The sequence below is a fragment of the Esox lucius genome, chromosome 13 (genome assembly GCF_011004845.1).
Source record: "Esox lucius isolate fEsoLuc1 chromosome 13, fEsoLuc1.pri, whole genome shotgun sequence".
Classification (NCBI taxonomy): Eukaryota; Metazoa; Chordata; class Actinopteri; order Esociformes; family Esocidae; genus Esox; species Esox lucius.
The window spans coordinates 22,260,868-22,549,225 of NC_047581.1; the positions used below are offsets into that span (position 1 = coordinate 22,260,868).

General features: G+C 42.5%; 13 protein-coding genes and 1 non-coding gene across 40 annotated transcripts; 4 read left to right on the plus strand and 10 right to left on the minus strand.

Annotated features, from left to right (window-relative positions):
* Positions 1 to 555: 555 nt before the first annotated feature.
* Positions 556 to 10,778, plus strand: dhx37 (DEAH (Asp-Glu-Ala-His) box polypeptide 37). The gene is made up of 26 exons (XM_010876530.5): positions 556 to 734; positions 1,141 to 1,275; positions 1,425 to 1,594; positions 1,694 to 1,806; positions 1,951 to 2,305; positions 3,057 to 3,205; positions 3,348 to 3,440; positions 3,532 to 3,628; positions 3,726 to 3,839; positions 3,999 to 4,314; positions 4,392 to 4,468; positions 4,571 to 4,700; positions 4,802 to 4,878; positions 5,035 to 5,267; positions 5,381 to 5,492; positions 5,572 to 5,678; positions 6,889 to 7,077; positions 7,343 to 7,467; positions 7,562 to 7,678; positions 7,783 to 7,955; positions 8,460 to 8,574; positions 8,649 to 8,786; positions 8,998 to 9,092; positions 9,760 to 9,833; positions 10,157 to 10,254; positions 10,362 to 10,778. Exons 2-26 carry the CDS (start codon positions 1,167 to 1,169, stop codon positions 10,436 to 10,438), a joined length of 3,453 nt encoding a protein of 1,150 aa, XP_010874832.2. The 5' UTR covers positions 556 to 734; positions 1,141 to 1,166; the 3' UTR covers positions 10,439 to 10,778.
* Positions 10,779 to 10,833: 55 nt separating this feature from the next.
* On the minus strand, positions 10,834 to 16,698 carry LOC105014316 (phospholipid phosphatase 5). 3 transcript variants are annotated; one of them, XM_020052478.2, is made up of 8 exons: positions 16,614 to 16,698; positions 16,103 to 16,226; positions 15,550 to 15,658; positions 15,269 to 15,359; positions 14,317 to 14,380; positions 14,065 to 14,189; positions 13,402 to 13,572; positions 10,834 to 13,280 (listed from the first exon to the last, which is right to left on the minus strand). In XM_020052478.2, exons 2-8 carry the CDS (start codon positions 16,168 to 16,170, stop codon positions 13,111 to 13,113), a joined length of 798 nt encoding a protein of 265 aa, XP_019908037.1. In that variant the 5' UTR covers positions 16,171 to 16,226; positions 16,614 to 16,698; the 3' UTR covers positions 10,834 to 13,110. The 3 variants fall into 3 exon arrangements, with proteins under 3 accessions (XP_019908037.1, XP_019908038.1, XP_012992220.1); XM_020052479.2 differs by having other exon boundaries at positions 15,269 to 15,305; positions 16,571 to 16,687; XM_013136766.3 differs by having other exon boundaries at positions 16,571 to 16,687.
* Positions 16,699 to 16,903: 205 nt separating this feature from the next.
* On the minus strand, positions 16,904 to 39,110 carry nsd3 (nuclear receptor binding SET domain protein 3). Of its 4 annotated transcripts, none has more exons than XM_020052476.3 (24): positions 38,765 to 39,110; positions 35,559 to 36,583; positions 35,096 to 35,255; positions 34,845 to 34,999; positions 33,207 to 33,815; positions 32,959 to 33,094; positions 31,926 to 32,026; positions 31,758 to 31,803; positions 31,179 to 31,309; positions 30,965 to 31,090; positions 30,717 to 30,843; positions 30,347 to 30,550; positions 29,822 to 30,001; positions 28,741 to 28,887; positions 26,253 to 26,409; positions 24,185 to 24,387; positions 23,546 to 23,658; positions 23,305 to 23,451; positions 22,717 to 22,839; positions 22,380 to 22,496; positions 21,874 to 22,015; positions 21,683 to 21,789; positions 21,088 to 21,292; positions 16,904 to 20,935 (listed from the first exon to the last, which is right to left on the minus strand). In XM_020052476.3, exons 2-24 carry the CDS (start codon positions 36,537 to 36,539, stop codon positions 20,661 to 20,663), a joined length of 4,692 nt encoding a protein of 1,563 aa, XP_019908035.2. In that variant the 5' UTR covers positions 36,540 to 36,583; positions 38,765 to 39,110; the 3' UTR covers positions 16,904 to 20,660. The 4 variants fall into 4 exon arrangements, with proteins under 4 accessions (XP_019908035.2, XP_034152146.1, XP_010874853.3 ...); XM_034296255.1 differs by having other exon boundaries at positions 28,741 to 28,764; positions 32,959 to 33,097; XM_010876551.4 differs by having other exon boundaries at positions 32,959 to 33,097.
* Positions 35,746 to 52,519, plus strand: LOC105014314 (LETM1 domain-containing protein LETM2, mitochondrial). 3 transcript variants are annotated; one of them, XM_010876525.3, is made up of 10 exons: positions 35,746 to 35,849; positions 41,161 to 41,229; positions 41,840 to 42,347; positions 44,306 to 44,449; positions 47,841 to 47,984; positions 48,233 to 48,556; positions 48,677 to 48,796; positions 49,787 to 49,864; positions 49,967 to 50,035; positions 50,800 to 52,518. In XM_010876525.3, the coding sequence occupies exons 2-10, from the start codon at positions 41,183 to 41,185 to the stop codon at positions 50,851 to 50,853; spliced, it is 1,488 nt and encodes a 495-aa protein (XP_010874827.2). In that variant the 5' UTR covers positions 35,746 to 35,849; positions 41,161 to 41,182; the 3' UTR covers positions 50,854 to 52,518. The 3 variants fall into 3 exon arrangements, with proteins under 3 accessions (XP_010874827.2, XP_010874826.2, XP_010874824.2); XM_010876524.5 differs by lacking the exon at positions 35,746 to 35,849 and adding an exon at positions 40,124 to 40,412 and having other exon boundaries at positions 50,800 to 52,519; XM_010876522.4 differs by lacking the exon at positions 35,746 to 35,849 and adding an exon at positions 40,845 to 40,864 and having other exon boundaries at positions 50,800 to 52,519.
* An 11,422-nt stretch (positions 52,520 to 63,941) lies between these two features.
* LOC105014318 (prisilkin-39) lies at positions 63,942 to 68,790 on the plus strand. Of its 2 annotated transcripts, none has more exons than XM_020052197.3 (2): positions 63,942 to 63,992; positions 66,609 to 68,790. In XM_020052197.3, exons 1-2 carry the CDS (start codon positions 63,973 to 63,975, stop codon positions 68,083 to 68,085), a joined length of 1,497 nt encoding a protein of 498 aa, XP_019907756.2. In that variant the 5' UTR covers positions 63,942 to 63,972; the 3' UTR covers positions 68,086 to 68,790. The 2 variants fall into 2 exon arrangements, with proteins under 2 accessions (XP_019907756.2, XP_010874833.2); XM_010876531.4 differs by lacking the exon at positions 63,942 to 63,992 and adding an exon at positions 64,752 to 64,860.
* A 3,295-nt stretch (positions 68,791 to 72,085) lies between these two features.
* rassf2a (Ras association domain family member 2a) lies at positions 72,086 to 89,416 on the minus strand. Of its 2 annotated transcripts, XM_020052947.3 has the most exons (12): positions 89,200 to 89,416; positions 84,065 to 84,205; positions 82,299 to 82,370; positions 82,140 to 82,215; positions 81,849 to 82,000; positions 79,849 to 79,943; positions 79,514 to 79,656; positions 79,262 to 79,415; positions 79,046 to 79,167; positions 78,595 to 78,692; positions 76,573 to 78,480; positions 72,086 to 73,330 (listed from the first exon to the last, which is right to left on the minus strand). In XM_020052947.3, the coding sequence occupies exons 3-11, from the start codon at positions 82,349 to 82,351 to the stop codon at positions 78,411 to 78,413; spliced, it is 963 nt and encodes a 320-aa protein (XP_019908506.1). In that variant the 5' UTR covers positions 82,352 to 82,370; positions 84,065 to 84,205; positions 89,200 to 89,416; the 3' UTR covers positions 72,086 to 73,330; positions 76,573 to 78,410. The 2 variants fall into 2 exon arrangements, with proteins under 2 accessions (XP_019908506.1, XP_019908507.1); XM_020052948.3 differs by lacking the exon at positions 84,065 to 84,205.
* LOC105014319 (acanthoscurrin-2) lies at positions 72,728 to 73,321 on the minus strand. The gene has a single exon (XM_034296515.1). The coding sequence runs from the start codon at positions 73,319 to 73,321 to the stop codon at positions 72,728 to 72,730; it is 594 nt and encodes a 197-aa protein (XP_034152406.1).
* A 614-nt stretch (positions 89,417 to 90,030) lies between the features above and the next one.
* On the minus strand, positions 90,031 to 127,490 carry slc23a2 (solute carrier family 23 member 2). 2 transcript variants are annotated; one of them, XM_010876536.4, is made up of 16 exons: positions 127,173 to 127,490; positions 111,922 to 111,970; positions 110,058 to 110,260; positions 108,219 to 108,317; positions 106,869 to 106,985; positions 104,699 to 104,856; positions 100,197 to 100,285; positions 99,669 to 99,739; positions 98,998 to 99,179; positions 98,237 to 98,357; positions 97,118 to 97,274; positions 96,431 to 96,578; positions 96,124 to 96,229; positions 95,708 to 95,975; positions 95,477 to 95,572; positions 90,031 to 95,368 (listed from the first exon to the last, which is right to left on the minus strand). In XM_010876536.4, exons 2-16 carry the CDS (start codon positions 111,968 to 111,970, stop codon positions 95,103 to 95,105), a joined length of 2,130 nt encoding a protein of 709 aa, XP_010874838.1. In that variant the 5' UTR covers positions 127,173 to 127,490; the 3' UTR covers positions 90,031 to 95,102. The 2 variants fall into 2 exon arrangements, with proteins under 2 accessions (XP_010874838.1, XP_010874839.1); XM_010876537.4 differs by lacking the exon at positions 111,922 to 111,970 and having other exon boundaries at positions 127,173 to 127,489.
* A 10,075-nt stretch (positions 127,491 to 137,565) lies between these two features.
* On the minus strand, positions 137,566 to 173,135 carry kcnip3a (Kv channel interacting protein 3a, calsenilin). 9 transcript variants are annotated; one of them, XM_010876541.4, is made up of 10 exons: positions 167,588 to 167,771; positions 167,293 to 167,385; positions 161,875 to 162,049; positions 145,143 to 145,145; positions 143,061 to 143,185; positions 142,727 to 142,796; positions 142,342 to 142,520; positions 141,968 to 142,072; positions 141,803 to 141,865; positions 137,566 to 139,963 (listed from the first exon to the last, which is right to left on the minus strand). In XM_010876541.4, the coding sequence occupies exons 1-10, from the start codon at positions 167,591 to 167,593 to the stop codon at positions 139,916 to 139,918; spliced, it is 867 nt and encodes a 288-aa protein (XP_010874843.2). In that variant the 5' UTR covers positions 167,594 to 167,771; the 3' UTR covers positions 137,566 to 139,915. The 9 variants fall into 9 exon arrangements, with proteins under 9 accessions (XP_010874843.2, XP_034152378.1, XP_034152376.1 ...); XM_034296487.1 differs by lacking the exons at positions 167,293 to 167,385; positions 167,588 to 167,771 and adding an exon at positions 173,117 to 173,135; XM_034296485.1 differs by lacking the exon at positions 145,143 to 145,145 and having other exon boundaries at positions 167,588 to 167,772.
* Positions 173,136 to 186,632: 13,497 nt separating this feature from the next.
* On the minus strand, positions 186,633 to 189,198 carry pcna (proliferating cell nuclear antigen). The gene is given in 6 exon segments (NM_001303769.1): positions 186,633 to 187,030; positions 187,131 to 187,254; positions 187,418 to 187,612; positions 187,750 to 187,817; positions 187,963 to 188,060; positions 188,815 to 189,198. Coding segments are annotated over 6 exon segments (783 nt in total). The 5' UTR covers positions 189,036 to 189,198; the 3' UTR covers positions 186,633 to 186,953.
* Positions 188,133 to 188,201, minus strand: LOC114840736. Its single transcript, XR_003782827.1, has one exon. It is a non-coding gene; the product is annotated as a small nucleolar RNA SNORD2 (small nucleolar RNA).
* An 832-nt stretch (positions 189,199 to 190,030) lies between the features above and the next one.
* Positions 190,031 to 198,182, minus strand: zgc:152830 (uncharacterized protein LOC767682 homolog). Its single transcript, XM_034296619.1, has 16 exons — positions 198,016 to 198,182; positions 196,841 to 196,882; positions 196,466 to 196,556; positions 196,191 to 196,339; positions 195,964 to 196,072; positions 195,750 to 195,877; positions 195,516 to 195,615; positions 195,215 to 195,290; positions 194,276 to 194,361; positions 193,885 to 193,989; positions 193,720 to 193,795; positions 193,285 to 193,403; positions 193,075 to 193,158; positions 191,433 to 191,490; positions 190,972 to 191,153; positions 190,031 to 190,529 (listed from the first exon to the last, which is right to left on the minus strand). Exons 1-16 carry the CDS (start codon positions 198,024 to 198,026, stop codon positions 190,395 to 190,397), a joined length of 1,551 nt encoding a protein of 516 aa, XP_034152510.1. The 5' UTR covers positions 198,027 to 198,182; the 3' UTR covers positions 190,031 to 190,394.
* Positions 198,183 to 205,116: 6,934 nt separating this feature from the next.
* On the plus strand, positions 205,117 to 211,151 carry fahd2a (fumarylacetoacetate hydrolase domain containing 2A). 6 transcript variants are annotated; one of them, XM_010902813.5, is made up of 9 exons: positions 205,118 to 205,353; positions 205,474 to 205,558; positions 206,640 to 206,933; positions 207,358 to 207,580; positions 207,745 to 207,804; positions 207,915 to 208,077; positions 208,153 to 208,261; positions 210,410 to 210,497; positions 210,778 to 211,151. In XM_010902813.5, the coding sequence occupies exons 3-9, from the start codon at positions 206,668 to 206,670 to the stop codon at positions 210,838 to 210,840; spliced, it is 972 nt and encodes a 323-aa protein (XP_010901115.2). In that variant the 5' UTR covers positions 205,118 to 205,353; positions 205,474 to 205,558; positions 206,640 to 206,667; the 3' UTR covers positions 210,841 to 211,151. The 6 variants fall into 6 exon arrangements, with proteins under 6 accessions (XP_010901120.2, XP_010901115.2, XP_034152496.1 ...); XM_034296605.1 differs by having other exon boundaries at positions 206,738 to 206,933; XM_010902818.5 differs by lacking the exon at positions 205,474 to 205,558 and having other exon boundaries at positions 205,117 to 205,353; positions 206,738 to 206,933.
* Positions 211,152 to 212,195: 1,044 nt separating this feature from the next.
* On the minus strand, positions 212,196 to 238,126 carry gpat2 (glycerol-3-phosphate acyltransferase 2, mitochondrial). Of its 4 annotated transcripts, none has more exons than XM_013136761.4 (23): positions 237,900 to 238,126; positions 235,723 to 235,834; positions 232,894 to 233,004; positions 232,309 to 232,382; positions 231,802 to 231,912; positions 230,927 to 231,040; positions 230,119 to 230,218; positions 225,729 to 225,862; positions 225,503 to 225,602; positions 221,041 to 221,220; positions 218,620 to 218,721; positions 218,327 to 218,409; positions 217,620 to 217,738; positions 217,369 to 217,439; positions 216,170 to 216,333; positions 215,730 to 215,833; positions 215,482 to 215,651; positions 213,739 to 213,816; positions 213,537 to 213,659; positions 213,332 to 213,452; positions 212,990 to 213,058; positions 212,740 to 212,795; positions 212,196 to 212,548 (listed from the first exon to the last, which is right to left on the minus strand). In XM_013136761.4, exons 2-23 carry the CDS (start codon positions 235,792 to 235,794, stop codon positions 212,432 to 212,434), a joined length of 2,373 nt encoding a protein of 790 aa, XP_012992215.2. In that variant the 5' UTR covers positions 235,795 to 235,834; positions 237,900 to 238,126; the 3' UTR covers positions 212,196 to 212,431. The 4 variants fall into 4 exon arrangements, with proteins under 4 accessions (XP_012992215.2, XP_012992216.2, XP_019908496.2 ...); XM_013136762.4 differs by lacking the exon at positions 237,900 to 238,126 and adding an exon at positions 237,433 to 237,494; XM_020052937.3 differs by lacking the exon at positions 230,927 to 231,040.
* Between the last annotated feature and the right edge of the window lie 50,232 nt (positions 238,127 to 288,358).

The window sequence follows — 288,358 nt, forward strand, 5'->3', positions numbered from 1 at the left end:
ATAGGAAATTGTGGGCACTAACAGTATCTCAACCTCACAGATTAATAAAAATTTCCCTGGGCATATAGAAATGTTTGAAAAAGGTTGAGAAAACAACTTTGTTCACTTTCCTTGCCACTTCTTCAAACCACTGAAACATTCCTGACATTTTTCCCCACCCCAATCATCTAATGGATTATTTTGCCATCTGTCTGTCAGATTGTACTACAATTTCGTTCATTTCTGTGGAAGGCAATTAAAAAATTCACATAAATACAATTATGTGTTTTCTCCCTCTAACTTCAAACATGCAATGTTAAATTCTGGGTTGATTCTTGAATGTTCTGAAACTCAGGTGATGCTCCCGTCAGATGAAGACAGAGAGCAGCCTGAGTAGCTGTATTTTCTGAGGCAATCCATCTGTCGAAACGAAAAGGCTTAGGGCAGCATAGCCTTGTTGACAGCCGTTTGACAGTTGTATAGGCTGCCAGATCATCTCGTTCATTACTGTGATCTAAAAGTCTGGACAGTTTAAATATCCTGACTGTGGATAAGAAACGAACGTCCGTTTGACATAAGCGTGGAGTGCGGAACTATAATACTATGTTTGTGTGTGGGGGTCGGAACTCGCGGTGTGACGGACCCATGCCTCATTTTGTTTAAACGTGAGATCATTCTGATATATTACCTTTAGAAAAAGCCAAAAAGTTTACAGCACATTACTGGACACTTCCATAATTGTATCTGTTGAAACGGTAAGGTTATTATGATTTGTAAAGCAAGCTAACGGCCTTTCGCTGTCATACTCGTTTTGCCAGCTGTCATCGGTAGTTTTCGGCTTGCTAAATAACTAGGCTCCTTCTGAGGCTCCTGCATTGTTTTTAGAAACCACTGGTTTCCCACCGTGGGTACTAGGGCCGCTGGAGGTACTTGATCTATCCAAAAAGGGCACATGAGAAGGTCCATTAGACCATGGACTTGTACAATGAACATGAGGAAGTACTTTATGGGTACTTCGAGAAGAACAGTAAATCAGTTGGTGGTACAGTAACTAAAAAAGTTTGGGAACCAGAATTCTAAACCAGGATTTTTACCAACATTTAAATCGAATCTTAACACTCACTTTTATAAATGCAATGCTTTTTTTGTATGATACAATAGAAGTCTTATCTGTTGAGTTGTGAGAGATGGGGCGACTGAGAAAGAGGCACAACTGGAAGGGACGACAGCAGGACAAGACACAGCCACCCCCGCAGGTCAAGGAGGAGGGGAAGACCGTTGTAGTGGAACTCAAAGGTACAACAGTGAAGTGCATTTGGCTTTATTGGCTGGAGAGAGAGGGCAGGGGAGGGACCGAGAGAAAGGAAGATGTAGAGATGGATGTTTAGGTTGGTGCTCTAACTAGTGTGTTGTGTGAAACATTTCTAATGTTTCCTGTCCCATAGATGGTGCCAACCTAAAGGGGTTGGATGAGAGCAACGCCCTGGTCCTACCAGCCACCAAAACCAAGAAGAAGAAAAGCATTGAGAAGGCCGTTCCTAATAAACGTCCCTTGACTAAGAAACAGAGGAAAAATCTGCTGAAAGTCCTGGAGGTCAAAGAGAAGAAAGCCAAGGTAACATATTCCCATCAGCCTCCTCTAAGCCTGCCCAATGTTTCAGCATAATTCTGAGCTCTGCCAATTTGAAATACATTCATCTCCTTTTACATCCAGAGAGTAGACATCCTGTCCAAACTGGCTGAAGTGCAGCTTCCTGACTCTGAACTGAAGCTGCTTTACACCACCTCCAAACTGGGCACAGGAGACAAGCAGTACCAGAACAAACAGTAAGGCTATCGCCCCATGGTTGCAACATGTGGTTTAGCCACCCTCTCCAGGAGCTCAGGTTGGCAGGAAAACTGTGAGCCGATTAGTTGTAGTGATTGTCTGCTGACTGTGGGGTTGTTCCTGATCCTCTGGGACATTTTCAGGACTCCTGATGAGGTTGATGATGAAGCCTCAGGACCCAGGATCAGCAGCCTGAGTGGAGCCAACAGGAAGAGGAAACGAAGAAAACATCAGGAGGAGGAGGAGGCGGCGGCGGAGGAGGAGGAGGAGAGTAGTGGATTAGACTCATCGTCTGATGAAGAGTTGGATGATGGAGGGGTTGAGGCCACTGATGTCTTCGAATCCAAAGAGCCGGCCTCCTCCTGTCAGGTGGTAGAAGTGAAGGAAGTAAAAAAGGAAGAGAAAAAGGAGGCGAGGAAGGAGTCAGGTCCGGCCCCCAGTAAACAGCCATCTCAGCCAGCAGTCTTCATCCATGTGGACCGACTGCCAGAGATGCAGGTGGGTTCTTTGTCTTGTCTGTCTGTGTTTCCGTCTCTTGGGTTTCCCGCGCACATTCCGTCTCTCGGGTTTCCCGCACACATTCCGTCTCTCGGGTTTCCCGCGCACATTCCGTCTGTCGGGTTTCCCGCGCACCTTCTGTCTCTCGGGTTTTCCCGCGCACATTCCGTCTCTCGGGTTTCCCGCGCACATTCCGTCTCTCGGGTTTCCCGCGCACCTTCTGTCTCTCGGGTTTCCCCGCGCACATTCCGTCTCTCGGGTTTCCCGCGCACACATTCCGTCTCTCGGGTTTCCCGCGCACCTTCCGTCTCTCGGGTTTCCCGCGCACCTTCCGTCTCTCGGGTTTCCCGCGCACCTTCCGTCTCTCGGGTTTCCCGCGCACATTCCGTCTCTCGGGTTTCCCCGCGCACATTCCGTCTCTCGGGTTTCCCGCGCCACATTCCGTCTCTCGGGTTTCCCGCGCACACATTCCGTCTCTCGGGTTTCCCGCGCACACATTCCGTCTCTCGGGTTTCCCGCGCACACATTCCGTCTCTCGGGTTTCCCGCGCACACATTCCGTCTCTCGGGTTTCCCGCGCACCTTCCGTCTCTCGGGTTTCCCGCGCACCTTCCGTCTCTCGGGTTTCCCGCGCACATTCCGTCTCTCGGGTTTCCCGCGCACATTCCGTCTCTCGGGTTTCCCGCGCACCTTCCGTCTCTCGGGTTTCCTGTGCTGTGTGCTTATGTTTTTGTTTCTCCTGTGATGTATAGGAGGCCCGTTTGAGACTGCCAGTGTTGGCTGAGGAGCAGGTGATCATGGAAGCGGTGAAAGAGAACAGCTTTGTGGTTCTGTGTGGGGAGACTGGAAGCGGTAAAACCACCCAGGTACCACAGTTCCTGTATGAGGCTGGATATGCCAGGTAACACACACACACCTACACACACACACACACGTACACTCCCCCTTATCCCTTTTCACCTTATCATCACTTGTCTGTCTGTACATTCAAGGTTCCTTTCACTAGGTTACCTCTCTTTCTCGCTTCCCTCCCCTCTCTCCAGTGGTAGTGGCATCATTGGTGTGACAGAGCCTAGGAGAGTGGCAGCTGTTAGTATGTCCCACAGAGTGGCCAAAGAGATGAACTTGTCCACCAGGTACACACACCGTGTGTAGAAGAGTGTATTTTGTCTCTGTGTGCTTATGTCTGCTAAGGCTCTGTGTGAGTTTGTTTTTGTCTGTTGCTAGTCTAGTGTCATACCAGATTCGCTATGAGGGGAACGTGACCGCTGACACCAAGATTAAGTTCATGACGGATGGAGTCCTACTGAAGGAGATTCAGAAGGTGAGCGTTCTCACTTGTTTGTCTTAGTCATTCCTGCTCTGTAAGCTGTAGCCCAAGTCACCATTTGTGTCTCCGCTCCACCATGTCTCCTCTGTAGGACTTCCTGCTCCAGAGGTACAGTGTGATCATCATAGACGAGGCCCATGAGAGGAGTGTGTACACAGACATCCTCATAGGCCTGCTGTCACGCATCGTACCGCTCCGAAACAAAGTGAGACCGAACGACTGCATGGTCTTATTAAACACACAGCTAATGAACCCCTTGCCAAATGACCACCAAATGATTTGAAGGTTTCTGGAGCAGTACTGTCATTTCCCGAGAGCTCTCCAGCCAACTGGCCGTTTTCCTGTCCTCCCTGTTGTCACGTAGAAAGGCCTCCCCATGAAGCTGATAGTGATGTCAGCCACTCTGCGGGTGGAGGACTTCACAGAAAACCGGAAGCTGTTTCCCGTTCCTCCGCCTGTCATCAAGGTGGAGGCCCGTCAGTTCCCTGTCAGTGTCCACTTCAACAAGCGCACTCCTCTAGAAGACTACAGCGGGGAGGTGTTCCACAAGACCTGTAAGATCCACCGCATGTTGCCCCCGGGGGGGATACTGGTGTTCCTGACGGGCCAGGCCGAGGTCCACTCCGTCTGTAGGAGGCTGAGGAGGGCCTTCCCTTTCAGGAGGGGCCGCACGGCTACTGGTAAGAGGCGGACACGTAGATAGACAGGCGGGCCTGGTCTTTCCACAGGGTAACCGTGAGTGTGTGTGTCGTGGCAGGTGAGGTAGCGGAGGCGCCAACAGACACTGCCGAAGAGATGAGGAGGTTTAAGAAAGTCAAACTGAAGAAGACCGTGGTACGTACTAAGCCCTCTGTCACTATGTCGGACGGCCCTAGATAGTGTGTGTGTTTAGACGCTGTGTGTGTGTGTTTTAAACGCTGTGTGTGTGCTGTGTAGTCTCTGCCCCGGATTGACCTGGATAACTACTCAGCTTTGCCTGTGGATGAGGGGGATGAGGACCGTCAGGCTGGGATCGACGAGGAGGAGGGGTCTGACTTGGAACTAGGAGACCCCCCTGCAGACGACGGTGAGAAAACAGGGTTCAGATAGGGTGTGTTTGGTGCTGCACAGCTCTCTGCTGAGTTTCTTTTATTCATTTATGCCGTGTGTGTGTGTGTGTGTGTGTAGAGGAGAAGGCAGACCCATCCCTCCCTCTCTATGTCCTCCCCCTCTACTCTCTCCTGTCTCCAGAGCAACAGGCCAAGGTAAGACCGTCCGCTCAGCCCCACAACAATACTTGGCCACTTATCATGGTTCATCTGTTCATCTGTCTCTCTGCCTTCCTGTCTCTCTGCCTTCCTGTCTCTCTGCCTTCCTGTCTCTCTGTCTCTCTGCCTGTCTGTCTCTCTGTCTGCGTCTAGGTGTTCCGGCCCCCTCCCCCTGGTACCCGCCTGTGTGTTGTAGCCACCAATGTAGCAGAAACCTCGCTCACCATCCCAGGGATAAAGTATGTGGTCGACTGTGGGCGGGTCAAAAAGCGCTTCTATGACCGCGTTACAGGAGTTTCCTCTTTCAAGGTCACCTGGACCTCACAGGCTTCAGCCAATCAGAGGGCTGGGAGGGCGGGCCGTACCGAACCCGGACATTGCTATAGGTCAGCTCCGGGAATGGATATTTATGGATATTTATTAGAAATTAGAATACACAATTACTTGTGTATATGTAGTTCTAACTGAAAGTGTGTGTGTGTGTGTGTGTGTTTTCCAGGTTGTACTCGTCAGCTGTGTTTGGAGATTTCAGTCTGTTCTCGGAAGCAGAGATCACCCGCAGGCCAGTTGAGGACTTGGTACTGCAGATGAAGGACCTCAATATAGATAAGGTAAGAGAGATTACCCACTACTGATTGATGCTGTTCACCTGGGAATGCAGTCTGACATTAGAGGATTGTGTGTTTTCAGGTGGTGAACTTCCCGTTCCCCACCCCTCCCTCTACTGAGGCGCTGGTGGCAGCAGAACAGTTACTAGTTTCCCTGGGAGCACTGGAGGAGCCACCACGCAGTGGACAGTAAGGGATCATAGTGTTAATCCTGGCCCCTCCTAAACGCGTGTGTCTGTAGTCCTGGCCCCTCCTAAACGCGTGTGTCTGTAGTCCTGGCCCCTCCTAAACGTGTGTGTCTGTAGTCCTGGCCCCTCCTCCTAAACGTGTGTGTCTGTAGTCCTGGCCCCTCCTAAACGCGTGGGTCTGTAGTCCTGGCCCCTCCTAAACGCGTGGGTCTGTAGTCCTGACCCCTCCTAAACGCGTGGGTCTGTAGTCCTGGCCCCTCCTCCTAAACGTGTGTGTCTGTAATCCTGGCCCCTCCTCCTAAACGCGTGTGTCTGTAGTCCTGGCCCCTCCTCCTAAATGTGTGTCGCGTGTGTCTGTAGTCCTGGCCCCTCCTCCTAAATGTGTGTATCTGTAGACCTGGTCCCTCATAAACGCGTGTGTCTGTAGTCCTGGCCCCTCCTCCTAAACGTGTGTATCTGTAGTCCTGGTCCCTCCTAAACGCGTGTGTCTGTAGTCCTGGCCCCTCCTCCTAAACGCGTGTGTCTGTAGTCCTGGCCCCTCCTCCTAAACGCGTGTGTCTGTAGTCCTGGCCCCTCCTCCTAAACGCGTGTGTCTGTAGTCCTGGCCCCTCCTCCTAAATGCGTGTGTCTGTAGTCCTGGCCCCTCCTCCTAAATGCGTGTGTCTGTAGTCCTGGCCCCTCCTCCTAAACGCGTGTATCTGTAGTCCTGGCCCCTCCTCCTAAACGCGTGTATCTGTAGTCCTGGCCCCTCCTCCTAAACGCGTGTATCTGTAGTCCTGGCCCTTCCTAAACGCGTGTGTCTGTAGTCCTGGCCCTTCCTAAACGCGTGTGTCTGTAGTCCTGGCCCCTCCTCCTAAACGCGTGTGTCTGTAGTCCTGGCCCCTCCTCCTAAACGCGTGTGTCTGTAGTCCTGGCCCCTCCTCCTAAATGCGTGTGTCTGTAGTCCTGGCCCCTCCTCCTAAACGCGTGTGTCTGTAGTCCTGGCCCCTCCTCCTAAACGCGTGTATCTGTAGTCCTGGCCCCTTTTAAACATGTGTGTCTGTAGTCCTGGCCCTTCCTAAACGGGTGTCTGTAGTCCTGGCCCCTTTTAAACGTGTGTCTGTAGTCCTGGCCCCTTTTAAACATGTGTGTCTGTAGTCCTGGCCCCTCCTCTTATGTAACTGTAGTCCAATACATCCCTCTTTATTTCTCTCTGTCTGCCTCTGCTGTAGGGTAAAGGAGATGGAACGAGCACGCCTGAGTTGTCCCATCAGCCCTCTGGGTAGGGCGATGGCGTCGTTTCCTGTGGCGCCCCGCTACGCTAAGATGCTAGCGCTAGGGAAGCAGCAGGACTGTCTGCCCTACGTAATCGCTGTAGTGGCAGCCATGACGGTCCGGGAGATTTTTGAAGATCTGGACAGGTGGGGACCGTAGCAGACAGATTTGGCTTTATGGATCATTCCAAAGGTCAATAAAAAAAGAAATCTACTTATCTGCAAAGCTTAAGCAGTCAACACATTGAAATGGGGACAGCGGCATTGGTGGGGAAATATTGCTGTGGGTCTTGGAACACAGTAGGACACCGAACCTTTACATCTTTTTGCATTAGAATAGAAATGGACGTGTTGCCCAAAGAAACTTGGTTTAATGACTTCACTTGATCCATTTGCTTTGGTATCTCTCCAGACCTGCTGCTACTGAGGATGAAAGCTCCACGCTGGCCCAGCGTCGAGCTCGGCTAACACAGATGAGGAGGCTGTGGGCTGGGCAGGGCGCTTCTCTACTGCTGGGCGACCTCATGGTGCTGCTGGGTAAGGCTGGAGTGTCTAGTGTTTTTGTTGTTGTGTACTACACATCTCTGTGTGTGTGTGTGTGCCTTTGTGAAAACATTTTGGTTTATATCAGGGGCTGTGGGTGCCTGTGAGTTTGCTGGCTGCACTCCGAAGTTCTGTGAAGAGAATGGACTGAGGTACAAAGCCATGCTGGAGATCAGGCGACTCAGAGGACAGCTTACCAATGCAGGTATGGACACACTCTCGGTCTCAGTCCCACACTCGCTTTCTCACTCGCTGTGTCCCATTCACTGTTTCACTTGCTGACTCAAATTCACTGTTTTTCTTTGACAGTGAACTCAGTGTGTCCAGAGGTGGGTGTGTTTGTGGATAGCAAGATGGCTCCGCCCACTGAGAGCCAGGTGGTGTGTTTGCGTCAGATAGTGCTGGCGGGACTAGGAGACCACCTGGCCAGACGGGTACAGCAAGAGGAACTCCTAGATCCAAAATGGAGGAACGGATACAAGGTGAGTTATATATTACGTTAGATTGTACTCCAACACCAAATACTACTGGAAATGTTTTATGATTGTCTCTTTTTTTTTTCTCTTGTTTCTCCCCTTCTAATTTTGTAAAAGTGTATTTGCCTATCGTAACAGTTCCTGGCAGGATTAGTAGTCAAAGATGGAGATGCGTATTGAGGCTTTCTACTTTGTATCACATTACTTGAACACCCAATGTATTCCCCTGTCAACAACCATGATTGAGCTTGCAGGTGCCTGGCATACCACAAGGAGGTGCTAGAGTTCAATGAAGCAAAGCCACCTTGTCCACTACCAAGCCTGGACAGTGCTGAGACTGTTTGCACTGCCCGGATGCTGCGACCAGGATTTGAACTCCTGCTCTTAATTTGTGACACAAGCACTACATGTTACCACTGCGCTACTCAGCTACCCCTGTGTTCCAGATCTGCCCCTGCCTGGTGACGGGGTTGTTAGGTAGTTAACTGTTCAGTTGTCTGGCTGTTTCAGACCCCACTCCTGGATGAGCCTGTCTACATCCACCCCTCGTCAGCCCTGTTTAAAACCCTGCCTCCATTTGTGGTTTATCAAGAGGTCTTGGAGACCACCAAGATGTACATGAAAGGTGGGTGAACCTCCCACACACTGCAGTTGACCGTCATCAGTAACACGTGTTAACTATGGAGACCTGTCTCGTAGGCGTGTCAGCGGTAGAACCAGAGTGGGTTCCCCAAATTCTCACCCGGTACTGTCATTTTGGATCCCCGTTGGAGGTTCCGTCACCTTGGTTCTGTCCCTCGACGGGCAGGATCAAATGTCACTGCACCAGCACCTTCTGTGAGTCTGCTCTGCGTCACGTTTTTATCTTTTCACTCTAATGAATCCTACCTCAATTTCCCCCTGTCCTTTTTCCTTGACACCACCTCAAAACACAATGGACAAGAAAATCATATATAACTGTATAACTGAAAAGGATTTGAGGAGTGAATGTGAAGAGTCACATTAATGGTCATTACATTTGAACCTGACACTCTCTGGGTTTCTCTAGTCCGATGTGGATGGCAGCTTCCTGCTGTTGAGATGGATTACCCAGAGGGCCTGGAGTGCTACAAACAGTTTGCCAGGTTTCTGCTGGAAGGACAGGTACTGAACATGTCCCAAATGTAGTGTACTGCAGTATCAGTCATATCCCCTACGTAGTGTGCTATAGTATGTCATATCCCCTACGTAGTGTACTCCAGTATTAGTCATATCCCCTACGTAGTGTACTCCAGTATTAATCATATCCCCTACATAGTGTACTCCATTATCAGTCATATCCCCTACGTAGTGTACTCTAGTATCAGTCATATCCCCTACGTAGTATGCTATAGTATCAGTTATATCCCCTACGTAGTGTACTCCAGTATCAGTCATATCCCCTACATAGTGAACTCCAGTATCAGTCATATCCCCTACATAGTGTACTCCAGTATTAGTCATATCCCCTACATAGTGTACTCCAGTATCAGTCATATCCCCTACATAGTGTACTCCAGTATTAGTCATATCCCCTACATAGTGTACTCCAGTATTAGTCATATCCCCTACGTAGTGTGCTGCAGTATTAGTCATATCCCCTACGTAGTGTGCTGCAGTATCAGTCATATCCCCTACGTAGTGTGCTGCAGTATCAGTCATATCCCCTACGTAGTGTGCTGCAGTATCAGTCATATCCCCTACGTAGTGTGCTATAGTATCAGTCATATCCCCTATGTAGTGTACTGCATTATCAGTTGTCTGCAGTGAAGTGGAACCTGTTGTTTTTCAGGTGTGTCCTAAACTGAAGCAGCACAGTGGTTATCTTCTCTCCAACCCTACGATCATGACGAAGACCTGGGCAAAGTAAGCAACGTGTCCCTTAAACCACAGTACATAGGAAGACCTTTGTTGAAGATGCACACTGTGATTTTTGGCCACTGGTTATAAAAGTGCCACTGTCAAGCCAGAAAGGGTTTCTGTATGTCATGTATGTGCCAATACGTGCCCCATATCATTAAAACTACTCACTTTCAAACTTGGAATTTCATGGCTTACAGAGATATGATAGTGATTCTAGAAATAGGTTATCCAGATCTAAACTACGTACTACTCCGACCCAAAATGGAAGGTAAACAAAAATATATTGTTCATCTCAGAAGAATGCATTGCTTAATGCTGTGTAACAGGCTCCAGCCCAGGACAGAAGCTCTGCTGGGGACCCTGGTATCAGAGAGGGTGGACTGCCGAGACTTGCTGCTGTCAGCCTGGAAGAAAAACAACAAATGTATGTCACATCTATAAGAACGACTTTTTGCATTCGGAGTTCTACCCTGTTCCGTGTGTGTTGTGTACAATTATTTGACTTCTTAGTCTCCCTCCTTTTCCCCGCAGTCCTCTTATCTGCATACTGCCAATGGATCCCTGAAGCCAAACACCAGGATGTGGCCAAGAGCTGGCCTCCCATCTGAAGCCAGCTCTGCTCCTTGGCAAGCACCCACATGTGAACCAGCCATACCACCACAGGGCCCTCAACAAGGCCAAAACAGGAAGCTGAACTCTGCCAGCCACTAGAAACTGGCTCTTTAGGTGTTTTTTTGTTGTCAAGAAGCGCAAGGGCCAGTCCTTCCCTCTGGCCAGGTGTTCTTTTCTGGTTGTGTTGTGGAAGAGTTTTGAAACCGTTGTCTATGCTGGTGTTATTCAGGATGTGGCGATTGTACTCGGGTTTGTACATCTTATATCCTTTTTTCTCTACATCTTTTTTACTTGTCTTTGTAAGGCTCACAATAAAGTGTTTTAATGTGACATTTATTTGTTCTGCAGTAACTGTATATTATTATTAAAAGTTCAATAATAGGTAGTAGACTATAGATTTGAGCAGTTTTTCTTAAGAAACAATAAGTGGCACTAATAAGTTCATCCCTACAGTAAGGCTACAGTGTTAACAGGAGCAGCTTGTATTTGTCTCCTCTAGACAATAAGGCAGGTTAGAATTGCCGGAAGGACATTAAAGCAATAGCCTGATAAAACTCCCTACAACCTGAAAGCAATGTACCCCAATCCTTAATGGACCCCTATATAACTCTTAATTTGATTGATTTAAGTATTATGGTGAATGTTATATCTAGTCTATCACAAACAGTGGAACTATTACCAGATTGCTTCCGACTGTTAAGTCTTTTGGAAGTGCTGAGAAAAGTGGTTTAGTGGGAGATTGATTCAGAATTGTACCTGTGTTGTGTAAATTGAACAGCCAATCGGGTCAAAAAAATCACCCATCTGAAATCTAGATGAAAAGACCCAACTCTTTTTTTTTTTTTTATTTAAAAAGCAATCATTGGTTCAGAAGACCAAATTATGACAATTGACTACCACAGTGCTTCTTCCTCGCCAAACATCCTGCTGCACACGTTAACCTCATTTTGATTGGGGCTGGTGGTAATGTCAGTGACAGGGTGAGGTCACTTTTTGAGAAGTGTGTTTATATCACCTAGCAACAAAGTGCATGAAATCCAAGTAAACTTATGCATATCTGAATAAATTATCTTCATTAACAACTTTTACCTTATATAAATGAGCTACAAATAAAAAGCATGTACAGTTTAAGGTGTTATAATTTAATGACTTTTACATCAAATACTCTACACTATAACTTTTCTCTAACGCTCCCACTTCAGTCTAAAAACCAATTCTATCCTGAAACACACCTGGTATATCCTTACCATGTAAACTACAAACATCTAAACAATACACCTAATGAGGTGATAATGTTGGAGAAAAAAAATTCACATCGTCCCAAAAAAATTCTATGATCACATTTAAGTTAAATAATAATTGCAAGCATACCCAGTAATCGGAAAACAAGAAAAACGAATGTGAGTACAATTTTCCCGAAAAATTGGTACAATGTGAAGGTTCAAGCTGCACTTTGGCGATGTTTTCTACAGTACTTAAGTAGAAATAGGAAGCTCACAGTATACTGTAAAGTATAGTATGTGCTGTACATGCAAAGCCTGAAGAGCTTATTGATTTAAACAGAAAAGTTACAAAATATATATTAAATAAAGGCACAAATCAGTTCTGCTGGAAAGGTTTTTCCTAAACTTCTAAGCGAACGCCATCTGATTGCCTTTACTGGAATTAGTGGAACTGCAGCCAGAAAAAAAATATTTAAATGGTGTCTTCCATACCAAAAAATATATACGGGTATCAAAGTATATCATTTTAACTAAGAACTGGGATTCATTCAAATCCACCATTGCAATGCTTATGCAGTGTCTTTAATAACAACAATGGCCAGTTTTTGGAAAGTGATCATGTACCTGTGAGGTTTTTATGGGGCCATAATATTTTGGAGCTCGAACTGCTCTGTTTAATACAAATGCCTCAACCATGGTTCTACGTAAAAAGAACAGTTTCTCTTTTTCAAAACGGGTAAGTTCCAATTTGAATTGGAAGTAATTTATCTGTAGAGACGGCACTAAACAAGAATAAATACACAGGAATACTAACAATGTAAGGATGAACACTAAAGTTGTAAAGTGTGTAGATGTGGTCTAGTAGTGGACTGCTAAAGGGAGATGTGATCTAGTGGTAGACTAATCTGAATCAGAAAAAACATTTCAGAAAATATCTACCGCTGTGATTAATCCAGTGTGTTGACTGAGAGTACAACTGTTTACCTACTTCCAGGAAATAAAAACTATTTCAGCAGCACTGACAGTTTAGCACCTGTTATCTGGTAGATTCAAGAGATACAGCCCTTATTCTCACGGAAGGTTATCATTAGGGCCTGGTCTCATTTCTACCACTAGTCACTCATCCACTTGTACTAGTAGTATCATTGGGGTAGCATGTTACTGAAGATCAGTTGACCAACTATAACAAACCTGGATCGAATGGGGCAGTATGTTGTTGAAGTTGATCAGCTATAGGAGTAATATGGAGGTCTGGCAGCTACAGGAGTTGCTCTTTAAATCCAGTCCTGGGGGCTGAAACATTTTTATTTTGTCAATTCTACATGCCTGGTATCCCAGGTCTGAATTAGTCCCTGATTGACAAAGAATACAACAGACGTGTTTGGACCCTCCAGCACCGGGCCTGAATAGCCCTGCTATAGAGATGGTATGAAGTTAAAGTTGCGCTAGAGAGGTAGTATATAGTTCGAGTGGGCCAGCTTGCGTTCCCGTGCTACACGGACAGTCTCTCTGTGACTTAGTGGCCGTTGACAATCAGAGTCCTGGAGAGAGGGGTAGTGCTGTCTGTAGCAGAGCCAGGAAAACAGCAGCCCCAGACCAGAACCCACCAAAACATCTAAAACACAGGAAACACAGGCAAATATGACACTCGACAGCACAAAGAATTCTAAGCATGTATTCAATTGTTTCAGTGCTTTTCAAAGTGACCATGATTAATGATTAGCATGCCCTCTCACCTTGCCAGTGGTGTTTGTAGTCACAGGTCCTTGACAGGGCAATCATGGAGGCTAGGAGGAGGGGGCTGAGAAAGACACACAATCTCCAGGCCCTGCCCTGACCCCCAAGACTGAAGCACCGCAGTTTACCGCCAACATACAGCGCAGTAAAGCCCAATCCAGTGAAAGCGACTGGAACAAAATCAGGGGGAAGTGGGAGATAGTGAAGGCACATGAATCTAAGTAGGATTAATGCCATTAGAATGGGCCAATGCCTGAATAATGCCTGAATGAAGAAAATTCATTTTATCTACCATAGAATCAAGATGAAGTGCACAAATACAGAATGCACGCTAACTACCCTATTCTAAAAAATAAAAAACCTAATCACTAAATCTAAGCCTAACCCCAATTTAACTTAACGCCTAGGCTGGAAATAGTATTTTTCCTAATGGAAAAAGTCCAGAATTTCCCTTGTACCACACTTGTGGGGATTTTCCACCACAACCAAGTTAATATACATGAACACACATCCAGTCAAACTGATCTACTGAAGTACCAACTAGGGAAAAGCAAGCATTTAACCACCCACTTAATGTGCTTTTAATCTGAATGAGCTCATTATTGATTCACTGCCGATCAGATCTGCTCTCACAAGAGGACTAGCCAATCAGTGGGCCTTACAGGATGAGTGTCCGCTGGGAAAGCTCTTTCTGCCCTCAGTGACCACATCTGGGTCACCGCTGCAGTGCATTTCCAGGTTCATCTGTCCGTCTGGGAAACAACGGTAGAAGAAGTCTGGCCGCGGCCTGAAACACACACACACACACACACACACACACACACACACACACACACGTTACATTACAGACCGCCAGTAGAACTCTGCGCTTGTAACAGTGAAACACTACGTCTACAGACTGGTAGGCCACTCACCGCCCAACTACCAGCTTAATGGTGTTGGTGAAGACGCCGTTCAACACAAGAGCCAAAGTCACCGCTGAGAAACAGAGGCAAATAAATAGATCAGCACAATTAAACTATTTTAATTTAATTTGTCTTTGATAAAAATAAAATATTGCGATGTAGCTCGTTTTGCGCACTCTTTCTCTGTTATAAGTCTTGGTAGTCAGAAGAAAACACTGTCTGTAGGAATATTTCTTTTTTTGGCCTGCCTACATCAAACAGGCTGGATAAAAACTATCCGGAAGAATTTAATTCAAGCAGGACCTCTACGTTGAATCCTAAGACATGAACAAAATGCACTGGTCACTAATATTTTCCCTCTACTTTTAAAAGAGTCAATGGAATAAAGCCTGTGTCGCTGTGTGCTTGTTTTCCTACCAAGGTGTAGTTGGAAGTTTATCATAGCATAATCACTTAAAGTAAATGTGAACTAGAATGCATCGTATGTCTACTTGGCAGAATTATATCATGTTCATCAATCCAGTGGCTTTTTATTCAGCAAACTGCAAATAAAAGAAAGGACATTTGCACACAAAACTATGTTGTCTTCCTATTAGAAGTGAGTGCTACTGAGAGTGAAAAACAAATGAAAGTGGAATTAACAGTGGAAAATACAAAACTGGATTAAAAGGAAAATAAATAAACAGGATCTAGAAAAATTAATTAATCGATTTCATATGGCCTTCAGTTTTTTAAGCATGTTATACAATGACTAAAAACACTACAAACCCACTCACTTCAGACTTACATTAAAACGACTAAGTGTCTGATGAGAATATATCGTTATCTTTTACAATGATTGGGGAATAGATTGTTGGTGATATCGCATAGCCCCAGATCAGTCGTTCTTTCTCATACACACATACACAGTTTAGAGTCTCAGGAGGCTAACAGCAGGTGTAGTTCTCAAATTAGGCCTTACCGAGCAAGGCTTCCCTCAGGTCTCCTCTCTCTGCTCGCTTCAGAAAGGTGAACAGGAGGATCACCAGGAATGGAGTAAAACACGCCACACTCTGATACCAGGCACAATTCATAAATAAGACAAAGCTAGCACATTCCATTGAAGCACAACATTAAGTGATACAGGTTACAGTTCCGCACAGCATTATCCAGTCCCGTAACATGACGTTTCTACCACTAGAAAAATAATCCTATTCAATGTTTAATGATTCCAGTGGCTCCCCGACACACACTAGTACTCACAAACATAAGAGAGGTGGGCACATGGTCCTTCTCCACTTGGTGAAATCTATACAGCCACATCTCCTCTGCTTGGATCTCACGAATAAAGGGTGGAAGCTGCTCTGTCACACTGAGGGAAATCCAACACAGACAAACACACCTGATCAATGGATCCCCAAAAACACTGCTGTGGGATGGGCACCACTCCCACACTAACGTTTTAATAACAGAATTGACAAGGTGTGAATTCTGCATTGGCTGGTGCATCACAAGCTTTCGGGTCAGTTACTGCACATCAGCTAATGTTTTCTCAGTGCCCTGATATTGTTTAAGTCATAGTCAATCTGCAAAAAAGATTTAATTGCAGCTGAAGCGCAGTAAGAACTTCAGACTCTGAATAACTGAATAACTGAAGGGGACCCAAAGATAAAAGTTTGGGAACTACTGCTGTAGATCATCTTTAAATGCCTCTGATAAGTCCATATGGAGCACATTAATGGTCAGAGTATTACAACGTTTCAATGGTAATAAAAATTTTAGTACATGATTTTGAAAGCATACAGAACCTACTCACAGGAAGACCACCAGAAGCAGCAGTCGGACAGACACCTCTGACGGTAACCCATGCAGTAAACCCTTCATCTTGTTTCTCTGGTTTATCCAGACAGATCACTTGGTCAATCCACTGGAATCCTCTCCTAAAATGGAAGTGCAAAAAGGGGTTTATAATTATTTATTTGAAAAAACAACAGAATTAATCCGCATGACGCCTTTATTTAATTGTTCCATATGGATCAAAGAATGATTAACACAGTACACTTTCAGCGAGGTGCACTAAATTACAAACTACCTAAATCCTAAAAGGCATTTAAGAAAAACTTGTAATTTGTTAGTGCACTGCCCTCACATAGCTAGTAGACTACATCTTTAAACTCATTAATTAACAATAGCGTAACTACATCTTATCCGTCCTTAGCTACATATCTCATAATGCGCTTGGGAGCGTTTCCGCATCTCAATGTGTTAAGCACGGAGGACCTACCTTAAACTCCTTGTTTATGTTTTGATTCGCATATTCTCATTACCGTGTTTTGGGCCTCCTCCCCATCATCATCACCATCGTAGCTCACCCATCCGATAAACCGGAATAACAGCGGAGCCAGCAAAGCGATGATGCCTGGAGGAGAATAAAGCTTTTTCTCAGTCTTGTCGAAAAAAGCGCAATGCCACGTCACGCCAATGGGGCGACCTCTAGTGAGTAAATGGTACAATAACATATTTGATTAAGGCATGGTGTCCGAAGCACTGTTCACGTGTTTTAATCGTCCAAATGGAAGCATCGCATTTTATAACGAGGGGGACAAATTAGTTCCACTGAGACACAGTACAGCTTTATTTAAGTCAAACTTCAGGCATGTCTGAACTCCACCCTCAACCTCATTTAGAATGAAAAAGACAGAATCGATAGTTTCAAATAAAAAGACAGTCATGTACAAAAGTGTCATCCTCACAGTCACACACATATTTAGAAGCGGAATTTTACAGGCAATAGCACGCCACAGTAACATGAACTTATGCAAGTTGAATGCAATCTATGTACAAGTATTTTAACATGATGCAATAAGACTGCTGAACAGTAAAACAATATGGTAACTGTGTTCATCCCCTTTTTCATTAAAGCAACATCGAGATAGATAGAACCCAGCGGAAACCCCAGCTCAGATTCCCTACTTGACTGGTGAAACTAGTTTCTCAGAATTATTGGTTTTCCTAATGTATGGGAGAGTGTCAATCACACGCAATGACATAAATAAATAATATTGCACAAAATGTCTGGGTTAGAAGACAATACTAATAACACAGTCTTCGTAATCCTACTGTTTAACATAATGTGGTCTTCAGTGAAAACCGACGTGCTGTTGTTACTAAAGTATGGCAACTACAAAATGGTTTAAAATTAGAATGTCGGTGCCAAACAGAATGACGACCTGTTACACAACTCCGATTTTATTGTCATTGTATAGGCAGATCGTTGTGTTTCAACCCTACTGGCAAAATGTTCAAAAAAATAGGGGCAAAATTAGAATAAAGGCTTTCGGGTTGGCCTGGATAATAAAGGCTTTTGATTTGGCCTGGAAAATAAAGGCTTTCGGGTTGGCCTGGAAAATAAAGGCTTTTGGGTTGGCCTGGAAAATAAAGGCCTCTGTGTTGCCAGGATAATCTCTGTGCGATAGCAATAACGGATATAAACAGAACACAATGAAATAAGTGTGGTTGTTTCTACCATAACTAAGTAGCTTTAAAAATGTATACAAAAGATGTCCCCAACTACCAGACCCGCCTTCCGTTCCGAATGGAAGTTCCAGCATCGACAATCTTGATGCATTGTTTACAGTTCTGCAAAAATTGCTTGTGTGTTGGGGTAAGCATACAGTGGTCCACTTTATAATGGTCACTCATTTGAAGTTAGAGAAGGCTTAGAAACTAGCAAAACCTTTAAAAACATGACATTCAGAGGTTCTGAGATTGGCTCAAAATGAATAGGCCTAATATCTATGACCAGTATATACCATGTCATATTAGTTATGAGCAAAATACTCAAGTTTGAATATTGGTCTGTAGTACAAAACATTAAATAAATAAAAAAAATATTAATAAAAAGAAAGAAAATTCAAGTTTTAAATGGTTGTTAAGAATTTGACAAAGTAACTTAAGTACTGAAATTCTCAGTACTTAACAAGAATAAGTACTGAAATTATCTAAATCAAACACCCATCTACAGAAAATTGAATAATTTGGCAAATTTCAGAACAACAGAGTCAATATTCCATTAAATTAAACCTGCTATATGCATTAGGTCGTCTCAATTCCAAACACCTATAATATATTGATGCCATCTAATTCTATTTTTGTTAAGACAGACTGAATGCAGACACAGCTTGACACTTGATAACTGAGGTATGGAAATGTTTGACAAACTTGCATTTTTGGATGAGCAACCGTTTTAAGGGCATGGATACATAATAATATAATGACTCAGTAACGTACCAGAAAGGAAAAAGCACAGGCTCAGCCAAGGTAAGCAGATTAATGGTCTAGTTTCAATATGACAATGTGAGTTCAGGCTGAATAAAGCATTCGGTTACTTCACATCACAATGTTCACTTGGTTTTAACTGCTTTAACATTAGTACAGTGAGTCACAACACAACCAGCCTGGCTGATGAGTAGCAGCTGTTATCAAACATAGTGGAATGTAAAGCTCCCTACTGTTTTATATTCAATGTTACTTAACACTTTGGGAGAAAGCAATTTTCCAATAGGTGTTTTTGATAGATAAATCAACTAGTATAAAAAGGTGTAATATAATTACAAAAATCTGTTAGGAGAATGAGTTTAAAAACACTGTACAGATACATGTATGTTATCTTTATATGATACTGAAGTAATGTATAACTTTGTTGATAAAAAAAAAAATCAATGAGTGAAGATGCACAGTCATACCAAATGTGACAATAAATACCCACTACTGAAAATACTGGATGTACTTCACACCTTGAATGACGATGAGGACGGTAGTCTTTCTACTAAGGTAAAGAACAGAAAGTATCATCGGCAGTAACTCTTGTCAGAACGTTTTCAATCTCACAAAGATATTTGGATAATGTTGTTGGACCTAGAGCAGAAGTTACAATTCCTACATTACTACAGAAAATCGGTATCCGTTTCAAGCATGTACAATGTCATATGGTCTATTATATACAGTACATGTACCCATGGTATGACCTACCTAAAGTATGTAGCAATAACCTTTGAAAGTGCTTTGAGAACCATTTTAACATGACAATTCTATGCACAGTAGAAAGCCATATCTTCACGTTAATCCAAATATATGGCTGTGGTACGGTCCACAACTTACATTACTGCACACAAGGCCGATGACAAGCCAACTGTGTATTTATCAGGTCAATGTATTACAAACAGACCCTCTTGCCTGGCTGCAGTACAACCAGCTTAGCACTCTGTTTACTGATCAACTGAAGTGTACCACCAACTCCTAGAAGTAAATAATCACCAGGGCCGATGCCGCTTGTCCTCTCGGTTTTAATGAATGGATTTCCGTTGTATGTTTAAAAAGGGTGAACGGGCTGTCAACACAGACCCTCCCTTTCTCCTAAGGTTTACAACATGAGCCAATTATGTACACAATGGAGACAGGGCCCAGGGGAACTGACCAATGGAACAGAAATGTAATGTGATGTCATAACATTACACTATATGCCATAATACTTCACCTGATTAGAAGGACTATATTCACAAGATCTGCGCAATGCTAAACACCTAAACAGAAACAATACAGCACTCATCAAGATGAAGAGAATCTGTCTGTAAACATTAACAAACATAGATATATATATATATATATGTATATTCGTCTATAGGCATAAGTATATCAAAAACAGGTATAAGGAAAGTCGGAATGTAGTGTGATCCTGAAAATTGCACAAATCTGTTTTCCTCTTGTTGTGAATGGAGAGCTGAACAGGGGTATGGTGGATGATGAATGGAGTGATGTGGACCGGCTCTGCTGGCTTACCAACACACAGCAAAGCCTTCTGGGATGTGAAGTGGCACCTGGCCCCTGGCAATGGGCCCCTAGCAACCCCAGCTCACAGGAAGTAAACAAAGAGAAAAGCAGCATGATGGAGTAAGGTTTCCGCCTCCTCTCCAACCACCTCAGTGAATTCTTCAAAGTGCCAGTCACCAAGAACACTAACGCTGAGATTCCACGTGTGTGGCAATGACAGAATCCCACGGAAGTGGTGAAACAAACACTAGGCATTTTGGGGTTGATGCCAGTGGCCAGAGAGAAAGGCAGGCCTACGGGCACAGATCTCCACCTCCCCTTGGCCCCTCCTCCACTTGTGCCATCAGCAGACACAGAGGAGCTCTGAACTGCTCACACCAAGTCTGCGCCTGTCAGTCTCTGTCTGTCTGTCCAGTCCAACTGGCGGCTGCAGTTCTGGTTACTCTCACCTGAGGGCACATCTCTAATCGCACCCTCTTCCCCATAGCCATAGGGCTCTATTTCTATGGCACTAGATAGGGAACAGGGCGCTGTTGGAGACCGCTTTACTCTCTGTCCAGCTGGCCATGCTCCTCCTCGGGGTCCTCTGGCTCTTCCTTGACGCTGACTGTGCCCGGGGTTTGAGTGCGTGGGGGGTGGGCGCTGGGACCCAAAGGGCTGAGGGGGTCGTGGTTGGAGCAGCAGAGCCGACCCTCCAGGGTCGAGGGGGTGAGAGACCCCGCCTCGTGACCCCGGCAGAATGAGCGAGGGCAGAAGTCACATTGGGCAGAGGCGGGGACACCACACACACTGCAGTCATGCCATGGGCACTCCCAACGGCCTAAAACACACACAGACACACACGGTTACTGATAAAAATCTAATTGTTTCTAACCTCTAACCTTAATGCCAAAAACCTAATCTTAACCCTGATGAACTTTTCCAGTTAGACCACAGTTGCTCTAGTAAGCCCTGTCCTGGGCACTGGCGTACCGTATGGAGGTTTGGTGAGGTTGAGACACAGCAGGTGGTATGATTTAGGACAGTCTTTCTTGTCACACATGACCAGCTCCCCGGCCTCTCCACACCAGAAGCAGAAGTACTCGTGTGTGTGTTTCCCCTCTGGTCGCAGCTTACGCTTTTTAGGCTTCAGCTTGGCGTTCCTCGCCTTCTCCTCCTTTTCCATCACCACAGCGCTCTGGGGGGGAGACAGAACAGAGTCACAATCCCTGCACTCAGGAAGGGGCTGGTTTCATGTTAAAACACCAGGGTTCAGGACTGTTTGGTTCATGTCTAGTTGCAGGAAAGCCATGGACAGATGGGTTCTGCTCATGCAGGTTCAGCGGTCTGGTTCTCCAGGCATATAACCAGGTCATGTACGCATCCCGACGTGCCCGGTTCAATCCCCGTCTCAACCCTTCACACTAACTACTCCCCAACCATGTCTGTCCCACCTTTCAAATCTGCCTAAATCAGGCAAAATTATCAACTAATTATTACTGTGTATACACAGAAGGGTTCAACACTGCTGAAAAAGTCAGCGATCAATCTTTTGCTTATAATAAGACAATGTGGGCATGTCTCATACCGTAGGCCGCACCCCCAGGAAGCCAGAGCAGTTCTCAGCTCCACAGTGACACGACGACCTCCGGTTCCCCACCAAGTCCAGGTTATAGTTAAACGTCAACTCGGTGCCTGCGGTAGAGAGCAGACGGGTCAGACGGGTCAGACAGCCCAATCAACCAATGAGACGGAATGGGTGGGCGCCGCTCTCCTCACCAGCGTCTATGTCACACAGGGTGAACAGCCCTATGCGAACATCTCCGTTGACCGTCCATTTCTGCGTCTCACAGTTGGGGCTGCAGCTGTGATTAATGAAGCGTGAGGAATTCCCTTTTGGCCCAGCGTCTATCACCCGGTCCTAGCGAACACACACAAATAATATATTACAAATGTTCCTGGCTGCACGGAGAAGCGGAATGAGCCAACTGGAAGCTGGATGGATCAGGTGGCCATAAGGGCCGGACTGATGGCGTGAGGGCCGGAATGGAAATTTAGACAGTACATCCGGGTTAACACCCTACTCTTATGATCAGTACTATGGGATCTGTCGTGACCACAGCCGTTCCTGTCCCATCCAAAAGAGAGCACCCGACAGGGCAATGTCCTGTTCACGGCCCTGGTGTTTGACCTTTAGACCATTGCACATAGACATGGCTGGTCATGACGTGGAGGTGTCAAAGCCACCAGTCCAGAGTTCTGGGACATAACCTAAACGTCAGTACCTTAGTGAGGGTGAGCATGTAGAAGTTGGTCACCCGGTTCTCGTGAGCTCGCTTGATTCGCTGCTGGCACTCCTCTGAGTCGATCACCTCGCCCACATACTCCGTCACAAAATCTCCCTGTCAAGAACAGAGGACACCAGACATGCAGTAAGGCACATGTAAGACTGAAATATAATCTCTGATTTAGACAACACAGACTGTTCCCTCATAGGACTTAGCGGAGCCTTTACAACCTTGCTAATGACAATCCATGACAGAGAAAGCCTAAAGACTCCAGGCTAAGGTTGGAAATAGACCTGGAGCCACGGCACATCCACCCCCACTGGCCCACACTCACCTTCCTGAGCGCCTGGTTGGTCTTGAGGCCCCAGCCACAACCTTCTGTCTTGATAACCTCTGTCTCAGAGTACAGACGCTTCGAGAAGCATTGGTTCTCACATCGATCGCCGGCAGGACACACCTATAGGACAGGTGGGGGAGTCAACCTCAGCTTACCGCATGTTCATGCCCACAGCCCCCCACAGACTAGTGACAGATTATCTGCGCCGATTTTTGCCTTTTACAAACTTTGCAGTCACCGGCCCTTGGATATCGGCCAAGCTGATTATCCCATTAATGTAGTTAATCAAAATTCCCCGATGGTGCCAAAAAAAAAGGACTAATTTAAAGTCAGTTTTGTGTCTGTGTTGTATGTGGAATTCTCATGCTGTACAATTTCTCCAAATTTAAAGATGGGGAATATAGGCATATAAAATTGGTTATTGGTCACTAACTCAAAAATATCTGTATAGGCCTTTAAAAAAAATATTGATCTAACACTACCACCCACTACCACCCCCAAACACCCCCAAACACCCATACAGCCATCCACTCCCACCCACCCATACACCCACCCAGCCACACACCGACCCACCCACCAACCGACCTGTGGGTGACACTCGTACTGCAGCATGCGATTGAGACACTGGGAGTCCAGGCTACAGGGGTGTTCGTCTGTGGGCTTGCAGTTGCATCTTGGGATTTCAGACAGGTCAGCTACGTGCACCTGCACCTTCCCCACCGGCTTGTTGGACTGAGGGACGGACCAAGAGTCAGCGAGGACACAGCAAGACTAGACACAGAGAGGACATCTGAAGGCATGGTCTTGGATTGACCCGGTGCCATACCTTGATGAACTTGTAAGGCGGCGGTTTGCGTGAGTTACGTTCCTGCTCCAGGGCCTCTCTGCTCTCCCTCTGCGCCTTGAGCTCGTGGAACCTCCTGGCAGCCTCCTCCAGAGCTGAGGAGGAATCACAAACAGGTGTGGAATCACTCTGTCAGTCTCTTACACATCAGGCCAAGGGGCTATAATATCACCAAACACCCAATAAACCACGATTTGGAAACTAGATTCAGCCACGGGTACATCTGGAGGGTTGGGTGCCTGGAAAGCTGATATAAAACGCAATATGTACGCTGCAACTAATGCACACACAGAAATGTATGCTACAACTAACTCACACACAAAAAAAAACGTGATAACATTGACACAGTCACATGTCTAATTTAATGTGGGGAAACTTGGGAACAAGACTTCATAAACACGCAGCTACATTTCTGGTTATGTGAAGGACTTCTATAGAAAAATTACAATAATCCCCTATTTCCACTTCAGAAAGAAAAACACAGCTTATACTGTCAGGGACCAAAATAAGAATATTGCCTGCGAACCATCAATTGTGAACCTCTACAATGAACCATTTCAAAGTTTCCCTGAATGATTGTCAATCCAGTGTAGCTCAGAACTGCACTTCAGCTGGCCTTACCTTTCTTGAAGGTCTTGTTGATGTTAACCTGGCCTGTGACAGGGGTCTTGTCATTCTCCATGTAGGGGAACACACGACCCTGGTTGATCCAGTAGTAGTCATGGGAACCAAAGAAGAAGACAGGGAAGTCTCCAATGTCGTGGCGGAGTGTCTGGATGTTGGGAGGCACCAGACGAGGGTTACATATCTCAGCTGGCCACCACCTTTATTGAGGAGAGAAAAAACACTATCAGTCAAGAAGATTCAACTATACATTAATTTTCCTGCAGTGTCTGTTGAACCAAGCCAAACTTTAATTAAAGCCTATGGCAGGAGCATAAGACCACTGGTTTTAGTTGGCGGATCTCTCAGTCCATTCACAAAGATCTCTTAAAATCTGTTCACAAAGCCGCCAAGACAAACTTTTGGAAAGGGGAGAGGTTTTAAGCTAAGAGAAAGGGTGGGGTTGACCCTGTTGCTATGGATGATGTCGTGTTCCACTAACAAGCTTACTTACTACGCCCACAGTGATTGGCTAATAGGGGAGGGGTCTCTGACAGTGAATTCATCATAGCAATACTGTGGAATGATGTGTCATGTTGCCGTACTGAAATAAAGATATTACAATTATAATGTAGGCCAAGTGTTACTGATTAAACATGAAACGAAGAATGATATACTGACTAGTCAAGATATGTTCAGCTAATTGGCGGCCTCTTACATGTCTGGCAGCTCGTAAAGAAATGCACATTAATCTTTTGATGGTGCAATAATTCATGCAGTTATATGTCCCAGCACCAACTAGATCGGGTGGTTGAGCTATGGCCATGAAGTCAGCTTTGTTTCTTTGTAGTTGGCGAACATCAAGTGGAAACCGAATGATTTGTTACACAATATGGGGTCTGGGGAAGGCATTTATTGTTTGATGTAATATTCTACAGTGGTTTAGTGTCTATTCTACTGAGATAAATGTAGTTCGCCTGCGCTGCAAACTGCATTTTCCCTGTGGCCAAGTAGCGTGGAGTTATCACAACCTCGATCTCTGATGTTATTGGGTTGTTTCTGTTTGTTGGTGAAGTGACTGCATCCCTGACAAAGTCTGCCATGATCATAACACCCAGGCGATCATAACCCCCAGGCGATCATAACCCCCAGGAGATCATAACACCCAGGAGATCATAACCCCCAGGCGATCATAACCCCCAGGCGATCATAACCCCCAGGCGATCATAACCCCCAGGAGATCATAACCCCCAGGAGATCATAACCCCCAGGAGATCATAACCCCCAGGAGATCATAACCCCCAGGAGATCATAACCCCCAGGAGATCATAACCCCCAGGAGATCATAACCCCCAGGAGATCATAACACCCAGGAGATCATAACACCCAGGAGATCATAACACCCAGGAGATCCATTTTTTAAAGGTCAGTATCATTAAATGTTTCTAAAAGGTCGACCTGATTACAAGGCGGATTGCCGGCAGCAGGCCTTCTAGAATTGATTGTGATTTGGTCGTAGTGACTTAGGAGTCCATCTTGACCACCCCGAATTTTCCACAAATTTAGGAGCTGGTTTTAGCGTTAAAACGCCTTGAGAAATACCCGAAAATGTAGGAGTTCTAAAGTTAGGACTGACATGCCCATTTTTTTAAGAGTTACTCCATAATCAGTAAGTTAGGAGCTACTTTCAGCCTTGAGATGTTTCTTTTTCCTAATTAATCACCAAAACAGATGATTGTGGAAGTAGCCTCACATGATTGAGGCTCCTGATCTTCTAGGTTAGATTAGATTGATATTTATCTTACAGATACGATAGATGGTTGCTTGATGTTCCTTCATACATTTAAACATAACTTAACTATTAGTACAAATATTTCATGAACCGGTATAAAAAAAGTTTTTAACAGACTATAGCTCCAATTTCATCTTACATGTAGAATTTCACATATCATTAAAGTGTGTTGTGCTTCCAAATGCTTTCATCCACAAAATTATGGACAGCATATTGTGACCATTCTTTTCTGTTTCCTATACCCTTTGTCATAACCCCCACAACATATTGTCTGTATATAGCCATGCTTCTTACCTGTAGTTTCCTAGTTTGACCCAGACTATCTGTTTGTAGTGGGGTTTCCTTCCTGCCCTGCACTCCCTGCACGACCACGCCCCCTCTGGGATTTCCATCTCCAAACACTCGGGGTGGAACGACGCCGGGCACGACTCACAGCACAGCAACTTTCCTCCTGCGTGTGCGCGCATGTGCGTGCGTGTGCGTGGAGAGAGAGAGACAAAACATAAAACAAGCATGAAAGGGTTAAACAAACTACCAGAGTGAGAGACCACCCGGGGCACTAGACTCTAAACCACACCTTTAAGCATGCCAGCCATTCACACCTTTCACCTGACATTATCTGCAAAGCACTGCCCAGTGTAGGCAATACCACCTACAGAACCAGAGAGCTAGGCCGCTCTTATCCCATCGGCAGCTCTCCTTTTTAAAGGCTTTGTTTAAGGATGAAAATTCTGTTTTGACTGGACAATTATGAGCCAGCCTGACACCACCTTTCTCTTAAGGTTCAAAATGATGGAATAATTTGTAACAAAAGAAAACGCTAAAGAACAGTGCTGCTGCTGCTGAGGACACCATGAGCGGAACCTTGATTTAGCAGCTGTTCTCCGCTACTTTTACCTCAGCAGCCCAACACTGATCGTGCAATGGAATGTCTGACAGGCAGGTTTAGAGTACAAGGCCCCTTGTACAATCACCGCACATGCAATAGCACAGAGAAAGTAATAATCAGCAAATAAACAACCACACACACAAACACCAAAAAAAGAAAAAAAAAAGAAAAGAGTTCCAAAGCGGCACAAAGCTGCCATGCACTCCTGCTTGTAAAGAGGGCTTTTCCATTTCTCTGCACCACTGTACCACAGATGGTCTTGATGGACAGGTTCAGTAGAAGGTGGTTTTTAAATGACTAATTAACATACCATTTTATTCAAACCAGATGAAAGATTGTCAGACCTTTAATCAAAGATTTCAATTTTTTATTGACTGGTATTCATTGATTGATCTTGTGAGAAATATTATAATTTATAAGCCTGATTTAGTCATTATTTATTTGCATGATTAAGCAAAACAAGACAAGAGATTCCTATCAAGGTAAAGGCCATCCGCAGCACAGTCAGGGTTGCATAGAAATGACAAATATTTTCATTCAAAAACAGATCTTAGCAGTAAGCAAAATAACATTATTAGTTATAGACTTTCAGATAGATGCACTCAAAGTTCTGAAGCAGAGAAGTTGTTTGTCCAGAAGCAACAAGCCCCCCCACTTAACAAACAGACAGGGCATAACGTAACCCTGTGTGACACTAGAAGCTACAAGCCCCCACTCAAACTGACAGACAGGGCATAACATAACCCTGTGTGACACTAGAAGCAACAAGCTTCAAGGCCTAAACCTAGAAATAGAAACTAGTGAAAATAACCAGACTCCTTTTATCACACTTTCTAAATTCTGATCACAAAATCATTTGATGTTAGTGTTTTGTAGGCTGCGTCTATAAAAAAGTTGTGTTGTGTATTTGGAGATGAGTGTCACAATTGATAGCTTCACAAAGATTAGCTTTGCACATTATCAGCTGGTAACTTTTTTCTGTGACATAGATTTAGGCTATGTAGTATTTAGATCAGAATGTTTCACTCAACAACAAAAACACAGCAATACGAGCAAATGTCCCAAAAAACATTAAGTTGTGGGAAAACACTGTTCTAACAAGCTCCACACAAACCAGCAGTTTCAAATTACAGAGAATTAAAAAAATATTTAACAAAATAAATAAATAAAGATTAGAGATAAAACCTCTAGAAAATCATTAACATGACAAGAATTGTGCCATAGGTTCCTGAAAGAAAGCTGATTTGAAAACCAAGAGAACTAAAGGGGTAGTGTTTCTAAAAAAACAATTCCCTTTTTTCTATGGTCAGACTTTGGCAAGGCTACCTGGAAGTAGGTAGGACATGCCTCGTTATTATAGGTAAAGGTGTAGATTACAAATGATTCCATATAGTTCAGTCAATGTTTGGTGCCACCAGACACTAGCCTTTCTCTCAGCTAATGTGACCATTTTATTGAGTAACCTATGACAGAATCAAGCATTAAGGCCCTACAAAACTTTTTAAATAATAATAATAATTCTAATCTGGTTAGTCTCCCCCGGGGCCCTTTGCATGTGGGGTCCCAGATAGGTTATTTTAAGCCCTGCTGTAACATTTATTGTAGCAGAATTTGTTCCAAAGCCAGAGGCATAACCAAGCAATAAGGAGGAACATCAAATCAAATGTGAGGAGGCTATACACTTTCAAACAGATGCTAACAGACCACACACACACACGCGCACACACAGAAACAAACACGCGCGCACACACAGAAACAAACACACGCGCGCACACACAGAAACAAACACACGCGCGCACACACAAACAAACACACGCACAGAAACAAACACACGCACACGCACACACACACTCACGTGAGAAAATTGAGAGAAGAGTAAAACAGTTCTGTTACCTTTCCCAATATTCTTTTTGGTAGCTGACGAAGAAGAGGGAATCATAGGTAATTTCAACTCAGCACGATTTGACTCAGTCAGAAGGTAGTGGGACTTATAGGCATATGAACTTAATATGGTGTCAGTAAGGTCCTGCACTAACAGTCCTACACAAGACACACAGGAAGAGATGGGGTGATCAGACTAGTGGCCATGATTTCACAGGAGAGAAATAACACGTACTGTTAAAACACAGAAACCAGAGAGAAACAGAGGAGTGAGAAGTCAACGGAAGAGTTGTCCCATCAGAATACATACAGTGCACCTCTCTTAGAAGGGTTATAACGATCGACTGATACACTAACCACATGAACCACAACATGTCTACACAGTAACCTCTGTAACCAGCCAGTTCTGTCTGTAAATATATACAGGCCATATGGCCTGGTGGTCAAAGGACATACTCTCTCCTCTTCTCATCCATCAGCCCACTGTCTAATTCAAGTCAACCTCCCCCAAAATCATCCCAAGGATATCTAATCATCCAGAGCATGTATATCTTGTAAGAGAAGTGCACTGTAACAGCAGATTGATCAGTATATTAGGTCAAAATGGTAAGTAGTAAAAGGACACAACAGTAATGTACAAATATTACAAATACATTAACAAACAGAAGAATAGAATGTGACTATCACAAAGGCTGAATGGACTTCCACCATCACACAACCACACAATGTTAGATATGGCCTTGTTCTCGTCACTGTGTTCACACGGCACTTAGCCCAGGGACGACAACCTCCTAACCCTGGACTAAGGGTTGGAGACCCCAGGTCTAACCCTTCGCCCTGAGAGAAACAGAAGGAGTTGGTTCAGCTGCATTCATATTGTATCCAGAAGTCCCAGGGGCGGGACGAAGCGGCATCCCTGCCCCCGGTTCTGCATCAAAGCCAAACTCTGTTAATCCGGTGGGCTGAAGCTCAGAGGCCCCTTGCGGAGACCACAGGACAGGGAAAAGTAGCGCACTACAGAAGGCATAGGGTGCCATGTGGAACACGGACGGGGTGACTGAATCGAAGGTCAAGGGCGGGAGACGGGTCTTACCTCGGGCACAAAGGAAGCACCAGGTGACGTTGATGGGAGAGGAGAGGAGGCCGTTCCTCTTGGCCGTGCCATGGCTGCTGCAGATGATGATGTGGTGGGTGAGGACCACGCTGCCCGCTGCCACGCAGCTGTCCCCCGTGTGGTACGCCACCGGGCAGCGCAAACAACGCATCATACGGCCTGGGTACAGGGTGAGGGACAGCGAATAGAGCAAGAGACAGAGAGAAGAGACGGTCACCTACAGGACAGCACAATAATAAAAGGAAACCGTGTCTTGGCGGGGCACCATAAGCTACCAGAACATCAGCACCTTGGCATTCTTCACTGCCTGGAAATCTATTGGAGGCGATGGTGGAAAGCAGAATGGGGACACGGCAAATGGTTTGACTTTCATGCTCATTAAACCATTCAGGTGGCCCGTGGATATGGGGGATGCAAGGGCTGGGGCGGACCAAAACCAAGCAACACCAAATATCGGACAATCTATGAATAACTCCACATTGGCTCCTTTTCCATTCCCGGTACCTTTGGTGGCCTGGTGCAAGTCTCTCTCCAGGCAACAGGTAGAGCAGGTATGTTGGGGGCAGCGGAACCCCCCGCCCGTTCCACCCCCAACCGTGCCAGGGAGCTTACGCACGCAGTCGTCATGGTAATACCGCCCGCAGCCAACCACCAAACAACGCACCACCTCCCCTTCTCCCACCTTGCAGCTGAAACACGAGTGAGAGCCTGGGGAGGTCAGAAACAAAGGGGTGAGAGAGTGGAGAGTGTCAGCCTACACATTCCTCCCGCAGGCAAGTCTCTCAAGGTCAGACAGAATGAAACCGCGATGACAAATTGAGCGCTCAGAGAGATGTGTCTGGTGGGGCCTTAAAAGTGACATGGTCTGTCTCACCGTTCCTACATTCCAGACAGGTGAACTTGCCCTCAGGTAGGGAGGTGAGGCCCAGGCACTCCAGGTGGAACAGCCGACAGCAGTCCCCCTCACACGACACCAGGCTCTCTCCATACACCTCACAGATCTGCACACAGGAGGGGTGGAATATAACAAATGTTTATTCTGCCGTCTTGTGAAAACGTTTGCAGGGAGAGAGAGAATCAGAAAGAAGAGAAGGAAGTGAGAAAGACGAGTGAGGGGCGTACCTGGCAGACCGTATCTCTCTTGGCTGTGCTGCTTCCCTGCCTGGACAGACTGGAGTCCACTGACTGGCTGTCAGACACATCGGCATCCGCTGCTGCTGGGCTGTCCAAACTCTTCCCAAACAGACTCTGCATAGGATACAGCATCACTGGGTTGTGTGTCTCTGAGGTGTGTGTGTGCGCGCGCGCGCGTGTCTCTGTCTGTATTTGTTTGTACCTGGGGGTCATTGAGACCTCTAGAGTCAGAGTCCGATGTGTCTCTGTACTGAGAAGATGCCATCTCTACATCCGTGGAGGCCCTGCTGCGTTTCTTCAGAGGCTTACAGGCATCAGAGATCTCACTGGCACCTAAACACACAAACACACGTTAGCAACCCTCTGCTGTCTGTCCTCTGAAGATAAGCATGGACAGTCCTGGTCAGTCCTAGGATTGGAAACAGTGTTAAAGATCCAGAAGGGTGCATCATTTCGGCTGGTCAAACACCCCAGGACAGTGACGAGGACATAGCGTGAACTGCATAGCGTGCCGTCTTTTGGATGAGAAGTTAAACGGGTGTCCTGTCTACTTTTCTAATCTTACCATCATGGTCACTTAATCATCTGCAGCTTTCAAACGGCTCATTCAAAGTGTATTGTACATTAGTAAAATGTACGTAACCACAAATGTACTTCAGTTGCTTGAGAGAGGAGCATCAGCAATAGGACAAGAACACACCCACACAAGACTGTTTTCACAAGCAAACTATTTAAACAAAGCCAGCATATAGACAGGATGTAAAGAGAGCTGGAGGGTTACCTTTCTGTGAGCCTGTTCTCAGAGTGGTTTCAGGAGCCATTTCAGCCTGCAGGGAGAGAGAAAGGGTTACTCTGATGTATAGTGATCCTCCTTTAGAAAACAAAGAGACAGAACATCAGGTTTGGACCACTGGGAACTGAACAGAACGTTGGAATAGCAGGATGGCACCTGTTCCTTTTTGGTCTTCTTCTTGGGGACCGGCTCACAGCCCTTCTCGGACTCTGATCTGCTCCTCACTGACCTGCGCTGCTGCTTGCGCTCCAGAGACCCTAGACAAAAGGGAGACAAGTTCATGTAGGAAACATTCACATATCCCAACCACTACCACCAGAAGGCCGAACGTGTTGGGGGACAAGATGGTAACATCGTCTGTCCCTGAGGATATGCAGCAATTGTCACTTTTTTTTTTTTTTTTTTTTTAAATAAACTTGTGATCAATCATCTAATGGAGGTTAAGACGGTTGTAATAATAGTAATAACGAGAGAGTGAGAACCATCAACTGCAAGATCGTCTCATCAAATGGGAAGTTTAAATAGCTATTGTATTATTCCCCACAGGATATAGAATTTAAGTCAATGGAAATGTAATTAAACTCAATGACATTCAAAGCTTTTAGAGCTGGAATGAGAAAATGGGAAATACTGACATGACTTGTCAAACTCACACTGAACCAGTTTTGCACAAGTCTGTCATTTTTGGTGATTCCAAATGTCCCTGAATACATATTGTATTGTCTATGGCACAGACAGACTTGAACACTTAATTTCTGCCATTTCAAAGTGAACAACAGCTAATCTATCTTCCCACAACGGTTTACAGTTCTTCAAAAACAATTCAACTAATGTCGTTATGATGGCTAAAATGTATTTCAATTGCCGTCGAAACACATAATACATCCTCATCCGGTCAAAATACATAATACATCCTCATCCGGTCAAAACACATAATACATCCTCATCCAGTCATAACACATAATACATCCTCATTCTGTCATAAACACATAATACATCCTCATTCTGTCATAAACACATAATACATCCTCATTCTGTCATAAACACATAATACATCCTCATTCTGTCATAAACACATAATACATCCTCATTCTGTCATAAACACATAATACATCCTCATTCTGTCATAACACATAATACATCCTGTCATCCAAGCTGAACATCTGGAGGACAATTTCCCTCCATGTACCTGGTGGGGTGCTGTGCTGTGACCGTGGTGAGGGGTGCAGTGCTGCTTCCGGGTCACTTCTTCTCTCCTCTCTCTCCTCCCCTTCGTCGCCCTCCTCCTCTTCCCCGGGCCCTGGTTCTGCTTTAACACCACAGCCCTGCTGGAGAAGAAAAACTCCACTTAGCGGGAATCATGTTTCGGTTTAGTGCCCCAACAACAATCTTCATCGCCGTTTTCAACAACTTGTGTCTAAACAAAGAGAGCCCCACCTCAGGTGAGCAGTATCCCAGGTCGGCCTGTCGGCCCTCCCCCTCATTCCTCTCCCTCTGGGGTGAGGGCAAAACCTTCCTCTGCAGCAGGGGCCACATTTGGTCACACTTGGTGATCTCAACATTAAGTTTCTTCATGGTAATGGAGAGAGGCAACAGCTTCCTGGCAGCGGCTGTCTTCCAGGCCCGTACCGGAGCAGGGGGCTCCTGGGTTCCGCCTGCCTCGGACAGGGCCTCACAGGCTGGGGGACTGGCTTGGCTAGGATCCCCGCATTGGTCCTTCTCTCCCTCTGAGGTCTGGGGCTCAGCCGGGTTGTCAGCATTTGGAACACTACACTGCCTACGAGGTTGTCTTCGGGCAGGCTCCACCCGCTCTGGCGATGTCACCGCTACATCTTTCTTATTGGTTGAGCTGGAAGAGCGTTGGTTGCGGCCAGCGGCCCTGGCAGGGGTCTTCTTGGAGGGTGGAGGGGCATTGGGGTCAGGGTCCACGTAGATGAAGGTGTAGTTGTCGATGCGCTCCTGCTGCGTCATCAGGAAGGCATCCTCTGCGTGGCCAACGCCCACCTCCCACTGAGCACGCTCTCTCTGGGGGAAGGGCTTCATCAGCTGACACAGACACAGATAACACATACATTACACTTCAACAATCTTTGGAAGATGCTTTTATCCAGTCAGTGAATTTACCTAAGTTCAATAGGAAAACAAAACCAGCCTATCTGATAAATGACTCATTGTCACCATGACGTATAGTAGCAGCAATATACAGTTGTTGATCCATTGAGAGGGGTGAGTGTCAGAGGCCCAGTACCCAGGTACAGCATCCTGTGCTCAGCGCTGTTCTGCAGTATGGTGAGGAAAGTACTGTAGCTAGACAACATTAGCCACAACTACTAATAAGGAGTCACTAAGAATTGGAAGGTGGGGGGGCACGATGTTTGATTACCACTGACGTCACAGTGTTTAGCGTTATTAGCATAATAGTTGCTTACACCCCCATGTATAGAAATGAGTTGCAGACATTTCTATTCCTTAAGTGAACCAATGTGAAGCTAATAAACCTACTGGACCTGGAGGACAGCTTTCCTAGCGAACAAGCTATTGGACATGGAGATGGTCAACATCACCAACCTTTTAAGGAGGGAATAGAGAGGGTGATTCAATAAAGAACAGTTGGGTTAATCTGCACTATAGGGGTTTGGAGATGTGATGACAAACCTGAAGCAGGTAAATGGAGGAAAGAAGTTTGCCATCTTTTGTTTGCCATCACTTAGATAGCAGTATTGTCATTACAGAACATTTTTTAAAATCGGTTTGTGGGGATTCTTGCTTCACAAATTGTAAAGGTTAGCAAAGTTCATAAAAACAATGCCAGCAATGTATTTGGTCACAGAGACAGGAGACCACCTTTTAGAAGCATAGGGCCAATACTGGAGTCCCAGTCGAAACGCAGGTCATTAAAAAGACAGTCCAGGATTTGAATACTTCAACGCTGCCCATTACATTCACCTACAAACTAAACTACTACATAAATCTCATGTTAGAAAAACTGTCACAGTGCAAGCTTTGAAACATGGTTCAGATGATTCATTTGCCTTGTGTCCATATTTTAAGCTGGCCAGGCATAGCCATTTCTACCTTGTGCCTCTCGGCAGCGTTGGTGGTCTTGCGTAGCGTCTCGGCCTGCAGCTCATCAAACTGGTGTTCTCCCTGGTACGTGACCACCCTCTTCTCGTGGATCCAGGCCCGCTCCGCCACGCTACCAAAGAACTGAACATGGTACTCTCTGTGACCTGGAGAAACACAGGCAAACAGCAGTTAGAGGCATTGTAACGCATCTCTAAAAGTTTAGGAATACCTGGAAGAGAAGTCGGTTGAAAATTATTTACCTCGGGTGTTGATGCGTGTGTGGACATTCATCTGGGGGTCACAGGAGACCATACAAGGCCACCAGGGGTATGTCCCAACCTTAGCCCACACCAGGTCCCCCACCTCATGGTCCTTACAGCAGCCTGTACCGGTTATCACTGTAGGGAACTGTTTCTGGACCTACAATATATAAGTGACAGAACACAGACACACACACACTTAATGGCAGGATTCATGGCCCAATTCCAACACAATTTCTTACAGATCTAAAAAGAAAAAGATAAGCAAAGGCAACAATACCCAAATACATGACTTTCAGATGTCTGAAACCTGAAAGAGATATGCTCCTAGTACTTAGTACTGACACTGCTGCACTGGATGACCTCAACGGACAGATTAGCACCAAGCTGAAAATATCAACTCATCCCCTAGGATTATGAGGAGTTGAGATGCTCAGCTGAGTAACAGCAAACCAACACTGGCCTTAGTTGTCTTGGGCTCTGCTTTGATGGGGGTCTTCTGGAGCTTCTCCGTCTGTCCCTCAGACAGCTCCTGTGATGGGGTGTGAGACTGGACCTGGGCGTGTGCCTCCGAGACCCTGGCCTGCTCTACATGGTCAACCAGCGGCTGCTCCTCGTCTTGTGGCACGGCAGTCTTTTTCCTCTTCTCCTTCTTCCTCTCGTGTCTGCTGTGGGTATGCGAGGCCTCGCTGGCCTGGGACTCCTGCAGCAGGTCTCCGCACAGCGCTGACTCAAACTGCTCCCTCCCGTCCTGGTACGTCTTTATGATCTTCAGCTTGATCTCCGGAGAGCTGGTCTTCTTCAAAATCCCGCTGGAACCAGCAGTGGTAGTAGAGGGGGTGTGAGGGGGGTGCGAGGTGCTGTCCAGCAGGGATGGCGGAGGGCTGGTGGAGGGCAGGAGCAATGGAGGTGGAGGGGGAAGCACATGGGACATGAGGTGGGGCGGCGGGGGGAGATGGTGCTGGGAAGGCAGGGGCATGTGTGGGTGGTAGTGATGAGGATGGTGGTGGTGATGTAGATGGGGGTGTAGGTGGTGTGAAGGTGGAGACAGAGGGGAGGGGGGTCTCTCCTGAAGAACAGGGGCCCTCAGGACCGTTCCCTCCCCAGGCATGAGACAGTGCTCTCCATAGCTCCGGATGGCCCCGTAGCCGTTGGCTGAGCCATTAGAGAACTGGGGGTACATGGAGAACTTGGCCTGGGGCTCATACAGCCCCAGTCCAGGGGGGTATCCGTTGGAGACCGGGGGCATGTCCTCGGAGGCCGAGGGTGGGTAGGAGAACTCTGCCTCCAAAGCAGCGTCGTAGGAGGGGCCTCCATCCTCGCCCGCATCACTGCCGGTGTCGTAGGCGCCCTCCTGCCGGATGTTGGCTGAGTCAATGAGTTGAGGGGGTTGCTGAATTGTATTTCCCATGATCCCTTGCATGAAAGAGAAGGAGAAATCCATTGTTGTGCTCCTGCATCCTTAACTGTCCGTTTCTCTGACTGGACCTGGAGGAGGACAAAGATACACAGGACAGGGCTTGATATGGGTTTATATGACATTTAGGGAACATTTTAGAAAATAGTGAGTGAATGTTATTATGATTCATTCATGATTATGAAAACAACAATCAGACTGTGGATCTTTTTATTTAAGAATACATAATGAGTCATATCAGTCAGAAAACAACACTGCCTTTTTATCTTATACTAACGGTAACCAAAACCAGTGACTGTTCTGATGAAAGTTTATCTCAATGTTGTACACGCTTGAATATCTAGTCTTTCCCATAATATTACCTAAGACTTCCCCGCACTTCACAGATCATTTTCTAAAATCTTTTTTTTTGTCTTTATTTTTTTAGGCTTGGCATCTCATTAAATTCATGTAATAAAGTAGTAATAACAGTTTTTATTCTTAACTGGCAGAATGTTATTATTCAGATATAAATATACATTAAGACAATCCTACTGAGAGATTATAACACCTCGAAACACAAGACCTAAACCAGCGACTGCTAGAATCTTAAAGATTCTGGTGTCTTACAGAACCTACCCCTCAGAGGACACAGTTCTAGGAAACACTGACTGACTGAGAGATAAGCAGCCATAGGCTGTCACTGGGTGAGCTAAGCTGCCAATGACAGCTCATGCCCGAACTAGGCTGCAATTGACATCTTATGGTGCATAGTATCTCTGTGTAATGTATGTCTAAAATGAGATATTGACAGCAGTGTAGAGCCATCAGCATGTCAAAGAATGTTCAACACTCAAAAAGCAATAACATCCAGAAAACAAACTCTATGCAACTAATAAGGAATGCAGAGTAGTAGGCAATGTTGTTGTTAATTGCTTTTGCAGTTAGCAGCCTAGGTAAGTGTTTTGCCAGTAACCAAAGGTTACTTGCTCCAATTCCATAGCAGACAAGGTGAAATACATTGTTATGCCATTGAGCAAGCACAAAATAGCTATTTCTCCACTAACTCACTCTGGATAAGAGTGTTTGCTAAATGGATGACATGTCAAATGTAACTTATCTGACCTTCTCAGGAATGTATCATAGGCTATATGGGGATTGTCTGTGGACCACATAGCATAGGGCACAACATTTATCATGATTGTGACACAAAATCCCTTTGTTGTGGCCCCTACCAAAAGATGGTAAAATCATACATTGAACTAAATGAATTAGATTGTTCAATATCTAAACCTCCACGATTCAATGCAATGTAAACTGCTTTGGGTTGGAAAGGCTGACAAGGTAGCATACACGCCAAGATGACGATGCTCCCATGCCCTGGATTAGCCCTTTTCATGACTCCAATACCATTACAGTCATGAAATAGACTAGCCCTTGGTGGCAGTAGAGTAGTGTTAATGCATGAATACATTAAATTGAACATTTAGTGTCATAACGTTGTTACATGCACAACATAACCTTGAATCCAAAAATCTTCTCCTTTCAAAACAGGCGACCAATGTGATAGGTTTCAAATAAACCTTGATTTAGATTAAACAGCATTTATTGACATGACCATCTAACACACATGATAACGAAAAGGCCTACGTATCAGTTACATCTGCAGGATGAGAATATGAAGTAATTCAGATCACGCTGCCCAGTTTTATACAGACGAGTTGATACAATAACACCCAGCCATTGTACTAAAGGAAACTACGCGCATTACTGAAATACTGTTACATTGTTTCACTGAGAGACTGAACTACATATTTTTAATTAGCGGCCGTTTTGTATAAGGCTCAGCTGCGATGTTTGGCTAGCTACACGGCTAACTAGCGTAGCTCAGGATTACTGATAAATCAAATATCATGTTAGTTCTCAATATAAAAACTGTTTTAAAAAAATATATATATTATGGTCTTTGATTTTGACACGTCCGCAGTGTTAACACGTTTAATGTTTTTTTACAACGATGCGGACGACCAGAAACACGATGGCAAACGAAGCTATACATTGTTGCCAATATGGCTGCCAAGCCCCTTTAAATCAACTTGTCTGCTGTGATTACACTCATTCGTTTGAAGAAAATTAGAATATAACCTAAATTTACACTGCGAATCATTTTTTGCCGTAATGTTGCGATGACACCAAGCTGTTAATCAAGGCGAAAGAGAGAACGGAGAACGAAAGATGCCGAGTCGCGAGATGTAGTAATAAAATGTCAATACCTTCAGCGTGTCCCATTCTAAACACATACACCAGATATCCGCGCTTCCCTGAGCAATTTACAAAGAGAGAGAAAATAAAAAATCTTGGGAAAATATTAGTGGAGGCCTCTCCGTTCCTAACGCAATTCATTAGTAGGGGCAATTTACGGTCACTGCTCGGTCCCCATGGCTTGTCTATATGCTGTAGAACCTAAAGGGGCCTAATCTTTTTTGCGGAATCTAGGTGGGAATTATGTATAAATTTCGCCCCCTTATGTATTTTATTTTCAGTTGGCTTCCTCTTCCTCTAGCTCTAGCTGTAACAAAAGCACCCTGCTTTAGGCCTTGTCTGTCTCGCTCAGCGCCAAATCACAAGCTGCCGATTGGTGAGGGTCATAAAACCAGGCCCTCGTTGGGATATGTAGTTCCGTACATCGGAGAACATTTTACAATATAAATACATGTAGTCTAACCATATAATGAAAACAAAAATGAAAGTAAATGCTGTGAAATATAGTAAAAATATAGTATATTAAACAAGCTTTGTTAAGGTCTTTCAAAACAAAATAGAAAAACGTTTGTCTAAATCATAAAATGTAAAATCATTAGGCCTAGAATAAATGGTGATGTCTATGATTGGTACTTGTTATGGCATTAAAGTTTATTTGGGCATAAAAGTGAGTTTTTCCGTAGAGTATTCCGTAGAATGACACAACCGAAGATTTAACAAGAAAAAAATGGAAACGTAAGAGAATATTGCATAATTGACTAAGCTATTAGCTTACCAAGAAATTGACAAAATACAGGCAGCCTAATTAGGACTTTTTAGACCAAAACATGTTTTTTTTAAATCTGATATGATTGGTAAAAAGACTCGTTGGTTAGTGGGAAAATATCTTAATTGGACTGCCTGTTTAATCATTTGTGGCCTTAACCTGACAGCAATTTGTACTTGAGGAAAGTCGCCCTGGTAGATTTCACATACCGAAGCCCAGACTAAGTTTTCTTGACCATGTATAAAATAGGCTACAAATTGTTTACTCTAATGTGTGTTTTAATTGATTGAGCGCTTAGTACAGAAACTCTGGAAATGGCACGTTTTATGGGAATAAAAAAGTTGAACATCACTGTGATATGACACAATGATGGTTTATGATGCATTATATTTTACTGTGCCATTTCATTTGTATGAGAAGTTGCTTGTCAATTAAATACCAATTTAGCTAACTTAATGGGCGTAGAAGATCTGACAAAATGCATGTGGTTCGTTCCCTTCTGTTGACTGGTTCCCACTGGAGAAAACAAAGTAATCGATTGGTTACCAGTTCTGTCAATCAGGCCCAGACTCACCAGATCTTGTACGTCAACAACAATCAAGCCTGTGTGTGAATAGCAATAACCTTTTTTGTGAGTGCAGCAGCTGAGCAGTAATAGATATGCAGCTAACTTGTGGTTTGCTGTAAATTAGATAGGCGGAGTTCAAAACGACGTTTAACTAAGCAATGATAGTATAAACCCGTCGTAAATGGGTTTATTATCACGTCATCAGTCGGCAATTTTCTTCAGTCAGCCTACAACTGCGAATGGATTATACAGATTTGCTTTTTTAGCTCAGCCTTGCGACGCCCTGTCCGCAGCCATAGACAATCAGGACATTTTGACTTTCGAGGTATCTTGAAAACATCCGATCTCCCCTTTCAGCTGTTTGCATGGTTGATAAGTTGCTAGACTAGCCTATCAAGTCATAAGATATCTAAGAAATTCCGCTATTGAACTGTCAAGAGCTGTGAACGCTTGTTATTTTGCTAGCTATGCTAACTAAAAAAAAATATATAGCTAGAATGCTAACAACGCTAGCAAAGATTGTCTGTAGTGAATTTTGTTATTCGCAATTCCCTCTATCGTGTTCAATAGCTTTAGTACTAGCACAGGATGTTGACACCGGTAACACGTCAAGATTGATTAGCTAGCTACGCAGGTGGACCCTTATTTCAAACATATTTCAAGGGGAGTAAGTTGATAAGATAAACAGACAGAACTCTGTACTGTACCTTTAAGTACTGAAGTAAAGTTACTGACCTGTATGCAGCCAGCCAATAGGCTAATGTTACATAAAGTTAGGTAAGGTAGCTATATATTTTTATTTTTTGGTGACTCCAAATATTTATATCCTAGTACTGTAGATTGGTCATGACTTGTTCTGTTTACGTTCCATGTGAATAATGGGTCTACAAATGAAGTCCCTTTGTACTTCTGGGTCATTCTTGATCTGTCAACACATATGTATGCAAATCATAGTAAAGCTATTGCAAAGTAGTGTGGTTGGTAATTAAATAGATGGAGTCTAGCCACCCATCATTAGCAGAAAGTAAACACGTGGTGATGTAGTTTTAACTGATTGTTCTTTATCCTTACAGGAGACCTCGATCGGCCAGTGCAATGGCAGTGTTCAGTCCACAAGTGCTTCTGGCAGTAACAAGATCAAGGTGGGCGACAAGGCCACATTCTCTATCAGAAACCAATAACCAACCTAAATCATTTAGGCAGGCACTAAAAACAAGGCCGGCAGTAGCCCCAGTGATTCCTGGTAGCCAAATCAGTCTGTTAGCTTTCCAAGAAGAATTGAAAGTCTGTGTAAGCTAATCAGGTATGAATAGTTTCACCAAGCCTTCCATCACGTATTGAATGACTGTACTTACAAGACAGAATTGATCTGTAACACACCTGTGTTTCTGACCTGCTTGTCTAGCTAATTTGCCTTACATCTGGAGAGCATGCTGCTGCAGGCAAAAAATAGAATGGAACGTATGCGCCAATTATTGACCTATATTTTTAATAATACAACTGGATGTAATGTTTTCTAAGGCACTTGTCAGTGAAGCCACTGAGCTCTATTTCTTCACAACCATACTTATTTCTATGTGTTGCCATTTTTTGCGGTAGACAGCATAGCTAAACAGTAGACGGTAACGGAAGACATCATGGCACATAACTACAGAGCTGTTGCTAGCCATCAATTACTTCAATAAAATGTCTAATTATTGGGCTAACATCACTAGGCAGTCACTGAAATACATTTGTCTATTCTGTCTTAAGGGGGTCTTACCTACTGTCTAAGAGGCACAGCTGCTGCTCCCTCCCCTCTGCCTACGTCCACTACCAACTGGACCCTCCAAGCCGCCTGTCACCCCTACACTCCCTCAAGCACTCCAGAATGGGCTACCCTCACTCTGTCCGGCTCCACGGCTCCAGAACCCACAGCAATTCCCTGCTGTCCAGGTCTCTGCACAGCTCCTGTGTCTGGCTTCAGGACACCAAGACTCCCAATACTCCAGCCCAGGTTGACCCCCCAGCAACTCCCAAGAATGCCCTCTCAGATCCTGCCCCCCTGCCTCCAGTCCCTGCTCCCTCTTCTACAACCACTGTAGCAGCCGCTGACCCCCCGGGTCAGTTGGTAAAGAAGTCTATTGGCCAGAGGATAGTGGAGGAGCTGAAACACTACTACAATGGCTTCAGACTTCTTGGGATCGATATCAAGATTGCAGGGAGGATGGTGTGGCGACTGCTACATGGACAACTTCTCTCACGCAGAGAGAGGAGACGGGTAAGGCTGGAGGAATACAATGAACCAAAACAATCATTTTGGACGTTAGCCACCCATGTCCGATACAGTCCCACCCGGGCTGTAAGCTGACCATTTGAAGAAGCCTGTGTGGGGCAGTCAAAGAGCTGGAGGTGCACGTGGAGAGAGATTAGGTCTGATAAAGCTAGTATCCTTCTTTGTATATTTCATTTCTAAGTGCCACTGTAAAGGTTTTACAACCCCGTTTCCAAAAAAGTTGAGACGCTGTGTAAAATGCAAATAAAAACAGAATGCAATGCATTTATCCCTATATTTAATTGAAAGTCACACAAAGACAAGTTAAATGTTTAAATTGAGGAATGTTATGGTTTTTGAAAATAATACATGCCTATTTTGAATTTGAGGCCCATGGCATGTTTAAAAAGAATTGTTGGAACAGGAGCATTTTTACCGCTGTGTTGCATCACCTCTTCTTTTAACAATTCTCTGTAAGCTTTTGGGAACTGAGGAGACTGATTGCTGTAGTTTTGAAAGTGAATTGTATTCCCATTCTTGCTTGATATAAGATTTCAGCTGCTCAACAGGTCAGGGTCTCCTTTGTTGTACTTTTCGTTTCATAATGTGCCAAATGTTTTGAATTGGTACTAGGTCTGATCTGCAGGCAGGCCAGTTTAAACCTGTATATACTGTTCAGCATTAAAAGTGCCTTCACAAATGTGCAGGGGACCCATGCCATGTGCAGTAATGCTGTTTTTTTAACTGTGTGCTGCTAAGCCGGGTGGCCTCTCCTCTTTAGTCTGGAGGATGCAGTGTCCATGATTCCCAAAACGAATTTCACATTTTGATTTGACAGAACACTGGACTGTTTTACACTTCACCTCAGTCCATCTTAAATGAGCTCAGGCCCAGAGAAGGCAGCGGCAGTTTTTGATCTTGTTTATGGTTTTTTCTTCGCATGGTTGAGTTTTAACTTGCTTTTGTAGACGCAGAGACGTACTGTGTTCACAGACAATGGTTTTCGGAAGCCCATGCAGTGATTAGTACTACAGAATAAATTCTGTTTTAATGCTGTGCCGCCTGAGGGCCCGAAGATCATGGCCATCCAATATTGGGTTTCAGCTCTGTCCCTCGTATACAGAGAGAACTCTGGATTCTCTGAATCTTTTAATGATATTATGTGCCATAGATGATGAGATCCCTATACTCTTTGCAATTTTACACTGAGAAACGTTATTCTTAAATTGTTGCACTTTTTACCCGCAGTCTTTCAAAGAGTGGTTTTTGAAATGTTTTGCTGGCATCAAATTCAAAGTGGGCATATATTTTTCAAGAAACAAAGTTTCTCAGTTTTAACATTTGATATGCTGTCTTTGTACTATTTTCTATTGAATATAGAGTATAAATTATTTGCACATCATTGCATTCTGTTTTTCTTTACATTTTACACAGTGTCCTAACTTTTTGGGAAACAAGGTTGTGTAATGGGGCCCTTTAGTCCAGTCCCACTGGCCTTCTGACCGACTAGTGTTTAGACTCTGTGAGGATCAGCCTAATGCACCTACATGTAACTGCTGATGGAAGGTGCTGAGTTGTGGATGTGGTTATGGTTTGTATTGACTCTAAATGGTCTCCGGCGTTTTGCCTTCAGGTACCCTTATCATGGTTGTGAGTGTCCATGCTGGAAGTGTAGGCTGAGCTATTTCTGTGTTGAACCTGATCCTTACAGAGTCTGGCTGGATCATAGTTATATGGTAGACGGCGGGGTGAGGAAACCTTGGTTCTGTACCACGTGACACCCTATTTAGTGCACCCTATCGACCTCTGTTTGGGAATAGTGCAATGCATAAGTACTATGGTGGCAGTTGGGATGCAGTTGTTAATGTCATACATGGTGACAAGGCTACATCCTGGGAAATCCAGGTCAGGGGTCCTGTTTCAGACATTGACTGTATGTCTGACAATCCGCTGTCTCTCTCCAGCTGATGAGGACGTGCGCTGACCTGTTCCGCCTGGTGCCCTTCGTGGTGTTCATCATCGTCCCCTTCATGGAGTTCCTGCTTCCTGTCTTCCTGAAGCTCTTCCCTGAGATGCTTCCCTCCACCTTTGAGACTGAGACCAAAAAGGCACGTTCTCTACACTTACAGTGTTCCCATCCCTGACTTGTTGACTTGGCTCTGTGGGTTACATGTGTTGCCTTCTGTGCTTAATCTGCTCTCATCTAGTCATGAAATGCTAGTGTAAAACCTTTCTAATGTCCTCTTTGTCCAAATCAATCAATTCATAGATTGGACAAAAAATTTATACAAAAAAACTCTAGCCCATTCCTATTTTACATTTTAGGAAGAACTAAAGATTTTTGGGACCAGACTCTGGTGGCCTCATTTATCAATATTGCATAGAAATCTGTACCTATGAGCAGAATGTACAGTAACGTGGTTGTATGCATAGAAAAGGTGGGATTTCTTCAGGCAATCGTATGCACACCGGTAGGATTGTTTAAAGTGCCCATAATTAACCATATGAGGTCAAAATGATCCCTATAATGCCAAATAGCAATATACCACAACACAACCAGCAAGTGAACAAGACCCCTAGATACTTAAACTCCTCCACTTGAGGCAGGCACTCTCCACCAACCTGAAGTGGGCAAGCCACCCTTTTCCGACTGAGGACCATGGCCTCGGATTTGGAGGTACTGATTTTCATCCCCACCGCTTCACACTCGGCTGCAAACCGTCCCAGTGCATGCTGAAGGTCCTGGTTAGAAGGGGCCAACACGACAACATCATCTGCAAAGAGAAGAGACAAAATTGTGTGGTCCCCAAACCTGACATCCTCCGGCCTCTGGCTGCGCCTAGAAATTCTGTCCATAAAAATTACGAACAGAACCGGTGACAAAGGGCAGCCCTGCCGGAGTCCAACATGCACTGGGAACAAGTCTGACTTACTGCCGGCAATGCAGACCAAGCTCCTGCTTCGGTTGTACAGGGACCTGACAGCCCTTAGCAAAGGACCCAGGACCCCATATTCCCGAAGCACCCTCCACAAGATGCCGCGAGGGACACAGTCAGATGCCTTCTCCAAATCCACAAAACACATGTGGATTGGTTGGGCAAACTCCCATGAACCCTCCAACACCCCGTAGAGGGTATAGAGCTGGTCCAGTGTTCCACGGCCCGGACGAAAACCACACTGTTCCTCCTGAATCCGAGGTTCTACTATCGGCCGTATTCTCCTCTCCAGAACCCTGGCATAGACTTTCCCGGGGAGGCTGAGAAGTGTGATCCCCCTATAGTTGGAACACACCCTCCGGTCCCCCTTCTTAAAAAGAGGGACCACCACCCCGGTCTGCCATCCCAGAGGCACTGTCCCCGACCGCCACACGATGTTGCACAGGCGTGTCAACCAAGACAGCCCCACAACATCCAGAGACTTGAGGTACTCAGGGCGGATCTCATCCACCCCCGGTGCCTTGCCACCGAGGAGTTTCTTGACCACCTCTGTGACTTCAGCCCGGGTGATGGACAAGTCCACCTCTGAGCCCTCATGCTCTGCTTCCTCAATGGAAGACTTGACAGCAGGATTGAGGAGATCCTCGAAGTACTCCTTCCACCGCCCGACGACATCCCCAGTTGAGGTCAACAGCTGCCCACCTCTACTGTAAACAGCGTTGGTAGGGCACTGTTTCCCTCTCCTGAGGCGCCGGATGGTTTGCCAGAATCTCTTCGAGGCTCTTGTTCACGAGTGAGGGAAGGATGGAACGGGAGATTGACAGACGGATCGGTGCAGCTTCTGCAGTAATGCGGTCAATGTATCGGTCTGTCGTGGTGAAGAAAGAGCTGAGCCGCAAGGCGAAGCTCTCGATTTACCAGTCAATCTACGTTCCTACTCTCACCTATGGTCATGAGCTTTGGGTCCTGACCGAAAGGACAAGATCCCGGATACAGGCGGCTGAAATGAGCTTTCTCCGCAGGGTGGCAGGGCGATCCCTTAGAGAGAGGTTGAGAAGCTCGGTCACCCGGGAGGAGCTCAGAGTAGAGCTGCTGCTCCTCCACATCGAGAGGGGTCAGCTGAGGTGGCTTGGGCATCTGTTTCGGATGCCTCCGGAACGCCTTCCTGGGAAGGTGTTCCGGTCCCGTCCCACCGGGAGGAGACCCCGGGGAAGACCTAGGACACGCTGGAGGGACTATGTCTCCCAGCTGGCCTGGGAACGCCTCGGTGTCCCCCCGGAAGAGCTAGAGGAAGTGTCTGGGGAGAGGGAAGTCTGGGCATCCCTGCTTAGACTGCTGCCCCTGCGACCTGGCCCCGGATAAGCGGAAGAAGATGGATGGATGGATGGACAACCAGCAAGTCAAAGAAAATTATTTTTATAGATTGAAATAGATATATAGGTGCTATAGTGTCACATGTGGAGTGCATAACATTTATGTCTTGCCCTTTTTTTGCTCGCTACACCAGTAAAAATAAAACTTTGCGGAAGAGGGGACATTTCGGACAAGCCTTTTAACGTTGGCAAAATATGCGTTTTTTTTCCATTGAGTGTATTTAACAATCAGAAATTGCCATCCTCAATAACTCCCAGGTAGCTTAAGTAAAAATGTCATTATTATAGTTCTGCATCACATTAACATCTTTTAAGTATCACGTAACACCTGCAAATGAACAGTGGAGGGTTCTTCTGTTCACGTATATTTGTCTTGGGATTGAGATCTACATCGATCTAGTTGCCGTCTATTCCTCTGATCATTTTCAGGAACCCCTAAATGTCAAATGAACTAAAACGCCTCTTGACTCCAGCCTGTTGAGCGAATAAGTGTTGATTTATTGTCTGTCTCATTCTGGGTGAGATGCCAGACTAATTTGCCCATTGGCAAAAACCTGATCTTGGTTGGCACTTGAAAGGACACCATAATGTTTGTTTGCCTCTAAAATGTGTTTTCTCTACACCAATACCCGCTGTGTCTCATTTCATTTTCCCATTATCTCAGTCTGTTATAATTTTTCATCACTATGTCATGAACACTGCATTAGTTCACAATGGAAAAACTATAACACTGAAACATTGAATTACATTTCTCACAATTTAATTCACACTTTACCAGAATTCACACAAAACAAATTCCACATGAACCTTTCTATATATGACAAGCAGTTCCCTTCTTTTATTGCTTTGCACTGTGTATGCATGGTCATGGCTTTGCATACATTTATGTTGATAAATCCCACACTTTGCATAGAAATTATAGCACACATGGTTTATGCATTGATTTGTGCTTATGCATACTTGAGAGATGTCAGTAAAAAATGTCCCTCTGTCTTCAAGCAGTGGTAATGATCTCCATTAACCAACAGGAGAACATTGAATTTAGATTTTTTTTAGACATTACCTAGAAATTTTACCTATCCTCCTTTTTGAACCTCCTTTTTAGAATCAAAACTATTTAAAAATCCAGTTGCAATCCAAAACCAGTCTTGGCATAAGGACCAAAATAAACATTCTTTTTTTTTTTATAGGAGGAGAAGCAGAAGAAGGGTTTAGCGGCTAAGCTGGAGCTGGCTAAGTTTCTTCAGGAGACCATAGCAGAAATGGCCAGGAGGAACAAGACCAAGGCTCTTGCTGAGGATGAGACCCAGCGCTTTTCCACCTACGTACAAAAGGTCATTTCACCAACGGGCTGTTTTCCTGGATCTGAACATGATTTGTGATCTAATGTCTTCCTTTCATTGTTTGTGTAGCTCTGCTCAAAGCTCATACAGACCTGATAAAGCTTAAGATGTCCTAAGCATGTCTTCATGACAAGAGTCTCTAAACTGCTCCATCTAACTTGTCTGTTTGTTCTCCTTGTGTCCTGTCTTCTCTAGGTGTTTTAACTAACTAACTAACCTGTCTGTCATGTCTCCTCCAGGTGCGTCACACAGGAGAGCAGCCCACCACTAAGGACATTGTCAAGTTCTCCAAGCTGTTCGAAGACGAATTAACACTGGAGCATCTAGAGCGCCCCCAGCTGGTGGCCCTGTGTAAACTGCTGGAGCTTCAGCCCATTGGAACCAATAACCTGCTGCGCTTCCAGCTCATGATGCAGCTGAGAAACATCAAAGCAGATGACGAGGTGATAGCCACTGAGGGTGTACCTGCTATGAGTGTGTCCGAGCTGCAGGCGGCGTGTCGCAGCAGAGGGATGAGGTCACTGGGTCTGACCACTGACCAGCTACGCCAGCAGATGCAACAGGTCCGACACTCAACCTATCAGTCCGTCCATTGTCTGTCTCATAACGGATGTGTCCCAAATGTCACATGATAAAAGGTCGGCATCTTCCGCTACCCCTGACCTATAACCTCTGTGTTCCAGTGGTTGGACCTACACTTGAAGGAGAACGTTCCTCCCTCTCTGCTGCTGCTGTCCAGAGCTATGTACCTGACGGACCTCAAACCTGTCATACCCGTCATACCCCCTGTACCTAAACTAGAGGTAACACCCCATACCCCCTGTACCTAAACTAGAGGTAACACCCCATACCCCCTGTACCTAAACTAGAGGTAACACCCCATACCCCCTGTACCTAAACTAGAGGTAACACCCCATACCCCCTGTACCTAAACTAGAGGTAACACCCCATACCCCCTGTACCTAAACTAGAGGTAACACCCCATACCCCCTGTACCTAAACTAGAGGTAACACCTCATACCCCCTGTACCTAAACTAGAGGTAACACCTCATACCCCCTGTACCTAAACTAGAGGTAACACCCCATACCCCCTGTACCTAAACTAGAGGTAACACCCCATACCCCCTGTACCTAAACTAGAGGTAACACCCCATACCCCCTGTACCTAAACTAGAGGTAACACCCCATACCCCCTGTACCTAAACTAGAGGTAACACCCCATACCCCCTGTACCTAAACTAGAGGTAACACCCCATACCCCCTGTACCTAAACTAGAGGTAACACCCCATACCCCCTGTACGTAAACTAGAGGTAACACCCCATACCCCCTGTACCTAAACTAGAGGTAACACCTCATACCCCCTGTACCTAAACTAGAGGTAACAACTCATACCCCCTGTACCTAAACTAGAGGTAACAACTCATACCCCCTGTACCTAAACTAGAGGTAACACCTCATTCCCCCTGTAGACCAAATGAGACAACTCCAACCAGATCAGTTTGGGGTAAGACAACCCTAACCCTTAACCTTGACTCCAGTGATTTCCTGAGAATCACAGATTTCCCTTGACCTTCAGACCGTGGTGACCTCGTTAACTCATGGTTGTATTGATGTAGGTCAGCCATCTGAAGAAACTCTGATACCGCAACAGTCTCCAGACACTGGAAGTCTGTCCTGAATAATAACTGTTAATAAATAATAATTGGCATTGGTGTTTAGGTAGTTCATGAGATGTCTAAATATGTAGTGTGTGTACCTAATGTAACATGGAGTTGTGTGGTGTGTTGCAGAAAGCCACTCCTCCAACTGAGATCCCTCAAGGAACCGACATACTAGTGGACCCAGCTGTGGTGATTACAGACAGGCCGGTTAGTACACACAGGCTGTTATGGTCAGAGACGGGCCAGTCCGATATATTCTTCAGGACAACCCGTGGCGCTGGTACATAGTCTGTGTGTTTGTTCCCCTAGGCGGAAGAGGTTAAAGACCAGGCTGGCGTCGTCTCAGACAAGCCTCCCACTGCTGCCCAGGTTATCCAGGTCAGTCACTTTTGACTCTCAGCCATGTTACCCACAGGGAGCAACAGCCATAGTGACTTGATGGCAATGCTAGAACAGACACAGTAGCCAAATGGATGCTGGGAGCCAAGTCCTTTTCATAATAAATTAACAATGATCATTTACAATGGTTTATGATCCCTTATGGAAAGACTACATGCATAAATGGTACCCTGGACCTGTCATGGAACAAGAAACATTAGTTATTGTACCTTGGACACATCCCAAATTTGCAGCTGTTAGCATCCTAGAGGGTAGGTTTGTGTTATGGTTCTGATCTTATATTCTAACATGTGGATTGAGAACGTAATTAGAAATCTGACCAATTATGTCTCTGTCCCATGACAAAATGTTTAGGATTGAGGACATTTGCTTAAAAACTGCAAAACTATCAGCTGCCCATTGGAGAGCACTTTAAATGATCCTTCCCAGGACCCAATACCTGGTTGTTCACCCATTCACTGCCAAAGTCATAGTAAAACTCCTCGTCTGGTGTTTTGTTTTCTCACTCATATTTGAATCTAATTATGAGAGGATCATAGATTACATTAGATGACCTCTGTACTAAAGTGTGAAGCAAATGAACACAATGCACCATGACGTATGTGATTCACGCAAATTAACTATTTTAAAAACAATTCCATTATTGTTAATTTCCATGTTTAAAATTGACCATCATTCAATGAGGCTGTGTGACTTTTTGTTTAATCTTTTATATGTGGATTAACCAAGGTTCTCTCCACCAGGCTAAAGCAGCAGAGGCATCCCAGAAGAGCAAGATGAGTGCCAACGGGGTGTGAGGTGTAGGGGCCACTGAGCAGGACTGAAAGGGATGGGGCTTCAGGGTGTGAAAGGTTCAGCTTATCGACAAAAGGAATCAGTCCACCCCTTTGGTCCTTCTACCAACTTAAGAGTGGCCGAAGTCAGTCATCCTCCTTGTCCATCCAACAGAGCTGGACATTGTCATTCAGAAAGAGGTCCTAAGCTCATCATAAGACCATCAAATGTGATGATATGTTCATCAGACCTCTCTCCTCCAGACACAGCTGGAATGAGGCTGTTGGCAGGTGTTTTTAAAAGAGGATTCGTTACCTGTCTGGTACCTGTGTGGTTCTTGGCAGTTCATGCACTCCATCCATTTTGAGTTTTGCACTCAAAGGCTAACATATGGCAGGGTTGGCAATCTGCTTCCCACAGGCTTATATTTTTTGGACCTCCACATTTTTTTTAATTTACAGGAGAATTCTAAAATCGCTAGTAATTCAGCACCATTTTTGTTTTAATTTAGGAGATGTGTTCCTAAATATTACCAGAAATAGAATAAGGGACATTGTATCAGTGCAGTCAGGTTTGTATTAATTTATTTTTTGGGTTCAGTTGTGTACTCATTTGCAGTGTACAAATTTGCAGTGTACAAAAGATTTTGGGGAATGTTGCCCCCCCCCCCCCCCATTATCTGCTATGACAAAAAATGCTGTGTGAGTTAATCTGGTTGCCTATCCCTGATGTCAGTTACTGTAACATAAACACAGAAACATCCCTTGACTGGGATCACCTTTCACCGTTACTCTATGATGTAACAAATGAGTATGACCTTGAAGAGTATAGACAGTCTCTCAAGGCATTTAGCCCAGTAATGTGGTTGGTGGGTCTGGTGAAACTTTAGTCTGATTCACCTTAGGTGGTATTTAGAGCTGTTGTGGTCTCACTATCATCAGGCACAGAAGCTGATTCAACTTTACTAGACACACCACAAAGACGCCAAGCACTGGATCCCACAGTGTTACAGGTTACCTGCTGGGTGTTGACTAATGGAGGCAACTGAACAACTATTCACTGTCAAGAGTTAGAGACAAATGGCTTCCAGATCTGGGTCAGACTAAAGTAGTCCACCACCGGTTCACCTGTATATTTGTAAATACCTTGTACATTGTTGTCAGTGTCTGGCAGATAACAGACATCTGACTGTACAGTTCATGGCCAATCCCTCAAGCTCTCCACTAGTTGTATGAGTTTTTGCCCACCTTTTTATGAAGTATATTTTTGTGTGAAGACCTAGCTAAGACTTATCAACTCTACATTATCTTGCTGTTATGCCCTAAAGTTACTTTTCTCATCACTCTCGTTACCAGAAAGTAATTGTTTACCTCTAAATGTTCTTTGCTGATAGGGATATAAACAGTTGTGTATAGAAAAAGGCAGATTGTCCAACTACTTGTCATGGTCGTTAGTGTCATTGCATTTAGTTACACCAGAAAATGTAATGTGGTGTTCATGCAAATTTGTTGGAGTGTGATTTCGGACAGTGTTCAAAATAATTTTTAAATGTGATTTGTAAAGAGCTTGAGAGATGGGCCCTATTTGATCATGAAATTACTAGTACTTACCCTGCTTACATATGATGTTAACTTGTTTCCAATAAGGTTCTTGGAAGATTTACCACATAAATGTCTACTGTACATGCTTTTCTGGGTCTGTCTGCTTGTGTCTGTGTGTGTGTCTGTCTTTGTGTGCTGGTTGCCTTAGCATTCAGGAAAACAATATTTGTGATAAGATCCCCTCCAACCAAATTACATGACTTCTTGTACATTAGTCACTGGGCAAACCTTAATGCATCTTTCTTTCCTCAAAGCCACTGATCTTTAGGTACACGAATGACAAAAGGCACAATGTCCAGCCTTCTGCTTTTACCACTTCAGTCCACAAGGGATGGGGATGGAGGCCTATGGGAACATTTCTCCATCCTAAAAAGTTGGGAATGCCAATAAAAACAGAATGCAATGATTCCCTAGTTTTTAACCACCTATTTCTTGTTTATTTTACCTTTTATTTGTAAGTATTCAAGTGATTTTACTCTGTATGCTCACCCTGTGAAGTGCTTTGAGTACCTAGGAAAGTGCTATACAATATATAAGTTCAAATTATTATTATATCAAATGTTTAAACTTAAATTTGTTTTTGCAAAAATACATGGCCATTTTGAATTTGATGCCTGCAACACGTTTCAAGAAAGTTGGAACTGCTGCATGTTTACCACTGTGTTGCATCACCTCTCCTTTTAACAATATTCTGTAAGCATTTGGGAACTTAGGAGACCAACTGCTGTAGTTTTGAAAGTGAAATTAACTCAGCCATGCTGTTGCAATATGTGCAGTATTTGGTAAGTGCTTTGGCATTGTCTTGCTGAAATAAGCAAGGCCTTCCCTGAAAAAGACATCTGGACGGCAGCATATGTTGCTCCAAAACCTGTATATATTGTTCAGCATTAATGGTACCTTCACAGATGTGCAAGTCTCCCATGCCATGTGCACTAATGCACCCCCAAACCATCACGGATGTTGGCTTTTGAACTGCACTGAAAACAAGCCGGATGGTCCCTCTCCTCTTTAGTCTGGAGGACATGATACCCATCTTGTTTATAACTGGTTTCTTTGCATGGGTTTTAAATTGTATTTTTGGAGGCAGCGACATACTGTGTTCACAGACAATGGTTTTTGGAAGTGTTCCTGAGTGTTCCTCTGTTTTTAATGCATTGCTGCTTGAGGGGCCGAAGATCACGGCCATCCAATATTGGTTGTCGACCTTGTCCTTTGTAAACAGAGATTTCTCCAGATTTTCTGAACCTTTTACTTATATTATGTACCGTAGATTATGAGATCCGAAAACTCATTGCAATTGTACATTGAGAAATTTTATTTTTAGATTGCTGGACTATTTAGCCACACAGTCTTTCACAGAGTGGTGAACCCCTCCCATCTTTATTTCTGTAAGACCCTTCCTCACTGGCATGATCTTTTAATACCCTTTCATGTTACTGACCTGTTGCCAATTACCTAATTAGTTGTGTGATACACAACATTTCCAGTCTTTTGTTGCCTCTGTCCCAGCTTTTTAAAATGTGTTTCTGGCATCAAATTCAAAGTGAGCATATATTTTTCAAGAAACAATAACGTAATAGTTTCAATATTTGATATGTTTTCTTTGTACTATATTCTATTGAATATAGGGTTTAAATGATTTGCACGTCACTGCATTCTGTTTAAATTTACATTTTACGCAGCGCCCAATGTTTTCTGGAAACAGGGTTGTACTTGGTTTAAAGATTGTTTAGGAAATTTGATGAGGAAAGGAAATTGAGAGTATTAAGACATTTAGATGAGGTGGCTAATAACCTAGTTGTTGGTTTTAAATCTATAACTGAAAGGTTACTGGTTCAAATGACTGAGAAGTAAAAGATCTTGTCATTGTGGTCTTGAGTAAAGCACCTAACCCTAATTGCTCATGCAAGTGGCTCTGGATAGGTGTCTGCTAAATTACAAATATAATATAATAAATATAGATAGCCTCTCCAGGAGCCATCACCTTATCGTGGTGGAGAGGTTTGTGTGTTCCTATGAACCTGAGGGCTGTGTTGTCCGGGCCTTAGTGCTCCTGGTAGGGTTTCCCATGGCAAAGTGGTCTCAGGGGAGGAGCTAGACTAAGAATGGTTCAAAACAACCCTATGTATAAACGAGGAAGAGGAGGAGTTACCCTGCCCGGGGCCCCCGTCTAGAGCCAGGCCCAGAGGGAGGGCTCATTGGCGAGTGCCTGGTGGCTGGGTTTGCCACGGAGCCTGGTCGGGCATAGCCCAAAAAAGCAACGTGGCACCCCCCTCTCAATCCTATGGGCCCACCACTCATGGGAGGAACCACTGGGGTCGGGTGCGCTGCCATATGGGTGGCAGTGAAGGCCAGGGGCCTCGACGGTCCCAGACCCAGGCGGCAGGGGCTGGCTCTGGGGACGTGGAATGTCACACCTCTGTGGGGGAAGGAGCCGGAACTTGTGAGGGAGGTGGAGCGCTATCAGTTAGATCTGGTGGGGCTTACATCCACTCACAGTCTTGGTTCTGGAACCGTACTCCTAGATAGGGGATGGACTTCATTGTTCTCTGGAGTTGCCCAGGGTGTGAGGCGCCGGGCATGGGTTGGGATACTCACAAGCCCCTGGCTGAGTGCCGCTATGTTGGAGTTTACCCCAGTGGATGAGAGGGTCGCATCCCTACGCCTACGGGTTGTGAGGGGGGAATCTCTGACTGTTGTTTGTGCATATGCCCCAGACAGCAGTTCAGAGTATTTGGCCTTCTTGGAGACCCTGAATGGAGTCCAGTATGGGGCTCCAGTAGGGGACTCCATAATTCTGCTGGGGGACTTCAACGCACACGTGGGCAAAAATGGAGACACTTGGAGAGGCGTGATAGGGAGGAACGGCCTCCCTGATCTGAACATCGAGTGGTTGTTTGTTGTTAGAGTTCTGTGCTAGTCATGGGTTATCTATAACGAACACCATGTTCGAACATAAGGATGCTCATTAGTGTACGTGGTACCAGAGCACCCTAGGCACCCTAGATTGATTTTGTGATCGTGTCATCGGATCTGAGAACGCATGTTTTGGACACTTGGGTAAAGAGAGGGGCGGAGCTGTCAACCGATCACCATCTGGTGGTGAGTTGGGTCAGGGGGTGGGGGAAGACTGGACAGACCGGGAAAACCTAAACGGGTAGTGCGGGTGAACTGGGAACGTATGGAGGAGGCCCCCGTCCGAAAATTCTTCAACTCACACCTCTGGCGGAGCTTTTCTGGCATCCCTGTGGAGGTTGGGGGCACTGAACCTTAGGGGTCGATGTTCTAAGCCTCCATTGCCGAAGCTGCGGCGGGTAGCTGTGGTCTAAAGGTCTTAGGTGCATCAAGGGGCGGTAACCCTCGAACACCCTGGTGGACACTGGTGGTCAGGGAACCCGTCCGACTGAAGAAGGAGGCCTTCCGGGATATGTTATACTGGAGGACTCCGGAGACGGTTGCAGTGTACCGACAGACCCAAAGGGCTGCGACCTCTGCTGTGAAAGAGGCAAAACAGCGGGTGTGGGAGGAGTTTGGGGAAGCCATGGAGAAGGACTTTCGGTCGGCACCAAGGTGTTTCTGGAAAATCCATGGCAGAAGTCACTGAGGTAGTCAAACAACTCCACAGTGGCAAAGCTCCGGGGATTGACGAGATCTGTCCAGAAATGTTGAAAGCTTTGGGTGTGGAGGGGATGTCTTGGATGACACGCCTCTTCAACATTGCATGGGAGTCGGGGAAAGTGCCTAAGGAGTGGCGGACCGGGGTGGTGGTTCCCCTGTTCAAAAAGGGGGACCAGAGGGTATGTGCCAATTACAGGGGTATCACACTTCTCAGCCTCCCTGGGAAAGTCTAATCAAAGGTACTGGAAAGGAGGGTTCGGCAGATAGTCGAACCTCAGATTGAAGAGGACCAAAGTGGATTCCATCCTGGTCGCGGAACAACGACCAGCTCTTTACTCTTGCAAGGATCCTGGAGGGGGCTTGGGAATATGCCCATCCATTCTACATGTGTTTTGTGGATCTGGAGAAGGCGTAGGTCCGGGTCCCCCGGGAGATACTGTGGGAGGTGCTGCGGGAGTATGGGGTGAGGAGGTCCCTTCTGAGGGCTATCCAATCCCTGTACGTCCAAAGTGAGAGCTGTGTTCGGGTTCTCTATAGTAAGTTGGACTCGTTCCAGGTGGGGGTTGGCCTCCGCCAGGGCTGCGCTTTGTCACCAATCCTGTTTGTAACTTTTATGGACAGGATATCGAAGCGTAGTCGGGGTGGGGAGGGGTTGCAGTTCGGTGGGCTGGAGATCTCATCGCTGCTTTTTAGGGATGATGTAGTCCTGATGACATCAACGGTCTGTGACCTTCAGCACTCACTGGACCGGTTCGCAACCGAGTGTGAATCGGTTGGGATGAGGATTAGCACCTCTAAATCTGAGGCCATGGTTCTCAGCAGGAAACCGATGGAGTGCCTCCTCCAAGTAGGGAATGAGGCATTACCCCAAGTAAAGGAGTTCAAGTATCTCTGGGTCTTGTTCGCAAGTGAGAGGACAATGGAGCGGGAGATTGGTCGGAGAATCGGAGCGGCGGGGGCAGTATTGCATTCACTTTACGAAAAGAGAGCTGAGCCGGAAGGCAAAGCTCTCGATATACCGGTCAATTTTCCTTCCTACCCTCACCTATGGTCATGAAGGCTGGGTCATGACTGAAAGAACAAGATTGTGAGTACAAGCGGCTGAAATGGGTTTTCTCAGAAGGGTGGCTGGCTTCTCCCTTAGGGATAGGATGAGAAGCTCAGCTTTGCATTGAAAGGAGCCAGTTGAGGTGGTTCGGGCATTTGGTAAGGATGCCCCCAGGACGTCTCCCTAGGGAGGTGTTCCAGGCACGTCCAGCTGGGAGGAGACCTCGGGGTAGTCCCAGGACTAGGTGGAGAGATTATATTTCGACACTGGCCTGGGAACGTCTTGGGATCCCCCAGTCAGAGCTGGCAAATGTGGCTCGGGAAAGGGAAGTTTGGGGTCCCCTGGTGGAGCTGCTGCCCCTGCGACCCCGATACCGGATAAGTGGATGAAGATGAGATGAATATAGATTCATATAAATTCCAAACCCTATGTATAGACCAAGGCTGGACAAGCCTCTTAATATAGAGATACGGTCCTGTTGGTTTTCTCTCCAACTCTAATTTAACAAGCCTGATTGTTAGGCCAGATGAAAAGCAACATCTGTGTAGTCACTACTGGGGTTAGCGAGAGACTACAGAATGGTAGATCACGAACTGGTTTGGGCTCTGCCCTATAGATACTATTTGGTAAAAGCAATAGTGGAAATTCCACCTAGATTGAGTAGAACCATATTATTAATAACAAAATTTTCCTTTGAGGTCCAATGGTCAATGTGTTGTATTTGATTTTGTTTAGGTCAATGTGGATTTGGTAACATTACATATCCTCATCAAAGGTCCTCATTTCTGTCACAAAGAACTGCAGAAAAACAAATGGAACATTAGCTCCTCCAGTAAGGGGTGGACTGGGACATAAATGCAGCCCTGGCACTTTGTCCAGACCAGTCCAAATTACGGCAACAACTGCAATACCCCCCACTCATGCACACACTAGACTAAGGGCTGATTAATGCTTCAATGTCAAACACATCTGTGTTGGATCCGTGGACATCGTAGAGAGCCACAAAGGCCCGCTCAGACAGGCCGGGAAGGTAGCGCACCAGCTCAAAAACATAAAAGCGCGTAGCCACGCATATGTGAACGCAGAGCTGCACAAACGATGATTGGTTGGATGGCGGAGGGAGGGTTTTAAGGAATACGGAATTCCGGCTAAATTTGACTTCCTGTATCAACGAAGACGAGATGCAAGAGGGAAGAACGTACCTCCGTTTTATATAATGCTTTCTTGGCTGTCCAGGCACATAGAACACAGTGAAATCGACTCCAACTTTGGCAAAGACACAGTGCCTGGGGTGTTTCTAGGACTTAAAGACACTAAATATATATCCAAATATATTCACAGTGTTGACAGTTACGTGTATACTATTATTATGACATTATAGAACACATTGAGGTTGTTTGCGGTTTACATTCTGAATTGTTGATACTGTGATGGTAATTCCATCGATCAAAACTCTTAAAGGAGTAAGAAACAGAGACACAATTCTCTTTTTATTAATTATTTGCAAATAAGAGAGACGCGTCAAACGCTTACAAACATAATCGTCCGAGGAGTCTCTAACTCCATACATGAACAGTTCGTATTTATCACAATTAAAAGGGGTGTGGTAAGTTGTTGCCTATCTGTCTTGTGTCACATAGGCTTTTACCCAAAAGGCGAGCTGTCCCCCCACCTTATCCTTCTCAACTCCTGAGGAGTCACAATGTCTTGACAATCAACAGAGACACTAAAGGGATTATACAGATTTACGAGTAACCCTCTAATCCTCTGGTGCCGGTCAAGGATGCCCCCTAGGACAACACCAGATCCCTCTCGGTATCTTTAATTAGTAACCCATTTATACATGTATAGGATGACCAAGTATACATCAGTGCAAGAATTTCCACATACCGGTCAATTTTCCCCCCAATGGAACCTGTGTTGAACGTGGATAACATGCTCTTCTTTTCCTCACAAAAGGCCGGTTTAATAATTTATCTATCATATTTCATCTTTCACAGCTAATTGGTGTAATATTATATAATAATAAATGGGTTAATCAATATTATTTCCCTATTTATTTAATTTATTGATCATTCATTTCTGTATTTATTTATATTAATTTCCATCCATCATCTTCCGCTTATCGGGGCCGGGTCGCGGGGCAGCAGTCTAAGCAGGGATGCCCAGACTTCCCTCTCCCCAGACACTTCCTCCAGCTCTTCCGGGGGGACACAGAGGCGTTCCCAGGCCAGCCGGGAGACATAGTCCCTCCAGCGTGTCCTAGGTCTTCCCCGGGGTCTCCTCCCGGTGGGACGGGACCGGAACACCTTCCCAGGAAGGCGTTCCGGAGGCATCCGAAACAGATGCCCAAGCCACCTCAGCTGACCCCTCTCGATGTGGAGGAGCAGCGGCTCAACTCTGAGGTCCTCCCAGGTGACCGAGCTTCTCACCCTATCTCTAAGGGATTGCCCAGGCACCCTGCGGAGAAAGCTCATTTCGGCCGCCTGTATCCGGGATCTTGACCCAAAGCTCATGACCATAGGTGAGAGTAGGAACGTAGATTAACCGGTAAATCTTCACCACGACAGACCGATACATCGACCGCATTACTGCAGAAGCTGCAACGATCCGTCTGTCAATCTCCCGTTCCATCCTTCCCTCACTCGTGAACAAGACCCCTAGATACTTAAACTCCTCCACTTGAGGCAGGCACTCTCCACCAACCTGAAGTGGGCAAGCCACCCTTTTCCGACTGAGGACCATGGCCTCGGATTTGGAGGTACTGATTCTCATCCCCACCGCTTCACACTCGGCTGCAAACCGTCCCAGTGCATGCTGAAGGTCCTGGTTTGAAGGGGCCAACACGACAACATCATCCGCAAAGAGCAGAGACGAAATCGTGTGGTCCCCAAACCTGACACCCTCCGGCCCCTGGCTGCGCCTAGAAATTCTGTCCATAAAATTCTGTCCATAAAAATTACGAACAGAACCGGCGACAAAGGGCAGCCCTGCCAGTCCAACATGCACTGGGAACGAGTCTGACTTACTGCCGGCAATGCGGACCAAGCTCCTGCTTCGTTCGTACAGGGACCTGACAGCCCTTAGCAAAGGACCCAGGACCCCATATTCCCGAAGCACTCTCCACAGGATGCCGCGAGGGACACAGTCGAATGTCTTCTCCAAATCCACAAAACACATGTGGATTGGTTGGGCAAACTCCCATGAAGCCTCCAACACCCCGTAGAGGGTATAGAGCTGGTCCAGTGTTCCACGGCCTGGACGAAAACCACACTGTTCCTCCTGAATCCGAGGTTCTACTATCGGCCGTATTCTCCTCTCCAGAACCCTGGCTTAGACTTTCCCGGGGAGACTGAGAAGTGTGATCCCCCTATTGTTGGAACACACCCTCCGGTCCCCCTTCTTAAAAAGATGGACCACCACCCCGGTCTGCCATCCCAGAGGCACTATCCCCGACCGCCACGCGATGTTGCACAGGCGTGTCAACCAAGACAGCTCCACAACATCCAGAGACTTGAGGTACTCAGGGCGGATCTCATCCACCCCCGGTGCCTTGCCACCGAGGAGTTTCTTGACCACCTCTGTGACTTCAGCCCGGGTGATGGACGAGTCCACCTCTGAGCCCTCATCCTCTGCTTCCTCAATGGAAAACGTGACGGCGGGATTGAGGAGATCCTCGAAGTACTCTTTCCACCGCCCAACGACATCCCCAGTTGAGGTCAACAGCTGCCCACCTCTACTGTAAACAGCGTTGGTAGGGCACTGTTTCCCTCTCCTGAGGCGCCGGATGGTTTGCCAGAATCTCTTCGAGGCCAGCCGATAGTCCTTCTCCATGGCCTCACCGAACTCCTCCCAGGCCCGAGTTTTTGCCTCCACAACCACCCGGACTGCAGTCCGCTTGGCCTGTCTGTACCCGTCAGCTGCCTCAGGAGTCCCACATGCCAACCAGGCCTGATAGGACTCCTCCTTCAGCTTGACGGCATCCCTTACTTCCGGTGTCCACCACCGGGTTCGGGGATTGCCGCCTCGACAGGCACCGGAGACCTTACGGCCACAGCTCCAAGCGGCCGCTTCGACAATGGCGGTGGAGAACATGGTCCACTCGGACTCAATATCTCCAGCCTCCCTCGGGATCCAGTTGAAGCTCTGCCGGAGGTGGGAGTTAAAGATCTCTCTGACAGGAGACTCTGCCAGACGTTCCCAGCAGACCCTTACAGTACGCTTGGGCCTGCCGAGTCTGTCCAGCTTCCTCCCCCGCCATCGGATCCAACTCACCACCAGGTGGTGATCAGTTGACAGCTCCGCCCCTCTCTCCACCCGAGTGTCCAAGTCATACGGCCGCAGGTCAGATGAGACGACAACAAAGTGAGACGACAACCCATTCTCAAATCCAACAAAGCCACGTGCACTGATGTACACCCTTATGCTTGAACATGGTGTTCCTCCAAATCCGAGGCCATGGTCCTCAGTAGGAAAAGGGTGGCTTGCCCACTTCAGGTTGGTGGAGAGTGCCTGCCTCAAGTGGAGGAGTTTAAGTATCTAGGGGTCTTGTTCACGAGTGAGGGAAGGATGGAACGGGAGATTGACAGACGGATCGGTGCAGCTTCTGCAGTAATGCAGTCGATGTATCGGTCTGTCGTGGTGAAGAAAGAGCTGAGCCGCAAGGCGAAGCTCTCGATTTACCAGTCAATCTACGTTCCTACTCTCACCTATGGTCATGAGCTTTGGGTCATGACCGAAAGGACAAGATCCTGGATACAGGCGGCCGAAATGAGCTTTCTCCGCAGGGTGCCTGGGCGATCCCTTAGAGATAGGGTGAGAAGCTCGGTCACCCGGGAGGAGCTCAGAGTATAGCCGCTGCTCCTCCACATCGAGAGGGGTCAGCTGAGGTGGCTTGGGCATCTTTTTCGGATGCCTCCGGAACGCCTTCCTGGGAAGGTGTTCCGGTCCCGTCCCACCGGGAGGAGACCCCGGGGAAGACCTAGGACACGCTGGAGGGACTATGTCTCCCAGCTGGCCTGGGAACGCCTCGGTGTCCCCCCGGAAGAGCTAGAGGAAGTGTCTGGGGAGAGGGAAGTCTGGGCATCCCTGCTTAGACTGCTGCCCCCGCGACCCGGCCCCGGATAAGCCGAAGAAGATGGATGGATGGATGGACGTGTTGATGTTAATACTATCACAATCGACAGGAAGATAGCCTGCGTAACACTCATATTACATTCTAGTTTTTCACTTTTTAATACATTTGAAAGTAATGAGATCGAGAAAGAGTACCGTGTTCAACATTGATTGTACCATATCCAGAACAATGACTGCTCAAAAACAGCATTGACTATTTTACAAGTGTCCCCCCCACCCGGGAACAAAACTTAAGGTGCGGTATAGATGCATGTGAAGCTGTAGCTGACGTCTGACAGTGATAACAGCGTAGAAACACGCAATATAGCATATAAAGACAGAAATGGTGTGGCCGCGTTGAAGTTCAGAAGTAGCCAAAAAACCCATCACCAATTAATTTTCACCCGTGTCATTGTTTGAAAAGTAGCCCAATTTCGCATGAAAACTGTGAATATACAACAACCAACCAATGGCTTCTGCTGGGATACGGCAACAGCAATTGGACAAACTACACGCAGAACTGCAATAAACCGTAAAACTAAAACCGGTAGTAATAATAACGGCAATTTGTTAAGTTTAGTTATGATTATGTTTACATTTGCTAATGATTATTTTGGACGGCAGTGCATGGTTGCCTGTCGTAGCATGGCGCACTTTTATTTTATTTGTAATTTATAGATCAATTCATTGGGTGGGACATTTTGAGCAATTTAGAATATTGGGGGGATGTGTCCTTGGGTTAAATCACTGAGCCGTGAGACAGGCATGAAGTTAGGGCAAACACTGAATATGTACATCTATATTTGTTGGAACATCCAAATCACACCATTGAAATCATGGAACACTCTTAGGTCTCCCCTTTAGAATAAGACCATCCCCAAGGTTTTGTGGATGGTTGATATTTGAGAGTGGATACTATCTTGACTAGTGCAAATATATGCCAATTTGCCTATAGAAAAACCCAGAGGAGGAAAAAGAAGAGGTCCATTTCTCCAAGTGAATAGACAACAAAAATGGTGGGTCTCTCACAGGGGTTCTGAAGGAGATAACAAGCAAGTGCATAGGTCCAAACCAAGACGAGTTTTGGGAAAATACGATTGCTTAAATTACGAGTTTGGTCCTAGATACTTTTCATGTCATCTATGCACAAACGATGCATGTGCTTAAACTAATAATAGTGATTGGCAACATGGGGATGCGCCAAGGATCTAAAACAGCACTCACCGTCTTCACAGTCTGATTCTATCTGCTGCTCTGGGCTTGATTGCTACATCTGATTGTTAGTTCTGCCCCCTCATTAGCATAAGGACAAATGAAAAATAAATAAATACATAAATAACATAATACATAAATAAATAAATACTGAAATATAAGATTACGGAAATGAATATAAAAATAAATAAATACAGAAATGAATGATCAAGGAATTTAATACATAGGGAAATAATATTGATTAATACATTTATTATTTTATATGTATCTATAAATATTTTAATTGATACAGTTATTTTTTTATTTCATATTTTGGCAGGTTTGGTCCTCCATAGTACCCAGATCACAATACAATTGGGTTTGTCCATTTTGCTCTACACTTTCTCACCATTATGCCCACCATATAAACAGGTCGGGACTTCATTGGTGAGCTGTTGTCAATCAAGTTTGTTATGTCGTTCGGTGTTAGTTTTGCTGTGTCAACCTATCATGCGTTTAGCGTTGCTATCTGGAAGTCGTCCTCGGATTTTCGTCAGCAACGCCTGAATATGGAGGGTGCACGGAGCAAGTGCGTAGCCGATATGGATTAGATCGGATGCACAGTCAGTATACACAATGCATTTCTGTCCAGTGGCAGCAGACAACCTAGATGTCTACGGCGAAATATATATTTTTTGCAGCTCTAAATGAGAGCAACAAGGAGCGATATTAAGGCGTTTTAACCAAATGTTTCCACAGGTGGCACAGCAGGGATATGAATAGATGGGCATTGGCATGACAAGGAGTTGGAAGGCATATGTGCTAGTGCTGAAGCAATATATGCACGTTTTTCCGAAACTCACATTTTGACTCTCCATTCTGTCTGACAAAAGGACACCGTGATTTTCAAAGAAATATAGCCAAGCAAAGCCACTTTAAGATTGGAAAATGAACCCGTTATTACCCAAAACAAACGTCGAGTAGAATCTCTAACAATTATGTAATTAGTATAATGATAATGATTTGGAATAGAGACCGTGCCAACATAATTAGCAAAGGATATACCAGACAGTTGTTATGTATAATGAGCTGATAAAAAGGAAAACTAGACTACCAAATCTTAATATATTTGTCATTTGTTCCTTTGGATGATCTAATTATCCATTTGTTCCACGTTTCACATCCTGAAATGTACGTCAGTTACTGACTCCAAGTTCTATTTGTGAAAGTGTACGTATTTTATGGCAAACTCGAAGGGAGTCATCTCACTGGCTATTTTTTTCTGCTCGAAAATAAAGGAGCCAATGAGATGTCTCGCTTTGGGACTTGAGTTACCGTCCTGGTAAATAAAACCGTAATGGGCGTATCTTCATGGGCTATCTGGGTTGTTATAAGATCTTTGTTGAGGGCGACGGCTCAGTCAATAACAGTTACTAACATCGCATTCAGTTAGTAAGGTAAGGTCTGGATTGTGCTTTTATTTTACGTCTGCTATGGTATTTTAGATTGTAGCTAGGTTATTTGTTTAAGAAAATGTTTAGAAATGCAACATTTAAATAGTAATGTTTGATTTTTAAGTGATTTAATAGTAGCCTACGGAGCATGTGGCAGTGTTGTCCGAAAGAGATGACTGCAAGGCCTTTTTATAGGCAATTTACTGGTATTCAACTGACATATTAAATATTATATTCCCATTTAATCTCGGCATTCGGCTGCATTTGGGGGTGGATAACACTACTTCTAGCTATTTTTAGAGAAAAACAAAGTTAGGGCGCGCGCGCCTTACATAGCAGTCAACCAAAGCTCTGTTATTGTAATCTGTGAACGCACGGATACATGTTATGTAAAGATTTAAATATGTTTAGTAGACTATATAGGTTATGTGACCACCTTGTCTTAATGCCATACTATAGCGCCATTTTGGAAAGACTATATTATACTGTTATTTTGACCTCCGTATTAGACGACAGCCCGGTTACTATGGTTTATTATGGTGAATGGTTAGAATAATTTCCTGAGCCCATCTTTAATCAACTGTAGCATACTCAACGAATTTGGCAAAATATGGGCTAATGAGGTAGCCCTTCTAGATGAATTTCATGCTATAAACATTGATGTTTTCTCATGGGACAATGTATAGGAAAATATTGGCCAATGGGGCATATTCCACACCCCCTCGTACCTTTTTGCTTTCATGTAATGAAGGAATCTGATTAGTGGTATACAGTAGACAATATCTAAAAGCCAACAATGTGTCTGGGGTAACAGGCCTATGCGGTGGGTTTGGGCCAATATTGTTTTGGTGCTTTGTTTCTATGACGTTCTTCATGGAGTAACCAATCTGTCTTGTGACCCGATCCCCTCTACCCTTCAGTCAGTCCTGCAGTTACCATTAAGAGAGGAAATTGAGTGACTCACTTTTAAATTATTTACAACCCCAAAGGATGTGTTGTGTACTCTGAGTTTTTTTTTCACCCAATTGGCTTGATGTATACTGTATCTGGTAGCAGATACTCCGGGGCAGGGTACACACACCCCTCCAGGAGGAAAAATTACGATGTGTTACATAACGCATGTAAAGCTGATCCTGGCGTAGAACCTCACAGCCAATGTCTGACTGTGGTAGCCACATAGAAAACTACAATATAAAATGAAAAAACAAAACATATTTATTTAAGAGGCCAAGCATAGGTCCCCAACCCTCCACAGGCCCTGGTGCAGCTGCACCCCCGATAGCTATGTCAGTGTCTGGTAGTTTGGCTAATCACCTCAGAGAGCAAACATGGAAACCCATTCTCAAATCCATTAGCTTGTTCATGTAGTTGTATGTACAGGTATATTGTCTAATTTAATGATTTATCTTAAACGTTTGAGTAGGGCCAGTTCTTTTAACCCATGGCTGCCCAACGCCTCTACCGTCCTGTAGGATTAATCCTCAACGCTAGTTGTGACTAAACTGATTTAGCTTTTCATCCAGGCAGTTATTATAATTGGTTGTGTCTAGAAATTGCTTACACGAGGGTAGCTCTCCAGGAACACGGTTGGCTAGTCCTGTTTCAAACCATCACAAATACAACTGGTGGGACTGGACAAATGGAAGAACCTTAAATTGTCAGTTGTAGAGTGTACATTATTGACTATGGTTATATCATCTCTGAGGAAAGTGATTAGCTTATGGCAATTGTGCCCCCCCTTCCCTCTGCAGTGCAGTAATGAAGAAGCCCAGCTATCCTTTGGCTGTGCTTTGCCTTTCCGTCCTGCTGCTTCATGCCCACCTCTCCCTGGCCAAAAGAGGGGGAGGAGGCTTTGGTGGGAAATCCAGCTTTGGGAAGAAAACCCCCTCCACCTCCAACCGTGGAACCAACACCCAACATAGACCCAACCAAGGAACCAACAATCAGCCAGGGAACTATCCTCGCCAGCCCCAGAACCCCCAGCAACCAGGGGGGTACCCCCAGCAGCCGGGAGGTTACCCACAGCAACCAGGGGGGTACCCTCAACAGCCAGGCAGGGGAGGGTACCCTAACCAAGGTGGGTACCCTAACCAAGGTGGGTACCCTAACCAAGGTGGGTACCCTGCTGGAGGATATGGTGGCGGGTACGGTGGCGGTTATGGTGGCGGGTATGGTGGCGGTTATGGTGGCGGGTACGGTGGCGGTTACATGAACCAAAACCCAAACAACCGGATCCTCAGCCCAGGTTACGGGGGCAGCTATGGGTATGGGGGATATGGCGGTGCGGGTGGCTCCCCGTTCTCCCGCTCTGTGCAGGGCATGGGGCTGGGCCCGTCGCAGCAGTCTCGGGGATTTGGACGAAATGCAGCCATGGCGGCCGGGGCTGGGGTTGTGGCTGGGATGGCACTGGGGTATGGCCTTGGCCGGTTCCCCCGGCCTCACTTTAACTTCCACAACCCCCAGGAGGAGTACTACTATAACAACTACATGTACAGGAATTACGGCAGGAAATCCACAGATCAGAATGACTACAGCAGGGACTACCGCTTCAGCCCGCCTCCTCAGTCCTTTGATGACTACATGGGGTCCTGTATGAAGAGGGCTGACCTGCTGAGAAGTGGAAAGAATGCCGGATCAGAGAAAAGAGCCGGTGAGAGTTTATTCCCACTGGGAGCTCCTGACACACCCAACACTCAGGGAACCCAGCCCAGTGGAGGTGGCATTGCAGTTGAAGAGAAAAGGGAAGAGCAAGCCCCCGTCCGTGGAGGTCCCACCAGTATGACTGACACTGGCTCCACTCCTGCACCGGGCAGCGGGCCCAGAAACAGCTCAGCCACTGAGGCCGTTCCCACCGCGGGTAACGTCACAGCCATGTCAGATAAGCCTTTAACCCCTCGATCCAATCCTCCAACTCCCCGTCCTGACAACCACCTCCCCCCGAATGTACCGGAGCCTGAGGATGACGAGGATGAAGATACAGTCAGCATTTCTGAGATTGGCTACCCAGCGTTGATAGAGCAGATGAAGGCTCGAAAGTGTGTGGAGCTTTACATGGTTTACTCACTACGCTTCTTGGAGAAAAGGAAACTGGAGGACGAGAATAACCAGCGACGGGGGAGACCTACAGGGGGAGGGGACAGTCTGTCTGGTGGATATCAGGCGCTGATGACCGTACTCACCTCTACTGCCCTACTCTTTCTGAACAGCAACCTGCTGCTACTGCAGTGAGACAGAGAGAAATGGATGGGAGGAGAAAGGACACTGTGTTCTCTGCCACGCCCTGTGAGTTAGTCTGGATGGGCTACTAGAAGGGAAGGATGGATGGAGAGAAGGCTTTGAACCAAGCCTAATGAATCTCTCCGTCATAATGGAAATTGATCTGATTCATAATTTATTTTCTCCTGTATTTATTTATCATGAATTGTTCTATTATTTGAATATCTATTAATGCTCCTGTGTTATTAGAATGCAGTCCATTTCCACATTAAAAGGATTGGATTGGCTCCTGGTGTTTCTAGGCATGGTACATTATTTTTTTGTTAAGGTTCAGCAGGGACTGGCCCGATCTGGAACTGACCAACACCAGCTTTTAACACCCAGTTCCCGGCACTAATAGGGATTCCTGGAAGAGCATTTAGATGACTAGTGGGAAACGGCCCATTCAGTCCATTTACATCACATTAATTGGCTTTGTGGGCCCAGATGGGATCATATTTCCAGGCAGGCTGGATCTGTTAGAGTGTGTGTGTGTTTGATGATATACTGTGTGTTTTGATGCTTATGTACATATTTAAATAGACTGATGTAAATATTGATTGGATTAAGATGAATCTTGTTGACATTGGTGAAAGCAAATATTAACAACCATATCAACCCCTGCTGTGTAACATCAGCTGGGGGAGAGAGAGAGAGAGAGAGAGGGGGGAGAGAGAGAGGGGAGAGGGGGAGAGAGAGGGGAGAGGGGGAGAGAGAGAGGGGAGAGGGGGAGAGAGAAAGGAGAGAGGGGGGGGGGGAGAGAGAGGGAGAGAGGGGAGAGGGAGAGAGGGGAGAGGGAGAGAGAGAGAGGGGAGAGGGAGAGAGAGAGGGGAGAGGGAGAGAGGGGGGGGGAGAGAGGGGAGAGAGAGAGAGAGAGAGAGGGGAGAGAGAGAGAGAGGGGAGAGGGAGGGAGAGAGAGAGGGGAGAGGGAGAGAGGGGAGAGGGAGAGAGAGGGGGGGGAGAGAGAGAGGGGGGAGAGAGAGAGTGCACGTGTGTGTGTGCGCGTGTGTGCGTGCTAATTTATACTGATTATTAATGTAGCTTATTTGTAACTTAATACCTGTACACTACCATATAAGACTACTAATAAAACCATTCAAACACAACACATTTCATACAGTGGGACTATAAACCTGGGAGTCTGCATATTTGTATGCATTTTACACATCATTTGAAAAACATTGTTAGGTTGACTTCATAAGACAACAATGTTACAGTTCTCTAAAAAAAAGGGAGACAGTAGAAGTAGTAGTAGAATAGCATCTTTAGAATTACACCATTTCCTTTTGATTCATTCAATGTAACACAGATTCACTTACCCAGTTCAGATATCCTGTGGAATGGATGGCTCTCAGGTTATCTAAACAAACCTGTGTCATCGTTATCTGTCATTGTTTTTAGACATTGTGGTTGTTTTGGTTTTTATTTTAAATTCAATAGTAGATGCATTTCCAGATGTTGTTTCCTTTGTATTGCTGTTATGTGTCAAGCTGCATGTGCTCAAATACACTTGCTTAAACCACATTGGTAGCGGCTTGAGAAGGAGATTTTTGCAAGCTTATACTATTAAATAATATATGGGTGGATTATTCTTGGATAGATTTGGGGAAATGTATCTTATTGTAAAAACAACCATTTTCTGCTCTGACTTTGGTTCCCTCCTTACCTATGCTGGCGTCTGTTCTGTCTGGGGAGATGAGAGGTGGATGTGGATGTGGATTGTATTGTAAGTGCTCTTATAGTGTAGACCCAACTAGCTTTGACCCATGCCACTGTTGTGGTGGCATTTCAAGCTGAATGGTATGAATACAGACAAATCGGCTCTACTTTAAAGACTGGGACTCTGTACTCTGAGGGAATATGTACTATACTGTTGTTCACCATCAAATTGTTTAGATAGTGAATGTATGGACATGCACACTGTTTGTTAATCAAAATAATTACTAAACAACACGTCAATACTCTGATGAAATATAAATAAATGTCTTGCTTCAATTCTTCTGAAATTTGTCTTCATTAAAATCCTTTCTAACCTCAGATTTAGTGGGTTTTTTCCTGTTTGGTTTGTGTGTGTGTGTGTGTGTGTGTGTGTGTGTGTGTGTATTATCCAGAGTCCAGAACCTATAGTTTGTGCACTGATATAAAGAGCGGTGAGACAATGACACAACATAATAATAGTATTAGAACACTTTATGTTATGTAGCAGCCATCAGCGGAGTTAGTGCAAAGATTATATTCCACTTGATCTGGAACTAATAGCAGAAAGCTATTAAAATACCAGGGCTGTTCTCTTAGTTCCTCCAGTAATGAGAAACTGTATGGTAGAGGTTTAATTGGATTCTATTAATAATTTGGGGATTTTTCATGTTAACAAAGGCAACACTTCCATTACGCTGTATCATTCCAAACCAAAGAGAGCTTCAAATGGGTTTATAGGACAGTTTAAAAGTAGGTAAAAGCACTCAAGTTACATTCACTAAATACATCTTTGGATCATGTTACTTTTAAACCATATACAGTTAAGGCCAAATGTATTCATACCCATGCCAAATATTGAGCCACAGTGAATTATTATTTGACCAATAGGATTCTTCTGGCTGGAAATGACAAAAACAAATGACAAAACATGGTAAGACATTGTGCTGGAGATACAAATGAACAACATAACTATTTTTTATTAAAAAAATATATGAAAATGCCATGTCCAACATTGTACATACCCCATTATACATACCCCCCATTATACATACCCCATTCTTGCAATCTTTTTTGAAAATGCAAGTGTCTATGCCATTTAATATGGTCTTATTTCCACCATGAGACAGCATTCTAATCACCTATAAATTGAGAACAGCTGAACAGCAGTAGTTCTCTTGTCAGTTACTTGTCATGGCTAAAAACAGAAATAGTTATGTTATTCATTTGTATTTTCAGCACAATGTCTTACCGTGTTTTGTCACTTGTTTACGTTATTTCCAGCCAGAAGAAACCTTACTGGTCAAATAAAAATTCACTATGGCTCAAAATTTGGCATGGGTATGAATACTTTAGGGCTTAACTGTATAACCTATATAGCAGCTTACATCCTGGATCAGCGGTTGGAAGACATTCTGTTGGAATACAACATGGCCTCCAATGATAAACATCTCTATTTCTGTACTAACAAACCTCACAGAATCAGGAATATCAGTTATTTTATTTGTAGAATATTTTGTCATCTTCTAATGTTCTGTTGGTTTTATTTTTTTGAATGTATGTGTTTGATTGATTTGATTTTGGACATCCCAGAAAAACAGAATGCCTTGTTGCTAGGCTTTCATCCCTTCTAATGGGCCATGAGTGAAACCCTGGGGTATATCACTATAACAACCACACACTGCGTACTGCTTGGTAGGTAGCCTTGAGCTTGGTCCTGAAATGTGTGACTTAAAAATGAAAGGAAGGTAACAAGGAGGGAAAACTAGAAAAGAAGGGATCCCCTTATTTGCATAGATTAGGTAAGTCTAGCACAAGCCAACTTTTCTCCTTCTGAAAGAGAAGTTACATCTATAGTTGTAATTTATTTATTTTCCAATTAATCAGAGGGGGCTGATGTCAGCCATATGAGACATCCTCCAGCCATATTGTTTACCACTGTGTGATCCACTGTGTGATCCAGGTTCCTCATTTTATTTGAATTGAGTGGATTGCCTAGACAAAAAACTATTTCACTCTCCAATCGACTTTCTAGAACTATCTTGAATGGCATTTTGATTGCTGCATGTCCAGGAATGTCTCAAAAGCCTCATCAAACAAATAATATCTTAAACTTCTCATTATCATTTGAATGAACTCATGTTATTTCAGCCTTTCCCACAGTTTGATTATGGTCACTATCATGAATGGGTCCTAAGTAACTTTTTACAACCATGTTTTTAATCGGGATAATCCAAAAGACAGAATAGACCTCAAAATTAAATGAAACGTAAACAAATACTGGAACTAGTTATTTTATTATACACTAAGATTCATGCACTGCACTTTACAAACACACATATTGTTCAATAAAGTAAGAAAAATAATGGACACAAAATATAATTTATACACATTTACAGAATTTACAAATAAACACTAAAGCTGTCAGTAACTGTTGTACCAAGGGTGGAATTCAGTAAATTGAGTTATAATGACTATTTCCAGTGTTGCCTACAGATCCATGGCAATACAATACTGTTGATAATCATTGTAAAGTTAAAGTAAATAACCATTTACTACGGCTTTACAGAGGTAGTGAGTGCGCAGCTGGAATGTAAACTATCAGATCAGATATTTTATGTTGTGTTTGTCATGAAAAGTGCAAACAGTTTGTTGACAAAAGAAATCCACTTGAACATATTTTTAGGAAGTAAATATGCTCCACTACACCTGTTAGTCACAGATGGAACGGATGGAAATGCAAACAGGGATCTGGATGCCGATGCAGCCTTGGTTTGGGACTCAATTCCAAAGGCCTTGGTCTGGATCAGGGTCAGTCTAGATGGGTTTGGGTCACAAGAGTAGTGCTGCACACTACTGATCTGGGTCTAGAGGGATCCATCAGGACCACCTCCTTCCCCCTTCTTTCTTCACTCCGGCTCTACATCACTCCCAGCATGTTCCCCATCACCAATGACATCAGAGACCCGATGATGACAATGATGCTGTTGTAGATGGGTCCGCTGGACGCTCCGTAGTAATACTCCATATCCCCAGAGCCTTCTGGTCCTTCATAGCCAACAGGCCTGGGGCCATAACCTCCAGCTCTGGGGTACCCCCCATATCCTCCCCCATATCCTCCCCCATATCCTCCCCCATACCCTCCCCCATACCCTCCGTAGCCACCTCCATACATCCCATACCCTCCTCCATAGCCAGGGCGACTCAGGGCACTGCCCAGCACTGCTCCCCCCAGGGCCCCAGCAGCAGCAGCTCCGGCCATCTTCCCGACACTGGAGCCTCCGCTTTGGGCAGGCATCGGTCGGTATGCCTGTCCACTTGAGGAAGGCACCGGTCGGTATCCCGTGCCTCCCCCTTGACGAGGGTAACCCCCAACTCCTCCACGGCTACTACCTCCCCACCCCCCACCACGGCCGAAGCTCCCACCACGACGAGCCGCGGACGCTGGGCACAGCGTTGATAGAAGCAACAGGCAGGTTCCCAGGTTGAGGAAAAGTGAACTACAGCCAACCATAATCATTCCCTGTGAAGACAAGAGCATTGAGTTTTCTATCCCACATTTCCACTCTGGGCAAAACAAACTAACTACTATAACTAAAAGTGTCATAAATAAAATCCATGGAAGATTTAGCAAAGGGAGGACATTTGGTCCTCACAAACAAAAAAAGGCTATTTTAGGAGTAGAAGTTAGAAGGTTAGGGTTAAAATTAGGGTTATATATTGAGAGTAGGTATAGGATTAGGGTTTTGAGGGTCAGGGACATGTTTTTATTAATGATAATCAATTGTTGTTCCTTACAAGTAAAGTGACACCAACACGTGTGTCTGTGTGTATAGATGGACGCCCATTACAGTCAAGTGACACAAACATGTGTGTCTGTGTGTATAGATGGACGCCCATTACAGTAAAGTGACACCAACATGTGTGTATAGATGGACACCCATTACAGTAAAGTGACACTGTGTGTCTGTGTGTATAGACGGACTCCCACTACAGCTGATCCAGTTTCAAATTGGTTTCTACCACAAGGGAAAACTAATCCCATATCAATGCTAAATCTGTCTCCAGCCATTAGATGACACAGTGACGTAATGCCCGTATCCATCAGCAAATCTGGCCAGTCTGTCCGGTGATTAGTATGGTAGAACACAACATACATACACCAACACACTTAATGCCCTCGTAATCTGCAGGCTTTGTGAATGTTCTCAGCAAGGGTTATTTTTGCCCTAGAGGCAAATTAAGAGCAGGACAAAGTGAGCGCCAGTTGCTAATCCAGCTTTGTCAGAAAAGTGTTACACAAGAGCAGTGAGGAGTCACCACACTGGTAACAATTTGGTATCAACTTTCATTTGAGTCTAATCCCAGGACGATCTATGAAAAACAACAAGGATTCAAGGGGAGACCTTTTATAGTAAAAAATGTGGGATTCAAATCTGTCAGTGAGAGTTAGCAATAATCCTTGTAAACACAGATACATTTCCCCCAAGTTCAGGAGTTCATCACTCCTGAGTTCATCATAACATAACACAATCTTTAAGATACTTTACTGGGAGTTTTTTCCACAAGAGTAATATTTCAATGTTTTTAAATTCTTGTTTAGTCTTTCAGTATCAATGTGGATTTTTAACAAAAACAAGTCACAAATGTTGGGGGTAGTTATGATACATTGTTAATTCAGGGAATTCTGCTAATATTGTAAAAAATACATATATATGTTATACATATCCTCAAAAGTGGTCAAATGTGAATCATGTCGGAGTGATTTTGACCTGATAGGCACATCACATCCTGTGGGAGATGTAGTTTTCAACTGTAATAACAAAAGTCTGTTTGGGTATTTTGTTTTTAAATATCAGATAACATTATCTGTGTCCATGGTAATGATGGTGATGTTGTATTGAAATGACCCCAGTTGAGAATGTATGTGAAATATGGTTCGTTTACTTAAGTACCCTATCATAAGAACAATAACAATCACACAATTTAAAAACATAATTTCTCTTTTCTTACATTCAACCTCTTTAGCACAGTAATCTAGTATGTCTTAAATAAGATCTTAAAATCTGGCTATCCTCATTCCTCTCGTTACATCACACACAGCATTGCAGTGTAATCTGTATCCTCAGATTCAAGGCTATACTTATCCTTTAGCCTTTAGAATAATCCCACACAGTAACTTTCCAGTTGCAAAGATTACCTACTGTGTTATGTTGGGATTAATTTAGAATATAGAGTTATGTTCTAGTTAGTTCAAAAAGTACTAAAACTTCATTTCGGTTAATTCTGAACACTTCAAGAACTTAAAGGGGCAATATGTATGAATTTTGTTGTACTGCGAGTATAAACACAACCAAAAATTACCAGAAGAAATCTGCAGTTGTTTTATACAAATGTTTGAAATAATACAGCAATGGGAAAACTTAAGAGACCACTGCACCTATTTCTTTCCTTTCCAAAAAAGTTGAAAAGGAAAGTTTTGAGCGAGGAACAGAAGCTTTCAATTTGCAGTGGTCTCTTAATTTTAACCCTTCTGTTCCTCACTCAAAACCTTCCTTTTCGACTTTTTCGGAAAGGAAAGAAAAAGGTGTAGTGGTTTCTTAATTTTTTTCCAGAGCTGTATTTTTTTCTGCAAAACTGATCCAAGTGCCTAAGACACTCCATATTTAAACGGTGTCGCTGTTCTGTCTGTCTATCAGATTTTGTTGACATTCTATTTAGAAACTTTTATCCTCCCCACTCTGGACACTAATGCTATTCTGGTTTTGTTCATTAAGGTTGAGGAGGAGACAGGTTGTGTTATTCTTTAGAGGCAGGATTCTACACAGTGGCCCTTTAACTCCTGGCACATCTAGAACTCTTCAAATTCTCATTCCAACAAAAGCAGATGTCAAATAAAAAATATTACTTTTCATTCACTTGCTTTGGATGAGTTTTGACTGATGTCAGTTGCCTCTTAATGACTCTGTTTTTACTGTGTACCAGTGTTAGGAATGTTACTTTGAAAAACAACAAATTACTGGCACGCTGACTTAAGTTCAATAAAACTAAATCTACCTGTAAAACAAATATAATTGACTTCACTGATGTTCTTTAATACAAAAGAGTTTATTGCATCCAAAGCAATTATAGGTTCCAAAAACAAGTTCCAAAAACAGATTACTTTGGTGTCACTTTGACTAAACAAGCTGGTTTGAGACCAAAAAAAGAAGGGCTTGTTATTGTCTGCTTCACTCTTGTTTTATTTTCCTTACCAAAAAAAGTTGTGTAGCTCCATTAGTTAACAACACCACTACATGGAAACATAATTTGATTAAAGTTATTAACTACTAAAAAACAGCCGTCATGTGAATCATTTTCAAATACTACTAATTTCAACTATTGCAATAGTTTACATACATAGGTAGTTCTCTACTCACAATTATTGTTGTTTATTAACTTTGCATGGATGCCAGGTAGCTTTTGGTAAGCATTTACAGAAGTCTAGATCAGGGCTGAATTCAATCTAAACCACATTGCAATATTTACGCAGTGAATGATTGCATTAAACCATGAACTTCGCTATGGCCGGTTAAAATTAATCCCATTCAAATCTTCAGACAAAAATTTGATCACTCTGCAAATAAACAAAATGTTAAATAACAATAATGACACTGCAGTAAGCTACATCAATAACACAGAAAAGTACATATAACAATGTTTTTTTTTAAATGTATATTCCAATACAAGCCCCAAGAGAAAAGCAGTAGTGAGTTAAACTCCTACCTGTAGAAGTTGACCAAGATGTGCAGAAATTCCAAGACGGGTTTGTGGATTTTTTTGTCTTCCTCTGTTGTCACTTTGTCTGCTCTTTTTATGTGAGTCCTGTGACGTTGATGGTCTCAGACAGGTAGAAGGGATTTTTCTCTGACTTCCTCATTGGCTGAATGGGAAAAACAGTGACATCCATCCTTACTAACACTGTAAATAAGCCCCGCCCCACCAACATAGTACAGACAGTAACACCTGCACCTTTTACAGTAGCTGTACACCTAGCCAGAGATGACCTGTGAGTGTTAGAGGATGATTCAGCCGGCAGTTACTGTAAGCTTCTTAGCACACCAAAACTAAAGACAGAAATACTCCTGAGTTATATCACACCACTTTGATTTAAAGTATTATACAACCAAGAAATCTGGTTACACACTGATGTATTACACTACAAAGATGAACTGGCTACCTACAGAACCAAAAAGATTTACAGACCACATTTCCTTCAAGATATTAGTACAGACCACATATTCTTCAAGGTATTTATTAAATAATAGTCACTGTTATAAAAAAATGTATCCAAATAGTGGCATGTCTGAAGAGTTTTCCCACACCAACAAAAAGCACTCAGTCATAATATAACAATGAAACATTACAACTATAATAGTATCAAGTCAATGTGTCAGTACTGAAAGAGATGTAGAAACTGAAAAGCACACCTGCAGGAACCATGCACACACGCGCAGACAATATACAGCAATGTTTTAAAAGTGGAGAGAAGATATATGTTATAAAATTGTGGTACCAAGATCTCAAAATAAGGTATTCAGGCGCACGCACACACGTGGACGCACAAACTCATGCACACACAAAACATTCCTCATTTGAGCCACTCTAGTTGATCCTTCATCTACATAATTCACAATCTAAAGGAGCTCTGGTCATCTCTTGTGCTTTAGCCTCCAGGTCATCTCACATCACGTGATTAAAAGCCTGGAATATCCCTGGATTATAACAACACACAGGAAATAGAAATCCTCACGTTTTTCACATTCCACTTGAACAGGTTAAGGGACGTTTTTTTTAATCAACCGTGGCAACAATCATGAAATGACATTACAATATACGTCTCTGTAGTCACACTGCCATGTTTCAGCATCACATCCACTGTCCCAGGACAGGAGTCATTCAACCCCCTCACTGACTGGCTGGTTGGCATCTATAGTGGAATATCACCGTGTATCTAAGGCAGGTTCTGGTCAGGAGAGAGGTGGAGTACAAGGTGACACTGAATGGTCAAAAATAAAATCAGAAAATGTTTACAGAGACAGAGAGTTCCTTCTTACTCCATAGAACTAAAAACGATGAGTAGGCCAACATAGAGGGACAGATGCGCTTAAAAAGTATTGTGCATTCTTAGTGGGGTTTTTAAGACATGTATATGATGTGGCAGGCTCAGTGCTCCACATGGATCCATATGAAAAGTGCCAGACTTAGTTTCATTAATAAGACCTTAATTCTAAACCATTATTATTGCTGACATGGTACAGTTAATATGAGGACAGAGCGACAGAGTTGCGGGTATGTCAGAGGGACTGGGATTGCAAGGACATAATTACTGTTCGTGGCATGAGCAGAAAGAGCTGGCACAATGTTTTAAAATGAGCCCAACCTCAACTGAGGAAAGTACCACCCAACCCAGCTCAAACAACGACAATGTCCCTGAAAGCCTCTCCTTCGGGTGGTTCTCGGTCACTCCCGTTTAGTGCTTGGACCAGAGTCTGGACGGAGGATGGAAGATAAGGATGTCGGAGAGGTTTTGGGAAGATCTAGGGGTCACTCCCTACATTAAGTCACATACAGGTAGTTTCTTCAGGAAGACAACGCAGCTGCTTCTCAATGATACACCGCAGATATGTGTACCTACAGAGACCAGACAGGGTGAACGAGACAAGAAAATATAATATAAATACACAGTTCGGCATACAATAAATTTCAGCTTTTCAAAAGTAATGTATTTGCACCCTGTACATATACCTGGTCCTAAGTTTCTGGACCTCACGGTCTTCTTCTTCCTTCAGCTTAGTGATGAAGCTCTGCAGCACTGGCATCTCAAACTTAATATACTGTGCCACCTGGTGTGGAGGAGGGAGAAATGCATTTACAAATATTGACCGGACCTCAACCAGCCATTGGCCATTGTTAAGGACAGCTTGGATTGGCTTGGCTTGCAGACCCCTAAGCAGTTTAACTTGTTTAGCTTTAACTAATGGTTTTGGTTTGAGTCCTGACCGTAAAAATTGCTACTTTAATGTAAGTCTAGTGTCTCAACAGCCCACTCCAGATTCCATTGAACTTTCAATAGAAATGCAGACCGGCAGAGTATTCCATTCTAAGGGTGTGATTTAGTTAACGGATACTGAGAAGTGGAGAATCATTTGGCAGTTACAGGGTGGTCTGTGGGTGTGGAATAATTTGGCAGTCTTACATCATAGGTGACTTCTTCTCCCAGGTCCTGCTCCATCAGGAAGATTCTGCTGACCTGTTCACACGGACCCTGAAGAACACGCATCACCAGGGGGTAATCACTGCGCTTCAGCTGCACACGCTCTAAAAAACAACAACAAATCGACACGGACACTGCTCACTTCAGCGTCACAGTCTTTTACGGAAAGAAACTCAGCAAGCACACATACTCCCTTACCCCCACTTGTGTGTACAAGATACAGTGCAAAGTCATCTGGGCTGTTCTCAATCTTGAACTTGTTAAGTAGCACTCGCAGCACCTGGGGCGTGGTCATACAACTGTTGATCCGCACGTTAGTCACAGAACCATAAGCTGGAGTGAAGACAGCAGTCTGCAGGGGTGATGGAGCAGGGAGAAAGGGAGAACATTGCTTTTTGTGTAGTTGTAGTATTATGGTGGATGTGTTTGTGTGTGTGCGCATGCACATACCTTGTGATTGTAGAAGTGTCCATTGATGGAAAAGCGGTGCCGTCTTATCCTTCTCTGGTCACTAGGCGACCGCCGCTGGCCCCGCCTTAGAACGCCGGCATCGCTTTTTGTCCTCAGCAGCTGGGCGGAGCTCTCATATTCCTCTGTCCAATCAGAGGACAGATACGGAAAAGTAAGAGACAGATAATGAAATTCCTAACGATTCCACAACTTCACTCGAGTCGTTTAGGATATATTGTGTTGAACAAGCATGCCCATCTGAGGTAGGACAAATAATTGGATTATCAAAAGTTATACACTGACTGTTTTTGATATTATTCTAAAATAAGACCCACCTTCTTCCTCGTCCTCCTTCACAATGCTGTCTTCTGATTGGCTCTCCTGCTCTGTCACTTCTATGGTAGGCAGGGTTTGTTGGGTACTATCTTTGCTATGGACCCAAGGCAAAAATGAATATTCCCACCATTAAATTAAATGCCTAGTGAAACCCACAAAATTGGCCACAGAAATCATAGATTTAAAAGACAAAATGTCTTCCCTTTCAGTTTTTTTTTGTTGAGCATATTTTTGTCACTGTATGTTTTTTGATCTTTAACCATAACCTACAATTTATAAACTGACAATAAGTAAACAAATATTTATTGTATCATATAACATATAAAGTTATACAACACCCAATCCCCACTGTGAAAAGGTTAAAATCAATAAACCCTAAAAGTCAGTACTGGTTGTAAAAAATGACCACCACCAAACGCTCTCCTCAAAGTTTCTCATATCACAGTGGAAGAATGTTGTCCCAGTCTTCACTGCAGAACTGTTTTACCTCAGGGACATTTGTAAGTTTTTATGCATGAACTGCTTGTATCAAGTCCTGCCACAATATCTGAAATAGGTTAAGTTCTGTTCATTGACTAGGCCATTCCAAAACATTTAATAAATGACAGAAATTCTGAGGAAAACTTGCTTGTGTGTATTGTATTCTTGGTGTGCTATATGACCACGGTGCTCTACAGATTCAGCTCACGGGCAGATCATCTGATACCTGACAGACCATCTGTCTTTTAGAATTCTCTGACACGGAGCAGAAGTTATGGATTCTTCAGCGGCGGCAAGTCTCCCATTTCCTAATACAGCAAAACATCATATCACCAAAACCATACTTGACCTTCAGTATTGGGTCAGTTCTGTGGAATTCACTGTATGGTTTTCACAAGATATAACCAGCAATCCACCCATGAGCTGAATCTGAAGCACATCTGGATCATGCTGCAAGACAATAATCCAAAACACACAAGGACGTTCACCTCAGAATATCTCAAAAGCAACACATTTAAAATACTGGAATAGCCTACTACTCAAAGTCCGGACTAGAGATGTTGTAGCAGGACCTGAAATTATCAGTTCATGCTAAAAATACCCAGAACCCAGAATTTTGCTGAATTAAAGCAGTTTTTATGGCAAAGGCCAATATTCTTCCACAGCAATGTGAGAGACTGATTAACAACTACATGAAGGTTTTGGCAGTAGTCATAGAAACTGCAACAGTGCTCCATGGTGTTGTATATATTTTTTGTGTCATGGAATATCTCAGTGAAAAAACAATTTCAACAACATAAAAACTGTAAGTGCCTTGGTTGCTAAAGTGGTGCGCACCTTCATAATAGGTGTTTTAACTGAGTCCAGATTTAAAAATCACATTACTAATCATGTACAAAGGTAAATTGCTGTCACCAGACATCAAATGAAGTGATTCGGATTACACCTAAATAAAATCAGCTATTCTTGTAGGAATCCTTGAAGGTTTCTTACTTCAGAGATAGCCACGGTCCACAAGGAGCTAACAAAAGACATACAGGACTTTATTGTAGAAAGTATTATGGCACCACCAGGATACTGCAGATCAGAACGTCCCTCCAGAATTTAAAGACTTTCACTCATCAAATGTAATACACAGTAGGTCATATTTGACAAATATGGAAACACTGGGCAGTTACTTTCACAGGCTGACTAATGACACATTATCTGCTCTTCAAAGTAATACAACATCAATCATGTGGACAGTGGAACAGTGAAATATGGTCTCTATGTAATCAGACTGGAGACAAGACAGGGCCAAAGTGGATTAGGAAGGCTTGGCAGTGGATGGGCATCATATTTTATGATTATAAGGTTACACAAATACTTTATTATTAGTAAAGAACTGATTTGTTTAATCTTTACAGGACCACAACATGGCTCCACTAATAACAAAATCTGCAATTCACTGAAATGCGTTGCCTTCTATATTGCCTGTAAGTGTTGTTGGTATGGTTACCAGAGCTCACTCAGTTCCTACCTCTGATTATCCAGAGCACAGCCGGAGTGCCAGGATGTAGAGGAGGGAGGAGGTCTGATTCGCTCGTGATCATCTTGCATCTGCAATCTGATAGGTCGACGCAGGCCCCAGGAGATATTCAGCAAACCTTCCACTATCAGCTCACCTTCTTCCTGTAGAAACAGTTACCATGATCAATACGCATAGAGACACACACACACGCACAGTTATTACCCCTTTAAAATTTTAAAATTAGGATGCAAATATCAGACATTGTTTGACTGTAATTGGCAACAATGAAAACACACATACTTCTCTGTGTCTCAACTGGAGGTTCTGCCCTTCATAATAAAGGTTATAGGTTTTGAGGTGGGAGAGGACTGTTGCCCTGAAAACAAAAGGACAGCCATCAAAAACCACCGTTCCATACATTTTTATAATGATCTGTGTGTGTGTGTGTTTGTGTCTTACTTGCTGATGAACTTGTTGTCTCCGATCTGAACCCCGTCCTGCATGTTATCCATTCAGTCAGCATGAGAAGAACTAGAGCGAGAGAGACACAGAGAGAGGGGGGTGTAAATGACGGTCAAACCTTTATCTAGAGGATGGCAGGTACCAGTCTAGGTATTAGAAGAATGCCAGAGAGATGTCAGAGTTTGTCTAGATACTAGGAAACAGCCAGAGAGATGTCAGAGTTTGTCTAGATACTAGGAAACAGCCAGAGAGAGGCCAGTGTTTGTCTAGATACTAGGAAACAGCCAGAGAGAGGCCAGTGTTTGTCTAGATACTAAGAAACAGCCAGAGAGAGGCCAGTGTTTGTCTAGATACTAGGAAACAGCCAGAGAGAGGCCAGTGTTTGTCAAGATACTAGGAAACAGCCAGAAAGAGGCCAGTGTTTGTCTAGATACTAGGAAACAGCCAGAGAGAGGCCAGTGTTTGTCTAGATACTAGGAAACAGCCAGAGAGAGACCAGTGTCAGTCTAGAGACAAGTAGACAGCCAGAGGGAGTATGTGTAAGGGGAGGAGAAATGGGGAAGAGGGTAGACAACACAGTGGATAGACATTAGACAAGGATGCAATGTAGAGAGAGAGTGAGAGAGAGGGGAGGGGAAGACAGAGAGAGAGGACTCCTACGGGTCTCATGACACCACATGATCGACCTAAAGCAGCAATTCACCCCACATGGCCACAGAAAGGCAGAGGCAGGAAGTGGGTGGGGTGGACAGGGTAGACTATGATTAGAGGAAGAATAAGATGCAGAAAGGATTGGAGAAGATAGAAAGAGAAATACCAGACAGACTGAGGGATAACAATGATTGCAGAACTGTTTGAGATAACACTATCTCAGTTAGTTGGCCAGACAGTTTCCTTGCAGAGATAATGTTATGCTCCCTGTTATGACAGAGCAGTTCAGTTTTAAATGGCTGTGGGTAATTTCTACTTCCTGGTGCGGTTCAACAAATTGTGAGGCGAGTCTCTGTCTAAGACTGAGTCAACAGGAATTGGATCAGTAAGGGTAAGATGCAGCAAGACAACTGAGCAACACAAGCTCTCTCTCTTCCTCTTTCCATTTATTTCTTCCAACTTCCCATCTGACTAAAGGACACAAACACACGCGCAGTTGTTGGACTTTTAATTTAACATGGTACACTGCCAGCAACCTTTGATCCAAAGGTTCCTTTCTGCCCAGCTGAAAGGCTGTGTGTGTGTGTGTGTGTGTGTGTGAGTAGCACTGATGCTTCCGGAAGGCCAAGAACAGGTGCAAGGCACATGGGGAACTTCCGAAACACATTATTTCAGTGTACACACAGTGAACACCCTCTGAAACACACACAAAGTCTTGTCCCACAGAATGGCTATGTTCCTTGTATATAAACAGAATTTTATATTTTTTAAGATGAATGTGCACAGTTAAAAAAAATATATTACTTTACACGTACAACAACTTGTACTTCTTCCAGTGTTTTACATTTCAAAAGACTCTTTAGTAGATAATGTATCGTGATTATTGATATCAATAAGGTACATTGTCCCAGCTGTAGTTCCCGTTTATTGGAAGACTTAGAAGTTGCGGTTCACAAAGGACACTGTAAACCCACTCTGCTGCTGTTGTATAAATCTCCTTGGCCTTTTCTTGATCCCTTCCAATAAACATTACTGAAATACCTGCCAATAACAGCCACATCCAACATCAACATTTGGCTGTGTGTGTGTTTGTGGGCATGCAGAAGGCTTACCGTGACAACTGTGTGATCCTGGCAAAACAGGAAAGAGAGATCCACTATCTCTAACGGTATAAAGTAGCTCAAACACACAATATTTGAGTCCTCAACATCCAGTTGAACTGAAGACGAGTGTATGAAGATATTGTTTCCTGTCTGTGGAAGAATGAAAGAATGTTCAGCACTAAGCATGGCTCTTCTGACTTCCGTGGATTGCTATCCAGGGGAGTTACCCAGGGCCTCCGTCTAAAGCTTCTGTTTGTTTGTAGGGGAGAGGGGACGGAGAGGGCACCAGAGAGCGTGGCCGTTAAAGGGTTGGTTTAAAGGATGTTCTCTTCCGTTAATCACTTCCTCCTTCAGAGCTTCTGTCACAGCGGAAACTGACATGGCCACCGTGATATGAGATAGACTTCCTCAATTCATACTAAAGACATGAAATATGATATCACACACACAGCTTTTCTCTGAAAGGCTCACACATATCTTGGGGACAGAAACCCAACTAGAGTGAAGCACAATGATATCATTGGGGAGGTTACTCTTGCATGCAAAATCGCAACTTTTATTTCATGGAATGAACAAAATATAAAACTACAAACTTCAGTTTTGCAAGGGTATCCAACATTTAAGTTTGAATACCCTTGGAGAACTGGTAATATGTACCATTTGTAAAGAAAACATGAGTGAGCAGGCAAAACACTTTTTTATGGGATTCACATTCAACTGTAGGTCATAACAGAATGGAACAATCCTAAAACAAAAAATGACAACAAAGAAAGAAATGAACTGACCCCTGTTCAAAAGTCTGCATACCCTTAGTTCTTAATACTGTGTATTGCCCACTTTAGCATCAATGACAGTCTTTTGTAATAGTTGTCTATGAGGCCCTGACTTCTTGCAGGTGGTATAGCTGCCCATTCATCTTGGCAAAATGCCTCCAGGTCATGCAAAGTCTTTGGTCATCTTGCATGAACCTCACGTTTGAGATCTCAGAGTGGCTCGATGATATTAAGGTCAGGAGACTGTTATGGCCACTCCAGAACCTTCACCTTTTCCTGCTGTAACCACTGGAAGGTCAACTCGGCCTTTTGCTTAGGGTCATTGTCGTGCTGGAAAGTCCAAGAGCGTCCCATGCGCAGCTTTTATGCAGAAAAATGCAAACTGTCTGCCAGTATTTTCTGATAACATGCTGCATTAATCTTGCCATCAATTTTCACAAGATTCCTTGTGCTTTTAGAGCTCACACACCCCCAAAACATCAGCAAACCACCACCATGCTTCACTGTGGAGATGGTATTCTGTTCACTATAGGCCTTGTTGACCCCTCTCCAAACAAAGCGCTTATGGTTGTAACCATAAAGCTCATTTTGGTCTTAACACTCCAAATGACAGTGTGCCAGAAGCTGTGAGGCATGTCAAGGTGTTGTTAGGCATATTGCAACTGAGCTTTTTTGTGGCATTAGACCAGTAAAGGCTTCTTTCTGGCAACTCGAACATGAATCTCATTTTCGTCATATTGTGCTCCTTGAAACAACCATACCCAGAGCAGCCTGTATTTCTCCTGAGGTTACCTGTGGGTTTTTCTTTGTATCCCGAACAATTCTTCTGGCAGTTTTGGCTGAAATCTTTCTTGGCCTACCTGACCTTGGCTTGGTATCAAGAGATCCCCAAATGTTCCACTTTTTAATAAGTGATTGTACTGACTGGCATTTGCAAAGCTTTTGATATCCTTTTCCATATTTGTGAAGTTCCATTACCTTGTTACACAGGTCTTTTGACAGTTATTTTCTGCTCCCCATGGCTCAGTATCTAGCCTGCTCAGTGCATCCACTTGAGAGCTAACAAACCCTTTGACTATTTATACACAGACACTAATTGCAATTTAAAAAGCCACAGGTGTGGGAAATTCAACTTTAATTGCCATTTTCACCTGTGTGTCACCTTGTGAGTCTGTTACAAGGCCACACATTCAAGGGAATGTACACTTTTGATCAGGGCCTATTGGGTGATTTCTGTTATCATTATGATTTAAAAACGAGCCAAACAACTATGTGATAATAAATGGCTTCATATGATCCCTATCCTTAAACAAGAATTTTTTTTTTGCATGATCAGTCACATTTTCAAAATCAATGCCAAAATATCACAATTTCTTCCAGGGTATGCAAACTTATGCACACAATTGTACATATACAGCTCTGGAAAAAACAGAATTAGCAATTTCTCTGGTTTTACTGTTCATATATATGTGTTTGAGTACATTTTTCATTTTGGTTTTATTCTATATTAACTACTGACAACATTACTCCTAAATTCCAAAAAAAGTATTGTCATTTAGAGTATTTACTTGTAGAAAACAACAACTGGACAAAATAACTAAATAAATATGCTTTGTTTTCAGACCTCAAATAATGCAAAGAAAATAAATTCATATTTTGTGGAATAACCCAGATTTTTGCGTCTTGGCATGCTTTCCACCAGTCTGTTACGTTGCTGTGGGTTGACCTTATGCCACTCCTGGCACAAAATTCAAGTAGCTCGGCTTTGTTTGATGGCTTGTGACCATCCATCTTCCTCTTGATCAAATTCCAGAGGTTTTCAGTGGGATTCAGGTCTGGAGATTGGGCTGGCCATGACAGGGTCTTGATCTGGTGCTCCTCCATCCACACATTGATAGACCTGGTTGTGTGGCATGGAGCATTGTCCTGCTGGAAAAATCAATTCTCGGAGTTGGGGAACATTGTCAGAGCAGAAGGAAGCAGGTGTTCTTCCAGGAGAACCTTTTACTTGGCTTGATTCATGCGTCCTTCACAAAGACAAATCTGCCCGATTCCAGCCTTGCTGAAGTATCCCCAGGTCATCACTGATCCTCCACCAAATTTCACAGTGCGAGACACTGTGGCTTGTAGGCCTCTCCAGGTCTCCGTCTAACCATTAGACGACTAGGTGTTGGGCAAAGCTGAAAATTTGACATGTCAGGGAAGATGACCTAACTCCTTTCCTCTACGGTCCAATCTTTACAATCTTTTACAAATATCACCCTGGTTCTTCTTTGCTTCTCATTGATGAAGGGCTTTTTTTCTAGCTTTGGACGACTTCGGCCCTGCCCCTAGGAGCCTCATTCGAACCGTCCTCGCCATGCACTTCACCCCAGCTGCTGTTTGCCATTCTTTTTGTAGGTCACTTGATGTCATCATACGGTTGTTGAGTGACATTCAAATTAGTTGACGGCCATCTCGGTCAGTGGACAGTTGTTTTCGCCCTCTGTCCGTTTGTAGCTTTGTTGTTCCCAATGTCTTGTTCTTATGAAGCACTGTCTTTGAAATTTTGAGGATGGAAGCAACCTGACACTCACTGTATGCCTCTGCCAGTAAAGACAGAATTGAACCTTTCTTTTCCACACTCTAAGATTTTTTTTTCAACTCTTTTGTCATGCTGAATAGTAATTTGTGAAGTACTACTTGCACTGTTTTTGCCATGCAGCTGGTCCTATTGCAAGAGGTTAGTGATGACCCCAGCAGCGGTTTTTATACTTTTCCTTCCTAAATCAGATTTGGTTCAGGTTATCACCTAATCAGTACCTCATTAAGTAAAATGAGGTGTGCCTGTGTTGGAATTTAACAGACACTGGAATGGAATGGTTGCCATACATGTAGAGATGTTGATTTAAGAAATGTGTTTCTCTTTTAGGAGATGTATGGGTGTCTATAGTACCCATTGAAGGGAGTGTCTAACCAAAATAGTGGACATCGAAGTACGAGCATGTAAGAGAAATTAGGTTAATTAAAAGATGAATAAAGATGTGGCTGAACTCTACTTCTGATCTGTCTCTATTCATTTGTATTAATGACTTTCATTTGAACAGGGCCAATATGCAAAAAACACAATCCCCTCGGAAGTGAAGCGTTGCACTAGATTTAACTAACAGCTCATTTACATCTGTATTCTACAACTGTCGAAAACATACACTGACGATTGTTCTGTATGGAATACAAAACAAACTGATCCATGGCCAGACAGGCTTCTCATGTGTTCTGTTTTGAATTCCAGCAGAAGTTATGGATTTTGGGAGAATGTAATCAGTTTGGTTCTGGACAGGAGTCCAAAAATAGCCTCCAGCTTTCCCCTCCCTCTGCATTCCCAAGAATATTCTTCTACTGCCTCATTAACAACAACCACCGCAACCAACCCCGTCTCTCCTCCCTCCCTATGCCTCCATCACTCCTCTAGTTGTCTTAGGAGACTTAGTCTAAACCTAGCTAATTTCCTCCCTGTTTTCACACAAATCTACCAGTAAGCTTTACAGGGATGTAAACCATGCTGGATAATAAACTAATGGTATATTGTTTTACTTCTTATTAAATATCTATTCACACTGGGGTGGTTGTTTCCCTATTTGTCTAGCCCCCTTCCAACCACCTCTATTTAAACTCCTGACACTCTTTTACGACTGAGTTTAGATTTATACCCTTGTGCCTTGTTGGGCTGAATGCTGGACCAAACCATCATGTCCATACTATTTCCTTAACATTGCTGGCTTACTATTGTTCCGATCGGCATAGCAACCTTAAAAACAGAACCAAATCGATTACACAGGGCCAAAGCTTGTGTGTAAGAAGATACCCCTAAAATCTGACTCTCGACAAATTTCATATGACCTTAGGAAGCATAATGTCCCATTAATCACTTAAGATACAGGCAATACATTATAAATTCCCTCACTATAGAGTGGAAAATATTATCTCATGTTTGGAGGTCCACTATCTGAGTCTCTTTGACGTAGCCTACCAGTCCAGTTTGTGTGTGTGAGAAAAGCAAGTTACATATCTGATCGTTATGTAACTTGTCCAGACAGAGAGATTTTAGAGCGTTCTATAGAATAGACATGGTTCTGGACATGGCTAGGTTTCACTTTTGTGCAATAGCGTATTTCTCCACAGCAGTGTCAAACGAATTTAAAACCTCTTACTATTCAGGTATTTCCGATTACTTGAAAACAGTCCGTGTCGTTTGTTGTAATTAGTCACGCACGTATCTTGTCACATGCATTGGCTGTATTTCTAAGCAAATACATAAGAAAGTACATGATTTGTAAGTTAATCGATCGTTAGAGGCATGGCACACTGATGCTGCGAGAAGAGCATACTTACAGAAGATGCTAGTCTGATGATATCCCGAAGCCTCTTTAGAGTGTAGTTATTGTTTATGAACAATCAACTGGGCTTGGTTTTTCTCTGCCACGTTGGGGGCTCGGACAACCGTGCGTCGCGCCGTCTGCTCGTTCCCTGCTTGGTTCACCCTATCCAAGCATTGGAAACTAACACGCGTTGGGGCTGGCGTGCAGGTTGGGTGCGGGAAAAGAGGAGAACCCCATCTGTTGTAGTCCGCCTCTCGCGCTGTAACCAGTAACCAATCAGTGCGCGACCTGCCGCCCCTTTGTTCCCGCGGACTACTACCACTCTGAATTGGTGAATAGGAGGGGGAATCCCACAAACAATACAACCCCCAACACACATGCATAATAGATATCTACAACCTGCCCTCTGCGCATAATACGAGGGATACACATGCCCTCATAGGCCTACTTACTAGAAAGTAAGAGTCGCAATCATCATTTTCAACTGAATATGTCAAGTTCAACATTATAGCTTTTTAAACCTTAATACATAACACTGCAAGTCTGATTTAATGTCCCCTGGTTGCATGGCTGTGGAATCACTTTATTTAAACAGTCAATATGATGTGTAACGAAGGCATTATCGTGTAGCTCTGCTCTCTCTTTCTCTGTCCCACTGTAATCTCTTCTGAAACATCTGCTCCCCTTGCGTCGCTCATATGTTTTCCCTTCAATTAATGGACTGCCGGGATATCAGACAACAATGATTCTCTACGATGAACCCCCATTTTCAGTAATAGAGAGGTAGAGAGAAACAATGTAATGAGGAAAATTCGAGCAAAAGTTAACACTGCATGCGCTCTGATAGATGTTGTGCTGTATTTTTATTTAAAGGCTGCAATTGTAAGATACAGTTCTAAACAAAATGCAATAAACTAACAATAAAGACAACAGACAGCGTAAATTCTGTAACATCTTATTAAACTATTTTAGGAACAAAGAGTATAACATTCTGCTGCTACTATTAGTATACACAATGTCTGGTCCAGAAGGTTTCAGCACACAAAATTCAATATACATTTATATATTTTTAACATTTGTTTAAAGTCAGCGTGTCAGCTTTTTCTCAATTTTACTGATACTGTATTAACGTGATAACAGGAAGCAATGTTAGAAAAATACAATATGAAAAATGTGTTGCTAACAAAAGTATTCCACCAAACTACAGATTTGAAATAGAAACAAACATTTATTTTCTTTATTTTAATTAAATAAAAATGTAACAAAAATGGTGCGCATTGCAGCATGTCAATTTAAGATTAAATGCATGATTTATTTTCTTACAGTAAATTCTCTGTAAAAAACCAACAAAAAAAAATGTATAAAAAACAAAGAAAAACATTGAAAAAGATAAAACACTTGAGATAGAGAAATGTATATTCTTCAAGGTAGCTTCCCCTTCAAAATAACTGAAAGGGATAATTCTTTGTGTCATACACCTTGTGGTCATACATTAGACCTGACCTGGATCCTAGGGCATGGTTTCTGACCTTGAGGGAGATCAATCGTAACAATATTTTCTCTCACTCACCCCCCATCCCTCAAAAATATTACAAACTATAGATGTATCAAAGTCAAACCAAGCGATTGTTCAACACTTAAAAATAAGTATTTTGACACAGATTCAGGATAAGTTTACCCACTCCAAATCCTAATATAAACCATTAGTCAGGCGGAATGACCATAAATCAGTGTCAGGGGCCCTCTATTCTGAATTAGCCTTGCCCCAGATCCACAGACTCTGAATGAACCAGTGTCTATTCCTGCATCCAGCAACATGCATAAAGATTCCAACAGAGAAAACAAGTACACTTAAACAAAAAAGACACCGACACCGTATCTGCAGTGAGGGCCAAGGAGGAGGAACATGAGAAAGGAGTGAGAAATGGGGGAGGCAGGAAACAGACAAAACATCTCTGCTAGTTGCCGGGTGCTGTCACAGAAATAGCATCATAGAATATTCATGTGTGTTATAAAGGAATTTCAAAGGAATTTCACAGCTAGAAGAGCCAGAACACACACTCTCAGCTACCATTGCACATCTCCAAGCCCAAATCAAAAGACAGCTAATCTGTGACATACATTTTTCTTAGTCTAGGGAGCAGAGCATTGGAGGGCAGCATAGCCTGCAAAGCCATGGACTGTTCTGGCTTCTAATTGTATGACACCCGTTTACCCAGAGTCAGGCATTCTGTCTTATTAAACCCTGGTACAAAACCATGAAAAACCCACCTGTTTAGAGCAGAATGTTAAACATAACATTAATGGAATGACCTATTGTATGAAGAGCACCTTATGGGATTTTATGACCTTTGTAAAAAGTTTTTCTTCTCCCTCTCCAAGCTGTAAGAGCACCCCTCTGGAGCCTTCCACTAAACAGCTCCATTTAGAAGTTGTCTATAGGCACAGAAATACCGTGTTCTAACTATATACATGAGGGAGAATGTGAACAGAACCCAAAGGTAACTTCCACATACTGCTTGTGGGGCTGACTTCATCTTTATGCAGCATGGGAGATTCAGAAAAACATTCTTATAGGGCCAGAACAAGTAAACTCAGAATGGATCAATATTTTGGACACTGTGCATAAGGCAGACAAATAAGCGTCATAAATCTCACTAAACATGAACTTTCTTACTAATCATAAATAAATAAATAAAACCGATCAACAAGATAAAACCAAGGAAATCTAAAACGTCACTTAACATTTCTTTAAATCTCAGAACAAGTGACTTCCACCACTCTTTGTTTTGGTGCAGTGAAGAGAAGGTAATAAGAAAGAATGAACAATGGACAGGTGTTTCTTTAGCTTTCAGGGTCTGTGGAGATCACCACCAGTCTGCTTGTCTACGTAACATATTATGAAGACTTGTGTCTTAGTCGAGTAACTACACTGGCCATGAAGAGTCACAATTCAACTCTACCTCAACCATCAACCGGTGGTTTTCTATACAAGACAGCTCCCACAAGAACACAGCTTTTCTGTGGTGTTTCACAGGGGTGCCTCCATGTCAACTCTATACAAGTCATTCTCTTGTCATAGTGTACTATATATGGTGTCGGGTCCCATTCTGATGCACTCTCCATTGGATAATGCTGGATATGAACTTGACCCCAGATGTGAAACACCCTACCACATAGTCAGGGAGAAAAACTTGGATGTGAAGAAGGAAGCAGGCAGGGGAGCAATAGGGAGAGGGCCGAACGCCAACAAAGTTAACAATGACACCAGTAACAACACTCAAAATGACAATGGTCAGAATCAATGAGTCCAGGACAAGAATGTACAGTCAGCGAGCGATTGAAGGAAATACCCCAACAATCTCCCTCTCCTGTACAAACCTCTCAAAAGACCCCATCCAGGCCACCCCCAAACCTTCAACGTGAGGACGACTGGGTTACGGTGCCGTGTGGGGAAATGCAGCATGTTCACCTGAACACAGCAGTAATGTGTGGAGCAACAGGACAGAGCAGAGGGAGGCCACTAGAGATCAGAGAAAGGATTGGCACTACGAGGACAAAAATGCATTTTCACACTTGCCATCAGGCATTTGGGTACTAAAGGTTTCTAAGTGCCTTTCTGGTCATTTGCCTAGTTACATCTGTGGGGGAGTGTCTACCCAACCAGCTAAACAAGTGCATTCTGCTAGTTGATAAAGCATTTTAACCCCCAAAAAGTGGGCTTCCAAACTGCCTATGAACTTGGCTATACAGTTTGTTCCACTTCAGATTGTACTGTACACATCCAACTGAACATGACTATAAGGTTTGTTCCAATTGCGATTGTACTGTATAAATCCAGTTGCTCATCATTTATGATTCTAGGTCCTTACAAGCAGTACAACTTACAGCAATGACTACAACCTATTCAATAATGGCTTATGAGCAGAAGCCAACCATAAAACATTGATTCCAGGTGTAACAAACAGCAGCTATGTTCTGGGGAGAGCTGGTTTTGGTGGAGCTAGTTAACGATGCTAAAGATAATACTGACACAGTAAGGCCTGGAAGTTAATCCTCGTTCCCAGTCCCAAATCAAGCCCTTAAACCCAGCCCTAGTTCTTACACTGACCTAGACTCCCCAGAGATCATGTGGGTAGAAGCTAACAGTCCTTTTAGAGGGCTAGACATGGGCCTGTGTTGTGGGTAGAAGCCAGATAGAGGAGCAGCTTTCAGCCAGCGTTATCTTTTGCGAATAATAGTGCAAAACAAATATCACAATCACTTTGCATGGCTACGGTCTGCCACCTGAAAAGCCACTTGAATCTATAGGATCTTCATGACTATGCATTTCTGCATGCAATAAACGTGTGTGTGTGTGTGTGTGTGGGTACGTAGTGTGCAGGACTGTGATTAGTTTAAAGTGAATTTGCATCAAGCCTATCCAAGGGTTTCATTCATCAAACGTGTCAATGTACAAGACTGGATATAACAAAACTACAAAGGTTGGTAGTTATCAATATTGGAAATTAGGGGAAAGTTGGGCCATTTCTGTGCAGAAGTCAGACCATGCGTATGGACAAAAGGTAGTGGCTGATCATTATTCAACTGTATTGCGAGAAACTATAACTATTTGGGGGCAAATGTAAATGTTTGATGCAATGGACCTATACTTCCAGTCAACTATAAAACATTAAAACATAGACCTAATGACAGAACAGATAACCAAAACCATAGTAGCACATAGCCTCATTTATATAAATATATAGATAATATACTTTTTAAATAAAGGCCTAAATCTAGCTGATAAAATACAACATAAATGACGATGGTTGAGTGGTGATTAGTGTTGGCAGACTTTATGACATTGGAGATTTAACGCTTTTATCAAAAACTACAGATATTAGTAACCAAAGGATGACCTGCTTTTACACGAGACAGTGCCATTTATATCTTAAAAACTCACAGAAAATATTTAAACATTCTGCCCACACCTCTACAGATGGGATCACATTTGCCACTGTGATTTATTTGATAAACTCTATGTTCATATACCAACTTCTAAAATATATACAGCAAATTAAGGAGTTTGTGTTACCATAAACAGTGACTAGACACCATTTAACAGGCAGGGTTGTAGGTAAATGCTAGATCAGATGCACACAAATACACCATGTCCCCAATTATCAACCGGAAATGCAGATATGATACAATTAATAGAATCTCCAGACGTATATAAGAGACACCGCATCTTTCATCCAGTTGCCTATAAACAGGAGACTACCTTTCCCATAACCACCTCGCCAAACATGGCAGAATGTATTGGACTCCTAATGGGTCTGTGAGCTGACTAACATTCAGCTTTGAAACATGACATACTGTCCGTCCATCCATCTGTCTGTCTTTGTTCATTTGTCCTTAAACAGGGAATGTCTCAGTCAAGTGACACACACAAACCCACAATCGAAATGGGTGGGAGGGCGTAGCCAGGCACGCACGCACGCACACCATTGGGAGTGGAACAGAATCCGAATATTTTGGTTCAACAGCTGAGAAGAAACCTTTTCTTTTCATTCCTCTTTGAATGAATGTAGACAGACTGACTGATGTACACATGTTGACTGGGAAAAGAAATGTGTTGTAATGAGGATCCAGTAGAAATACTGCGTTAATTAGGGGAACCAGTAAGGGGCCAGTCTAAGACACTCACAAAGGCAGAGGCTAGACATTGTTACACCCCTATATGTAGACAACTGTTCTGAACATGCTTATGACATGTTATAACAGCATGACTAGGGCATGAACAGGGAGTTATATATAAGCACATACAACTGAGGGTTGAGCACGGCACACTGCCCTGATGCGAGCCCAAAACCTCCTCCCTTCCCTGGTTCCAAACACTCTCCCCCTGCCCTCCACCCTGGTTCTACCAGCCTGTTATACCCCACTCTCCCCTGTGACTCCCTCCATCTCTGCTGTCTTCCCCATCTCCCCCTGCCTCCCCCTATGTCTGCAGGACTTGCGGATCGTGGCCCACTGGTAGCCGTTAAATGTGGGGCTAATGGGGAAGTATTGGAAGATGGTGTGGCGGCGCAGGAAGTCCATGCCGAATGGGAGGTCATAGGTTCTCATCCCCTCCAGCTCTGCAGCACTGGTTCCTGACCCGCGCTTCAACTTCCTGATCCCACGCTCCTCTGGGGTACCTGAAAACCGGACAGGAGAGCGAGGAAGAGGGTACTTAGTAATAGTATTAGAGTTAACGACTACCTGTGATTATGTTATAGATTACAGGAATACTTTCGTCTACTCACCAGGGATAGTGTTGTCCAGTACAAATGCCACTGAGCCACCTACAAACATTGCTGTGGTCAGGAGCACGTTCAACACCTGGTCTATAGACAATACACCTGACAGACAGAAACAACAGAAAGAAGCAGACAGACAGAGGGTTAAGAGAGCCACCCAGACCTTCTAGTGTGAACACTGAACAAGTAGGCAAAGGAGCCCAATCTGTGGTGCAATCAACCTTGTCTTGTGCTCACCAGTAACCAGAGGGTTCTGCTTGAGGTAGCTGGGCAACACCAGGCCAAAGAAGATGGAAAAGCCCAGAACAAAGAGGTTCCTGGAGGAGTTGAGGTCCACAAACTGCAGGTTGGACAGTCCCACAGCTGTGATCATCCCAAACAGGGTACAGAAAAGGGCCCCCAGGACAGGGTCAGGCAGGGAGGCGAACAATGCGCTAAATTTACCCACCAGCCCTAGGAGCAGCATCATAGCGGCACCATATTGGATCACACGCCGGCTGCCTACCTACAGGACCAATCAGAGAGAAGCAGGGAGGGAGAGAACATCAGTAACACAAAAACGACCCCACAGAGTCAATGAAATCCAAGCTCCTACTAAAACAGAAAAAGTGAAGATTTGAGAAGAACTCGTAGTGCGACTCTGAAACGGTTACCTTGGTGATGCCCAACACGCCTATATTAGGACTGGAGGAAGTAGAGCCATTTCCTGTCCCCATCAGCCCATCCAAAACACAGGACAACCCTTCCATGAATATACCTCTACAGAGAGGACAAAACAGAGACAGAGAACGAGGATTGAGGGTTTCTCATGTCAGGCAGTTACCAACACACACCCAGATGACTGGGGGTCATTGCAACCACTACGTGTGACTTAAGCAGACGTGGGCAACAGCGATGGCAGACATTTCTATAGAAGTAGCACAATGACGACATGTAATAGAAAAGTGTCTGGGAGGATACCTGTTGATTGCATGAACAGGGGGAGGGGGGGCACAGGAGAGACGGGCACAGGCGTAGTAGTCCCCTATGGACTCAATGATGCTGGCCACCACTGCACTGAACATACCGATCACACCGGCCGCCGTTACTGTAGGAACTCCCCACTGAACTACGGGTGAAAACACAAACTCAACATCAAAACACAGACGTGGGGCTCCTGACTGGTGCAGTGGGCTAAGTCAACGCCTCGCTGTTTAGAGGCCGGGGGTTGACATCCAGGTTGCGCCATAACAACCGTGCCCGCGGGCCCTGCAGAGGGTGGTGCCAATAGGCTTTGACTTGGGACGGGTGGGGAGGACCTGGGACGGGTCAGCCCACTCTTGTCACGCATTAGCCACTTCTTCTGGTGGGTTGGGCGCTTTTAAAGTCAATCTCCTGTCAGCAGGATAATCCAAGCGCGTACGTACTGGTGAAACATCGATCTTTGACTCTCCTGAACCAGCTGGACGTTGAGGCGATGAGTCAAGACCATAAACACAAAACTGACATTTAGAAATGGGGAGGGGAGATAAACGGTTTAAACTGAGAAGAAAACAAGAACAATAAAAATAAACAATTATGCAGAAACAAACAATTCCAGAATATAGTCGATTTTCAATAGTTCTAAAACTATTGTAGGAGTACGTGGAACATCACAGCGTAACTCACAGGGGTAGGGGATCTTAAACCAGGGTGCGGCTGCCAGTATCCCCTGGCGGGCGTCGGTGCGCGCGTAGTAACCGTATTTGTCTTTCTCCGGCGGGAAAACATTGGTAACAGTGAAGATGAAACAAAGGAGCCATGACACCAGGATGGCCATAATGATCTAAAGGAGAAAACAACACAGCGTTAAACATGACCTCAAAACACTCCCAGAAGCACACAATGTCCTGCTGAGTTAAAGAAAAGGATCCCATAAACCTGGTTGGTACTAATCTAATTGCGCTGGAAACAGTTTATAATAGCAGTAAGCTGTCTTGGCGGTTTGTGGTATAGTGAACAATTGGAAATGGTATCTTGGCCATACACTATACTCCCTTATACTCCCATATTGCTTAAATATATGACATCTAGTGTTAGACAGTAATGACAATAATGAAATAATACAAATTAGTGTCAAAACCAATACCACGTTGTTACGCAACAAAATACACATTGAGGAGGATGAATACTTGTGATACTTTGAAAGATATCATGACCAGCAGGGGGCAACAATACAACACTGACACATTGGAGAAGGACATACAGTACAGAAGACAGACAGAGGAGGGAGAGAGACTTAAAGAAGAGACACAGACAGAGATTGAAAGATAGAAAGGGGAGAGACTACTTACTTGTTGTTCACTGTTTGTTTTGCCTTTAACTTTAATACATATTTATGTATTAAAGGGAGACAAGGGAAGGGGAAGAGAGACCGAGACAGAGGGGAGAGAGAGAGACACACAGGGAAGAGAGCGACGAGAGCAACAGAGAGGGACGAGAGCGACGGAGAGCAACAAAGAGAGAGGGGAGACCGACCGAAGCAAATTCATTCGGATCATATTAAGAGGAGTGGGGAAGGAGGAGACTGCCCATGTGAACTGGGTTCCAACACAAGGACCAGACAGGTAACGGGAGGAGGGAAGATGGTGATGGGGGAGTGTGAGAGGCCATTTGTGACCTCACATGGCATTGTGACACATCCCAATCAATCACCCCGGTCCCTAAACGTGAAGGGGAGATGGGTCTAACCATGTGTCTGAGAGGCTCAGCTGATCTGCCAGTGTATCTGGGTGTGAAGGTACTCACAGGAAACATCTTGAAGAGCTGTAATCTATAAGATGTCCAGCCTTTCTTAGCCTTGTAAACCGGCAGAGGGAACTGTACATTCCTGGCATACTGAGAGAACAACAGCACCAGGAAGATTGTTCTAGAGAGAGACAGATGCAGAGAGATTAAATAGCATAATGCACTAAGGAGACACAATAAAATCAGTGAATGGATAACAAGGACAATACAGGTGACAGATCTGATGCTGTGCTGGTTGAGATTCATCGTCCAGCTGTAAAACACAGTTCCAGAAAGAGACAATAAAAAAGGTAATTACAGGATGTAGCACCAAAAACAGTCACCAACAGACAGGCCTTCTGAGACCAGAGGCACACTTGGGTTTCTACAAATGGGTTTCTAGCCCATTTGGCGGCAGCGGCTGTGTCTGCCAGAAAGGATTTCTGACCGGCTATTTAATGGGCAGTTAAAAATAATTGATTTGTCAGGGATGTCTCTGGGGGGGGGGGCAGTGTAACAGAATACAATAAGATAAATAAGATGGCAATCACTTTGTTTCCAGAGAAATGTGCCATGCATCAAAACAAGACACAGGGACAACAAGACAGGGAAGGAAAACCTGGCTGTGTACAGGAACTCTACAGGTAGTCAGCCAGTTGGTAATATGGGTTTGATTCCCAAAGGGGACCAGTGAGGAAGTGTGAAAATGCATGGGTGAGAGCGCCTGCAAAACGACTGGAACGTAAATGTCAGGAGAGTCTAGTTACACGTCGACCACTCACAGCATAGCGATGCCCCAGTGTTTCCCTGCTCTCTCCCCCGCAGCCTGGAAGCCAGACAGGCCGATGAGCGCCACGGTGGGGGTGATGGTCAGGGGCCCGATGTACTTGAGCAGGAGCCCTGGGAGCCCCAGGAAACCGATACTGACCTCTATTAGAGAGGACACGATGATGGCCCCCTGGATCTGGAGGGAACAGACAGACGGCTTTACAGATCTCCATAGAAATGCATGTATGCAGTCATCATCAGAATCTGGACCAGTTCATGTGAACACCTGAAGTCCTACTTAGAGAAATGACTCATCCTTGTTCATTCACAAGCACCCCCTCCCTCCCTGTCTGTCTAGCCTACAGATCCTTGATCCTATTCATTATGAAGGAGCTGCCGCCTCCAAACTGGATCAAACAGGGTTACCAAACCCAATTACACCAGCCTTATAAAAGGTTAATGTGAGTTAAAAGCCACACTGTGCACGTGCACACACACACTGCTTTATGCTGAGTCAAGGCAACAAGCCCGAACAAACAGCCCGTTGGAACCATTTCCCCTCTCTGATTTGACGTAGGCCCTGAGGGTGCCCCCTGTGACTGGCTAACCTGACCCAGGTTCTGACACAGGACTGGACGTCTCTCTGTACACTCCCCAGAGGAATGGATTTGATACGTCGTCTCACCTCTCGTATCCGGGGATGCCAGATGTGCTCAGTGTTGAGCAGCATGGTCTCATTGAACATGGGCGCAACCACTGATGAAGGCACAGACAAAATAACAGACAAGGATGGAGAGGAAAGAACAGAGTGAGTAGGATTATGAAATATTAATGTTCTGTTGTCATCCGTCTCCGGGAAAGTCCTGAATGAATACAACCACTTAGATCCATTGATAATGAGGTTAACAGAGTGTTTGCTATGACTTTTTATTTATTCACTTTTATTCGTTCCACATTATTAGTATTGAAACTTGATATGGAAATAAAGGGGAATGTCTATGATAGAGTTTGTGTTTAACTAAATAAAATGCACCAAAAAGGTTTTTCTCCTGGGGTCGCTATCTGCACCAGACCAAACCAAACAACCAAATCTGATGCCAACTGAGGCCTTTAACACCCCTGCTGAGGTCAGCGACCCTGGCAGAGTGAAATGAAGGCCGTACCGTGAACAAGGGTCTGGTGGCGTGTGTCCCCTCAGGTGTGTGTTGTTTACCTGTTGCGTTACACTTCCACTTATCCAGTGACAGGATTGCTCGGGCAGGCGCCAGGAAGGCAAACGCACTGGCCTGGAACAGAGGGAGCCTGCAACCACGACAACACACACACGTGATATGTACTACTGCCCTAGAACTACAAGGAAATTATAGAATGTCTGAATATAACTCAACTATCACTTCAAACAGATTATTTAAACCTATTTAAACCCATTTTAAACAAATGTTTAAGAGTTTGTGTCAGTTTGTGTAACATCAGTCATCATAGTGCGGTCACGTAATGATTATGCGGATGTTATATAGCTCTTAAAGCGGTCGATTCAAATGAAATTAACCACAGTTCTTATGTCTGTCCACAAGGTGTCGCCGCAGAGCAACACTGAGCAGCAGGTTCTCCTAACTTGACCCTGACTGGGTAACAGTAACAGCATGGACACTGACTGACAGCTGCCCTGTTGGAACTGAGCAAGTGCTGCTGGCTCAGATTTGGCATTCATTCAAATGCTGGTCAGTCAGTGTTCAGTAAGATATCATAATTAAATTAAAAGACTAACCAGTTAAATTGGATCAATGTGAGATGAATAATCAAAATGTACAAAGCTAGTGTAATAAGCCATGTCAAAAATAAACATGAGTAGAAAGAATACCATTATGACGAAAAAAAATGAATGTATAGTTAAAGGCGGCTTTATGTGAACGTTCAGTTTGAATCAAATGAAACAGTGTAGGGTGTCATCTTTTGGATGAGAACTGCTGTAATGGGTGTGAAAAGTGTTAACCCTGGGGCCTGGCTTTGCTCCCAAACTGGCCCGACTACCATCAGGGTCTCCTAATTATCCCCCTTCATTCCTAATTGGCATCGATCACTCACCTCTCCATCTCATAGTTGATTGTCACTGTGAGTGGATGAGGCAAGTTTCCCTCTTATTATGTACAGAGCTGAGTACCTCAGTTGGTAGGAAGGAGCAAATCATATTTATAATTATTTTTATTATTAAACTGTAGATAAAATAAAAAAAAACATGTTTTTGGGGGAGGGTTTAAATAAAAAAAAAAAACGGTTATTATGATGGATAAACAAATAGATTTTAAGAGGCCAAAAGAGATTGTGACAAATCCACACAAAAGCCAGTTCACCCAGCAGCACTCATCTACCTCAGATGGTTTACATGCTGGCTTCAGGTGGGATCAGCTGTCCATCCCAAAAAAAATATGTTTGTGTCCCCCAAAGATTTATTAAATGAAACAAAGACACACACACACACACACACACACACACACACACACACACACACACATTAGTTTTTCTATTGTTGTGGGGACCACTAAACTAAACCCCAAGTCAGCTTCTTGTGAAGGTGTGGCCAGGCCAGTTCACATAATATACTTGTTTTTCGCTTACTCATAATGAGGACATTGGGTTCTCGATGGGACAACACTGACTCCTCATTAGGACAACATTGACTCCTCACTAGGACAACGTTGGGACAACATTGACTCCTCACTAGGACAACGTTGGGACAACATTGACTCCTCACTGGGACAACATTGGGACCACATTGACTCCTCACTGGGACAACATTGGGACCACATTGACTCCTCATTGGGACAACATTGGGACAACATTGACTCCTCATTGGGACAACATTGACTCCTCATTGGGACAACATTGACTCCTCATTGGGACAACATTGACTCCTCATTGGGACAACATTGGGTCCTCACTATGATAGCAACACAGTAAAACACCCACACAGTGTGTATGCTCACCGATATGACCTCACTTGCACCATGAATCATCAAGCACAGCCTCTCCACTCTTCCTTCATTTCTCTACTCTTCACCCCACCATCTTAGTCTGGCTCATCCCATCCTTTATCTTTCCATCTCTCTGCCTGCCTAGGCCCTGTCCTTTCCTCATGCCTTTGTCTCCTCTCATCGATTTCTCCCTCATTTCCAACCCTCCAGTCTTCCTCCCCCCTCATGGAGGTGACACAGACAGCTGTGATTTGTGACACAGAGATGACAGTCATTAGTGAAAACATGGACGTCATATTGACGTTAGATGAGTTGGCTACAGACTGTGTGTGTGTGTGTGTGTTAGAGCCAGCTAAACACATCCGCATACCACTGGCCTGTGTCTAAACGTCTGTGTGTGTGTGTGTGTGTGTGTGTGTGTGTGTGTGTGTGTGTGTGTGTAATGCTTCTAAAGACTGTAGGCTGATTGTTATCAAAATTGTATCAAAGCTGTTACTAAAACAGTAGATTGCGGCTACCTAAATCAATATAATTTAGGGTTAGGGGTTAGGTTTAGAGCAAAGCACAATATGGGAAAAGTGTAAAGTTGGGGGGAAATCTGATTGTGACTGGGAATAATGTTCCCCACAAGGATAGGAAAAAGTAAAGTGTGTGAGGGCACAGTGATTTCCTGTAAATTCTGCTGTATCTGGGCCATGACACTAAACAGGCAGACCGCACAAACACAAAAGGCAGATTACATGACATGATGAAGCACTTAGCAACACATTCACGTGCAGTAGAGAAAACAACCAAGTAAACAATGAAAAAACGTTGCAGTGGAATTTCTAAAATATGTCATTTCTAGAGATAACCAAAATAAAATATTGTACCGTTTAATTTTTTCATTTCATTTCATTTTGTTATTATTCAATTAGTATTTTCCTCCTTTTGGCAATGTCAATAAATTGTGTCTGTGGTAATAAAGTAATTTAAATGTAGTTATAATGGGGAGAGAGAGAGAAAAGAGATCGACTCGCCGCTAATTTTAACCAGAAATGGCTAGGTGGACATACTTCTATGAGAGCAAAATCAGTGCAAATAAAACAAAACAAGGTGTCCTCTCCCCTTATGTGTTATACTGAGGTTGGGGCGTATTCTTGGCTGGGCAGTATTGGTTGGGGAGTATTCTTGGTTGGAGAGTATTCTTGGTTGGAGAGTATTCTTGGTTGGAGAGTATTCTTGGTTGGAGAGTATTCTTGGTTGGAGAGTATTCTTGGTTGGAGAGTATTCTTGGTTGGAGAGTATTCTTGGTTGGAGAGTATTCTTGGTTGGAGAGTATTCTTGGTTGGAGAGTATTCTTGGTTGGAGAGTATTCTTGGTTGGAGAGTATTCTTGGTTGGAGAGTATTCTTGGTTGGAGAGTATTCTTGGTTGGAGAGTATTCTTGGTTGGAGAGTATTCTTGGTTGGCCAGTATTGATTGTGGAGTATTCTTGGTTGGGCAGTATTGATTGTGGAGTATTCTTTGTTGGGCAGTATTGATTGTGGAGTATTCTTTGTTGGGCAGTATTGATTGTGGAGTATTCTTTGTTGGGCAGTATTGATTGTGGAGCATTCTTTTTTGGGCAGTATTCTTGGTTGGGCAGTATTGATTGTGGAGTATTCTTGGTTGGGGAGTATTCTTAGTGGGGCAGTATTGGAGTCCCTGTTCAGTATTCTTGCACAGGGACTCCTGTATAAGAGTTATGAAATCCTTTTAATGAACCCGTCACCAATATAACATTTCTGCAGGACCACAAATGGCCAGAATAAATCGACTTGGTCTAAGGACTTCTCTGCATCAAGGGATATAATGGAAAAAGAAAGTGCCCGGCCCTGTCTTTGAACCTGCTCTCAAAAGCCACCAGCAACCAAATACAACATTGGTTATCTACCCTACATGACATCATTAACACAGCAGCCATTTATTAATCTTATCACCACAATAAGAAGCCATGGCTTAAATATTTGTTGGATGACTCTTTCGGTGTTTGGTTTCCTAGAAACATGGGGTGGCTTTACTAACTGTTTGGGTAAACTTCCCTCCAACTAAACATTTGTTGACACCAAACACACTCAAAACACAAACTCCGGCTGAGGCCAAAATGACCCCTATTCCCTGCCAGTTAACACACTACCACTTGCCAATGGGCCCTGGCCTAAAGTAGTGCTCTATATATATATATATATGTTGGCCACACCCACCCACTCCTGTTTCTAACTGGTTCCTTTCCAGTTCACAGCAGAACTATTGTGCCAGTGTTCCTTCACTATGAGATCCCTTTGGTGAGGCTCTGAAAAAGGCTTAAACAATCACCACAGGTAATGCAACTCCATTGACCCAGTTAGTTTCCTCTTGTTTTGGCAATGTCAATAAATTGTTTCCGTGGCAATAAAGTAATTTAAATGTAGTTGTAATGGGGAGAGAGAAGGGGCAGCAGTCCTTCATATACAACAATGGGACATTCTCTACAGGAATGTTGGCAAATGTGCTAACAGAAAGTGCTGATTCACAAACACAAGCACCAGGAAGTGACAAGAGGTAAAAAGAGGAAGCACAGAACACTGACAGTCTCCTCAACATAGAGTTCAAACATAAAGCCCCTGAAGGGGACAGAGAGAAAATGTATATAATAGCCTGTAGTCACAACACTAGCCAACGGTTTCCCCAGGTGTGTGCGTACTAGCCCAGAAACATCCAGATGTGTGCGTGCTGTGGTGTACCTGCAGCCCAGCGTGGTTTGGAGCAGGGTGGTGATGCCCACGCAGAAGAAGATGGTTCCTATGAGCTGACTGGTCGCCCACTGGTCAAAGCCCACACACATGGCTTCAGCCAGGAGGAAAGGCACCGCAATGGTACCACTGAAACATGTCAGGTAGTGCTGGGGAAGGAAAGGAGAGGAGGGGGTAACAGCGTGAAATGGTGTCTTTCTGTGTGAGACTGTGAAACATCAACATCCATACGCTTGTGCTTCCAAGAGCATGAGTGTGGAGGGGAGGAGCTTCCAGTAGTTACATCAGGAGTGGAGGGGCTTACAGTAGTTATCAACAGGAGTGGAGGGGTTTACATTAGCTACATCAGGAGTGGAGGGGCTTACAGTAGTTACATCAGGAGTGGAGGGGCTTACAGTAGTTATCAACAGGAGTGGAGGGGTTTACATTAGCTACATCAGGAGTGGAGGGGCTTACAGTAGTTACATCAGGAGTAGAGGGGCTTACAGTAGTTACATCAGGAGTGGAGGGGCTTACAGTAGTTATCAACAGGAGTGGAGGGGTTTACATTAGCTACATCAGGAGTGGAGGGGCTTACAGTAGTTACATCAGGAGTGGAGGGGCTTACAGTAGTTATCAACAGGAGTGGAGGGGCTTACATTAGCTACATCAGGAGTGGAGGGGCTTACAGTAGTTACATCAGGAGTGGAGGGGCTTACAGTAGCTACATCAGGAGTGGAGGGGAGGGGCTTACAGTAGTTACATCAGGAGTGGAGGGGAGGGGCTTACAGTAGTTATATCAGGAGTGGAGGGGAGGGGCTTACAGTAGTTATATCAGGAGTGGAGGGGCTGTTACATCATGAGTGGAGGGGAGGGGTTGTTACATCATTAGTTATGAAATAGGAAATAGGAGAATTAAATAAGATATGTCTTGATATAGGCCAGGTAGTATTTGTATTGTGTGAGGTAGCTTCCTCGCTCTGTCTGTATAAACTACACTGACATGTGAAAGCAATAGAGAAGAACCTTATAAGGACTCCATATGGTTTAATCTCACTGGTCATCTACACCAGTGCAGATGAAGCTACATTATTCAGTTGCTGCCTAAGTAATACAAGATGTCAGTAATAGAGCATGTCTAAGGACATGACACGGGTAACTAAAGGCGTATTCACACTGGACCTTAGCCTAGGGTTAAGAGCCTCCTAAACCCTGGGCTAAGCGTACTTTCACATTTGCATATTTTGAAGAGTGCTAGCACCACCCTTAGCCTAGGGCAGAGGTTTCCAAACTAGGGGTCGCGACCCCATGTGGGGCCACCTGATATGAAAATGGGGTCGGGGGAGAATGTTTTAAAATGTACTCTCATAGCCTCAAATAAAAAAAAGATATATATAATTTTTCTTCACAAGGTTGGGGGTCGTGAGAATTTGTAGATATTGAAATGGGGTCGATCGGCCAAAAAAGTTTGGGAACCCCTGGCCTAGGGCTAGCTGGCCATGCTCTGGAGCAGGGTTAATGCTGACTATTCAGGCCTACTCCAGAAACACGGTGACAAAATAACCAGTGTGAAACAAAACCATAGAACGTTTATTGTCCAATCACAAAACCTGCCCTTTCACTTAATTTACATATGCTTGTGATGCATGCAGTTACCAACAGTCGGTTTTGGTCTTTTCACTCTGCAAACTTTTACAGTTTCATTATACCTGCTAAAACTTAGCGTAGTAGTTATTGCAGCTTGCTTTGGATGTAAAGCAAGATTAACATTTTTCTCTTTTTTTGCGTAGTTTTAACACAGTTGTCCAAGCACACACCGACAGGGCGGGCATCTTGATCAGCCGATGTCATGAAGTCGTTAATGGAATCGTGGTGGCGCAACATTGATCACATGTCCGTGATGTAGGCTACTGTAACATTACATCTGTAGCTTATCACAGAATGTAAAAGGGTATTTTGTCGTATTTGCCCGTTAGCCCAGGGCTTAGGAATACCAGTGTGAATCCTTAATCTAGAGTTAAACCTTAGCCCAGGGTTAACAAACTCTAGTGGGAACACAGGCTAAGTTAACCCGGGATCAGTCTTAGCCTGGGGCTCAGATCGCCCAGGACTTCGAACAATGCAGTATGAAAAGGCCTTAATTGTATGTTACCGCCTGTCAACCAGACAATGAGTTCCTCACCTGTAACCCCAGGAATACACAGAGATACCAGGGAGGCTTGTCTTCAATGGTGTAGATCATATCCATCCTCCGGGCGTCCGTGCTGTCGGCACTGTTCAACGTCTCGGACATAGAACTCTGCACGCACACACACACACACACACACACACACACACACACGGTGAGGCTGATCCATGTTTTGACTACAGATGCAGACCACACCCTTTACCCAGCACAGGGTGTATGGTCTGTGGAGCAACGGCTTATTAACCCTAGATGTTCCACTTTATGTGACTGTTGTCCTTTGGGAGCTAGAAACCTAAAGCCAGCCCCTCAACAGAGCCATGCTTAAAGCATTAGTCACCGGGGTGACTCACAGTTGGTACCATCAATTATAGGCTGCGACCCAAATCCAACCCAATAACCCAGTAGTGCCTTAAGAGGGGAGCAGTCGTAGACTAGGGAGTACTTCAGTCATACAGAGGATGTTACAGTAACATGTTCAGACAGTGAATGGAAGTGGGGCGATATAAACAGGGAAATACTGAACAATTTAATACGAGACGGCTGATCACATGGTTTAAAAGGGAGTGCTCTGTGTTTGAAAGGGAGAGAGACAAGCGTCAAACACCGATGGCAAATTCCTCCGGGCTATGTCATGCCCTCTCCATCTCACACCAGGAAAAAGTGCAGAGTCACAGTGACGGAGAGGGGGATCAAAAGTCCCTGGGGGGGGGGGGACCGAGGATGTAGGGGGAGTAAAGACTGTGTGTATGTTTGTTAAGGCAAGGCCACCAACAAAGTCCAGTCTAGCACTATGGTAACCTGCAAACCACGAGCCATTCTGTACTTCACACACACAGTAAAATATAATGTCCCCTGCATATTATGTGGCGAACAGTTGCCTCTTATACACAGAATTGTACATGGCTAGACATGACAGGATTGTTGGCTAGCAAACGACGGTGAGACAAGACAGACTCATAAACATTCACGTGAAAGAGGGAGAGGTTTTCATGTCAACCTGTTCTCCGGTGTAGTTCTGGAGGTGGGCTGCTGATTGGCTAAACGCTGCAGGCCTTTTATGACGGACGTTCTGAAATGCATGCCACTGAAGTAGGGCCTCAGCTCTCAGGGCCAGTGTTAGGGAAGCTAAGCCACGTACACAATGCTGGCTGTGAATGGCCTTCATAATGGCATGAGACAAAGGCAGGGAGGCCAGCGAGTCTTAGTGTCATGGCCCGCCCAGCTGTGAGAACAAGGGCGTCTTTACAGTGTGGATGAACATAATGACCTTGGTAACTTTTAAAACCTTTCCGAATATAACTGGGACACGTGGATTCAAATGAAGCCTTTGAAAATGGGTTTCACCTTCTCCTCCCTGTGGTTCTCTTTAGAGTAGATGGCCATCAGCTCAGTGTCTTCTGCGTCTTGATCTCCAGCTGTCTGTCCGACACCATTCACCACCACCTAAGACACAGGTCACATGTCAATACAGCTACTAGGTAGGATTCTACCATCATTACTGCAGTGTGTTTGTCATCTTGGACAGTAACAGCATTACTGCAGTGTGTTTGAACTAGGCTGGTAATGTTAACTTATGATATCCATGCACTGTAGGCTAGGAGGCAGCGACTGGAAACTTGTTTTGATCTAAGTGTGGTGCTGTGCAGTCACATTCAGTCTTTAACAAAGTAGAACAACTATCAGAGAGTTCTCTTGAAGGAAAGCAAAGCAAGGACATGGCTACTGCTTGGGTAAGGTTAACAAAACGATCAGACGGAACACACAAGGACAGCCTGAGGGCTGCTTTGGGGGCATTTGCCTACAATATTTCTCATGGTCCAGAAGAATAGTAGTTCTTTCATTAGTCCATAGTTTGATTCATTTATAACACAGGCTCAGTGGATCCAGGGTCATGACATCAGGCTCAGTGGATCATGGGTCATGACATTAGTGAGTCAGTGTATTGGTTCCTGTCTGTTTCTGATGAGTTAACTTCCTTGGTTGGCAAATCGTAGATGAAGGTCATTGTTCAGACAGACAAACGCACCATCACAAGTGCACACAGAAACGAAGAGACGCGCGCACGCGCAGAGGCGAAGAGACGAGCGCACGCGCAGAGGCGAAGAGACGAGCGCACGCGCAGAGGCGAAGAGACGAGCGCACGCGCAGAGGCGAGCGCACGCGCAGAGGCGAAGAGATGAGCGCACGCGCAGAGGCGAAGAGACGAGCGCACGCGCAGAGGCGAAGAGGCGAGCGCACGCGCAGAGACGAAGAGACGCGCGCACGCGCAGAGGCGAAGAGACGAGCGCACGCGCAGAGGCGAAGAGACGAGCGCACGCGCAGAGGCGAAGAGACGAGCGCACGCGCAGAGGCGAAGAGACGAGCGCACGCGCAGAGGCGAAGAGACGAGCGCACGCGCAGAGGCGAAGAGACGAGCGCACGCGCAGAGACACCACAGAGACGAGCGCACGCGCAGAGAAACCCAGACACATTTGCCTTGCTTTGCAACTCGTCTACCAGGCATTGGAAATAAAGTACTCTTGTCAATGGCATTCAACTCTGTATAGCTGTGTGTATAAATCCTTAAGGACAGACATTAGGATAGAATGTGATGTATCTTAAACAAGCGTGTAAAGATGTCTGGCACAAACGTCAGATGAGACCTGAACTGAAGATAAGGTTCTAGACAATGGATTCTAAAAGAAAGATAATAGATTACAAGGTCATTTTCTGTCCATGTTACTTGTGTTATTGGACTTTAGTTATGTCTCTAGTCATCACCAAACTAGCAAACTTAGTGTAGACGTAAAGAAAGGCTATGAAGGGGAGATTTAGAATTAATATGAAAGCAGGCAAGCAAGGAAGGAAGGAAGGAAGGAGTATCAACAGCCAGGACCATGTAAATAGAATGATTAAAAGAAACAGAATATCATTTGTATTCTTTTTTATGATATCTTAATTAAGACGAGCTTACTCAACAGCTATGCAGCATGTTTGGGAGACTCAGATTAAAATGAATACTTAAAAGCATCTCAAATCTGACTCAACCAGGAAGTATTACCGGAGTCATACGTGATAAGGGAGAGGGAACACCCCAGCCAACAACTACAAATAACCTTGCAGGCACAAGGACAGCTGTCTTCACAAGGACCACGGAAAAAAGCAAGGCAACCCTGTCAGGGACACACACAAACCACCAAGTACCGGAATGGGGTAGAAGTCTGCGCTGTGCTTGTTCTCCTCCTCATACTTCCCGCCTTCTCCCTCCATCAACTTGGAGGTGGTATTCTTCCCCACTCCCATTCCTCTCTCCTCCTTGGTTTTGGCCGTCTCGCCACCCCCTCTCTCTGGTAGAAACGCGGCAGATTGTTCTTTCAGCTCCCTCACATGGTCCAGGACTGTGTCATCTAGAGAGATGGAGAAAGGTGGGAAAGACAAATTAGACAAAGTTGCGGTTTATATCCCACTAAATATTATCAATGTATTTACGCTGTTTAGCACCACTGCCTATGAGTCCCGTAGACTCTGCTTACTATAGCCTATAAGTAAGCAATGAAAAACTTTTTTTAAAAGACACACAAACACACACACCTGAGAAGTGTGGGAGAGTAGGGACATAATGAATTCTGAACCAAGTAGTCACTAGCAGCAAATGCATGGGGCCAAATCACTATTCTACAATAATTGCCTACGTTTTTAATAACAGTACTTATTACAAGGTACTTTTTGGGTTCTGAAGCAATTTAAGTTGCCATTTTGCTTGATGGCCTTAGTACCAACTCATTAAGCCCCTTACAGCTTATGAAAAATCATGAAAATGTCTTCCTCAAATCATAGTACATGACAGTACATGATAGTACATGATGTCAGGGATCAAAACAAAGCAGGGGAGACAAGGGAGTAGAGAACCGGATAAAGCCAGGAGGAAAAGGATAGAGGATAGAGGAGGGGGAGGGAATGTTGGAGATAGGAGAGGAAGAGAGGAGGGAGGGAATTGGTGAGAGGAGAGGTGGACAGGAGCAGGACAGAGGAGAATGTAAGTTCAATTTACTGGTTTCAGGCTCTCTGAGTTCTGGTCTTAATCCCTCCATACTCCAGTCTAAGCAAAAGTGCGTTGGCTGTGTATATTTCTGCATGTCTATCTGTACAGCATCACTCACCCACTGTCTCACCCCTTTCATCTTTGTAACTTCGCACAACGCTAATCATTTAAAGTCAGTTAAATCATTTAAAGTCAGTCTAATCCTTTTTCCTCATCCCCTTTGTTTTGATTTATTATCCTCCCAATTGTTTTTAAAGAGCCACTCCAATCACATAATGACCCATCCCTAAAGAGCCGCTCCAATCACATAATGACCCATCTGAAAAGTTCCACCTTGCAAACCAATCATTGGTTTAGAAGAAAAAAACAAGTGAAAACGGATTGTAGCCTATTCAAAACAGCAATGCATTCCATCATCCCAAACAACTTCCTACCTGGACCCCATTTTGAATGTGATTGGGGGTGATCCGTCTGAAACAAGTCCCTGTTAAACCAGGTGAGATCACTTGTTGAGAACAGTGTGCTTGTGACCAGAGTGCACCAGCCACAAACACCCTGTTTAATAACAAACAACTGTTTAATCAATAATTCCCTACAATGTCAGTCAAAGACCAAGACATGTTCTCCCCGATGCCCATCTCGCCAAGCCACTTATCACACTCAGCTCAGATTAATCCGACAGCACACAGGAAGCCACAGTCCAGGAGTAGCTTCTCTTGTCCTAACCCAGCCTCTTGTCCTAACCCAGTCTCCGGTCCTAACCCAGTCTCCGGTCCTAACCCAGTCTCCTGTCCTAACCCAGTCTCCGGTCTTAACCCAGTCTCCGGTCTTAACCCAGTCTCCACCCTTACTCTACCTCACCTTCCACACCCCTGTTCCCTTATCCTATATTCTTACCCCACCCCTTCTCAGATTCTCCTCCATCTTCATGTGAAGAACCTAGTCGACATCTCCCCCATGTCTGTTGGCCCCATCTCCACCCACCCATCCCCCCAGTCAGTGGTTAAATGTTGGGAAATGAAGTACCTAGTTGACACATCCCATCGCTCCTGCCAAGCTGGGCAGCAGGGTGCATCTGTGTGGGAGGGGTGAAAGAGGGAGAGGAGGGAGGGAAGAGAGACAGATGGGGGGCAGGTGAAGGGTAGGGGTGGGGGGGGCAAGATAGCAGTTAATATAACAGCCAACATTCATTAACCCTTCATCGGTCAGGTAATTCATGAGATGAATTGACTGGTGACGTTTCTGTCTTGCCACCGGCCACAGTGGTATGAAGTGGACTAGAACAACCCAGTTTTTCCCGGCTCAATGTGTTCTGATGAGGCGGCTTTAACACCAGGAGACAGTAGCGTGTGAGCCGCCCAGCCACAGAGAGACGGTCAGAGCGACAGAGACAGGGTGTGAGAGAGACGCGGTAAGGGAGAGAGACCAAATGAGAGTGAGACAGGGCGAGAAAGAGAGAAAGCAACAGAGAGGAAAAAAGTGTGAGAGGGAATTAGCAGGACAGAGAAACATTAATCCCTTTTTTTCCCCCCTGGTTCATACTTGTAAGTATTTGCACAACGTTACAACACTGTACATAGCTAATATTACAACATTCCCAGGTGAAACCACTGTGTGGAATGTAAACTTAAATAAAAGTGCAAATGTAGATAAATTAAGTTCCAGATTTTTCCCTTGATTTTTCAATGCATAAAAAAAACTCCATGCCAATAAAGACTTTAAATCGAATTGAGACCAAGAGAAAGGAATAGAGAGATAGATACAGACACAGATAGAAATAGAAAAGACAGAGACTGATATATGTGAAGAGATGAAGAGATAAAGATATAAAGCGAATCAAAAAGATACATATGTAGAGACAGAGATGACAGTGAATCGGAGAGAAACGGTGGGACAGAGAGATGGGTAAATATAGAAAAAGAGAGCTTGTGTTGGTGCAGCTAGCCAGAGGCATGGAAACCATGGATGTCAATGACATGAAGGGCTCATCACATGGGCCAGACAGAAAGACAGACAGACTGAGCGAGCGAGAGATAGTGAGACTAGGAGATATAAAGACACAGCTACATCTGCCTGCTCTGTTGATGTTCACTAACTTCAACACTCGCATCTGTATAGCGTGAGATAGATAGTTCAGTGCAGTCATTGTATAGGAGTGACAAACGAGCATCTTGTAAAAAGCCTACTTAATGAAATGCCAGTAATAGGCCAAAATAATACCAGCACACACACAGTCAGTTATGACTTCCTGCCATTGACGTTGTAGAGAAACAGATTTGAAATGAAAAACCTCACATGAAGCATTCAAAACATTACAACAGCACCTAGAATAACCTCTTTCTTTCCAGCCCACCCAGACATAGTCCCATGACTCAAAGGAAAAACTAAAATACAACTTCTTTATAAACAAAGCACACACACCCTGAGGTTAAATGTGTGGAGGCAGTTGGGAGAGAGGTAAAAGAAACAGAGAATATGATGGACAGAAATAGAAAGAGAGAAAGAGAGACTGTTTTGAGAGAAACAGAACAAAGAGGAACAGAGACTACTGTTTTGAGGGAAACAGAAGAAGCAGGGACTGTTATGAGCGAATTTCACAATAATCTGCTGAGAAGTTTAATTGATCTAAAAACTGTCTCTGTGTGACTCAAACTGCCATGACCTGGTAACAATCGGATGTCATAATCAACACAATGAAATATATTTTATTAGAGATACTCTGGGATTTTGTAGTAGACAAAGTACACAAAATTGTGTATTTTCAAGTCTTATAAATCTGAAAAAGTACACCAAAGCTGGGTTGTAAATATTACAACATCATACATAGTAATCTGTTAAAAGTAAAAATACTTACTGATAATCGTAATGAATAGATTCCATCAATTCCCTCATGTACAGATAGCGAACTACTTTCAGATGTTCACAGATGTTCACTCAAGTATATGTATTCAGAGTAATCTCCCTGCTTTTGAGAATAATTGGCAAGTACGGGGCTTTATGCTGGCATTTTATTATATATATATAATATAAATAAATAAATAAATAAATAAATGTGTGGAAATACATTTTTATTCAAATTGTGTTTTTATTGTCTCTAGTGCTAACAACTAACCACAAAAACTATGGACAATAAGAGAGCTGAAAACATCAACATTTGAGCATTAGCGCTCCTTTAAATCAAGAAAAGGAACCAAGCAAGCCTGGTTCTGCCGGACCACAATTAAAAGGGATAAATGTTGTTGCCCAAGTTCGATTTGACCCATTGTTTACATTGTGACAGACTTATTTTAACAGAGGGTGTGGGTATACGTGATACGTGTGTAGAGATGTGTGTGGGTGTCTGTTTACTTGCATTGTCAAACCCACGGTTCCCTACTTTAGTTAACATCCAAACCAACAACAGGATCGCTACACTACATTCAACACGTTAATGAGATTACTGTAGATGGCTAGCTAAGAGTCAGAATGGGAAACTGAGGCTTTCTGAACCAATGAGGCTTGTTTCGAAAAAAAACGCTTCATTGCTTGAAGCTTTCCAACACAGTGCACAGGAAGGACATCGGTTGGACAAAATGTAATATGACATGTTTGATTTAGACGTATCGTATTTAGCCCGGAGCAGTGTATTAGAATAATGACTGAGCCATTTTCGTCAACAAAATGACCTAATGTTTTAGTCTAATTTTAGTCCAATCACAGTTATTGCCTTATTGACCTATAGTAGCCTAAAAACTGTGTTGTACTTTAAAACAAGCTTCTCGAACACTGCATCGAAATAGTAGAGTTCAGAAAACGGAGCGGTGCTTCAGACCATCTTGTTTATTCGTCCTATCCCTAGCTAATAGCTATACAGTATCTATAATGAAAACAATTACTCGAATCACTCCATGACTGTTTAGTTTCTTTGAAAAAAAAAAAATACAGTTGAATACCTAACCACTACGCCATGTAAATCTAAAACGAGAGCTATATGTTCGTCGCCGGTCTAGTTCGTCCATCGCAATATAACGCGAGGTATAGTCTAGAACTTAACAAAACCTAATGTCTCATTCGTTTGGACCGCAGGAAAGGATCAAAACCTGGTCGCCTGTGTGAGAGGCCATGTCTCGAACCACTACGCTATTTAACAATGGTTAATCATTCATCTCGGCTCAGCTAACGCGTGCCGGCAAAAATAAAACGTTGAGAGGCACTTATTCTTTCAATTAGGCACATTATTCTCTCTGCCCAATCCTGTTTTGTCTTTCAAAATGCAGTTTTCTAAAAATAATTATAAATAAATAAACCAATTTCGATTTCATTGATTTAATTATGTCCGAATCATTAAAATGTTGTGTTGGACCACTACTATGTTTTAGTGTAATGACCCTTTAGTCAAACAATCATGTTTATTTATAAAGTCCTTTTTACATCAGCAGATGTCACAAAGTGCTTTTACAAAACACCTGGCCTTAAACCCCAAGGAGCAAACAACAGTATTGTTGAATTTCAGTGGCTAGGAAAAACTCCCTAAGAATGCCAAAATTTAGGAAGAAACCTAGAGAGGACCCAGGCTTAGAGGGGTGACCAGTCCTCTTCTGGCTGTACCAGGTAAACATATTAAGATTACAATTGTAATAATTAATAAATGCTTGTGGGCTGAGTCTAGAGTCTATTTAAACTTAGTCCAGGTCAGAAGCATGATGGACAAGGAAAGGGACAACATGGGGGAGGGGGAGGTGTCAGCTGAAATCGTCAGGCATAGTCTCGATCTGCAACACAACCAGGAGGACTCTGGGCAGGGACTTCAACGGGTCCCCCAAGCCAGGTACTCCGCAGATGTGGGCCAGGACCTCATGCCCTCCTAAATTCAACATATCTAGCCCTTTCAATGCACTTGCGTGGTATTTGATAGATGTAGTCTACTGCTACTGCTGCCATTTTATACTAATATCAAATGGATCCAAAAACTGATCTAACTTAAAGTTTGGCAACTGTAGCAGGCAGGTCACAATTCCTGAACATTAATGAATTTCTGGTAGGTGTCAGCTAAAAATAAAATGTGCGCAACAAACAGGGCAAGCAACATGCAGTTAATTTGCCAGACATCGCAAATGAGCTTTTAGGCCAATATCCTAAACTGGCGTGGGATAATTTCAATGATGTGTTGATTAGATAGTAGTTGGGAAACTAGCGTTTCAGACTTGAGATTTTGCCACAGAACCCACGAAAACCACATACTTCAAATGTATTCTGCGGTACATTACCCCAGCTAGGAGTTTCAATGAAGCGCACACAACAAGATAAGACAACAACTCCGTTTCCAAAGTTCTGTTTTAATGGGCTCTCTGCACAACCGCTTTCCGAATTCCCCTTAATACTACTCCTGCATTTCCAGTTGTGCTGGTCGAGGGTGGTCCAGACAGCTTCCGCATCACAGCATGCAAGGCTATAAATCACAACCTACCAAATTATCTCCTCTAAAATAACCTGCATTATTGGTGGTTATAAAACGCGTTCCAAGGATTGGTTAGAATTTGCTGTTCCCCAGGTGCATACAGAGTCGGGTAAAACTGATTTTGTGTATCATGCCCTTCGTTCATGGAATGAGCTCCAAAAAAGCCTTAAATTCGATGTCTTGGTTTCTATTGGACAATGTAGAGCTATTTTAAATGAACGTATTGTTGTTGAATGCAACGTTTTTGTGTAAATGTGTTTCTGTGTCATTATGATTTTTGTGCACAGGCCTCAGCTGTAAAAGAGACCATGGCCTCAGTCTGACACTCTGAATGAAAAGGATTTTTTTTTAAACGTAAAAAAAATAAAACTATTAGAACACAAAGCCACACCCATCGTTAGATTGAAACTCCAGTTTGTGTCAGAGACAGCCATTCAAAATTGTGGTCTTTCAGCTGTGTTTTTGGAGTGGTCAGATAAATAAAATGCCACAACGTTGTTGCTTGACAGGGTGTAGTTCTAATAAGCCATACGTTGTTTTTTTTTGCGGTACCAAATTCAAGAACAGAGCCCCAAAGGCAAGTGCATTTGTGGCACTCGCCTATTAGAACACAAAGCCACACCCATAGTTAGGTTGAAACTCCAGTTTGTGGCACTCCAGTTTGTGCCTTTGTGGCACTCGCCTATTAGAACACAAAGCCACACCCATCGTTAGGTTGAAACTACAGTTTGTGTCAGAGACAGCCATTCAAAATTGTGGTCTTTCAGCTGTGTTTTTGGAGTGGTCAGATAAATAAAATGACCCAACGTGGTTGCTTGATAGGGTGTAGTTCTAATAAGCCATACGTTGTTTTTTTGCGGTACCAAATTCAAGAACAGAGCCACAAAGGCGAGTGCTGTGCATCCAGGTCTTCAGACCTGATTATGCCTCAGCCAGGTAACCTGGAACCAGAGGTGGAGGTGGAGCTTTAATGGGTGCTATGGCAGCCAAACACAGGGGACCCCAATAAGTTTATCTTATGGTTGAAAAAATTATAGCAAGCCGAATACAATTGATTCATTTGCTACATCCTATTTAGTTGACAATGAAGTGAATAAACTTCTATATTTTTTATGATTCCATAATGCATTCTTATGATCGACTGATAAGTGACTGGGAGTGTAGCCAGCGGTGCCAGATGGTTCAGTTTCCCCCTTAATTGGGCTATTTTTAATAAGAGTGCATTTTTTGTGTAGTCCGCAGGCGATTGGGCCTATATTATCAGTGAATCTAGCAACCCTAGGTATAATGTCGGATTTTGTCGGCTGGTTTTGCTGAACAGCGGAAAATTAAGTCACAAAACAAAAATGGAACGTAGATGTCTGCCACACAGAGGAAAGAAAAGCAATATATTATAATATAATGATATGTGCTCCTGAGAAACGTATTTAGTAAAGATGTTGAGCAGCAGAAGCAAGAGAAAATGGATAGATCTGACGTTACAATAAAAGCAGCAGCATCGCAGTTCATAGTGAAATGGGATTGCAGTTACAATCCAGATCCAAAAGCAGCTAGCAGCTAAGTTTTCTTGCAGCCTAATAACAAGATTCTGTTCATCATCGTACATGAAACTTAAGTACATTTTTGGTAGAAAAGTATGAAATAATTATCTACCTATATTTTAGTTGGTATATCAGGTAGCAAGAATTTTGCGATGGGGGGGTGGTGGTAGGGGGGCCTCCACGACTAAGATTAGCACCCATGGGAGAAAAAGCTAAGCTCTCCCACTGCCTGCAAACCCGCTACTTCACAAATGGATATGCGTGGTAAACACTAAATTACAGATAGGAAACGCCAATAATGCTTACATTAAACAAGATAGTGGTGTTTGTTTTTCATGTTACAAAACTGTTTCCAGTACAGTAGTATTTCGGGCAACATCTAGCTGTGTTATTGTAGCCTATATGCTTGCGACATACAGTGCATTGGCAGAACTTTACAGCTATGTACATCATAGCCTACGGAATCAAAGCGAAAAAGCAGAATTAAACTTCAGTTAACGTTACTGTAATTAGTTATAAATAAAAGGATGGCGTGAAACCCATCATGGAAGTATATAAGCACATTTTAGGATGGAAGGGAAGTAGTGTTTAGATTATAATTTTTTTTAATTCAGAGGATGCCTTTATCCTGTGCGATTTGAGTCCACAACAACTATGGCACACCAGTCACCACTATGATCTGCAGAGCTCATCTCGGTTGAGCTTTTGTAAATAGGTTGCTTCTCCACTCCACATCAGCAGTCTTCTCACTCAGACAACAATAATGGTCAAAGGTCAAGAAGGCATTATCTTGGAGATGTCAAAGGCCACAGAACAATGCAGGGTGTGTGGGTGTGTGTGTGTGTGTGTGAGAGAGGGACAGGTGTTAGGGAGTGTTGAGGTGACAGATTTGGACCACAGTATTGCAGTAGTCTACCCTTAAAATAAAGTAGTAATATATTATGGTTAGTAAAGATGCTGAATAACACTATCACACTTCATGCTTTTAAAACAAATAGCCTGCTGTCCAGATCACCACACCAGTCACTAGATAGTAGGGGCATACCATACTTGTCCAGAACACATCCATCGGTCTACATCTTCATGACAAGGTATATGCAGTGACTTGAAAAAGTATTCAACTCCTGAAAAGTCCTCTAATATTAATTAGAAATATTACATTGACATTTTGTTTTAAACACACTAAACAACTCAAAATAAATGAAGAATTAAAAATGCTATTATATTTCCTGGATAAAACCCCATTGTTGAAGGATCTTTGTTCAGGCTGTGAATCAGAAGGAAAATTAAGACCAAAGAACATTTTACAGAATTTGAAGATAGTGATGCAAATGAAAAGAATACATAATAATACTGAAGTATCACACCAACCAGGAATTCTCAAGAAAAGGCTGTCCTTCAGCTCAGCATTCCAACAAGGACACATGTGAGAAAAGACAAAGAGAGGCCAACAATCACTTTAAAGGAGCTACAGTGTTCAGTGGCTTGGATTGGAGTACCGGTGCACCAGTCAACCATATCAAAAGCTCTGCACACTGGCCTGTATAGGAGCATTACAAGACATATGTGGAGTTTGCCAGAGCGCATGAGAGTGGATGTAGATAACACTGGTCTGTATGGGATGTTCTATGAGACCAAGATAGACCAAAGCGCTATGTGTGGCACAAACCTAACCTTGCTCATGCCTAAAGATGCACCTTCCCTATAGTGAAGTATGGCGGTGGTGGCAGCATCATGCTGTGGGGATGCCACTCATCAGCAGGGACTGAGCATCTTGGTCAAATTAAAGAAAGGCAGGAGTAAAATATAGGGACATACAGCAAGAGAACCGTAAAACCTTTTTTTTTTTGAGTCACTCCAAAGTAACATGCACATGAGCCCTCAGGACTCCCTCGTTCTAATGACTCATAGCTGTCCCTGTCCAAATTCCTCCTGGTCGTGTTGTAGATTAAGTTGCTGCCTGATGATTCCTGTTGCCACTGCCCACACCCCACCTAATTGGCCCTGTCCACCTGGTAATAAAATACATTTGATTGACTGGTCTAATACTGGGTACCTAAAGTGGGGTTCACTGCAGTTAGAGGTTGTGAAAAACTTCTCATAACTTTAAAGTATCTGCTCACTAGCCCAAATATTTTATCAGTGATAGTCAAGACAACACTCAGTGTTCTTAACCTTTTCAGAACACAGCCAACTCCCTAGTTAAAACAAACATTAAGTATCTACATGACATTAGCTGTAGAGAGTTGCAGTGACAGAACAGCATTGTGAAACCCCCCTCCTGTAAGGGTTAGATCTATTGGCAATAAATCCCTCTGGTCCTTTCCATTACAGTAGCTGATGCAAGTTTTGATGTTGTCATTCATTAGTTGTCTCTGCAGGAGGGCAGTATTTAACCACAATAGACCCTAACTGTCCCTGACTCCGAGCCTGTGGATGACGCCCCAGGAAGGCCTGTTAAACCCTGTTAATACTCCACCGCTATGCAACCCCTCACAATGAGCTTACCTAATAACAAAGCATGGTATGTTTTAACCGTTGATATACCTGCAACACAAGAGCTGAAATACCAAAGAAAGACAGTGGGCAGAAATTGTGTCTGCTGGTGGTGTGCCCACACACACATATGGAAATAACAACTACTATATTTAACAACGGTTGAAAATAATGCATTTGAGTTAATATGAACTCTCCGGGACCTAGTGGTCAGAGCATATGGCCAGTAATTATTTTGAATACTCAGACAGACAACATGAAAAACCTGTCAATATTCCTTTGAGCTCTACAGCCAATGCTGATGAATGCAGATCCTAGCCTGAGGGTGTCTCAGGGGAATGCCTTTTTTTTTTTTTATCACATGTATTTGAAACCCACAATTGTACATGTGAAGTTCCTACAAATATAATCATGCATCACATTAGTATTGAGTTATAATTATCTAATTATATTTCATTGAATTATATTATCAAAATGTAACTGTACTAAAGCTACTACAAGTCAACTGGTGAGTAAGGAATGCTAACTTTGTGGAACAGTAGTTAGGATAGTTTTCTTCATTTCGAGGTGACTCAGGGGTCATTATGCATTTTGCCTGGCAGCAGGTTAATAACACAGCAGGCATTTTCCATCAAGCATTATTAAGAAACCTACAGCCCTGTGGATCCATTGTTTGGTAGTCTGAAGTAAATCTTCAAAGCCATACCCCCTCATGGTGGGTTCTTATTGCCACAGTAATGTTAACTGCATTAACGTTAATTCTGCTGGTTTATAAAATGAAACTACAGAACGAAAGATGTGCTGGGGCCCCCCGAAAGGTGCATCGGTAAAGTCACTGCCTTGTTGTTTGTGAGACCAGGGTTCTAATCCTGTTCATGGAATAGCCCAGTGGTCCGACAGAGGGAGGTGCCATTGGCCAGCATCGTTCGGGTTTCGGATTGCACAGGTTAGCTTATAGTAGTATGGTAGGAATGTGTTCCTTTGACGCATACAGATTCTGTAATAGATGCCTTTGTTGAGCAAGAATTGTAACAAAAAGCATAGTGACATTGGATGCAACAACGAAACAGGGCCTCATTTGGACATCCTGAAATTGGGGAGAACAAGAAATGAACCAGGCAAGTTCAGCTGGCCCGTGGATAGAAGGGATGAATGTCGTTGCCCTCATCTGATTTGAACCTGGGTCTCCCATGTGAGAGGCTCTGTCTTTAGCTACAAAGCTATACGTATTTTGAGTGTCGACATTAGATCATTTTGTAATGCATTAACATCACACAAAGTTTGAATATTTCGCTACACACCATTAAGCATTGTGTTAAACTTTAAATCCTTGTAAACCTTAGGAATGCACTCTACATTTTCCTTGTCTCCTGCTCCATTTAAACTTAGGAAAACATGAGGTCTTAGCCAACATCTCCCTAGTACCAGGCTCGAAAGACTCGTTGCTGCCCCTGTCCAAAGTCCTCCTGGCTGTGTTGCAGATCAAGATGATACCTGACGATTCCAGCTGCCAGTCTGCTGACCATCCCCCCCATCCTGTTGTTCGTGTCCTTGTCCATCTGGTCATGCTGCTGACTTGGATTAGGTTTTATAGACTGGACACAGCCCAAATGTATTTATTAATTATTACAACCCGTAATCTTAAAATGTTCACCCGGCACAGCCAGAAGAGGACTGGTCACCCCTCCAAGCCTGGTTCCTCTCAAGGTTTTTTCCTTAATTTTGTCCCCTCTTAGAGTTTTTCCTAGTCACTGTGCTTCAACACTGTTGTTGCTTGCTCCTTGGGGTTTCAGGCTGGCTGTTTTGTAAAAGCACTGTGACAACAGCTGATGTAAAAAGAGCTTTATAAATAAATTTGACTGATTGATTGATACAATAACTATCAATATAGGTGACGATAACTGACTTTTTCATCACTTGAACAGATGAGAAACCCCTCTTTAATACCCCTGCATACTTCAAAATCCACCAGAAATAGTCGGAATATAACTAAAAACAATTTTATTTCAGGCTTACTATTTTTGTCTGTCCTGAACAAATTCTAATGCATAATTTGCTTTGACTGCAGCGAGGCTCGAACACTGGTCCCCTGCGTGGGAGTCTGTATCTCTAATCACTACACTATTTAACAAGGGTCAGTTGGTCCTTCACTCACTCAGTAATAGATATTCGCTCTTCTTGGACAGCTCCGTTTACGTGGTCCGGCAAAAAGGATAAAAGTAAAAATCTATGATTTGCTGCTAACTGCATTTAAGAGCTATACAGGGCTCCAAACTGCGACTAAAATATATTTATTTGCGAGTGAAAAATCTGCCAAGGTCGCCATTGGCGACAATACAAATGTACTCCCTTTGATGGTAAAATTTGCATCCTACGTGCATTTTTTATAACCAGTAGCCTATGCTTCATTTGTTTTGTTAACGTCATTCATTTGTACATAGTCTGGCCCCCTTCCACTATGGCGAAAACTAAAAATGTTCTTGACTGACCGCCAAGCCTCATTAGCCGGTTGAAACCGGTTAACCGAGTAGTTTAAAATATGCTCTATTTGAAATAACAGCCATTTCGAGCCGCGCCTGCAATTTCCGCTCTGTTTGCGCCTCTTGTATGCTATTGTCTATGGTTTGCAATGAGACATTTTAATAGTGTTTTCTGTCGGCTGCAAAGATTAGGTTGACGATAGCCTACTGACTTGCGATCTTTGCAGTAGGCTAGTGAACGCGCAAGAGAGAAATGCACATTTCCTACGGATTAGGATTATATATATATATATATATATATTTTGGATAGTTCTGTTTAGAAACAGCTTTCTGTAGATTTTCATTTTTCAGGCCTGTGAGGCGAGTAGGTTACGGTTCGGTTCATGATGATATAATCTCCAGTTAATGCGCCGTAGCCTTATGTTGTGATTATTTATTTGTCTGCTATATTAACTTTTTATGTATTAAATCCAGGATAGTGGTTAATGAAAAATTTATTAAAATGAAGATACAATTAATACACAACATAAATCCTATTGCAGTTTGTGGGAAGTCCTACTAACAAAAGAGCCCTACTGCACAGATTTCCAGAATGTTTTGCATCTAGTTGAGATAATGCTTGTCCTACCAATTTCGGCTGCTCAGTGTGAACGTGGTTTTTCAGCTCAAAACAGGATCAAATCTAAAGTACGCAATTCACTCCATGTGTCAACCTTGGAAGATTTGATCAGGATCAGCACTGAAGGCCCATCACTTGAACAGTTTGATCCTGAACCATGTGTCAAACGCTGGCTTTCTGCAAAAAAGAAGAGGAGACTGCCAAACTACACTCAGTGGCCAAGTGATATGGACATAATCATGGTCAGTGGCAGTGACACAGGCTCAGATTCTGCATAATTATATATTTTTTGACTTTATATAGTTCATAAGTCAGAAGAGGAGAGACATGCACACAACAAGGTGAATAAAAGTAAGTGCATTGTTATGTGGCTCTTGAAAAAATTATTTGGCGCCTGTTTTTTCCCCTATAGGAGCCAATGGCTCCTTAATTGATTTTTTTGTTTGGAGCCCTGAGTTACTATGGGCTACTTTTGTAAATAATTAGGCTCAAAACACTAGTTATTATTTAGTTGTGTTAGAGGAATTAATCAAGGACTATTTCTCAGGACAGCAAGGGGTTTAGTTAATAGTTCTTGGCCATCAAGATATGTCTCTTTTTATGGGTGTAGAATGGCAAACAAATCAAAGGGAGGATGATAAGAGAAAAGAAACAGAAGGTAAAAGATAGGACAGTGAGATGGTTGTCCATCAACAGTTTGCACAGCCACTTCTCATCTGACAATCACCTAACATCTATGAAACCATCACACACAGAAACGGAGAGGAAATTCCTAAGCATAGAGAATGCCTGCCTTTATGGACTGGATCAGTTCTCATTTAATACTATTACGGACAATAACCATTGAGGTTAAACATTAATATCCATTAAATAGTTAGTTGGATGCATCAAGATTACTGCTGTGCTGACTGGCATTTGCTAAGCTTTGGATATCTTTTTATATCCTTTTCCCATCTATATAAAGTTCCATTACCTTGTTACACAGGGCTTTCAACACTTTTTTTCTGCCCCCCATGGCTGAGTATCTAGCCTGCTCAGTGCATCCATGTGAGAGCTAACAAACTCAATGACTATTTATACACAGACACTAATCGCAATTTAAAAAGCCACATGTGTGGGAAATTCACCTTTAATTGCAATTTTTACCTTGTGTGTCTGTAACAAGGCCAAACATTCAAGGGTATGTAAACTTTTGATCAGGGCCATTTGGGTGATTTCTGTTATCATTATGATTTAGAAAGGAGCCAAACAACTATGTGATAATAAATGGCTTCATATGATCACTATCCTTAAATAAAATAAAACATTTTGCATGATCAGTCATATTTTCAAAATCAATGCCAAAATGTCACAATTTCTGCCAGAGTTTGCAAACTTATGAGCAGAACTGTATATCAAAACAGTTTAAAACTGAAAGAAATGTGAAATCATATTAAAATCTGAAGGAATGGTGTTGAAATGCTTCAGAAAGATATTGGTAAGTTCAGGAAAACAAAGACCAGCAAGTATGATCTTCTGTGTAGAAAATAAACGATCACTGATTAGCATTCCCCCAGTCTGATTTATTCCCTGGTCCTATCCCCTTTTCTGGGGGACACAGAAGACACACATTTTTAAATCCCATCTCCCTGGAAGGGAATAATAATATTTGGGAGCTAAAACTGTTAAAAGGTTATATTTGAGACACATTTAGGAAAAACATGGACACCACTGTTTATTAAAACCACATTTAGCAGCGACATCACCCTGGTTCTATGAACCAAATTAGTTTTCTAAAGGTTTCTCCCCAACCCCATTTTCAAATAAGGAGAGCGCACAAGCTGTTTCAACACCTAGTTCTGGAAACACTGTATTGTTGTATTTTGAACATAACTTGACCTATGTTTTATCATCATAATAAATAAAAAAACATGGTCATCTAATGCACAGCCTATGAATCCATAGCTTAATTAATGTTCGCTTTGTGGCCCAGGATGGTCCAGTTGTCTTACAATGTTTAGTCAGCTACAGTACCCTACTAAGTCAAGTGAATCGTGCAGTACTGGGAGTCAGGTTATTGAGTGATTAAGCTTTTAAACTCATTAGGCCAACTATACTCTGTTCTGTTTTATGCTCAGTAGTACTGTTTAAAAGGGATGCTGAAGCTGACTAGCCCCTATGCTGGAATGTCATACAGGGTAACAGAACATGCAGGTTATTTTCAGTGATCACACACTGAGCCACAAAAGCCTGTCGCTGCACACTTTCTCACTCTCCTTTCATCATTTTCCCATCTCTCTCTCGCTCTCGCTCTCTGAGGTGACCCAGCACAGAAGTGTAATCTCAGTCACATGGTACCTTTGGAAGCCAAACACACCTAAATCGGCATCTGTGAGCCATTACAGGCCTGGTCCACCCGTGTTATACTCACCATAGTAATAATAATTAATAACGGTAGGCTAAAGGCTTAATAGCCTAATCCCAAATAACCCACATGGAAGGCAACTGAGATTTTTTTTTTCTTCCAGAATGTGATTTATATAATAGCCAAAACATGACTTAGCACATTAATGTTGTAGTGTATGAAGCACGTGAGAAACAGAACTACATTTTATTTGATGAATAAAGGAAAACATTCTTTTTTCAAAAAAAATGACTAGGCCTAAATAATTAAGAATGCCTGCGTGTTCCGCAGTATGCACATTCAGTTTGGCACACCACAATGTGTTGGTGGCCTTTGATTCCGAGGACCCCCGGGAGTTTTTTTATTTTTATGAAGAAGTACTCAGTTACTGCCGAGTATGAAAAAAGACTGCTTCCTCATGTGGGTTCACACATGTGATGCAAGCACATAAACATTCGTTCCTCTAAGCCTGTTTCTATGACAACCAAATCAGAAAGTCATAAAGCTCATCTTAGATAAATATATGATACTTGACAGTTTAAAATAAATACAACCACTCTGGGATAACACGAAGTAAAGGACTTTTTGCCATTGTAGTCCTTGAAATGCACAAAACTAAGAAGACAAAAAAAAACTAAAATCAACAATCTAACAGTTCTTGTTAAATGGTCTTCCACAACTTGTAATATCCTGAAGAGACAGAGATTTTATGGCAGAGACATTAAGAGGTAAAATAGACAACTTTCCTGGTCCTGTAAACTGAGATGTCCACCACCAAAGTGTAGCACACATTGGTGATGCTTCCGCAACTGTTAAAGGACCAGTAAACCAGCATGACCAAACAGTGTCCATAAGAGGCGAGCCTGCAGTCTACTTCCAACCAGGACAGATGGCAGAAAAGCTGGCAAATATGCAGATCCTTTTATTATTCTACTGTGCAACTCAGTCCATTAAATGAGGCCCACAAATTAGGCACATCCATTCTCAATCCTGGTCACAGGGAGCTAACAGGTGTACATACATTTTGTTGCCCTGGTACTACACAAAAGATTCAAATATTGAACTAATCAAGTTTGATAATCTAAATCAAGTTTGTAGGGCTGAATCTAAAACGTGCACCCATTTGGTCCCCAGGACCAGGTTTGAGAACCACTGTCTGGTCCTTCTGCACCCTCCCGTTTGCTATTGGTCCATCCACGAACGGTTGCTATTTCCCTAACGGTTTGCTATTGCATATATTCCTCATCAGGAGAATATTCCTAATCAAGATGGAAATAAGGTTAGACACCCTAAACGACTGGGTCTCCGAATACAGACTCACCTGTCCTGGGGAAGGAAAATCGGTAAGACCCGTTTCCCTTCAGGGTTATGGTAGAGTCCCCGTGGCAGTCGCGGTGAAGTTAGAGCTGATTAGTGGTGATATAGTCAAAGGTAAACCCGTACAAAAACCTTCAAATGAAAGCGAAAGAAGCGATAATTGTGTCTAAATCCAGTTATTAGTAAAGAAAATAACTATTCTAGTCTACTGCGCAAGAACATGTGGATGTCAGATAGCAATGTCTAGCTATTTAGCTACAAGGATTTTGTCTGACATAAACGTACAGATAGACACGGGGTTGACTACAGACGAAATAGCGCATGCTCAGATATAGGCTCTCGACGTCAAGCACTTCCTCTGTTCCCTCCTTCAGAACCGCCCTTCACCGCCTTCAGCCAACCAGAGAGGTCCGTAACTGTGACGCAGGGACCGTCATCTTTTTATTCGTTTTGTTCTTTGGCACGCGGTTCTGTAATCATACCCACTGTCGCTTTCCCGTCTCTCTCGCGTTATCAGCGCGCTTGTAAGCCTAGCTGTGCTGTCTTTTCAAAGAAAAAAATGGCGTCTTCCCCTTTCTCCCTTCGTAGGTGTATATTTGCGGGGTTCTGTACTCCCATCTAGTGGTGTTCAAAGCAGATAGCAGAAGTGTTATTTAATTGACCTACTTGCTATTTACAATGTCACTTGCCGCTCACTGTGCTTCACCTGGAGTCAGGATGTATGATCCAAAAACAGGATATTAGGCATGCTTCTCAGATGTATAACCCAAATACTGAAACACACAATAAGGATTTAAAAAAAGTTGTTGACATCGAAACATGCTTGTTGTATTTTTACATTTGGCATAAACGGACAAATAAACCATCGTTTCCAAAAAGTTCAATTTCTCTCTACTGCCTGACTACATTTCCGTGTTGTTTGTCCATCTGTATACGAAGCACATCTAGAAGATACATTCCATGCTAACTCCTTGTCACCCATTGTCATGTCAATATTGTGTAAGTGATGCGGGTTTAGGCCGACGGACGTTACGGGTCCAATCATGTCTAAAATGTACAATCATTTTAACTTGCCTAATATATAATTGGACTTTCTTGCGTTCGGATCTTTCCATTATACAGGCGTACGTAATATGGTATATTTGGTATATTTTAGGTGTTGGATTTGGCATTATTTTATAAGATTACGTCATGTTCTTTAAATGTATGGTTTTGGAGTAGGCTCTGGACAGATTGGCTATTGAACAGGACTATCATAATTGCAATGCCTGTCTAGGCCCACACATTCAGTCTTGAGAGCATTTTCTATTTTTTAAAACCTCAACACAGAAGTTAGGCTTTTAAAATAGGCCATTACTGAAGGATTCCTCACATTTTACCTGTGAAATATTAAAAAAGCATTGCTATTGTAGGGACTGGTTCTGGTAAAATGCTACAACCCTGTTTCCCAAAAAGCTTTCGATGCTGTGTAAAATGTTAAGAAAAACTGAATGCAAAAGATATACACTCACCTAAAGGATTATTAGGAACACCATACTAATACTGTGTTTGACCCCCTTTCGCCTTCAGAACTGCCTTAATTCTACGTGGCATTGATTGAACAAGGTCTTGAAAGCATTCTTTAGAAATGTTGGCCCATATTGATAGGATAGCATCTTGCAGTTGATGGAGATTTGTGGGATGCATATCCAGGGCACAAAGCTCCCGATCCACCACATCCCAAAGATGCTCTATTGGGTTGAGATCTGGTGACTGTGGGGGCCATTTCAGTACAGTGAACTCATTGTCATGTTCAAGAAACCAATTTGAAATGATTCAAGCTTTGTGATATGGTGCATTATCCTGCTGGAAGTAGCCATCAGAGGATGGGTACATGGTGGTCATAAAGGGATGGACATGGTTAGAAACAATGCTCAGGTAGGCCGTGGCATTCAAACCATGCCCAATTGGCACTAAGGGGCCTAAAGTGTGCCAAGAAAATATCCCCCACACCATTACACCGCCACCACCAGCCTGCACAGTGGTAACAAGGCATGATGGATCCATGTTCTCATTCTGTTTACGCCAAATTCTGACTCTACCATCTGAAATCGAGACTCATCAGACCAGGCAACATTCTTCCAGTCTTCAACTGTCCAATTTTGGTGAGCTTGTGCAAATTGTAGCCTCTTTTTCCTATTTGTATTGGAGATGAGTGCTACCCGATGGGGTCTTCTGCTGTTGTAGCCCATCCGCCTCAAGGTTGTGCATGTTGTGGCTTCACAAATGCTTTGCTGCATACCTCGGTTGTAACGAGTGGTTATTTCAGTCAAAGTTGCTCTTCTATCAACTTGAATCAGTCGGCCCATTCTCCTCTGACCTCTAGCATCAACAAGGCATTTTCGCCCACAGGACTGCCGCATACTGGATGTTTTTCCCTTTTCACACCATTCTTTGTAAACCCTAGAAATGGTGTGCGTGAAAATCCCAGAAACTGAGCAGATTGTGAAATACTCAGACTGGCCCGTCTGGCACCAACAACCATGCTACACTCAAAATTGCTTAAATCACCTTTCTTTCCCATTCTGACATTCAGTTTGGTGTTCAGGAGATTGTCTTGACCAGGACCACACCCCTAAATGCATTGAAGCAACTGCCATGTGATTGGTTGATTAGATAATTGCATTAATGAGAAATTGAACAGGTGTTCCTAATAATCCTTTAGGTGAGTGTATATTGAACAGAACATAGTACAAATGCAACATATCAAATGTAGAAACTAGGAAATGTTATTGTTTATTGAAAAATATGCCCACTTTGATATGCAATATGTTTTAAAAAAGCTAGGACAGGGGAAACAAAAGACTGGGAAAATTGTGTAATGCTAAAAAAAACCTGGAGGAATATCTCAACTAATTATGTTAATTGGCAACAGGTCACTAACATGATTAGGTATAAAAAGAGCATCCCAGGGAGGATGTCTTTCAGAAGTAAAGATGGGGAGGGGTTCACCACCCTGTAAAAGACTGCACAGGCAAATAGTGCAACAATTTAAGAAAAACTATGTAAAATTGCAAAGAGTTTCAGGATCTCATTATCCACAGTACATAAGATGATTAAAAGATTCAGAGAATACGGAGAAATCTCTGTACGCAAGTGACAAGGCCGAAAACCGTGATCTTTGGGCCCTCACGTTTCTGTAGTGGATATCACTGCATGGGCTCAGGAACACATCCAAAAACCATTGTCTGTGAACATTTGCTGCATCCACAAATGCAAGTTAAAACTGTACCATGCAAAGAAGAATCCATATATATACACAACATACAGAAACGCCAGCGCCTTCTCTAGGCCCTAACTCATTTAAAGTGTCCTGTGGTCAGACAAATCAAAATCTGGAAATCTTTTTGGGAATCATGGATGCTGCATCCTCTGGGCTAAAGAGGAGATAGACCATCCAGCTTGTTATCAGCACACAGTGCAAAAGCCAGCATCCATGATGGTTTGGGGGTGCATTATGGGTGACTCGCACATCTGGGAAGGCACCATTAATGCTGAACAATATATACAGGTTTTGGAGCAACAAATGCTGCTACCAGACAGTCTTTTTAGGGAAGGCCTTATTTCAGCAAAACAATGCCAAACCACATTCTGCAATTCTGCAATGGCCTGCCTGCAATCACCCATTGAAAACATTTGGTGCATTATGAAAAAATAAATACAACAAAGGAGACCCTGAACTGTTGAGCAGCTGCAATCAATATCATAACTATAGCAATAGGCTCTATGCACAAGCGTATGGACAAACTTCCGCTTTAGCTAGATGTCGGCATATCATTTTCCGGTTTACTTAAGGCGATCACCCGCGTCGCCCAAAATTTCAGTTTTTAGTAGATGTCTCCAAGACCTGCCTAAAATAAGCATTAGTGATGTCCATCGAATTGTTGATGCCTGGTCTCCTGCTCCAACAAGCAAGCGGAACAAGGGATTCAAACTCTACGTATCGAGTTATCTGCACAACTACGAGGGTAAGTAGTTTACTGTGGTGTGCTGGCCGGCTATCGGCTAAGCTAGTTAGCGACGTGTTCCTTTTTAGTGTAGTATTAGGCAGGACAATAGAACGCATAAAAATTCACCCTAGCCTCAAAAACGGCAAAAGAACGCTGGCTGAGCTGGAACGCTGGTGCGTCCCCATAGCAGGTGAATTGAAACGAACCTTCGTTCAGCCTCTTCTAACCTGAATGAAGCTTAAAATTCCATAGCCTCAAAAAAGCACCAAAACAGGTCTCCTCTTTTATTTTACTACTGTAACCTCATTTCACAACGAAACTGAAAAATAACAACTGGTATAGGAAGTAAACATCTGGTCCTATATGGTATTAATTGTGCTTAAACCTGCGTTACGTGGAAGTATATAAAAAATCGCCTTTTCTGACTATTTCTAGTCTAGTGTTTGAAGTCATTGAATGGCGCAAGCCATATTTTATTAAAAAGAGCACATTCTCCTGATTAAAATTAAGCCCCACTTGTACTCTGAAACTTAAATGAGTCACGTACATGATATTTCTTTTATTTTTGTCGTACAACAGCATCACTCATCTTGTTGTGAGTTTAGGTGTTTACTAATGCGGATGAGTATTAGTAAGTAAACCGGAAACTGCAATACCAACTTCTAGACAAAAGCGGAAGTTCATCACTACGCTGGTGCACAGAGTCTATTGCTATACAAATGCTTACAGTGTTATTTAAAAAAGAGGTGATGCAGCACATGCCCTTGTCTCAACTTTTTTTTAAACGTGTTGCTGGCATGAAATTCAAAATGGGCATGTATTTTTCCAAAAGCAATTAAAATTTCTGTTTCAACATTTGATATGTTGTCTTACTACTATTTTGAATTAAATATAGGGATAAATGGTTTGCACATAATTGCATTCAGATTTTATCAGCATTTTTCGCAGTGACATAATTTTTTTGGAAACGTGGATGTGATTACATGTCTATGTGATATGTAAGGCATTCAGCTTTGAGCTAAATGTATAGTAATTGAGCAGCTTTGTGACAATCTTGTAATTGGAATAGGCTTAATAATAAGACTACGCTAGAAGTATGAAGAATAGGCAACAGATCACTCTGATTGTTATTTAAGATCTTGTGTTTTGTTGGTCAAGTGACCTTTAACTAGCGGATGGCTCAGTCTTTTACCTCAGGAACGCACACACCCTCCAAGCTCTCGCACGTTCGTGGATGCGAATTCGGGCACTGGATCTAGATCGGTGTATTCTTAAATTGGAAAAAAGTAATCGCTGCCCCCTTCCATCATCACATAACAAAACACGATTTTACTTAATTACAACCGTTTTTGCGAAACAGATTAATAACGAGTAAACCCTTAGTTATTTTTCCTAATCCATGTATTTATTTGAAAGTCAAAGTATACACTACCATTCAAAAGCAAATTTTCTGTCCATTAAAATGACATCAAATCCATCAGAAATACAGTGTAGACATTGCTGGAAACAGCTGATGGAATATATTTTAATGGAATATCTACATAGTGTGAAGAGGCCCATTATCAGCAACCATCAGTTCTATGTTCCAATGGCACGTTGTGTTTGCTAATCCTAGTTGACGATTTTAAAAGGCTAATTGATCATTAGAAAAACCTTTTGCAATAATGTTAACACAGCTGAAAACTGTTATGCTGATTAGGCTGGGTGTTTTGTAAAAGCACTTTGTGACAACTGCTTCATGTAAAAATGGCTTTATAAATACATTTGATTGATTGATTGAATAAGCAATAAAACTAGCCTTCTTTAGTGTGGTTGAGAATCTGGAGCATCAGCAATTATGAGTTTGATTACAGGCTCAAAATTGCCAGAAACAAAAGAACTTCAGTCTCTTCTTCTTCTGAGAAATGAAAATTGCCAAAAACTGAAGATCTCATACAACGCTGTGTACTACTCCCTTCACAGAATGGCGCAAACTGTCTCAACCCCGGTGCACAACTGTGTAAAAGGACAAATACAATTTCAACAATAGTTTGAAAAACATACACTTTACAGTTCCTCAACTGGCAGCTTCGTTAAATAGTACCTTCAAAACACCAGTCTCAATGTCAACAATGAAATGGAGACTCTCGGATGTTGTCCTTGTAGGCCGAGTTGCAAAGAAAAGCCATATCTGAGACTGGTCAATAAAAAGAAAAGTTTAAGATGGGCAAAAGAACAAAGACACTGGACAGGGGACAACTGGAAAAGTGTTATGGACAGACAAATTCAAGTTTTGAGTTGTTCATATCACAAAGAACATTTGTGTGAGACAGACCAAATGAAAAATTGTTGGAGGAGTGCATGACGCCACCTGTCAAGCATGGTGGAGGCAATGTGATGGTCTGGGGGAGATTTGTATAGGCTAAAAGGGATCTTGAAGAAGGAAGGTTATAACACCATTTTGCAACACCATGCCGCACCCTGTAGACAGCGCTTGACTGGAGCCAATTTCCTCCTACAATGGTACAATGATCCAGAGCACAGCTCCAAACTATTTAAGAACCATTTAGGGAAGAAACAGTCAACTGGTATTCTGTCTATAATGGAGTGGCCAGCACAGTCACCACATCTCAACCCTTGAGCTGTTGTGGGATCATCTTGACCGTATGGCACGTCAGAAGTGCCCATCAAGCCAATCCAACTTGTGGGAGGTGCTTCAGGAAACATGGGGTGAAATCTCTTCAGATTACCTCAACAAATTGAAAACTGAAATGCCGAAGGCTGTAATTGTTGCAAATGGAGGATTCTTTGATGAAAGCCATGTTTTAAGGACATAAATATTATTTCAATTAAAAATAATTATTTCTAACCTTGTCAATTCTTATATTTCCTATTCATTTTGCTCTATTTCCTATTCAAACTAATTTCATGTATGTTTTCATGGAAACCTTTGAATGGTAGTGTATATACACTAATAATATATATATATATATATATATATATATATATAACTGAAAGACCATCAATTAGGGACATAATGTTCATATAGAGCAGTTTGGCAAGTCAATCTCCATCCAAAAACCAAATAATTATTTAACAAATTAAAACAATGAACATGCTACAGTACAGAATATCATATTTACTAAATTAGGAGCTTGAATTTTCATTGGCAAAAGTGACCCTGTCATGATCTTCCTGGCTTTTGGGTAATCCCCAATCCGCCTTTACCCTGCCAGCCCCAGAGATCAGATATGCCCAACACAACCTCTCTGTGCTCCTCTATTGGCAACATAACCATGTCAAATATGTATCACCACATGAGTATGACTACAGGTAGGTAAGGTAAAGTCTTAAGATGGCCCATTCCCATTTTGAAAAGGCTTTTTTGTTTTGGTGTTTGGTTTATGGTGAAATAGCTTATGGTAGAAATTAGGGTCAGGCTTTAAGAGTCAGATTCAGGGTCCAAAATTAAGGTTAGGTTTTGGGGTTACAATTAGGATTAGGTTACGATTTGGATCAGTTTTAGGATTAGTAAAAAATATAATTTAAGGGCAATACATTGTCTCCATTTGTATAGCTAGGTCTGACGTGTGTATGTGTACGGGAGCTGAGACCAAGTAATTAAGGTCAGTAAAAGCAGGAATCACATTTTTCTAAGTGTGTTTAATGAAGCTAGAATACATTAGGTGTTTGGCAGAAGGAACAGCACTACAGAGGGTATAATCTGGATTTACACCTTTGTCCACTTGGCAACACTTTCTAATGCTCCTTCACACACTAACACTTTGTACTGCCTGAAATGTACCACAAAATGACAAACACATATGCATAAATGGTGTGTATTTATAGTCCTTTAAGCCTTTCTACACTTCCTGATGAAACCCCCCTGAAGAGTCCTGAGATATACATAAATATATATTAAATTAACTGTTCTTCATGTTGTTCTAGGTATAAGGCAGAGATCACATGCCACTGAAGTAACTGGAATGTACAGCCTGGGAGTCCAAATTAATTAAAATACTGGACATTCAGGTTATGCTATATCTCACCATGTCCAATTCCAAGTTATAGAACAGGTGTGTATGTGAGCTCTAGGCCAGGTGCCAAAGTCTGACAATGCTGCCTGTGTATGATTTATTTCCATGGTCCAGTCTCTAGTCTGTTTCATTAATTTCTGCCACATCACACAAACACCCGTTTATTTTTCGGACAAACTAACCATAACCAACCTCCCTAAAAAATATTCCTGTCTTGTACAACCGAAAATGTACCTTTAAACAAACCTCGCAACCTGCTTATCCCAGTCCCAGTCCTCATTTTTAACTTAAAAGTAACCTGGCTGAGCATACTCAACTGTTTGTATTTGATTTTGAGTTAAGAAGTTTAACATTTTATGTCAGCAAAAAAATAAACCTCCGTTGTTGTACAGGACAACAACAGTTAAGAGTTCTAAAATATACATACATTGGGGAGAACAAGTATTTGATACACTGCCGATTTTGCAGGTTTTCCCACTTACAAAGCATGTAATTTTTATCATAGGTACTTTTCAACTGTGAGTGGCGGAATCAAAAAATCAAAAATCCAGAAATCAAAAAATCCAGAAAATCACATTGTATGATTTTTAAGTAATTAGTTAGCATTTTGTTGCATGACGTAAATATTTGATCCATCAGAAAAGCAGAACTTAATATTTGGTACAGAAACATTTGTTTGCAATTACAGAGATCATATGTTTCCTGTAGTTCTTGACCAGGTTTGCACACACTGCAGCAGGGATTTTGGTCCACTCCTCCATACAGAGCTTCTCCAGATCCTTCAGGTTTTGGGGCTGTCGCTGGGCAATACAGACTTTCAGCTCCCTCCAAAGATTTTCTATTGGGTTCAGGTCTGGAGACAGGCTAGGCCACTCCAGGACCTTGAGATGCTTCTTACGGAGCCACTCCTTAGTTGCCCTGGCTGTGTGTTTCGGGTCGTTGTCATGCTGGAAGACCCAGCCACAACCCATTTTCAATGCTCTTACTGATGGAAGGTGGTTGTTGGCCAAGATCTCGCAATACATGGCCCCATCCATCCACCCCTCAATACGGTGCAGTCGTCCTGTCCCCTTTTCAGAAAAGCATCCCCAAAGAATGATTTTTCTATCTCCATGCTTCACGGTTGGGATGGTGTTCTTGGGGTTTTACTCATCCTCATCTTCCACCAAACACGGCGAGTGGAGTTTAGACCAAAAATCCCTCACCTTCTTCCATGATCATTGATGCCCCACAAGGTGAGATCTTGCATGGAGCCCCAGACCGAGGGAGATTGACCGTCATCTTGAACTTCTTCCATTTTCTAATAATTGAGCCAACAGTTGTTGCCTTCTCACCAAGCTGCTTGCCTATTGTCCTGTAGCCCATCCCAGCCTTATGCAGGTCTACAATTTTATCCCTGATGTCTTTACACAGCTCTCTGGTCTTGGCCATTGTGGAGAGGTTGGAGTCTGTTTGATTGAGTGTGTGGACAGATGTCTTTTATACAGGTAACAAGTTCAAACAGGTGCAGTTAATACAGGTAATGAGTGGAGAACAGGAGGGCTTCTTAAAGAAAAACTAACAGGTCTGTGAGAGCTGGAATTCTTACTGGTTGGTAGGTGATCAAATACTTATGTCATGCAATAAAATGCAAATTAATGATTTAAAAATCATACAATGCGATTTCCTGGATTTCTGTTTTAGATTCCGTCACTCACAGTTGAAGTGTACCTATGATAAAAATGACAGACCTCTACATGCTTTGTAAGTAGGAAAACCTGCAAAATCGGCAGTGTATCAAATACGTGTTCTCCCCACTGTATTTATGTCTTTTAAAGTATTGGCCATTGGTGACAAAAAAAATTTACTAGCAAATCCTGCTAATATCAAAAAAGTAAGAGTGTATGAGTATGTTCAGCTAAACCTATTATTAATATTATATTTACTTAGTTTATAAAGTCATAGGTACTTTACAATTAATATTTTAAATAAAACTTTAAATGTAATCAGTCATTATTTACTATGGGCCTCAATATGATGTTTATGCAATCTTAAGTAAGGAGTAAATTATTTATTTGGTCCTAAACTTCAGTCACTCAAGTTAGTTCTGGAGTAGAATTGCCATATAAATGCTCCTGGCTCCTATATCCTTTTATACCAAGTTTGAACTCAGAATTGACAAACGTTGCCTAGCTAACTCCTGAAACCAGATTTGTAGTACACCCCTCAGGTCATTTGAGCTATATTGTGATGACAGAGACAGATAAATCCACCGTTAAAACATTCTGGTTAGGAGACCCAGTGCAGCGCTACAGGGTGTGGTAAAACTTACTATTACTCAACACTCTCCCACCATGCACTGCTGTATATACCTGAAAAATAACTACAACATCAACAAAATAACAACACCAAACAACAACAACATATTTTATCAGGGCATAGGATAAGAAATGACAGTGATGTCATCACTACAAGCTAGTGCTCAGACCTCAGATAATGACATCATAGATCACCCAAATCGCACCTTATCTCGTGTACTGCACTACATTTGTCCAGAGCCATGACACAGTATACCCTTTATAGTGCACTACATTTGTCCAGAGCCATGACACAGTATACCCTTTATAGTGCACTACATTTGTCCAGAGCCATGACACAGTATACCCTTTATAGTGCACTAAATTTGCCCAGAGCCATGACACAGTATACCCTTTATAGTGCACTACATTTGTCCAGAGCCATGACACAGTACACCCTTTATAGTGTACTACATTTGTCCAGAGCCATGACACAGTATACCCTTTATAGTGCACTACATTTGTCCAGAGCCATGACACAGTATACCCTTTATAGTGCACTACTTTTGCCCAGAGCCATGGCACAGTATACCCTTTATAGTGCACTACTTTTGCCCAGAGCCATGACACAGTATACCCTTTATAATGCACTACTTTTACCCAGAGCCATGACACAGTATACCCTTTATAGTGCACTACTTTTGCCCAGAGCCATGACACAGTATACCCTTTATAGTGCACTACTTTTGCCCAGAGCCATGGCACAGTATACCCTTTATAGTGCACTACTTTTCAAAGAGATCAGGGTTCCATTTGAAATGCAGACAAACAAAATAAAAACGAAAGAGGGATTAAGAAGGGAGATAAAGCCATAGCTGTATATTGTGTATTCTTTTGAGGGTGGCTTTACAACACGTTAGCGTCCAACTCATCACTAAACACATTATTAAGGTGGCACACACATACTGTACATCTTCATCATGCTGGTCAGTTGGTGACAGAGCAAACCAGACCTTCTGTATATCTCATGCAGGTCCATTGGTGATAGAACACAACCTCCTGCACACAACAACTAGAGGTAGAAGCCACTGACCGTAGGGGTATCTTAACTGACTGAAATGACTAACACGTTCCTGCTAACTGAATTTGTGTTCTTTTAGTGGACACAGATTATCTGGCCTTAACCTTAATGTCTACTCATAGTGCAGTAAAGATGACAGCATGACACCTGGCTTTATGTTCATATATACAGTATCACTGTCTATACACATCTAAATAGCTACAAGGATTTCCTTTAGTGGTCCACAATGGCAATCCCCATTTACAGTGCATTGTCTTCTGGTGCCTATTGTACAATATGAATGATTATTTGTACAAGCAAATCACACATCACGACGGACAAATAGTCTGTTTTTTGTTTACTGTTAATGTGGGGTTTGGTGTCAGTGTCATAACTATCTGTCTGACCTTCAGTATGCTACAAAAATTCACTGAAACACTTGTCAAAGAATGTGTGTTTGTCAACAGTTACCCTTTCCTGGTGAGTCTCTTCTAGGTGTGTGGGACTGTGTGTTGTCTCTGCTGTGTGTGTTTGTGAGTGTGTTTAGTTTCTGCAACTGTATGAACATGACCTTTCATTTTCTTTGCTATAAAGCTGATCTTCAGGGATACGGATTGATTTGCGCCCATTGTGTGGTAAGGTCACGATCTGGAGGTCAGCAACATTGTGATTAATTTATTTACTCTATTTCCTTTCGGTCTCCATAATTTTGACCATTTGTCTTTTTGGTCCAATGAGGAGACAGCGTACTAGAAGGATTTAGAATAAGCAGAGTTAATGTAGTTTGGTTCTTCTATTTTCTTTGGAAGGCAAAGAAGCTGTAAGCAGATCAACCCTTTCCTTTTTAGTTTTCTACTGTCCTCTTTAGTCCAGACAAAGTGGCAGGTTGACTAGTGTTTTCTTTAGTCCAGATGCAGTGGCAGGTTGAGGCTACTGTCCTCTTTAGTCCAGAAGAAGTGGAAGGTTGACTAGTGTTTTCATTAGTCCAGATGCAGTGGCAGGTTGAGACTAGTGTTCTCTTTATTCCAGAAGCAGAGGCATGTTGAAACTAGCGGTCTTTTTATTCCAGAAGCAGTGGCATGTTGAGACTAGTGTTCTCTTTATTCCAGAAGCAGTGGCATGTTGAGACTAGTGTTCTCTTTATACCAGAAGCAGTGGCATGTTGAGACTATTGTTATTTTTATCCCATAAGCAGTGGCACCTTGAGACTATAAGTATAAGTAAAGGACCACTGCTAGTTTCTTAACATGTACAAATATCTGTAGATTTCCACTGGATTTAGGTTGTGTGTGTGTGTGTTTTGTATGCCTGCAAGCATGTGTGTAAAAGGGTGGTAACAGGCTTTTGTGTATAGACAGAAGGACACAATCAAACATTGGGAAAATGACAGAACGTTCTGCTGGGCTCTAGAGCACATTCTCAAAGAGCTGCATGGAGTTCATTATGTTCTCGTCCTGGAAGAAGAAAATAAGAGAATGTTGAGTGAAAGTCCTTATGTTGATATATTTGTTTCATTCGATTCTTGGTTCACAAACAAATCTCCCATTAAAATTGGGGCAACACGTAAAACAAGCAGGGTAAACATAAGACATTTATAACACCTTTATAAAACCAGGAGAAAACACATTATTATTAGTATAGTTGTATAACTGATAAAATAATAATTTTTATTATAATTTGCTAAATGAATAGCACAATATTTTTTTATATAATTCCATGTTCTCTTTAAATTATGTTTAGCTTATAACTATGCCTTCATAAGCACAATGTACGTGTTGAAGCATTTATATCGTTATTGCTTTGTGGCAAGACAAATTGTCCACAATATTTTTTGTTTTAGTCAGGCGTTGGCATGTTTATACATTGAAGTCGTATTTCTTAAGTGAGTGATTTGGCTGTTTCACACAGTGTAGATAATAGTGAATTGTCAACGGTGTGGAACCCCAGCTACTATTGGATGCATGTCTGTTGAAATGTATTTTTCGCTACAACTCTGCACATCCCCTACCATTTAGGCAATCACAGGCCGTCAATGTTGGACTTCTTACTACTCTTTTGCATATCATTTCCTTTGAATGGCCCAACCTGGTCTCAGAAGGATTACGCAAACTATTTTACGTAAATTTTTGCCAGGGGATTTCATAAGATATATGACGTTCAGTAAAATAACATTAGAGTCGGAATGGAGAAAAAAACAAACAGAAAACCATGTGTCAAATCAGCGACCTTCTGCATCCCAGACAGGTGCCTTACCCATTGCTCCAGTGAGGAACCTGTACCCAGTGAAGACGAGTGGTGGTGTCACAACATAAATATGTTTGAAGTGATTTCCTTTGTAATCCTAACCCAAATCATAACCCTAACCCCAGTGCTGTGATACCTAACCTTAACCCAAATTCTAACCTGAACCCCAGAGCTGTTAGACCTAACCCTAACCAAACCATAACCTAACCTTTTTTGTTTCCTAACCGTAGTCCAAACCTTAACCCTAACCTTAACCCCACTGCTGCGATATCTAACCTTAACCCTAACCATATGTTATTTTACGTTTTAATAGCACTCGTAACATTTGATACGTTGTAATAGCGTTCGTAAGATACGTTTTAAATAATGTCGTTATGTATCATACGTTTTGGTGGCGCATTGTAATGTAACTTAACGTAACATCACATATCATACAAAATCGTGTGCCATGGATATTCGTACAATAGTATACGTAGTGAACTGAGACCATGTTGCAACGGCCAGCCTGTTTCTGGAGACCAAATATGCTATTTACTGTTAGAATGTTAATTTAAATAGCCAGATGTTTTTATTTCATCAATTTACTCTCAGATGTTCCAAAACATGAAGCAGAAATAGAAAGAATTCACCAGCAGATAAGTAATAAAGAAAAGTAAGGTGATGAGTTGCAACTAACCATTTCAGTAAAAGAAGCTTATCGATCTTTAGAAGCTTCTGGTTCTTTAGTAAAAAAATATATTTTCATTTAAGTGCAGAACAGAAAATAATCTGCAGCCATTCATAAATTAAAACAATATAACTTGATATATACATGTCTATGTATTATAAGGAACTTTAATTTAGACTTGTATATTTTTAAATGTAAGAAATTGTCATAAATGTTTTTTTTTTATATCATACATTTCCCCAACTGCAACATGAAAATTTGTTGTGACTGGATTCCTAAAGGTGTTATGAATGCCAGTAGCACCATCTAAATCATTTATTACTCATGTCAAAGTTTGAGCTAGCATACAGGTGAGCCGATTTATGTTTTATAACTGTTGTACCTTCTGACACGTCTCAATGAACTCCTCAATAGTCACCACTCCATCTCTATTTCTGTCCATTTTCTGTAGAACAAAGGGAATAAGAGAAAGAGAAGGTGGGGTAATGGTACAATGAGCAGGTTTGTTCAGTTACAGGTGTGTGATTATGTGAATGTCATGACGCACCTGGAAGAACTTCTCCACGTGTTCAGATGGTGCATCGTCCCGTACACTGGGGTAGGTATATCTGCCCATCATGTCATAGATGGACTTCATAATAGCCAGCATCTCCTGAGAAGGAGAGAATGTGAGGCATGGTGTAGGCAATACATTTAGAGTAACCAATGAGATTGTACAATGAGTGACACCTGCATGATAAAAGTATGAATATGTATGAACACTTAGTGAGTCTCTCTGTAAAAGAGTATCCACTTAATAACCAAAATGTAAATGCTTCTACCGGGGCAAATCACATTGTACTCTTGTGATGTTTGATGTGTGGTGTTTTTATAGTAGCCAAACACATTGTACCTCTTCAAATGTGATGTTATGCATTGTACCTCTTTAGTGATGTAACCATCCTTATTTATGTCGTACAAGTTGAAGGCCCAGTTGAGTTTTTCTGTAACTGACCCTCTCAGAAGAACAGAAAGACCAATCACAAAGTCCTCGAAACGAATGGAGCCATTTCTTTCCATATCAAAGGCATTGAAAAGGAAATGGGCATAGGTTGTGGCATCTGTAGAGGGCAGAGGAGAGGTGAGAGGGGAGAGGTGAGAGGGGAGAGGACCAATGGAAGAGAGCATTTTCAGTGTACAGTAATTAAAATACTATCCATCAGATCTTCCTGGCATTCTACAGTTCATCTTTCAAGGGAACTATTACTATTATAATCCTGGAAAATGAAACTAACAATGGAAGCCCTGCTCTGTGCGATGGTCTTACCTCCTTGGGGAAAGAACTGAGAATAGATGGTCTTGAACGTCTCTTCATCAACCAAACCGCTGGGACATTCCTACCAGAGACAGGGAGGGGTGTACACAGAAAGTAGCCACATGTGTAATATTCATATTAATAGTAAAGTCATTCCCGTTTATCTACTCACTATATGCCATCACGTGTATTCTACAGTCTACTGTACTACTTTCCCATCCTGGTTCTACAGGCTCGCCACCCCAAGCTCTGGTCTAGGGTGTTACATGTTGCTTGCTAACGCTGAAGGCTAAGACCACTGGACCAGCGCTACGCTGACCCCATCCTCACGTCTCCCCCTACATACGTTCTTGAAGCCCCTGTATAGGGACTGGAGCTCTTTCTTGGTGAACTTGGTCTGAACCTGCAGCTGGTCCAAGCCTTCTGGCTGGTGACGAACTGTGGACAGCTCCAAATCACTGTCACTACTGTCTGTAGAGAAGAAAGAGGGGCAGAGAGTGGGAGCGGGAGATGGGAGGAGATGAAGCGATAAGAGAAGGAAACAAAAAAAGGAGAGGGGAAATGGAGGGGAGTAACAGAGGGATGGGGAGAAAGAGAAATTCAGGAATTGGGAAGGGTTGAGTTAATTCCAGACAGGGCAAGAGAGGAGTGTGAGAGAAAACACATTTAAGGGATGGGAAGGGATGAGTTAATTCCAGACAGGCCAAGAGAGGGGTGTGAGAGAAAACACATTTAAGGGATGGGAAGGGATGAGTTCATTCCAGACAGGGCAAGAGAGGAGTGTGAGAGAAAACACATTTAAGGGATGGGAAGGGATGAGTTAATTCCAGACAGGGCAAGAGAGGAGTGTGAGAGAAAACACATTTAAGGGATGGGAAGGGATGAGTTAATTCCAGACAGGGCAAGAGAGGGGTGTGAGAGAAAACACATTTAAGGGATGGGAAGGGATGAGTACATTCCAGACAGGGCAAGGGAGGAGTGTGAGAGAAAACACATTTAAGGGATGGGAAGGGATGAGTTCATTCCAGACAGGGCAAGAGAGGAGTGTGAGAGAAAACACATTTAAGGGATGGGAAGGGATGAGTTAATTCCAGACAGGGCAAGAGAGGAGTGTGAGAGAAAACACATTTAAGGGATGGGAAGGGGGGGAGATGGAAAAAGAGTTAGCAAAAAAGAGTGGAAGTGCGAGATAGAAACACAGAGTGGACTCAGAAATAGAGGGGAAGTACTTTCTTTTATAGTGTGATCTTGGCAAACAAACCCATTAATCTATTAATGTTCACTGATTTAGATTTAAATGAACAGGTTCCAAATGAGTACTAGTTGTACACTGAATAAAAGCTATGAGTAAGACAGCTGACTATAGAGTTCTGGTTGAGAGTCCCATATACAAATCTGACATTTTAATAGGTCCCCTTTGGTAATGGAGGAAATTAGTTGTGCAACACCAGCATCAGCGTGGGCTATCAAGTTCCCTCAAAAAAAGGTGGCCTTAAAATTGAATGCAAATTACAGTTTATCACTTGAATCTCAGTGAATGACTGAAACAAGTGTTTGTGTTGCATTAATGTAAAATCCTGACTCTCTTGCTAATATTGGAAGAAAACATTCTGGGACAGTAAATGAATCAAAATAACATGCCAGATCTGTGCAAATGTTCCCACCAGAGACAGAGGTTCCATCACAAATCAACCTTTCCTCCTGCATGTACTCCCCATTAAAATGGATCAATAAAGTCCACATACTGATTAAAAAACGTATATCTTACCTACCTATTCAAACACTTTAAAAGAAAGCACTAGGAAAAATTATTGCAAGACATTGCTCAAAAAAGAAAAGGAATTTCTATATATTTCTACTGTTTCCATACTCACCATCTTAAAACAGACAAAACAGTTTTAGAAATATAGATAGAGAAATAATGAGACAAATGTAAAGACAGTAAATTAAGTAAAGAGTAGTATACATAGACAGTGAGAAAGGAGAGAGGGGGAAAAAAGAACATGGTCAAGTTAGGTCAAGATATGTTCAGATATAATCTTCACATGTGCCATTTTCCCGCCATCAAACCTCTCACTTCCCCTATCCTCCCCTTTGTCCCTCCATCCAACCTGTCGGTCACTCTTCTCCTCCCTCTCCCTACCTGTTTCCCTCTGGCCCTCTACCCCCCCCCCCCTCTCACCAGTCTCAGTGATGTCGATGAGTCCCAGCAGGTGCATCAGTTTGAGAAACATCAGGACAAGGCAGACGATACCCACCGTCTGAAGTCCTTCTGACTCCCACCTCACACTCATCTCTCCTTCTTCCTCCGTCTTTACGTCTTTCTGTTCCCCCAGCGTAAAAACTGTCTCTCTGTTCTCGCTTCCTCTGTTCTCTCTCGCTCTGTTGTATCTCTCTCTCTCTCTCTCTGTCAATCTCAATGAAAGACCATCTGTCTTTCAAGCTAAAGAGAGATATTGCTTTCTTTGGGATATTGTACAGTTCCAAAGAATTATACAGTTCTAGAAAGAATAGTTCCAAGTGAAAGAGATTTTATGTTGAAGCCATGTAAAGCGGTTGTATCAGATTGACACTCAATGATATCGTAAAGGACTCAAAACAGTAAACAAGAGGGAGCAAATATGATTCTTCTTTTCATAATAATTCCAGTTCTGTTTTCCTAAAACATTATTCCAAATGTTTACTTATTCTCCCGTCCTGTAAATCCCAGTGTCACTGATGAGACTGATCATCCCACTGAATCACAACTCTGACGAGCCAACAGACAGCTGTCACTTAACCATGAAAACAGACTCTTTTATCCCTCCTTCCTTCCTTGGCCGCCCCTCCTAATCCCATTAACCTGTGAACGCCTGTCAAAACCACCCACGAATACAGATGGTTTCTGCTAACACATTTCTCCTTTTAAATAATCAAGAAAAATCAAGGGACAGTTCTATGGCCAAAGAAATCCCACTGGGCTTCCAATACAAGTCTGCATTCATTACTAAGATGTTTCCACAAAATTCAGGACTAGCTGCTAAACTCATTTGTGTCCATGGAGTCAGTGTAGATCACTGCATTTCTACAGTCTAGTGCCCTCCTCTACCTAGCTCCCTTTCTACCCGATAAGACAGAACAAGACAGGAAGAAGCTGGTACCCAAACAGACAGCCGCCATATTGCTTTCAACAACCCTACGTTGTCAGATCTGTGCCGACAGAGCAGTGAAGAGACAAAGAAAATACAACTGTTTGGAGAAATGACTCCCAGCCCAAGTGTCCTAAATCCTACATTCCCAGACGGCCTGGTGATCCAGTTCAAGTCTAATTGTTGTAGTCTCTCCAGAGTTCATTAACACCACTCTCAGGTGGCGGAGGATTCATAGAGAAGACATCCTAAACAGCACCCTAAACAGCACCCTAAACAGCACCCTATTCCATCAACAGCAACTACTTTTGATAGTGGCTATACTATATAGCGAACAGGGTGCAATTTGGGGAGCATTTACCCAGAAACAGTCAGATGGAGCAGATACAGCACCACAGTAATTCACCTTTGTTCCCTTGAGGTCTGTGACATTTGCCAGAAACTCATTGTGGTAGTTTAACGTCCTCATACTTGTGGTTTGTTACTCACATGAAAGTACAGACACTTGTGCCCATGGGCGCACATGCCAAACACAAACACGCACCAGGGCTGGACTCATTTCTCTTTGTAATGTGGTTTTCTCTCTAAATTCAGTGGAATTTAAACAGAATTTACCCTAAGTCTCAGTCACTCACATATTTATAGAGGACTCTATGCGTGGACATATAGGGTTACAGATAACACATTCAAACAGATAGGCTGCCGATGAATATTGAATCAGAGCAGTAACCAGGTCCCTATGGAACATGGTTGGGGTCTTAGCCTGTCAACAAAGATACATGTGAAATAACACTGTGACCCTCACATAAGACTATTGACCAATTTGCACTTGAATATGACTTCACATCGCTTAATTCCTTAACGTGTACATCATTTGTTTTTAACATACTGTACATAGGAATGTCACAGTGATTCATTGGTATGCATGTTATGAAGCTGGTACAGTTTTACAGCAGCAGCTCTATACTTGGACGGTGGATGGCAGGGATATGGCTCCCCTACCCTAACTCAAAATAGCTGGGACTCCTGGTAAAAAAAAAGCTAACTAATGCGAATCATATTCTCACCTCTTGAGCAACGCATATGTGGCTAGTTAGCAGCTATAATAAATCTAGCTTCTGCCTGGGGCGACAGGACCAGTTGGCTAGCTGGTTTTGTTTGTTATCTACTTTGTTATCTATCGTGTTACTTTCATGTTTTAAAAGTGAATATAGTCACCTGGATTACTAAATCGTTGACCAATGATTATGGTAATTTTATTCAGGCTGGTTTTAAATTCTGTTATTTGAAAACATCAAATACTGTTATTTAACATGTTAATGTTGACATGTAGAGACCCAAATAACATTAAATAAATGGGTCGCCCTAGACTTATGTAGGCCAGCATTCTAAAGGTCACATACTGTCAGCCTGTCAGCATATCCAAGATTACTAAATATCAGTTCAGCACGTTTGCACTAAGGATGTTCGGGCTGGTGCTGATTGTCACACACAGATGAAGAGTGAACATTACTGTCCTCTGGTGGCAGTAGAAAGGAAATTGTAGGCAGAAGTCCAGAATGTATTGATCAGTCCACAGCCGTTATAACATAAAAGGCCAGACTCTCATCTTACTGACGCCATCACAGCATGAAATATAATACACAGCCCCACACATACTAGAAATGAACCCACCCAAAATACAAAACAGTCCCAAACATTCTAGAAAAATACACGAAACACACCCAAAAGGCAGTACACATTCCCACACATTCTAGAAATACAAAAAACACCCAAAATACAGTACATAACCCCACACTTTCTAGAAATACAAAAAACACCCAAAATACAGTACATAGCCCCACACATTGTAGAAATAAATGAAAAACACCTTTGATACAGTATTCTGGAAAAACATCAAACACACCCATGAACAAAATAAATTCCAACCTTCAACAGACCTTCAGTTAGAGGAATGATCACTGTAATTGCTCAATAATACCTGATAAGGTGGGTAAATATAATCATATGCATAACATAAGTACTACTGACCAGAACTACTCGCACTTTAAATAAATAAGTAATGAGGGCTAATCATTCAGATAGATGGGACCCTATGTTTGTGTGGTCAATACAACATTTTATCATTTTTTATCAAGTAACTTTTATCATTATAGATGAGAAGACAACACAATTTGGTTAAAAGAAGTTGATAAAACATAAAATATTTAAGTATTTGCAATTTTCTAAAAAGTTGGCAGATGTCACATTATTACTTACAATATTGTCACTGCAATAAAGTTTGGTAACTTCAATTATTCTACCAGGTAATTAGGTAAACAGTTTCCACCACATAAATTAATTTAACAGAACAAATAACCTTTTACAGTAAATACACCAAACGTACCCAATGTACAGCACACAGCCCAACACATGCTAGAAAACATCAAACATACCCAAAAGTACACGGCCCCACACGTACACGGCCCCACACATACTGAAAATACACACCCAAAACACATGTACTACATAGACACCAAACACTGGCCTGGAAAGTCCTACTGAACAGTGGGAGAGAGGATTCTATTGTAGGACACTACTGAACAGTGGGAGAGAGGATTCTATTGTAAGACACTACTGAACAGTGGGAGGGAGGATTCTATTGTAGGACAGTAACGTTGAGAGGGAGGTTTCTATTGTACGACAGGAACATTGGGAGGGAGGATTCTATTGTAGGACAAGAACAGTGGGAGGGAGGATTCTATTGTAGGACAGTAACGTTGAGAGGGAGGTTTCTATTGTACGACAGGAACGGTGGGAGGGAGCATTCTATTGTAGGACAGAAACAGTGGGAGAGAGGATTCTACTGTAGGACAGGAACAGGGAGAGGGAGGATTCTATTGTAGGACAGGAACAGCGGGAGGGAGGATTCTATTGTAGGACAGGAACTGTGGGAGGGAGGATTCTATTGTAGGACAGGAACAGCGGGAGGGAGGATTCTAGGGGGCCATTGCAACAGGGCCAGTGTCCTTCATGGTCCGGGTGAAGGACTGCAAGCTCCATATTTAGGCAGTCTCAGATATAGTCAGTTCGATAATGCATGTATAATTAATGCTAGGTAATGCTAGACCTGGGTTTGAGCCCTGCCTCTGAAGATGTGACCACAAGAAGAAGGAGATGGAGAGCTGAATGGAGAGAATGATCCACTGTGTTAAGACAGATGGAGAAGGAAGAGAGATATTTGAAATTGAGAGCGAGGGCAAGAACATTTTGAGATGGGGGATTGGTTGAGGGAGGGTAAAAATTTGAGAATGAGAGATTGTAATGATTCCTGGATGAATCACCCAATCAACATTAACTTACAGTATAAGATGTTCATGGATTCGCCATCTAAAATCTAGCCACAGGAGCACTAAATGTGTAAAGTACCACAATTTACCAGATTCCAGAATGGAGGTAAAGGGTAGACGTTTTGCCACCACAGCGCTCTCTAATGCTTATGATGCCTGTGGTAAATAAAAAAAGAAACCCTTTAATCTGCAGTGTGGCTGGAGGCTTTCAAGTGCAATTGCTTTGGCACAGTGACTGTAGGGCACTTTGTCTGGCCTTCAGCCTAAAACTTCTTCAGGGAACATTCTAGAATCTGATTGATGTTTCTTTATAGTCCTACATTAGATCCACAACTCTACACTATACCTTCAGCTTTAATATACCTAATGCTAAGACAGCACACTGCAAATGCCCCACCCCAGATACTAGATACCCAGATATAAGGAATAGATACTGGTACTATACACTGCACCCACTTTGCCTCCAACATTCCAAAGACAGACTCCACAGCCAATTTCAGAGAACAGATATTTCACGCTGAAACATTCAAGTAAATGCCATGTCTACCTTTGTGAAAATATAATTAAATATACAGACCACCATCATTTATGCCTCTCAGCCCTTTCATTGGATTTCCACCCTCAGTAGCTGGAGCCCCCAGGGCTCTTACCTTCAAAGGAGGAAATAGGCTCCAGGATGCCAAAGCCCTTGAGCACAGCCACAAACATGACGAAAACCACGCCCATGGCAAACAGCTCCATGCCCTGGATCTGAAAACCCATGACTGGGAGAGGGCAGGGGGAGCCTGCCGAAGGCAAGCCCACACACAAAGGCTTGGTGCTGGGGAGGGTCGGAGTGCAGGTTGGGAGACTCACACTGGTGCAAGGTTAGTAATAGTCACTGTAGTTGAACAATGCAAGGTTATCTACAAGTCAGTAAGCTAGCATAGGTACTTGCTGCTTGGCTAAGATGGTCAGCTTGCTCGAACATACAGAGCTGGTAATCAGGAATGGGCAAAAATAAATCCCTACGAAATGTCAAAAATAATGGAACAGAAAATATCCCAAACAAGGCAGACATGAAAAAAGTGAGGAGCAGTCCAAAGTTAACACTCAAGTCATTCCTCAACAGTTGCTTTCATATCAAAACAGACAGCCAATGATAGGTCTTCGGTATCCATTTGGTATTCGGTTCATGATGTGTCTTCAAACAGTAAATCAATGAATGAATCAGATGACTGACCAACTGAGTCAGGAAGGTGTGTAGAAGGACAGCGGTGAGAGTGAAATTCTAGACCCCACTGTGATCATCTCATCTTTCACAAAACTTAACAGCAACATAAGAACTACCAAAAGATACAGCAACTAAATCTTTGTACCCTCTCTAAATATTCTGGGAATTAAACATTATGCCAATGACCACCAATAAAAGCTTGGCACATTCCCTTATTTTACAGCTTGTCATAGTACGGCATATGCATAGATCTGTATACATCACAGTTATTTATCTTTGATTCCCGAACCATTTCTTCCTCTTCTGAGTAACAGTTGGTCCAGTTCAATCCGGTCCAGATCTGGTTGGAGTCAAAGCCAGGTTCAACATTAATAAAGTCTATCTGGTCCAGTTCAATCCGGTCCAGATCTGGTTGGAGTTTTAGCCAGGTTCAACATTAATAAAGTCTATCTGGTCCCAGGTCTAATCTGGCCCAGTATTTCCAGTCAGTCTAGTCCATGTAGAGACCACAATGAGGCCTGGAGGATCCAGTCTGTGTGGGATAATGGGTCCGATGGACTGTGAAGCTACTAGCGCTCACCGCTCTCACTACCAGCTGTCTTGGTCTCTCTCTCTCTGTGTCTCTCCACTTCTCTCCAATGTCAGTACTGAGGGCTTTCAACTAGATCACCCCTCCCTCCCTCCTTCCATCTCTCTCTCCCCTCTCTCCCCTCTCTCCCCTCTCTCCCCTCTCTCCCACTGTCCCGTAAGAAAACCACAGATGATAAAGTTACAATGGGCAGTCCACTCCACCCCTGCTCTCTTTCTGTCCATATCGCCCTTGCTCCATTCCTCTGCTCCTCTCCTTGCTTTGCCCATCTCAGTCAACTTATCCCTTTCTTTCCAGCCGCTCTCGATCCCCAATATCCATTCCTCCACTCTCTCCAACCACAGGCTCCGTATCCTGTTCTGGACCCGCTTTTATTCGCTCCCCCAACCCCCCCCCCCAACCCCCAATTACCTTTCCCCCTTTCATCTTCTCTTTCAAACGTTGCGCTTGGGGACCACGGATGAAATCACAATTCCAGATTGACACAGAGAGAAGGCTGGATATGTTGAACACACACACACACACAGATCCTATAGCAGACACCTCATCGCCCCATCAGCCACTCTCCTCTCCAAGAGCCAAGGAAAACAGAAAGAAACCAGATTGAGGTGACAGTTCTACTGCAATGTTTCATTTTCAAAGTTATTCTGGAACAAACTCTCATAGACCACTCCTATCTGTAGGTAAACACACAAGTAGACACACACACACACACACAGACACACACACAGACACACCTATGAATAGGTGGGTGAAAACAGAGGGTAGGATAAAGTAGTTGATGAGTATGCACTGGCTAATGCACTGAGTATGATGTGATGGAGACAGAGGTGAGTATGTGTGTTTGTGTGTGAGAGAAAGAGGAGAGTGTAAGAGAGAGAATAAGCGCTAATGCACTGATGGAGATGGCAGGAAGAGCGAGAGGCCAGTGTGTGAGAGATCAATGAACCTGGGGGGAGTCTCTCCCCTCTTCCTGTCCCCTGCCCCTACCTCCTCCACAGCACCAGATTCCTGATCCTCATATCCATACACTATAACCAGGAAAGCCTGCTCAGCAATCATGTATCTTGTAACTCAAAATGGGTGACTGTATGTACACACACACTCACACACACACACCCACACACACACATATACACACCCACAGACAGCAGATTCAGACAAGTAAGAGTTCAAAGTATCAGGTGCGCATTGTTAGGTCCTCCGCACAACAGAGCCACAGATAGCTGGAGAATTGATCCACGCTAGCTGTATCTGTCTGGTAATGGAGTCAGGATCACACACACAAACAGACTAGATAGACACTGGTCAATATGGAGACATCTAAATACTGCTTTTAAACACTGTAGATCACCCAGCGGAACATGACTTCTTGAGTTGGGAGGGGGAAAGGGAAGGATAGACATAAAACAGAGATAGGAGGAGTACTGTACAGTTCATAAAGTACTAGAGAGTAGACAGAGATTATGTTATGATGAATGTACAGCATCTGGGCAAACAGAACACCTTTGAATTCCCTGCATGGCCTTCTGTGAAAAGGGTTCTCATATTGGAGTAGAAGAAGTAGGTTCTAGATTGGTTTTTTGTAGCAAGTATATGCTGACAGTCAACCAGACAAGAGGAATATGGTGACATTCAGCCAGACAAGAGGAATACGGTGAAATTCAGCCAGACAAGAGTAATACGGTGACAGTCAGCCAGACAAGCAGAATACCGTGACATTCAGCCAGATGAGGAATACGGTGACATTCAGCCAGACAAGAGGAATATGGTGACATTCAGCCAGATAAGAGGAATATGGTGACATTCAGCTAGACAAGAGGAATACGGTGAAATTCAGCCAGATGAGGAATACGGTGACATTCAGCCAGACAAGAAGAATACAGTGACATTCAGCCAGACAAGAAGAATACGGTGATATTCATTCAGACAAGAGGAATACGGTGACATTCAGCCAGACAAGAGGAATACGGTGACATTCAGCCAGACAAGAGGAATACAGTGACATTCAGCCAGACAAAAGTAATATGGTGACAGTCAGCCAGACAAGAAGAATTCGGTGACAATCAGCCAGACAAGAAGAATACGGTGATATTCAGTCAGACAAGAGGAATACGGTGACATTCAGCCCGACAAGAGGAATACGGTGACATTCAGCCAGACAAAAGGAATACAGTGACATTCAGCCAGACAAAATTAATATGGTGACAGTCAGCCAGGCAAGAAGAATACGGTGACAATCAGCCAGACAAGAGGAATACGGTAACAGCCAACCTGAGAAGAAGAATATGGTGACAGGAATATGGTGACATTCAACCAGACAAGAGGTATATGGTGACATTCAACCAGACAATAGGAATATGGTGACAGCAAGAGAAGATTCACAGTGAGAGAAGTAAAGAGCCGGCAGAGAAACAGTCAGACCTACCTGAGCGGTGGTACCGTGCAGCATTAGAGCGACAGTCAGACAGACAGCTTGGGTGAGACAGACGCCTCCTGGCCTCCAGAGACAGAGCTGCCATCACCGCTCCCATAGTGACCAGACCAGACCCCACAAGTCAACTATATTATCCTATACTAGACTATCTACTATAATAGATTCCAAGTCTGTATAGTATTAACACAAATGCCTAGAGTAAGATGAAAATTAGACACAACTAAATACTACAAAACAAGTTCAGACTTCCACCAGACTCATAGAAAAGTACTAATAAAGTAAACTTGAAGAATAACTATTTTTCCTGTCATAAACTACCACCCAATGGATCACAGCACAGATTGAACTGACAGATTGAACTGACTCTGACAACTGTGTGGAGAGGATGACAGTGTTTGTGTGTGTGACATTTCCAAGTCTGTTTGGAGTTTGTGAAACTGGGCTTGAGTCAGAAACAGATGAAGAGAGAAAAACAGGGTCAGACAGAGAGATCAAACAGGACAGACCAAAGAGCCTGACCTTTCACATAAAATATCACACAACACCACTTCTTCATTCTCTATATCTCCCTCTCAGAACAGAGTCTGTCACGTTATTTTCCAACTTCCTGACCCTTTCCTTGTACATTCCTTACTCAACCGTGCAATAATAAAGAAATTCATTATTTTTAATATACAACCTATATTAAGTTCACCTGAGTAAATGTATAGTTTTAAATAGATACATTCAACTGAGAAAGTAATAAATTAGAGGAACATATCAAGTATTTAGGAAGGTACACTTATGTTAAGAGCCAACGTGTTTTCACAGAGTCTGGTCACTGCAAAAAAAGGTATTGATTCATTGTTAGCTATGAAAACAACAGTTGCTGATATGCTAGTTCCGGTTGCCATGGCGCCTTTATGGCACCCCAGGCTGATGGCTCTGCTATTTTAATAGCTTTTTATTTATTTATGTATTTTATGTGCATTTTTCTTGAATAACTTTTTAAATGCTGATCAGTTATAATATTTTTTATTTCAACTATAAAAATCGAACAGAAATTATACCTTTCTGTAATCAACTCATTGGAGCTAGTTGACAGTTTTTTTTGAATATTTGTACTGAAAGTCTGTACTGACATTTCACCTATTATCTGGGGATCTACAAAGGACTGAAATGAAGGACATCTACTCAGGGTTATTTCTTCATAGTTTTGAACAATTCTGTTAGTGAGGAGCACAGGGAATGACTTGCCTAACTTGGAATCCTTCAGAAAAAGGCCAAACATCGAGGAGTGAGTGGAAAGTGGGTAGGCAGCTTTGGAGAGGTCACGGTTGGATGGCAGAGATGGCGGGGTGCTGATGGGACCAAGAGCTGGGTGGGCTGTGCTGCCTGCCTGCTTCTGGAGGACCTGCTCGTCTCCCTCCTTGAACACGTTGGTCCTCACACTGCATGGGCCATGTTCCTCTTGGCGATCATTCTAACTATTGAAAAGCTTCAGCTCTGTCAGAAAGTTCTAGTCAAGACCTACTCTATCGTAGTCGCTCTACTTTATTTTGTTTTATCAAGTGATTATTTTCTATAATGAAAAGCGCTATAGAAGTTGAATAAATTATTATTATTATTATAGATCCAGGCTTGTTGTTTCGTAATGCACCATTTATCTCTGAAGCTCTAACGCAAATATTTAATCTAAAATAAATGTTGGGGTCATCCCTAAAGTTTTGAAAATGACTCGTGCTCCCACTGCATTAAGGTGTAAACTCGACCTTGATAACTCTCTAAATTGTCATTCCTTTCAAAATCCTTGAGTCATTGGTAAATAAACAGTTACGTTCCTTTTTATCAGAAAATTTTAGTTTGAACAATTTGGGTTTTAGACTTGGCACAGTATTCTTACAGCTACTTTACTGGTTGTAAGTGACATTGTCAAAATTAGGTTGTGTTGCTCTGTTTCTTGACCTGTCAAAGGGGTTTGATACAGCAGATAACTCAATCTTATTGAAAAAGTTATTTTCATTGGGCCTGTCCAAGGATACTTGCCTCTGATTTGAAAATGTTTCTTAGCAACAGAACCCAGACTGTTGTAACTGATGCAATTAAATCTTGTAAAAACAAGATTTAATAGAAATACATTTCTTGTAATCCCACAAAGGAGTTCCACAGGGTTCAATTTTGGGTCCTATATTGTTCTGTCTGTATTTTAATGAAATCTGTAACTCAGTAAGAAATTTCAAGTACATTTCATTTTTATGCTGATGTCACATTACCTTATGCTATGGCACCCTCTCTTAAACAAGCTGTGGCACACCTACAGTCTGATTTCCAAATGACTACCCTAAACGGTTCTTTTACAGAACGTGTTGCTCCATGTACGCATACCTTGAGGTTTGATTAGATGAACATCTGTCAGAAATGGCTCAAATAACTCATACATTAAGCTTATGATATAACACAAACTGTATAATATTTACAGTCTGCACTAGAGGGCGCTAGAACTATGTACAAACCATGAGGGGGCTAGAAATAAAGCAGTTCACCTGCAGTGCTCTGAGGAATTACCTGTTTCTTTTACTAATACTTCAATCCTCGCCATTCTTTGATCTTGCCAAAGACATTAGGTAGAAGAAGGGGGAAAGAAATGTACCCAATATATGGGATGGTGCGAACACCCCTATAATGTTGAGTTTGTCTGTTCTTTTTTTCATATTTGGCCATATTGATATTTAACACCGTTGACAGAAAAAGGTTATTTAATTTAATCAACTACATTGACAATGTTTTTTCTACACTCTGCAATGGTTTATGCAGTTATATAGAACGTAAAGGCTATTTCCTTGTGTAGAAAAAGTTAACCGCTGCCATTTAAAGTCATAAGAGAGTCCCACCTTACATAATGTGCCAGTGGGGATTTCTTTAAGACTGCAAGGGAAGCTCTGCTTCCCCTATAATGTCAAAAAAAAAGGTCAAATATGTACTATTGTGTAAACATTTTATTGACTAGAAATGCGTTAAAACACGTTCATCTCTAAAACTAGTTAGTTCAGAATCAGCTACAGGTCGGCTGACTCGATTTTCTTCTCATACAATCCTGCAGCGTCACAGTGCATTTCCCTGTTGACTCCGAGCGTCCATTGGCTTCAATGGGGCTGCTTAGAACAGTTTTTTTCAGTGCTCCGAAAGTAGACGGTGATTGGATAAATGCTGCGATTATGTCCCGCCCACGGACGCCGAGCGTCTCTGGGGGTGAATGAGGAGTGGGCTGGCCCAGACTCCGGGCTTCCGCGTGATGATTGGAGGATCTGACAATCTGTCAAACTGCATCTCCTTTTGACTGACAGCGGTCTGTACTATAAGAAGTCACTGAAGCTGTTTTGTGCTCAGTCCCATGGCGGATTTCTCAAGTGTGTTCGAAAGACAAACTGCTGCAATATTTCTTGATATTTGTTTGGCGAAATTGCTAGTGGGTTTGCATAATATATTTCACACAATTATAGGCTACACCACAGTCCTTGTTTCAGTTTTACAATGTTTTTTTTAGATAGTTCATTCATTCATATACAGTAATAGGCTAGGCTAGCGTCGTACGCGGGTGAAACTGCGGACAGTGCTAATATTGTCGACCTGATTTTAACAGAGTAAAATTATATTGGTAAAAAAAAAAAAATACCAAAAGACCCCAAAGACCCCGAATGTCACTACAAATGAAGACCATCAGAGGGTTATAATGTAGGCCGAAAATGAGCTTCCCCTCTTTGAAAGACCAGCAGCCACCACTGGTTCAGACACATGGTTTGGTCTAACCCACACAGGTAAGTCGTAACAATGTAATTAATCCCACTATTTAACAGTGATCTACAAATGGAGAATATCTACCGCTGCCAATCTGTGACGCCCCACCAAATTCAGCTAGAGCTGACCGAAAGATTCTCAAAGTCTCTTCGAACTCCAGGGTAACAAGGGACCTACAGGCATCTCTTAACACAATCAATCTCAAAGAATGTCAAAAAGAGACAAGATTTGGCCAACCACCAGGTCAGGAACAAAGAAGCCTCTGCATGAAGAACATGACTACTGGAATGACAACCAATTTGGTCCTGGCAGATGAGTCAAAGAAAGGGGAGTTGTTTGGCTGCAACACCAGACGCCAGGATCGTCAAAAACAAAACACTGCCACAAAAGAGAACAACCCAATACAAACTGTAAAGCCTGGTGGTGAGAGCTATATGTTTAGGACTACTTAGCTGCTATCCTTAAGTCAATAAAAAAATAAGTATTCTACAGAATGGGAAAAAAAGAAATGTATGAAGTGTTATGGAACAATTGAGTCAACGCACAGATCTTGTAAATCTTTTTTCATGTGCTTATTTAACTCTCTTTTTCACTCACAATCTTATGATTTGCAATGAGTGATTATGCTGGTAATTGCCAAGAACCTCAAGATAAACTATTATCAATATATTATTAATGTTTTCACCTCCTAACCCCTCTGATTTAGGTAACAACTTTAAAACACATTTCCAACGGACAGACTAAGGTGAGCAAGAGAGAAAAGGGGGGGATGGAAAAAGAAAGAAGGAGTCATAGCATCGCTGTTGTCTCTCTCTTTTCTGGCCTCTGGAGTTAAAAAGGAATGGGGATAATGAAAACAGACAGACTCAAAAATGCTTTCCCTAGACAGCCCTGGGCTACATAATAACCCTGGACGGAGACAGAAACGCAGCAGGCAGGACGGGAAGGTCAGCAAAAGGAGAAGACGTGAGCTTGCTGAGTCAGCAGTGGGAGAGAGGATGATGAACGAATGGAAGCTGTTGGACAAAAGGACATATGAGGATAGTTTTACACTTAATCAACGGTCAACGAAAGGACAGGCAACCGTCCAAATACCCGTATGTCATAACTGTCCAAGTGTTTTGACCATAAGTCATGAGGGAAAATTAGAGGGAAATGGCACTATTTTATGTCTGTATTTTGGGTGGAGGTAAATGTCACGTTATAGATGTCACATGTAATGTAATTCCGCTGATTTTGAAATATGTACCCCGACCAACGTTAGAACCTCCTCTTGCCGGTTCAGTTGTATGCGACCTGTAAAAATCATCAACACTAAAAAACACATTATCAGTGTAGTGAAGCTGGTCTCCAGACATTTTACACGTAAAATTGTGTCATTCCAAAAAACTTTTGTGGACTAAAACAGTTTTCCTGGACTACCTATGTCATTCTCTGTGTAGTCAGTGCTGAGAATGAACGGAGAAGTACTGCCCGACTTGCAACAAAATTGACATGTGGTCGAAGATGGAATCATCCATTTATTGTGTGAAACATCTAAATACCTGGATAATTATACAGAAAATGTAATGTTCGTGGTTTGTTTTTGAAACTCCATACTGAAGAACGAGCAGGAGGTAGTCTTACGGCTCACTGGGGTACGATTTTCAAAAACAAATGTCTGGTCTTCTATAATGTCATTAGAACCAATGATGCTAATCTCATTCATTAACAACAAGAACAATTTGTCATGGAATGTTTGGCATGGATAGCTTCGACAGCATGGATATACAGAGGAGACCTGTTTACATCTCTATGATTCAACAAAACCTCTAAACCATGCTGTCAATGAACCACATGCTAACTTTTCTACATACAGGTCTCTGGCAGAGAAGAGCATAGCAGTGTACTGGACAAAGATGAAGACAGCCCTTGGAGTACCTGAAGAGAATGATCCAGTCAGGAAGCCAAAGAAGCAGCGTAGGAAGTTATTTAGTTCCTTCTCACACTCTGCTCTGCACTCATTCATCCTAACAAGGACGGAGTTCAGCGTTCAACACAGTCCAAACCCGGGATAGAAAATGTGACCTGAACACAGCTTGTTCAATCCTGTTGTTAAGCACAGCTCAGTCGTTAAACTCAGCATGGATTTAATCTGGTCATTCCCTCTGGTGGGTTGGATATACCATAGTCTATGAAAGAGGTTTTCTGAGATGTCTAAAGTGTAGCGAGGTTCAGTGCAGCATCCAACACAGATTTGATCCACATACTGCAGTGCCCTGAGTAATCACAGTTGAAGTTATTGTCCCTTTGAAATGATGGCCTCTCACCTATTCAGAATCACAGTCTCTGGTAATAACCCTCCTCTCTGTTTCTTATCTCTCCTTTTCTCGCTCTCTTTGTCTCTCTCACTGCTTGTCTATTCATCTGACAGAATGCAACGTCTGTCCCTCCCCTCTCTCCAGGGCATCCAGTTTCAAATAACGCATAGCAACAAACCCCAACACAGAAAACGGATATGTTGGTTATCAGAATCCCTGGTACTCACAGAAGCTCCACACCACTGCACTCTGTCTCAATAGAATCATATACGTTTGGTTGACTGTTCAATGGCACATCCCACCACATTCACCTTTCCTAAACCCCCATCAGTATTTGATCCTCCAGTATTACACACCATCCCCATCTCAGATTTATGGTAACACTACTACAAACCTGATTCCAAAAAAGTTGGGACACTGTACAAATTGTGAGTAAAAAAGGAATGGAATAATTTACAAATCTCAAACTTATATTTAATTCACAATAGAATATAGATAACATATCGAATGTTGAAAGTGAGACATTTTGTAATGTCGTGCCAAATATTGGCTCATTTTGGATTTCATGAGAGCTACACATTCCAAACAAGTTGGGACAGGTAGCAATAAGAGGCCGGAAAAGTTAAATGTACAGATAAGGAACAGCTGGAGGACCTTATTATGTCAATTGGCAACATGATTGGGTATAAAAAGAGCCTCTCAGAGTGGCAGTGTCTCTCAGAAGTCAAGATGGGCAGAGGATCACCAATTCCCTCAATGCTGCGGCGAAAAATAGTGGAGCAATATCAGAAAGGAGTTTCTCAGAGAAAAACTGCAAAGAGTTTGAAGTTATCATCATCTACAGTGCATAATATCATCCAAAGATTCAGAGAATCTGGAACAATCTCTGTGTGTAAGGGTCAAGGCCGGAAAACCATACTGGATGCCCGTGATCCTCGGGCCCTCAGACGGCACTGCATCACATACAGGAATTATACTGTAATGGAAATCACAACATGGGCTCAGGAATACTTCCAGAAAACATTGTCGGTGAACACAATCCACCGTGCCATTCGCCGTTGCCGGCTAAAACTTTATAGGTCAAAAAAGAAGCCGTATCTAAACAGGATCCAGAAGCGCAGGCATTTTTCTCTGGACCAAGGATCATTTAAAATGGACTGTGGCAAAGTGGAAAAGTTTTCTGTAGTCAGACAAATCAAAATTTGAAGTTCATTTTGGAAAACTGGGACACCATGTCATCCGGACTAAAGAGGGCAAGGACAACCCAAGTTGTTATCAGCGCTCAGTTCAGAAGCCTGCATCTCTGATGGTATGGGGTTGCATGAGTGCGTGTGGCATGGGCAGCCTACACATCTGGAAAGGCACCATCAATGCTGACAGTTATATCCAAGTTCTAGAACAACATATGCTCCCACCCAGACGTCGTCTCTTTCAGGGAAGACCTTGCATTTTCCAACATGACAATGCCAGACCACATACTGCATCAATTACAATGTCATGGCTGCATAGAAGAAGGATCCGGGTACTGAAATGGCCAGCCTGCAATCCAGATCTTTCACCCATAGAAAACATTTGGCGCATCATAAAGAGGAAGGTGCGACAAAGAAGACCTAAGACAGTTGAGCAACTAGAAGCCTGTATTAGACATGAATGGTAATTCCTATTCATGGAACATTCCTATTCATAAACTTGAGCAACTTGTCTCCTCAGTCCACAGACATTTGCAGTCTGTTATAAAAAGAAGAGAGGATGCCACACAGTGGTAAACATGGCCTTGTCCCAACTTTCTTGAGATGTGTTGATGCCATGAAATTTAAAATCAACTTATTTTGCCCTTAAAGTGATACATTTTCTCAGTTTAAACATTTGATATGTCATCTATGTTGTATTCTGAATAAAATATTGAAATTTGAAACTTCCACATCATTGCATTCTGTTTTTATTCACAATTGTACAGTGTCCCAACTTTTTTGGAATCGGGTTTGTACATCGCTGGGAATAAAGGGAGGTGAAACCCTTTATATTTAACTCACCTGGAAGACCAGGTGTGTTGAATGTAGGTAAACACTGAACTGATCAATTAGCAAAGTAGCTATGTAGAACAAAGTCCTACAATACATGTGGGCCTGGAATAAATATCTTTCAAACAGACTTTCCCATTTTAAACTACAGTGAGGCACTGATGAACTGAAGGTCCTGACAAGGCAGTCACTCAAGGAGCAAATATTTCCTCCTTCCCCTAACATACTCTCTCCCCCTCACCTTCCACTCTTTCCACCTCACCTCCCACACTCTCCCCTCATGTTCCACCCACTGACCTCTCCTTTCACCCTCCCCTGTTACCTCTCACCCTTTCCACCTCACCTTCTTCCACTCCCTCCCCTCCTCACCCTTGTCTGGTGTTGTCCTGGCGGCGATGACCCATTTGACCAGACAGCAGTTCATCAGGGCTTTGCGAGTAAACCGAGGCTTCTGCCATTTCTCCGACTCCTTCACTCTTCCTGGTCTGGGCTCTACACCATTGGCATCACCCAACAGACTGCCGTCCATGGTCTTACATTCCTCCTAGAGAGACAGAGAAACAGAGAGAAAGAGTTACACGGTCCAAACCGACAGAACACTGGGGAGTGCAATCACAGAGACTAAATGAATCAATAACGCACTGTGGGCTCAGTGTTTCTGTGGCTTGCCACTAACCTCACACATCTTACTCTCTTTGGTAAATGTATTGTATCTCCGAGTAGTGTTTAGTAAGGTCAAAATACAGCTAATTAACAACAAGGAAAGGCATTGAGGAATGGCTGCAAGACTGCTACACCAGATGTGAGAATATACTCACACCCTCTGATGGATTTAAAGATTTGGACTGGTGTAAACTAGGAGTTTTCAACATACTTGTTATACCCATTGATTCCTTTTGAAAAAGAGGGAGGGAACCAGGTAAGAGAACACACTTCAGGATGCCCAGACCTCTGCTCTGGTACACCAGCTGGTCTGGAGGAAAACTACTATAGTTCGACAAATGCTAACCCTTTAGCATTTTCTGTATATCTGCAAAAATCTGACCTAAAATTATATCAGATCTTCATCAAAGCCCTTAAAATTGATAAAGTGAAAGAGATGGGTGGCTGGAGCGGGTCATCAGATCACAGTTGACATGTCTATCAACATCTAATTGCTGTCCGTAAAGCATTGCAGAACAAAAGTGTATCTATAGAAAATGATATTGACATGACGACTGAGCAGGCCAAGGGCACTGTGAATGTAAATGTGGACGAGAGATCTAAGAAGTGATACAGCTTCATTTATTTAGCCTTTCCTAAAACCTCTCCACTGATCCGTCTTGGGTCTTGGCCCCTGCTGCCACAAACACAGAGGATTGGCTGAGTGAGGGAAAGAGATGAAAGAGAGGAGACACAGGAGCTCTGTTTTCTTCCTGCCATGTGGGAGGGAGACGAGGGATGACGGGAGAATAAAGCACACAGTGTACGACATCCTGGGGGAGTCTAGCCACATAGAGAGAAAAGCAAGAGAGAGAATGGGTATGAGAGAAGGATAGAGTGGGAGAAACAGAGAGAAGGGAGAATGGATATGAAGGAGGGAAACCAAGTGTTGGGATGTTCCCAGATGATGTTGATTATTATGGATGCTGAACAAGCGATCAAGGTTTGGATTGAGTAGAGGGGTTCTAAGGTGACGGGGGGGAGATAAGGGGGAGAAAAGGGGAAGAAGGCACAGAGTAGGAGGGTAGGGACAGAGGGAGTGGTAAAGAGAATAAGTATGGGAAAAACATGAAGACAGAAGTGGAAAGAACAAAACCAAAATGAGAGATGTAGATTATATTACAGGCATTTGCTAGCAATGTATTTGCATAGCTATTTTTGGCGTGAAGAGAGAAAATAGGTAGAGAGGGAAGTGGTTTGTGTGTGTGTGTGTATGTGTGTTTGTAAGCGTCAGTGTGTTCATGTCACACAGATATGCTATTGCATAATGACCAGATACTATATATAAAGTAGTGGTCATTATCTCCAGGGGGTGAAGAGACTGGAATGGAAAGGAAGGACAGGAACAGTCCAGTCTTTCATATGGTGGATAAGAAATAGTTTTCATTGTGGGGATATTATGTTATAAGAGAGAAGGAACATTTAGGAGGAGAGAGCATGCAGAAGGAAGAGAGAAGAGTGTCAAAAGTATGAGAGGAAAGGACAAAAGGAATAATTAGAAAGATTGGACAGAAGGAGGAATGAGTAGGTCAGAACCAGAGTTTCATCACACATACTTCAGAAACCATATCTTTATAAATAATAACCCTTAACCCAAGTTATACACACTGCTACAAAAAATTAAGGGAACACGTAATCATCACAGTGTAACACCAAGTTAATTACATTTTAGGGATATCAATCTGTCCAGTTAGGAAGCATAAGCAATATTGAATCAATGTCACCTGTTTTGGTTTAAATGAAGTGACAGGTGAGATCCCCCAGGACACCAATAGCCCTCTCATCAGGAGCATGCCCAGACATTGTCGGGAGTGAATACAGGCACGTGGGGGCCATCCACACTACTGAGTCCCATTATGAGTTGCCAGGATGAAATCCAGTTGGAACAGCCTGTGACTTCAGTTGTTTACTTTGATTTTCGGCGTGAGTTTGAATCCAGCCCTGAATCGATTCTGTGATTTTGGTTTCCATTGACCGTTGTTACATCATTTTGTTCTCAACAAATTACACAGTGTACAGTTAAGTCTCCTTCATCGAGACCCAATGTGTGATTTAAGTGTTTCTTTAAATGTTTTATATTTTTTAACTTAACCCCTCTGGCTAAAAGTATTACAACACTGTCAACATGTCTCTACACGCTGATGATATTCTCCTCCACGAACCCTAATCCAGGATCCTATTCACACTTGTTTTGGCCAGTTTGATTGGTAGCATCTCTGTATCAAGTGAAATTAGAGAATGCTTATCCATGTACTGACGCAACTCCTGTGGGTCAGAACTTCTCCAATTCAAGATCTCCCTAGACAAATGTAACTACCAGGGTATTATTACAAAATAATAGGTATACAACATTTTGGCGAACCTTCCCAATGACCCTGCTGGGAAGAGTTTGTGTCATTAGAATGATTCTCCTTCTGTAATATCTTTTTTATTTTTTTAACATTGTCATATTCATAACAATGTACTTTCATAAGCAACTCAGGGACTCAATCAAGCCATTTTTCTTGTAATATAAAATACATTGGATAGGTTCAAAAGAATACCGCAAAGTCAAGATGGACAGAGGTTTGTTTTGTTTGTTTCGGACATGTGCTCCTTTCTACACGGTCTGCATTTTCCCCTTTCGCTTTGGGAAAAAAACATTGTTTTGTTCATTGCAGTGGTCAATATTAATTATCTGGGGGGAAAAACTATTTTAGCACCTAGATCTAGACATTATATAATCTAGACATTATATATCTATAACTAATTCATTTTAATGAAGAAGAGGAGAGCGCAGTGTGGAGAACAGGAGAGAGATGAGGAGGGGGAACAGAGGAGAGGAGAGATGAGGAGAGACGAGGAGTCCTCGGCTTTAGCGTCACAAATGAGTGAATCCATTAATAAGTCATGTTTGATTAATATCCTACCTGGCCATGCAGAAGAGATACGTTCTCTCTAGCTTTCTTTCTGCTCTCTATCACTTTCTATCTCTTTTACCCTCTCTCATTACTCCTTCTCTCAATCCTGATTCCGTCTCTCGCTCTTCTTTCTATCTTTTCCTCTCATTCCATCTCCCACACTTGCTATCGTAAATCTCTCTGTCTCTATTACTTACGGTGTCTCTACTCTTCCACTGTCAACCCTCTACTCTTCCTCTGCTCTGTTCTCCCCTGACCTCCCTCTTCGCCTCTTCACCAACATGATGTCCACTTCACCATTTAAACTTTTCTCACGTACTCCCCCTTGCCATCTCCCATGTGGGAAGTGATCGGGTGGTCGTGGAGGTCAACCTGTAAGTAGGATGGTGGAATAGTGTCTTCCTTTCCAAGATAGGCAACTTTTATCTGGGCTACTCTGTATCCTTCTGAGAAAGCATTTAAGAGATCTTGTGTAAAAGAGAAAATGATGCACATATTTAAACATAAGTTGCTGACTATTGCTTAATTAATACTGTTTTATTTTAACGGGTTTTGAAGAATTGAAGGTGAAAAGATATCGGACATGATTTGTCTGGATTTTGGCATTTACATCAATAAAAGCTGTATTTTCAGTAACGCTGCATAGACTTCAAAAAGTCAGCAGGGGTGGAGAGATGAAGAGAATACAAAGACAGAGTCAGGGGGGAGAGAGACTGAATGTGATTAGAAAGACAGAGGAATAGAGTGAGGAAAAGAACAAGAAAGGAAAGGTTTCTGTCCTGTTTCTCTGTTCCATTTCAAACTCATTAGCATCAAGCATACAGTGGGGAGAACAAGTATTTGATACACTGACGATTTTCCCACTTACAAAGCATGTAGAAGTCTGTTCACTGTATAATGATGACTCAAATCTCAAGTTGTCATATGCACATAAAAACTCTACAAGACTGATCCCAGGAGGTAAATACAGCAACCCCTGTCCACCAGTACATCCAGGTAACAACATCTCTGTACTTGTAAATACACTAAACTGGTGGGGTCTAGCTAAGATCAAATCTTACTAGACCAACCATCACTGTCAGAGGCAAAATCATTTTGCCAGCTTTTCTTTTCTCCCTGACTTTAATTTTATCGGCTAGGAATCCAACTTATCTGGTGTCCCAGATCCATCAGCTCAATTAACAGGAAGGATGACTCTGAAATCAATAAGTGGTTAAATCTTTGAGGAGATGTCCATTCATTAGTACCTGACACCAATTGTCCTAGTCAATAGCTGCTGGAAGAGTTTTTTCAATCAGACACTTGTGGTAGCGTGGGTGGACGGAAGCTGCTCCTGAGTAAAAGGCATTTGACATGTCACTTGAAGGACTCTGAGAGCATGAAGAAAATTATTATATGGTCTGATGACACCAATATCAAACTATTAGGCCTGAATGCCAATCTCTACATCTCACGTTACCGCTCATCACCTGGTTAATACCATCACTTTAGTGAATCATGGTGGTGGGAGCATCAAGCTATGGGGATGTTTCTCAGTGGCTGGGACTAGGAATCTGGTCGGGATTGCGGGGAGTTTAAGTTCACATACTGATTGGTCAGAAGTTGAGCATCCTATTTTTTTGTACCAGGGTAATATTAACATTCTTCCCCCATCTATCTAAGTTAAAGATAAGAAGGAGTCAAGCGCACCACCTTCAACTGCACAAGACAAATGGTTCAATGCGCCATGCAACCTAAGTCTACTGCCTATGGGGGAGGAAAATTAGGGGGCAGAGAGGGGAAGAGAGGGAGATCAGCAATATTACTCTATTGAACAGTAACATTATGCAAGCTTCAAACAAAATGAAAAAAGCTAAAGAAAATAAACAATATGTACAAACTGAGGAAATCCCCTTTGACAATTACAACCCTCCCCCAAAAATTCAGGATGCAAAAGTGGTGACCATGCACCAACTTTAAGTGCAAACTAAGATTTTGGGAGGGAACTCCGGTGTCTCAATAGCTGATTACACCAGGTGCATCAGTCACATAATTAGCCATGCCAATGTTTTAAATGTAGTTAATCAAGCAAGCGATCTAAACTTGTACTAATAATGGCAAGTAACACAAACAGTTCAATTGCCGTGCAAGAAATGATTCCCTGTGACACCTCACAGAAAGCAGCCAGAGGATGTGGTCCCCGCACCTTGCGCGCGGAGCGTGGCGTACCCCAACTCAAAGCGACATGTAATAACGTTACTTTCCCGAACTCAGATGTCTCAGATGTACAAATGTGCTGCTGAATGAAATAACAGAAGGACAGAAAATAAACCCACAACAAGTTGTCTTCTCGGAATTACGCATAGTAAGCTATTCGCAGTGAAACCAGTTTTAGACTGACACAATTTCAGATGCAATGCTGGGCTAATCTTACTGAAAATACAGCACAACCCTAATCATTTTTTTAATAAAATAAAATAAATGACAGTGAGTTTGTTTACCTGCATGCTGTCTGAAGTAGGCTAGCTTTCCGATACAAAGGGTTATATTTTCTCGAGTTCTGCTCAAGAAGGTTATACTCTCGCCTAGCGTGCTGCGACGTCCCCAGGAATGCAACGGAATGCGCGCACCAAATGTTCTCTTGGAGAGAGGTGGATGTAGAGTCAGAGAAAGAGTGAGACAGAACGGGGGGAGTACAAAGAGAGAAAATAATTAACCGTTCCATAGGCTATGCTGTTCCATAGGCTATGCTGTTCCAAAGGCTATGCTGTTCCATAGGCTATAAGCATTTAGTATCATTTTTAAGGGGGTGTCATTTTATTGGCAATGCCGTTTTTTTTTGTTAGTATAAACAGAGATGAACCTTTACGTGATATGCAGTTTTTAATTTATGTAATGAGAATTTGAAAAAACTCCCTAAGTGATGAGATGGTAAAGCATGAAATTGGAGAAAATTAACAGTCGTGAAGAGGAATAAGTCTTTCCACAAAAAGGGCAATTTCTTCTTTCATTACTGTTTTATGACGCATCCAATTAGTCTTGTCAAGTGGGGACGACGAATCCCAAGGGGAAGACACTGTGCTAGAGTGAGCGCGCGTTTGTGTGTGGTGTGTGTGGGTGGGTGTGTGTGTGTGTGTGTGTGTGGGGGGGGGGGGTTACATAAACGCAATTAAAAACCTCGAAAGGATTTAAACAGATTTGCAAAAAACAAATAATTTGGTCGACCTTGGTTCGTGTCTGAGGTCATGGGCAGAGAAACGTGGAGAGACAAGGGTTTTGGAGGGAGGGAGAGGAAAAAGAAAAAATATAAAATATGCAGTAAGATCAGGAGGCAGAGATGAGAGATTATTGTAGTAACAAAACATTATTGGGTCAGAATCTCCCACTACAGTACACACTATTCAGCCCTTTAATTTAAACTAAAGGCCCCAAGTACTGATGAACCAAAGGTTACCCATTGGGTTTTAGTAGACTTGCTCAACCCTAATGTCACCCAAGACACCTGCATATGTATTATGTACAATGTCTTATTTTTAAACCCTGGAATCTTGAAAAAAGAAAATCAGAAGCCCTTCACCCTCCAGCGCTACTCCTGCCGCAGCACTGACAATCAATGCAGGGACCATGTACTAATCTTGGCCCTCCTTTAACAGGTCATTGATTGAGGCATTACACAAAACAGTTTGTGTTTGGCAAGGAATTACAGACCTCCGGCTCCATTACAAAAGCAATCAGATCCCTGAGCTCTCTTCAGTTTCTTCACATGCCACAGATCTGCCCATGTTCTGAATCATGTTCCCCAGCAGAGAGAGAGTGGCCAGATAGAAGAGGGGTGGGATAGGAGAGAGCTAGAGAAAGAGAAAATGAAAGGCCTGGGTGGAATAGCAATCAATCAGATCAATCATTTTCTGGACGTGTTCATTGCATAATAGTTAAGATGTGCAGATAGCGTGCAAAATCTATTGGCTTTAACGGAATCTCCTCTGAATATGCTGTTGTCTGAATGTACTGTACTCTGAATATCTGTACCTCATAGCACACTGCACATGCACTAATGTGCACTAACGTCTGCTTACGTTTCTGGTGAAACTGTAAATAGAGGTCACATCAGTGAGGACAAAGTTCGTCCCAGCTGTTGTCCTACTTTAGTTTATACCTCATTAAGTCCACAGACAGGGCTGAAATTCTGCCATGAAGCACATTGTCATGGTGCGGTGAGCAGCAGCGCCACCGTGCCATGTTTTCCCAAGTTCCCATATCTCACGAACACATCCCGGACTGTCACATGTTTCCCATCTTCCACACCAGGTCCCAATCTAGCTCGTTTGTATGTGTATATATGTTTCCCCTCTGCTCCCCACATTGTGGATCATTGTTGCTGTCGCTGTCATTGTTGCTGTGTGTGCATTTAATCGGTGAGTGTTATTGAATGTACTGTTTGAATGTTAATTGTTAAGACGCATGTTGCGCACTTTTATTTCATTCAGTCATTAGTATTGTTTTTCTGTTCGTGTTTGGTTTGTTTGTTGTTTTAATAAATCCCACGAACGAGAGTACTGCCTGCGCCTGGTTCCCTCCAACACTACACCTTGACAAGTTGTTACAGAATGATCCACCAAACCTGGAACCAGCAGGCAGTCCCTCCAGAGAGGGTATATACCTGGAGGGGCGATTGGGGGTCTGACTCCCTCTCCTCAGATGACGACGAAGCGGTCTATGAGAGAGTGGAGGAGGATCCCCTTGGGGAGCAGTGCTGGGGGTTGCCCCAAGACGGGTTCGGGGTGCCACTGTGGGGCATGGACCAGTATGGAGTGGTCAAGCCCCTCACCAAAGAGCAAGGGGAGCTGGTGAAGGGTCTCCTGCAGGACATGCAGGAGGCAGGAAGGACAGGATGCAGGCGTGGCCGGAGGAAGAAGAGGGCGACGTGCCCAACGCCCGGTCCGAGGTCCCCCCAGGAAAATTTTAGGGGGGGGCTGAGAGGGTGCCCGAGGGAAGTCCCGACGGCGCCCCCTCTATGTCCGGTGCCTCCTCGACCCCGTGCAGGCTGGCCAGGCTGTAGGCTGGCAATTAGGCGCACACCGCTTCCTGCTCCGCGGCCTTCCGCCACCCCTGTCCCTGCGCCACGGCGCCGATTGCCCCCTGCTGCATCGGAGCAGCAGCCAGCGCCTCCTACCTGCCAGCAGCGGCAGTCAGCGCCCCCTGCGGCATTGGAGCAGCAGCCAGCGCCTCCTACCTGCCAGCAGCGGCAGTCAGCGCCCCCTGCTGCATTGGAGCAGCAGCCAGCGCCTCCTACCTGCCAGCAGCGGCAGTCAGCGCCCCCTGCTGCATTGGAGCAGCAGCCAGCGCCTCCTTCCTGCCAGTGGCAGCAGCCTGCACCGCCTGAGGCCGAGGAGGAGTGGCCTGCACCGCCTGAGCTTGCCGGGGTTTGGCTGCCACCGCCCCTTCCTGTCCCGGCCGCCCCGGCGCCCCTTCCTGTCCCGGCCGCCCCGGCGCCCCTTCCTGTCCCGGCCGCCCCGGCGCCCCTTCCTGTCCCGGCCGCCCCGGCGCCCCTTCCTGTCCCGGCCGCCCCGGCGCCCCTTCCTGTCCCGGCCGCCCCGGCGCCCCTTCCTGTCCCGGCCGCCCCGGCGCCCCTTCCTGTCCCGGCCGCCCCGGCGCCCCTTCCTGTCCCGGCCGCCCCGGCGCCCCTTCCTGTCCCGGCCGCCCCGGCGCCCCTTCCTGTCCCGGCCGCCCCGGCGCCCCTTCCTGTCCCGGCCGCCCCGGCGCCCCTTCCTGTCCCGGCCGCCCCGGCGCCCCTTCCTGTCCCGGCCGCCCCGGCGCCCCTTCCTGTCCCGGCCGCCCCGGCGCCCCTTCCTGTCCCGGCCGCCCCGGCGCCCTCTCCTGTCCCGGCCGCCCCGGCGCCCTCTCCTGTCCCGGCAGCCCCGGTCCCTCCTTCGGCTCTTCCGGCTACCGACCCGCCGTCGGCTCTTCCGGCTACCGACCCGCCGTCGGCTCTTCCGGCTACCGACCCGCCGTCGGCTCTTCCGGCTACCGACCCGCCGTCGGCTCTTCCGGCTACCGACCCGCCGTCGGCTCTTCCGGCTACCGACCCGCCGTCGGCTCTTCCGGCTACCGACCCGCCGTCGGCTCTTCCGGCTACCGACCCGCCGTCGGCTCTTCCGGCTACCGACCCTCCTTCGGCTCTTCCGGCTACCGACCCTCCGCCGGCCACCGACCCTCCGTCGGCTCTCCCGGCTACCGACCCTACGCCGGCCACCGACCCTCCGTCGGCTCTCCCGGCCTCTGACCCTCCGCCGGCCACCGACCCTCCGTCGGCACTCCCGGCCTCTGACCCTCCGCCGGCCACCGACCCTCCGTCGGCTCTCCCGGCTCCTGACCCTCCGCCGGCTCCTGATCTTCGGCCGGTTCTGCCTCCCCGGCCTGTCCCGACGGCTCCGCCACCATGGTTAGTCGCGGCTGTTCCGCCCCCTCGGCGGGTTTGTGCCGATGGGGGTACTGTGCTGCCCCGCCCCCCCTCCCTTGGGCTGGGGTTCGTCTTGGCCCGTCCGGTGGCCGGGCCTTTGGGGGGGGGTACTGTCATGGTGCGGTGAGCAGCAGCGCCACCGTGCCATATTTCCACAAGTTCCCATATCTCACGAACACATCCCGGACTGTCACATGTTTCCCATCTTCCACACCAGGTCCCAATCTAGCTCGTTTGTATGTGTATATATGTTTCCCCTCTGCTCCCCACATTGTGGATCATTGTTGCTGTCGCTGTCATTGTTGCTGTGTGTGCATTTAATCGGTGAGTGTTATTGAATGTACTGTTTGAATGTTAATTGTTAAGACGCATGTTGCGCACTTTTATTTCATTCAGTCATTAGTATTGTTTTTCTGTTCGTGTTTGGTTTGTTTGTTGTTTTAATAAATCCCACGAACGAGAGTACTGCCTGCGCCTGGTTCCCTCCAACACTACACCTTGACAAGTTGTTACACACATACCCTGGATTTAAAAGCAACACAAACTGTGTTGTCCATGTCACAACAAGGACAGCACAATTTCAAAATAAAAAGGTCTAAAATTCTCAACAAAAGGGTTATTAAATGGTTTCATTAGGTGAGCAAGCTGTAGTGTTGATTTAATCGTAAACCAGAAAAAATATGTCTACTTCAGGCTTCTGTGTATGCTTGTGTGTGTTCATAGTGTATGTGTGTTTGTGTGTGTGTGACATAGGTCTTTCGGGAACAGATGTCCGCATAAAAGTAGTTAAACCAGAAATATCTATTTCTGCAACGTTTTTTGGCAATTGTTTGGCAATTTAGACAACACAATATAGCAAAGCACCTAAATTGCCTACCCTGCAAGCCTGTGCTTCAGACATAATGAGATGGATGACAGAACGTTTTTTTGTTTTTAAACTGTGCTGTCTCACAATAAACCTTAACTCCCAAAAAACTTTGAAGGACGACAGCATTACTCTGGACATGGATCTTTCTTTTAATGAACATACAAAACATATTTCAACAGCTGCTTTTTTCCAATGGAACATTGCAGAAAATAAGAAACTTTGAGTCAAACCACAACGCAGAAAAACCCATCCACACTTTTGTTAGTTAATTACACAATTGCGATGCTCCTGTCTCCAGCAACTCGAATAACACGCTAAACACCTGTCAATTAGTGCTAAATATAGATGCTAGAATTTTGACCAGAAGCAAGCAAGCAAGTTTTTTAATATAGCACAATTCATACATTGCAGCAATTCGATGTAATTTACATAGAAAAAGAAAAGTATAAAAACAAATACTCAGATGAAAACATCAGAACCAAAAACATCCTGATCACTCCAGTAGTAGCCTCTCTACACTGACCGACTATAAAGACTACTTTACTGTTAACTTGCAAAGCATTACATGGACTCCTACTTAACTCTCCTGCCGTGAGTAAAAATGCATTCACCATGGTCACAAGATGCAAGACTTCTTACTGTACCTAGAATTTCTAAACAAACTGCTGGTGGCAGGGCCTTCTGGTTCTGTTGCATATCTACCTTCTGCTTGTTGATTCCTGGTGTTCCTGTCCACAGCCCATCTGGTCTTCCCTTTCTTTGTGCACCTGGTTGTGCAGCTGATCTGTCTTCTGCCTGAAGAGTCTGGAAACAGCTGGCCTACATATATTGACTTGCTGGTCACCAGAACACACAAAAACACTGATGTGGTCCAAAAAGGTAATGTACTATTATACCTGGCATTAGGAAGAGGATTCTGGCTCCCCTCTAGGTTTCTTCTTATGTTCCGACCCTACAAGAGAGTTCCTACATTATTGGTTCTTGGTTTCTCTTTGGGGTTCTGACCTGTAGCTACATCTCCGGAAGAAATTAAGAGACCACTGCACCTTTTTCTTTCCTTTCCAAAAAAGTTGGAAAGGAAAGTTTTGAGTGAGGAACAGAAGCGTTGAATTTGCAGTGTTCTCTTAATTTGAACCCTTCTGTTCCTCACTCAAAGCCTTCCTTTTCGACTTTTTTGGAAAGGAAAGAAAAAGCTGCAATGGTCTCTTAATTTTTTCCAGAGCTGTATATAAGCACTTTGACGACTGCCAACATAAAAAGGGCTTTATAAAATACTGTCTGGTTAGGCCTCCCTGTTGCCGTCAATCTCTCTCCATGTATCTCCCTCTGTATTGTAGCCATGTTGCCCAGCCTAGCTGGTCTTCCTCGGTTTACACATGCGCACACACACGTCCAAATGAATTTCTCACCCTCTCACAGACACTGATGATGTATGACAAGACACAGGGAAATGTCGCCCTCTATGTCTTTCCCATGTCACCATTTTTTACCCTCCTCTGTCTCTTGCCTTCAGATCAGTCTTTCAATCAACCCCTAATCTCTCTCTCTTCTGCAACCATATCAGTCTCTCCATCCCTCCATCCATAGATCCATCCATCCAGCTCTCTCTCTACTGCCATCACATCAGTCTCTTCATTCATGTAGTCATGTTGCCCAGCTTCACAGGGTCAATATTAATTATACACACTTAAACAAATACACACACAAGCACACATACACAAGCACCTACACACACAGTGAGGAAGGAGGATAACACTTATCATTAGATTGAGTGGCTTGGCACAGCAAGCAATCAAACTTAATATGGATTCCATCTCAAGCCCAGACAGTTCCCAAAATAAACTAAATCTATTTAAATAATTGAACATAGATTACAGAGTTTTCAGTACTGATGTATTTCAACTGGTTGAGTCCTGTTATACAACAACACAGTATGTACTGGCTTCCAAACCAGACTTATTACAAATCTATACCACCAAGGACTTACTACTAAACCAGAGCATGTAAGATCACAATATTATCACAAAGTCAGACCTTGTGGAACTTATCATACTTGAAATGCATCTGTCTCAAAAAAAAACAATTAGGTTAAAATAAGTCATACAAAGCAGCCATAACTGACTATAATGTTGCTTTACTGTCCCCTTCAGAACTATTGTCCCTCTTGGTAAAAACGAGGAACAAAGAATCAAATGAGAAATAAATAGAGCTTTTATGCATAAAAACAGGAAGAAACAATCCCTGCTTCCCTACTTTAAAGTAGGATGGTAGATATGTGGTGATATGCAGGCCTGTTATGCTTTCAAAGGCTCTTTGAAACTTGTTGGCATCGTGGATTCTGTCAAGTATGAGGACATTTTAGAGCAAAATCTGCCAGAAGGCTCAAATTGGGTCAGTGTTAGGTCTTCCAGCAGGCCAGTGATCCAAAGCACTCCTCCAGATCCACACAAACATGTCTCACTGACTAAAGAATCAGGCTTTTGAAATGTCCATCCCAGTCTCTTGACCTAAAACACAGTGAAAACCTCTGGGTTGGAGAGTCTTCAGTGAAAACCATATTTTTTCTTATCCTCACCCTAGTCTTGCAAGGCCATACCTCCAAATCCCATCTGGCATTGTTGGAAGTATAGAAAAACCTTGCTTTTTCAACTCTTGGAACATTATATCTGGTCAAGGGGATGGTGCGCAAAGAATGAAATGCAAGGGTGCCATGTGAACTGTCTTGGAACTTTTTAAAATGTTGTCTGCATGGGAAGGTTAAATGTGTCTTTTATTTTGAGTGAAAGAGCAAGCTGATAAACAACAACAGCTTTGTTATAGCCTTATTTGATCATCTTCAGCTAGAGGTCCAAAGATTCTAGAAGATGCTATATTTGAACACACAATGCATTGATTGACAAGCTGAAGTCTCTTCACAAAGCACATAGTTTCAAAGGTGACATCTATGTGCCAGTTTGAGTTACTCTGTGTGATATTGTGTGTTTGTGTGTGTGAGAGAGAACCAGTGGGAGTATGGTTTCACATAGATGTATGTACAAAATAGAAGAGATCAGATGATCGCTACAACATATCAACTGATTCCCTGGGTTAGTAGTCTACTGTACCTCATAGAAGAAACACACAATCTCCTAAAAGGATTTAGAAAAGGCTTTGCAGTCAATACGCGACCAATTAAAGTCTTCCCTCATTCCTTTCTTTTCATACATAATAGGAAGAGTTTTCTGCCATCAAACAGAAGAGGAAAACACACAGGCATGATACTAACGTAAGAACCCACACATTGGAGGGCAGTTCCCTGCTCAGATGCATTTCATGTTTCTATGGAGAGGAATGTGACTATTTTTAGAGATGATATAAATAGCTTTCCTTTGGCTCAAACATTTGCAATTATGTCTGAGTCTAGCCAGAAGCCTTATATTCCTGTTGTTTGTTCTGCTTCTCTAAGATGGGCACTTACTTCAGTGTGTTTGTCTGTGTGTGTCTATTCAATCACCCCACAGATTGAATTCATATTATGTAGGGATTAAGTGAAACTGTAATTTATGGCCAGTTATATGCTGGTACGAGGGAGCTGGTACGAGGGAGCATGTTGATCCATTTATGGATTTCTTGTAACAGTCTCTCTTATTGTGGGCAGCATGTCTGTAACTTCAGGGTAAACGTAACGAGCTGAGCAATCTGTTTGGTATTAGCTTAGTTGCATTTGCTTCAAATTGTTCGGCACATCCATTCATGCATGGTGCATTATGAACTACACGGTCATAAGCAACGTAAACGGCCTTCCCTTGGAGAAATAACATTCCCTACCAGCATCACCATGGGATTTTATTACTTCTAGGGTTGCGAGGGCTGTTGCTAAATCTTAGCAATTTCTGGGAGAGTTATTTATTGAAAGTTAAAAGAACAAATATTTTTTATTCAGCCTAAGCATATGGGTAAGATGGAGAATTTGACGACAGAAATGCAAGGATGTGTTAACTATTTAGAAAACTGAAAGAAAGAAAAAAGTCCTGTGCAGACTTTGTGTGTCAAATTAACCCCTATGGAAAGTTACCCCATTAAAGTGCAAGCAAAAAATTCCTTTGAATAACTGGGTGCTAAGAAATCCATGTAGTTGTGAATACCTCCACCATTAATTCTTTGGAGACGTTTCAGACACTTTCTCCACATTTTGTTGTGTTGTAGACTTCATTTATAATTCACTAATTCACAGCTTTGAGTCTTTGAGAAGTTTCTCCCATCTCAAGCTCTGTAAGATTGGATGGGGAGCGTCCGAGAACTGCCATCTTCAGCTCGACTGAACAGATGTTCAGTCGGGGTTCAGTTCCATAGTTTGGCTTGTCTCATGGACATTCAAAGACGTGTACTGAAGCCACACCGGCGCGGTCTTGGCTGTGTGTTTCAGGTCGTTGTTGTACTGTCAGAAATCAGACTTTTCGTAGAGTGGTTGAAATAACGATCGCGTACACGGTCGTCGGGGGAGTCTATTAGCTCATGATGTTACAGACACGGTCTTCATACACAATGTCTTACCAACTCAATCTCTTCTCAAAGAACTTCCGTTTGTCCTCTGCTTATATAGATATGCCACCTTGAATACACATCCCGGTACTGTAAGCCCACTGGCTAATTATTGTCGCGCTTTGAATGAACGTGACTTCCTGTGTGCGGATAAACAGATGTTCTTTTGTAAACTAAACATAACACACTTCAATAGTACTGAAATGTGAATTTTCGCCCCAGTCTGGATTATGCACGCTCTGGTTTTCTTCAATGGCCTCCTTATGTTGTTCCGTTAATTAATCCCTCCATCCTGATCAGTCTCCCTGTCCTGAATTGTACATAAGTATTTAGAGTCTATTTCAAGTGAGATATTTTATTTCTTAATTTTTAATTTAATTGGCACACATTTCTAAAACCATGTTTTTGCTTTGTCATTATGGGATATTGTGTTGCCTGTGTAGATTAATGACAAAAACATAAATTTAATGGATTTGAAAACAACAATGTGGAGGTCTGAATACTTTCTGAAACCATTGTAGCTCAGCAACAGTCAGAGCTCTCTTGGAGGTGTTTGAGGGGGACAATAGAGGGAGAGAATTTGTCACCGTGGAAACTGTTGCTAAGTAGCAGAATTGGAAATGCCTGGACTGAGGGACAAATGTGAACCTGTGAAAGGGTTAGGGGAGAGGAGAGAAAAGACAGGAAGACCTGTGTGTTTGCACATTTCCCAGTATTCTTTGAACCGAGTCACTCACACACACACACACACACACACTTAAAGTGCTTTTGCCCTCTGTGGGCCTTGCGGCTGGTGGGATAAAAATAACCAGGGTTTGGCTGTCTGACACCACAGTAGCTTACAGACAGACAAACTCACACACGCACATACACACATCCCTGTATAACTATGTTTGTGAGGACTTTTTTGAGGACTACAAACATATTTTTATTCAACATTTAATTTTTACTTTAACTTACTCTTATCATGCAAGACCAAACTTACAAATCTTATATCACCTCTTTGGAGGTATGGAAATGCATATACTCTGCTCAAAACAATTAAGGGGACACTGAAATCACACATCAAAACAAAATATATTCATCATCATCATCATCTTCCGCTTATCCAGGGCCGGGTCACGGGGGCAGCAGTCTAAGCAGAGATGCCCAGACATCCCTCTCCCTTGACACTTCCTCCAGCTCTTCCAGGGGGACACCGAGGCGTTCCCAGGCCAGCCGGGAGACATAGTCCCTCCAGCGTGTGCTAGGTCTTCCCCGGGGTCTCCTCCCAGTGGGACGGGACCGGAACACCTTCCCAGGAAGGCGTTTCCTGAGGCATCCGAAACAGATGCCCAAGCCACCTCAGCTGACCCCTCTCGATGTGGAGGAGCAGCGGCTCTATTCTGAGCTCCTCCCGGGTGACCGAGCTTCTCACCCTATCTCTAAGGGATCGCCCTGCCACCCTCCGGAGAAAGCTCATTTTGGCTGCCTGTATCCGGGATCTTGTCCTTTCGGTCATGACCCAAAGCTCATGACCATAGGTGAGAGTAGGAATGTAGATTGACCGGTAAATCGAGAGCTTTTCCTTGCGGCTCAGCTCTTTCTTCACCACGACAGACCGATACATTGACCGCATTACTGCAGAAGCTGCATCGATCCATCTGTCAATCTCCCGTTCCATCCTTCCCTCACTCGTGAACAAGACCCCTAGATACTTAAACTCCTCCACTTGAGGCAGGCACTCTCCACCAACCTGAAGTGGGCAAGCCACCCTTTTCCAATTGAGGACCGTGGCCTCGGATTTGGAGGTACTGATTCTCATCCCCACTGCTTCACACTCGGCTGCAAACCGGCCAAGTGCATGCTGAAGGTCTTGGTTTGAAGGGGCCAACACGACAACATCATCCGCAAAGAGCAGAGACGAAATCGTGTGGTCCCAAACCTGACACCCTCCGGCCCCTGGCTGCGCCTAGAAATTCTGTCCATAAAAATTACGAACAGAACCAGCGACAAAGGGCAGCCCTGCCGGAGTCCAACATGCGCTGGGAACAAGTCTGACTTACTGCCGGCAATGCGGACCAAGCTCCTGCTTCGGTTGTACAGGGACCTGACAGCCCTTAGCAAAGGACCCAGGACCCCATATTCCCGAAGCACTCTCCACAGGATGCCGTGAGGGACACAGTTGAATGCCTTCTCCAAATCCACAAAACACGTGGATTGGTTGGGCAAACTCCCATGAACCCTCCATGAGGGTATAGAGCTGGTCCAGTGTTCCACGGCCCGGACAAAAACCACACTGTTCCTCCTGAATCCGAGGTTCTACTCTCGGCCGTATTCTCCTCTCCAGAACCCTGGCATAGACTTTCCCCGGAGAGGCTGAGAAGTGTGATCCCCCTATAGTTGGAACACACCCTCTGGTCCCCCTTCTTAAAACGAGGGACCACCTCTCTGCCATCCCAGAGGCACTGTCCCTGACTGCCATGCAATGGTGCACAGGTGTGTCAACCAAGACAGCCCCACAACATCCAGAAACTTGAGGTATTCAGAGCAGATCTCATCCACCCCTGGTGCCTTGCCACCGAGGAGTTTCTTGACTACCTCTGTGACTTCAGCCCGGGTGATGGACGAGTCCACCTCTGAGCCCTCATCCTCTGCTTCCTCAATGGAAGACGTGACAGCTGCCCACCTCTACTGTAAACAGCGTTGGTAGGGCACTGTTTCCCTCTCCTGAGGCGCCGGACGGTTTGCCAGAATCTCTTCGAGGTCACCAGGTGGTGATCAGTTGACAGCTCTGCCCCTCTCTTCACCCGAGTGTCCAAGACATACGGCCGCAGGTCAGATGAAACGACAACAAAGTCGATCATCGACCTGCGGCCTAGGGTGTCCTGGTGCCACGTGCACTGATGGACACCCTTATACTTGAACATGGTGTTCGTTATGGACAAACTATCACTAGCACAGAAGTCCAATAACTGAACACTGCTCGGGTTCAGATCAGGGGGGCCGTTCCTCCCAAACAAAATTACATAGCAACGGTCAATGGTCAGTGTACGGCCTTCATGTGCCTGTATGCACTCCCGACAATGTCTAGGCATACTCCTGATGAGAGGGCGGTTGGTGTCCTGGGGGATCTCCTCCCAGACCTGGATCAGGCATTAGTGAGCACCTGGACAGTCTGTGGCGCTACTTGGTGGCGTCAGATGCACTAACACATAACGCCCCAGAGATTCTCAATTGGATTCAGGTCTGTGGAACATGAGGGCCAGTCAATGGCATCAATGCCTTCGTCATCCAGGAACTGCCTACACACTCTGGCCACATGAGGCTGGGTATTGTCCTGGACCAGGAGGAACCCAGGGCCCACTGCAACAGCCTAAGGTGAAATTATGGTCTAATGATGGTTCTGAGGATTTCATCCCCGTACCTAACAGCAGTCAGGGTACCATTGGCTGGCACGTGGGTCTGTTTGACCCTCCAAGGATATGCCTACCCAGGCTATCACTGACCCACGCCAATCTGGTCATGTTGGGTGATGTTGCAGGCAGCATAGCGTTCACCATGACATCTCCAGACTATTTCACATCTGTTATGTGTGCTCAGTGTTAACATGCTCTCATCTGTCAAGAGAACGGGGTGCCAATGACGGACCTAACAATTCTGGTGTTCTCTGGCAAATGCCAATCGAGCTGCACGGTGCTGGGCTGTGAGCACAGGTTTGGTCAGAAACATGCACACTAGCAGCCTGCTGGAGGTCATTTTGTAGGCCTCTGGCAGTACTCCTCCTGTTCCTCCCTACACAAAGGAGAAGATATCAGTACAGCTGTTGGATTGATGTCCTTCTAAGGCCCTGTCCATTTCTCCTTGTGTAACGGCCGTCTCCTATCTTCTCCATGCTCTTGAAACTGTATTGGGAGACTGGAGCTGGAATGCCTGTGCAACCTGAATGGGCTGCAGGTATTGCCTCATGCTACCAGTAGTGACAAGGACACTAGCAATACGCAAAACTAGAGAAGAATCAATCAGAAAGGATAAGGAGAAAGCAACTGTCTGTGGCTACCACTAGCAAAACCATTCCCTTTTTGGGGGTTGTTTTGCTGTTGCCTCTCCAGTGCACCTGCTGTCACTTTAATTTGCACCAAAACAGGCGACACTGATTCACAATTGCTTATGCTTCCTAACTGGGCAGATTGATATTCCTGAAGTTTAATTCACTTGGTGATGTAATTACGTGTTCCCTTAATTGTTTTGAGCAGTTCATTTCAAAACAGTATTTTTGGAGTGAGGTTCCTATAGCTAAGATTTCAATTGTATGTTATATTCCAGGAAACCTCCCCAACCTCTTACAGTTGTGATGGCAGTTCAAACAGGTATGTTTAATGGAACCAACAGGAAAACAAACGAACAGAGTCTCCTCAGGATAAACACAACTGACCTAGGGTCCCCAATAAGAGGCAACAATGTACAGCTGTCTTTAATAGATGCAAACAAAACCAGGCTAGAGGCCTCTCCTCTGCCAGGTCCCAACTATGGCCTCCAGTCCAGTGTAGAGATGGCTAGGGCCATAGCCAGGACCTGACATTACTGTTCTATTGAAGGTGTGGTAAGTGTTGCTCGCCATTGTTTTCTGATAGAACTTTACAAATATTACAAAAAAGTGGAAGAATTGCATTCTGTTTACGTAGAAGAATGCTCTATTCACAAAACTCTGCATAAAGCCTGTACTGATGAAAATACATGTTTTAGAGTATCTACATACAGACTATAGTAAAATTAAAAATAGCGAAATCAAGGTTGATTAGTTTCTCGTCTGATTTCAGTAATTGAGGATCAAGTTTGTGTTCTGAGTTTTAAAGAGGCACTGTCTGGAGACCTGCCTCTATTGCTTACAATACGTAAGTTAAACAATAACACAACTTGTCTCCTCTTCTTCCCTTATCAAACAAGACTGGCTGGGTTAGGTTGGGAAGGATAGTACTGTAAGTGTCTAAAGCCAGTAAGAGGAGATTAATGCAAACTTATAGATGGGCCGCGGGAAAGTTTAAATTGGGCATATCTCGGGCACTCTAAACAATTTTGTAGAAAAATAATATCTGAAACATTAACTTAAAACATTAACTGCAGATGTCTACTGGTCAGTTTTGCATGGTAGTAGTAAAAACCTTAGCTTATATATGGCCCCTTTAAAGGAATCTCTGCTGAATTTGCAGTTCAAAATGGCAGAAGGAGAGTACACAATTATCATTGGTGATGCCTGCTCCAAACTGCATCTCATTGGAATGGCAGTCGCAAGGTCCACATCCTCATTCAATAGTGAGTTAAAGTGTGTCCTTCTTTTTGTGATTTTATTTAGCAAAGTTGACTACAATAGATTTAGGGACAGAAGGAAAGAGTGGAGTTTGTGGTTATAGCTCTGTATCTAAGGGACTTTTGTTTGTAGCTAACTATGTGTATTATAAAGCTAGGCATAAAGAAATGCACACTCTTAGCATTTCAATCAGAAACTTTAACATTAATCCCAAACCCTAATTCTAACCATACCTCATCCCCTATGTGTAAAATAGAAATGTTCCTTGTGAGGTCACGCAAAATGTGAAGATGTGCAAAATGTCAAAATGTTTTCAAATGTTCCTTGGTTTCCTATACGGGTAAGGACTTCTGATTCTCATATGTATTCTTAAATGAGCATTTAAACACATACACTTAAGCTTTTACTATTCTTGTAGGTGCACTAAAAAGTATTACCATTCAAAATATGCCTTATCCCTAAACACAATCTTAAACCTGAACCTTTCTTTTCTTCATACAAACCTTCCTGATGTTCTATCAATATTCAAATTGTCCTTGTTTTACTATTGTTGTGGATAGTGTTGTGCTCATAAGTGTAGTAAATCAAGGACACACATACACACTTCAATTCAATCACCTAAATCCTACTGATGCCTCTCATATTCACTCCCATCTTTTCACCCCTCGTCCACTCATGCCAATCTGTCTTCCTCTAGTCACAAAATAAGATTAACGGACACAAAGAGGAATTAAAATACTGACGTGGGTTTGATTCCCACGCTGGTGAGCTGCACTCAATGTACACTCAAGTTTGGACAATTTGGAATAAAGCATTGGCTAATTAAACCTATTTTTATTATAATGTCTCTTCAAAAGCCTTCTAAATAAAATTAACTTGCAATCGTAACTAAATTCACCAGCTGACAGCCTGCCATAGTTTGTGAGGGGAGGTTAACAGCGTGACAGGATAGTCTAGCAGTGTTCATGAGAACTGGGTACTGGAAAGGCTGCTGGTTCTTATCGCTCACCAGGCAAGGAGAAAAATCTGTTGTTCTGTCAACTTACCTAAATCTGTTCCCAGGTTCTTGTTGAAAATTTGAATAAAATACTGATACATACACCGTTGTGTAGAAGTGTATTTCAGCACAGCATCAATCACAAAGACACTCAAGGACACTAACTTGGTATAATTACAGTTCAGCTTAAATTATTTATTATTATTATATGTTGTGTAACAATACAACAAGTCACTGCAAATTCACAGACATCCTTCCCGAGTTGCCTAGTGTAAAGGACATCACAGGTGCAGCTTAGGAGGTACCTCGTCCTCACATCTCCATGGGCAACACTCACCCCTGAACAGTGCATCATGCTGAGCCCAGCTGGTCCTCCAGATCCCAGCACCACTATAACTAACGTCATGTTGCTGGGAAGCACCTCTTCCTCCACTGCCGAACACAAGGATTGAACCAGTGGTCCTCTGCTTCCCAACACACATGACCGCCTTAAAGTGTCTTAATCTTTGTGCTATTCACAAATTGGCTGATAACTGTCACAAACATGGGCCTGAGGAGTGGGTTTAACACGTATCCATGTGCTATACCAGTGGAAGAATGAAATCACTAATTGACCAGAGGTTATTTTAAAACACAGTTTTAAAACAGTTTGATGCCTGTGATTGGTCAAAACTGTGAATGGTTTGAAATTGTTGTATTTAATCCACAATACTAACCTAAATGAGATGGAGGCTTACAGAACAAAACGTTTCCTTTACACTCCATTTGCAAACAGGCGCTAAACTAATAACACAGAAAACATTTAATTTAACATTTTGTCCTAAATAGAATGCCATGTTTTGAGGGAAATCCAGCTCAACACTCTAAATATTTTGATATGTGATGGTTCTGTAATAGCTATGCTTTTTATAAAACAGAATAAAGCTAACCACAGGATAAAAATCTTAAGAGAAAAGCCTGGTTCATTCTGCTTTCCACTAGACACTGGAGATTAATTCACCTTTCAAAAGGACAATATCGTCTTGCTGTCACCTTTATCTTTCTGTTTCTCTGGCCCAAATCCTGTCTCTAAAAAGCAATTTACTAGCCAGACAGAGGGCAAGAGAGGGGATGTCACAGTGAATGAGAGTGAGAATAGTTTGGACCAAAGAGATAAGTGTAATGAGCAGAAAAGCCTGAGTAGTCTGAAGGGGCACTCCAGACCAGAGAGAGAGAACTGGACCCTTTATAATACATGGTCTGGCCCAAGAGATGTGAAGGGGCACTCCACACCAGAGAGAGAGAACTGGACCCTTTATAATACATGGTCTGGCCCAAGAGATGTGAAGGGGCACTCCACACCAGAGAGAGAGAACTGGACCCTTTATAATACATGGTCTGGCCCAAGAGATGTGAAGGGGCACTCCAGACCAGAGAGAGAGAACTGGACCCTTTATAATACATGGTCTGGCCCAAGAGATGTGAAGGGGCACTCCAGACCAGAGAGAGAGAACTGGACCCTTTATAATACATGGTCTGGCCCAAGAGATGTGAAGGGGCACTCCAGACCAGAGAGAGAGAACTGGACCCTTTATAATACATGGTCTGGCCCAAGAGATGTGAAGGGGCACTCCAGACCAGAGAGAGAGAACTGGACCCTTTATAATACATGGTCTGGCCCAAGAGATGTGAAGGGGCACTCCAGACCAGAGAGAGAGAACTGGACCCTTTATAATACATGGTCTGGCCCAAGAGATGTGAAGGGATGCTACATTTTCATCCCATTCACATCTTCACATACATTTGCAAAGTACGACATTTGCTAGTGTGCTTTTTAAATAATCAGAAAGCATGAACAAAAATATTCAGAAATAAACATTTATTTGCCTAAGGTGGTTGAGCGGTTTAAATACCCACACTACTGCAGCATGGGTTTGACTGTCGTCTACAGCTACTTCAGCACAACCTCTTCTATCTTTCCCACTCTCTATCAGTAAAGTACAAAATACCCAAAACACATCTTTATTTTGTAATAAAATAAACATAACTACAGTTGGAATAAGGAAAAGAGAAGCAAGGAAAAAGAGAATACAGGAAAAAAAGGATGAGAGAAAAGAAGGGGTGTAGTGCTAACTGGAAAACAACGTTCAATTAAACAATCAAATCTGCCACAAAATGTCAATCAAGATAAATGAATGAAATTAGAAAGTGTTTAGGAGATGAAATCTCTAGAAAGGGAGAATGATGAAAGCGATGCCTAGAGTGAGCAATCTTTTTATTTTATCTTTCAAATGGAAATTAATTGCGTTTACTGAACCCAACAGATTAGTAGGTCACAGAAGACTACAATCGGTGAACACACGCCATTCTCCCCAGGTTTCTGTGGACACAGTGCAACCCAGAGTGCAGATTAATTCTGAGAGCCTGTGGTAGCTATTATTACTGAAAAATATGCAATCTGCAGTGAGTTTATAATCCAATCTTCCGCTTGTTGCTTTTTGAACCCAGTGATGTGCCATGGATGAATGGAAGGGGTTTGACTAGAGCCAGATGTACCAATGGGATTACGGTATTAAGAAAACCTGGACTGATAGTGCATTTGTAATCAAGTGGGAACTTACTGCATATGACAGGGAACTCTCCACTTGAACGGTCACAGCCAGGCCATACACACAAACTGTATCCCCTGGAGAATGGCTGGCTGCCTGACCCCCCTCCCCCCATGTCAGAATGTGTATAAACTCAGAAAATTAACATTAAATTACATTTTTCTCACTCTGCCTCTAATCAAAAATATTTTTTGGCCAGAGAACACAAGCCATTTAAAGCAAGCAAGCATTCATGCCATGGTTTGACTTCTGAAAGCAGTTTTCCCACAAGAAAAAAGTTTGTATTGACACTTTGGGCCCATTTTCAGACAGCAAATTTACACTGTTAAACAAGTTGTACACACTTTGACATTGTAGCAAAGGGTCATTTCTTAAGTCAGGGGTGTCAAACCGGTTCCACGGAGGGCCGAGTGTCTGCAGGTCTTTGGGTTTTCCTTTAAATTGGTTCCCAGGTCAGACCTGAACAACCAGGTGGGGGTAGAAATTAACCAATTAGTGAACTAATTAATCAATCAGGTACAAGGTGAGAGCGAAAACATGCAGACACTTGGCCCTCCATGGAACCGGTTTGACACCTGTGCCTTAAGTGATGCCACATGAAAATAATCAAATATTTACAAAATGTGAGGGGTGTACTCACTTGAGATACTGTATCAACAGTAAATAAATTACTTCAGTCCAATCCTATCTATACTATTTGGCAATTGGGAAAACACCTGAAGACAAATACTTTAATGGGCTTCTTAGACCACACATAACTTATGCCAAGTTCAAAATAAAATGAGCCATGAGCACCATCTTGTGGTTGCAGACAGAATGCACTCCAAATCAAAATCAAATTATTTATTGGGACACTGAGTTTATGGATACAAAAATTGGGGTGGTTAACATGAACCCACAAAATATTTACATGCTTATCTACAAGTTGGAATGAGCATTTGATTTCCAAACAGAGAGGGGTACATAGGTGCTGACATTCCTAAGAGGGATGGCTAGCCTAGGTCACAGGGCAGCAACTCTTAATAAAACTAAAATCAATTCCATGATGCAAAGTCAGCCATCCCTTCCCTCCCCAAACTGGAAGTACTGCCGCCCCATCCACAGGAAGTGAACCAACCCCCTGTTCTGCCATTGACCCAGGGAGTCTTAAGAAGCCTCCTCGTCAATCTTGGGCGCCAGGTAGTACTTCACGTGGCCCATGTCCGCTATCTTGTACTCCACCACTGTCAAAGAACAAATTAATCAAGAGATTAGTCCGACATAATGACAAGAAACAGCAGAAAATACAGGCTGAAAGTATGGCGTCCGGGGAGGGCTACCAACCAAGGGGGATGTCTGCAGACATGCTGAGAATGACAGTCTTGGAAAGGGGTGTGGCCTTGGTGAAGAAATTCAGGTAGTTGAGAGCAAAAATCAGCTGGACCGGTTCGTTCATTTCGATACTCACCTGAGATAAATGAGGGGGAGAGAACACTTAAACCAAAACTAAACCCAAATGAAAGTGAATCTCTTCTAGGAAAATGCTATTGACTAAGAATGTGACCATTTCAACCAAAATGTTTATAGCCCATCACAGTGATGCGCCTCACCACACATTAACTCCTACTTACAGCTTCCTCCTCCTTGTCCACATTGCTCGTCTGAGAAAGTTTAACATTGCCTGTGCCCAGCTCTCCCGTGGCGGAGAACTTGACGCCGTCTTTGGCGCAGGAGATCATGACGGCGTCCCCAATCTGAGAGAGGTCACGGCAGATACGAGCAAACTCCCCCGATGGCATCTTCACCACACAGCTGTACTCCTGCTCCTAGGGGGGTAGGGAAAAGAAAGATGAGAACGTGGTAACTAAGGCAGTATGACAGTGGGGACAAATGGTATTTCTACTGGCCCCCGTATGGATTCAACTCATTGAAAAGTCCGTAGTATCACGGGAGAAGAACTTACTGGGATTCCTAACTGTTCTACGTCAAGGTCCATCAGCTTCATCTCATAGTCGGACACCTTCTCCTGGTCTGGGACAGGTTAACAGCATGTAAGCTTCTGAACACAATAGCAGGCATATGTTCACACCTACTAGTAGAAATCCCTCGCTGCGGTTTCTCGATGACAAATAAGCCACATGCATCACTACACGGGGTTGCTGAAGAAGGTACTCACTGAGTGTCTCAAAGACTAGGGCGAGTGTGTCTGCGTTGTCCTCGGCTCTGAGCGTGATGATATCCTCATTGCCAGCACACTTCAGGATCTTTGACATACTAGGAGAGGGTGGTATACCATCAGCCTAGGCATAATATTACTGAAACCACAGGTTTAAGACGACTAATTTTGAGTGATCAGTATAAAAAGTTGTCACCAAAGTCAGGTCTGTCCCGAAAGATGATACCATCATTTCACTCAAATATTCAGGAATGTTTAATACCTGAACTAATTTGGCGTTGTAGGCCAGTGTGCATACTGGAAATTAGCTTTAGCCTGGCACGGTGCATAATACTGGTGTAGTTCAACATTACAGTTTAAATCAAAGTGGAAAATAAAAAACGTGTTTTGGTAGGTAAGCGAGTTCACTGACACTACGGATTAAGCAGTCAATTTCAGAAGTGACCTGCATAAACTAAGCCATGGATAATGGCTGAGTTCGCGGGTTTGAGAAATTGCCGCCATCCTCTCCAGAAGGTAGTGGATTTGGCGCTTAAATTACGTCACTAGACATTTTCAAAGGGCGGCTTAGCGCCTTGCACACACAGTACCAAAGCCTTATTTCTACACTTCCAGTCATAAGGCATGACAAAACTGGTAACTTCAACATTGAAAATGTATATTATCCGCATATAATGTTAATCATCATAACATCGTAAAAGTTACATGACGTAACAGTCACACCAATTTAAAATACAGGCGCTAAGTTACTAGTTTGCTAACTGGCTACCACGAACAACTCGGCATTGTTTGCCTAACTAGAGGGTTAGCTAACATTACAGTAACATATACATTGAAATCAATTCTGTTTACCTGCTAAGATTGACTCCCATGGCCAGGTTACGGTCGCAGCGGTAGGAGTCAAAACCATCGCTGCGAAGAGTGAGCTGAACTAGGGAAACGTGGGACGAGTCCATACTCTGAAGAGAGATACCCGACGAGCTCACGTCCCAACAGGCCTCGGTGATCAGATCTTTTAGAGCCTCCAAAACCTTCTTTAGGATGGATCCCTGTACCAAGCGAGCCTCAAACATTGTGGATTTGCTTGTTTGGTTTTATTAAAAACAGGAAACTGGCAAGAGGTCCTCCCGTCAACTAGCAGCGTTAATGCGTTGAAGTCGCTAGATTGGTTATAAAACAGCACCCTTTCTCGCTCCACAAAGTACGACACCACTTACGCACGGAAAAATGGTGTGTGGAATAGTGGCGCGCGATAACGTGGTATTTTAATACTTTCGCGTCATTCGTCATTTCCGTTTAAACATAAGCGTTTCCGTCTCCTCCCACTGCAGAAACTGAGGTACTATACTCTTCATATTGGTTCGACTAGTAACTTGTCCGTACTGTCATAACAATACATTGAGCCAAAATGGTAATCATTGCAAATCCCCGGAAGTACCGGAATTAAGAATGTTCGATGGCGCGAAATCTTCGCCAGCTGTTTTTTTAAGCAGTGAAACTACTCAGATACTTCGTAAATACCCATTACTGCCACAAATGTGAAGTGTACACTCATTAAAAGTTATTTTGTTGTAATCCATTTAAAATTATAGGTCGTCCTATTCCAAATGATGTGACATGCGACAGTATATGTACTGGCGCTTTATATTTGGAATGAAGTGCTAAACTTTTAGATTTAACATCTGAACTTTCTCAAAAATGTATTATTCAAGAAAGAATCTTGTTTTTTTATATGAAATAATTGTCAGATGTATACATCCCCTACCCTTGAATTGACTTTCGCTAGTAACGTTTAATAAACCTCACATTTGTGTTTGAAAGTGTAATACGAATTACTGTCATACCACAGTAAGACGAACGTTTGAAAGCAAATGTTCGCTCACAACTTTCGGGGAACCCTTTTAGCTGGACAGCCGGCGATATTTATACAACCAGTGGGTTGTCGTAGATATGTTTTCAGTTAATTGTAAAAATGAGTGTATTGACAGATTGACAAACGTACTGGTACACATTTCCCAATAAATATATCTAGCAAGAGTTAACATTGACTGAAATAAAGAAAAACTCCCCAAATTAAGTATTTTATTGAAATACTTGATAATGTCGGGCAACCTTTAGTGCACACACCCCAGGTTCACACCCACCTACACACATTTGGATGGATGAACAAAAGAATGTATTTGATTTCTCCCCTGAGAATATATTTAATATAGTAATTCATCTTTGAAATGGATGTCAAACATTTTACACAAGGTTAGACAGAAAAGTGCATATAGCACAGCACTGATAGGTGCCTGTTCTAGAATCTTTTGTGCAATGAATGAAATTAACTGGCACTATATCAGATGTTTTTTATATTTCCCACAGGACGGATTCTTACACATTCTATTTCTATCAGGTTGCTAGGCACTGCGTTGGATGTAGTTGGGTTCCTAGGCGCTGGGCAGGATGTAGTTGCTAGCCATGGCAAGGATTGGAGCTCCAGTGGGCACACCAGGAAAAGGTCCACTGGAGCCAGCAATGTCGATGTGAGAGTAGGGCAGAGGAGTGCCAGAATCCACACCGTGCTTAAAAGGGCAACAAGACAATCTTAGCAGGTCACACACACACACACACACACCTAAAGGATATGAAATATAGTGTCATAATTACATTATGGAGTTAACTTTGTATGTAATAACTTTTGAGATTAACAAGAATGGCTAGACAGAGAGAGACTGCAGAGCCAGACAAATTAATATGCCAACCAGGTCAGTGGTCTCATTACTAGTGTGAATCGAAAATTATATTCATATATTATTTAAAATGATATTGTGCTCACGACAACTGATGTAGTCTAAACAGGCTCCAAACTGATTAAGACAATGTCTATCACTCTGATCATTTCTTACACATTTTTTACAATTAGGCCAACGAAGGTCAAGTTTGTCAGATTTCTTGACAAGATTTCCATCACAGTTGAGTGTAGGTGTCTGTGAATGAGATTAGTGTTAGAGTGTGTGTACCTACCTTGTCAAGTCCAGAGGCCATGATGAGAAAGGCAGCAGGGGTCTGATGTCCACGAGGGGTTGCAGAAGATGGAAGGTTGTTGCTCTGCAGAATCTCCTCATACTCAGACTTCCCCTTATGGAAGTCATAATCCTCACGCCGGATACTGGACACCTCAAACAGATCACCCAGCAACTCACCCGCTAAAAACAGGAGGAGGAACACACAACGTTCTCATTCTCTAAAAGTTCATTCTTAATCCTTTCTCCTGCATTATTCTGGGATGCACCTAACTGTAGATTGCTTGTGAGAAAAGTTTATACTCACGTACATTCACTTATACATTCTACCCTCTTTAATTGTCTTTTTTTTTTTAAAGGAAGAAGATATTCCTTTGAGGAAACACCAGAAAACCCATGTTCTGTAAAAAAAGTTTGTTGATTTGATTGAATAGTACAGTGTGTGGGTGTGAAGTGTCTCACCTTTTTGCCACTGCTGGGCATTGCCGGAGCGATGGGCAGCTCCATTGTCCATGATAATCTACATTGGAAAGATTTAAATGTATTTTAAAATGTAATTGTTCTGTAAGTATGTTTGTATGTATATACACTGCTCAAAAAAATGAAGGGAACACTTAAATCACACATCAGGTCTCGATGAAGGAAATACATTAAAGATCACAATCCTTACTGTACATTGTGTAATTCCTTGAAAACAAAACGACATGAAGGTCAATGGAAACCAAAATCACCAACTGACTGATGACTGGATTCAAACTCACACCGAAAAGTGAAAAATTTAAATCACAGGCTGTTCCAATTTTTGTAAATGTCATTACGGTAACTCAAAATGTGACTCATTAGTGTGCCTGTATGCACTCCCGACAATGTCTGGGCATTCTCCTTATGTGACGGCAGATGGTGTCCTCTGGGATCTCCTCCCAGACCCGGATCAGGGCATCAGTGAGCTCCTGGACAGTCTGTGGCACTTCCTGACGGCATCAGATGCACCGTTATATAACGGCCCAGAGGTTCTCTGTTGGATTAAGGTCTGGGGAACGTGTCAATGGCATCAATACCTTTGTCATCCAGGAACTGCCTATACACTCTGGCCACGTATTGTTCAGCACCAGGAGGAACCCAGGGACCACTGGACCAGCGTCAGATCTGACTATTGGTCTGAGGATTTCATCCCAGCACTTAACAGCAGTCAAGGTACCATTGGCTATCACGTGGAGGTCTGTACAACCCACCAAGGATATGCCTCCCCAGAAAACCACTGACCCACCGCCAAACCGGTCATGCTGGATGATGTTGTAGGCAGCATAACGTTGTCTCTAGACTCTTTCACGTCTGTCACGTGCTCAGTGTGCTCTCATCTGTCTAGAGAATGGGGTGCCAGTGGTGGACCAGCCATATCTGGTGTTCTCTGGCGAATGCCAATCGAGCTGCACAGTGCGGGGCTGTGAGCACAGGTCCCACTAGAGGACGTCGGGCCCTCATCCCACCCTCATGGAGTCTGTTTCTTATAGAGTTTGGTCAGAAACATGCACACCAGTAGTCCGCTGGAGCTCATTTTGTAGGGCTCCTCCTCGCAACAAAGGAGCAGATACCAGTCCTGCTGCTGGGTTGATGCCCTTCTACGGCCCTGTCCAGCTCTCCTCGTGTAATGGCCCATCTCCTGGTATCTCCTCCATTCTCTTGAGACTGTACTGGGAGACACAGCAAACCTTCATGCGACGGCACATATAGGTGTGCCATCCTGGTGGAGCTGGACTGCCAGTGCATCCGGAATGGGCTGCAGGTACCGACTCCTGCTACCAGTAGTGACAAAACTAGCACAACTAGAGAATAATCAGTCAGGAAGGATAAGGAAAGAGCAATTGTATGTGGCCACCACCTGCAATGCCATTCCCTTTTGGGGGGTTGTCTTGCGGTTGCCTCTCCAGTGCACCTGTTGTCACTTTAATTTGCACCAAACCAGCTGACATAGATTCACAATTCGCTTATGTTTCCTAACTGGACAGATTGATATATCTGATGTGTAAGTGACTTGGTGTCATACTGTGATGATTACATGTTCCCTTCATTTTTCTGAGCAGTGTATGTAGTGTCCAGCACTCACAGAGTAGTTTGGTCCCATGGCTCTGATGGCGTGTCCTGTCAAAGTGGCAATGGTAAACAGCTGAGGAGACACCTCAAAGGCCGCCTGAGAGAGAACAGAGAAAGCAAGGTATTTTTACACTGATGAGAGTTTGTTTCAAGTTTGGTAAAGTTGTGCCCCTAAAGGGGCAAGAATGTCCGGGCAGTCAGAACAGACTTGTGAATTTCTCACCTTCTCTTTCATCTCACAGAGCAGATCCACCATGACCATGCGCCCCTCAGCGTCCGTGTTCCCTACACGGATCCTGCGACCCGCACGGGACAACACCAGCTCATCAGCTACGTAACAGTCTGACAGAACACACAGAGAACCCAAACCCCATTAAAAAAACAGAGAGAAAGGTCTTCTGTCCTGTTTCTCTCTCCCACATCAAATAAACAGTGATGACCCCACTCCACCTGATCAATCCCAGGAGGTAAATACAGCAACCCCTGTCCACCAGTACATCCAGGTAACATCTATATAGACTACTGGCACTCCACTAGAAGGCTAGTGAAGTACTGTCTTCTAAAACTGGTGGGGTCTAGCTAAGATCATATCCTACTACATCACGAGTTGGTGTAATTTCTTCTCATTTGCTGGAAGGTCTTACAAACTCATACTGACCTGAGCCCACGCTGTTCCTCACCATTGCCATAGCACCCACCACCTTCAGATGCTTGGGTTTGAGTTTAGCCAGGACCTGCCAAGCAAGACAGCTACGTTAGCTGAGACAGCGACTTAGCCCACGGACTACGAGTCCATTGGTGATAACTTTGAGGTGTTGTTCACCTCAAAGAATCCTGCCACAGCAGCAGCGCCACACTTGTCCCGATGCATGCCAGCCATGAAGCCACCAGCCTTGATGTCAGCTCCACCTGTATCATAGGTGATTCCCTGAGGAAAACAAACAGGAGGACATGTTAAAGACATGGAAGGCCCCGCCCTCCCAGCTACCATCATTGGGTCACCACTTTTTCCACAATTTTCTCTGCAACTTAAAATGGTCTGTGCTCAAAATGGAATTGAATATGAGACTCTTTATCTTATACTATTATATTACTGTAGGTCGTTATGTCTTGTACCACACCTGTGTATTCATGTTTTACGTGTTACGAGCGGCTGCTGATTTTAGCAGTAGCTAAATGGGATCAGAGTAAGAGCCAGTCCTACATCCTCTCACCTTGCCAACCAGCATGAGTGTTTGTTTGACAGGTCCTTCTCCACAGTATTGCAGATTGATCACTCTGGCCTGGTGACGGGGCACAGCTACAGGAAAGTAAAAAAACATTTCAAACCACATACACACCAAACTCATCACATACACACTTTTTTTTGCTGCATGCAGAATTTACATTCATGTAAGCTACTGCACCTGTGTCTGGTGGTTAAGAACCAGTTTTGCCTAGTAAGAGGTATTGTCTTTGGAAGATTACAATTCCAAATATATGTCTATATACTAAACTAAAAGTCTAAACCCCCCTTGAAGTTTCATTCATCCATACTTTCAAGGGGATTGTTTACATTTAAAATAGAAATAGACCTGAAGTATCATACTTGGATAAGTCTCCACCCTTTGAGTTAATAATTGGTGGAAGCATCATAAGCAGTTAATAAACCTTTGAGTGTGTTGGCATTGGTCTCCACCAACTTTTCACACCAAGATTTTTAAATACCTGACCATTGTTCTTCACAAAAGTTTCTTGTGGACCATTGATGGACAACAATCTTCAAAGTAATGCCACGAGGTGGAGATTTATACAATTAAATTTCATTAGTATTTTATAAAATAATTTGATTTCACAATAATAAAAAAAGACATACTTGGAAAATAATTAAAATGCATTAATTGTTTAAGGGGGTGTAACCTTGTTATTGGCACTGTACAAACTGTTTCAAGTCTACATTACTGTATAGTGTAAATATTTTTACTTAGGCTACATGCGTCACATATTTATTTACACTAGCGCAGTGTAAATAAATGAATCAATTTACATTTACACTGCATGACTGTTACAAGGACCCCTAAGTCCTTGTAACAGTTGACCGAAAATCATTCATGGCTATTGTCCTGATGACATCCCTGACACACACATTTTACGATAGGTTTTACTGTACACACCACTGGCACATCGGTTCACAGCAGCCAGGCAGGGATACTCCTTCTCCAGGACCTTCAGATCACTCACCACTTCCACCTGAGGAGGACAGGCGGGTTGAGACATTAACACGTAGAAAGGAGACATGCTGGCGCAATGAAAGATTTCTATATTCCAAAAAAAGAAAATATATGTATTTTCCAAAAAAGACGGCAAAAAAGTGAGCTGTTGACAGGCTGAGGTGAAAATTCAATAGATTCTTTAACAAAGAGTTATGAATAACAAAACATTTAGATTTTTAACACGAAAAGCCTCTCCCCTCACCTTCACTGGGCTGTTCTCGAAGAGGTTTTGGACGTACTCTGCTACCAGAGGAGCAGCCATCCGCTCAGGATCTGACCCTCCTATATCACGGCAAGCCAGGCTAGAGAGAGAGGGGATGGGGAGATATTATATACACACACACACACATTATTTTGCTTTTGTCATGTAACAACATTCTCTTCTTTAAGAGTGCTCTTTGTTACAGATAAAAATGTCTGTGTGGGCGAGCCTCACCGTCCACTCTCCAGAGCAGTGGCCAGATTCACCAACTCCTCGCCACTGGCATCCTGGTCCACCCACAGCCCCAAAACACACACCTTATGCTGGCTATTCTTTATAGATGCCTCCATCACCTCCAACGGCTAGGAGAGGGAGAGAGTATTAATGAGTATGCAAGTATATTATATATCACAAGAGCATATTTCACAGGAGCGTTCTCTCGTCTCACCATGTAAAGTGCGTGCAGAGCCCCTAGGGCTGCTACTAAGGTGCTCCTGTCATAGCTGCTATGGCGTGGGCAGATCAAAAGGGGTCGCTGCATGCCTGCTTTCAAGGCCCTAAGGCAAACCACAGAGAGTATGGTGATGAATGGGAAAGATAAACACAGGACAGGGATACCATTGTATGGTGCCCTTGATGCAGCTTGGTGAGTACACGTGTGGTGTTGACTCTAACCTCTTGATACCACTAACAGCTGCATCGCTGAAGCGTCTGACATCATCGTAGTCCCGGTTAACTGGCCCGGTGGATGCAAACACCAAGCGGTTACCAGGCAACCCCGGAACCTTCAACACCACCACCTCATCTTTCAGGCCACAGTCCACCTAGAGAACAAAGGCAGAGAGAGAGAGAGAGAGGAAGTAGAGTGATCAGAGGGGAGGAGAAGGGGGAAATGAGAAAGGGTGAAGAGAAAGTAAAGGCATATTCATGTTTGTGTGTGTGTGTCTTACAGAGCTATAGTCCTGTAGTGGTGCTTTCAAACAATCCAGCTCTTTGGGCAGCGTGTCATAACTCTGGGTCACCAAGACTATGCCATCATAACTGGAAGAGAGAAAACATGCAGTTAGAATGGTCCTTCCATCACCTTTTGAGAAGTGTAAGATAATTAACTAAACTAGGAAGTGATTTTGTCCTCGTGGAGATCGGCAAAAGGTCCTAATGAGGACAGATTAGGACCTGCAAACACATGCTTCATTTACAAAGGCAGACTAAATCTAACATTTGACCCAAAGACATTGTAATCGATAAAAATGTGTCAGTAACATCAGAATTGGGCTGCCTGTGTAAATGTTTAGTGAGTCATAGACAAACAAGGTGATACTCACTTGTGGTTCTTACAGTCAGTGGTCCACTCAAGGGGCTGGACACTATAGAGAGAAATCTCATTCATTATGGCTCCTAATAAACAGGGTGCTTCACATTCTGAATGCTGACTGTCTGACAGCCACGGTATACGGGGCTGTATACCAAGGAATAACATAACTTTGATTTTTTACTGCTCTAGTTGTGTTGGTATTCAGTTCATAACAACAATAAGGCATCTTGTGGGTTTGTGGTATATTGCCAATATACCACAGCTAAACGCTGTGTTCAGCAACTCTGTGGTGTGTCGTGGATAAGAACTGTTTTTTAGCCGTGGTATATTTTCCACTTGTGCCTTATTGCTTAAATATAGGCTACATTTTTGGCTTGAAAGTCAAACTCCATATCCAGGTCCAAAACCTTTTTGAGCTCTTTCCTACTCCTTTGTTGTATTGCCTAATAAGTGACAAGGTGTAAGCTATGATAACAAAAGCAGACCTTGGTTATGAAGTGTTCTCTACGCATCGCTAGTGATATCAGTAAGATTGGTTCAAAGTCTAGCTTCTGAGAAACCTTTGGCCTCTTGGTACACACTTAGACTGTTTGGAATCTGGATATCTTATAGTCAAGGGGCAATCAATTCTATAGCAGCCCTAATGTTCCCACCTGTCCAGGCAATTACCATCTGAACAAATAGAAAATAAAATAGAGCATACCTTTTAAGATTTCTGAGAATGTGCTGTAACCTAGCTAACTAGTTGTGTTCTATCTAAAAGTCCTAAAACGTAGTCGTTCAGTAAATAAATGTGCTGGGGAATTTGGAGGGATACTGGTTCAGGGATGTGGCAAAAAAGCATGTGACTAACAGGAACAGAATTTGCAGTGTTCAAAAATATTTTTGGACATACTGACATGGAGAAAATATTTCACAGCTACTTGGACGCAAATTGTAACTATCAGGCCAATCAGTCGTTCTTCAAATGCAATGTATTGGACAGTCCACTTAGACTCTCGTTGAGCAAACCCACGTCGCAATAAGTTACACTGTTTAGTCACTCAATAATACAAAAAAATGCAACTGATACTCAATACCTATACTAGATCTTGAATACATTATTCTAACAAAGTACATATTATGACTAAAACAGGGAACATAAACTGCACGGTTAACAGCAAAATATATGAACTATAAGCTTACCGGGTACACATTGCTTGCCTTCCGACGTCTTGATTGAAAGAAACAGAAAGCAGTCAGCTGACACAATGTGTAGTGATGTGGGGAGGCGCGCAAGATGGCGACCGGTGAGGAGGTAGATTTGAGATGCTGAGGATAAAAGTTTGTTCCTTCACCTCATATCGTTCTTTTTGTTTTATAAATTGACCAATCCGACATCTGAATGTAAGATTTTAATATTTACCAGACAATTAACACGGAAAGTTGCTGTAAATTGATTTTGAACTTTATAATTAACCCGGAGAGACTGCACTGAATGGCGGAAAAACGAGAGAGGGAGAGTAACCTTAAAGTCAAAAAGAAAAGCCTAACAAAGTCGCTGACAAAGATGAAGGATAAAAATGATGAAATGCAAGTTTGCAGCACTGACATTCAAACAGAGCACTCGTATGTAGTGCAAGGCATCACAGTTTCTTTACCGGATTCAACGCCCAGCACTCCTGATCCGAAGAAAAGTAAAAATGAACCGTCTCTGTCTGAAATTCAAGAAAACATCATGCGTTGCATTAATGAAAGAGTCAACGGATTAAAGGAGCTCTTAAGAGCAAATACGGTGAGCATTGAAGCTTTGAAGAAAACTACGGAATTCCTCTTCAATGAAGTAAAGGATGTCAAAGATGAGGTGAAAATTTTGAAAAAGGACACGAAGGCGATGCATGAGGTCAGTGATGCGCATAGCAAGAAAATGTCGGAGTTCGATTCAATCAATCAAATCAAAATTTATTTATAAAGCGCTTTTTACAACAGCAGTTGTCACAAAGTGCTTTACAGAGACACCCGGCCTTAAACCCCAAGGAGCAAACAACAGTAGTGTTGAATTTCAGTGGCTAGGAAAAACTCCCTAAGAAGGTCGAATTTTAGGAAGAAACCTAGAGAGGACCCAGGCTCAGAGGGGTGACCAGTCCTCTTCTGGCTGTGCCGGGTGAGATATTAAGAGTCTAATTGGAATAATAAATACATTTCTCCTGGCTAAATCCAGAGTATATTCGATTTTAGACTAGGTCAGAAGTATGACCAGGTGGACAAGGAAAGGAACAGCAACGGTCCCCCCAAACCAGGTAATCCGCAGGTGTGGACCAGGACCTCAGCTCCTTCTAAAATTTAAAATTGGAGGAAACTGAGAAAAGTTAGTAGTACATCCCTCATGTCCCCCAGCACAATAATATAGCAGCGTAACACCTTGGAAACTGAGACGGGGGGGTCCGGTGACACTGTGGCCCTACCCGGGGGAGGCCCCGGACAGGGCCCAACAGGCAGGAAATCAATCCAACCACATTGCCAGGCATCAACCAAAGGGACACCCACCAACCGCAACCCCCCTGAATGAGGGCCGAGTATTGCTAGCAGCGTACAGCCCAACTGCACAAGTGCGCAATAGAGAGTCAACAACAAGCCAGTGACTCTTCCCCCGAAGGGCATTGGAGGGAGGGCATCCCAGTGGCGACGAGAGCCCACCTGGCAAGACAGCAAGGGTGGACAGTATCAAGCCTACTGGTCACCTTCACGCCCCCGGGCCAGGCTACACCTAATTATAAACCGTGCTGTAGAGATGAGTTTTTAGTAGACACTTGAAAGTTTGCACTGAGTTTGCATTTCTAACCTTAATTGGCAGATCATTCCACAGGAGTGGAGCACTATGAGAAAAGGCCCTGCCGCCAACTGTTTGTTTAGAAATTCTAGGTACAATTAAAAGGCCTGCATCTTGCGATCTAAGGTTACGTGTAGGTATGTATGGCTGGATCATTTCAGCAAGGTAAGTAGGAGCAAGTCCATGTATTGATTTATAGGTTAAGAGTAAAACCTTAAAATCAGCCCTAACCCTAACAGGCAGCCAATGTAAGGATGCCAGGACAGGAGTAATGTGTTCGAATTTTTTTGTTCTAGTTAGGATTCTAGCAGCTGTGTGCAGCACTAATTGAAGTTTATTTATTAATTTGTCTGGATAACCAGAGAGAAGAGCATTGCAGTAATCTAATCTAGAAGTAACGAAAGCATGAATTAATTTTTCTGCATCAGTTTTTGATAGAAAGTTTCTAATTTTTGCGATGTTTCGAAGATGAAAATAAGCAACTCTTGAGACATATTTTATATGATTCCAGACTTAACGAGGTAGAAAGGTACAAAAGAAGATGGAATTTGAGATTGTACGGTCTGACTGAGCAGGCCGGTGAGGATGTAAAGGCGCAAGTGGTGGATATCTGTTGTGCAATTCTTCCAGAGCTAACCACCAAAATACAACAAGATGTAGACACAGTACACCGACTCGGAAGAAAACTTGATGGAAACGTCACGAGAGGGAGAACCGTCATCATCCAATTTGTGTCCAGATCCGTACGTGATATGCTTTGGAAAGCGGCGAAAACCAGTACCTACCTGAGGTCCAAGGAGTTACGGTTTGGAGAAGATTTGACTACTATGGACAAAGCCATACGCAGACAACTGTGGCCAAAAGTGGAGGCTGCTCGGCAGGTAGGAAAGAAGGCTTACTTCGTCGGCGTACGAGCCTTCGTTGATGGAAAGGAAATACCTCCCTAAGGTTTTGTATATGATTACGCGCATAATTCTTGATAAAGAACTGCACATGGACACAATTCTGCACGTGTTAGTATACGGTTACAAGTGCAGTTATAATCTGGATGGAATTTTGTGACATTTACGACGGAATATTTCTGTCAGTTTACGGCCAGAATGGATCCATGTTAACTGAAATACTACGATATATTGCACTTGCAAGTTGTGCTGCATAGTTTTCGAAAGGTTTGATTTAGTTCAAGGTTAATATTAAGGTCAATTTGGGTTGTAAGTTCTACTTTTGAGGTGTAGGAACATGTTTTGTTTCATATTTGTTAAATCTTAAATTGCTAATATAGCATACTGGTATCTTTGTCATTTTTATCTTTAAATGTCAGGGGAATTTGAGATTTGCTGAAAAGGAAAGCAGTTTTTTTGTTTTGCAGGAAATTTAAATGTGATTTTTATTTTATTCAAGAAACACACGCATCTTTGTCAGATCATAATTTTTGGAAGAGCCAATGGAGATGATTTATGGATGTCATATGGGAGTAATCAATCAGCTGGTGTTGCAGTATTAAAAGGTACATTTAAGGGGAAAATAATTAAAACCAAAATGCATGATTCAGGTCGATGGGTGATACTGGTTATAGAAAAGAATGCTGACATTTTTATTTTGGGGAATATTTATGCAAGTAATTTTACCACTCAAAACAACTTTATTTATTATAAATAGTGGAACAATATAACAATGCAAAATTAGTACTCGGAGGGGATTTCAATACTATATGGGATTCTGAAAAGGATTGTTTTCCACCTCGGCTAGGTAACAGGTCTGTTCTTCCAGAATTGAATAGTATATGTTCTACTTTGGATTTGATTGATATATGGAGACATAAGTATCCAGACAAACTTCAATTTACATGGTGTAAAGGAAACCTTTCTCAACAGTCACGCATAGACTATTGGTTAATTTCAAGGAATTTATTGAATTGTGTTAATGAAGTCTCTATAGAGCCTTCTGTTCTTACAGATCACAAAGCTATTTTTCTCTCATTAAATACAACTAAATCCAAAGATGTAAAAGCTTTTACATACTGGAAAATGAACCAGAATATATTGACAGATGTGCAGTTTAGAGATAAAGCAAAAGAGGTTATAATAGATTTTTGGAAGAAGGCAAATATAACATTTATTTGGGGTAAATTGGGAATTAATGAAGTATAAGATTAGGACTTTAGCCATAAGGAGAGGAAAGGAAATAGCCAAATATAAAAGAGAAAATGAAGGAAAAATTATACAGGAAATTATGTCTTTCTGGAAATTGTAATATAGATCAAGAAAATAAAAATAAATTACTACAACTACAATTAGACTTAGATAAAATATATGAATATAAAGCAAAGGGTGCCTTCATAAGATCAAGAAAGAAATGGTTAGAGGAAGGGGAAAAAAATACAAAATACTTTTTTAATATGGAAAAAAGGAATGTAGAACTTGCATCTATGGTCAAATTGAATATTGATGGACAGTTAACAGAAAATTCAAAAGAAATATCAAGATATGTGGCTGAATTTTATGAGAAATTGTATTCTTATGATAACAAATTGAGTAATGCACAGTCATTCTTAGATTCTATTAAAGATGATATTACAAAGATAAGTGAGTCTTCTATTGAAATATGCGACCAGGAGATTTCTTTAAAGGAAATATCTCATTGTATTAACAAACTCAAAGACAATAAGTCACCCGGGAATGATGGTTTAATTAGTGAATTTTATAAATATTTTCAAAATGAATTATCCCCTTTTTTGTTAGCTGTATTTAGGGAAGCTATACAACAAGGTTATTTACCCAATTCACTAAGACAAGGTTTGATAACTTTATTACCAAAGCCCAATAAGGATATATTATTTTTAGAGAATTGGCGTCCAATTACCCTAATCAATAACGATGCAAACATTTTTGCACGAATATTTGCAGAAAGATTGAAGAACTGTCTTGATCCCATAATTGATGAATGTCAATCAGGATTTATGAAAGGTCGTCACATCTGTAATAATATTAGGCTCATTTTGGATTTAATTGACTACAATGAATTTATTACAGATAATAGTATTGTTTTATTTGTGGATTTCTTTGAAGCATTTGATACTATCGATCATAATTTTATGTTGGAGACCTTAAATTATTTTGGATTTGGAGTATACTTTAAAAAAGCTATTAAAACACTGTACAATGACTGTAACAGCTCAGTTAAGTTATCATATGGAACGTCATCCAGATTTAAAATCAATAGAGGTATACGACAAGGCTGTCCCATTTCGCCATTTCTTTTCTTACTTGTAACACAAACCATGGTCATACACATTAAAAGAGATGCATTTTGTGGTATTAGACTTTTGGAGAAAGAGTTAAAATGTTCTCAATTAGCGGACGACACTGCTATTTTTTTTAAAAGTGAAACTGAAGTTAAAAAAGCTATTGAGTGCCTTAATATTTTCTCTTCTGTATCTGGTTTATGTTTAAACATAAAAAAATTTGTGTTATTCCCCTTGAAAACATGTAATCATAACAACATTCTTGGTATTCCAGTAAAGGAGGTAGTAGATTATTTAGGTATTAAGATCTGTAAAGATCTGTTTTTAAGATTTGTAAATTTTAAACAAAAATTTAATTCATGGTTAATGAGAGATCTTTCATTAAAAGGAAGAATATTACTATCCAAAACTGAAGGATTGTCACGCTTGGTGTATACAGCTCTTGCATTAGATGTTCCACAATCAGTTATAAAAGAGGTGGATACTGTTTTGTTCAATTTCATTTGGAAGAACAGACCACATTATTTAAAAAAAACTATTTTATGCAATCCAATTGAGGATGGTGGTCTTAATGTACTTGACTTTAATACTGCTAATTGTGTATTTAAGAACAAGTGGATAAAGAACTATTTGAAATCTAAAGGCAAAATTTGGAATATTATCCCTGAGTTCATTTTTGATAAACTGGGGGGCTTAGAATTTTTTTTGAGGTGTAATTTTGATGTAAATAAGATTCCGATAAAGCTTTCTTCTTTTCATAAACAGGTTTTTCTATTATGGATGCTCATTTATAAGCATAATGTTTCTCCACACAAATCTGTCATTTGGAACCACAAATATATTACATTTAAAAATAAATCTTTATTTTACAAAAACTGGTACAATAATGGTATAATTTTGGTCAGACAGTTATTTAAGAATAATGGATATCTTTTTAATTATTGCGAATTCCTTAACTATTATAAGATCCCTGTAACGGCTAAGGAATTTGCAGTAGTATTTGATGCTGTTCCTAGTGGCCTCATTCAACTTTTATCAGGCAATGTATCTTCTGAAGCTATCCCCATATATATTAATAAACAGTTAAGTATTGATGGTGTGAACATTATAGAATTTTTTTTTAATAACTTTTATATTAAAGAATTATGTAGAATTGCATTAGTGCCTAAATTGAAACCTTTTTGGAACTCAATGTATAGTCAGATTGAATGGAAGGAGGTCTGGAACTTACCCAATAAATACTGTCTGACCAATAAAGTTAAAGAAATTACATATAAGATTATTCACTTGATTTATCCAGTGAGACAAGTAGTCTCAAGATTTTTTAGAGACATGGAAATTACATGCAGCTTTTGTAATACAGAAGAAGAATCAATAAAACATTTATTTTGCGAATGTGTATTTACCCAATTGTTTTGGATTGAGGTTGAATATCTTATATTTAAATTTCCAAAATTAAAGATTCAACTATCTGGTAAAGATATTTTTTTGTTATACAAAAATGAGAATGTGGAGCAAAATTTTGTTGTTAACTTGATCATTATGTATGGAAAATACCATATACACAAGCAGAAATGGACAAATAATAAACCTAACATCATATTATTTAAAATTGAACTTAAACATTATATTGAAGCCCTAAAAGAAGCAAGAAATAAAAAAGCAAAACGGATGTATAGAATTTTTGAATCCTTTTCTGTGTACATTTTTATTTTTTCCCCTGTGTAATTTTATTTATTTTTCTTTGATGCTGTTTCTAGTGTAATAATACATTGTGTTCCTCTGTATATGTATGTTCTGAATAAAAATAAATAAATAAATAAATAAAAAAATGTGTAGTGATGTTCATTTTGCGAACGACTCCTTCTAGTAACTCAAGAGTAACGAGTCTTTTGAGTCAGTCTTCCTCGCAATCGGTCATTTAAACGGCTGAAAGCGGATCTGTACGCTCGGATCATTGCTTTCATTCTGAGCGGGGTGTTGGGGGGATATCGAAAGGACGAGCGTCGCATACTCAACGGTGGCAGTGACCCGCGTCTCGTACCCGTACTTTCCACTATTGTTTCAATTTAATCACAAATGAACTTAATGACTCGAATAAGCAGTTGATTACTAAACGACTCCAAAAGATTCCAGTCAGTAAATAGAGTCGAACTTCCTATCACTAGAAGCCTGCTTCGCTAGTCGATCATGTGATTTACACGTGTCCTTTCAACGTAATCACGGGAGTTGTCGTTTTAACATACTCGTTACTTACTTGTATGTATGTGCAGATAATCTATGAAAACGTCGAATTTTGTATTAATTCAAAGCAATACATACGGTATACATACTAGAGAAGTTTCTACTCTTAAGATTATGTATAGCTGTGAGCACTGAGTGTTATTGTACTATAAACTAAACTACAAATACCAAACCAGGAAGTAAACTTATGTACATGCATGTTGTCTGTACAGTCGACAAGAAAAAGGTAGGTCTTTTCACCTGACTGACAATATAATGTCTGTCAGATCAGCTACTGTTCATCGACTACATTATTTGCGGCTTTTGGGTTTTGCTTATATTGTTGTTGACTGTTTTGCATTTACAGTCAGTGATCACTGCTGATCTTGTACTACGATTCTATTGGAATACTGTGGCACTTTGTATTGCCTGCAGAAGCTCTGGATGAAAAGGTTAGCACTAACAGAATAATTAGTACTTTAACTGAGAGTTGAATGAAACAGTTGGGGTTTACCCAGAAATAGGCTGTTTATCAATTCCAAGTACGCTAAGATGAACGTTCTTGTCAAGCGTCTTTAGAATGGTATCGCAAGATCGCGAGGACAGAGAACGCGCCTATATGGATTGAGATGCATGTGTACTTTTTGCGCTATTGCGCAATACCCCTCCACTCATATGAGGGCTGTAACCTCCTCAGGAGTCCCTGAATAAAATATGAATGTGAAGATGAACGGCAGAAGGTTGTATGGTTACTATAGCCACAATCATATGATATGACAATTGTATATAAAAAAAATGTGTGTGAAAGTGAAACTAGTGAAAGTGAAAATCAACTGTACTAAAAAAAGCTGTCCCCCTCTACCGGTACTGTAATTACTGAACTTAGCTAACGTTAATTAACCTATCCACTGCACTGACTAAAGTTAGCTAGCTGATCAAAAAGTCGGAGTAAAGTTATAAATCATTAGTTTCTTAAATAAAATAAGCAAATATTCAGCGACTACAATGCCCATTTCTCGTCAAATTTATTTCAGATGCTGATTTACAGGTACCGTTTACCTGAAATAAGAAAAGTTTAAACTTATTACAGTTGTGGAGTTTTTCCTGACATCTTGAAATGACTTCTGGGATATCAGATGCGTTCTCGCCGAACAAGTCACCAACCCATGCATCCTCGATAAAAGAGGCGGATCAAGTACTTATCCGGGCATTTTAGGCGTTCTTGGTAACTTGTGTTATTTGGATTGGAACCGTCCTTAGGACGCGGATTGATAAACGGCCATAGATGTATGGGTACAATGCGGTACAAAGACAAAAGGGCTAGTGCAAGTAATGTTAGATTTCACGGATCATATTGAAAGCAATTTGATTTCCTGGTCAGATGCTCATGACAGAATAGAAAAACAAATTGAAAATGAAGCTGAATTCTCTGCAATCACTAATAATTATATTGACCTGTTATATCCATACCATTCTCCCCTTTTATACTTTAAACTATTCTTACGACTTTTCATTTCTCTCTTTATCTCTCAGTAAAGTCCCTTTTTTCTGTTCTCAGTAGATGAGACTTTCTCTTCGCTCCTTGTCTCTTGTCTTGAGGAGCTTCTCTGATAGACTCTCTGCTGTCTCAGAAAAGCAAATAGATTCTGTTGCTGTGATGCGATTGGTGCAATTCTGCCGCCAAGGAGATGATGGAAGGATCAGGGTTGGCGTTGAGCAGGGTGAAGGGCTAGGGGTCATTGACCTTAAGGCCTATGACTCTTCAATGCCAACAACAATGAAAGAGCTGCTGGAGATGGGACCAAGGGGCATGCAGTGTGCACAGAGGTAACACAAACACATACAATGGCTCTCAAAAGTATTCACCCCCTCTGGACCTTTTGTGTTACAACATGAAATCAAAATGTACTTATTTAGGAGTGTTTGCCATTGACTGGCACAAAGACATTCATTCTGGTGTCATAGCGAAAGGGGTGAATACGTCAATCAATTGTGTTCAGTTTTATATTTTTCATTAATTTAGAAGAATTTGCAAATTGCGGTTTTCACTTCGACATTGGGCTTTTTTGTGTTGATCAGTGGCAAAAACCTGTAATTAAATCTATTTAGATTTAATGTCGTAACACAATAAAATGTAGAGGTCCAAGGCGGGGGGGGGGTACTTTTGAGGGCCACTGTACAGAAAGTTTGTTGGTACCTGTCCATTAGCCATACTTAACACCCAGAACAAACACTGTGTTCTCGTCCTCAGGGCGCTTGACGCTAGTCCTGCTAAGTGTGTGGTCCCCAGTGCGGAAGTGAGACTGCTCTCCCCAGTCCTGGCCCCAGAAAAGGTGGTGTGTGTGGGAATGAACTACCGGGACCACTGCCTGGAGCAGAATGCCCCTATCCCCGAAGAACCAATTATTTTCAGCAAGTTCCCCAGTGCTATCACTGGGCCCTTTGATGACATCATACTACCCAATGAGAGCCAGGTGAGGGCAGTCTTGGTGCCTGTTAAACCCAGAGGAGGAAACAGGAGTACAGCTGATTTGCATGATCATTAGAGATGTGCCTGATTCAGCTGAATGGCACTGAGTCATCATCCGTTGAATAACTCAGTCAGTTAATGACATTTTCTGCTTCTCTCTGATTGGAGGAAGTGGACTGGGAGGTAGAGCTAGCCTTTGTGATTGGACGAAAGGGGAAGCATATTAAGGTGAGGGAACACTACTTAAAAGACACAAGGGTTTAATATCCCTCAGACAGCCGCAGCTATGAATGTTTATACACGTCTACCCAAACAACCCTTTCCACTCTCTTTCACAGGAAGAGGATGCTATGTCGTACGTGGCAGGTTTCACAGTGGCCAATGATGTCAGTGCACGGGATTGGCAGTTGAAACGCAATGGGAATCAGTGGCTTCTGGGAAAAACATTTGACAGTTTTTGTCCTCTTGGCCCCGCCTTAGTGACCACCTCTGCTGTGAAGGGTGAGACGGAATGAGAATAATCAGAAAAATCTATATGTATAATGTGCTTATTCGCATCTATTTATTTTTCATCAGATCCCCATAATCTGGGTATCCGCTGTCTGGTGAATGGAGTAGCTGTCCAAAACAGCAACACTAACCAGCTAATCTTTAAGACTGAGCAAGTGGTGGCCTGGGTTTCACAGTGAGTGATTCACAAACACAATCCATGTTCACACAGTCTTACACTGTTCATAATTCTGAAAGGTCACTAAACAGTTAATATAAAGGTAATTCCTTGCTATTTCACCAAGATTGTTCTGAAATCTTTCTGTAGTTAGAGATAACTACAGAAAGATTATTTTGGAAAGTGGTAGAACACAGGTAGGGATTTGAGACCATTTATCCCATACAGAAGCTCTCCAGATCCTTCAGTGTCCTTGGTCCTCGATTTTGGGCTTTCCCTGCAGGTTTTCAATAGGATTTAGGTTAAGGGACTGTGATGGCCATTATTAAAGCTCCCAGGTGGTTCCTAGGGCCTGTTCATGTACACTACCAGAACTAAAAGTGGTTATTAGGTTATTTCTGTATGACCATGGCTCTTTTTCTCACATTCATGTCTTGTGTTTATTGCCACAAAGATCAGTTCAGTCTCATCGGACCATAGAACCTGATTCCAATGACATTTAGCTAACTCCAGGTGCTTACGTTTGTGGTTTGGTGATAACAGAGGCTTTCTTCTGGCAACCCATCCAAGCAACTACCCATCCAAGCAACTTGTTGGCATAAAGTTTGAGTCTAAGCGTAGTTTTGGGGACTTGGAGATGTTACCAATGTCTGTAATTCTCAAGCTGTAATCCTTGAAGATTTTTGCCAATTGAACCATCCTTCTCAGTGTATTTGGGGGCAACATACATATCCTTTTCATTCAGGCAGATTCATCACAGCTGCAGTTCTTTTACATTGCTTAATTATTGTCCTAATTATGGAGATGGTTATTTTCAAGTATGGCTTTTTATAGCATTGGTTGGTGTAGGTCAACAACCTTTTGTCTCATTTCATTCATGTTTGTGTTCACTCACCTTTTCCATGTTGATGAATGGCTAAGGGAATGTGTGCTTGGGTGTGAATTCATGTTTTTACTGCAGTGAAAGGGGTGCCAATTATTTGTGGCACATGTTTTTTGTAAAAAAAAGACTTTTTTTTGTAAGTTTTTTTTTTTAACCAGTGTCCCTTCAAAGTTTGATGTTACATGCTTTTTTTGTTGTTGTAAGATCAAGCTGATCAACAATGAGTGTGCTAATAATTTTGAGGCCACTGTGTGTGTTTTGTGATGCAACTCCTATATTGTTCTGGTTCATATTGCTGCTCGCTAAAGCAGGAAGTCACAACCAGAATCCTTATGCGGTGGACAGAAAGCACTTTCCAGACTTGCCTAAATTGAACTCACAGGATGACACAAGGTCATGCTGGAGCTCAAGTCAGTGCAATCCAATTGAATGATTAAGCCAACCAATCCCAGACAATATGCTGGCCAATTGCATTACCCTTGTATGACCCCTGGGCCAGTACAAGAGCTGGATTCAAACCCTGGTCTCCCAATGTCAGCTAACTGTGACTATGATGTTTCTCAGTGGCTTGGTAAAAAACACCTAATGGGTTATACAGCAGTTAATTTCTTAGTTAAAACAAAAACAGGAGTTAGCAACACTGATTTAGCGTTTCATTATTTTACTTTCAATGTGCCTCCCTCTGCAATGATGTAGGTAATTTTATCGGAGAACAGTTACAATTGTTGGTGCAGGAGAGAGATGCTTGTTTTTGGTAAATACTGCAATATGTCTTCTGTCTTTGGCCAATAATATTATTTTGCTGGATAACTGATGCATCTTCCACAGCATATGCAATTCCAATTTAGTTCTTATCACAGCAGCAAACTACAAATGGGTGCTGGCACATTTATCATTCTATGCTAATCTGTGTTTTCCAAGGACCAAATAAAATGTAATTGCATAATTTGTCACTGGAAACTATTTGCTCCTTGGTGGCATTTCACCATTTATTTTAGATTCATCGTGTCAATAATTGTAGCAGGTAGCAGTTTGGATGTTGGGTACTATAGTTTTTGAATAGAATTGGAAACATATATAAATTGAGATGTCTATTTAGGATGCAATCAAATCTTAATTTAAGGAATACTTTCTAAACAATTTGAGCTGTTGGGGTTCAGTACATTTCTTTGTGCTTTTTCAGGTGGCATGACTCCGCTGAGATACCGTCATGGCTAAATAAATATTTGTGAGTGGTTGCTCTATGGTAATAACTAAAATGTTTTGGTTTGCTCCTATGTTAGGTTCATGACATTGTCTCCAGGTGATGTGTTTCTAACAGGGACTCCTCCAGGTGTGGGTGTGTTCAGGAACCCACCAGTCTTCCTTAAGGTCTGCATCTAACTTGTGTTAAGACATCATTGTGCTGATCATTGACTGTCTGCTAATTAATGATTGGGCTAGAATAGATGAAATATTAAACACCTTTCCATGCATTGTGAAATTATAACATCTGTAATGTAGTACACCTGGAATGTAACTGTAAGGTTAAGGATGGTACCAATCAACAATGCATGCAGTCCATAAAAACAAGTACCCATTGGTCACAAATGTCTCAAGCTTTGTCTGTTGTGACATGAGAGATGTAATGAAGTGTTCCTGTGTGTTTCAGAAAGGAGATGTGGTAGAGTGTCAGATAGACCAGGTGGGGGTCATACGCAACAATGTTGTCTAACCTTTGAATTCTGAAGCTGCCTGCCCATTGGTCAGCTCTTCAATCAACCAATCATTATAACTGATTAATTCAACCTTCCTTGGACAGAAGTGCCATTATTGTACTCCACTGTAAATGGGGTTATAGATTTAATTTGTATTTAAAAAACTGTTTACACAGGCAGTGTCATCTTGCTGAAATATTAGCGAAAGCTCTGAAAAATCAATTAAACTACTGTCACAGCCAAATAAAGGTTATTTGAAAATTGTCACTACAAATGTTGCATATATTTTGTGGAATCAGGGTGATTATTAAAAATATAAAATTGAAAACTGTCTACTGTCATGATGCCACAGTACCACTTGCAACACTAAAATGGCAAAATATTGGATTAGTCTTCACAGAAGATCCCTCTGATAACACTGGCTGAGTTCTTATTATAATACCATGTTCCCCCATTGGCCAGTGCTCAAACATTTTATACCATTCATTGTAAAAAACCATGCAATAGGAATTTGACCAGGAACACAAATGGATAGGGTGCCATTCATTCACCCTCATTTAGTTGAATCAAGATTTACGTTACTTAAATCTGATAACTCCACATGGAACCGATTACGGCTCATAACTGTTCTTTTTTTTTAACAGGAAATGTACACATCCGTATCATGACATCAGGAGAAGGTGCAGACAGGTGTCTGTCAATTATAGCACCCATGTCCATTGGCATTGTACCGTGTGACAAAGAGAAAGGCCAAGCAGCTCAATACACGGTTGAGGCAGACCTCATCTCCCACTCTGCTGTTCTGGGTAGCTTGTCTTATCTGTATGCAGATGGTGGATTTGGTTTGGATGATTCAATCAGACATCTGCATGATTGTGAACATATTACATGTTGGGGTTCTCTGCAGCCTGATGCTTTACTGAAGCACAAATACAAAATTAAGCATTAGGAATGTCAGTTACCATGTAATGCATGGATAGTCTCTCGCACACGCTTACTGTGTCGAGCACTTGTCAGAGATAAATACTCAATCTAAATGCAGTCGGAGAAACAGAACCAAAGGCTGTTGAGTATTCAAGAAAAAAAGAAAACACCCACCTGCTCACTGACACCCACATTTAAAATTCTCTGGATTTTTTCAAACCACCACAAGGTGGCAGTGGCATGCCAGAGGACTAACCGGTTTGGAATCTAAACTGACCGCTAGTGCTCAAACCATTGTTATTTATATGAACACAGGGTACCACTGAAATGAATGATGCCTCCATGTTTGTTTTATGACCCTGTATTGTTCCTTATGAACTGGGGGGGCTTCAGCTTACTGAGAGAATAGGAAACACACATTTAATGAAGAAATGAACATTAGAAAGACTTGCAAGAATTTCCATAATACTATAATGCATATTAAAAATAACTCAACTCGTTTGCATTTCTCATCTCCAATAATTAGAACACTTATTGGCCAAGTCATTATTCAACATAAACAGTGTACATAGCTGGCCAAAGGAAAATTCTGAACTGACTTTACGGTCTTTTACAGCTTGGTCTTTGTCTCGTGGTGCGTGTTAGTTGTAGTTTCACAGCTTGATCTTTGTCTTGTGGTGTGTGTTAATCATAGAGGAACTGAGAGACAAAACTGCGTAGTTTCTTTTTGCTGTCTGTCTGTTGAAAGAGTTGGCTGACTCCCAAGAATACACAACCTCTCTGCTGCCCTTCAACCAACACCTGAAAACAGACGAACGGACGGAAACACACACACACACACACACACACACACACACACACACACACACACACACACACACACACACACACACACACACACACACACACACACACACACACACACACACACACACACACCGTGAGTCACTGTTAAATGTTAATCACACACAGGCAGACTAACTGTTACTAACCCCCAGGTCTGTCAGCGTCCTGACTGTCATACGTGCCACCTCCGCTGAGCAGCTCTCTGTGAAACACACAGATACACACTGGCTCCGAAACAGATACATGACTTAACACGTGTTAGTGACTGTCGTGTAGAAACGGAGTACGAGTCATGCGTGTAACCTCCAGACAAGTCAGTTGTTGAGGTGTTTTTCAAAAGCTAAATGTTTGATGTATTAGCATGAGGCTGTGTCACTGTGAATTTTCTAATCTTACCATAGTGCCCCCTGTCCCTCTGGGCACTGTCACGCAGATGGGAGTGAATCTGAGCCAGACACACTGCCTCTGTAGGGGGAGACATGCTACTTAGAGGAAGTCTCACGTGTCCATATTGGTTACATAATCAAAGTGAAGACTGGCAATTTGATACCATTAAAAATAAATTTTGCACAAACACCTATCCCCTAATCCTAACCTTAACAACCTAGCCATTATGCCTAAACCTAATCATTAATGCCGGAGATAACGCTTCTTGTCCAAATGTCATCACTACAGGATTTTCCTTGGTTTATTATTGTAATGTAAATTAGTAAAACAGGAAGACGCATGCGCACACACCAGGTAGGGGGGTTTGTAGGAGGTCTAGTCCATCTGTAGCCCAACACAGAGCCCTCAGGTAGCCAGCCATCAGACTGCACAGGAAGAACAGCAGCTCTGGACACTGGCTGGGCTGGCTCAACTACAGCGAGAGAGATTTCATTAATCAAGATGTTACAGAATGTTTCAGTCAGTGAGTTTAGTTGACTGGTAGCAGTGTGTTTGCCTTGTAGCAGCGTGCATCTCCTTCTTCACACTCAGAGTCAGAGTGGTTGGGGTCGTCCGTGGCACTCCATGCCAGAGTACCCTGCTTCTTCCAGAAATCGCAGATCGGCGTGTCCCTGGGAACCTACTCACGGATATAAAGGGGAGCACTTAGATGACTGGGTGGCACTGGTGAGCGCGTGTTGTCAATTTTGAGTTCTCACCTCCTCCATCACTAGGACGCCACAGCGCACCAGAGTGTCCACTGCATCCAGAGCAAAATCATGAGATGACTGACACGGCTAAAAACCGCGAGGAGAGAGAGAACACACTTTTTACAAAACTGGACATATGTCGTCAACATCCCATCCACATCTACAGATCTGACATCAATATCCCATCCACATCTCCTACAGGTCAGACGTCAATATCCCATCCACATCTCCTACAGATCTGACGTCAATATCCCATCCACATCTCCTACAGGTCAGACGTCAATATCCCATCCACATCTCCTACAGGTCAGACGTCAATATCCCATCCACATCTCCTACAGATCTGACGTCAATATCCCATCCACATCTCTTACAGGTCAGACGTCAATATCCCATCCACATCTCCTACAGGTCAGACGTCAATATCCCATCCACATCTCCTACAGATCTGACGTCAATATCCCATCCACATCTCTTACAGGTCAGACGTCAATATCCCATCCACATCTCCTACAGGTCAGACGTCAATATCCCATCCACATCTCCTACAGGTCAGACGTCAATATCCCATCCACATCTCCTACAGGTCAGACGTCAATATCCCATCCACATCTCCTACAGATCTGACGTCAATATCCCATCCACATCTCCTACAGGTCAGACGTCAATATCCCATCCACATCTCCTACAGATCTGACGTCAATATCCCATCCACATCTCTTACAGGTCAGACGTCAATATCCCATCCACATCTCCTACAGGTCAGACGTCAATATCCCATCCACATCTCCTACAGGTCAGACGTCAATATCCCATCCACATCTCCTACAGGTCAGACGTCAATATCCCATCCACATCTCCTACAGATCTGACGTCAATATCCCATCCACATCTCCTACAGGTCAGACGTCAATATCCCATCCACATCTTCTACGGACCAGATATTTACAAGGTAATAGACAATGAGAAAGCAAGATAACCAGCCTTGTACTGCACTTAGACAAAGACAGAAACTGAGAGAATGATTGTGATGTCAGATGGAAAGAAAAACAGATAGAATGAGAAAAGACAAGGGAACGGGGAAAGAGAGAGATAATAAAGTAAGGGAGGAGAATTGCTTAGTATTTATGTCTTTGATTAAAAGCCTTTGAGGATGGAGAGTTAGAGAGCATACGTTCCATAGCCAATCTGTCTGGCTGACTGGCTAAGATAGAACCAGGCTAGATGAAAGGCTGTGCTGCTCCATTGACCATCTATTGAATATGATATGCTGGACTGGCTGGCTAAATGTGCAGGGAATATTATAGTATGTCCACAGGCGGTAGTTGTGTGTATGACTCACTGCTATATACCCTGGGGGCAGACGGTGTGTGTATGACTCACTGCTATATACCCTGGGGGCAGACGGTGTGTGTATTACTCACTGGTATATACTCTGGGGGCAGACGGTGTGTGTATGACTCACTGCTATATACCCTGGGGGCAGACGGTGTGTGTATGACTCACTGGTATATACTCTGGGGGCAGACGGTGTGTGTATGACTCACTGCTATATACCCTGGGGGCAGACGGTGTGTGTATTACTCACTGGTATATACCCTGGGGGCAGACGGTGTGTGTATGACTCACTGGTATATACCCTGGGGGCAGACGGTGTGTGTATGACTCACTGGTATATACCCTGGGGGCAGACGGTGTGTGTATTACTCACTGGTATATACTCTGGGGGCAGTAGGTGTGTGTATTACTCACTGGTATATACTCTGGGGGCAGTAGGTGTGTGAGTTGTAGGGCTCTCTCAGTCAGTTCGTCCTGACACAGCGCCACATCAAACTCCATCTCCCCTCTGTACTGTTGACCTTTAACCCAGTCGTCACCGCCACAGGTTGCTACATCATAGAGCATGGCCGAAACCGCACATGCTGGACACACAGTGTTATTACAAGCAAATGTAGGAAAAGGTTTAATAATAATAAATCTCCAAACTGATAGACACACACCTCCTACAGCCTCCTGGATGAAGGTGTGTGTGAGTATCTGGGCGTGGCAGGAAAGAGACAGAGTGGCGGAGAGAGAGGGATGGGGAGCGATGAGAGGATCAGACCTGGGAGCAGAGACATTGTTTTATTCATCTGATGTCATTTGATCCTACATTTTGTGATTTCCAATTACAGTTAGAAATATAACAACCTCGTCATATCGCAGTAACTCCCAACCTGCTAGAGATAATCGAAACTCAGAACAAACATCCTTTGACAAATATCCCGCCAAGCCGTTCTTCTTATTTCACACAGCTCACTCAACCAGGAAGTGAACAGAGTTTGTGCATTGGTGGAAACACTCCTTCGACGAACGACCTTAGATTATCTTGCCCACCCCCGTGCCACTCTGGAGGTCAGCAGAGAAATCGCTTTGGTCATTCGCATAGTCATCCACACACCTGTCGTTGGGATGGGCAGCAATGATGAGGTGAGGGACGAGTAGACTGAGAGCGTGGTAGACCACCCCAACCAGACTCCCCCCAAAGCCCACATCTCGGTTCCTGAACAAGACCTCCTCCAGCAGCCAGGCCACATCACGGCACAACACAGACAGACACACCCCCTGGGAGGAGAGGGAAAAGAGGGAGGGGCTGAGCACACCTAACCACCAATAAAATGAAAGAACAGTGCTTGTTGTGAGAAGGGGCAGACACTAACAGTGACATCAGCAAACAAACCCCTATTGATGGTCTCACACAGGCACACACGCGCCCATCATCAGATTTCTAGTAGATGTAACATTTCAAGAAACCTTCCCCGCAAGCTTGTTGAAGGTGTGATTAGTATTGTTAGCCTGTGTTTTCAGACTGGATTGGAAACAATTCAGAGAGTTATTCAATATGTTCAGTTTGAACAATGCAGAAAATGGGCGAAGAAAGTATAAGAAACAGGGTGGAACATGTTTGTTCTGCTTTTAGAGGAGTGTGCTCTATTCAGAAAATGTTGTGAACGAAGCTATTAGAACATCTCTGCTTATAAACCCGTACTGACATAGGGGAAACATTTGGCATGTCTACATACAGGCTATGGTAAAAGATTGGTTCACAAAGTGTGGCCGAGTCTGTGATATATTGAAATTGAAAGTGCAGAAATCAATGATAATAGTAAATTCTCCTCTGTGTTGCTCCATAATTGCAAAACAGTATACTCTGATTTAGGATTCTTGACATTTTTGATGGCTCAGAAATGGTCATTTCTGCTCCAAACACTGTTGTACCGACAGTGTCTCATTTCAATACTGGTTGATGGATCCACACAGTGGATAATTAATGTGTCCATCTAATTTTATTAGCTTATATTTGTCATAGTTGCCTGAACTGGAGTTGCCAAAATTGCTCCAAGAGATATCGGTAGAGAGAATGGGGTATGGTTATCACGCAATGTTCCAATGAAGACTCTAGTGAGCACCATTTTGAACCCTGCTCAAGCAAGTAAGGCATCACATAATTACACAGGCGTTCCTCCCCTTTCAAACACATTGGTTCAAGCCTAGCGTAACATGGTGACCTGGTCTAAGTGCCACCCTAAACTGAATCCTTAAGCGCCATAAAAACACATTATTAACCATAGTTTGGACATACAAACACAGCGTTGGTACCTTGCGGTGTTTGTGCAGTAGAAGACAGGATACAAGGCTAGTGGACATCACTGCCATGCAGGACCTAATGGCTAGAATGAGCAACAACACAAGGTAGATGACATGTTTCCAAGACAAAGAGGTGGGTGGGTGGCTAATGTGATTCTCCCTAATGTATAACAGAGAATCAGGAGAAGTCTATGGCTTAGGGCGTGGTTTAAGCACTGATAAGTCACTTACAGAAGATGGGCAGGTGTGTGTGTAGTACTCACAGTAGCTAAGGTGCAATGTGAGGGCAATGCTGAGGTCTCTCTCTGATTGGCTGAGCTCAGGCACATAATTTGGGGGCAGGACCCATGACATCATTCTCTGGCCAAATAGCCTATCAGACCTGGAGGGAGAGAATGGGTGCACACACACGCACGCACACGTACGCACACGCGTGCACACGCACGCACGCCATAAGACCTTTCACTAAATCAGGTCATTCAAAGCAGGAACTGATCTAAATGAGTGATGCCAGATAGACAACAGGAAACATAAACCAGAGACAGTACAGACTAAGATCAAAAGTGTGTGTGTGTGTACACACGCACGCACGTATCCCACCAGGGCCAAGCTAAGCTGACCATCTCCTGTTCACTGCTGTGTGTTTTTGTAAGCTCTGAACAATAGAGACAATAAGGCATCTAATGCCTGCCTGAACAGAATGGACATCCTAGTGCTGACACCCTCTGCCAACTCCTCCTCCTGGTTCTTATCTTTCTCTCCCCTCCTCCCTCCAAGTTTTTCGAGGGACAATAAAGATTGAGATAAGATGTGATTTATTCCTGAATCTTCTCTTTCTGCAAGACTTGAATTATAAATGTTTTGCAATCCTCCTACTCTTTGGTGACAATGATGTAAAAAGCTTTCTCACTGACTAGGAAATGTTTGTCTTTATGCAAACTGACAGAATGTTTACTGCTAACAAACAAACCTGTTGTGTAGGATGGTGGGGAGCAGGAGCTCCAGCAGGGGGCGACTTCCATCCACACGACACCTCCCCGTGTTGCACATCTCCTACACACAGTGCAGAGAGAGAAGTCGCGCACACATCCACGCGCGCACGTACACAAGAAACTTCAAACTAAGCTTCTCAGTGTTTGTAAATCCCCTTTTTTTTGGACAGTGTTTGTTTTAATGCTAAGCCCCACAGTCCTCCAGGAAGGAACAACAACAGCTACAACATGCCAGTCAGTACCTGCCTGGTCCAAACAAGGCTGAACATACCTTTAGGGAGAACGGCTGGGCCAGGTGGATCCTCACACAGCCTCTTGCTCTCCTGCTGAACAGCAGGGAGAACACACACCTGAGGGCAGACAGCACGCCAGCCTGGAGCATATGAACACACCTTCAGCATCACCCAGTCTAGAGACTAGGAACGCACCTTCAGGATCACCCAGTCTAGAGACTAGGAACGCACCTTCAGCATCACCCAGTCTAGAGACTAGGAACGCACCTTCAGCATCACCCAGTCTAGAGACTAGGAACGCACCTTCAGCATCACCCAGTCTAGAGACTAGGAACACACTTTCAGTATCACCCAGTCTAGAGACTAGGAACACAGCTTCAGCATCACCCAATCTAGAGACTAGGAATGCACCTTCAGCATCACCCAGTCTAGAGACTAGGAACACATCTTCAGCATCACCCAGTCTAGTGACTAGTGTGAAACGGGGTCAAATCAATCAATCAATCAAATTTATTTATAAAGACCTTTTTACAACAGCAGTTGTCACAAAGTGCTTTACAGAGACACCCGGCCTTAAACCCCAAGGAGCAAACAACAGTAGTGTTGAATTTCAGTGGCTAGGAAAAACTCCCTAAGAAGGCCGAATTTTAGGAAGAAACCTAGAGAGGACCCAGGCTCAGAGGGGTGACCAGTCCTCTTCTGGCTGTGCCGGGTGAGATATTAAGAGTCCAATTGGAATAATTAATACATTTCTCTGGTTTAATTCCAGAGGCTATTTGATTTTAGACTAGGTCAGAAGTATGACCAGGTGGACAAGGACAGGGACAGCAAAGGAGGCCCCCAAAACCAGGTAATCCGCAGGTGTGGACCAGGACCTCATCTCCTCCTAAAATTTAAAACTGGAGGAAACTGAGAAAAGTTAGAAGTGCATTCCTCATATCCCCCAGCACAACAATACAGCAGCGCAACACCTTGGAACTGAGACGGGGTTGGGGCGACACTGTGGTCAAGAACAACAGCATAGAATGTTTATTGTCCAATCCAAGAAGCTGCAATTTCACCTACTTTACATACGCTTGTGGCTCGTACCATTACCAACAGCAGCACCATAGCTCTGTTTCGGTCCTTTAACGCAGCAATATTTTGTTGTGTTATCTTTATCTGAGCAAAGTAGCTACCAAGTAAATCTACGAAATATTTCGAAAGTCAAAACGTGAAACTAGTCACATTCTCTGACCTCATGTTTCTATTTTCATATTGACGCTTTTGCCTTTGTGTGGGTTCTAAAGTTGCCAAAGCAATGTTGACAGAATGGGCATCTTGATCATCCCATGTCGACAGAATGGCCATCTTGATCATCCCATGTCGACAGAATGGCCATCTTGATCATCCCATGTCGACAGAATGGCCATCTTGATCATCCCATGTCGACAGAATGGCCATCTGGATCATCCCATGTCGACAGAATGGCCATCTGGATCATCCCATGTCGACCGAATGGGCATCTTGGTCATCCCATGTCGACCGAATGGGCATCTTGGTCATCCCATGTCGACCGAATGGGCATCTTTGTCATCCCATGTCGACAGAATGGGCATCTTGGTCATCCCATGTCGACCGAATGGGCATCTTGGTCATCCCATGTCGACAGAATGGGCATCTTGGTCATCCCATGTCGACAGAATGGGCATCTTGAACATCCAATGTCAAAATGTTGTTCACTCAATCTCGGGAAACTAACACTAGCCTTGTGTCAGTGACGTACATTCAACATCATTCGCATGCCAGAGAAAACAGAACCTCGGTAGCCTGTCAGATACAGAAAGTAAGTTTCGTCCTATTTGTCCGTTAGCCCAGGTTTTTACAAATATAGCTCAGGGCTAAGATCAATGCAGCGTGAAGTCCTATATATGAAACCACATGGGTGAACTGTTGGAATCGGAGAATAGAATGGGGACTTTGGTGTGGGTGGGAAGCCTGTAGTGATTAAACAATAACACCACAGCAAAGGGCTATACTCAAGCACTTGGCAATGTGTTGTACATTAAAATGCACATGGCCTATGTATAGTGGCTGTACACTACACACCTCGTGCCTTTAAGCTTAAGGATCCTGTATGTGAGGGAGTGATAGTGAAATGGAAAATAAAAGAAATGTAGAATACGTGCAGATGAATGAGTCATGATGATTATATCATAATGAGCTCTCCCACCAGAGCAGCAATAACAATTAAGAGCGGTCTCTTTTAATGAACAATATAATGAAATGTGTTTGTTCTCTGAGTCACATGTATAATGGACAATAAGACACTGGGAACATTATTAACCCGCCCACTCTAGAAACACATGACCAAAGCCAACGTCTGACAAACTAGTCAAGAAACAACATTGGAGGGGCTTTATGAAGAACACCTTAAAAAATGAACCATCTCAAAGTGGGTCAACTGTTCTATACTGTACCGGAGTGCCGGTGCTGGGGATGCAGTCGTAGGAGATGCCCACTGGTACCAGGCGGACATCCGGCACCAGTCCCTCTGTCACAGCCTGTCTGATGCGTGCCAGCCACTGCCCTCCGTGCCCGCTCATTCCCGACACACACACACTCAGAGCCTGGCCCTCACACAGCAACTCGCCAACCAACTACAGACACAGACAGACAGCGTTGGACAAAGAGGCATGTTTGGTATGCAGGGGTATAATAGATTACACCGCCCAGCAAAATGGCTACCTCTAAGGTCGGGTGGAGGACCAGAGGTGGAGAGGGGAATACAAAAAGTAGACACTGAAGAGTGGTGAATAGTGGATGCTTCTATTTTAAAGCATTTTCCCTACTGAGAAGTGGACGAGGCATTGGTGATTATTGAAAAGGGGAGGATGAACAGAGAGGGTGAGTGCTAACCCATTAACTAGGGATTAAGAGATGGAGAGCTGTAAGTAAGAAAGACCAGTGAAAGTATTCAGACCCCCTTTACTTTTGCCACATTTTGATAGTTTACACACTTATTCTAAATGGGAAAACTGCTTTCACTCATAAATCTACATACAATACTCCGTAATGGCATAGCAAAAACTGTTTCTTTTTTGTTTTGAAATGTGTGCATATTTATAAAAAGAAAAACAGATCTCACCTTCACATAAATATTCAGACCCTCTGTATGCAGGTGCATCATGTTTCCAATGATCAAATCTGAGATGTTCAACTTCATTGGAGAGAACCTGTGGTCAATTGCTTGGACATAATTTGGAAAGGCACACTCATCTGTCTATAAAAAAGGTTCCACTGCTGACAGTGCATGTCATTGCATAAACCGAGCCATGAGATCAAACAAATTGTCTATAGAGCTCAGAGACAGAACTGTATCGAGAGACAGATCAGGGGAAACATACCAAAACCTTTCTGCAACACTGAAGGTCCCTAAGAACACACTGACCTTCATTGTTCTTGAATGGAACAAGCTTGGAGCCACCAACACTCTTCCTAGAGCTGATTGTCTGGCCCAACTGAGCAATCAGGGGAGAAAGCCTTGGTCGGGCAGGGGACAAAGAACTCAATGACCCCCTGGACAGAGCTCCAAAGCTCCTGTTCGGAGATGGAAAAACCTTCCAGAAGGACAACCATGTCTGCAGCCCTCCATCAATAAGGGCTTTAAGGTAGATGAAAGCCACTCCTTAGTAAAAGGCACAAGACATCCCACTGAATATGCCAAAAGGCAGCTAACCAAGCACTGCTCATCAATGGGCCAATACCTTCCCTATGGTGAAGTATGGTGCATAATGCTGTGGGGATGTTTTTCAGTGGCAGGGACTAGGAGACTTATCAGGATCAAGGGAATAATGAACAGAGCAAAAGACAAAATCCTTGATGAAAATTATCATTTGTACTCAGGACCTCAGACTGGGCCGAAGATTCACTTTCCAACAGGACAACATCTGGAATCACAGTCGAGAAAGTTGGAGTGGCTGTGAGACATGTCTGTGAGTGGTCCCAATCGAACACGAATATAGATGTGCAGCGACGTTCCCCATCCAACCTGACAAAGCTTGTGTGCAGATTGAACAATTTAATTCATTTTCGAATAAGGCTGTAACACAACAAAATGTGAAAAATGTAAAGGGGTCTGAATAATCACCAAAATCCACAGTATATGCTTCCAAAGCCTCAAATCGTGTTTCTGCTTCTCAGAGTGAATTCAATTACTTAGACCAGTGGAAGAGCAGCCTAGAGAAATGAACTCAATAAACAAGGTCTATTAACACTGATGTACAGCCAGGCAAAAATCTGCTTCCTTACAGACAGCCAATAAACAACTAGCTTACCAACAGACGGGTAATAAAACAACCAGCTTACTTACACAGCCAATAAACATCCAGATTGCTTAAACACACCAGAAACACTGCCTGTTGACTTTAACAAATAACAAGCTTATTCAAAAAACACAAATAAACGCACTAAACCATGACTTTTACCATCCAAACCTTCTGACTAAAGATAAGGCACCAAGAACGCATGTTGATTAAAAGGGTTGCACTTGATTCCAACCAATGTCTTAAAGCTGATTACAAATCCATGACATTGAAACGTATCGTACATACACATTGAACATTATTAGCACACATTTAAATGGGATATTCATCAAATCCTAAATTATTGTAACAGACCCACAATGTGCTCACAAAGTCCCAATTGCATAGATTTGTCAGGCAATTTTTGCGAACCTAAGGTAGCAGCTTAGACTGCGGGACCACCCTAGTCCAAATTAAACGTTATTTAGAATAGTAAAGCCAGAAAATGCAATTCTTCGACCTGAAGAGATAGTCCATATCATAATATAGATGGGAATTATTTGGTCGTATTGCCACAGTGTACAGATTTGTTCATTTTATTTGCAAAAAGATTGGTTGTCTTTTATATCAAAAGTGAGTGCCACTCAGGCTGGCTAACAATCCTCAAATGCTAGCTCAAACATGCATGTGTAATCACAGTGTCTAGCTGCTTTATGTATTTTTTTGCTTTTCTAGTGTTAGGTATTGCAATATAATAATAAGTACAGTCGATGATTCGGACAGCAACTTTAGTGTGATAAAATCATTTAGGTTCTACTTATTAGCGCAGGTGATTGTGATACGCAAAAGTAAAACACGAAGTATCTGATGTAATGTTCGCCTTCTGGCTAGCTAACCTTAACATTACTTAATAACTGTCAATGCCGTTGCCTGTTTGTTGTTGTCATGTGAATTCATGAAACGAAAGAAATTCCAGAATCTATAAAAATTATGAGGGGGGAGTATATGTGACTTCAAGGATTAAAACATGATTATTGAACTTATGTGGAAAAAACATATCAGTTATATTAAGTTATTATTCAAATTATGATATTACAGATGTTTATTTTTAATCAACAGTTCAAGTTGCTTATTTGTAAACTCCAAATCCTCTCATTTCACTCAATGGCCTTTGTGCCCTGGCATGTGGCCTTTGTGCCCTAAAAGATGTTGTGACACTGAAGGCCAAGTGGCCTTGCCACCTAAAATGACTAAATTCCAAGCCTGCTTATATATAGCAAAGTTGTTGTAAAGTGTCTTGTTCAAACAGCATATAGGACTGAAACAGTTTCATAAACACATAAGACAAAAACTGCCACAAGTGTTAGAAAGAAGCTGGAAAGTAGCAGTCGCTATGTCTTGGTTGAGAGTGCACACTGTGCAGCGTGTTAAAAAACAAACAATAGCTCCCATTCTCTACCTTATGCATTTGTTGCATAATAATTAATTTGGAAATAATTTGGCAAATACACATATAGTTTGTTGTGGCAAACCATTCATCAGTACTGTTTACAGAAATGTAGAATACGTCCCCAACTCTAACCGCATTTATGCCTCAACATCAACAAAATGACAATAGCTTGAAAAGCTTACATGGGATTCACGGTTGGATCAAATGCCTGCACTCTTTGCAGTCATCCATAGAAGGGCTAACGTGTTTATACAGTAGTGTACTCATTGTGTACTTTGTGCCTTGATCAAGAACACAATGGTAGGAGATGGTACAACTACGAGTCTAGCAACCTTCTACTTAGATTTACATGGCCTGCAAATAGACGCTGCCAGTTGTGGTGGTATTTTTAGGGGGCGAAATTTAAGGGCCATGATACCTCGGTCGAGTGGACTGAGTCGAAAATCTTAATTTCAATTAAAGTACTGTTCGTAGTTAACTATAAATCAGTTTACATTTAATCATTGTACTCTACTACACTAAATTGAGCTTTAAGCAGAAACCTGAAGGTTGGGCAACACCTGATTTGGTAGTGTTACAATAGGTTAAAAACTAAAAACACAGGGTGTGTTCTGTCTCAGTACTCCAGATTTCACCCCTATTAAATTGGTGGCAACTCAGCGGCCAGTAGTTTTTACATAAACATTGCTAATCATGAAAAAAAGGTGAACAAGGCTACATTGGAAAATAAAACAGGCCAAAAAAAAAAAGTGACAAGAAACAGCGAGGGAGTGAGTCAACCCACAGCACTTCCCCAGGCCTCTATAAATAAGGACACACATACGCAAATCACCTTCTCATGAAAATAGACACAACGGGCTAAAGCCTGCCACACACATCACCAAAACAAAAACACACAGCTGCCTTTCTCTCTCCACCTTCTCCTCTCTCCATCTCCAGCCAACACAGACGCCACAGGCCCACTAGTGAGATTCCGACCGGCTGGTAATGGGAACAGGGTGAGAGCTGGAGTAGGGTAGAGTGTGGGCTGGGGACAGGGACAGGCTGGGTTCTGATTGAAGAGCTGCCATCAGTGTGCCACAGAAAGCAATAAAGACAGAGTGTGTATGTGTGTAGCCCAAATTCCAATTCTCCCCCCGATACATACGAAGGCCTGGCGAATCAAATTGGTAATGGAGACAAACTTACGGAGGTCATGACTGGTGAGTAAAGGCAGTCTGTTTCTGCTTCCTGCTCTGTAATTGGACCCAGAGGCAGGAGGACCACACCAAGTCTCTGCAAGACTGACCTATAGGGGCAGGTTATATCAGTCAGATGATAAGAAGCAACTTCAGCGGTCCAACCTCCAGTGGTAGCATTCCAGATCAGACTTTTTGTCAGCAGCTGTTTCTGGTTGGGGTCTAATGTGTTTTACCTGAGCCAGTTGTTGTGTATCTGTAGGTGACAGAGTGTGTAGGGAACTCTGAGGTTGTGACAGAAGAGAACCATAGGGATGAGCGCATAGTCCACAACGCTCTGAGGCACAAAAACATACACCAGGGGAGGACCCTGAATAGAAAAACACAAATATACTTCATTCCACACACACCTTCTGATCAGTGTGTGGATACAGTAATTGGCACATGCATTTTGGGGTTCTGCAGCCCCCACCCCACCTCAAAGTAGCTGCACACACTCCTGACGAGAGTCAGAAATTCAACCACTCTGCTGTGCGGGTAGAGATTAACGTGTGTCATTATGGCCTACGGATGCACGTTGCCCGTTCATTAAATATCGGTTCAATTCCACGTGATGAACCATCCGGAGAACCCAACAAGTGTCAAAAGTGCCTCTACCAAATATTGACGAAGTGTGTTGAATACTTGTTTTGTCTTCGTAGTTAGAACAATTTGTAGATTAGATTTTCTCTTTGATATTTTGGACTGTGTGTGTGGATGAGGCAAATACTCCAAATCCATATGCCTTTCATGTTGTGACTATAATCCCATTTCCGAGAAAGTTGGGACGCTGAATAAAATGCTAATAAAAACAGAATGCAATGATGCGCTAATCATTTACCCTTATATTAAAAAAAAAAATTGTACAAAAACAACATTTCAAATGTTATGGTTTTGGGAACCAGGCAAGCCTAGTTCAGCCGGCCCGCTATTAAGTGATAAATGTTGTTGCCCTCACTGGATTCAAACCCGGGTCTCCCACGTGAGTGGCTATGTCTTTAACCACTACACCACGTTTGAAAAAGTTAAACCACTACACCATGCCAAATTTGAATACTTCTCTAGACACCATTAAGCATTGTGACTAACGTTTCTTATTAAGTTTACCTCCACCGCAAATAGCATCTATGAAATGTATGGCTTTTGCCACTGGCTGTTTTAACAGCTTATTAGCCAGTAATAGGTCTACTAGTATCTACTTACTACTTGGAATAGTCATAAGATTTAAACAAATTTCTAGCGAGAATGAATATGAACTTAAAACAGCCAAAGCTATTTCATTGCACAAAAACATTCATTTCTCTTTCATTTGTGAATGACATTGATACAATAACTACCAATATAGGTGATAACTGACCTGAGAGAATTGTGGAAACCCCTGCTCTTTTAGTGGGGGTTTTTATCTAGCCTATATTACCCCAAAAGTAATGCACGGATGCGTACTTTGAAAAATCCACCAGAAATAGTTGCAATATAAACAGTTATATTTTAGGCTTATGATAACATAGCTACTGAAGGTTGGAGCCAGCAAAGTTATCCATCTTGAACAAATCCTAATGCATAATTTGATTTGAACGCAGGACCTATTGGTTGCAGGTCCGCGTCTCTAACCACTAGGCTGTTTAACAGGGTTGTCAGTCACTGAGTCAGTCAATCATTAAGAGACATTCGCTCTTCTTGGCGGGCTCCACTTACGAGCTCCGGCAAAAATACATGGTCATTTTGAATTTGGTGCCAGCAACACATTTCAAAAAAAGTTTGGACAGGGGCATGTTTACCGCTGTGTTGCATCACCCTTCTTTTAACAATACTCTGTAAGCGTTTGGGAACTGAGGAGACCAATTGCTGTAGATTTGAATGTGAAATTCTTGCTTGATATAGGATTTTAGCAGCTGAAAAGTTCTGAGACTCCTTTGCTGTATTTTTCATTTCATAATGCGCTAAATGTTGTCAATAGGGGACAGGAATGGACTGCAGGCAGGCCAGTTTAGCACCAAGACTCTTACTACAGAGCAATACTGGTGCAATACATGCAGAATGTGGTGTGGCATTGTCCTGCTGAAATAAGCAAGGCCTTTCCTGAAAAATGTTATCTGGATGGCAGCATATGTTGCTCCCAAACCTGTATACAGGAGCATTAAAACAAATATTTTTATCATAATTCATATCAAAAAGTGATACCATGATTCATTACACAAAGTGAAAAATTTCAAGCCTATTTTGCTTTAATCTTGATGATTTCGACTTACAGCTCATGGAAATCAAAAATCCAGTATCTCAAAATATTAGAATAAAAGAAATGTGTAATATAAAAACGTCAACCTGAAAAGAGGTCTAATCAGCTAATAAACTCAAAACACCTGCAAAATGTTTTTTAAGTATTTTAATTTATGCACTTAATACTTGGTCAGGGCTCCTTTTGCAAAATTACTGCATCAGTGAGGCGTGGCATGGAGGCAATCAGCCTGTGACACTGCTGAGGTGTTATGAAAGACCAGGTTGCTTGGATAGCGGTCTTCAGCTCTTGTGTTGTTGGGTCTAGTGTCTCATTTTCCTCTTGACAATACCCCATAGATTTTCTATGGGGTTCAAGTCAGGCGAGTTGGCTGGCCAATCAAGCACAGTAATAGCATGGGCAGCAAACCAGTTACCAATCATTGTGTCACTGTGGGCAGGTGCCAAGTCCTGCTGGAAAAGGAAATCAGCATTTCCATAAAGTTGTCAGCATATGGAAGCATGAAGGTGCTATTAAATCTCCTGGTAGACAGCTGCATTGACTTTGGACTTGATAAAACACAGTGGACCAACAAAAGCAGATGACATGGCACCCCAAATCATGACTGACTGTGGAAGCTTCACACTGGACTTCAGGCAACTTGGATTCTGTGCCTCTCCACTGATCTTCAAGACTCTGAGACCTTGATTTCCAAATGAAATGCTAATTTTACTTTCAACTGAAGAGAGGACTTTGGTCTAGTTCTTTTTTTCCTTTGCCCAGGTAAAACGCTTCTAACGTTGTCTCTGGTTCAGGAGTAGCTTGACACTAGGAATGCGACTCCAGCCTCAGTCCACTCCTTGTGAAGATCCTCGAAGTTCTTGAATCAGCTTTGCTTGACAATCCTATCAAAGCTGCATTCATCCCTGTTGCTTGTGCACCTGTTCCTACCACACTTTTCCCTTCCAGTTAACTTTCCATGAATATGCTTTGATACAGCCCACTGCGAGCAGCCAGACCTTTCAGCAATGACCTTCTGTGGCTAACCCTCCTCGTGGATGGTGTCAATGAGTGTCTTCTGGCCAACTGTCAAGTCAGCAGTCTTCCCCATGATTGTAGTTGTGTGTACTGAAGCAGGCAGATATTTAAGGCTCAGTGAGTTCATTAGCTGATTAGAGCTCTTCTCAGGTCAACATTTCAGCAATGTAAATTCTTTATTCTAATATTTTGAAATACTGGATTTCTAATTCCCACGACCTGTAAGCCTTAATCATCAAGATTGAAACACAAAAGGCTTGAATAATTTCACTTTGTGTAATGAATATGAAGGTGTCACTTGATTTGAATTACAGAAAAAAAAGGAACTTTTCCATGTTTATTTTATTTTTAGATGCACCTATATATTTTTCAGCATTAAAAAGTGCTTTCACAGATGTGCAACTAACAAATGCCATGGCCATGAACGCACCCCCATACCATCACGGATGCTGGCTTTTGAACTGTGCGCTGATAACAAGCATGATTGTGTCCATGATTCCCAAAAATATTTTCACATTTTGATTAGTCAGACCACAGAACGGTTTTCCACATTCCACTTAAATGAGATTGGGCCCATAAAGGGCTGTGGCCTTTCTGGATCTTGTTTATATATGGTTGTCTTTGCATGGTAGATTTTCAACGTGCATTTGTGGATGCAGCGACGTACTACAGACAATGTTTTTCGGAAGTGTTCCTGAGCCCAAAGAGGGCCCAAAGATCACGGTCATATTCGGCCATGTCCCTTGCATACAGAGATTTTTCCGGATTATCTTAATTTTTCAATGATATTACGTACCGCAAATGATGACATCCCCAAACTCCTTGCAATTTTACATTGAGAAATGTCATTCTTACTTTTTTGCACTATTTGCCTGCGCAGTCTTTCACAGAATGGTGAACCCATCCACATCTTTACTTCTGAATGTGTCATCCTCTTTAGGATGCTATTTTTATACCCAATCATGTTACTGACCTGTTGCCAATTACCTAATAAGCTGTGAGATGTCCGACCAGGTTTGTTTTTTAGCATTACACAACTTTTCCAGTCATTTTTTGCCCCTGTCCCAGCCTTTTTGAAACATGTTGCTGGCTTCAGAGTGGGCATACATTTCTCAGTTTAAACATTTGATATGTTGTCTTTGTGCTATTTGGTATTGAATATAGGGTTTAAATTATCTGCACATCATTGCATTCTGTTTTTTGGCTAGGTTCATAAATTAAATTGCTACCAATTTGATATAAAGCCTTAAAGACGATCACACCTTCAGGAAAACTCTGCATGACAGTGTGACCTATTCTGTATGCTACAGTCAATTGTAATGGTGTGTGTATACCTGCTGTGAGGCTCTGTGGAGGAAAGCCTTGTGGTTGAGGTTGACCTGAATACTGCAGAACACTGACCCAAACACCTTCAGTATCACCCAGCCAACAAACCTAGAGACAGACAAAAGCTGGATTTGAGCTAAAAAAAAAATCCATTACTGCATTTCATAACCACCCTTTCAACATGAGCTGTTTATAAAAAGCTCTAATTCTAAGGACACTGGTGTTGATGGATGGATATATTAGAAAAACATAGGCAACAAAGGCATAGAGATAGATAGATAAACAGGCAGTAGGTTGACACTGATAGGGTGGAGAAAGAGAGGAAAAAAGAGGTAAGATAATTAAGAAAAAACTACATGCAGATGGGATTGAGTGACAGATAGAGCAGCGAAGCAGAGAATGATACAAATAAGAGAGGGCCAGATGACACAGGATGGAAATGAGATGGAAAGAGAAAAGGAGTGGGTGACAGCTGTAGAGGGAAATTGGGGGTGTGAAAGGGTTGGTAAATGGAGAAGGAGAGAGAGAGAGAAACGGAGAGAAAAAGGGTTGGCAGAAGGAAATGGACAGATTTCAAAGACAACCACAATAGAGTTCCAATGACAGAGTATCTACTGGGGATGGAATTAAAAAGAGATTTCAAAGGAATACAGTCTAGCTCCATCTATGGAATTTTAAAGGCATACAAACTAGTTCCACCATCTATGGAAAAACACAGGCAGCAGAATTTAGGAATACAGGTTCAAATATACTGAGACAGGAAAGACAATGACATTCCAAAGACCCATTTCAAAATGGAGACACAGACAGACCCACCGTAGCAGCGATGGAGAAATGCAGGTGTTGATGAGGGGGAGGTAGGGGGTGAGTTGTTCCCAGGTGACTCCTCCCATTGGTACTGTGCCAGTGGTGAAAAGAGCCTTTTGCACCCTGGAGTGCCAACACACCGGTACAAACACACACGACACATCTAGGTTTTAACATCAAGGTGAGGACCGCCAAGTTTTTTCCCCTAACCCTAACTTAAACTAAAACTCAATTACCTTACCTTTAAAACTATCCTTAACCTAACACTAAATCATAACTCCTAACCTAAACTTAACTCAAAGCCTAATTCCAACCCTAAACTTAATCCCAAGTCAGATAAAGCTTATTTGCATGATTTTACCATTCTACTATTGTACAAACCAGTTTCCAAACAAGTTGGGATGCTGCATAAAATGCAAATAAAAACTGAATGCTATGATGTGCAAATCATCATTTAATTGAAAACAGTACAAAGACAACATATCAAATGTTGAACTATATTGGGTTTAAATGATTTGCACATCATTGCACTCTGTTTTTTTTCCATTTTACAACGCAACTTTTTTTGGAAATGGGGTTGTAGTGTAAGACAGTAAAACACTGTGGGATTGTAAAGTGACAGGCTCTTAAGACCAAACCAAAAAGGATTTCAAACATTAAATGAAGGCATGGCTTTCCTCATCTCCGTTCTTTTTCACAGATTTCACTGTCATTTCCCTGAGATGTGTTTTTCTGCGTGCCCTTTAAAAACAACAACACAAACACAGCAAACTAACAAAAAGAGGCACAGGAATCATTACAGCCCAGGAGACAAGCATCCAACATGGTTACATATATTTATGTGCTCTCACCAGACATTCCTCCTGTCTGTACCACACACACACCTGTTGCTTTGGCAGACTCGCTCCACTCTGTCGGTAGCAGGACTGGGGTATACTTTGCAGCCTCTGACAAACAGCAAACCGCACACTCTTCTGACCAGCCAACCACGATACCTAACACAGTGGACACGTCACATATCAACCACGATACCTAACACAGTGGACACGTCACATCATATCAACCACGATACCTAACACAGTGGACACGTCACATCATATCAACCACGATACCTAACACAGTGGACACGTCACATCATATCAACCACGATACCTAACACAGTGGACACGTCACATCATATCAACAACGATACCTAACACAGTGGACGTTACATCATATCAACAACGATACCTAACACAGTGGACATCTCACATCATATCAACCACGATACCTAACACAGTGGACATCTCACATCATATCAACCACGATACCTAACACAGTGGACATGTCACATCCTAATGGGTTTTCAACCAGTGTAAGGCCACTGAGGGGTGTGACCGTGTTTCTTATACCTAGTGTGCGTCTCATTGACACGGAGTAGATTCTGAAAGCCCAGAGAAGGCGTGGTCTGTCCCAGCTTCTTGCCCTGAAACACACAGACACACTGAAACACATACAGCACACACGCCAACGCGGATACCCAAGCATGAAACATGCGCAACCTTGTCAGTGGGACCAGTCCGTAAACGACTTCAGCGCCGGTACCACACCTCAGAAATGGAACGGAGTGAATGGAAGGTTACACAACACTTGTGTGAAGTGATTAATACTGTTCCATTCATTCCACGAGGTGAACAAACTAATTGTATGTGCCCCCCAGCCAACACTGACACAGAAAGATTTAAAAGGGTCATTCATTAGGACATGACTGTGTGTGCTTAATGGGCTTTGTGTCAGGTCCACTCTCTCAATGGGTACATCTCAGTAGTGGTTCTCTCTCCATTAACTGCAATAAACCACAGCAGACAGGGAGCAAAATATAGGATTCCTGTCAGGACTCTGTCTCGACTGGTCCAGTTCTCACCAGGACACAAGGAAAAACACCAATAAGATGCAACCAACTATAGGACTCCCTCCCTCCCTCTCCCCCTTCTCACCAGGCTGTCAGGGGTACACTGGTGGCAGCACTGTCCCACAGTTGGTCTGAACTTGCCCAGGTAGGGAGTTACAGTCTTCAGCTTCTTCTTGATCCTCACTGCCCACGACAACTGACAGGAAGAGGTCACATTCACGTGATGCTACATCAACAACGTCATGACATCATAAACAACATCAACGTCCTCACCATTGACAGGATTTTCAACGTATGTGATAAGAGGCCCTATGATCTGTGGCGTACTAACAACAACAGTAACTGGCTGTAGAATGTGTTACAATACATCCTTACCATCAGTGAGACCTAATCAATGTAATATAATAACAGTAATAACACTGTCTACTCCAAATACACATGTATTGTGCCGTTTGTTTGAGTGTGTGTGTTTGTGTACATTTGTCTAGCTGACAGCCAAGCTGGAGAAAGATGATTGGCTTGCCTGGGTGAATGTACTTGTGTACATAAATTCCACTAGCACCCATAATAGGAGCGGACAGCTTATAGACAAGGCCATGGGTTTGGATACAGACATTCTGCCATCTCTGCTGGACCCTTCAAAAACGGATTTCTCACAGCTAAGTATCCGGCTCACGTCCTGCATGCACTGTTTTACACGAAGCCTCCTCTGAACCCTCAAACAATCCCATCTGATGCTGCCGAAGCTTCATATTCTAAACAGCTAAAATAAAAAACTTGGCAGCAATTAGAAGTTACACTCACCAAACATAATGAGGGCCGTGTGCCTGTTGAAACCCACATAACACAAGCGAGACAGATGACAGATTGAAGCAGGGTGAAACTATCATGACGTCACCTATTCAGTTACTCTGACACACTATACAACCAGAACTGCTAAATAGGACCGTCTGGAAATAGCTAATGTTTGTCCATTAAACTGCTACTGACTGTTTGTCTCGTTGCATATTAATGGACATGTAGGGTACCTTCTCCCCTCCTGATGAAAACCAAAAAACATGACAAACCTGTTGTGTTGTTCTGGGGTTTTCATCTAATTAACGTTGCAATAGCCAAAACAAAAACCTGTTGGTTCTAACTTTCCTTCATGTACAAGTAGCAGAACAGCTAACTGAGCAGCGGCTTACAGAGTGAGACAACAAGCTGGTCACTGTAGCGAAAGCTTTAAAAAAAAAAAGCTACTCTGTAAAAAAAAAAAAAAACAGTTTAATCCATTAATACTCCATAGACTGATCCAATAAATAAACTGTATTACCAGAAGGAAACACACCTGGGACTGATCAACTAATCAATACCAATCCTGGGACTAACAAACAAATGAGTGAGCTCAGGGACAATGTGCTTTAGTAGAGAAATAAGCCATGAAGAGTTTTATGTTCTTTTATTGTTTTGTAATGAATAATAAAGTACAGTTCGCGTTTATGAACTTGCCTCATCGAAGGAACTCCCGGATACTGAGGAGCTAGGTGTACCTAACACAACACAGTAGGTAATACACTGAGGAGGTAGTAAAGGAGCTAGTTGTACCTAACACAATACAGTAGGTAATACACTGAGGAGGTAGTAAGGGAGCTTGGTGTACCTAACACACTATAGTAGGTAATACACTGAGGAGGTAGTAAGGGAGCTTGGTGTACCTAACACACTATAGTAGGTTATACACTGAGGAGGTAGTAAGGGAGCTTGGTGTACCTAACACACTATAGTAGGTTATACACTAAGAAGGTAGTAAGGGAGCTTGGTGTACCTAACACACTATAGTAGGTTATACACTGAGGAGGTAGTAAGGGAGCTTGGTGTACCTAACACACTATAGTAGGTTATACACTGAGGAGGTAGTAAGGGACCTACAGTGGATATAAAAAGTCTACACACCCCTGTTAAAATACCAGGTTCTTGTGATGTAAAAGAATGAGACAAAGAAATCATGTCAGAACTTTTTCCATCGTTAATGTGACCTATAACGTGAATAATTCATTTGGAAAACAAACTGAAATCTTTGAGGGGGAAAAATAAAAAACTCACAATAACCTGGTTGCATAAGTGTGCACACCCTTAAACTAATACTTTGAAGCACCTTTTGATTTTATTACAGATCACAGTCTTTTTGGGTAGGAGTCTATTAGCATGACACATCTTGAAGTGGCAATATTTGCGCTCCAAATCTGGACGTGGCAATAAAGCGCTCCAAATCTGTCAGATTGGGAGGACATCTCCTGTGCACAGCCCTGTTCAGATCACCCCACATTATTTTGTACACTTCTCCTGACTGATATCTTTCAACAATGAGATCCCTCTGATGCTTTGGAAGCTCTCAGCGGACCATGGCCTTTGCTCTTAGATGCAACTAAGAAAATGTCAGGAAAACCCTACTACAACAGTTGAACTTTATTTGTGATTAATCAGAGTCACTTTAAATGATTGCAGGGGTGTAATGACTTCTATTTAACATGAGTTTGAATGTGATTGATTAATTCTGAACACAGCCACATCCCCAGTTATAAGAGGGTGTGCAAACTTATGCAACCAGGTTATTGTAAGGTTTTCATTTTTCATTTTCCCCCATGAAGATTTCAGTTTTTTTTTCAATTGAATTGTTCACATTATAGGTCACATTAAAAGTGGACAAAGTTCTGACATGATTTACCTTTGCCTCATTCTTTTATATCACAAAAACCTGGAATTTTCACAGAGGTGTGTAGACTTTTAATATCCACTGTAGGTGTAACTAACACACTACAGTAGGTTGTACATTGAGGAAGAAGTAAGGGAGCTAGGTGTAACTAACACACTACAGTAGGTTGTACATTGAGGAAGTAGGGGGGTGTAGGGTGGGCATTAGTGGTGATCTTACCGCTGGTCTTTTTTGCTGAGTGGCTGGGTGAACAACGGCTTCACCAAAGCCATCCCTACTCTCCTGCACCATGGTGGTTCGTTCAACAGATGTCAGGCACTCTTCCAGGGACCTAAAATACAAACACAAACAAAGAGAAATGTCATGTACTTAACAAGGCAGATTAAAGGAGGGTATGTCAAGTATAACAAAGGACTAAATATGTTTATCTGTAAAGTTTCATTTAATTTCTACCAGCTTGTTTCCCGTAAATGTTGTGGTTGTTACCCAAAAGGCTGAAACTGGTGATCAAATAAGAGGCTGTTTCAAGGCCTGCTGTAACCATAAAGCATAGAGTCAGAAACTAGTTGTGGGTGCTAGGACTAGGCTACATACACATTACTCATACTGTCATTACTCGTAGATATGTTTTTGGGGTATGTTCATGCTTTATTTGGACAAGAATGTGTGGAAGGCTAGAGTTTGCCTTCTGAGAACAGTGGGGGAGATGCAGAAGTACATCATCGTCATGTTTTTAATTTTGGACCACCGTAGGCCAGCAAGCATTGCGTTATTTGAAGAATGTTTTTACTTGATCAAACCATAAATAATATATACTTACGGTACATCAGTACATTTTACAAAACTTAATATATTGCCTAAACACTTAGAACCACTAAGCAAACCAAATTGTAATAATTACAATTGTATTTAGATTATTTAATGAATCAAGTTCAAGTAATTTCAGGTATTGGTTCACTTCCAGTAGGGAGACAAGACAAGAGGTCAGGTCTGCAGCTGTCCTTCAGGGCACCCCATCACTCTCTGTACGCTTTCATAAAAGACTACAAAATGTCACATAATACCAGCCTGAGGAATTTAATGTTGCCATTACAATGCCACAAATCATTCCACATCAGTAACAGGTAAAGTCCTCAGAGTAATCCTTGAAAGATCACTTTCAACAAGCCTCTGCATTCTCCAAGCCTCTGACATTTAGAGTAAATGTTGATATGACTAGTTTTACCTGACTAAGGAAAGAGCTGAAATCTAGAGCATGTGACCAACACAATCCTTTGGGGCATTTATCTAGCTGGATCCTTTCTAAAGTTATCTAACTGGATTTCACATACAAGATTGGATTAAATGCACAGAAACAGTACTAGAACAGACTAATATTTGCCTTGGGCACCCCTGTTTGTTGGCGAATATCTAGGTAGATATTTTATAGGGGAAACAGGGCTCTTGGAGGTGAGAGCCTAAAAAAATCAAAAATCCACTCGCTCACTCACTCACTGTCAATCACTAAAAGAGAGTGGATAAGTCTGTCATTCAGAACATTCCAAAAGGTTATTCTACAGTGAAGCTATAACCACAGAGCCCTAGGAGTGAATCTAAATTGACGCGCTATACACTTAATAATTCTTAACACACCATGCATGCACACTATTGAAATGTATAGCAGTCCTGTGCTGGACACTGCACGCAACCAACAGAAGCGAACGGATCATTCAAATTCACAGAGTACTGTCCTTTATCATTTCAATTACAGCTAAACCCTTACGCATACACACGTCTCGCTCCCCCAAAACGAATTTACTTCCCCAGTCCTCTTGGCCAGGAAGCCTTGGTAGAAGTCGACAATCTATCAACCTGAGCCTTTAGCTACAATTAAAGTCATCCTCCCTACGCCACTATCTCCCTCTCCACCTTAACTTTGTTATTACTAACTTTTTCTCATGTCCTGGTTAACCTTTCTATCCTGGCCATTTACGTAGTTCCATTCACTCCGCCATTTTCCGTTGCGTAGGTGCATCTAAATCAGTTACTGTATATCAAAATTGTAGCTAGCTTGCTAAGTTAATCACACGTGTTATCTAGTTTTGGAACATGGAACATCAAACACATGTAGTCTACTAATTTCTCTTTTTCTGACCTGCTCCTCTTACCGCCATAACCAATTTTCTATTAGCTATGTCATCTGAAGTGGTACAAATGCGCAACATTATGACAAATTGCCTAGCTAGTTAACTATTGAGCTTACTTAACTAGCTCGCTCCCCTCGTAACTGGATAAAAATAGTGACAAGTGCTATATGCTTAGTTGAAGTGTACTTGGCTTTGGTATATAATACCGTTGAATGGTATATAATACATTTTTCATATGTACTGGTTAAATACCAAGCTTACTCTACTCACGTTGCGATCTTCTGCAAATTTAGTGCAGTACAATCCTGGCTCAGTGCAGTAGCTGGATTGCTGTGAAGTTCAATGAGGTTCGTAAAGTTAGAGCGCCCTCTTGAGGAAATTCTAAGGGTATGTGGATCTGACTTTGCCGACGACAAACTCACACCGTTCTCATTAAAACGTACTTCATTAGGTTTTAAGTATCATTCTACGCATGTATTTCCTGTTTTGTTGACGGACCCTAGCTGCGCTGAAATTACGCATTTTTTGTTAGAAGTGTGAAGCATTAGTGCTGAATGCTACTTCATAATAGTTTAGTACGTACATCTGAAACACTCCTAGGGGCCGTGGTGAACGTTTTTATATAAATTGGCGAAAGTACTGACGTAAGTATGTGACGTTATCTTTAGACCTCGCTGGTGAGTATCCGTCCCACTTTACCTTTGAATAGTGATGGCCATTTGAGGCTTCATTACCGTTCTTCAATCAAATGTATTTATTTTTTATTTATGAAGCCCTTTTTACAACAGCAGTTGTCACAAAGTGCTTTACAGAGACACCCGGTCTTAAACCCCAAGGAGCAAACAACAGTAGTGTTGAATTTCAGTGACTAGGAAAAACTTCCTAAGAAGGTCGAATTTTAGGAAGAAACCTAGAGAGGACCCAGGCTCAGAGGGGTGACCAGTTCTTCTAGCAGCAGGATATTATGCTAGCATCGCTAACTCCGATTTTCTTTTTCAAAATAAAAGCCATCATTGAACTATATAAGGCGATATAGTTAACAATCTAGTCTGTCAATCTTGTCTGTCATTTTCTGTTTTATGTCCGTTCCAATATTGTTCTTGTCTGTTCTTTTTTACAGATTTTATTTTACAGATATAATGATGGAAAGATAGGGTGGAATCAAAGGTTGAAAAAAGGATGAAATCAAGGTTGCATGCATGGGGGAGGGGGGAACAGTGATGTTGTCAACGGTTCGAGTGAAGTTGCCAACTTTTATAACTGTGGATTTGGTGTCTGAGTAGAAGTTCTGTTTAATTACTGTTAAGATTTAAATGCATCCAAGTTTTTATTTCAGAGACAGGACGGAAAATGGGTCAGGGTGGGTTTGTAAGCAATTTGGTGCTAAAGTAAATCTGAATGTTGGCAGCAAAGCAGTAGAATTCAAGGTTGAAGTAACTGGAGTATCAGACAAAGGGAGAGGATGTAGTTGATGAAGAGCACAGGGCCCAGAACTGAGCCTTGAGGAACACCCTGTGTAACTGCATCAGATTCAGAGGTGTCGTCTTTGAGGGAGGTGTCGTGGGTACAGTTTGTAAGGTATGATTGCAGCCAGAAGAGTGTGGTGCAGGGCTTCAAGCCAGATCCCCAGGTTTAAGGGAGGATAATCTGCTGGCCAACAGTGTCAAAAGTGGTACTTGGGTCAAGAAGAAAAAGAATATCGTGGACACCAACATCAGCCAAATTGAGGAGGTCATTGACTTATTTTAGTAGTGCTGTTGCAGTACTGTGGATTGAGCAGAAACCAGACTAAAGAGTTTGAAATTGTTTTTTGATTAGCAGATGGGTTTGCAGATGCATACTAGTTAAGTTAATATACTAGTGAGTTAAATTTTTTGTGCCAAAGCCATAAAGCCTGTATGTCTCTCCCTGCCTCTCTCCATCAGTCTCTCTCTCCCTGCCCCATTCAATTTCAATAATTACAACTAAGCTTTTCCCTTTGGGGGGGTGCTCCACTTCAATTGGGTTTGGTTCCCATTTTATCTACCCCTGGAAACACTTTGCATTAAAAGTGATTCCCAGGGCGCCAAAAGTTTCTTCCTAGGAGGGTGAAGGAAGGAGAGGGAAATGTTAAGGAGGAAAGGGTATTCATTGTTTTCATTAAGGATGTGAGGAATCAGAGTAAAGTATGTATCAGAGTGAAGGCTGTAATGGGTAATGGGTTTGAGTAAGAACTCTCCAGGGGAAAGCAAGGCCACACAGAAACACCTGTCTTTAACATTTGGTAATCCACTTCTTTTTAAACAGGTTTGGTTTATTTAGGGCCATATTTGAACAAATTAAAAATTGCACTTAATTGTAATTAACAACGGAAGATGATATGATTAATTATATATATATATATTATATATTATATATATATTAATTATATATTATCCCAAGCTGTCTAGGCATGATCCGAATGGCTGGTATTTGAGAATCTGAAAATGTCTGCTAAATCGAAGAAGTTGAGGTCACTTCCAAAATCAACCCCTTCCTCTGGCATTCCCCCACAGCATACAACTGTACATTTCAAACCATTCTATCTTGACAACAGAATTTTCATGTACGTGTGTTGTTATTTAAAAATACTCTCACCTCAGTAGCTACTATGTCATGTCTAGTAATGTATAGTTGTGCTCATAAATTTGCACACCCTGGCAGAAATTGTGAAATTTTGGGATTGATTAAAAAAATATGACTGATCATGCAAATATTTATTTAAGGATAGTGATCATATGAAGCCATTTATTATCACATAGTTGTTTGGCTCCTTTTTAAATCAGTTTGTTAGCTCTCACGTGGATGCTCTGAGCAGGCTAGATACTGAGCCATGAGGAGCAGAAAATAACTGTTAAAAGACCTGCATAACAAGGTAATGAAACTTTGTTAAGATTGAAAAAATATATCCAAAGCCTTGCAAATGACAATCCGTACTGTTCAATCACCTATTAAGATGTGGAAAATTCTGGGATTTCTTGATACCAAGCCAAGGTCAGGTAGACCAAGAAAGATTTCAGACAAAACTGACAGAAGAATTGTTCGGGATGCAAAGAAAACCCCAAATACAGGCTGCTCTGGAAAAACACAGTATGGTTGTTTCAGTGTGGTTGTTTCAAGGAGCTCTTGGCTTTCCAGCACGACAATGACTCTAAGAACAAGGCCAAGTTGACCCTCCAGTTGTTACAGCAGAAAAAGGTGAAAGTTCTGGAATTGACATCACATTCTCCTGACCACTCTGTGGAGATCTCAAACATGCAGTTCATGCAAGACGACCAGAGACTTCACATGACCTGGAGGCATTTTGCCAAGATTAATGGGCGGCTTTACCACCTGCAAGAATTCGGGGCCTCATAGACAACTATTACAAAAGACTGCACACTGTCATTGATTGCTAAAGGGCGCAAAACACAATATTAAGAAGTAAGGGTATGCAGACTTTTGAACAAGGGTCAGTTCGTATTTTTCTTTGTTGCCATGTGTTGTTTCATGATTGCGCCATTCTGTTATGACCTACAGTTGAATGGGAATCCAATAAGAAATAAAAGACATGTGTTTTGCCTGCTCACTCATATTTTCTTTACACATGGTACATATATTATCAATTATCCAAGTGTATGCAAGCTTTTGAGCACAACTGTGTACTGTAAGTTCTTCTATGGACCACAAAGAGAATGAAACATTTCTGCATACACGTTTATTTTCATGTGGGTACCAGAATTGTTTTCGCTATTCCCTAATCTAACCGTAGCCTCAATAATCTAACCTTTATCTCTAAATACAACCCAAATTCTAATACTAACCCCTACTCCAAGTTTTATCCTAAACCCAAGCCTTTTACTTAAAACTAACCCCAATCCTAACATTAACCCCTACTGTACGTTCTACCCCAAATCCAACCCTTTTGCATAAAACCAGCCCCAATTCTAACACTTACCCTGTTGAATGTTTTACCGTAAAACTAGCCGGGAACTAGACTTCTGCCTTGTGGAGACTGGCCAGTCAGGTTTCCAGTGAATCCAGGAACACACACACACAAACAAACACATACTCATCATATGCAGTCTGACCTTGATGTTCACAAGTAGATTATACAGTTCGGTTGGGAAATAATAGTTAAATAATGAATATGGCTTAAACTGCAGTCTTCCAGCTTTAATTTGATGGTATTCACATCCAAATCAGAGGAAGGGTTTAGGAATTACAGCTCTTTAATATGTAGCCCCTCTTCTTTAATGGAGTGAAAATAAGGCTGTTTCATGGACAGGTGTGGGCTATTCCTGAGTTATTTCTTCATCAATTAAGCAGGTAAAAGGTCTGGAAGTGATTCCAGGTGTGGCATTCACATTTGGAAGCTGTTGCTGTGAACCCACAACATGTGGTCAAATGAGCTCTCAATGCAAGTGAAACAGGCCATCCTCAGGCTGAAAAAAAGAAATGGATCAGAGAGATAGCAGGAACATTAGGAGTGGCCAAATCAACAGTTTGGTACATTCTGAGAAAGAGGATGTAGTTCACAACATCCAGCCAAGAGAATAACTCTCTCCAGGAGGTAGGCATATCATTATCCAAGTCTACCACAAAGAGAAGACTTCACAAGAGCAAATACAGAGAGTTCACCACAATTTTCAAACCATTCATAAACCTCAAGAATAGAAAAGCCAGATTAGACTTTGCCAAAAACATCTAAAAAAGCTTAAGATCAACCCGAACCAGAATGATAGGAAGAAATAAGTGTGGAGAGGACTTAGAACGGCTCATGATCTGAAGCATACCGCATAATTTGTAAAACACGGGGGAGGCAGTGTGATGGCATGGGCATGCATGGCTTCCAATGGCACTGGGTCATTAGTGTTTATTGATGTGACAGAAGACAGAAGTGCATAGGGATAAATTCTGAACTGTATCAGGATATATTGTCCACTCAGATTCAGCCAAATTCAGCTACATTTATTGGATGGCGCTTCACTTTACAGATGGTCCCAAAACATTACTGTGAAAAGCAACCCAGTTTTTTAAGGATCGATCTCAACACGATTGAGCATGCATTTCACTTGCTGATGATAAAACATAAGGCAGAAAGACCCACTAACAAACAACAACTGAAGACAGCTATTATGAAAATTGTGTCAGTGTCCAAATATTTCCAGACCTAACAGTATACAGGTGCTGGTCATAAAATTAGAATATCATCAAAAAGTTGATTTATTTCAGTAATTCCCATCAAAAAGTCAAACTTGTATAATGTATACATTCATTCCACACAGACTGATATATTTCAAGTGTTTATTTCTTTTAATTTTGATGATTATAACTGACAACTAATGAATAACCCAAATTCAGTATCTCAGAAAATTAGAATATTGTGAAAAGGTTCAATATTGAAGACACCTGGTGCCACATTCTAATCAGCTAATTAACCCAAAACACCTGCAAAGGCCTTTAAATGGTCTCTCAGTCTAGTTCTGTAGGCTACACAATCATGGGGAAGACTGCTGACCAAAAGATGACCATTGACACCTTGCACAAGGAGGGCAAGACACAAAAGGTCATAGCTAAAGAGGCTGGCTATTCACAGAGCTCTGTGTCCAAGCACATTAATAGAGTGGCGAAGGGAAGGAAATGTTGTGGTAGAAAAAAGTGTACAAGCAATAGGGATAACCACACCCTGGAGAGGATTGTGAAACAAAACCCATTCAAAAATGTGGGGGAGATTCACAAAGAGTGGACTGCAGCTGGAGTCAGTGCTTCAAGAACCACCACGCACAGACATATGCAAGACATGGGTTTCAGCTGTCGCATTCCTTGTGTCAAGCCACTCTTGAACAAGACTCAGCGTCAGAAGCGTCTCGCCTGGGCTAAAGACAAAAAGGACTGGAATGCTGCTGAGTTATGTTCTCTGATTTAAGTACATTTTGCATTTCCTTTGGAAATCAAGGTCCCAGATTCTGGAGGAAGAGAGGAGAGGCACAGAATCCACGTTGCTTGAAGTCCAGTGTAAAGTTTCCACAGTCAGTGATGGTTTGGGGTGCCATGTCATCTGCTGGTGTTGGTCCACTGTGTTTTCAGAGGTCCAAGGTCAACACTGCCGTCTACCAGGAAGTTTTAGAGCACTTCATGCTTCCTGCTGCTGACCAACTTTATGGAGATGCAGATTTAATTTTCCAACAGGACTTGGCACCTGCACACAGTGCCAAAGCTACCAGTACCTGGTTTAAGGACCATGGTATTTCTGTTCTTAATTGGCCAGAAACTCGCCAGACCTTAACCCTATAGAAAACTATGGGGTATTGTGAAGAGGAAGATGCGATACGCCAGACCTAACAATGCAGAAGAGCTGAGGGCCACTATCAGAGCAACCTGGGCTCTCATGAGCAGTGCCACAGACTGATCGACTCCATGCCATGCCGCATTGCTGCAGTAATTTAGGCAAAAGGAGCCCCAACTAAGTATTGAGTGCTGTACATGCTCATACTTTTCAAGTTCATACTTTTCAGTTGGCCAACATTGTATTGGTCTTAAGTAATATTCAAATTTTCAGAGATACTGAATTTGGGATTTTCATTAGTTGTCAGTTATAATCATCACAATTAAAATAAATAAACATTAGAAATACACTCACCTAAAGGATTATTATGAACACCTGTTCAATTCTCATTAATGCAATTATCTAATCAATCAATCACATGGCAGTTGCTTCAATGCATTCAGGGGTGTGGTCCTGGTTAAGACAATCTCCTGAACTCCAAACTGAATGTCAGAATGGGAAAGAAAGGGGATTTAAGCAGTTTTGAGCATGGCATGGTTGTTGGTGCCAGACGGGCCGGTCTGAGTATTTCACAATCTGCTCAGTTACGGGGATTTTCACGCACAACCATTTCTAGGGTTTACAAAGAATGGTGTGAACAGGGAAAAACATCCAGTATGCGGCAGTCCTGTGTGCCTTGTTGATGCTAGAGGTCAGAAGAGAATGGGCCGACTGATTCAAGCTGATAGAAGAGCAACTCTGACTGAAATAACCACTTGTTACAACCGAGGTATGCAGCAAAGCATTTGTGAAGCCACAACACGCACAACCTTGAGGCAGATGGGCTACAACAGCAGAAGACCCCACCGGGTACCACTCATCTCCACTACAAATAGGAAAAAGAGGCTACAATTTGCACAAGCTCACCAAAACTGGACTGTTGAAGATTGGAAGAATGTTGCCTGGTCTGATGAGTCTCGATTTCTGTTGAGACATTCAGATGGTAGAGTCAGAATTTGGCGTAAACAGAATGAGAACATGGATCCATCATGCCTTGTTAGCACTGTGCAGGCTGGTGGTGGTGGTGTAATGGTGTGGGGGATGTTTTCTTGGCACACCTTAGGCCCCTTAGTGCCAATTGGGCATGGTTTAAATGCCATGGCCTACCTGAGCATTGTTTCTGACCATGTCCATCCCTTTGTGACCACCATGTACCCATCCTCTGATGGCTACTTCCAGCAGGATAATGCACCATGTCACAAAGCTTGAATAATTTCAAATTGGTTTCTTGAACATGACAATGAGTTCACAGTACTGAAATGGCCCCCACAGTCACCAGATCTCAACCCAATAGAGCATCTTTGGGATGAGGTGGAATGGGAGCTTCGTGCCCTGGATGTGCATCCCACAAATCTCCATCAACTGCAAGATGCTATCCTATCAATATGGGCCAAAATTTCTAAAGAATGCTTTCAGCACCTTGTTGAATCAATGCCACGTAGAATTAAGAGTGTATATCAGTCTGTGTGTAATGAATGAATATAATATACAAGTTTCACTTTTTGAATGGAATTACGGAAATGAATCAACTTTTTGATGATATTCAAATTTTATGACCAGCACCTGTAAATGGTAAATACAGTTATATGAAAAAGTAAGCCATGTACACCCCATGGAAAACATATATCATTTTTCACATATTTGGACATGTTATCTTTACTTCAGCACTTCTGACAAATATAATAACATTTAACAAATGACAGTGAAATATTATACTGCAATAAATCATAAATGCAATTTAGTTCAATTGGATTACCTTTATCAATGAATGCAGTTGGAATTCATCTCAAATATGTGTCCAAATATGTTTCACATACCTGTGTAGACTTATCCAACCAAGTGTGAGTTCATTAAGGCAATTGAAAAAATTCAGTTGAAACAAAAAAACAGGTGCTCACATCTCAGGACCCTCAAAAGGAAAATTTGATGATTTGAATGCATGAGTAAATGATTGATCAATTATTTATCCAAATAGTCAGCCCATGACTCTGATCTAAGAATGTTTGGTACAACCACATTGGAATATGTCTCACTGGACAAAAAGCTATAATTCCCAAAAGGATCACTTATATAAAGAAAAGAAATACACAAACAAATAAGTAAATTACTAAAGTGATGTGTGCTAAGTGCTGGCGTTTAGTGCTTTTTGACTTGCCAATTATCTCTGGGATGGGTTAATTAGATGAGAGGTTTGTGCTGAGCGGGCGAATAGATAATGCCCCTGGGATAACATACTGATGGGCATTTACACACACTTTAAAGCGCTCCATCTCTTTCTCTCTGACACACACACACACACACACTCATAAGCACACACACAGCCTCTTTCAAAGCACATTTTGTAGAGTGACTGTGAGTCATAGAGACAGAATCTCATTGATTTCCTCTTAAGGACTCAGAACAAAAGCAGCTCTTCATTTCATTCTGTCTCCTATTCTCTATTTAGTTTCATGCAGCACTCTTCTCATCTCTCAACCATTCCCCTTCAATCTGGCTTTTGTTTCTCTAACCTTTCCTTCTTTCCTTTATTTTCAGCCCCCTTCTCTTTCACTCCCTTTTTGCCCTCTGTACATCACACTCTACTCTTGCAGTTCTTTTAAATATATTAATTCTCTTCCATCCTGTTCTTTCCATCCCCTTTCTTTCTATATATCTTTGTCTTTTGTAAACGTTAACCTCCACCTCATCCTATCATTAATGTGTTTTAGATTGACATGGAACTAGCAGAGCCACATTGTGTCTCTCTGCTCCCTGTTCATTTAGACATAATTATTAAGAGTTCAGGATGACAGATAGCCATGTCATCTCTATCAGGTGATGAAAGAGTAATTTATTTCCAACTCTGTTTGAAAGGAATTCCGTAATTATTCTGAATTAAACAAATCTTCATGTAAATACTTGCAATATCTCTATAATCACCGTCTCTCTGAGAAGAACCAGATGAACCTGAAAGTGAAGCATTAAGTTCTTAGATCCACAGCAAAGAATTAAAACAAACATTTATGTTCAAGATTGATAGCCTGTCTGCTTTGCGGCTTCTTTTTGATAAAACATACCACCTGGATCTAGACCCTGCGGTGAATATGGTTGTATGTTTTTTTACTTTGTATCTATTTGTACTGCTGCAGCACACTACAGGGGATCAGCGGAGTCCCACTAAGTGGACTGAGACTTTGGCCGGAGTAATCTGTGGAAAACAGAAATGAAATTAAAATTGATACATTTGGTTGTTGGGCATTGTTAGCTTCTGTTCACTTTTGATCTATGAACAGAGTCATTGATTAAACCGAAGTCAGGGGAGAATTTTTATTTAGCACGAGTCCAAGATGTTGATCTTCCATAGTTCTTACATGTTCTCCAATGACTACAAGGTTAACACAGTCTTTTATGCCAGAACACAGTCAGTGGTCCAAGCCAAACATTACAAAGTCTATTATAAGAAAGGTTTATACTACAAAATATCCTTGTATGTTATATTCCAACCTATGGTCCAAGGGTCTATTCAGAGAGTCCTATGACAACCACATACACAGTTCCTAGCAGGTGGTATGGACAGAGTGTGTGGGACAAATCAGTAATGGGGCATCACATGTCCTACCTAGTGTCCTTTGTACAGTTGTCAGTCAGTACTGTCATGCATTGTGTCAAGCTTAATTCAGTGACTTTTCATGCCCATAATCTCACAGCATCCTGCTTTTCAAATTGGTCCCCACATCAGTCACTCCATCAAAAGTTAAAATCTTAACATGTATTTTGTAAAAATGTCTGTGAGATGGCATGCAAGGTTGATAACATTAGAGGGACGCTCAGTCCTCTTCCAGGAGAGCTATTGTCGTTTCCATGACAGTAGTTGTGACTAATCCCAGTTGTGACTGACCTGATTTGGCTTTTCGTTCATGTTACTATTAGAATCAGGTGTGCTAAATTAGGGTTAGAGAGAAAACCTCCAGGACGGTAGATCTCCAGGAACAGTACTGGTCAGCCTGGCACATCATTATTAAACAATTAAACTGCTGTCCAGTAAGGAAGCATAGGCGATTGTGAATCAATGTCACCTCTTTTGGTGCAAATTAAAATGACAACAGGTGCACTGAAGTGGCAACAGCAAGACCACCCACCAAAAGGGAATGGATGAAAGCAGGTTAACACTGAGCACGTCACAGATGTGAAAGAGTCTGGAGACACCATGGTGAACGTGATGCTGCCTGCAACATCATCCAGCATGACTGGTTTGGCGGTGGGTCAGTGATGGTCTGGGAAGGCATATCCTTGGAGGGTCGCACAGATCTCCACCTGCTAGCCAATGGTACCCTGACTGCTTTTAGGTACCGGCATGAAATCCTCAGACCCATCGTCAGACCTTGCGCTGGTGTAGTTGGCCCTGGGTTCCTCCTGGTGCAGGACAATGCCCGGCCTCAGGTGGCCAGAGTGCGTAGGCAGTTCCTGGATGATGAAGTTATTGATGCCATTATCTGGCCTTCACGTCAGGACCGGAATCCAATTGAGAACCTCTGGAACGTTATGTATCGGTGCAGCCGACACTGCCAAGTAGCGCCACAGACTGTCCAGGATATCACTGATGCTCTGATCCAGGTCTGGGAGGAGACCCCCAGGACACCACCTCTCATCAGGAGCATGAGGGATCCATTACTGCTCTAAAGGACTGCTTTGAAACAACGGATTGGCAGATGTTCTGTGATGCAACCGATGGAGACATTGATGAATACACTGTGACGGTGAGGTTACGGACATCCCTGTCATTTCCTGCTTTTACCAGTTTTCTTTTCATCCACGAACCCATCCCAGACTTGTCATGTGTTTTGTCTTTGATTATTACTCATGCCAGGTCCCAATTTGGTCATTAGTATGTGTTTAAATGTTGCTCCTCTGCTTCCCTCATTTGTCGGTCATTGTTGCTTGTCTACGTTTGTTCTCGTCCGTGGTGAATGTTGGTTTGCTGCATAGCCAGCCCTTTTGTTTTCGTTTCAATAAAAATTACAACATCGACTGCCACTCTGCCTGCGCCTGGTTCCTTCCTCTCCACCACTATGCCAATCGTGACATACACAGACTCTGTATCAGCATATCTCCAAATGCTTCGACAATGTTGTCAGGACTTTCCCCAACCAAAAACCCTGGGTTAATGGTAATGTCCGTGCTAAGCTCAAACCACGGTCCTCCGCCTATAGCTCTACGGACCTGGAGGCTTTGAGGAGATCCAGATATGACCTAACGGTGGCTATCAGAGATGGAAAAAGAGAATACAGGGATAGGTTGGAGTCTAACTACCACAGGACTGCGACACATCACAGAATACAAAGGGATAAAAATAGCAATGATGTTCATCCCTGACAAGCTCAACACCTTCTATGCAGGGTTTGAGGCGACCAACACAATTCCTTCAGTGAGGCTTGCTGAGGACCAGGACGACTACACTCTGTCCCTAACCATGGCTGACATGAGGAGAGTTTTTAAAAAAGTGAACTCTCGGAAGTCACCAGGGCCAGTTGCCATCCCAGGCTGTGTCCTCAGGGGGTGCGCTGACCAACTAGCGGAGGTTTTCACCTCCATATTCAACCTCTCCCTGTCTCTGTCTGTAGTCCCCTCCTGCTTCAAACAGACCACCATCTTCCCTGTACTGAAGAAACCTTCCATCACCTGCCTGGTCAGAACTCACATCTGCTCCACCCTACCTGACACCTTGGACCGCTTTAAATTTGCATATACCCCCAATAGATCTACAGACGATGCCATTTCCCTGACAACACACTGCCCTCTCTCACCTGGAAAAAGGCAACACACATGTGAGGATACTGTTGGTGGACTACAGCTCTGCGTTTAACACCATTGTGCCTGCCTAGCTTGCTCTTAAGCTCAGGACCCTGGGACTTATCACCTCCCTCTGCAATTGGATTCTGGACTTCCTGACGGGCAGACCCCAGGTGGTGAGAATGGGCAACCTCACTTCCTGTGCACTGACCCTGAGCACTGGAGCACCTGAAGGAAATGGATTTTGACCCTTTGAAGATTAATTCCAAATAGTCAATGAATTAATGTAAAAATTGAATTTAATATATAAAGAGAGTATTACAATTACAGTATCAAGTTTCAAAGATCAAAGTTCTCAGAAGATTCAAGATGTTTACAAGAGCAAAGATGCAAGCAGAAGTGAGGAAAATGCAAGAGAGCTTTCCTGAATCTCACTCTGGTTTACATCCTAAAACTAAAGGCATGGGGGTTGGTTTACTGACCATGAAGTGGAGAGAGTCTCCGAATTCAAGTTTCTCAGTGTGTTTATCAAGTATGACTTCAATTAGTCCAGACAAGTGAACTTGGCAGTGAAAACTGCTCAAAAACCACTATACCTCCTGAGGAGACTCAAGAAATTTGGCATGTCTGTAAAAACTCCCACCAACTTCTTCAGGTGTACCATAAAAAGCATCCACTCATGCTGCATTACTGCCTGGTACGGCAGCTGCTCCGCTGCAGACCGCAAGTCCCTCCAGAGGGTGGTGAAGTCTGCAGAGCGTATCATCGGCTGCCATCTGCCCTCCGTGCAAGGCATCTACCATACACAATGCCTGAGGAAAGCACAGAACATCATTAAAAACCACATCCACCGAGGTTATGGTCTGTTCACACTGCTGCCGTTACGTAGATGCTACCAGAGAATCGGAGCATGCAATTCCAGATTAATTTTTTTTCCCCCCTTTGGCCATAAGGCTTGTCAACCAGCAACACTGCTCCATGATCATACTGATCACACATGAACTTTCCAGATGCTCTGATGTTCTTTCAAATACTTTTAATGGGCATTAGAATATTTCTTTGCAATTACCATTCATAATCATATTTCACTCATATTTACAGATATGAGAGAAATATGTTTTTTTTTTACTGTTGCTATGTACAGTGTTATGTATATTATTGCTTTATCCTCTTGCTATATTTTTGATGCGTATACATTTTTCTTGTTAATTCTCACTATGTTGTTGTAGTGTGCTATGCCACTATTCATATGCTTATTACACTCATATGTATTTATAATATACAGTAATTCTATCAATTGCTGCTAGTTCACACTGTTATGCATATTACTGCCATACATGCCATATCTAAATGTTTTTTTAATACTACCCAGATTGCTGCTAGTTTACAGTACTCTTAATTGCTGCTAGTGTACAGTGTTATGTATATTGTTGCTTTATTTTATTATAATTTTCTGTCTAGCTATATTTTTGCTTATATATTCTTCTAAACTCTCATTACTTAGTGGTTTCATTGTGCAGGATGATGCTGTGTTGTTCGGTGCATTTGACAAATAAACCTTGAAACTTGTTCTCAACGAATTACACTATGTCCAGTAAAGATTTGGATCTTCTGTTCATGGAGACCTGATGTGGAATTTAGGTGTCCCCTTTATTTTTTTGAGCAGTGTATTTGCAGCAGAGTGTGAGCAGCGAAATGTTATTGTCATTGCATGCGATTGCATTTTGTGAACTTCAATCGATAACAACATTGATTAAGTGGCAGTTCCAAAGCCGAACACAATTGCTCCGATCTGGACGCCAGACTAAAAGAGGTCAAATTATTTGGCTGGCACCAGAAAAGTGGCTCTCAAAAGCACAAACACGGCAAATCTGAAGAATCATCTCCGGGATCCACCACGTATATTTTTACAATATTATTAGGATTACACAATAGACTATTAAATTGTTAATCGCACACCTTATCAGTGATACGTATGAAGAGAAGGGTTTTATGTTTTTATAAGAGCTGTATTAACTTTTTTGCAATATGTGCTTAGCATTGACTTTGTGTGTGAGAGCAATAAAAAATGACTAACTGTTTTGCAAACAAATAACACTGCTATGGTCATTAGGTTAAAATGGAGATCAAGTTGACAATCGAGAAAAACTGTGAGCAACTCCACCACTGTGCAACTGAAGCCCTCTTCCCGTAGCCTTTTTTGGTCCATTCTTGCAAATATCAGCTCACAGATTACCTCTTTTTTCATGAATAATGACTTATTGCTGATTGAAAAATTATGCAAAGATGTTTTGTTTATATGCTGACGAGGTTCACATTCAAGGGAGTAGTTAGTATCAGTTGTGATCAAATTTAGTTTGACATGATTTACTCTAGTGTGTTTTTTCAAACAGTGATTACTGCTGCACTCATTAGCTAAAATAAATAGAACCATCACCCCTACATCTGCTTTTCATGACCAGCAAATCGCTGACCTCAAAAAGGCTACAGCCGTGGATCTAACAGGCCATTCCAGACATAATAATCTAAGGCTGATAAGGTTTACCCGAATCACGGGAGATAGCCACTCTTTGTGGAAGTCCTGGGGAATAGTGCCCATACATTAAAGTGCCTACTACCTGAGGGTTGAGCATTGCTCAGTGACTATGCCCCTCTTTCACCTGCCTTTCACGTGACAATGAAACAAAGGAACTAGTCCTCCAGGCTGCTCGTTCTGTAGGTCCCATGACATTTCAACTCCGCTCTCTGTTCATTGCGCTTTCTGCATTAGCAGCTGTGCGAGGAGGAGAAGAGAAGTGCTTGCTAATGAGTCACTCAACAAACAAATTGAAATTATATGTCCTTACCAGACATTCTCAGTACGGCAGTAATCCCAGACAGTTATTTTGAAACAAAACAGAATGCTTAAGTAAACAGTGCTTCCACAGTGGATGAGTTACAAGCACTGTTGTCACTTTATATCAGGTCAAGATACGTCGCAATATGATACTGTAGTAATAAATGTCTACCAAAAATGAGGAACTCCATACGTTAAAGATTGAGGTATGGTTTGCTGTTTTGATTCCATGGTTCCAAATTGCAATGGTGTGAGCATTAATTGACATTTTGTGACAAATGGGGTCGTTTTGGTCTTTCAGGTGTTCTTCCATTCTTAATTGAGGCAACTTCAAGTATAGTACCCAAAATCTGTGCCCTATAATCCTGAACTTCGGCAATAACAGCAATGATGTGCCATATATGTCTACTACCTGCTTATTGTCCTCTACTGTACAAAAATAATTTTGACAATTTTCCCTAATTTTTGTTTTTCGAGTGAATGCAGTTTAGTATGAGAGAAGACACTTTCTTTTCAGATGTTTAAGAATACATTGGATTTCTGTGTGAGGGTTAGGTATGAGGTCCCCAAAAGGATATAAAAAATGTGTGTGTGTAAGGTAATCAGAACTATCAGTAAGCAGTAATAGTACAGAATAACAATATTATTGTAGAACAACATTCTATTAGCTTTTTAATGGAATACAATTAACATGAATAGATTGCTATATTACTGATTGATTATTCTACAGTGCATACGTATTAGGTATAAGGTCAATGAAATATTTCAATATTTACACATAGTTGCATATTTATATGTCCGCTGGCAGCAGTTATGAAGAAGCAGGGCCTTTATCACTAATTGTATATCATGAAATACAAGAGAAAAACAAGGTGAATTATAAAAAACCTATACCCAGGGTATTGTAGATATGTTTTTTTTTTGGTGGATCACAAGAATGGTAATTTTTTGAAGTGGGTCACACTTGCTAGGCCCACTGGCATAAACAGCTGTGATCATTCCTCAGATGTATTTTGAGATTAGTATCTGGGAGGTTACTACAGTTCACTTTCTGTCTCCTGACTCTGCAGGAGGATTACTGTACCAAACCAGCTACAAGTTGACGGACATTGAAATTGACAGTGTATGTGTACACACTTCCCTTTTACCCCTTTGTGTGTGTGTATGCATGTGTGCGTGACAGAGAAAGAGAAAGAGAGAAAGAGGTGGTACAGCCTGTCCTGAGGTCTTCCTAAAAAGAAATTGCTTTAATTTATCTGGGTCTTATGATGGAGGCTATAAAAGCAGCTGGCTGTTCAATCTAACACAAGCAGAGAGGAGAACCAAGTGTTTGTTTAGAACTGAGACAGCCATGTGAGTGTCATTAGATATAGGCTCAATAAAAAGGCTGTGGGGCTGGGGGCATTGTTTGTTTGTGTGTTTGTGTGTTTGTGTAAACAGATTTTATGTTTAACACATGTTAAACCAGGAAAGTGCAACTAATGGTATCCTCATTTTTCTAAAATATTTTTTTGAAGTGTTTCATTACACAATTAGAAGAAAATGATAGTAAAATATATTTTGTCTGCCAAAGTAATTACTGAGGTCAAAGCATCTCCTTCCATTTTCCCCTTTTCATCCTTGTCACCATATTACCCCTTTTTACAGTCAAATATCAAATATTTACAAAAATAACAATTCCCTTTTATCTGAAAGCAGCAGTTGCAGGATTTGCAACTTACCGTACTAAACCATATTTTATTTGATTCTGTCAGACAAGCTCACAAAAACTCATAACGTAAACCTTGTAACATAAAACCGTCTGGAGATCTATACTCTTAAAAAAAAATAATCTTTGTTTGAAATATTTAATATGCACATGAACAAATAATGTTTATGTCCACAGTCACAGTCCATTTTCTGTCACAGAGCAGCTCTGTCTTGTTGAGGTTGAGCTTGAGGTGATGGGCTGCCATCCAAGCAAAAATGTCAGCCATGCACGAAGATTTGTGTTTTAGAAGGGGGGGGGGGGGAGCTTGCTGAGTGTCATTTTAATAGAAACTATACGGTAGACCAGACAAGTGCACTCTTCTATGACTGCTCATCTCAAAGCCTGCAATGTTAAGCTCAAGAAGATTGTTATGAGAGAGACATGTAACAAGAGTATATCACAGGCAGAACACTTTTTTGGAAATGAAAGACAGATGTCGGAGGGGTCAAGTGTTGATCAATCCACCTGGATGGAGGGATTACAATTGGAGATAAGTCTTTGATAGCAGTTACAGTAAGAAGAGAAGGCCTCTCCAACATCCCATGGACATCAACTCTATCCATTTCTTCTTCCTATGTTTTCATTTCTATACAGTATTCACTGGATCAGTCGATTAACAGACTCGAATGTAAAGGATTTTGAAAGTCAATCAAGGGAACACCAGAGGGATTCTGTGCAATTTTAGCTTTAATTTGTTGGAAGTAAAAAGCGGGTACAAGCAGGGGTGGCAACACAAACCTCACTTGGTTTTGTGTTGTTATAATACAAACCTCACAAACCATCCATGAGAATCAGAAAGGACTTGGCCTCATCCAGGGTTTTGGGGTTTCTCGAGTGGAATTTTTGAGAATGGAATTAACTTCTCATGAATACTGGAAGTCTTTTTCACCCACTTACACCTCCTTCCCATTTCCCCTTTATCTCCATGTCTTAAGTCAGCTGCTGCTCTGAACAGTGGGCCATAGGATGCTTCTCAAAGGGCCCAAAGAGAATCCCTCCTAACAATAACTACAAAGCGTTACCTCTTCTCCTCAGTCACCCTTTCCCTGCCTCCATCCACATCCCTCCAAAGTGGAGCCACGCCAGTCTATACTGCTGTGAAATGTAGTAAAAACACATTGAACAAGGCTTTTAATTAAATGTTCGTTCTTATTGCAACCCCCTCCGCCTGCCACTTCAGCATTTGTTCTCTTTGAGCCGTAGCAGAACTAATGTAGAGATGTGAAAGCCATAACAACTGTTCTGGATCTCTTCCAAGACATTTCACTTCTGACTTTCATGCACTTCATCAGTTGTATCTTCAGTGACATTATAATTATGCTATATCAGCTAAGAATTTAAAGTCAGCTTAACTGAAGTAGGAGCATATAACAACACATACTCGTGCCTGAAAAAGTGAAATAACGGAGGTGTGGGTGTGTATGAATTGGACTGTAGTCGTTTTCACACAATAGGGCGTGTGTAAGAGTGATGTCCAACACAAAGACTTATCAGAGAACTGGTGTGTGTGTGTGGGTGTGTGGGAGTCAGTGGGAGTCCATTAGGGCAAAATGGGCTAGTTAACCTTTCGGATCGGCTCATACTGAGACTGACAGATGACATGGGATCAGAAGAGAGGAAGCAGCAGGGAGATTCACATACACGAACACACACAGGGCTAGGACTGGGGAGAGTTAAGAGCAGGCTAACCTTTAAGAGGGCTGTGTGTGTTCTGTATCTGAGTGTGTGATATTTTACACTCAGACATGCTAAATGTTAAACTGTGTTAAATGTCAGGCACAAATCAAACTTCTGCCCACACTCATATTATCACTAGAAAAGCGGTTATGCTATTAGTTAACATATAATTATAATATGGTCCTTGGCGAAACCCCAGTTATGTGTATGGGTGTGCGTCTATGTGCTTTCTGTCTGACTTGACATAGATTTGAACTAAAATGAACTGAGCTGATTCTGATTTCTGCTGTGTATTCATTTCTATGAATACACAGTATAAGGAACTATTGTTCCTTCCAGGCTGTCTGGCTTTCCCTTAGAGTGGTCTGAGAAAACTAAAGATGAGACTGTTATTTTTATGCAAGACCTCTTCTGCTTTGGTCTATACAGTATCAAAGACAAGTAAAAAAACTTTTTATGCTCCATCGTGCTCACAGTCTCTTTCTGTTACTCTTATTCTATAGCTTTTTTGCTTTTCTGATAGGTAGTCTTTCATTCTGCTCTTCTTTCTACTTTCTTTTCACTCTTCTTTCTGCTACCACTGCACAATTATTTATTTCTTCTCTTTTTTTTATCTTCTCTACGCTTCTTTCCTCCCTTCATTTAAATTACTTTTATGTCCACATACAGGATCGACATGTCACTTTCAGAAGAGGTCATTATCTTTCTCCCTCTCTCGATCAGATCTGCTCCTTTCTCTGTTTCCATTGTTCTGTGCTTCGTTCTCATTCGCTTCCTCTTTATTCATCTGCTGGCAGGTTATTGGTCATCTAGAAGCCAATCTCGTGTTGATTGATCCTCTCATCTCTTCTGCATTAGCACAGCAGGGATGGCCCGTAATATTACCAGCACCAATAAAACTGATGAAGGTAATAAAGATACACATTTTCAACACCTGAGCTGATAATATAACTAATGAGGGAGAGCGAATTACACACATACATGCCTGCACGCACGCACGCACTCACACACACACACACACACACACACACACAATCAGGCCTAAAGGATATGAAATATAGTGTGATAATCAAATTACAGAGTTTATGTAATAACGTTTGAGATTAGCAAGAATGTCAAGACAGAGATAGAGACTGCAGAGCCAGACTTTTCCTAAGAACCAGAGAGGATCTAAAATGTTTAAATATTTTCAACCAACCCTGCGGAATCTTTATGGCACTAATCAGAAGCGTGTGAATTTCCCAGTCAGATCATGTCTTAATATACAATCCTTCCTGACATAAAAACTGGAAAATGTTGCCGAAGATGTCAAGACTCCCCCCCTCCTCTTCCTGCAAAGAGCTGACAGGCAGAGGAAAGTAAGAAGGAATCATTTATATTGGTGCAAAAGAGACAGACAGGACTATTTTGGGGACTCAGCACATTCTATCATCAGTATTTATCTTGCAGTAAATGGAGAGGGTTACAATAATCATTATTCTCCCCGACCGAGCTGGAGGAGACGAGGAGTAGAAAGAAGGGCAGAATGAGAAACACGGAGAAGAGGAGAGAAAACTGCGAGATAGTTAGAACTCAGCTGAAACATCATGCATGAATGGCTGTGTTTAATTGAGGGACCACTTCATGGCATCCATAACTGCTTAAGAGTTTAATAAAAATCCAGCTGGAATCCACAGATGAGATGTCTGGATGACGCAAGGATAAGGATTTTATGATTCCACCACAAAATAACTAATGATTGATACGAGAGTGAAGTCGACGTGTCAGGCGTTCAGTCATGCAGAGAAATACTTAAATGGTGGATAAGATTCGACTTTGATACCTTCATACATTTTATCTTTGGTATTCACAGTTAAAACTCTTTGTTGCCGTAATTTGGTACTATAACGGAGCACACACTCATAGACAAACACTGTACAGAGAATAAGACCAACTTGAAACAGCACACAGCAATTTCTCTCCTTCTCTCTCTCATACACACCCTCTTTCTGGCTCTACTTGGAGAATTGATATCATAAAACTGTGTGGGGTGACACCAACGTTGACACTGCACACACAATTGATTTGGCCAGTAATTCCATTCGCAGATCATTTAGATGGCAGCCAGGTCTCTTTCTCTCACGTTCACCTTTTTCCTTCACTCCGCTCAGACTCCTACCCCCCTTTTTGCTATGGCTCAGATGAGTGACTCATGCTAGTTAGCATTTTTATGAATCTTGTTCTGAAGACAGATCTGCCTGAAAGGCAGAAATTTTGTAGTTGGCTCAATGATTAGAGCAAAGCATACATCCCGACTCTGAAGTCAGTAAATGTATGCTATATTTAAAACGATGAATGTAAGAGATTAAGTTAGGTATGTTATGGTTACGGTTAGTGTAAGGGTAAAGGTTAGGATTTGTGGTAAGGGAAAGCTCTAAACCTGGTCAAATGGCCTTTTAGAGCATACAGGCCATTTTAAATGTAAGTTCCACCCTCAAAAACGAGGGTGGAATCCCTGTATTTCTGCATTGCAGGGAAATCTGCCTTCAGCCAAACGTTCACCTGGGAATCACACAGGACATCCCAGTGGCACCTCAAATCCCCCATTACTTTGACAGCGTTGTTTTACAGGCTTGGCCCTTGACCAATCCAAAGCCTGCTGAGAATAATCAAATGAGTGCAAATGTCACTATTTTCTAATTATAGTGCACTGCTTTGAGCAGGGACAATAGAGAACTATAGAGAGTAGGGGGCAAGTATTTGCAACCCATCACACACCTATGGTATCACGAGCATCAGATGAAAACTAAATATGCAAAGGTTAAATTTGCCTATGTGTTTTTGAATTATTTGAAAGCTGGGGATCAAGATTGGAAGGTTAGGGGAAATGCTTGTTTTTAGGTAAGTGACCAAAGTAAAATGGGGACTGTTTTTGATTCTGGGGCACAAAATGCTGATGTGATCTGATTCAATTTTGTAGAGGAACATAAAAAAAGAAGTGACATTTTCAAGAATTGCTCTTAGACCAAGGAACAAGTTTTTCTCTCTGGGTTAATACTAATATAGGCCAGCCTGATGCTGCTTTCTTCCATACACACTCACCCATGCCCACTCTCTCTCTCTGACTTCTGCTTACAATGTACACACACATTTTCTGTCTTAGTAGAGGTATAGAGGATTATAACTTCATATATGTGCAAGGGGAATCATCTCTTTCCGGGAAAACCCCAATATTTTACCCTGAAACTGATCTTTGCTTTCTCGCCTAAATGTCCCACACCATTTTTATCATTTCAATCAATGGGTTGACAAAGCTTACCTTCCCTACCAACAGACTGTATATGTCACAGAAAATACCTAATAGAAATGCATTAAATGTGAAAAGTGATTATTGATCTATTTCTTCAAGTAAGCTACCACCTAAACTTAACTCACCACCAAAAATGAAGAATTTATATCACTATGCTAGATATTTGTGTCATAGATTTCTTTTCTAGTGTGAAGGATGATGGCATCCCAGAGGAGGGTATGCATTATGTTGGTTTACACACAATTTAGCTTTTTGTTTATCTATTTTTGCTGTAATTTGCAGTGGCGTTTTTATATGTAAAAAATTTGTGGGGCACAAACCATTTCAAAATAAAGGATACATACCAGTAAAGCTACAAAACTCCCTCTTATTACTGATGTGTTTATTTAACACATCAACAAACAGCGTGGCTCCACAAAACACTTTTAACGACAGAGCGGCTTGCTTCAACCAGGTGTTGTAGTACACATACTGGAGGGAGAGAGAGAGGGAGACCTTCATGTGTAATTGCTCTCCTTCTCTCTCACACACATGTAAAATTACTACTGTCACATTTACAAACCTAAATTAGGAATGCAACCAAGCTCAGAACCAATGTGCCTACAGGGCCATATGTGAACAGCAATGAGATCAACACCACTGAAGGCCACAGCGAAGCGTAAAGACAACTCTTTAGGGATACAGATCCATTCTATGACAACAACCTTAATAGATAAGCATGGACACACTGACACGTGTCACCATCTATATCAATCGATCCAGCACATAAATATGACCAATGCATGGACCAGCACCACAAATTCACTCACCAAGGCTGAGGGCTCACATGAAGAGAAAGGTGGCACAGCGGTTCTTCCTTTGGGCAAACTTTTCGATGACTTTAGGAATTAAGTCATGTAATTGCTGAATCAGCTGGCTTTCGATGGACAACATGGCCAATGAGTTGAATCACGGCTGTCCCATGGTATTGCGAGTCAAGGTTTTTACCCTCTTCAAGGTGGAAAAGTTCCTCTCTGACTCGGATATCGTCATAGGTATTGTTATGAATTTTCAGCAGAGTGACAGTCTCAGAAAAAGCCAGCTCTAGGTTGATCTCATGGATGGATCTTAACAGAGACAGGGCCGTCTTACCAGTGTGAAGCTCAGTGTGGCGTTACAGAGTGGTCAGCTCAGACTTCTACTTTTCCTTGTTTCCTAGAGGGCATAGTTTCACCGCACAGTCAAGCTCAGATGTAGGGAACGACAGGACAAATTGTGGAAAGAGCGAGCTGTCAACCAGCTTGGTAGCGATCAGGTGGTCACTTTGTGAAAACCTCTGCTCCACCTGGAAGATGACTGTGACGCATGCCTCCTTCATCACCCGCGATCTGTTCCATCATGAACGGTGGCAGCCCATTCATCAGATTGCTTCCGCATATTCTGGACATTCAAGTGTTGTATAAAACATCAACTTCTGGTATAAGGAAGAAAAAAAAGTCCAGCAGCTGCAGAAAGGCTCTGCCCCGGAGTTTTTTTGACAGGCCGTATGCCTCACTAATGGTGGCCTCATCCCATCCTGGTTGTGTTATGTATGTCCTCCATAAACAGGAGTAGTGCAGCGCGGCTTTCCCAAACTGCATTGACAGTTCGTACAGCGGGTGGCCTTGGAATGCGTCTCTGTCTTGCCTCAGCAAATGGCGCAACACGTTTTGGAGCGCCAGAGAAAAAGGTGGCAAAAGCAGTTAAATCTACAAAAAACACCTGCTGAACAAAATTGCTGCAAGGTCAGGTTCAGCTGGTGAGCATAGCAGTGAACAAACTGGGCATGTGGGTATGTCTCTTTCATTAGCGTCTGTACCCATCCGACGTTTCCAGTCATTACAGCCTCATCATCATAAGTCTGAGCAATCAGCTTTTCTCCCAGCTTCAGTGGTCCCAACACACCCTTGATGTTATTAGAGTCCAGTTTTATCTTTGACTTCCACAAACTTCAAAAGCCTCTCTGTCACTGTATTGTCAGGCAACATGTATCGCAACACAATGACCATTTGTGATTTACAGGAGACATCAGTTGTCTCATCTGCCTGTATGGCAACAAATTATGTCTTGTCCACCACACCAGGTGAGAGAGCGTGCGCCTCCCTCGCGAGTCCCTTCGCGAGTCCTCGTCACACTGTCAACTTGGGCTGCGACATTTACCCTTCCAAGTAAGCCCAATTTCACAGCATTGTCCAGATGACTCCCGCTGCTCTCATGTTTTGCAATCCTCTCAGAAAGATGTTTCAAATCTTTGCAACCCGTCCTCGACCAAGTTCCATCTCCACCAAATAACAGACATGGAAAACAGAAGAGTGCCTTCATTTGTATGCTAACTGTTAGCCACTTTTTCTTCAAAATCCACTCCACGTTAAACCTGTGGTTACTTTTACCAGCAGTCTGAGTGATGACAATATCCCATGCCTGATGGGCACCAAGTCGCTTTACTTCAAGTTGCTCCTCCAAATTAAGTGTTTCAAACCGGTGCTCCAGTATGAAATCCACTTTATTCATTTTCTCAAGTGATCTGGCATTTGTGAAGCTAACAAGCTAGCTAAGACAATCTACCCTCCTCGCTCTTCTTGCTGACTAATGTTGGCGCCAGACAGACAGACAGCCAATCAGGTCTGAAATACGAAATTATGCTGTAGTGGGGCTACCGACTGTCAGCCCCACTTGGCATCAAATTCGTGTGATCTACATTAATCACAGTAACATTCTGAGCATGCGTATTAATATTTTCACACATACAATGTACACTGCATTGTGAGAGAGGGGCTAGCCCCACATTCACGCAGCCTACTACTGTGAACTCGAATCAGCAGAACGCAGTCTGAAGCAGCAAGGCAGGGACCAATGAACATGAAATAAAATCCTAAAACAAATGGTATGCAATTTAGGAAGATGCTAAATTAATAGATAATAAATTATAGAAAGTAATCTTCGAGAAATAAAAATAACATAATTTTGTTGCAGTTCTTTCTGTTGACAACAGGTGGGGCTGTGCCTAATGACCAGTCGCCCCTGGTAATTTGTGTGTAGGTTGTGCCAGATGTTTATGCAAAAATGTCTTTCTTTCATCCAACTGACATTTTTTACAATATGAATCAGCAAGTACACATTTGTACTTGCGATCTTCCCTGTTACTGAAGGCTAGGCTGAAAAAAGACACAGGAAATGCTGGAGGATGAAAAGCCTCCTCTTCTACATTTCTTGTTGACAAAAGTGCTAGTGCTGAGAATAAGCCTTTGATCTCAGAGTAGTGCTCCAAACACAGGTGAAACCAGGGATTTGTGTGCTTTAGTTTGGACTGAAATGTGGCCAGCGGAAAGCATGCCCAACTTTTCTATACAACCAGATGGCTTCTCAATATTCCACAGAGATCAAATGGACGATTCAGGTAAAAGTAGGGGAGATGGTGTATTATGTATTCTCAGCAACTCCTGGTGTAGGCCAACCAAAATAATAAACATATTGAATATGCTTATCTGAGATGGTTTCTGACAATGTTTTGGTTGTGCAAACCTACAGTTTCATCATCTGTCCGGATGGCTGATCTCAGACAATTAAAGTTTTATCTGCTGTCCAGATGGGTGATCTCAGACAACCCCACAGTTTCATCAGCTGTCTGGATGGCTGATCTCAGACAATCCTAGAGGTGAAGAAGCCCTGGAATGGTGTGGTTACATGTGGCCTGTGGTTGTCAGGCCAGTTGAACATACTGCCAAATTCTGTATTTAACTCTTTACAATGTTTTTCCTCACTTCTCTTGCTGGATATATTTGCCACTCCTTTTGGACTACAGAATATACTGTAAAACTCATGCATCTTTTGGATGGAGATGGCCATTGATAAGCATAGCACTACTGGCAAAAATAATTGACACAGGCCTTTGCCATCCTAAAGAATTCTGTCCCCTTTATGGAAGAGCTTTATACCGAGCCTTTTAAACTGTCTGTCCTAACTGATACCCAAGGCAATCTACATCCTGGAGAGGAATTGAAGATGGCAATTCACAGGGTAAAAGGCACTTCTTCTAAAGCAACTCGTCAGCATTGAAATGATGATTCAATGTAAATCTACAAAAATCGAGGAGCTGGTGCGGAGCTACCGGAAGCTATAAAACTGAGGACTTTTTCAAGTTAGGATCAAACCAAATAATCTGAGATTAACTGGCATACATTAATCAATGAAGGGACACTGTTGTCTCACAACCTTTTAATCTTGTTTTTTTTCGCTGAGGCCCGTGGAAAGGGCTCATGTCAACCCCCATTTGGACCAAGCACATAAGATCCAGACTGCTCATGGACTGGTGTCAGCTCACAAACCCCAGGCTTTAATCAGAGGTTTCACAACTTCCAAACAAGGAAACAATATATTCTGTGTGAATATAAGATTGTTTTGCACTTGTTGGCATGTTCACCCAAGTATTTGAAAACGAGTACTCTGAGCTACCTATATCATTTCAGATAGGACTTGTTTTGGTAGCTACCATATGTGTAAAGATACCTGTAAAATGCCATAGTCTTGAATATTATGGCATGAAGATGCAACATACTTTATTATATGGAGTTTATTACAGTATTTTAGGAGGCAAAGACCACTCCGCTCAGAGATATCAAGATATATATTTGATGCTGCCACCTCCATAGAAAGCAAGCAGGCCACATATTTCTGCTGGCTTGGGACTCCATATAAGTAAGACATTCTTACTTAGTATTGGCTGCTGACAAAACTGGTTTTAAGATAAAAAGACCATTATCAATTACAATTTATTTCTGTATCTTGCATTGTGAACTTGTATATAACTGAGGGCACTATCACAAGCCTGTTTATGTTGGGCACATGTATTTTTTACCCCCAGTTTAATATAGAGTATGGGCGATAAGCATATCACATGTTTTTAGACAATGACCTTGTTATTCTGAACCCATACCATCATAGTGAGCGTCTAGAAGTTCTGTGCAACTGTGTGTGTGTGTGTGTGTGAACCTGTACCTTTGTGCTTTAATAAGTATCATAAATCATTTAAATCACATCTCTCCTATATTATTCCAATCACTTCCCTATACCCCAGGGAAGTACAGCTCTCAAAGACACATAGAGGAGAGACAGGGAACAGGAGGCAAAGGAGGATAAAAAAGAGTTTATCTGACAGCCTCTGAAGATGACATGACATAGGCATGTTATTATGGATAATGACAGTTTACGACATACAACCATTCTCTGGTAACAACTGATGAAATAAGGTTCCCATTGATATTTAGGCTGGATGTGTCCAGGCACTTCAGATTACTTCATTCATCAGATTACGTTAAGGACTTCATTTGATAAATTAGAGATCAAATCAGCCCTAGAGCAATTCAACAGTAACAGAGTGATATTGTGGCACAGTTTTTTGCAATAACACATCTACTTGAATAGCTGTGCCAAAGCAAAGTTTATTAAGAAACAGCACAAATTATTATGGTATGAAACTGTGCATCTGCACTGTTCTTCATAAGAAAATGTAAAAGCTGACTGCCATATGGTGAATAGAAGGATAGCTATCTGAAATCATTGGGACTTACTGCATTATCTCAGGTTAAGAATGGCATATAATTACAGATAAACTATGCAGTGATTATATTAGTAACCTACGTATCCTGAAGGTCAAGGAGCACCAGGCAATTCCTGTACCTAGCACTTGTTATGGGATTCTGGGGAGAGCAATTTTCTTCCGCACAGGTCAACTGAATGGAATTCAAGAAATCACAGTGAAGGCAAAACCGGTTATTGTTTAAACAATAATGCAACAACAAAGTCATAGTTTGTGTCGAGTGTGTGAGTGTATGTTTGTATGTAACCAAACTTAATCACTCCCTTGCACTTTTCTACATTGTATTGAGTTACAACATTTACATTTTTTTATAATTATTTTCTGCCACTGATGAACACCAAAAGGTAAAAGTAAAAATACAAAACTATGAATTGATTGCAAAAGTATTCACCCCCTTTAGTGAATATTTGATTGAAGCACCTTTGGCAGCAATTACAGCCATGAGCCTATTTGGATATGTCTCTACCAGCTTTGCACATCAGACGCAGCAATTTGAGCCCATTCTTCTTTGCAAAATTGCTCAAGCTCAGTCAAGTTGGGGACCTTTGGTGAACAGCAATTTTCAACTCCTTCTACATTTTCTCAATTGTATTGAGTTCCGGAATTTGATTAGACCACTCCAGAACATTGACCTTTTCATTTTTAAGCCACTCCAGAATGTCTTTGGCTAAATGTTTGGGATGATTGTCCTGCTGAAAGATTAATCTTCTCTCAATTCCCAGGTCTCTTACAGACCTTGGCAAGTTTTCTCTGTATTTACCTGCATCCATTTTGCCCTCCATCTTCACAAACTTTCCAAGCCCTGATGCAGGTTTACAGTATGCATAGTGTCTCCCAGTTAATCCGTGGACCTTGATTGCACACAGGTGGACATTCAACTAATTATGTGATTTCTAAAGACAACTGGGTGCACCTATGGACATTTTTGTGTTGATCAGTGGTAAAAAATCCTAATAAAATTGAATGTTGTAACACAATAAATGTAAACATGTCCAAGGGGGTGAATACTTTTGAGAGCCACTGTACCTGTCTCTCTGCAACTGTACCTTCCACTCTTCCCATCTACCTGGCTAATGCTACAAATTACACTGCATTTATATAAACACTATCTAATTTAATCTAAAAATGTATATCAACACACAGATTGACACAGCCACAAACCCACTGACACAACACCAAAAATACATACTATTTAGAGAGCAAGTACCGGTATTCAAGTACTTGAATACTTGATTTTTGGTTTATCTGACATCGTCAGCTGACTCAGTTAAAGACTATTGCAGCAGACAACCATACCAAGGCTTCACCACTACCAGCTAAAAACAAGACAAAGTGGCTCCAGGGATCACCAACACTGGACAACTGAGTAGTGGAAAAACATTGCCGCTAGCAGCTTGAGTGGCCTGCACCGTCCTCTGACCTCAACCCAATAGAGCACTGGGATGAGATAGAAAGGGTTGTTTGCAGTATCAATATACCTTTGTCCAATCTGCTGCTACTGCGTTATTTCCCTGTAGACCGTTTCTGACACCTTGTAGATTTCATGCCTGAATAATTCAGGTTGTTCTGGAAGCAAAGGGATTCAACCCAGTATTTAACAAGTGTATTTAGTAAACTGGCAACTCACTGTGTGTTAATATATATTAATTTGCTTATTTTTATATAACAATATAATAATAAGTATTAGGAAAGGTTTTCATAATTTAACCAAGTTAGCCAACAACCAACGTTATACCTTGCAGTCAGCAATCTGGCTCGTCTACCTGAGATATATGTATTGTGTTTCTACAGTTTGTTAGTTACTTTGAATATTGTAATTTGTTTAGATCAAGTGACTGCATCTGACTTTAGCTAATGCTGCACTAGCTAATGACAACATTACCTAACTTTATTTAGTTGGTTTTGTTTAGGCTTTTTATTATTATTCTTAAAAAATGCATTATAAAAAAATAAAATAAAGAGACTTTCCTAAAACAGGCTATCCACTTAAACTGAGTGGCTGGGCTATAAGAGGTTGGTGTACAAAAAACCCACACATAGGCAAATGGTAACTCTGAAGGAGCTACACAGATTAACAGCTAGGAATAGACAAAACTGTCTGTCAACTGTTACCCTTATACATATGAAAGACACATCAAACATTCTAAAGATTAGAATAGATTCAACTTTATTGTCATTGAACTAGAACAAGTACCGTACAATGAAATGCAGTAAGCATCTAACCAGAAGTGCAAATAGAGGAGGGCAGAAAAAGTATTTTATTAAATGTAAAAGTATTATGTATATGTATGTTCAAATGGAATGTATAGATGTGCGATTAATGCAAATGCATTACATATTTCAATTCTAAATGTACAGTGGAAGATTTACAAATTTACAGAACATTTACAGGTGGGATAAATATTTTGGGATTAAAGTTTGCTCATCAAATGAGACCAAATCCCTAAATGTTTTGGCCTAAATGCTAAACACTATGTTTGTGAGTAAAGCATGGCAGTGGCAGCATCATTTAGAAGAAAACTTTAAATCGACAGGGACTGAGAAAATCTTTGAGGAATCAGTCTAAAGGAGATATTGAACTGGGGCAGAGATTTACCTTTCAGCAAGACATTTATCCTAAACACATACACTGAAGTGCACTGAAAACAGTATTACCAGCTGTTGTTCATCCAATTTAATTTTCTTTTATTACAATCAGTTTAAAATTATTAGTTTAGTTGTGGAACCTAATCTTTTTTATTTGGTGTGTGAGTGCTATGTGCAAAGACCCCTTTGGGTCCTGAGGACCAGGATTAAGAAACACTGGGATTTGGTATCATCAGCAACATTTCCCAAAAAGCTTTGCTGCAAGAAGTTTGTTTTAGAATCTTCTGTTCTCCATGCACACATTGATTACTTTGTTTTATTCTAAGCAGTCATTAATAATCTTTATTTTCCTAACCTATTCCAACCTTTAAGCGGTCAGATTTCTTGCACCCATAACAGAGATGCTTGTTTATCTGGTCTTGTCCATGAAGTAATTTCCTACTCATTCAGTTGTTTTGATTGTGTGTTGTGGGTGATAACATGTTACATCAGTTGGCCACTCTCTCAGCTGGAGCCAATTGGTAACATTTAGAACCTGGTTGGCAGCTCTTGCCTTTTGGGCCCCCTCTCCTATATTATTTGGGGGAGTGGTCAGCCAATTACACCTAGAACTGGCCCTGTTAGAACCAAACAAGCACGCTTGCTGTGAGTCTCATGCATATACACTATGTGAACTGTATGAATTACTTAAGCATACACAGGGTGGGGGCATCAGGATTGTAAATGGTTGAGTGCAACAATCATGTCCCTGTCTATAACAAACGCATGGGTATCACACACGTACAATATATGTATAAAGGCATGCTGGGATATATGCAAATGTGACTGTACAGAATGAACTTTAAAAATTTGAATGATAAAAAGTGTGAATCATTACCAAAGTTTTTTTTAGGTAAGTGGAGCCAGCCAAGAAGAGTGAATGAGTGGGTGAGTGCCTGACTGACTGACAGTCTATCCATTGTTAAATAGTGTAGTGGTTAGAGACGCGGACTGCCACGTAGGCGAACGCCGTTGCCACATACAAAACCAATTATGCATTAGGATTTGTTTGCATCAGGATCAACTAAAACTTTGCTCTCTACAAGCTTCAGTAGCTTTGTTATAGTAAGCCTAAAATGAAACTGTTTATGGTTATGTTGCGATGGACAAACTGCACCGACAAGGAACACATTCCTCTCGATTTTGATTTACATAGCGTAGTTCACATAGCGTAATGGTTGGCTATTTAACTTTTATTGTTTTCAAAAGAACTGAACAAGCCATGGAGTGATTGGAGTAATTAATGTCATTTATTCATACTGTATAGCTTGATTAAAAGTTTGCTGGCGACAAGCTTCAGGAGCTACATTATAATAAGCCTAAAGGAAAAATTGTATGGTTATATTGCAATGGACGAACTGCACCGACAACGAACACATTCCTCTCGATTTCGATTTACATAGTTGGTTTAACAATTTCGATTTACATAGTTGGTTTTACATAGTTGGTTTAACAACGATTTACTAATTGGTTTAACAATGCAGAAGTAAACAGAAACCACATCTCCACACATGTATCATGTGCAACAACACCTGCTGTTTAAAAAAATTCATAAGAGAGATAGCAGGACAATTAGTAGTGGCCAAATCAACAGTTAATTTTGAGAAAAAAACAACGCACTGGTGAGCTCTGTCAGACAAAAAGGCCTGGACGTCCACAGAAGACAACATTGGTGGATGATCGTAGGATCCTTTCCATGGTAAAGAAAAATCCCTTCACAACATCCAGCCAAGTGAAGAACACATAAAGAGAAGACTTCACAACAGCAAATACAGAGGGTTCACCACAAGGTGCAAACCATTCATAAGCCTCAAGAATAAAAAGGCCAGATTAGACTTTGCTAAAAACATCTAAAAAAGCCAGCCCAGTTTTGGAACAGCATTCAGAATTAACTAAGACCTACCTGTACCAGAATGATAGGAAGAAAAAAGTATGGAGAAGGCTTGTAACAGCTCATGATCTGAAGCATACCGCATTATCTGTAAAACACGGTGGAGGCAGTGTGATGGCATGGGCATGCCTGGTTTCCAATGGCACTGGATCACTAGTGTTTATTGATGATGTGAAAGAAGACAGAAGTAGGCAAAGTCTTGCATGAACCACAGGTTTGAGGTCTCCCCAGAGTGGCTCGATGATATTAAGGTCAGGAGACTGTTATGGCCACTCCAGAACTTTCACATTTTTCTACTGTAACCACTGGAGGGTCAACTTGGCCTTGTGCTTAGGGTCATTGTTGTGCTGGAATGTCCAAGATTTTGTGCAGAAGAATGCAAATTGTCTGCCAGTATTTTCTGATAACATGCTGCATTCATCTTGCTATACATTTTACCAGAAGCAGTGAGGTGTGTCAAGGTGTTGTCGGGCATATTGTAACTGGGATTTTTTGTGGCATTGGCGCAGTAAAGGCTTCTTTCTGGCAACGTGACCATGTGCTCCTTGACACGCTGTCTTTTTCCAGAGCAGCCTGTATTTCTCCTGAGGTTACTTGTGGGTTTTTCTTTGTATCCCGAATAATTCTTCAGTTTTGGCAGAAATCTTTCTTGGTCTAGGGTATGTAAACTTTTGATCAGGGCCATTTGGGTGATTTCTGTTGTCATTATGATTTAAAAAGGAGCCAAACAACTATGTTGTAAAAAATGGCTTCATATGATCACTATCCTTACAAAATACAATAATTGCATTTTCAACATCAATGCCAAAATGTAGCAATTTCTGCCAGGGTATGCAAACTTATGACTTATGTTGCTAAAATTAAGCAAAACAAAACAAAAATTACATTTTAAATTCAATGGATACTACAAAAGAGGACTTGGGTCTTTGTTCGCCTTGTTGTTGGTTAAATTCCAATGGGAGCCTGTATAAAATGTACTATAAGTCAATCTGGATAAATTACATAAAATGTTTAAACATTTATGTCCAAAAACATGTCTAGTCGCATTTTTTTAATCTATGCAGTACATATTTCTAATAAAATATTATAAGCATTCTGTGTTTGTGATCAACATCACAACTAACTCCAGTGTAGCCTGTCACAGAAGAGATGAGAAACAAATCATTTTTCATGTGGTTGATGACAACAGTCACAGCTATCAGTAAGTGAGCATGGTAAAGATGCTAGGATGCAGACTGTGTGCCCAAACATGCACACACAATCACTGTGGACAATCCCCACAGCAGACACACGCTCAATCTGCACAGAAGAGACACAATATGCAAATCTGAAAAGGAAATTATATCTGACAAGTTAAAATCAAATATTTAGATGTTCGAAACCAGATTGCGTGTAGGTTGTTTCAGGGTAAGTTACAAACTTTTTGTTTCATACCACTGCCACCAGTACAGAAGCACTCTTTAAACAATAACAAGTAAAACTGCAGCACTGCTTCAACATCAATTAACAACACACACACAGACACACACACACACACAAATATATTGCAACAAACAGAATGACAATTATTGTGCTTTTCTTATCTAGCTGTAGCATTAGAATGAGAATGATAAGAAAAAGACACAGCTTGCAGCCAAAAGCACTATATGCATTTCAGGACAACATTATTTGCCCAGAATTGAATTGACAGGCACTGATTATTCAAGCAAGCCAACTGCCATTCGCATTCACATCATAGCTAGAGATCATGTAGGATGTAAATTGTAGTTCTGTGGTTCGGATAATTGTGGTTGTGTAGGGATTCTTGACAAAGCTTAGCATTGCTGGGTGTCTTGGCTTTGGGAATCTGTATTGTGGCATGCAGGCAGCCTAGATTATTAGCACTCCCTTGCTGTCTCCTGGCAGAGAGGCGGCCCATGGGGCTTTATCAGTAAAGAACACTCACTGGGAATCAGTCCCAAAAAACAATTTATGGTAACCATTAACACACACCACATGTTGCTGGGGTACGTGCTAACACACACACAAACACACAGGGAATATGTTTCAATAACCAATCTTTTGCAAAAATGTGCACATGCATGTTAACACACACAGTGTCAGACAAACATCTTCCGTCCGAAAAGGCCAATGAAAAAACAGACCCAAACAGACCAGTAGGCTACTCTTTTCAATTCAATAGCCAGACCAGGTTAGATCCGAGAGTGGATAGAGAGAGTGGCAGAGAGAGAGAGAAAGAAGAAACTTCAGAAGGGACACCATCAATAAATGAGTTAGGCTATGGGCAAATGATCCACAGTTAGCCTACACAATAAAGGTCTTCATGGCTATACACAAATCAGATTATCCAAGATCCAAGCTATTATCTGACTGGGTTGGATATTACATTATGTTATATTAGCATAGGACCTGGGTCGGATCATTCTCAGTGGCCATGGATCTTTGTGTAAATGTATATAATATAGACTGAATCAGAAATTATCATATTAAAGAAGAAGAAATCCTAATGAAAATAAATATCCTCAATAAATCAATGAAGAACTAATTTGGGACTTATTTCACAATAAGTTCCTTCAGCATTAATTGCTCTCTGCATGTCTGACTGTTAATGTCTGGCTTCTGCTGTTATTATAATACACTTTATAGTAGGCCTATTGCAACACTGCTTGAAATGGCTGTTTTGTGCGTCAATGTACTCTGCACAAGTATTGGTGCAAGGAAGTAGTGAATAGGATCAGAAGAGTTTCTGGAACTCCCCAGACATGCCGGACCATGGCCGCAACCCTTCTGATTGGGTGTTTCCAGCCCACACAAGCCATGTGGAGTTCCTGGTCGTCAGCAGCTGTAACTGTCAGTCTGTGGTTAACATTTCAGAGGTCATCTCAGCCTATGTTTCCCTTTAGTCCATTGACTTTTTGGCCCCTACTGAGACATGGATTTCTCCAGAAGACGCTGGCACTCCAGCTGCTTTTTTTGTACATTTGTGCTTATATGTTTGCATACCCTGGCAGAAATTGTGAAATTCTGGCATCGATGTTGAAAATATGACTGATCATGCAAATATTTATTTAAGGATAGTGATCATATGAAGCCATTTATTATCACATAGTTGTTTGGCTTTTTTTTTAGATCATAATGAACACAGAAATCCCCCAAATGGCCCTGATCAAAAGTTTACATACACTTGAATGTTTGGCCTTGTTACAGACACACAAGGTGACACACACACAGGTGAACATGACAATTAAAGGTTAATTTCCCACACCTTGTGGCTATTTAAATTGCAATTAGTGTGTATAAATGGTCAATGAGTTTGTTAGCTCTCACGTGGATGAACTGAGCAGGCTAGATACTGATGGGGAGCAGAAAAACAACTGTCAAAAGACCTGCATAACAAGGTAATGGAACTTTACAAACATGCTATCAGAAAATACTGGCAGACAATTTGCATTCTTCGGCACGAAAGCTGTGCATGGGACGCTCTTGGAATTTCCAGCACGACAATGACCCTAAGCACAAGGCCAAGTTGACCCTCCAGTGGTTACAGCAGAAAAAGGTGAAGGTTCTGGAGTGGCCATCACAGTCTCCTGACCTTAATATCATTGAGCCACTCAGGGGAGATCTCAAACGTGTGGTTCATGCAAGAAGACCAAAGATTTTTGCCAAGATGAGTGGGCAACAATAACACCTGCAAGAATTTGGGGCCTCATAGACAACTATTACAATAGACTGCACACTGTCATTGATGTTAAAGGGGGCAATACATAGTATTAAGTATTCAGACTTTTGAACAGGGGTAATTTTTTTCTTTGTTGCCATGTTTTGTTTTATGATTGTGCCATTCTGTTATGACCCATAGAAAGACATGTGTCTTGCCTGCTCACCCATGTTTTCTTTACAAATGGTACTTATATTACCAATTCTCCTAGGGTATGCAAACTTTTGAGCACAACTGTATCTGTGTTTAGTTTGAGCACTTGGTCATTGTAATGGTGGCACAGCACAACTCACTTCTGGAAAGTGGAGATTTCTTCTCTTCCTAGTCATTCACCTGTTTCTCTTTTTGTATTCCATGCTGTCTCTGTATCTTGTCCATAAAAGCTGTGGTGCCCTTGGGGACTTCTTTAATGAGGTTGACACCATTATATGGAAATGTGTTAGAGTGGCTATCATCTCATATAGTGACTTCAACTTTCTTTGATTTATTTTTGCCCATTTCTCTTTCCACTCCTTTTTTTTTTTTACCTCAACATCCCCAAATAAATTTAATAAGACAGGATTAACTACAGTTGCCAATGTACTCATTTTGAATAGGGCAAACGCCTAGACTTGATGGTATCCCAACACAGGTATATCAAATATTTCATGGAAAACTGATTTTTTTTTTACTCATATATGATTGGAAAACTGTCACACATAGAGTCAAATAAGGTCAATTGTAGATGAATGGAACATGATGTGCAAGGTGTTTTAACACTGCTACCATGACTTGATTGCTACCATGACATGATTTGTGCTACAAATATATAAAGAAACTATACTACAGATATAGAGAACAAGGTAGAGAACTATATACATAGAGAACAAAGTAGAGAACAATGCTATGTCATATTATATTACTGGCCAATAGCAAATAGAACTATCTATTCCCAAACTCTCAAGCTGCGACAATGTTAAGAAATGACACTTCTGTTGCTAAATATCTTATCCTTGTTCATAAAGAATGTACATCTTTGACATCGTAGACATACTGTAGATATCTTGTAAGTGAATGAGAGAGGGAAAAAGAGAGAGAAAGAAAAAGAACAGCAGTCTCATTTGAGAGAAAAAAGTGAACATTGAAGGGCATTCATTCATTTCCATTCCATGACTAACTGATCCTCTGTAAGCCAGCAGAGAAAAAGCTAATGAAATAAAACATCATAAAGGCTTCTTTTTTTTATCATGAAGACAACAACTGACATCCTCATTTTCTCTCCCAGCCTCAGGGACTACATTATTTCTGCTTTCAAGTGCTACAGACAAGCAGAATAAAATACAAAGCACTGAACACAAAAAAATATATTATTAACCTAGAGACACATTCATTCTAATAACATGAAGCACTCCGGGTGTTAATGGTGTATGAAAGGGGCAAACAAATAAAGTTGATTAGTTACTGTTGTCATCAATCTTTTCATTAAGAGATGCACTCATCAGCATAAGGGAGGGTCAGCCTGGGCCTTAAAATGAATGGAACAACAGTAATGCATGAGCACTCGGTAGAGAGAATTTATGCATGTGTTATTCACAGTATCTCCCACTCCTTCCCAAAACAGAGAAAATAACATATATTTGTCTTTTATTTCATTTATTAGGACACGGTGCTGAGCATAGATGGGGTCGACCTTTAGTAGGTGCATCAAAAGCAGAACTGTTTCCATTTAGCTGTCAAGGGGTTCAAATCATTGGGATCTAGAGATAGAAAGCGAGAGGAAAGAGGGATGGACTGATAGATGGGAGGGGGTTGTTAAGGTTAAGTACAATACAATACTAAAATCCCTCCCACGCTACCTTTTATTCTATGACTGATTAGTAACTGCTTTCACAATCTGTGTGTGTGTGTGTGTGTGGTTAGGTCTTACTGAACGAATGGGGACCAAATGTCCCAATGAGTATAGTAAAACCAGAAAAAATTGACTTAATTGGGACCTTTTGCCGGTCCCCGTGAGGCAAAAGTCAATTTCCGGCTCAGGGTTTAGGTGTAGGGTCAAACTTACAATTGATTTTATAGTTAGAATTGGGGTTTCTTTAAGGTCCAGGCGTTGTTGGTTAAGTTTAGGGTTAAGGTTAGGCATTACATCTAAGTAAAGTTTAGGCATAAATGTTACTTTATTGAGGTTAAGGTTAGGTTTAGGGTTAGATTAGGGTTAGATTAAGGTTAAGGTTAGGGTAAGGGTTAGGTTTAGGGTTAAGTTTAGGGCAAGGGAGCATGCAATTTCTATTTTCTGGTCCCCATGAGGGTAGCTGTACAAACTGGTGTGTGTGTGTGTATGCGCGCACATATACAGTGGGGAGAACAAGTATTTGATACACTGCCAATTTTGCAGGTTTTCCTCCTTACAAAGCATGTAGAGGTCTGTAATTTTTATCATAGGTACACTTCAACTGTGAGAGACGGAATCAAAAAATCCAGAAAATCACATTGAATGATTTTAAAATAATTAATTTGCATTTTATTGCATGACATAAGTATTTGATCACCTACCAACCAGTAAGAATTCCGGCTCTCACAGACCTGTTAGTTTTCTTTAAGAAGAAAAATTACCTGTATTAACTGCACCTGTTTGAACTTGTTACCTGTATAAAAGACACCTGTCCACAAACTCAATCAAACAGACTCCAACCTCTCCACACTTGCCAAGACAAGAGAGCTGCATAAGGACATCAGGGGTGAAATTGGAGACCTGCACAAGGCTGGGATGGGCTACAGGACAGTAGGCAAGCAGCTTGGTGATAAGGCAACAACTGTTGGCGCAATTATTAGAAAATGGAAGAAGTTCAAGATGACGGTCAATCTCCCTAGGTCTGGGGCTCCATGCAAGATCTCACATCGTGGGGCATCAATGATCATGGGGAAGGTGAGGGATCAGCCCAGAACTACACGACATGACCTGGTCAATGACCTGAAGAGAGCTGGGACCACAGTCTCAAACAAAACCATTAGTAAGACACTCATGGATTAAAATCCTGCAGTGAACGCAAGATCGCCCTGCTCAAGCCAGCGCATGTCCAGGCCCATCTGAAGTTTGCCAATGACCATCTGGATGATCCAGAGGAGGAATGGGAGAAGGTCATGTGGTCTGATGAGACAAAAATACAGGTTTTTGGTCTAAACTCCACTTGCAGTGTTTGGAGGAAGAAGAAGGATGAGTACAACCCCAAGAACACCATCCCAACCGTGAAACATGGAGGTGGAAACATCATTCTTTGGGGATGCTTTTCTGCAAAGGGGACAGGACGACTGCACCGTATTGAGGGGAGGATGGATGGGGCCATGAATCGCGAGATCTTGGCCAACAACCTCCTTCCCTCAGTAAGAGCATTGAATATGGGTCGTGGCTGGGTCTTCCAGCATGACAACGACCTGAAACACACAGCCAGGGCAACTAATGAGAAGCATATCAAGGTCCTGGAGTGGCCTAGCCAACCACCAGACCTGAACCCAATAGACAATCTTTGGAGGGAGCTGAAAGTCTGTATTGCCCAGCAACAGCCCCAAAAGCTGAAGGATCTGGAGAAGGTCTGTATGGAGGAGTGGGCCAAAATCCCTGCTGCAGTGTGTGCAAACCTGGTCAAGAACTATAGGAAATGTATGATCTCTGTAATTGCAAACAAAGGTTTTTGTACCAAATATTAAGTTCTGCTTTTCTGATGTATCAAATACTTATGTCATGCAATAAAATGCAAATTAATTACTTAAAAATCATACAATGTGATATTCTGGATTTTTGTTTTAGATTCCGTCTCTCACAGTTGAAGAGTACCTAGGATAAAAATTACAGACTTTTACATGCTTGGAAAATCGGCAGTGTATCAAATAAGTGTTCTCCCCACTGTACACACTTACTAAGAAAAAACATTTTCAGCAGGGATGTCAAACTCAGTCCAGTTAAAATTGTTTTGTGGTTGGCAACACAATGAGTTTCAACATTATGTTATAATCAAAAATGGTTTGATAATAGCTACACTACCGTTCCAAAGTTTGGGGTCACTTAGAAATGTCCTTGTTTTCCATGAAAACATTACGAAATTTGTTTGAATAAGAAATATAGCAACATAAATAGGAAATATAGTAATTGACAAGGTTAGAAATAATTATTATAATTGTGTCCTTCAAACTTTGCTTTAAAAAAAGATTATCTTCAATTTGTAAAAATTTGATTTAATTTTAACGGACAAACAATCGCTTTTCTTTCGAAAACAATTCAAGTTTGTGGTCTTTCAGCACTCTTTTTAAGTGGTCAGCTAATAATTAAAATGCCCAAAAGTTTTTGTGTGGTAGGGTATAGCTCAAATAAGCCAAATACCCAGACCAACCAAAATCAAAAACACAAAGGCTAGTGCTGTGGCTCCAGGCAGGACAGGACGATGCCTCAGGTATCCCAGCATCGTCATAAACATACACTGTGTGTGCTAAACACTTTCTTACAGTTAAGAAAGATCATTCATGTTTGAAATAGACAGGATAGATGTGTGTTAAACTGTATTTTTTGTTGTGTAACAAAACTCTTTACTATAGTATTTCAGTCAACATTTACCTGCGTCATCACAGCCTCTTCGCTAACTTCTGCTGTCGTGACTAATTCATTCAAGTCCGACACTGTAATCGGTTGGAGTGAAACCGATCATGAAAGTACAATCGCTGACGTACGTTACCTGCCTAATGACGTAACGTTACAAACGTTGGCTAGCTAATATTAGCTACTGTACATCAACACTAGGTCGCTGATTAAAAGCTGCCAATTGCAAACAATCTACATATATGCTTTAAATAAATGAATGAACAATGGATTACCTAAATTACTGGCATTTTCTATAGGGGGATAAATCGATGTTTGACACCTCAGGCAACTTGGGTTGGGTTTGTCCAGAAGCCCAACGGCCGCAGTGTCCAATATCTCCTTCCACAGCAGAGACACCTAGTCAAGTAGTTTCTGGACATCTTGTGATTAATATGGGGTAGTGATCAAAAGAATAAATAGTTGCGGGAGTTCAAGTTTTTGGATCCTTTACCCTCCGGTTTTCATGCACACAAATGAGTAACCATGGGGTTATGAAATGTGCGTGTCCCCCAAATAGTGGGTGGAGTTTGTAAATTAGGGGTGTGGTCAACACGTTGTTCGCCTCCATGTCCCTTAGCTCTGCAACAAGGGAAAATAAATGAATGTCAGATTATGTTCCGGAATGGCTGTGAAAAGGGTTGGCACAGTTGCAATATGTGCAATATCATTCACGGTTTCATAAACATCCTTATCCAGTATAGAATAATATTTTTTACATAACAGTTATTCTGAAAGCATGCCTAAGCCGGGCAATAGCGAGAGTTATTTGGTATATGCTAAGGTTGAAGTCACCAAATATTTAATATATAAGGCAGCTGATGAATGCCATGTCTGGACCTAGGGGAAACAGAAATTGCTTTATAATACAGCTTAACTGTGCTGTAAATCATTTGAAGCTCACCAAACACTTGGCCAATACCTTAACATGACATTTGGTAGATTACAATACAGAGCTGTAGCTACAGTGGATATGAAAATAACACTGTTATTATTGAAAATCCAGCTTTTGTTTATGTAAAGCCTGAAATCAAGACAATTGCAGAGCTTTTCTCACCTGCAATAATCAACAACATTTAAATGAAAACAAATGGATAATTTATCTAAAAATAATATAAAATAAAAAACTGGGTTGCTTAAATGTGCATACCCCACAACTAATACTTACTGGAAGCCCCAAAAAGGAAGATCAATGTCCAGGAATGGCCCGGTTGTGGCCTTGACCTCAGTCCTATATACAGTCTGTGGACTGGCCTCAGTCCTATATACAGTCAGTCTGTGGACCGACCTCAGTCCTATATATGGTCTGCGGACTGATCTCAGTCCTATATACGGTCTGCGGACTGATCTCAGTCCTATATACGGTTTGTGGACTGACCTCAGTCCTATATACGGTCTGCGGACTGACCTCAGTCCTATATACGGTCTGCGGACTGACCTCAGTCCTATATACGGTCTGCGGACTGATCTCATTCCTATATACAGTCTGCGGACTGACCTCAGTCCTATATACGGTCTGCGGACTGATCTCAGTCCTATAAACGGTCTGCGGACTGACCTCAGTCCTATATACGGTCTGTGGACTGATCTCAGTCCTATATACGGTCTGCGGACTGATCTCAGTCCTATATATGGTTTACGGACTGACCTCAGTCCTATATACGGTCTGTGGACTGACCTTAGTCCTATATACGGTCTGCGGACTGACCTCAGTCCTATATACGGTCTGCGGACTGACTGAAAGAGAATGCTGCACAGGAGATCCCATTGCAATTTTACTGAGCTTGAACTCTTCTGCAAAGAAGATTGGGATACATTTGGGATACATTTGGGATAAATCTGGGATACATTTGGGATACATTTGTTTCAAACCAGTTGTGACTTTCCAGCAAAGAGCAGTGTGTTCTTTTTACACTGTCGGCCCCTCCTTTGGTTCAATATTAACGAGGGGTGTCATTTTTGTTGGTTAACAGGCCTACAACCACAGTGTCATCACCCAATCTGATGATGAGGTTGGTGTCATGCAGAGCCACTCCACTCATTGCTTTTATTTTGTTTTTGTCTTTCCCGGTTTGTTCATCCAGTTTTCTGTTTTGGATTTTGTTCATTTATTAAATGTCCTCCATTCTCCCTGCATTTTAGTCTTGCCTCTATGCTTCAATGTTACAAAAAGCTGAGGAAATGCTATTTCACAAATAAAATGGTGTGAATACTGTGCCTACAAGAGTTTACTCCCACAACTACATCATTGTAAAAAAATCGAAGTTAATCAACGCTCAGAACCATTTGCTATCTTGAAGTTTCTTATTTTTGTGGTCAAATCATACCCTGCTCATGTTTTTTATGATTCATCATCGTTACCACTGAGTAAAATATGCAGTAGGGTCATAACTGACCAAGTCCAGTCGTTCATATTTTGCCTTGTATTGAAGAGTCATTTTAAATGCAATATAGTACTAATAGTCATGTCCCAGGAAAAGTGCTATTGAACTCTCAATGACCTGTCATGTCTTTTGAGAATGATACATTCTAAGATAGGGTTACCTCTTCTCTAGGGTTGTAGCAGCAGTGTGAATAATGATGATAATAGCATCTTGCATAGATCCATTGCGGCGGTCAGCAAATTGGAGTGGGTTCAGCGACCCTGGCAAATGTGGGCGATGACAAGCCTCCTGAAGGACTTTATGGTAATGGGGAGAGTGTGACAGGGCGATAGTCATTAGGAAATGTTACCTAGCACAGGGACAGGTTGAAGATGTGGGCTCACACTCAAACCTACAATTCAGCTGGTACTGTGTGGTGGTGGAAGCAACCTAGACCAATGGATCACTCTAGATGGACCCTCACTCTTAGAATGTGTTACGTTTGTTTAGGAGTTAGGCAATGAGTGGCACCACACAGCTAGAATCTATTCTATTCTTAAGGTCAACCTGTTCTGTCCACTTCTTCACTGACTTTGGAATGTCTCTCTTTTCAGTTGTGTTTTCAGATGTTGTCGGATGGCTTGAATGGGGGCCAGGAATAGCTTTGTATGCATCAATGATAATTGTGTTCATATGGTCTAGATTGTTTTTTCACTGCGGTTGGGCATAATACGTGTGGGGCATATTTTTTAAGTTTAAGTTTGCTTAATTAAAATCTCCTGTGATGATAAAGGCTGCATCTGTGTGAGAATATTAATGTTTGTTCATTTTCTTATGCGGTTTGTTAAGTGGCGCCTTCTCATTAGCTTGTGGGGAGGTGTTTACAGCTAGGAAGGAAATACATAATTTTTTCAGGAAGTAATGGGGATACTATTTTATTATACTCCAAGTCAGATGAGCAGTATCTCGGAACGTGTTGAACCTTGGTACATCAGTATTTGGAAACAGGTAATTAGGACACATAGCCCACCTAGCCTGCTCTAACCAGACGCCACCATTTGATCACGACGGAAGATCAAGAAGAGTTCACAATGATTTTTCCCTCATACAATTGACACGTTGAATTGTGGCCGGATTTGTGTATCCTGTTCTTTTCCTGATCCTTTGTCTCACTGCATCTCACAAGCCTTATTTAGTACAACATTTGAAGAAACTAATAAAACAGGAACACGTTCACACACAGTTATTCACAAATGTTCTATATATTAGGAGTATTTCAAGTGAATGGTTTGCGGCGGTCCTCTGTAGTTCAGCATATAGATCATGTCACGTGGAATGACAAAGGGGAGGGTTTGGATGTTGCTGGGGCCACTCATCTGCACACATGACTGCATATTGGGTTGAAATGAAATCTCTACTAAGTGTCTACTAATTACATATGTATAAATACAGTAGCAGACAACTGACTGCATCCACATTAACAGTCACACTGGTATTCAAAACAGCATAAGTGAAAATGGCCCAAAGAATGTACCGGAGTACATTTGAAGATTTGTTTGTCAGGCTACTTACCCCTGAGTATAATGTAGGCCAGACACCCTTCACTATGCACTGGTCTAAAAGCTGATCCTGGTGAACAACATTAGCAAGGAAGCCTAGTAGATAACTTGTTAACTGGCTCTTCAGAAAATCTGGTATGAGTGACTCCAAGCCAGAGGAAATAAGGAAGGTACAATCAATTAATCACATTTCCCTAATTTCTTTATGCACGTCTTTACTGAACATAATTTGTTTTAGATGGTAGCTTGTATTAGAAAGGTTACATAGACGAAATGTCCAAAATGGTGCCCTATTTACTTTTTACGCTTGTGAACACAAAATACCTGCCAAGCCAAACAATCTGTATGACTATAAATGGAGTGAAGTTCCAAAAGCCAGTAAATGGAGGCCTAGAGGTCAGGAACATTTTGAGCCGTCATCTCCGTAATGTCTGTGATTCACATGATCTGCCTCCACAAACCCAATACACCAACACTCTTTCTCTCTGCAGTGCGTCCTCCAACACTTGTCACACATTAATTGGCTTAGGTAGGAAATGGAACAGGACCAAATCTCACACACTGAAAGCAATTTACAGAAATATCTGCAAAAGCCTGGCCCCGATGACCAGAGCCTGCCAGCCTATGTTGGTCAGACGAAAGCAATCCGACTTGATCACAGGACCCTTGAGTGTCATTTAAATGAGTAATATAGTAACTTTGATAGAATACAGGAGGAAATTGTTTCTAAAGGTAGAAACCCAATCATTAATGTCCAAATAAAAAAAAAAGTCTGACAAATCAACAAAAAAGCAACAAACTAGCCTAACCTCTTGACTACCATTCTCTACAAGGAATTCATTTCTTAACTGTCTTGGAAATGCTGTTAACCCTAGAGAACATTGTTCAGCCTTTACCGTGACTCTCCTAAAGCTATTAGGCTGAACATAGAGTGAACAGTAGGACATATAGTGCCACTGCCTACCCTGCAGCTGCTGTTGTTACTGTAAATTACTGAAGAAATAGAGCATCAAGGCAAAACACTGTATTGCACTTAGACATGTGACCTGTCCATTTAGTGATGCTACTATCAGATGTAAGAAATGTCCAAGGAAGAAAATAATTTGATCGATTGTTGTTTTATGTCAACGACAAGTGGTTAGTAATTTTCCAGCTCTCAGAACAATAATGATGATAATAATAATGATGTATTTAATTTGTAAAGTGCTTTACTTTAAAGAGGAATAATATAAAAGTGCATTTATAGCTGGCTTTGGCTGGTTGCTTTGCTCTGGAGATAGCTACTAACTGTCTGGCAATTAAATGCAAGTCGCTGACCAGCGAATGTGAATCCTTTATCATAGTTTGTATAAGCCGTGCATGTGATGAAAACTAGTTTGACTTTTTTATATGCTTTATATCTGCTGTATTAAGTATACAATTGCTACCATCAAAGCACCTTAGACATTTTCTCCACAATCATGAATATATAATTTCTGAGATTATTAATTGCAGATATACATACCCCATCTAACATGTAAAATCCAAAGTATTCTCTTTTTTTCATTAACAGTTCCTGAAAAACAATTGTGTGAGTCGTTTAAATCAGCAATTAAATAAAAGCTTCAGCAATGGGATGCATCTGGGTGTGCTGGTAACATAACAAAGTTACTGTTTTCTGTAGTCATGTCTGCACCACCGGTGTACTAACCACCGGTCTGCACCACCGGTGTACTAACAATCGATCTGCACCACCGGTGTACTAACCACCGGTCTGCACCACCGGTATACTAACAATCGGTCTGCACCACCGGTGTACTAACAATCGGTCTGCACCACCGGTGTACTAACAATCGATCTGCACCACCGGTGTACTAACAATCGATCTGCACCACCGGTGTACTAACAATCGATCTGCACCACCGGTGTACTAACAATCGATCTGCACCACCGGTGTACTAACAATCGGTCTGCACCACCGGTGTACTAACAATCGGTCTGCATCACCGGTGTACAAACAATCGGTCTGCACCACCGGTGTACTAACAATAGTCTGCACCACCGGTCAGCACCACCAACAATCATTCTGAACGCACCCCACTCCTGTGTACCTGTTCCCCGTTACCAATCACCAAGGACACTATTGAAATTGCTCACTTGTTTGTAACCAAATGTGTATTGTTGTTAGCATTCCCGCAATGTGTTTTGTGTGTTTGTTTCGCCTTTTGCTTTCATATTAAGATTCTATCTATGTTCATTTTTTCCTTTGTTCATCTTTTGTGCTCACTCCCCCTCGCAAGTTACGTATTCACAGTGCACAATGTGCAGCAAGCTGTATCACTTCCTGCTGTGCTCTTCTAAAATCTGCCCCCCTGCAGGAGCAAACCTTGGATTGTTTTCACAATTCTGTGTTTTTGAAAATCAATCATCTTTCCATCACATTAATAAACACTGTTTTATGCTGAATTGGGGTGGAGAAAGAGTATTTATTTTGCTATAGCAAAAGTGACCTGGATTTGAACCTGTGCTGTAGCAGTTAGCAGCTTATACTGCTGGACCGCCCCAGGCCACAGGTTGTTTTATACTGCTGGACCACCCCAGGCCACAGGTTGTTTTATACTGCTGGACCACCCCAGGCCACAGGTTGTTTTATACTGCTGGACCACCCCAGGCCACAGGTTGTTTTATACTGCTGGACCACCCCAGGCCACAGGTTGTTTTATACTGCTGGACCACCCCAGGCCACAGGTTGTTTTATACTGCTGGACCACCCCAGGCCACAGGTGGTTTTATACTGCTGGACCACCCCAGGCCACAGGTTGTTTTATACTGCTGGACCACCCCAGGCCACAGGTTGTTTTTCAGTTAGTGATTGAGTACTTGAGTTAAGTGACAGGCTAAGTTTAGTAACAATCAACGGTCATTTTCTTGCAAGTTAGTTGGCTTTGAGATGACCACTAGATGGCGAGAGTCTTGGTTTTAATTACAGTCAAGTTGTGGTGACAGGCTAGGGACTGCAGTTTGATGCCAAAAGCTTTGTCAATGATTAGCCAAAATAACATTACACATTGCATTGAGTGGTTATCCAAAGTGATAAATGTTGCTCATAACAGCCTCTTACTGCAAGTAGGTTGTGTTTGTGTGTGAGAGGGAGGCGTGCTACTACAAATGCATGCATGTGTGTTTGAAAAACAGGATTTCACTCTTGAGAGTTTTGTACCATTGAAAAGGTGGATGTTGGTTAATTTGGGTCTTTGTTCAGTTTGTCTAGAGGGGAAAAAACAACATCATCCATTCTAATGCCTGTTTCAGATGAGTGGGTTGTTTAATTATACATTCTAATTAGGGGAGTTGTTTAATTGTTATGAGAAAGCAGGTTAACAGCAGCCTTAATTACATGTTTTGGAGAGGTGGGTCTGGGGGAGGACGAGGACAAATAAAGAACCCAAAGGCAACAGAGCATAGAGAAAATTTGAGAGAGAAAGTGAGAGAGAAGTTGGAGGAGAGCATATGTGTTTACTGTAGACCAGTCCTAATGACTACCTCATACGTATTCTGTTTTTCATAACTCACTTAGATAAATGCTGAAAGTACCTAGTGCTACTGATGCCCTATCCATCAGTAAGATAAAAATGCACAGTTGAAATATATATAGAAGAGCAAAATAAAGGGATGTTAAAGGACATCTGACCAAGCAGCTGAAAGTTAATTGTAAAATAGGAAGGCATGAGAATGGAGAGAAAGGGAAGGCTGAAAAAAGTTGCATTTATTACCACAGGAAATAGTCTTCTTCTCTTTTATCATATATTTTCTCTCTCATCTTCATATTTCTCTGTGTTTAACAATTTTTTGCTGCCAGTCTGTCCCTATTTCACTGTCTTATCTCATCCCTGGTCTATAGTGACTTGTTTATCTGGTTCAGCAGATGTTGATTTAGAGAGGCTGGTTGAATACAATGATACATGTTTTTCTTGTTGGGAATGAATTTTCTCAGTTCCTTTGACATGTTTAAAAGATAGGCCCTCAGTATATAAGGAAAAGGAAAACATGTTAGTAACTTATTAATGCACTTCTTTGTACTGTTTGGGCTTCATCTGGATTGAACCCTGGTGCTCTTAGGAAACACACTCACATTGAGAGAGGTGTCGTTGATTAATCTTCAACAGGGGGATGGATAAATTGATTGGTAGATGGGAATGATAAGGGAGGAAGGAGGGAAGCTCAGGGCACACACTGAGAGAGAACCCATGAGAACCCTTTGTTTCTTTTAAAAAAGTCTACTAGTCCTTCTCCATACTGTACCCTTCATATTACATGTAACAGCATTCAAATCGCTTTGTAGAAAGTCTATTCCAATGAGCTCCAAATAGGCCTACACCCACAGAAATGTCAAAGCAGACGGAGGAGGCTCTCCAGATCCCGATAATATCTACATTGGTAGGGGGAGGAAGCAGGGTTAAACTACTTCCTCAAAACACATCTGACAGCTTTGATAGACAACAGACAGATGAATAGAGATAAAACTGATGCATAAAGAAAGAGTAAAGAGCAGAAAAAAAGAGGGATCCAAACTGAAGAGGACAAAGAGTGAGATAAATGAGGCAGCCAGTGCAGAGAGGAAACATTAAACTGAGAGGACAAGAGATAGAAAAACAAATATGAGAGGATGAGGGAAGGATGAAGATAAATGTGATAGGGAAACAGAGAGGAGGTGAAAGGAAGCGGTTTCCTGTTCAAACAGACTGGTCGATGACAACATCTGACATCAAAGTGAAGACAGAGGTAGGTAGAAAAAAGAAAATGAGAACTCTGATTAACGCAGTTGCTGAAGGACTGCAAAAAGACACCAGTGGCGGTGCTGAAGAAGAGGTGGGAGAGGGGATGGACGAAGAGAGGGACGTACAGTGACAACGGAAAAAGGGGGGCAGAGATGGATGATAAAAACGTGAAGAGGGTTTGTGTGTCAGTAGGGCGGGGCCAATGGTGTAAACAAAATGTGCCATCTGACCGTGTCAGTGACTGTGTGAGCTCATGCTAGTCCTACAGCAGAATAAGAGTGAGGATGTGAGGGAGAGACAGGAGATAGCGAGAAGGCAGGGAGTGAAAGAGAGGAAGAGAAGGAAAGGGAAAGAGAGAGGGAGGGAGATGTGTACGTGAGGCAGGACACAGAACAGGTCAGAGGGTAGAAAAGGAGAGAGGGGGAGATGGGAATGAGTCACAGAGAGCAAGGAGTACTCCATTATAAAACAAACAGTAGCTGGAGCAGCAGCCCAGCCTATTAACATACTGTACAGCCCTTACCAGCGCGCAGACTATACGCCACATTATTAATTCAGAGGCACATCCCAATAGAACAAAAGATGTGATAAAAAAATAAAGAACTTGCGTCTTCAGAGCTAAACAAGTGTTTTCTAGGCTGATATATATGTACGTGGCATGTGGAATTTGTCATGCTCTCATGCTATGAGACAAGCACTTCACAGATGTTCTACAATTATCTGGTAGAATGTTCTCTGGCCTATTTTCTGTAATTTACTTCTCTGAAACATATCTTCTGAATAATTATCTCGTTAAGAATGTATTTTCCTGTTGTAACTAAGAAAACAATTATTATTATTAACTCTGCAATGATCTGTTAATGATCTTAACTGATTAGATAGAAAGCTAGCCAGCTAACAAGCTAGGAACAAACCTTGTCTGATAGAAAGTTGGGAGACCTACTAAAAATATCCTACTTCCTACTGTATATATGCATACCACTGATGCTAGCTACTCTACTATCCCAATCCCCCCTATCATAACCAATATTGTTTGGTTACATCTACTAACCTATTTGTTTGCGTCTGATTTTATTTAGTTTGTCAGCACAGTCATCACTGTGAAAACTGTGATGACTGTGCATTTCCAAAAGGTTATATCTACATTCTTCTAAATATAAGCCCAGAGATGGGCAAAGATACATCAACATTTATTTTAATATAAAATACCAAATACCTTTATTTTAAATGTATTAAAATAAACTACAAAATACAGCAGCCACACCATGTATCAAAATAAACTACTGAATTTTTGTATTTTAAAAATATAAAAATACATTTACAAGGGAGCATGAAATCACTTCGCAAACCTTCCATCTATCGGCTTATTTGATCTATCCCTTCACCAGTACACTGAGAAAATGTTTCATAGCAACAGCTTTTCTCTGCCTAACAAGTCATGCGATAAATCTGACATATGCAACCAGTTAACAGATCGAACATTCACACATCCCTGTGATCACTGTTATGGAAATTTCTTGAACTGATGTATTCTTATTGATTAATGTATTGAGTCCCCATGTTCAGATAAGAAAAGGAATGTTGGTTGTGCTGTGGTAAAGGACGTATGGTGGTGAGGTTAACGTAAATCTTCAGCAGGATGGGGGTAGATGCAGACCAAGCGGTTTTAGGACAGGATAGTAAACATTATGGCAGGAAGGATAAGGTGGGGGGACAGCCCCTCCTTGACATAAGACAGATGGGCAGCATCTTACCACACCCCCTTTTTCCCCTATACGTACTGATGATTGTCATGTATTAAGTTAGAGACTCCTCAGATGATTATCCTGTAAGCGTTTGACGCGTCTCTCTATTTGCAAAGAAACTATTAATTGTGCCAAGATAATTTTGCCTCTGTACTTAGTCCTTTAAATGTTTGATCGATGGAATTGCCAGCACATCACCCAAATGCAG

What these genes read in the sequence shown, in the direction of transcription:
- dhx37 (XM_010876530.5), top strand. Translation starts at nt 1,167, where the DNA reads ATGGGGCGACTGAGAAAGAGGCACAACTGGAAGGGACGACAGCAGGAC. An exon ending in CGTTGTAGTGGAACTCAAAG is followed by an intron (nt 1,276 to 1,424) that starts GTACAACAGTGA and finishes CCTGTCCCATAG; the next exon opens with ATGGTGCCAACCTAAAGGGG. An exon ending in GAGATGAACTTGTCCACCAG is followed by an intron (nt 3,441 to 3,531) that starts GTACACACACCG and finishes GTCTGTTGCTAG; the next exon opens with TCTAGTGTCATACCAGATTC.
- LOC105014316 (XM_020052478.2), bottom strand. Translation starts at nt 16,170, where the DNA reads ATGAAGGGTTTACTGCATGGGTTACCGTCAGAGGTGTCTGTCCGACTG. An exon ending in TGCCCACCTCTCTTATGTTT is followed by an intron (nt 15,360 to 15,549) that starts GTGAGTACTAGT and finishes GCCTGGTATCAG; the next exon opens with AGTGTGGCGTGTTTTACTCC. An exon ending in ATTAAGCTGGTAGTTGGGCG is followed by an intron (nt 14,190 to 14,316) that starts GTGAGTGGCCTA and finishes TGTGTGTTTCAG; the next exon opens with GCCGCGGCCAGACTTCTTCT.
- nsd3 (XM_010876551.4), bottom strand. Translation starts at nt 36,539, where the DNA reads ATGGATTTCTCCTTCTCTTTCATGCAAGGGATCATGGGAAATACAATT. An exon ending in CTTGCACCAGGCCACCAAAG is followed by an intron (nt 30,002 to 30,346) that starts GTACCGGGAATG and finishes CCCTGTACCCAG; the next exon opens with GCCGTATGATGCGTTGTTTG. An exon ending in ACATGCTCACCCTCACTAAG is followed by an intron (nt 22,016 to 22,379) that starts GTACTGACGTTT and finishes TGTGTTCGCTAG; the next exon opens with GACCGGGTGATAGACGCTGG.
- LOC105014314 (XM_010876522.4), top strand. An exon ending in TACGCCAGCAGATGCAACAG is followed by an intron (nt 48,557 to 48,676) that starts GTCCGACACTCA and finishes TCTGTGTTCCAG; the next exon opens with TGGTTGGACCTACACTTGAA. An exon ending in CCCCTGTACCTAAACTAGAG is followed by an intron (nt 48,797 to 49,786) that starts GTAACACCCCAT and finishes GGTGTGTTGCAG; the next exon opens with AAAGCCACTCCTCCAACTGA.
- LOC105014318 (XM_020052197.3), top strand. Translation starts at nt 63,973, where the DNA reads ATGGAGGGTGCACGGAGCAA. An exon ending in ATGGAGGGTGCACGGAGCAA is followed by an intron (nt 63,993 to 66,608) that starts GTGCGTAGCCGA and finishes TTCCCTCTGCAG; the next exon opens with TGCAGTAATGAAGAAGCCCA.
- LOC105014319 (XM_034296515.1), bottom strand. Translation starts at nt 73,321, where the DNA reads ATGGTTGGCTGTAGTTCACTTTTCCTCAACCTGGGAACCTGCCTGTTG.
- rassf2a (XM_020052948.3), bottom strand. Translation starts at nt 82,351, where the DNA reads ATGGATAACATGCAGGACGGGGTTCAGATCGGAGACAACAAGTTCATC. An exon ending in TGTGCTCTGGATAATCAGAG is followed by an intron (nt 79,944 to 81,848) that starts GTAGGAACTGAG and finishes TTGGGTCCATAG; the next exon opens with CAAAGATAGTACCCAACAAA. An exon ending in GACACTTCTACAATCACAAG is followed by an intron (nt 79,416 to 79,513) that starts GTATGTGCATGC and finishes TCACCCCTGCAG; the next exon opens with ACTGCTGTCTTCACTCCAGC.
- slc23a2 (XM_010876536.4), bottom strand. Translation starts at nt 111,970, where the DNA reads ATGCACCCTGCTGCCCAGCTTGGCAGGAGCGATGGGATGTGTCAACTA. An exon ending in CAGACTTCTACCCCATTCCG is followed by an intron (nt 108,318 to 110,057) that starts GTACTTGGTGGT and finishes CCTGTGTCTTAG; the next exon opens with GTGGTGGTGAATGGTGTCGG. An exon ending in GGCATCCCCGGATACGAGAG is followed by an intron (nt 99,180 to 99,668) that starts GTGAGACGACGT and finishes TGTTCCCTCCAG; the next exon opens with ATCCAGGGGGCCATCATCGT.
- kcnip3a (XM_010876541.4), bottom strand. An exon ending in CGCCACGCTCCGCGCGCAAG is followed by an intron (nt 162,050 to 167,292) that starts GTGCGGGGACCA and finishes CTGTCTCTCTAG; the next exon opens with GAGGAATGTAAGACCATGGA. An exon ending in TATACAGGGGCTTCAAGAAC is followed by an intron (nt 142,797 to 143,060) that starts GTATGTAGGGGG and finishes TGTCTCTGGTAG; the next exon opens with GAATGTCCCAGCGGTTTGGT.
- zgc:152830 (XM_034296619.1), bottom strand. An exon ending in ACTGCTCTGGAGAGTGGACG is followed by an intron (nt 195,616 to 195,749) that starts GTGAGGCTCGCC and finishes CTCTCTCTCTAG; the next exon opens with CCTGGCTTGCCGTGATATAG. An exon ending in TGGCCTCTGGACTTGACAAG is followed by an intron (nt 190,530 to 190,971) that starts GTAGGTACACAC and finishes TGCCCTTTTAAG; the next exon opens with CACGGTGTGGATTCTGGCAC.
- fahd2a (XM_010902813.5), top strand. Translation starts at nt 206,668, where the DNA reads ATGAGACTTTCTCTTCGCTCCTTGTCTCTTGTCTTGAGGAGCTTCTCT. An exon ending in GAAAGGGGAAGCATATTAAG is followed by an intron (nt 207,805 to 207,914) that starts GTGAGGGAACAC and finishes TCTCTTTCACAG; the next exon opens with GAAGAGGATGCTATGTCGTA. An exon ending in ACCCACCAGTCTTCCTTAAG is followed by an intron (nt 210,498 to 210,777) that starts GTCTGCATCTAA and finishes TGTGTGTTTCAG; the next exon opens with AAAGGAGATGTGGTAGAGTG.
- gpat2 (XM_013136761.4), bottom strand. Translation starts at nt 235,794, where the DNA reads ATGGTGCAGGAGAGTAGGGATGGCTTTGGTGAAGCCGTTGTTCACCCA. An exon ending in CTCAGCAAAAAAGACCAGCG is followed by an intron (nt 233,005 to 235,722) that starts GTAAGATCACCA and finishes TCTTCCTGTCAG; the next exon opens with TTGTCGTGGGCAGTGAGGAT. An exon ending in CACATTGCACCTTAGCTACT is followed by an intron (nt 217,440 to 217,619) that starts GTGAGTACTACA and finishes TGCTCATTCTAG; the next exon opens with CCATTAGGTCCTGCATGGCA.